Source organism: Myotis myotis, unplaced genomic scaffold, assembly GCF_014108235.1.
Source record: "Myotis myotis isolate mMyoMyo1 unplaced genomic scaffold, mMyoMyo1.p scaffold_m19_p_1, whole genome shotgun sequence".
NCBI classification, from domain to species: Eukaryota; Metazoa; Chordata; class Mammalia; order Chiroptera; family Vespertilionidae; genus Myotis; species Myotis myotis.
The window spans coordinates 183,356,038-183,644,395 of NW_023416313.1; the positions used below are offsets into that span (position 1 = coordinate 183,356,038).

The 288,358-nt window shown below is 48.6% G+C and overlaps 2 protein-coding genes and 1 pseudogene across 5 annotated transcripts; 1 reads left to right on the forward strand and 2 right to left on the reverse strand.

The window, feature by feature from the left end:
* The first annotated feature begins 43,485 nt into the window (after positions 1-43,485).
* Positions 43,486-177,462, forward strand: CORO2B (coronin 2B). Of its 2 annotated transcripts, XM_036305910.1 has the most exons (12): positions 43,486-43,842; positions 111,369-111,569; positions 151,189-151,305; positions 165,331-165,480; positions 166,035-166,199; positions 168,130-168,246; positions 168,371-168,475; positions 169,029-169,125; positions 170,821-170,933; positions 171,285-171,375; positions 171,554-171,693; positions 175,501-177,462. In XM_036305910.1, the coding sequence occupies exons 1-12, from the start codon at positions 43,828-43,830 to the stop codon at positions 175,630-175,632; spliced, it is 1,443 nt and encodes a 480-aa protein (XP_036161803.1). In that variant the 5' UTR covers positions 43,486-43,827; the 3' UTR covers positions 175,633-177,462. The 2 variants fall into 2 exon arrangements, with proteins under 2 accessions (XP_036161803.1, XP_036161809.1); XM_036305916.1 differs by lacking the exons at positions 43,486-43,842; positions 111,369-111,569 and adding an exon at positions 141,113-141,226.
* Positions 177,463-206,550: 29,088 nt separating this feature from the next.
* Positions 206,551-208,585, reverse strand: LOC118677646 (annotated as a pseudogene).
* A 10,772-nt stretch (positions 208,586-219,357) lies between these two features.
* Positions 219,358-261,044, reverse strand: ANP32A (acidic nuclear phosphoprotein 32 family member A). 3 transcript variants are annotated; one of them, XM_036305944.1, is made up of 7 exons: positions 260,919-261,044; positions 227,620-227,769; positions 227,246-227,368; positions 224,532-224,733; positions 222,990-223,087; positions 220,841-220,907; positions 220,447-220,562 (listed from the first exon to the last, which is right to left on the reverse strand). In XM_036305944.1, exons 1-7 carry the CDS (start codon positions 260,970-260,972, stop codon positions 220,501-220,503), a joined length of 756 nt encoding a protein of 251 aa, XP_036161837.1. In that variant the 5' UTR covers positions 260,973-261,044; the 3' UTR covers positions 220,447-220,500. The 3 variants fall into 3 exon arrangements, with proteins under 3 accessions (XP_036161828.1, XP_036161837.1, XP_036161820.1); XM_036305927.1 differs by lacking the exon at positions 260,919-261,044 and adding an exon at positions 258,296-258,442; XM_036305935.1 differs by lacking the exons at positions 227,246-227,368; positions 260,919-261,044 and adding an exon at positions 258,296-258,442 and having other exon boundaries at positions 219,358-220,562.
* Positions 261,045-288,358: the final 27,314 nt, after the last annotated feature.

The following is a 288,358-nucleotide window of genomic DNA, read 5'->3' on the forward strand; positions in this document are numbered from 1 at the left end:
GTAAAGGCTTGAGCTTGACTTTTTAGATTCCACATTGAAGTGATATCACACAGTATTTGTCTTTCTCTGTCTGACTTAGTTCACTTAGCATAATGCCCTCAAGGTCTACTGATATTGTCACAAATGGCAGGATGTCCCTTTTCCTCATAGCTGAAATATATTCTACTAGAGGCCTGGTGCACAAAATTCGTGCACTTGAGGGCTCCCACAGCCTGGCCTGCACCCTCTTGCAGTCCAGGAGTGCTCGGGGGATGTCCGACTGACAGCTTAGGCCTGAGGGGAGTGGGCCTAAGCTGGCAGTCAGATATCCTTAGCACTGCCATGGAGGTGGGGGAGGCTCCTTGCCACCACCACTGCACTCGTCAGCCGTGAGCCTGGCTTCTGGTTGAGCGGCACTTCCCCTATGGGAGCGCACTGACCACCAGGGGGCAGCTCCTGCATTGAGCATCTGCCCCCTGGTAGTCAGTGCATGTCATAGCAACTGGTTGTTCCACCCTTTGGTTGATTTGCATATTAGCCTTTTATTATATAGGACTAGAAGCCCAATGCATGAAGTTCGTGCAAGGGTAGGCCCTCACAGCCCCGGATGCCTCACGGCCCCGCCCCCTGCCTGCACCCACCTTGGCCTGGCGCTGCCTGTGTCTTCTGCCATACACTCTCAGTTCCCCTCTTCCACAGAGCCTCCGATCAATTGCCCCACAGAGGGTGGCCTGGGCCTCTCTCTTAGGGGTGATTGTGGAGCCCCCCCCTATCGATTGCCCCCCAGCCAGTGATCTGGGCCTTCTTCTGCAGGGTGATCGATTGTGGAGGCCCCCCACCCCCGCAATTGATTGCCTTGCAGAGGGTGGCCTGGGCCTCCCTCTTTGAGGTGATTGCAGAGCCCCCTGATTGATCGCCCCACTAGCCAGTGGCAATTGATGGGACAATTGTGTGGCGATGGCGGGACCCCCAACCAATCGCATTGCACCCGCCTTGGTGGGCCTGGTGCCAGAGGGGGTCATAGCATGGTCGTCCGGACAGTCGTTCCACTGTTTGTCCATTTGGTTGATTTGCATATTACATTTTTATTATTATACACTGAGTGGCTAGATTATTATGACCACCTGATGTTTGTAGGCAAATTAGCTATAATTTCACGCTGAAGGTACTAGAGGGCCAAATCATTATAAATAGGGAAGCAGGTTGTTTCCCATGACAGTAGATGTGATTTTTTTTCTGAAGATATGGGTAAACAACGTGATTTAACAGCCTTTGAACGTGGGATATATATACATATAGTAGATTGTATATATACCACATCTTTTTAATCCATCCACCTGTTGATGGACAGTTAGATTGTTTCCATAGCTTGGCTATTGTGAGTGATACTCTGTTTTGAAACCCTGAGACCTAGGCAATCTGGTTTTAGAGGCTGCACTCTTACGCACTCTGCTCTATGGTCTGTATAAATTCATTATGAATATTTATCTTTTCATTACTGACATTGATAATCCATATCCCTCTCTTTGTTCCTTGACCTGTCTTTCCACAGATTTATCAATTTCATTAGTCTTTCAAACAACCAACTTTTGACTTTGTTGATTTTCCTTTTATATTCTGTTTCACTATTATCTGCTCTTATATCTATTATTTCCTTCCTACTGTTTTCTTTGGGTAATAATTTGGTCTTCTTTTTCTAACTTCTTGAAGTAAATACTTACATAACTGATTTTTAGCCTTTCTTTTTTTCTAATACATTAAGCCTGACTTTAGCTGTATCTTTAGATGAATATTAAATAAATTGATTTCAGCTTTTATTTTCTAATATAGGCATACTTAAGGTTATAAATTTTCCTCTAAGCACAGCTTTAGCTTCATACATTTTGATATGTTATATTTATCATATTGTTCAGTTCAAACTATTATCTAATTGCTATTGTGATTTTTAAGATCCATCTATTATTTGAAGCATAATGCTGAGTTTTCAAACATCTGGGAATTTTTTAGTTGTTTTTTTCTTATTGTCCTTAATTTAGTACACTATGGTCAAAGAACATACTTTGAATCATTTCCACCATTTGAAATTTGTTGAGATTTGCTTTATGGGGTAGCATGTGGTCAATGTTGATAAATGTTTCATGCGCACCTGATATGAATGCTTTTTCTTGATGAGAGGTGCAGATTCTATGTATGCTGGGTAGGTGAATTTTGTCAGTTGAATCCCACTTTAGTTTTATTTAGTGCAGGTCTACTGGTGCTGAATCCTCTTGGTTCTTGTCTGTCTGAAAATAACTTCATTTTGCCTATACTTTTGGAAGATTATTTTCACTGCATATAAAACTCTAGTTTGATGATGATTTTAGCAATTTGGAGATATTAGTCCATTTTCTCTGACCCTTATCTTATTGTGCTTTTGAAGGTATGTATCTTTTTACCATGAACCACTTTTAAGAACACTCTTTTTATTTTTAGTGTGCAAAGGTTCACTCTGATGTTCCGAAGTGAGATTTTCTGTATATTTATGCTGTTTGGCCTTTGTAACACTTCTTGACTCTCTAGCTTTATGTCCTGTCAGTGCTGGAAGAGTCTTGGTCATTATTTCTTCATATACCACTTCTCTGTTCTTCTCTCTTCTTTTCTGGGTCTCCAAGAAGGAGAAGAGAGTGTGTATGTATTGAATGATATGGATTGAAATCTCTATTTAAACTTTCCATCGTGTTCCATATGTGTCTGATCCTCTATTCAGTATTTTGCTTTGGACTTCAGCCTGTATATTTTCTATCGATTTAACTAATCCTCTTCCTCTCCTTCAGTCCACTCTGGAGCCATCCATTCGATTCTTAATCTTCTGAATTATATTCTCTTTCAGCTTTAGAATTTCTGCTTGATTCTTTTTTAAAAAATAGATTACAGTTTCCAAGTAAAATTATCCATCTGTTATATCTTTTTATGGACCTTAATCATAGTTATTTTAAAGTTCACGTCTTATGACCTTAACATCTAGGTTATCTGTGGTGTGTTTTCCTGTCTGCTTTTATCTCTTGGTCCTGTGACCTGGTACACTTAGTATTTTTGATTGAATACTGACACTAAAACAGGTGGAGGCTTTGCAGGACGTCCTCCACAGAGACTCCCCCTATTCTCTGGCAAGTGGCTGCAGTAGGGCTGTTGGTCCAGCTCCTTCAAGCGAGGGCTGCACTGGCTTGAGGCCTGGTTTCAGCCTCTGTAAGTGGGATCTTCGTCTGGTTGATCTGAAGTGGTCCCAGCAGAGAACCTGGGTAATTCCTGGGTCCTTTCATCCTTGGCATATCCTCTTTCAAATTTTTGTCCCCGAGGGACCATGGAATTTTTCCAGCCACCTTTTTTAATTCATCCTCACCCGAAGCTACTTTTCCATTGATTTTTTTTTTTTTTTTGAGAGAGAGAGAGTCAGAGAGAGAGAGAGAGAGAGAGAGAGAGAGAGAAATATCAAAACACCTCAATTGGTTGCCTTCTACATGTGTCCCAAACAGGGCCCGGACCAGGGAGGAGCCTACAACCGAGGTACGTGCCCTGGACTGGAATCAAACCCGGGACCCTTTGGTCCACAGGCTGATGCTCTATTCCAGGGGTCCTCAAACTGCGGCCCGCGGGCCACATGCAAATACAAATATTGTATTTGTTCCTGTTTTGTTTTTTTTACTTCAAAATAAGATATGTGCAGTGTGCATAGGAATTTGTTTATAGTTTTTTTTTTTTAAACTATAGTCCGGCCCTCCAACAGTCTGAGGGACAGTGAACTGGCCCCCTGTTTAAAAAGTTTGAGGACCCCCCGCTCTATTCACTTAGCCAAACCAGCTAGGACTCCAGCCACCTTTTACTCATCTTCTTAGCCTCTTATCCTGTGTAGCTGAGAACTGGAAATTGCTTCAAGGAGAAAAGAGCCCACTGCCAGGCTAACTTCTCTGGGCCTCCTTCATCTCTTGGATCTTGACTCCTCAAGTCCTGGCTGCCTTGGAAGCCCAGACTGTGCTTTTAGTTCTCTTCTCTGTGGGATAACCTGAGGCTGTGCTAGCTTCTCTGTCTCTTTGTGGATAACCTCTCCTGAACTCCTCCACCTCTCACTCTGCACGAGATGTCCCAAAGGGAAAAGTGATGACCAGTGTTGGGATCTTTCCAAGAGTTGTCTTTTCCCTCTGCAGAATCGTGGCTTCTTGAATCATGGCTACCTTGTAACTCTAAAGAAATTTAAAAAAATATTTTATCCAGCTATTTCAGCTGATCTCAAGGAAAATTTTTATCTGACATGAGCTCCTTCATCGTAGCCAGAAGTGGAACTATGCTTCTTCATCTTTTAAATCTTGTTTTAATGATTTTCAAATTAATTGAAACTGTTGTTTTTCCTAACCCCTCCTTGTTCTATGGGGGCATAAACAAACAAACCATAAGTGTGTTCATGCAGTTTTGCTGAGTCACCTTAGGCTTATCTCCCCAATCATATTCTAATAAATGATTTTTACAATTTTATTGCACTTATCTATAATAATAAAATCATAATATGCTAATTAGGCCTTCCAGACGACCTTCCAGACAAAGTTGGGGCTGCAAGGGAAGCCCAAGTCCCGGGTAACAGAGGGAAGCAGGTGCCGACACCCGGGGGAAGGAAGGCCTACTCTTGCACGAATTTTATGCATCAGGCCTTAGTATTTTATAAACGGACATCCAAAGCATTATCTTCTTTGACCATCACCCCAATCCTATAGAGTAAATAGAAATACTTTTTCCTGTTTTAAAAATCATGACACTGAAGATCATTAAAATGTATTTAACAAAGAAGTTAAAGGAGTTCTTGAACGAGTACTGCTAATGAACCGGAGGAATCCTAACAAAAATTTAGTTATTTGAGCTCAAAGTCTAGCCACTATTCATGCTTCTTTTTAACTGTAGGCTTCCTGAAGCCAGGCCTTCTTCTGAATATGCCACCCACTGAGCTCACCGAAGATCGCAGCGCACAATGGAAGTGCAAGAAATTGACCTGATTTATGTTGCATCGCAGCAGCTGATCAGAGACGGAGGCTCCCGGCCTGACACTGGCCCTTAACTATTGCATCAGATTTCATTGAAAAGGAACTGAGAACAACAAATTAAATGCCAGAAGAAACCCACAGGAATTTATGCAGAGTACACATAAATTCACTAAAAGTCTTACTCAGTATTTGTTCTCCTTTGTCTTACATTTAGGCACATCTGGGTGTAACGAAATGAGACAAATCTGCCCCTCTCAGACAGGCAGCTTCACCTAGCAAAGCGCTCACCAAAACACAAAGTTAAAAGAAAACTGACATCATTTAACAGTTAATGAGGCTAATTATGGTCTAAAATAGCAGGCATGTAAATGGAAGCCATTTCTGAACAGGCCATTCTTATTGGCTGGGGGAGGGGGAAATATAACTTTTTTTTTTTTAAAGCAAATCCTGAAGTATTTTGAAAAGATGAGCTGCCTGTGAAACCTTGCTGAAAAAGTCAGGAAGGACTACAAATGGTTTGAAACAAATACCGACGAGCTTGTCAAAACTTGGAAAAGGCTAGTGCCCCCTCCTTCTGCGCCATGGGAGGATTCAACAAGGCTTTATGGTTTCCAAGCTGAGACAAACGCAACTCTTGACAGAGCCTTTTGCAGGGTTCGGGGCAAATATTTTTCATTCGTTAAAAAGTGGAAATGCAATTTCTGTTACTTGCTCACTCAGTGAAGATCTCGAAACTCCTGTCTCGAGTTCAGTCTAATTCACATTTGTTCCAGTACAGAATGTAACAATTCATGAAGGAGGTCAAAACTGTCAACACTGTTTATAGAATGGGCTGCTGAGCAGAGAGTCAAACTTGGCTTGCTAGGTTTTAAAATTTATTCTAATCAACTTCATGGAGGTATTTTATGTATGCCTACACATACGTGCGTATAGATACACAGTAAAAATGCACCCATTTAAAGTGTTATCCACACATCAATTGGCTGACTCCCACATGTGCCCTGACCAGGGCCAGGGATTGAACCTGCAAACCAGGTATGTGCCCTTGACTGCAAATGGGGCCTGTGACCCTTCAGTGCGCGGGCCGATGCTCTAACCACTTAACACTGGCCAGGACTATTGAACATTTTTAGTTGGGTTCTCTATTATTATTGAGTTCTAAAAGTTCATATATTCAGTATATGAGGCCTTTGCCAGATATATGTAAAATGAGTACTTTCTCCCAGACTATGGCTTATTTTTCACTTATTAAAGATAATTTTCAAAGGGCAGAAGTTTTTAATTTTGATGAAGACTGTTATGGACTAAACGATGTACCTGCTAAAATTCTTATGTTAAATCCCTAACCCCCTAGGGACTGTGTTTGGAGGTAGGGTCTGTAAGGTGGTACTTAAGTTAAGTGAGGTCATAGGGTGATGCTCTAACCCAGCAGTTCTCAACCTGTGGATCGCGACCCCTTCGGGGGTCGAACGACCCTTTCACAGGGGCCACCTAAGACCATCGGAAAACATATATAATTACATATTGTTTTTGTGATTAATCTCTATGCTTTAATTATGTTCAATTTGTAACAATGAAAATACATCCTGCATATCAGATATTTACATTACGATTCATAACTAGCAAAATTACAGTTATGAAGTAGCAACAAAAATAATTTTATGGTTGGGGGTCACCACAACATGAGGAACTGTATTAAAGGGTCGTGGCATTAGGAAGGTTGAGAACCACTGCTCTAACCCAATAGCACTGGCGTCCTTATAAGAGGAGGAAGAGACCCCAGGGATGTGTGTGTGCAGAGAAAAGGCCATGTGAGGACAGCAAGAAGGCAGCCATCTGCAAGCCAAGGAAAGGCCTCTTCGAAACCAACCAGCCAGCACCTTGATCCTGGCCTCCTGTCTCCAGAACAGTGAGAAAGTAAATTGCTCTCGGGGGTGTCTGGTTCTTGAATAGCTGTTAGTTGTTCTTGTGAGGGGGAGTAAAGGGAGGAATGACCTAGGCTGACATTTGGGTGATGTCACTCCCTAACAAGTACTCGCAAATGCACTAATTTACAAAGATATTTACTATTTGTTATGCTCTGTATTCCTTTCAACAGGTCCAGGTTTCCATCCAGTATCAAATTTTGAATTTTCTTTAATCTTTCTTGTACTGTAGTTCTGCCAGTAATGAATTCTATTAGCTCTAGTTTGTCTGAAAAAGCCTTTAGACTTCATTTTTAAAGAATGCTTTTTGTTAATATAGAATTCTAGGTTGACAGAGTATTTTTTTCTTTTAACACTTAAAAATATATTTCATTGTTTCCTGGTATACATAGTTTGTGACCGAAAAAAGCCTGTAGTGTCTTATCTTTTATTCTCTGACATAGAGTGTCTTTTTTCTCTAGATGCTTTTAATAGTTTCATTATTGGTTTTTCAACAATTTGATCATAATGTGCCTTTATCTGGTTTTCTTTGTTTTTGTTCTGATTGTGATTTATTGAGGTTCTTGGATCTATGGATTTATATTTTCCAACAAATTTGGAAAATGTTTTTCCCAATAGATCTTTAAATACTTTTCTGTTCTTGCTCCTCACCTCTGGGACTTTAGCAACATACAGATTAGACTGCCTTTTGCTGTCCCATGGGTTACTGTGGCTCTATTTATTGTTCAGCCTTTTTTATTTTTGTGCTTCAGGTTAGATAGTTTCTATTGCTATATCTTCAAGTTCACTGATGCTTTCTTTTAATCCGCTGTTAACCCCATCCAGTGAATTTTTCATTTTACATGTTGTATTTGTGCCTCTAAAAATTCCATGTGGTTCTTTTTTGTTTTTTGGTCTTCTCTTTTTCATTATTATGTTCATATTTTCCTTTAAGTTCTTGACCATATGGAGTTTATTTATAAGAGCTGCTTTAAAAATCTTGCTTGCTAATCCTGTTATCACTATCATTTCTGTTTCTGCTTCTACTGACTTGATTTTGTTTGTTTTTAGTCACATTGCTCTATTTTTTGGCATGTATAGTAATTTTTAATTACATTTTTATTTGATTGTGAATATTATGCAGTTGAGTATTTTCCTGTGAAGAATGTTGTGATTTTATATCAGGAGGTTAAATGCCAAAGGATTAACTTGCTTTCTTTCAAGACTTGTTTAAACCTTTGTTGGGTGATCAATAAAACTTTACTGTGTCTGGTTGGAGCCTAAACATCTCCTCACCTGTATGAACACAGCAAACTTTCAACTTAAAAAAAATAACACACAGTTGTTCTTTGTATGAAGTCATAGACTTTCAGCCTCCGTGAGCATGCTTTATAATTCAGCAAACATTCAAGGGAAACCCTATGCATTTTTTTTTAATTTTGTTTTCTGCATAGCTCCCTTCTCTCTAGAACTATATCCACATTATATTTAGCTACTTCAACATCCCTGGAATTTGATCTCTGTCTCTTCAGCACAATGAGGCCATAGATTTCCTTCCACATTACAGTCTAGATTAGAATGTGCCTCTAGACCAGTGATGGCGAACCTTTTGAGCTCGGCGTGTCAGTATTTTGAAAAACCCTAACTTAACTCTGGTGCCGTGTCACATATAGAAATTTTTTGATCTTTGCAACCATAGTAAAACACTTATATTTTTGATGTTTATTTTATATATTTAAGTGCCATTTAACAAAGAAAAATCAACCAAAAAAAATGAGTTCGCGTGTCACCTCTGACACGCGTGTCATAGGTTCGCCATCGCTGCTCTAGACATAGTCCATAGATATCATTGGGCTCATCTTATTTGTTTTCCCGGTCTCATGGGTCATACTCCCATGCTGCCTGTTAACCAGTGTCTGAAGACAATTGTTTAATATATTTTGATCCATTTACTAGTTTATTATGGTGAGAGGGTAACTCTGAATTCTGTTACTTTATCTTGGAAATCTAGTGTGCTGAATTTTAATTCAGAAACTCTCAACTAGGTTGGGAGAAACAGAGGTGGATTAGTAAGTTTTCAGATTAAACACACACACACACACACACACACGCATAAACAAATAAGCAGATAAACCTAACCAAGAAGAACCAGGGGTAAACTCGCCAGTAGAGTAACTAGACTGTGGAGCTGAAGCCAGTGGGATTGAACCGTTGAGTATTGGCTGATTGGTGATACTGCCACTCCTCTGTGGGAAGAGGAGAGAAGTCAAACTTGAGCTGGTTCTCCCTGGGGTAGAGTGAGATCATGGAGGTAAACAGCCAAAGCTCCCCAAACTTTGTCTCAAAAAGCAGTATCTTTTCAACATTTCAAAGGTTACATTTGGCATGACAGTTGTTAAAATAATAATAAAAATGTGTTCGGGTAAACAGTATGAAATATCTGTGTCCCAAATGTGAGAGCCTAGAGAAGGTACCAACATGTGGGGACCTCGCTGTGATTATTTCCTCACCACACCCTGCGCATGCTTGTGCAGAGCGCCCCGTCTTAGAACCTCACGTTCAATGGCTTTCTGTGGCCTTTGCTAGATACAAGCAAGACTCAGTCTGGCCCTAGTCTCCCTGCTTCCTGAGCTGCCTAAGATGAGCTCTATGTCCATGGCAGGCAGGATTCATCACGGTTCTCCATCACACAGGTGTCCTTTCTCCTGGGGAGCCAGTGTGTCTGGTGGGTCCTCTGGATGGGAAGGCCTCCCACCACTTCTGCCAGTCTCACCCCACCTAGCAGACTTCTTCTAGCTTGTCTTTATGGATCCAGACCACCATCTCCATCTCATCAAGCCTTCTCCACTCACCCCTCTCTGGGTGTATAAGTGCACCCGCACACACATGCATGCTGGCCTCCCATAACTGCACTTCTGTTTGATTGTTGTTCACCTGTTTCTCCTGTTACAGTAGAACTTCTTAAAGACAAATATTTTGCCTTATACGTTTTAATCATATTTTATCTCCAAACCAAGGAACATGATGGAAGCCTAACAAATGACTGCTGAATGGTGTACTCACTTCCACCTTAGGAATTTGTCTGTCAAATGAACCAGAGTTATTGTGTCAGCCAATCCAGGCATCCTTTTTCCTTGCTCATCGCTGATTCCAAACTGCTAAATTACCCTTCGAAAACTCACTGACGGTTACAGTCCCTTTGCCAGTACATCTGCTCTTTCTCCACGTGCCAGCGCGATGAGTCTTGTTACATGATTCTCAGTGATATGGGAATGCACTCAAGGCTTCACCAGCCCTTATTAAGACTCATGCCTCCCCAGATCTCCTTCGCTCCTCGTTTTCTACTCATGCCTAGGAAGGATCGTTTCTGTAGATGGTTCCTTTCATCATTTTCCTGTTGAAATTGAGTAGTTTGTTGTTTTTTTTAAATCTCAAGGGCATTATGGTCTTTTCCTTATGCTCTGCTCCAAAGCTGGAGGCATCCCCTGTAGTCCTGGAGCAAATGACCAGGCGTATAATTTTGAATCTACCATTTTATAATTGTACTAGTGGCCTGGTGCATGAATTCATGCACACTGAAAGGAAATTAATTAGAAGAAATATTTTAATATTGCTATTCACCCTTTCTCTACAATAGAAGTGTCAACCAAATTCGTGATCGACAATGACCGATCGAAACACACGCATGCGATTGGCACCAGTGAGAGCTTTATATGTATCATGCATGCATGAGTCACTTTAATATATATATGCATACATACATATTAGAGGTCCGGTGCATGAAATTTATGCATGGGGGAGGGGGTATCCCTCAGCCCAGCTTGCACCCTCTCCAATGTGGGACCACTTAGGGGATGTCCAACTGCCAGTTTAGGCCCAGGGATCAGGCCTAAACCGGCAGTTGGACATCCCTCTCACAATCCTGTACTGCTGGCTCCTAACTGCTCGCCTACCTGCCTGCCTGATTGCCCCTAACTGCTTCTGCCTGCCTGCCTGATCATCCCTAACCACTTGCTTGCCTACCTGATCACCCATAATCACTCTGCATGCTTGCTTGATCACCCCTAACCACTCACCTGCCTGCCTTATTGCCCCTAACACGTTTGCCTCAACCCCTGCCGCCACAGCTTCATCTGGAAGGACATCCAGAAGGTTGTTTGGCTGTCTGATCTAATTAGCGTATTACGCTTTTATTATTATAGATAGAATAAATTTGCTTAATTAGACCTGCTTTCTGATTTAGCTAAACGTTTTCCAGCTCAATGAAGCACCCCAACTTCTCTTTCAGGTAATTGTCTGCAACACAGCAGTAAATATCAACACGAAGCAGATTATTATTATAGATCATGCAGGAGAACAAAGGGTAAAATATTTAAGTGCAGCAGTGTTTGACTATATTCTGTGCAGTGAGAAAGCCTGAAGTCATTTTCAAAGTCCACCATTTCTTCTTTTTAGTCGGGTCAAGTTTCTAAGCTTTCTAAATCTCCATTTTCTGGCTAATGGAAAGAAAATAGGATTCCACCAAGTTTCCTATCGGCCTACTCCAGGACTTCTGTGAGGATCAAATGAGATGAGGCATGGGAAAATGCATTACAAACATTTGGTTAAACTGTAAAATGTTTGCACCTGACTATAAAGCAAGTTGTGTTCCTGGGCTGAAGAAACTCCAAAGAAGCTAGTCACTAGGGAGAGGAAGCCGGGCATTGCTACGTGACGTCATTACCTGGATGGACACTTAGCATATTAGCCTTTTATATATATAGATGACCTTAGACAAGTTGCTTAACTTTTCTGAACTGAGCTTGGTCATGGAAAAAAAGAGAGTTTTGATGATAATTATTAATGACTAGAGGCCTGGTGCACGAAATTCATGTATGGGTGGGTCCCTAGGCCTGGCTGGCAATCAGGGCCTATTGGGGCCATCTCACCCAGTCTTGATTGGGGCCGGGCCAGCCGGGGCCTGCTGGCCGGGGCCTGCCGGATGGGGGGAAAGATGGGGGAGAAGGACCACAAGAGATTTGCCGGCCAAGGTGGGGGAGGGACCGGGGGAGGTTGGCTGGCCATGGGAGATTGGCTCTGGGAGTGCACTGACCACCAGGGGGCAGCTCTTGTGTTGAGCGTCTGCCTCCTGGTGGTCAGTGCATGTTATAGTGACTGGTTGACCAGAACAACCGGTCATTTTGGTTGTTCGGTCATAACAGTTGCTTAGGCTTTTATATTTATAAATGTTAATTATAATGATAATTCAAATAGGGTTGCTAGAATGATTAAATAGATAAAATATGTCAATAACAAGCATGATGCACATAGCAGGAATTTAATAAATATTGCTTTTATTATTATTATTATTGTTCCTAACCCTTCATACACTGATGATACCACCTCTCTGCTCCTCTTGCCTCTCACAAATATATGAACACTTCTAGAACTGTTAGGGATTATGCGACAGTTGGAGATGCCTAGAGAGAGGGAGCGTGCCTGCCACAGGCACTGGAGTGGGTAATGTTTTGTGAATCCTCACTGAAAGCGGACTCGGTCACCTTCAATGCCAGCTTAGGAACCAGACACCAGGAATGTAAGGGTCATTTGGGTTTCCAGAACTCAGGTTGTTCAAGATTCTGGAAACTGGGTCTTTGAGAATTGTGTGGGTTTATGGAACAGGAGGCTCTAGGAATTCTGTGTGAGTCTAGATCCACTGGCATGAAAAAAACTTTGGGTGATTCTGAAACATTAGCCTGTAAGAAAGTTACATGATTTGCAATATTGGCTCATAATAATACTATGCCATTTCACAATCTTGTGTGCTTGTGGAAACTTGACCTGTAATAAACTTACAAGATTTTGGAAACTTGATTAAAACATTTTTTTTTTTATTCCAAAAACTTGGCCTGAAAGAGCTATGCTTGATTCTAAGATCCTGGCTATCAGAATATTATGTAATAATACTGTGTTATTTCAGAAACTTGCTCTATAAAAATTTTGTATGATTCTGGAATCCTAGTCTATAAGAGATATAGGGTAATTCTAGAAGTTTTATCTCCATGTGCCTTAGCCTATAAGAATCTTGCATGAGTCTGAAAGCTTATTCTGTGGGAACCTTATATAATCTGGAGACTTGATCCAAAGAAGCTCATGTGATTTGGGAAGGTTGGTTTACTGGACTTTGTGATTTTTACTCTTGGCTTGTGAGTTTTTATGTGAATGTAGAATTTTGGCCTGAGGAAGTCTTATCTAATACTAGAACCTTGAGGATCATATGTGATTCAGATCCTGGCATATAATAGCCCAGCTCTTCAGAACTTTGGCCAGTAAGAATGCCGTGTGACTATGTAACTGGCCTTAACAACATGGTGTGGTTGCAGAACATTAGCCTTTACAAGGTGTGACTGAAACCTTGGTGTATCAAAAATCACTGCTTGTCTTTTCATACGTGTTCTTCTTTGGTTATAGACCACCTGATTTTTAGCTGGGCCCATGGCCACCTGAAATAACTAAATTCTAAACCCTCTCTTGCATTTAGACTTGTCCTGGTGACTAGACTTTGTAAACAGAAGTGGCACACACAAGTTCTAAAAAAATGTCCATGTCTGGAGGGGCTATGTCCTTGTTTCCATCCACCCTCCTTCCTGGGGCTGGAATGTGGACCTGACTCCAGGGGCCACCTTGAACTATACAATGACCTTGGCAGAGAAGCCATGAATGATGGAGCATTGAGATGAAAGGGCCCTGAGCTCCTGATCCTGGGGGTACCATCCCAACAATTCAGGATGTGAGAGAGAATTCAAGTGCCTCATTTAAGCAAGCGGAATCCATTGTTTCAATTCAATGAATAGTAGGAGATTCTGAAGATATGGTGTCTGTCATTCTGGCATCTTGGCCTGTGAATATTCTGTAATTCAGAAACATTGGTAGCCTGGATTATCTGTGGCCAACTATGCATCACTGTTACCCTCTTGAAGAGGAGAAACCAAGAACTGCATTTCCCAGAATTCCTTTCTTTGTGGTTCTGGATTAGAGTTTGCCTGTAAGGTAAAAAAAGGAGAGGCCATTTGTCTCCAGAGATAGTAATTGGCAACAGCATGGGAAGACTTAGCAAACTATAGCCCAATAGCCAAACCGGCTCACTGCTTGTTTTTGTAAATAAAGTTTTATTGGAGCACAATTATGCTTACATATTGTTCACGACTGTTTTTACACAACAACAGCAGAGTTTAGTAGCTGCTACAGAGATCATAGTGGCCTGTGAAGCTCAAAGTGTTTACGATCTGACCCTGTACAAAAAAAGGTTGCCAATTCCCACTATAGAATACAATATTGAGGTCCAGTAAATTCAATTTAATAAGTATTATAGAGTATTGGATATCTGGTATAGGGGGAGGCAAGAGTCTTGTTCACAGAGTGGGTATTATTTAGGGGAAATAACAAAGTATACCCAGGGAGCAGGATCTCAGAGTTACTTATATTACCTTCAGATGTTCAAAGAAATATATAATTCTATTTTTCACCCCTAATAATTGATCTGATCTTTTTCCAGTCACTATTCATTGGGTGATAGAGGCAAGAAACATTACAAATTACCCCAATAATTCTTAATTGCATCAAATAATTTAGTCTTTTAAAAACAATGCTTGGTTTCATTAGGTAAAAATGTCCAGGGCATAGCAGCTGAGGGAGAGGGGGCCACTGGATTCATGCCATGTCCTCTGGAATCGCTGACTTCAGCGCAGAGGAGCCGGCCTGAGTGCTCCTTGGGCTGGGGACTGGGAGGAGGTCCTGGATGTTGCCCTGGCGCCCACTTCTAGAGTCTGTGGTTGTTATAACTCATGGGTTGTACTCCGCTTCCTCTGCACGGTCAGAGCCCATATCACCCCAGCCGACTTGGCCCCACTTTGGTTCTTGCTGTCTGTTATTTTAATTGCAGCAGGCGTCCTCAAACTATGGCCCGCGGGCCACATGCAGCCCGCCGAAAACATTTATCCGGCCCGCGGGTGCTTTTGCTGCCGCTGCCTGTCCTGCTTAGCAGCCGACTCGTCCCGGGCCGCAGTGCGCATGTGTGGAATGTCTGAGGGACAGTGAACTGGCCCCCTGTTTAAAAAGTTTGAGGACCGCTGCTCTACAGGAATAGGTCTTTACCTAGAGAACGGAAACTCACAAGTTTATGAATACAAAAAAAAGTTAGCTTTTTTATCATCTCCAAACCTCCCTACACCCAGTGGCAGAGAAGGTGAGGATTCCAGGACCCACTAGGAGTTCTGGCACTCTGGGCAGGGCACTGAGTTCCCTAAGGAGGAGACTGGGTACCATGACAGCAGCCTGCAGCTTCTCACAGAGGGAAGGAGAGATGGCTCAGCGTCCTCATTTCTATTAGCCGAGCTGACTAAAGTCCTGAGGCATTGATGGTTTGGAAAACTATTAGTTCTTTTAATTGATTGTATCACAGAATGGCAATCACTCTCATGTTCCAGTTTTTGCATTTAAACAGTTGCATTACCTACGAATGGTATTATGCTATTTTACATTCATAGGTTTCAATGGCATAGGAGATGGTTCAGGGACCAAAAAGGAAGTTTAGTCACAATGTCACAGAAGTAGGAACTATAGAAGCCCAGGCTGCAGGAGCCTGCAAGAGAGCACACTGGACCAGAAAGGAAACCGCTTCCTGCTCAGTGTCTCTCTAGCACCCTCTACTGACAAAGCTTAACATTGCGCCAGCTGGCAATAAACAAGCATATTTAAAGGTCCCCGCTCCATTTTTGCAGAGCTGGCATTGAAGGACTAATAATCAGTAAACTGATAACTGGTACATATGGGCTACATCTATCTATAATTACCTTATTGGAAAATCTGAAAAAATTTTTGAAATATTTATTAATTAAATCATTTAAAAATAACAACAAACCCATTAGGTATTAATAATGCATTTTTATGGAAAATAACATTTTCCAAAACAAATAAAATTAATGAAAAAAGTAGCATTGTTTTATATTTCTGGAAATATTTTTTTTTAATATATTTTATTGATTTTTTTTTACAGAGAAGAAGGGAGAGAGACAGAGAGTCAGAAACATCGATGAGAGAGAAACATCAATCAGCTGCATCCCGCACACCTCCCACTGGGGATGTGCCCGCAACCCAGGTACATGCCCTTGACCGGAATCGAACCTGGGACCCTTCAGTCCGAAGGCTGACGCTCCATCCACTGAGCCAAACCGGCTTCGGCTCTGGAAATATTTTTGATATTTGATTTAATAGAAGACAGCTGGATTCTCCTATCTGTTTCTGCAATCAATCTATTGTGATATGTTGTTTTGGTGGAGGCATATGAAGAAAACTGCTTCTCACCGCAGACACACACACACACACACACACGCACGCACGCACGCACGCACTCATACAATGGTAACTATGTGAGGTGATGATATGTTAATTAGATTGATTGTGAAGACTTTTTCACAATGAATATATATCAAAACATGAAGTTGTATACCTTAAATATATACACTTTTTATATGTCAATGATATCTCAGTAAAGCTGTTTTTACAAGTTTTTGTGTTTGTTTTTAAAGCAAACCTGGCTTCACACAGCTCTGTAGTTGGAAAGAAGAGGGGTGCTTACATAGTCTTTAAAAGTGATTGTGACTGTTCTTCTTGGACCGTGCACCAAAGCTCAACATGTGCTCACTTCTTAAAGGTTAGTTGCAATGAGGAATCTGAAATCATATCAATGAACTTTTCTTACTGTTACATCAAACTCCGCATGTCAGCCTTGTACTTTAAATGGACCTTTTGCTTCTGCATGATTCTGAAACATCATTCATTGGTCGTTTTGAAAATATTGATGCATTGAGTTATTATGTAGAGCTTCCAAATGTTGACACATCTTAGTATACAATATAAAAAACAACATCCTTATATTAATATTACAAACAATCACAATGTATTGAGAAACTGTCAACCTCGTAGAGGCAAATACAAGTTCTCCAAAATTCTAAATTGCACTTGAAAGCTTGAATTTTATAATTGGCAACAATTATTGTCAGTCATTTTTCCTTGAAGTGGTAAGCTCATTTCATTCATTTTCAAAACTGTGTCTGCCAAATGCCCAAATCTGGATAACTCCCCTTTGTCTGTCTTTGAAGTAAGAATAATATTCCATGAAAAAAGGGGCTCGTTTAGCTCACAATGCAATCTATCACATGAGTCCTTGTCCTCCAGGCGACCCTCATACTTAAGCTTGCAGCAGAACTGCTTTATGCATTTCCCCACTTTGTCACACAGAACCAGAATATTAAAAAGGCATGCACTCAAGGTTCAATATTTAATACACTGAATAATTTTCTCTGCTTCATCAAAGACATTCTTAAGCCAAACTGGCTATTTTTTGTCTGCAAGTGTGTGGTGGTGAGAAACACGGTCCATGACTCCTATTACAGCTGATGACACTGCCTCGTTCACACTCAAGCACCAGCAGTTTTATCCACATTTGCTTTTGCACCATCAATGCAAATTTCAACATAGGAGAAAAGGAAAAATAATATCTTTGTATTAATATGAAAATAGTTTTTATTTTGTAGGCCCCCACGAAAGGTCTCAGGAACCACCAGGGTTCTGTGGTCAACACTTTGAAAAACATAGATCTATTTAAGCATTTTATAAAAAGGTACATTTATGGAATTTCAGGCCCTGGTTATCATTTGAACTGAGAGTCCTGTTGGGGCCAAGTAGTACCATTTTGTTTTTAAGTGCTAGTGAGACTAGGAGGAGGCATAGCACATTGAGGATGAGTTCACACCAAGGATGTCAAACTGTATTATTACATAGTAGTTTGGATAGCGGAAAAAGGGATGGGAGAGCTGGATCATTACACAAGATAATAATATGCTGACCCCAAAGGAGTCTACATCATTGCAGTCAGTACCATAATCATAGTGCCAGTGGTGATTTAGTCTCATCAAAATAATATCATTTAGAGCTAATTATCCCCCACTGCTGAGGCAGGCCCTTCTGAGTGCTCTGCCCCATGCCCTGGGAATTACGGCCCAGCTCAGTCTGCCTGGTGCGTAAGCATTATTCCGACCCCGGGTGAGCTTCCGCTACTGTTCCCTCTAACCCAGTGATGGCGAACCTATGACACGCGTGTCAGAGGTGACACGCGAACTCATTTTTTTGGTTGATTTCTCTTTGTTAAATGGCATTTAAATATATAAAATAAATATCAAAAATATAAGTCTTTGTTTTACTATGGTTGCAAATATCAAAAAATGTCTATATGCGACACGGCACCAGAGTTAAGTTAGGGTTTTTCAAAATGCTGACACGCCGAGCTCAAAAGGTTCGCCATCACTGCTCTAATCCTTCCAGGTGGCTCTTCCCCTGGCTCCTGTGGTTCCCCACGTTTCCGTGCATCTCGGGACTCTGCTGAAGACAGGAGGGCGGCTTTGCAGCTCTTTCTCTGCGTGGCTCTCTCCTCTCCGTGCTGTGCCCTGTGAATTCCAGCCGCCGTGTCTCCCTAGATTCAGTCCTGTCTTCTCAACCCAGACTCTGTCTGGGCTCCTTCTCCCTGCCCGGGGCCTGGAGACTCTCATGGCAGCGGGATGGGGCCCTCGTGGACCGTCTCGCGTGTTTGTTGTGTTTGGGGGACCGCTGTTCTTTGTTGCCTGAGGTCCGGTGCATGGAAAACCATTGTTTCATATTTTCAGTTGTTTCAGGGAGGCCAGTCAACCAGTGTCTGGCTTCTTCTTGGCTGGAACTGGAAGACCCCAAGGGTTGCAGATCCCACCGCATTGTGCACCTACGACTAGGCTGACCCACCCTTAGCCACATGATTTCTGAGCTCATCACTTCCCTGCATGGCCTTGCCAAATCGCACGTTTAACGTTCTGTCTTCAAACTCCTTTCCCTGGAGTGCGTTCCAGGTGACCACGGGCAACGGTGTTACCCAATGCTGCTCCCCTGCATGGAGCACCATCCTCCCAGCCTCCAACACTGCCTGCCACCGGACCTCGGAGAGAATGCCTCATCTCTTAGGTGTTTGTCTCAACAGCACCCACTTCCAAAACCAAGTTTCTGTGTCAGTCAGAATGGGATAGGGCCTATCCGATAGGCTAAGCTATGCTGACGACAGCCCCCAAAAGAGCAAGAGTTATTGTCTGGCTCACACTACATGTCCCGTGTGGACCAGAAGGAAGGGGACCTCACTCGTGGTAGTCACTCGGCAACCAAACCATCCGAGGTTCCATCTCAACGCCGGCTTTCATCGTTGCTGAGCAGGAAGGGACATGACCTCTGGCTCTTAAGGCTTTCCCGAAGGGTCGGGTGTCACTTCTGCTCACATCTCACGGGTGGAGGAAAGTCACATGGCTTCCAAAGAGCACAGAGACGCACAAGCTTACCAGGTGCCACGAAGCAGGGGAATGGGGAGATTTCCAACCAGCCCGGTGCCTGCGTGATCATCAGTGGTCAGTGTGTGTTTGTTGAGCAATGCTCCACATTTGGCAGATTTAACAACAACAGCACAAAGCCTCCTTCCAGACTGCCCCTGGGCTGTCAGAGTCTATTGCCGAACAAAGGACTCTCTTAACTACCGGGCAATGCAAATCCAGAAAGCATCAGGCTTGGCCGGAGCAGAGCACTCAGGGAGGCGTCCAGCAGGGGGCGGCATTGGGAGCCCCAAATGCCCACAATCCCATGACCTTGGGCTGAGGTCCCAGGCAGGCATTCTCCAGCTCTGGATCTGCGCTGCCAGGTGACCTTGAACAAGTCGTGTCCCCTCTCTAGCCCTCAGCTTTCTGAGGACAATGTGAGTGGAAATTTCCAGAACAGTGGCTGGCGTGTTCCCTTTCCTTGGCTGGGAACTGTCTCCCCTGGACCGGAGCCGGGGCTGATTCAGTCACTATCAGCATCGTTCTCAGGCCTGCGCCAGGTCAGCGAGTTGTTTATCTTGGTGTCTGAGCCCATTCCTGACTTTGCAGACACACAGAGATGAAAAGCATCTGAGGGGCTGCTGTACCCCCACCCCCACTTTCCACTGTCTCCCCTCCTTCCTCCATCACCCCAGGGGCTTGTGGGAATGACTAAAATGCAACTCTACGGCCAGCAAGGCCAATTTCCCAGCGGCAGAGTCCATAGTTCCCATAGAGATCCTCCTGCTTGCTCCCCAGGACCCTCCCCTCGTAAGGATCTTGAGTTTATGCCTCCTTCCCAGCCCCCGCCGCCTGTCTCTGAGCCCAGGGCTTCCATTCCTCCCCTCAAGGCAGCTGTCGAAATCTCCCGTCTGCTTCCTGCCCTAGCCCCTCCCTCCACCCTCCTCACCCAGCCTGCTGGTGAATGCCAGTCCAGTCTTCCCAGCTTTACCTGGCAGTCTCCTGCCCAGCAGCCTGCAACGGTGGCTGGGGATGAAGCCCCCCTGCACCCCGGACCCTTTCCTTCACTGTCCCCACCCTCTAGTCAGAACAGACACTCTGCTGGGCAAGTCCCATGCTTTCCTCCTGAATATTCTCCCCATCCCTTTGTCGAAAGGGCATCTCAGAGCCCACCCTGGTGACCCTCCGCCCCGCCCCATGCTCTTTCGGCCCCGTTGTAGACAGCCACCTGGGAAGGGTGGTGTCTGGGCGCGAGGGCACCAGCATCCGCGTGTGGCATGGGCACCCAGACTCTGCCCCTCCTGAGCACGTGGCGCTCTCTCTGCGGCTCATTCCCCAACTGTAAAAGGGAGAGGACGATGGCACCTTCCTTAGGAGGTTACTCACTGGGGGGAGTAATCGAGACAGTATGTGACAGATGCTGTGTGAGTGTGTGTACGTGTGTGTATGTGTGTGTCACTAGGGACCTAAGGGCACTAGTCATAATTCAGTCCACCTATTCTCCCATCCGCCTGGCACACACGTACGTACGTACCGAGCCCCTCACTTCTGTCGGGCTCTGAGCTAGCGATGCCTAGGGCTCAGGCTGTGCCCTCAGGGAGCCCCCCTTGGATGAGGGCAGAGCCAAGTAAACAAAGTCTGGACACTGTGTGACATGCGTGTACAGAACAGGCGACCCTTCTGCCTGGGAAGAGCACCTGAGCTGGCTTCCAAGATGGACGGGGGGGCGGGGGGGTGGTCCCACACACCAACTTGATCCTAAACTCTTGGTGGGGGTAAGTGGGGAACCACCTTCCCAGACATCTCTGTGCTCCCCCAGAGCCCCCACCGGGCATTGCACACCGCAGGCGGGGAGCAGCCTCCTGGAGGCGACGGAGCCGAGCTTAAGTAACCTACTCCTTTGTACCTTTCCTGTGCCTCATTTCCTGCATCCATAAAGTGATGGGACAATGGTTCCTCCGTCGAAGGGTTGTGAGGGCTGAAGGGCGGCGATAAACAGAAGCCATGGTGCCTGGTACATATGGAGCACTCAGGAAACGAGGAAGGTCCAAGTAAGTGAAGGTTCTGCCTCTGGGCCTTCGTGGTTTCTTCTCCAACTTCTGAACCTGGGTGTTTCGCTCACTTGTTTCCACCTTTTCATCGCATTGATGTGGGAAGGCATTTGCTGCTGTAGATGTTAGGTCTCAGGCCCATCTGACTCCGCAGTTTGTGGCCTCCTGCCACCGCAGTCCTGGAAACACTAGGGGGCACATTCAACCCTTTGAGTGAATCATGAATTGAACTGCGTCTCCTATGTGGGTGTGGCTGCTCTTCACATTTTAAAATTCTTGAGATGAAGCGTGGGTTTCCACATCGGCCTTTCCCACCATTCGATGCTCTCTGCGGGGAAGCCCAGCCTGAAGGGGAAGAAGGGGTGAAAATTCGGGGGGGGGGGGAGCAGAGCACAGCCAGCCGGAAGCATCTGGAGGAGTCCAAGTGGCTCCCCTTCCTTAGGTCCTGGCGGAAACATCCCTTTCTTGGGAGAGAAAACTCCCATCATCCCACCACAGGGGCACATGAGGCCTGTCCGGGAGGCTGGGGCAGTCCGAGGGGTGATGGGGGCTGAGGTCGCTCTCTGGGCTCAGACCCAGGCATCCCCAGCCCCCAGCCCCAAGGCTGTGGTTAGGAAAGTGGCACAGAGCGGTGCCAGGGCCCAGAAAGCCTGTCACAGCCAGTGGCCACCCAGAGAGCTGGCATTTCCTCCTCAAGGTCTCATTTCCTCCACGGGGAGTCTCCTACACCCCAGACCTCCCCCACTCTGCTCTCCCTCTTTTGCCAGCTCATGCCATTCATTTTCCAGGGCCAAATGCCAACAGTGAATTGGGCTCGCCGCCTCCGTTCTCTGGGCAGAAAATGGACTCGGGGCTCTTGTCTGAAGATAGAATTGCTCTCTTGTTGATTGTCCACTACGTTCCCATCCCCTCCGCCCTCACATTTCCTGCCAGGAGGGTGACCAGACAAGGAATTGTCATGTTCGTCCTGCAAACGAGGAAACCCAGCCCAGAGACATTGAGAGATTGGCTAGGAGACCTCCCAGTACTGGGTTCAAGGTCCTGCCACCCCGCTGCGTTTTTTCTGTTCCTCACCTTTCCAATACTGTGCACCCATTTGGGTGTGTGGGATGAGTTTCTGTAAACTGGGCCCTAATCCAGTACCCAAGGATTCCCAGCATTTCCAGAGACCTCCGGGGAGTCCCTTCTGTGTGGGAGCAGCTCTTCTGGCTGCTCTGTGTTGGTTTCCCACGCTGGGTTTTGGTCATTCGAAAGCCTGAGGTGTCTAGATGGGCCACCAGGAGCTGTCTCCTGCCTGGCCTGCCTTCACTGCTCAGTGCAATGCACTTTCTTCTTCCCCTGGTGCACAGTGGTTATTGAATGAATGAATGTGGAGAGAGGGAGAGAGGGAGGGAGGGAGGGAGGGAGGGAGGGAGGGAGGGAGGGAGGGAGGGAGGGAGGGCGAATGAAATGTTGCCTTGTTGTGCTCTTGATCCTGCCTTGTTCCTGCCCTTCCCTGGTCTTATGCTGACCTTTTCCTCCACTGACCGTGGCCTTGACGTTAGCTAGTGTCTGCCCCCTGTCCATTCCATCACCTGGTCTTTGAGGTCAGGACAAAAAAACTCCACCTATAAATGTTAGCTAATACTTTAGGCCAGCACTCGGGACATTTTCTCCCTTTCTCAGATCATATGTTGTCATTCTGATGGATTTGAAAAGATAAGTTAACTTATAACCAGCCTCATTCCAGAGATGACTCAAACCAGTTTGTAAGCTTCAATGTAAAACAAATGAAGTAAATTATAAAACAACACTTGCAAAATCACATTAAAGGGAAAATTATGCTGAAATAAAAGGTAAAAATAAGGAATGAGAGAGAGTCAAACTGGGAGGTCCAGTATAATTGCTAGAGAGTGGGGCGAATATCTGCCACGGAGCTTCCTGACAGCCGATGCGAAGAGGGCCGGCCACAGCATGCCCTTGGAATTCCTCAGTGTCCCTCAGATAGAGACGGAGCAGACTCCCAGCTGCCCCTGGAACAAGGCTTCCTCCTAACCAGAGTCCATCTGAAGCAGCTGCATCCATATTTACAGCCTCAGTAACCGGAAATGGAGCAAGACAGTCCATAGCGCTACTTCCTTCATTTTAAGACGATAGAAAATACAGACACAATCACAACCTTTACAATGACCGTTGTTAGTATTTTGTTGACATTCCTTTAATAAGTAAAAAAGTAAAACACCTCTAATAAAGTTCTCTATCTCCTTTTTCTCACTTTCCTCGCCCTAAGGAACTGCCACGATGACATTGGTGTTTAACCTCCCAGTCCATTTAACATACAGACATATGTTCCATGAATAATATCAATTATTGCTTTTAATCTACATAGCCATATCCTGCTGAACATTTCATTGTCACTCTTTTTTTCTTTGCTTACAGTATGTTTTTTAGATTGGTCAATGTTGATATCTAAATCTAATTCTTTTAACTTCTGTATAATATTTCACAGAATAAATATACCACATTTTATTAATCTAGTCTCCTATTACTAAACATGTAGATTAAGCCATATTTTTTCTATTAAAATCAAAGATACAAAAAACATATTTGCAGTGGTGTGCAGGTAAATGTTTAACTATCATCTCTCTAGGGGGGAAAAGCCCTGGTTTATGGTGTTTGCTAATTTCTGTGGTGTAAATACTCCCACCTTGACTGACTTCAAGCTCCGGACATGACATCACTGAAGGCCGAGTTAGGAAGAGCTGAACATCCCAGGTCTTAGGAGCTGGTACAAGCTGGCTCTGGCACCCACAGCAAGCACCTCTCCCTGAGCGTATATACCAGCGTTCCTCTAGGGATATATCTGAAAACGAAGCTGCTGTTGGCATTCTCAAATTTACCACTTATTGCCAATTGCTCTCCACAGTGGCCTTACTACTTCACACTCCTTCCAGCTGCATCTGCGAGTATTCGTGTCTCCACATCGTTACCAGGTCGCAGTACCTTCGGGCTTCCATTTTTGCCAACATGATGAATGAGAAATGGTACAACCAGTGAAGTCAAACACCTTTTTATGTGTTTGATGATGACTTGGATTTCCTCGTCTACACTTGGAAGGTTTTCCAGACTTGGGAAAAGGTAGAGTCCTCCAAAGAGGTGGGCAGGGGAGATGCCATTTTTATCTGGAATTATTTATATATTTTTTGTGATTGATAGGAGTTCTTTCTACATCATGTCCTCATTCCTTGTCTGTTATATACATGGGAATATCTTTAGTCTAACTTTCTAATCTTTTCTTTATTTTGTGCTGTTTGTAGTTTAAGAAATTCTTCCTTCCCTTCCCCAAATCATAAAGATACTCTCCTCCTTGCTTCCTTTTTACAAATTATTTTTTGGCTTATTATATGAGCAATACAAAGTCTTTGCAGAAAAAATTAGAAACAATATGTAATCAAGGAGAAGAAAAATCACTAACAATCCTGCTACCCAGAAATAAGCACGGTCCGTATGTTGGTGCATTACCTTCCAGTCTTCACACATGTAGGACGGTTTATACTGTCCTTCGATGAGGGCCAGCGATGTCAGCCGCTGAGGACATCTTGCTTGTGTAGTACGCAGCTCTCTGAAAATTTGGTTTGGCATTTGTTAATCTGTCGATCTTCCTTCCTGGCATTTTTTATCTGGACCTTCTGTCCTCTTCTTGGTTGATTGGTTGTTTTAATGTGTCTTCTTGTGGCACCAAAACCTTCTGCTGTCTTGAGCAAAGTCTTCCATCCCCTTCCCACCTCCTCCTGCTCCGACCCTTGGCTAGCCTTTGGCCACACCAGCTCGGGCTTCTGTGAGGCAGGGTGAAGGCCACAGGGAGGATGAAGTGGAAAGTGCTCTGAGCGGGCAATTGGTTCACTCCATTGTAATCCCAGCCCCTCCGAAGCTGCTGGTGAGCATGGGCAGGTAGCTGAGTTCCTCTCCGTCTTGCTAAGCTCCTTGACTCCTGCTTCCCCGATGGTGCAAACTACACTTGGTAGGTTTCCCCAACCTGGGAAAAGGTAGAGTCCTCCAAAGAGGTGGGCAGGGGAGATGCCAGGTCTTTGAAGCTGAGGGTTCTCGCTGAGGCAGAGCTGAAGCTACTTCTTTCCTGCCAGCATAAAAATAGTTTCTCATACAAGTCCCCGAAGCAAGCCCCTGGGACAGAATGCTCTTTCTAGTTGATGTAGGTTCTTTCCCAACTTTGTCATTGACTTTCCACGCGGCCTTGGCAAGTCAGTCAGCCTAGGCCTCAGGACCCCTTCCGGAAACTCCACTTCGTGAGGGGCTAGTGATGTGAAGGGCTATGGAGCCAGGATGGCAGCATTGATTTTAGCCCCGCCCCTTACCAATTTAGCAGGTTATTTAACCTTTCTGAAGCTCACTTTAATAATCTATAAAGTTAGAAAACAATATTACCGATTTCATATAGATTATTGTAAAATTTTAATGAAATGACCCAGGTGCAAAGTAAGGACAACTTCTGTTACAAGTTTCAGGGAATCGGGAGTCACCTGAGAAAGGGTGGGTGTCGTTCCTAGAATGGCCAGCAGGTGGTGCTGTCTCAGAGCAGTTCTTCCAGCCGCTTGTGGGAACATTTTCTCCAGAAGGCAGGGAGGCCCTCGGAGCCAGAGTACATCTGAGCTGGAAAGGACTCTGGAGAGTTTAGCTCCCTCCTTCTCCAGAGAGGGATCCGGAGGCTAAAGAGGGCATGCTGCTTTCCTGCACTCGTGACAGAGCTGGCTGGAACCCAGGGCACCTGCCAGTCACCTGTCCCCGTGGGGGCGGGCGCTGGGTGGGGAAGGGTGCTGGGTGTGTGTCTGGGTGGAGAAATTATTCCTGACTCTCCAGGGGAAAGGGTCCCAGGCTGCCAACCCTTGTATTTGAAAAATGAAAACTGACAACTAGAGTTACAAAGACGGCAGCTTATTTTAAATGCTTATGATTACAGATTAATGCTTTTCACTTACTTTTCAGTGATTAGAACTTTTTTTTCATATGACATCTAAAATCTAGATTTGGGGTCCTTCATGAATGTGAGGCCCAGAACCAAATGTCCCTTTTCCCTTCCCCCACAGGCCAAGACCAGATGCTGCAGTCCTGGGGGCGGGGGGCAGAGTGTGTGTGCAGAAACCTGGCTGGGGCCTGAAGCTTGGTTTCTGCTCTTCTCTGCCCTGAGGTTCTGCAATCACAGAATGCCTGGCAGTCATCTTGCCCCAACTCTCCGCTCACAGACGGGGAACAGTGCCTGGAGAAGTCCTTTGCTGGTGACGCTCAGCACGCGAGAGGTAGGTCCAGGCCATCGCACCCACTCCCCTGCCTCCGGGGCGGGTGTTTCCGGCTTCACTTCAGTAAGAACGGAAAAGGGAAAACACCCAGCGAAGACTGAGGCTGAGACACCACTCGCTCCACTTTCCTCACCTCGCCCACCTGCGCTCCTCTGTCCTGATGCGGGATCCCCGCCCCAGCCACCACAGTCGCAAAAGCAGTCCCTTCCTTCTGCTACCCTTGGTATTTGGACACAGAGGGAATCCGGTTCCTACTACAGGCTGGAGCAATCCAGGAGGGGCACAGAGCCCCCAAGGGGCAGAAATTGCCATAGGAGGCATGGGGGAGGCAGGGCCTTGTTGCTAGGCAACCAGACTCACCAGTTGCCTCAGTGACAGCCCCATCAGAGGGAGGTTGTGTGCAGTGTGTGCCTACGAATCTTTCCAGCACCAGCTGGCTGGAGTCACCCCACCTCCACCCCCACCCCCAACACACACACACACACACACACACACACACACACACACCCTGACTTCCTGCTTTTGGAAACAAAACTCCAAAGGTAGGCGTGGCTCTTGCTGGCAACTCCTGCTTTGGTCTGCCCGTGACCGTGCTGTGATTGCCCCCGAGGGTAGGAATGCCAAGCCTACCTGCCTCACTGACGTGCGGGTGGGAATACAGATCTTGACACGTGATCTTGTCCCACTTACATTTTCTCCAGCCTCTGAAGGGGGTACACAGAGAATTATAAATAGAGTTTAATTCTGAACAGAAACTGAGGAGGGTTGCCAATGAGGAAGCTAGGGTTCGAGGCTAATCTACCCAAGATACATCTGGGAATGGCGATGCAGGTGGGGGAGCAGGCCATGCCCCGCTTTGCAAAAGTCAGGCACCATCTGAGCCAGAAGAGCATCTTCTCCAAGGGCTTCCTGCAGGCCAGGCACTGGTCTGAGTGCTCCACATGTAGGTAAGTGCCTGTAAGGTAAGTGCCATGATGTTCGAGATCACGGTGAGGCACAGAGAGGGTAAGTGTCCCAGGTCACAAACTGGTGGATGGCAAAGTTGGGCCCTGAACCCAGGCAGCTGGTATCAGAGTGGCACTGCTGAGCAGGACTCCATCGGCCTGAGTCATGCTGTTCAGGGAGTCAAGCAAGGACAGGGGAGCAGTGAATGGTGGATGTGACAGTTGTAGCACACACCTCCCAGGCAGACCGAGCACGTCTCTGGAAGGCCCGGAAGACGTAACGCCAGTGGTGGGCACGTGGGCACTGTGGGAGGTCTGTGTGGGGTCCTGCAGTTGAGGATCGTTTAACAGGGTCTGGCTCGTACTTGGGGAAGTCACCTGGCTGCAGAGAAGTGGACGAAGCCAGGGGGCCTGTGGGGAGACAGTCACCTTGGTCACCTTGGTCCTGGGAATGGGGATGAAGGCCCGAGTGAGGAAGGGTGTATGGGGGCGGGGGGGGGGGGGTTGGCTATGGACGCAGGAGAGGAGGAGAGAGCTGAAGGGATGAAGGAACAACATGGGGGAAGGCAGAGGGAACAACCTTGGTGGTGACAAGATGTCCCCCAATTCTGTCTTTTATCCTTTCCCTCGTGGGCCTCAGTTTCCTTGTTGGTACAGTGATCCCTGAAGCTCTCACAGGGAACAGTCTGAGCCAGGGGCTGCGGTGAAACCGTTCCTTGTTCTCATAGGCCTGCCGGTCTGGATGGAGTGCAGTTCCAAGGCGTTTCCACCAAGGGGCAGGGTGTCCCACATACTGAGGAACTTGAGGGCTCAGAGGAACACTGTTAACAGGGCGCTCTCTCTCTCTCTCTCTCTCTCTCTCTCTCTCTCTCTCTCTCTCACACACACACACACACACACACACACACACACACACACACACACACGTTTCTCTCGGCATCTGTGTCCGTTTGGGTCCTCTGGTAAGCAGACATTGATTGAAATGAAGTTTGGAGTTCAAGCTGAGACTTGAACTTGTGAAATAAGGAGGAAGGCAGCAGGATTGGCAGGGGGAACCTCAGACCAGATGCAAATCTGACCAAGTCCCTGCCAACCCCTACTCAACAGAGCTCTGAGCCCAGACCGCCCGTGTGAGAGTCCTGGATGGGCTGCGACCAGCAGGCCCTTGAAACTCGCTGTGCTTGGGAAGATGGGGCTTCACATCCGGTGGACAAGGTGCTGGAGGTTGTCCGCTAGCTGCACTCCCTGAGGCTGACGGGCAAGTTCCTTCTTGAAGAGCCCAGAGCAGCACACAGCCTCCTCTCTCAGAGCTCCGTCCTCCACCTCTGCTGGCCGGGCCCCTCTTTAGCTGCCCTCCCTACACCCCTCCCTTTCAAGTCCAGCTTTCAGGACCTCGAGGGCAGGGTGCTGGGCATAAACAGGTCTCATACCAATGCATTCGGTATGAGGCACCCAGAGGAGCCCGAGCCCGGCCCTCCTCACAGTTGTGGGGTTTGCACAAATTAGCACCCACTCTTCTGGATGTCCCATGGCACAATCAGGGTGCTCTTCCCCACCAGCCCCCAGGAAAAGGATCCAAAAGAGGAGTGTAGGAGGGGTGACACGTCCCCCAGGGGAACGGCACAGAAAGGGTACGAGAGCCTGTGGGTTTTAAGGTGTTTATGCCCCTCCCCTCACCCAACACAACTCCACCTCTCAGTGCTGGTTGGGTTCCAGGAAAGGGAGCTTTGAGAGGGGTTTTTCCAGAATCAGTTAAATCTGAGGATGCTCAGGGAGATACGGTGAGGGGTGGAGTGGGGCTTTTCCTGCATATGACACCCTGGGCTGCCCTCCTCCCAGTTCCCCTCAGCCACCATGATGCCCATCTGCCATTTTGGAGAACCTGGGTAGTGCCTGCAGCTCCACTCTCCCAGGTCCAGATGGTCATCTCCCCCCACTCTCTCCACTACCCTCACCCCAGTCCCACTCAGCAAGGGCCTGAGCAAATGCCAACACTGCCTCCCAGCACCTTCTCCTACCAGGGTAGAGGGTCCTTGGTTGTCATGGAGACCAGGCCTGCCCATCCTCCCTCAGCCTTCCTGCAGGGAGAGAGGCAGACGGCTGGGATGGGAGAGTGGAGGATAGACAGATATCCAGACAGAGATGGCAGGAGAAAATGTGTGTACACACACACACACACACACACACACACACACACACACACACACATCTAGAGCCTCAGAAAGGACAGGCAGAGTATATGAGGTTGGTCCTGGCTGTGATCTGCTATTAGCATACAGGGTCATGTATGCCAATGTGTGCAGGGCCATGTGTTTGTGTGAGTGGAGTATGTTTCAGTGGGGCTGAGTGTATGAGCCTATGTTTATCGGGCTAGTGTGTTTGGTGGGCCTCTGTATATAGTGATGCATGGGAATCCTATACAATAAAAGCTCAGCGACTGAAACGGTGGAACGACCAGAATGACCAGAGACCAGAACACCACAGCACCTTGCCCAGGCTGGCCCCACCCTCCAGGGAGCGGTTAGGGGAAATCAGGCAGGCAGGTGAGTGGTTAGGGGCTATGAGGCAGGCAGCTAAGCAGTTAGGAGCCAGCGGTCCCGGACTGGGAGAGGGATGTCTGACTGCCGTTTAGGCCTGATCATGGCAGTCGAACATCACCCGAAAGGTTCCAGGTTGTGAGAGGGTGCAGGCTGGGTTGAGGGACCCCCTCCCCGTGCACAAATTTTGTTGCACCAGGCCTCTAGTGGCTACTACATAGTAAAGGTGTACCTGTGAGTGTGACACGAGTGTGTGCTTCGATTTGGTGCACATGCGTATGAATGTGGGAGTATGGAGGAGGAATGCCCTGTTTTCCCACAGACCTTGCTCCAAAAGCAGGCTGGCTGGAGGTTGGGTGTTGGGCACTCGGTGAACAATGAGGTGTGAGCGGGGAAATGCCGGGACTGACCAGCGAAAGACAGGGCTAAGGGACTGCTTGGCTATAGCAACCAAACAGCCTCATTCGCCTGTCTCCTTGGGCTTTTACTGTTGTAACAGTTTGAATTAAAATTAACTATTAGATACAATCAGCAGGGTAAGTATCCTTGAGAAAGCACATGCTTCTACAAGGTCGTGTCTAAAGACTAAACATAGAGATTCCAGTAAAACACCCAAGGGCTCGGACTTGTTTGGAAAAGTCAAGGCAGAGGCTGCCGCCTTCAGCAAGGTTCCCCTAGACTCTAGGCCAGCCGTGGGCAAACTACGGCCCGCGGGCCAGATCCTGCCCGTTTGAAATGAATAAAACTAAAAAAAAAAAAGACCGTACCCTTTTATGTAATGATGTTTACTTTGAATTTATATTAGTTCACACAAACACTCCATCCATCTTTTGTTCCGGCCCTCCGGTCCAGTTTAAGAACCCATTGTGGCCCTCGAGTCAAAAAGTTTGCCCACCCCTGCTCTAGGCCTCCGACCTTTCAGAGAATCCTCCTTACAGACTTTCCAACCAAGTCCTCTGCTTCCCCAGGGGAAACCTTGGGAGACCCAAGAAAGGGTCCTGCTGGGAAGTCCTGGCTAACTCCCCTTTGCCTTCGTGGTAAGTTTGTGCCACCTCTCTCCTTCTCCCTTTTCTTCAGATTGTAAGCTCCCTGCACAAGGATTGTATTTCTCTCTTAAACTGGGAGCCCCTCCAGGTTAGGCCCTGATTTTCACCCTCAGATCAGAAGTTCCCAGAGTGTAGGGCCTATATCTGTCTTTAAAATCTTATTAGGTAAAATACAGGATGCCCTGTTAAATTTAAATTTCAGAGAAAAAGTGAATAATTTTTAAAGACATAAATGCATATCAAAAATTGCTTGGAATATACTTACACTAAAAATGTACTTACTGTGTCTTGAAATTCAAATTTAACTGGACATCCTGTAATTTTATTTGCTAAATCTGGCAGCCTTATACTGGAAACTCCCCAAAGACACAAATAGGCTGAAAGTAAAGGGTAAAAAAAGATATTCTATACAAATAGTAATCAAAATAGAGCTGGGCTGGCTATACTAATATCAGACAAAATAAATTTGAGTCAAAAATTGTTACAAGAGACAAAGAAGGACATTATATATTTATAAAAAGGCGAGTCCCAAAATATATAAAGGCAGAATTAAAGGGAGAAATAGATGGTTCTACAATGATAGTTGGAGATTTTAATACCCTGCTCTCAATAATGTATAGGACAACTAGAAAAGAAAGATCAATAAGAAAATAGAGAACTTGAACAGAACTATAAGCAAATAGGCCTGACAGACGTATACAGAGCACTCCATGCATAAACAGAGCATACATTCTCCTCGAGTGCATGTGGAAAATTCTCCAGGATAGATTATGTGTTAGGTCACAAAACAAGTCTCTATGAATTTTAAGAATTTAAATAATCAAAAGTATCTTCTCTGCTCACAATGGAATAAAACTGAAAACTAACAACAGAAGGACAACTGGAAAATTCACAAGTATGTGAAAATTAAACAACACACTCTTAAACAATCAATGGGCCAAAGAATAAATCACACGGAAAATGAGAAAATACTTTGAGACAATGAAAACAAAAGCAAAGTATGCCAAAACTTCTAGGATTCAGTCACAGCAGCGCTTAGAGGGAAATTTATAGCCTTAAATGCCTACATTATAAAAGAGGAAAGATCTCAAATCAATAACCTAAATTGAAATCTTAAAAAAAAATAAAAAAAGAGCAAATTGAACCAAAGCCAGCAGAAGAAACAACATAATGAAAATTAGAGTACAAATAAAATAGAGACTAGAAAAATAACAGAGAAATCAATGAAACCAAAAGTTTGTTTCTTTGAAAAGATCAACAAAATGGACATTCTGTTAAATACATAGACTAAGGAAAAAAAGATAAGACTTAAGTTACTAAAATCAAAAGCAAAATTGGGACATTACTACATTTGTCCACTTTATAAAAATAAAAAAGAAGGTAAAAGAATGTGAACAATTGTATGCCAAAGAATTGGGTAACCTAAGTGGACAAATTTCGAAAAGACACAAACTACAAAACTGACTCAAGAAGAAGTAAGAAATCAGAACAGACCTACAAGAAGTAGAGATTGAATCAATAATGAAAAACTTCCCAACAAAGAAAAACCTAGGACCAGATGGCTTCACTGGTGAATTCTGCTAATCATTTAAAGAAAAGTCAACACCACCTTCTCAAACTCTTCCAAAAAATAAAAGAGGAAGGAACCCTTCCTAACTCATTTTACAAGGGCAGTATTACCCTTTTACCAAATCTAGACAGCAATGTTACAAGAAAAAATATCAATAGGCCAATATTCCTTTTGTACATTAGCTTTTCTAAATAATTGCTGTATTTATTGTTGAAGGTATGTGGGAGGACTTTATTGTAAGTTAGTATGTTTTATTATTTATCCTTTAATAAACATTGTTTTCGACATTAAGTCAATTAGGAGAACCCCTAATTATGCAGTGGGCTTTGACACACCTAAACTAAGCTTCTAAATGGAATTGCTTAGAGAACAATTTAATTCTGGTGAAATCTTTAAGACTATTTTCTACCATAGTTTTGTGTCTCAGTAGATTCAAAATTATCAATGTGTACAGAGTCAATGTAAAAATGAAGTAGAACTTGAGTTACTCAAGTCTATCATTTTTCTAGAGCAATGGGTCAAATCATGTCAATATTCTCTTTCAGCCATTTTTCTGATTTTTGGAGAAAAAAAACTTCAGAAGTTTTTACCAAAAAGAAAATGATTTCTGGAGAAGGTATTTTACCGGAAATTTTTGCCAAGAAACATTTGAAAACCACTGCAATCAATACTAAAGAAAGATATAAACAGTATTGTAATTTCTAGAATTTTTTTGTGAAATTAAATTTTTAGAATCTCTACCAAATCTATCCTTATATTTAAGACTTTTCCTAACTATTTATTATCTGTTGCTTCATGTAAAAATAAGTTTTCAAAGTTAAAATTAATAAAAAGTGTTCTTTAATGAATTGTGAGTAATTGTGGGCAAATATGGCTTTCCTGTCAGCTGAACATGAATTTGAGGTCAATTTGGATGTCAGTCACAGATTTGCTACTGTGCCAGACTAATACAGTAATGTAGGATTTTCCGTTTTAAAAAGCACAGTAGTGTAATTTAAAAGTATTAATCCATTACTATTTTCCTTTTTCATATTTTTATTTTTTAAATTTTTATTGGCATGAACATATATATGAAGTTAAAAAAAAACAACAAACATTTTTAGTGTCTGCATTTCTTTCCCAGTGATTTTAATGATTTCTTTCATCTCAAGATTATACCGAAAGGGTGGGGTGCGGTGGGGTGAGGGATGGTCCCCACTCTGGGTGCCAGATGCACGAGGAGGCCACTGACTGGGAGAGCCTTTGCCTCTGGTCCTGAGGAGCAGGCCCTCCTATGCTTCATGTTTGCCTCACTTCTTTCCGGAACCGTTTTGTTAGGAATAATACCTGCCTGGTCTCTGCTGGGGAGCCCCAGCCCCCGCTGATGGTTCCACAGTGCGCCCCTTCCCGCCAGCCTGGGTGGGAGCAGAAGGAGCCTCCTTTGTTAATTGGTGCTAATAAATCCCTGCCACCCAAGCTCTCCTCCACCACCTTTCTTCCAGCGCCCTGGGGAGAGCTGAGAACAATGCCAGCTTTGCACTTTGCATCCCGGCTCAGTAGCCCCCTTCTCCAGGCCCTAGGTGCCACCTGGACCGGGAGGAGAGGTAGGGAGGAAGGGGATGCTGATAAATAAAACGCTCAGCGTTTCTCTGCCAGAGTCCTTCCTAAGCACTTTTCACATATGTTACTCAGTTAACCTTGACAACAAGGCAGGCACTAACAAAAACCCCACTTTACAGCCGAGAAACAGCTAATATGTTCTGAGTCCTACCGCCTGCCAGTCCCTGACCCAGGCCAGGTACAGGCGTTGCCCTCTGAGGTGGCTGCCGTCATTATCCCCATTTGACAGGGGAGGAAACTGGGGCCTCTTACTTGGAGAGGCTAAGTAATTCAAACAAGGTCGCAGCCAGGGAAGGCCAGGATTTGGACTCAGATCTGGCTACTTCTAAAACCCTGTGTTCCCAGTCACCACACAGAACGTCCTCTGAGGAACTCCCACTCAAAATCAGGTCCCGTGGGTACCAAGAGGAGGCCTCGCCCTCCCTCCAACCTGCAGGGCGTCAGGGCACTAATGGATTTGCCTCCTGGCCGATGCTTTGCCTTCCTCCCCTGCTCCCTCCTCCACAGGCCTCCTCCGTGGTTAAGGGGCAAATTAGGCTCCGTGCTCCTGACTTTCCTTCCCTGTCTGGTACGTGGGGGCAAAAATCATCCCGGGTTGTATTGTCAGGCACTCCTGGGGCGAGCACAGCAGGAGACAGGGCTCTGGGAGCTCAGGAGTGGCCTCTCTCGACTACTGATGTGGTGGGTCCCAAAAGGAAGCAATGCAGCAACAGCACAGCACTGAGCGCATTACACACACACACACACACACACACACACACACACACACACACACACATACACACACATACACACACACAGCTGAAGGACCTGAGGCCACCCAAAGGGAGGTAGAATGTCCCCTAAAGCAGTGGTCGCCAAACTGCGGCTCGCGAGCCACATGCGGCTCTTTGGCCCCTTGAGTGTGGCTCTTCCTAAGCCTTAGGAGTACCCTAATTAAGTTAATAACAATGTACCTACCTATATAGTTTAAGTTTAAAAAATTTGGCGCTCAAAAGAAATTTCAATCGTTGTACTGTTGACATTTGGCTCTGTTGACTAATGAGTTTGCCGACCACTGCCCTAAAGGACCAGGAGCAGCTGAGCCCCACACTTCCTCTTGGGTCTGACATTTTCTGTTCTTCGAGTTCTACATTTCGGTTTTCTCATCTGTAAAATGTGTATAACAATAGTACCTACCTCAGGGAGCTACTGTAAGAATGAAATGAAACGGTGCATTATTACAGGCTGAAGAATAGTCCTGGCTCAGAGTAAGTCCTACAGAAAGGTTGACTCTGATCATCATTTGTTATTCTGAAGCCAGTCTCCAGTGAGCGGGCAATGGGGCCACCTCTGTGTGCTCCAGGGCCAGCCTGGGAGGCATGAGGGCAAAGCTGGAGGCTGAGTACAAGCATGGAGTCTTCCAGAACCTACTATGCCACTGACCAGCTCAGGGCGAGTTGCCTGTTCCCCATCCCACCGTCTCCTCCCCCAACTCCATTTAATCTGTAAAATCAGTTGTAAGGATTAAATGAAACAATGTGTATAGAGTGCTTAACACAGCATCCAGACATAAATGGTGGCATCATCCTCATCATCACGGCTTGCCACTTACTCTCTGAGAGGTTGTCATGGGGATGGGGATAACGAGTGTTACTGTCCAGGTTTGTAGCTAAGAACATTGGGACTCAAAAAGTCAAAATGATCCACCTGGACTCCCACTGAGGGTTTCTGGCACTGCTGGGACTCCGTGACAGAGTAGCCCCAACCCCTTATAGCAAGAGCCAGCTTGACCTCTAAACTGTTTCCATGGGCCTTCGCTTGTTCAGCCCAGCCTGAGATCTGGGTGGTTTGGGCCCCAATTTTTAAAATAGATTTGTATTTTTTAGATCGGTTTTAAGTTCACAGCAAAACTAAGCAGAAAATAGAGAGTTTCCATATACCCTTGCCCCCATGCAGACACAGCCTCCCCCACTATCAACATTCCTACCAAAGTGGGGCATTTTTACAATCCAGGGACCTACACACCATAATGACATACAGTCCAGTTTACATGGGGGTTCACTTTTGGTGTTGTACTTTCTGCGGGTTTTGACATGGACCCACCATTACAATCTCCCTGTCCTAAAATTCCTCTGTGCTGCTCCTACTCATCCCTCCCTCCCCACATCCCCCGCGGCTCCTGATCTTTTTACTGTCTCCAGAGTGTTGCCTTTTCCAGAATGTCATGCAGTTGGAGTCATACAGTATGTAGCCTTTTCAGATTGGAGAGAAAGAGAGAGAGAGAGAGAGAGAGAGAGAGAGAGAGAGAGAGAGAGAGAGAGAGAGAGACATCCATGATGAGAGAGAATCATTGATCAGCTGCCTCTTGCACACCCCCTACCGGGGATCAAGCCCGAAACCCAGGCATGTGCCCTGACCAGGAATTGAATAGCGACCTCCTGGTTCATAGATAGACACTCAACCATTGAGCCACGCCAGCGGGGCTTAGATTGGCTTCTTTCGCTTCATATTGTACATTTAAATTTCCTCCATGTCTTTTCATGGCTTGAGAGCTCAATTCTTTTTAGTGCTGAATAATATTCCATTGCCTGGATGGACCACAGTTGATTTATCCTTGCACCTGCTGAAGAACACGTTGGTTGCTTCTAAATTTTGGCAATTATGAATGAAATTGCGTACTACTATAAACCCATGTGAGGTTTTTGTGTGGACATATGTTTTCACCTCCTTTGGGTAAGTACCAAGGATTGCATGGTGAGTGTATGTTTAGTTTTGTAAGAAACTGCCGAACTGCCTCCCAAAGTGGCTAGGCTATTGTGCATTCTCACTTACAGTGAATGAGGGTCCCTGTTGCTCCTCCTCCTTGCCAGCATTTGGTGTTGTCAGCATTTTGGAGCTTTGACCCCATTTTGCAGATGAGGAGACTGAGGTGCGGAGAGGCAAACAAAGGCTTTGCCCAGGCAGTGACAGGTTGCCCTCCCACGGCACCTTCGTCCTACACACATAACTCTCACAGTGTGCAGGCTGAGGTGTGTTCTATGGCTCAGGAGTCACTTCCCTGTGAGCTCTGTGCCCTCCCAGCAGGCTTGGGGAAGGGACTCACCCGCAGGGAGAGGCTACTCTGGTGAGTCACCTAAGCAAACAGCATGCAGAGGTGATACTGGAACAAAGGGCCAAATCTGCAGCATCAGCTGTTTCTCATCCCCTCTTTGGATGGCTGTGTGGTGTGGTGGGAGGAGCTGGGCTTGGACTTGGAAATGGGTTTGAACACAGATCTGCCACTTTCTAGATATGTGACTGCCTTCAAGTCACTTAGCTTCCAAGCCTTAACTTTCCCTCCTGAAAAATGAGTGTAACTTCATGGGGTTGTTGGGAGGATCAAAGGAGACTGAGCATAGGAAGTACCTGCAAGTCACAGAGAATGATTTAGAATCAGACCATCTGTGTTCATAAGGGATATTGTTCTGGAGTTTTCTTTTCTCGTGATGGCTTTGTCTGCATTTCGTATCAGGGTAATTCTGGCCCCATAGAATGAGTAAGGGGCTATTGGGGGTCTTGATCATGAAACTATAAGACATGGAGGAGACCTCTGAGTAGTGACAAATAAGCCAGACACAAGACTAGGGACTGAGATGATGAGAAGCAACGTGCCCACAAAGGTGGGCTGGTCCAAGGCCCTTGGGAACCTCAAGTTGGAAAGTCGCTCTTCTGCTCTCCCCTGGGGTTCAGACCGCAGAAGCTATGCTGAGGGGACACTAAGGAAGGATCTGGGCCCCAGCAGCCAGAGCCCCACATGGTGAGCGGAAAGCCCAGGGTGCAGCCAGGCTGACCCAGAGTCCAATCTTGTCGCCATCACACCGTTCGCGATGACCTTGGGCTCCAGCTTGCTGAGCCTCAATTTCCTTCTCTGAAAAATGAGGAAAACCCTCTAGGACTGCAGTGAAGATGGACTGAGATGTTGGACTAAAGGGAAGGCTCCAGCACAGGGAAGGCTCCAGGAACTGGTCACTTTTTGATTCTTATCTCAGGTCCCTGTTTCTGATGATGGCAGAAAACATGACTCTTCCCACTTCAGGGGGTGCCCTGGCAGGGTTTGTCCTGGTGGGAGGAAGTTTTGGAGCTGGGGTAGACTTGGGGGTAGAGATCTGATGATAAACATTATGAAAGAGCTGCCCAGGAATGTTTAGCTGGCTTCTTTGTGAGCTCCAGGTGTCACCTTGCAGCATCGCAGCATCCTCCTCTCCCACACTGTCCAGCCCCTTGGGCCTCCGGGGCGTGGGAGGGACTCCTTATCCCCAGACATCCACAGGACTCCGGTCCTGGCCTCCTTGGGGTTCTACACAGTGGCACCCTGTCTCACTTTCTTAGCAGCCGTGTGAGCCTGTGTAAGAGTCCACCCCACCGTTAGCCTGGGGGAGCTTGTTCCAGGAAGAAGCTGAGGCTGGACTGTATGGCCTCTTTCCCTCAACATCTTATTCCTCATGGGGCTGCCTCCCTCCCATCACTGCTACTTCCACCAGGACAATGGTTTTAGTGAGATGATTCATTTGACAAATATTTAACAGACATCTAAGCTGTACCAGTCACTGTGCTGGGACCTGGGGATACTGGTGGAAAAACAAAACAAATCCTTGCCCCTTTGTAAGCTTTTGTGCTGTGGGTATGTTGGGGGCAATGTGCAAAGTAATTACAAAGTAAAGACATATCAGGGGTGCTAAGAATAATGCAAGATAAGGGATAAAGGGAGTAGGGCGGGGCATTTCTGGGACCATCAGGGGAGGCCTAATTAGTACAGTGACACTTGGGTAGATCCCCACGGAGGCCAGGATAGGAGTCCTGAGACCAGTGCCACTTATGCACACTCCAGTTCCAAGAGGGTGGTCTGCTGAGCAGGTTGGTCCCACAGTCGGGCTGGTGCCATATTCCTTTTGCAGGTTCAAGGTCATGAGCAATTGGGTCACTAGAACGGTGCTGACATGCTGAGTATGAGTGATTCCCATATCAGACCCGGTCAAGTTCAGGCTTCTGGGCTACCATCACTCCAGGGTCTGAGATGACTCTTGCCCATCTATGTTTTGACCATGGTGTCACTTCTCATCTGCAACACCAAGAGTGGCAGCGGTGGTAGCAAGCGTCCTTTGCCCTGGTGCCAACCTCCACGAGCACCCATGGCATCAGTCCACCCCATTGCCGTCTTCTGTGGCTTAAAGGGCTTGTCATTTACACTCTAACATTCTGAGTGGTCAATCAGTGACCCCAAAACAAGTGACCCTTCTCATCTCCTGCGCACTGGGTAAGGCTTGCATTTATGGTCATCCGTGAAGCAGATGAAGAGCATGCGAGAGAGTCACTGGAATCCAGTATTCATGGATGATCCAGTCACGGGTCATAATGCAACCGGCATTAAATAAGTGGTAGCAGAGAACTGCAGGGGCCAGAGGTCCATATTGTTTCAGTGCAAACAGGTGCCTAAAAGCCATGGCACTGTGAATAAGAAGCTCTTTCTCCTGGTGGGGGAGAAGAAATGGACCAGGAATGCCTAGTTGACAATAAAGAACAGGAAGAGCTAGTTCCGGGGCCTGAGGAGGAAAAGATGGCTGTTGGGCCCACAAAGACTCTGCACAAGCACTGACTGGACAATAAGCAAACGCGCTGGTACCTGTTCCCTATCATTACCCGATGTCTTCATCAATAAATCACAGTATCTCATACAGGCCAAGAGATCTGTGTGACATTTGAAAATCACATTGTTTATATAGACATGGGTTCCCCGCACACGCAAATTTGCCCAAGGCTCTGCACAAGAGAAGGGCAGCGCTGACTGGGGAGATAAGCCTGTTCTTTCGAACTGGAGTTCAGAACAGCTCGCAGCAGGCAGAGGAGGGCTTGGCAGCCATCTGGTCCCAAGCCTGCTCTTTGCAAATGATGAGGGACTGAAAGGCAGCAGCGACAGGTGCCGTGGTATCTAATGTGGACACGCTGCAAGTGCTGGGAGCTCCCTTCCACTGTCTCCAGATACAATGGAAAAAATATGCTCAGGTGAGGATTAACAAAACAAAAAAATAATAATAAATATAAAAACAAACCTCCCCCACACACCACAAGACAAATATATTTAATACGTTGAGGAGGTGCCATTGAGCTGGGCTTTGAAAGGGGAATAGGAGTTTGCTACACAGAGAAAGCGGGGTAAAGGCATTGGAGGCTGAGGAGAGAGCCTGGTCCAAAGCAGGGAGCTATGAAAGTGTCTCGAGGAGACCAGATCTACTACTGCACACTCTTAGTTACTCCACAGTTTGTAACACATTCCCTCAGCCTCCCTCTGGTGTCACCTGCAGCTCAGTGGGTGGTTTGAGGAAGCTCAGACTTGAGCTGACTGCATCAGGTAAGCTGGGGTGAGGGTGGGGTGAGGTCTTTCCACTTCTGCCCCAGGGCATTCTTCAAGCTGAAGTAATGCCCCAAGGGGCAGCCCTCAAATAGGGAGGAAGAGAAGCCTGTGGGTAAATGCCTGCTGGCTGACTCGGGCAACCAGTCCTGGACACATCCCAGAGGTCTCTGGGGAACTGGCCCCCTTTCCTCCAGCCGTGACCTTGAGAACACACAGTATGAAGCCAGTCTTTCTATTGGCTCTTTCTCCTTCCCAATCTCACTACCCAAACCTTGCCCTCTCTTCCACTTCTGCTTCCCGGGGAACCTTCCAATTAAACCACCAGCGTCCCACTCCTTTGTGAGGCTCTGCTTTGAGGAGAGTCCAAATGAAGATGGGCCATGTGCTGGGGACCCCGAGTGGGAGGTATTGTGGTGTAGACACTGCACCACAGAAAACGCACACATTTCTGAGAGTCTCCTGCGGGCCAAGCCCTTGACCTGACAAGGGGACGCAGTTCTTTGAGACGCTTCCTCTTCCAGACCTCCGTTCTGATTGGGGAGATGTGACACGAGGGGTGAGCCGGCAACATGGGAGGCATTAGAATCATTCTTTCTGCCTTTGGAGCCTGTCACGTGGGTTGTGGGCAGCAGATTGATGTTCCTAATTACATTTGGCTCAAGCTGATATTAAGCATTTGTCTCATTCCCAGAGTCTGTAAGGCTGGTGGATGGTGGGGAGGGTGCCAAGAGGCATGCTGGGTAGCCGAGGATGGCAATCTGGGAATTGAAACATCCATGAGAGATAAAGGTGGACAAGTCACAGCCATGGGGGGAGGGGATTCGTGTCTCTGAGTTGCCTTTTAATGGCTTCCAAGGGCTGGAGATCCTGGAAAGGTTTTAGGGGCATCCTCCTGTCTCGAGGCTGACAGTCCAGACAGGGACTGTGACCCCTCTTGAGGCTGGACAGCTTGCTGAGAGCAAATGCGTCTGTGGGTCTAATCTAAATTTCTTCTGCTGCAGATCTAAGGTTTATGTTGATTGATTTGTTTTGGGGGGGTCAATGTTTGCTGAGCACCTACAGACTGCCCAGGGGTACCCAGTAAGAGAAGATGTGCCCTGTGAGCAGGATGCTTCCCAGCTCACCGTACACCAACAGGAAGCCCATGAAAAGAAGTCCAGATACTCACAGCCAAATGCAACTGGTGGAACCAGGGGTGAGGCAGTTTTCAGGAGTTTGGCAAGGAGGTGGGATGGTGAGAGGTAGGGAGGTTTGGGTTAGTGCAGAAGGGCATGAACACTGTGGTCAAGGTTTGAGGTCCAGCATGGGCAACACCTTGGAATTTCTGCACAAATGAGATGCCCGAGGCCGGTGGCAACATCTGCTACCCAAGAGATTTAGTGAAGTTACTCAAAGTCCTCCGGTGTGAAACCAGGATTCATAGGCATTCATCTAGCTGCTAAGACAGGCGGGGGCGCAAATAAGGCATCCAGGCCGAGTGGCCCTGGAACACACAGATCCAAAATACACGAGTTCTGTTCATCACGGTGTGATTTTAGGCAGGTCTCCTCCCCTCTGTTCACTCAGCAACATGAGGATGGTAATTCCTGTCTCCTACTGTGGCATTTTGGACCACAAGAGGAAATGCAAAGAAAGTTAGCGTGATGATCCACAAAGCTCTCTACAGCTGCCCCTTCTTATTGCGGTAGTGTAACAAGTGTGCTTCTTGAAGGCAGGCATCAGGCCTCCTGTGTTCTCCTGGCCTCTTGTACACACAGGTGGTCACCCACCGAGTTGACTGCCTTGTGATATACTTAATTTGGATGTAAATCTTGGTGTAACAGGAAGCCAGCACTTCCGGGCTTGCAGTGAGGTGGTGAAGCATCAAAAAGCCCTGCACGCGCCATCCGCGCCATCCGAGCTAACCTGTCCCCTGCACAGTCTTAGCCGTCAGTGGTTCAGTGTAGGCACAAACAGGTTCTTCTCAGGTACTCCGGTGGCGGGGTCACCTTCAGGTGATTGTCCCTCAAGCCCCTGCAACAGCTCCAGGATATGGTGTGACCCAGGTTAGGATTAGGTCACGTCACAGGACGCACCTGTGTTCTCCCGACCTGCGCTGCACACCTGGGGCAGGGCCCGCCCCGCCACTAGCAGGCATCTCTTATCGCCACGGGTACCAGGGCCGTGGAGAGCTTGCGCGCCGCGGGTCGCGGAGAAACGCGTGGGGGCAGTCCCACCGCGTGTCCTTGTCCAAGTCACTTTCCACTCTCGTGCTGTTTCTTCCTCCGTAACATTGGCTCTGCTCCCCCTGGGCCAGCTAATCGCTTGGAGAATTGGATTCAAATGATCTCTTACACAAGCCACTCGGCGACCTTGAGCCCGGGGTTTGCGTGGGGAAGGGCCGCAGCGGACTCGGGGCTGGAGGCTGCCACGCCCCTCTCCGCGGAGCCGAGCGCCCCTCCTGGCCCGCGGGCCGACTTGGCGAACCTCCAGGGGGCGACCCGGCGGTCTTCTCGGCCAGAGCGGCGCCTCGGCCGCCCAGCGCGTGATTTCACCAGCGCCCCCGGGCCAGCGGGGCACTGAGAACCCGGGCTGCCGCCCTCGCCCCGGCCAGCAGGTGCCAGGCCCCCGCTCGCCCAGCCGCCCGGCGCCCGCGGGCCGGAAGGGGTTAAGGCCGCCCGCCCGCCCCGGCGCCCGGCCCAGGCCCAGGAGCGGCGGTGCCCAGCGGCCAGCGACACGGGCCGGAGGCGCGGGGCACGGCCGCGGGCGGGCGGGCGCTTCCTCCTCCCCCTCCTCCCTCCGCCTCCTCCTTTGTAGCGAGTTCCCGGCCCCTCTTCCTCCCCCCGCCCCCCAGCCCGGGCCCGCTCCCTCGCTCCCTTTCTTCCTGCCTCGCCTTCCTGCGGCGAAAGAGGCTCATCTATTATAAATGCACATTTGGGGCTGACATCAGCGAAGAGCGGCGGGCGAGCGCCGACGAGCGGTCCCTGCGCGCTGCCCGCCCGCCCGGAGCGCGGGCCCCACGGCTCGGCCGAGCCTCCCGCGGGGCGTGGGGAGCCCGCCCAGAGCCGCCCCGGCCGCGAGCGCGCGAACCGCGCGGGACCCCTTCCCGCCGCCGCCCGGGCCGCAGGCGGACCCCGGCCGTCGCCCCCGCACGCCGCGCCCGCGCCCGGCAGCGCCCCGAGTTCCTGCATGACTGTCACAAAGGTAAGCGGCCGGGACCCGCCGGCGCCGACAGCCCTCCGCCCGGGCTGCGGGGACGCGGGGGTGGGAGGGAGGAGGGGGCGCGATGCCGGGGAGGTGCGGCGTGCGCCTCCTTAGCTCCCCCAGTCGCTGGAGTCGCTCCGGCCCCCAAGGACCGCAGAGGGAAGGGGGAGGATGCGGCTTTGGCGGCCCGCTGTGGCGCTTTGGACAACAAGCCTCCTGGCCGGCCCAACCCCAGGACTGCATTTTTAACCCTTGTTTCGGATGCTGCATTTTTAACCCCTGGAGAGCAGTGTTGGGCAGCTCCTTGGTGTCCCCCCTTGGAGCGCGCCCCGGGGAGAGGCGCTGGCAGGGACTGGTGCTGGCAGCGGTGTGGGAATGGGCTTGCCGCCCAGAGGAGGCCCCTGGAGGGGAAAGCCCACCACACCTGCCGGCCTCTGCCGCCAATCCCAGGGACTCTGGCCCTTCGCCAACGCCACTCACTGGAGAAGGCGCTCCCCAGCCCCGGGAGTTGCTAGTGGGGATAGGAAAGGTTCAGAGGTGACCAGCTTGAAGATGCGGGGAGGGAATGTGCCAGGGAGGAGAAGATGGGCATTCTGGCAGCCTCAACATTGAAGAGGGTTTTTGGACCTTGCCATGGGGGCCAGGTTTATTGGAGAGACTTTGGGGTTTCTCGGTTGTGAGGAGGAAGGGGTGAAGAGGAAAGCAGACAGGGTACTGGAAGGTGCCCAGGGTCAGGAGACTAACGGGACCTGAACTCACTTCCCCACTCTACCCAAACCCTGGGTGATCTTGCCTGGGCCCTTCTTCTTTGGGCCTCAGTTTCCTTTTGTGGAATATGAGGATGATGATATGGATCCTGAGGGCAGTGCTGGGCAGTTGAAGAACAAATGAATCAAGGATGTGAACCCACACTTTTGAGGGAGTTCTGTCCCTGTGAGGAGCTCACAGCCTGACGCTGGCCTTGGGTGCTGGCCTTGGGTTTGGCGATCCATGCACCCAAGGCCAGACTCCACTCGCTGTCCAGCTGGCTCTCAGGATTGGAGAGTTGGAGGCCAAATGGGAAGGGCAGTTTGCTCTGGTCAGAGCAGTGGACCAGGTGGAGGGTCAGCCATGGTAGCAACGGGAGGGGTAGTTCTGGCTCCATCTGATAAGTCAGGGGCCACCCAGGCCCCCATGAGATCTGCTACAAGACAACATATTTGTTCAGGGTTTTTGGGCTCAATTCCAAAACTGGGACTTGGAAATATTGTGGGAAGATGAACTTGGGGGCTGGGGGTCCACCTTAGCTCTGGCTACTACTGGCAGGGCTGCCGTGACCCACAGCGAGTAGGATGCTTAGTGTTTTGAAACGCTACACAGGCTATTCATCTGGGAAGGATGATTATTATTAAGGTTATTAATGTCAAAGGGAAGAAGAAGAATGGGTAGGCCTGGATGAGAGATAAAGGATGTGAGATGTGTAATAATGGCACTGAGATTTGATTCAGTGCCTCCCCTGCGTCTCTTTATGCATATGAGCCAGGATGCCTACCTACGCAGGAGGCCTACAAGGAAGGTGTGTTTAGCACCTTTAACAGAGGGAGAAACTGAGGCTCAGAGTGATACAAGATTCGCTTAAGGTCACACAGTGAGTAAGTAGCAAAGCTGGGGTTTGCCCTGAGGTCTGTCGTATCTGTGGCCTATGACCTTCCCATTGCTGTGCAGTGTTGAGCACCCTGGAGACTGGATTATTTCCATGGTAGAGGGTCAGTGCTTGGAGGTAGCCCCTGGGGTAGGGAGTCCACGAAGGTGGGTACTTGTTTGTTAAGCCCACGGGGAAGGCCTGCCTTCTTAATGCCCAGTGAGTATTCAGTACTGTTTTCCCATCCCCACCAAAACCCTCTGTGTCTCTCTCCTCCTGCTCTAACCAACGTGGCATCAGTCTAAGCCAGCTCCGGGGATTAAATAAAATCTCCACTTTAACCCTGTCTTCTTCACCCTTGCCAGACCTTCACAGCGTTCCTGTGGGGAGGGCTGGAGGAGCAGAGCAGGCGGCTGCAGGAGAGGGGCCTGCGTGCAGGCCTGCTGCCTGGGAGCCTGCTGGAGGAGGTGCCTCTACAAGTTCCAGAAGAAGCCAGTGCTCTGGGAGTCGGAAGGCCTGGCCTCTAGTCCTATGTCAGCCACTAAGAAGGCCGTATGACCCGGGCCAGTCAGTTCCACCTCTAGGCCTCTGTTTTCCCATCTGTGAAATGGAGGAATTGGTTTTGAAGATGCCTAGAGTTCCTCCTGCTGGGCCTTTAGACATCTTCAGCTTCAGCAAGGAAGCCAGCTCTCACGGAATAGGGGGGCTCTTTGTTCTCTGGGAGTCGGTTTGGTTACAAGACAGATATGAAGAAGACCCCGAAAGGACATCTGGGAGGTGGGATCACTACTTACAAACTGGGGGCGGGGGACCGGGGTGGCAATGGCTTAGAGCAGTGGTTCTCAACCTTCCTAATGCCGCGACCCTTTCATACAGTTCCTCATGTTGTGGTGGCCCCCAACCATAAAATTATTTTCGTTGCTACTTAGTAACTGTCATTTTGCTACTGTTATGAATCGTAATGTAAATATCTGATATGCAGGATGTATTTCCATTGTTACAAATTGAACATAATTAAAGCATAGTGATTAATCACAAAAACAATATGTGATTATATATTCAATATGTGTTTTCCGATGGTCTTAGGCGACCCCTGTGAAAGGGTCGTTCGACCCCCAAAGGGGTCGTGACCCATAGGTTGAGAACCGCTGGCTTAGAGGGTGAGACCTCAGCCCTTGCTGCTCCTCCTCCAGGCACAAGGTCATCCCTTTTGGGGGAGCCTAGCTCCCTGCCCCTTGGACTGAGCTTTTGTGTCAGAGGTTAGGTGCGGCTTGCAAGAGATCATCTTGTTAGTCCAGAGATCCTGGAAAGCGGAGGCGAGATCAGAGGGACATGCTGCTAGATGGTCAGTAGCACTTCCTGAGGGGAGGCGGGCCTCTGTTTTCCCCTTACCACCCTGCCTCTCAGGAATATCCCTATTCCCCTTCATTGTGGGGTGCAGCTGGTGGAGCTACATATAAAGCCTGGGGGTGAGGGGGTAGGTCCTGGAGGGACTTCTGCCCTAATCAGCACTAGAGATACAGAGCCATGCAGATGGTGACCTTCTAGCCCGCTGGCTTTGCTCTTGGTTATGACGTTTCAAACTCTATTTTATTGTGTGTGTCTCATAAGCGACCTTAGTTTCTTTATGTAATGAGGAGGAGGAGAAAGGAATAAAAGAGAGAGAGAAAGGAGTGGGAGGGGCCAGTAACAGCTTCCCTGACCCTGGCCAGCCCCAGGAGAGCCGGGCTTCACCTCCTCCCAGGTTCAGTCTAGAACCCTTCCATGGGCAAGTCAGGGGAGAGGCAGTAGGGCTGCTTTCCTAGTAACAAGACGATTTTATTCCAGGTGATTTTACTCTTTGAGTTCTTGTGCCTGCTTTTAGTAATTTTCCTATCTGTATTCCATGTCAGCAAGATGCCAGACTAGCAGTACTTCCCCTGTTCTTAATACCCTTTCCTAAACTGCCGTCGCCTGGAAAAACACACACACAAAGCAAAGCAGAAGAAAACGGTGAGCACTGTGTGCAGAGTACAAGTCAGTGGCTATGAGCAAAGGCCCTTTGGTGTGATGTCCTGGCTTTTGTCTGTGATGTGACCAGAGGTGGGGCTTCTGGGTAAGAAAGGTGGTGACGGTGTGACTGGGCGTCCTGGCTCCCAGGTGTGCCTTGTTAGGCTAGAGCCCGTGAGCTCAGTGCTTTCCCAGTTCTCGAGGCTGGTTTGGTGGGTCAGCTGTCAGGAATACAGTACCCTGAGCCCCAGGAGTGCCTGCCATACCTCAGAAGAACTAAGCTGGAGGATGTGGGCAAAGAGGAGGCCAGCACTCCCTCTCTGGGACCTGATTTCAGGTCCACAAGCAGCATGTCAGCCACTCCTGGACCTTATTCCTTCAGGTCAGCCTTCTCTCGCCTGCCCCTGTCCTAGCAGAGCTAAGCGCACTGCTGGCAGCCCTGGCGCCTGCTCAGTGTGATAGGAACGAGGACGGTGTTGCTCTCCCAGGTAACTAGTAACAGTTAATTGTTGGACAAAGACCACGTGACTCTAGGGCCCCTATAGAGTGGCTTGTAGGAGAACAGCATGTCTGTGCTGTCAAATCATCCAACCCTCTCCCTTGACAGGAGAAGGAGCTGACGCCCAGGGCACAGAATGGGGAGCTGCCTAAAGTCGCTCAGCAAGTTGGAGGCTGAAGGGTCTGGAGCCTGGTGCTCCTGACTGCTGGCCAGTGCTCCTTACCCCTGGCCGCCCTGTGAGGGGATTTCAGGCAGCCCAGTCACAGGCAGCCCACTCCAGTGACCCCACTGTACAGGCCAACCTGGTCGGCTGGGGTCTGGCTTTCCCTCTGCTGGGCAGCCTCTTCCCTTGGAAACAGATGTTGGGGTTGAAGGTATATGGGAGCCCTAGCTATACCCAGGATCAGGATGGGAAGGGAGGGATTGCGAGGCTTCTCTACCTCCAAATCCTTGACCCAGAATCTAGCCTATGAAGGAGATGCCTAGGCCCCATTCCTCCCTCTCTTCCACCCCCGCCCCCCCAACCTCCCTCTCCCCAGCACCTCTTTCCTGTCTGGCTCTTACTGGAGAAGAGATGTGAGAGCCAGCATGTCACAGAACCTCAGTTAAAAGGCACACACCAAACTCCCCGCACTTGGGGGTGGGGGTTCTGCCTCTCTACTTCATGCTCTCATTATACCTCCTCCTTCCTGTCAGTTCTTCCAGATATGGAGCATTCTCATGCAGAGGGTGTGAGGCCAACATTCACTCATTTCTTTAGCTAGCACCCTTGGAGCCCCTGCTCGAGACCAGGCCCTGTGCTAGGTAGGCATTAGGGTGAAAGAACGCGTAAGCCATTGCGCCCACTGTCCAGAACCTCTGAGGAGATGGAGATGAAGGAGATGTCCTGAGCAAGGAGTCTTGAGGTCCAGGCGAGAGGTCTATCCTCCTTGCTCAATAAATGCAGGCTCTTTCCTTCCTGATGATCTCTCCTTACAGGCAATGAAACTCACTCTCCAGAAGAGCTCTGGTGAGTTATTTGAGGGTATCCACAGGCCTATGTTCTCTTGCCCAGGGGCATTGCCACCTTGGCACCTATGGCATCTCTTAGAGGCTCGTGGGACGGATTGTGAGGCTCCCCAGGGCCCCAGAATCACCCCACAGTTGGGTGGCCCTGTGGAGAGTAAGCCTAGACTTGAGCTCGGCCAGTTTGGGAGTGTGGACGCTGGCTGGACCAACGGCCTGGCAGCACTAGGCCCTGGCAGCTCAGTGATGGAGTGAGTTTTTCCATTTCTCTCCCGGTTGGCTAGTCTGGAGCAGACATGGCCTCAGCTGCCGCCGGCTCCTGGCACCGCACAAGCCAGAATCTGATTTGGATGTGCTGGCCACAGAATTTGTCTGGTGTCCATGAGATGAGAGAATGTGCACATTCCCAGTGTGCACAGCACCCTCTCCTTTCCTCGTCTCCAGATCAGTTTATTCTGTTCCCCTGCCTTTCTCTGCCGGTGGACCCCGCAGACTCAGGCCTCAGAGCAGCTGGCTTGGAGCAGGCCCTGCCAGGAAAGGACAGATGTAAATCCAGTGGCTTCCACATGAAAAGAAGCTGTTTACAACGAGCCTCCCCTTTGTGGGCCTGGAGTGTGGGACCAGCTGTGAAGGAGCAAGAGTGGGGGAGGAGGGTGGGAAGTAGGGGAGGAGCTGCCGCCCAACCTTCCGGGCCCCTCCCCTCTGCTCCCTGACAGAGGCCCCTGGAGGGACTTCGGAATTGGTTTCTGGCTGGCACCCTCCTTCCAATTAACACCCTGGTGGGAGGCACCGGCTTGCTCAGGACTGTCCTGTTTACAGACTACAAGCATGGGTTACTGCACCGAACCCCTTCGAAGGTCCCACGGTGGGGTTCCCCCTGTGTACAGAGGACTACATGGAGTCTGAGTGGAGAGATGGCCACAGCCTGGTCACAGAGCTAATGTGGGTCAGAGCTGGGATGCACACCCACATCTTCTGACTTTAAGCCATAACATTCTCAATCCGATCACATAGTGGTCTACATCAAGCATGTCAAACTCAAAGGCTAGCACGGGCCAAATAAATGAGGCATGCGGCCCGCGGGCTGTGAGTTTGACATGCTTGGTCTACATCCTGTGAGGGTTAATCACCATCATTGAGAGAATAACAGTTACTAAGCAGGCATTGGGCATGCATGTTCGCACTTACCCAGTACAACCATGAGGTTGAATCTGTCAGCGGATGATCCCATTTTCCAGAGGAGGAAATTGAGGCTCATCGAGGGTAGGTGAGTTGCTCAAGGTGGCAAGTTTAGTGGTTGGGGGAGGGGCGCTCTGTGCCTGGGCTGTCTGAGCCCAGAGCACACATTCATCCACCTGCCCGGCCTCTTGTGCAGGGGTTCCACTCTGCTCTGCTCTCACCCCCGAGGTGGAGGGCTCCTATCTGTGTGTCTGTGGTCCTGGCACTGAGGTGTGTTTCAAGGCTGCTTGCCTTGAAGGCGACACCGTGGGTGTGTCCTGCTTAGACTTCCCTGTGGCCTTTGCTGGAGCTGGGGACCACATAAATAATTTGGTGGAGGGTGCTGGTGAGGAGGGCTTCTTACATGTGGTGTCTGACATCAGATAGGGCTGCTTAGGCAAGATGGCCAGCCCAGGGGCCGAACAAGGTGTGACTGAGGCAGGACCACTGGCCCCATTTCCCTGAAGGGCCAACAGCCCTTACCAGAAGTGGCTTTCTCTCGATATGATATGGCCCTTGAGTCCCAAGGGGTGCCGACTCTAAAGAATGCCAGCTTTAGAATTAGACAGATGGCACTGCATCGTTTACTTGCTGTGTGTTCTCGGGCAAGTTGCCTAACCTCTCTGAACATCTGTTCCTCCGTCCATGAATTGGGATTGATAATAGTAGTACTTAAAAGAATTATTATAAAGATTAAACGAGCTGATCCACGTGAAGCAGCTAGTGTTAGCTATTAACATCCAGAAGACAGAAAATTAAAGAAATGCTGACGATGGGTGTCCTGGGGGTTATAAAACGAGAAGTACAGCAAACTTGGGGAATGACAACAGGGGACTGATATAGTCAGGGGGTCAGGAAGCGACTTTAAGCTGAATCATGAAGGGTGAGTGGGAGGTAGCAGGTGAAAGGAGGGAGCTGAGGAGAGGTAACAGGCAGAGGGAACAGCACAGGAAACCTCTGGAGTCAAAAACAGCACACCAGGACTTTCCTGCAGCATTGGCGAGGGCTCGGTACATGTATGAGCTCATGTCATCCTCAGAAGGACCTCATGGTGTAGGTTACTGTTGCCATCCCCACTCCGCTCAGGAGGAAGCAGGCACAGAGGCACCAAGTAAGCGGCAGAAAGTCACCCAGCCATGTGGAATGCAGGCTGGGCAAGCAAGACCCGGCCTCCTGACTCTGTCGCTCTTCCCTCCCGCCTCCTGTGGTTTGATGATCACAGGGAGGATGGCTGGGAGCTGGGCCACTTAAACTGACCTGGGCAGGAGGGGGTGGAAGTGCCACGTTCAGTTGTCCAACCCTCTGCCCCCCTCGCAGAGCCTCCCCGGGCTGTGTAAGGGAGAGCGGGGGCCCTCCTGGCTCACAGGCAGCTTCAGGGAGGGGTCATTTATTTTTCCAAAAGGAAATTTTGCTCTGTCAGGAACATTTCCATGTTATATTTTTACTTGGCCCAATTATGACCATTTTTAGTTTTTAAATCTTTGTGATGATCTGGATTGGGCCTTGGTCTTTAAAGTAAAACTATCCTATATAATAAAAGCCCAGCGACTGAAACATCAGAACAACCAGAATGACCAGAGACCAGAATGACCTCAGCCCCTCGCCCTGGCTAGCCCCCCAGGGGAGGCCCCCGCCCAGATCAGGGGCCCCCATTAGGGCAGGCCTGCAAACTGCCCACGGCCCCTCACCCCAGCCCTGCCCCCCAGCAGAGGCCTCCCACCTCAATCGGGGGCATAGCCGGCCTGCCAACCGCCCGCCCCCCAGTGGGGACCCTCACCCTGATCCGGGGCCCCCATCAGGGCAGGCCTGCTGGCCTGCACCCGTGCACCAGTCCTCTATCCTATATAATAATCCTATATAATAAAAGGGTAATATGCAAATTGACCCTAACAGCAGAATGACCACTTGACCAGTCACTATGAGGTGCACTGACCACCTCTTGGTCCCTTTCCCTGGCCGGCAGGCTCCGATTGCCCAATGGCAAACGGGGAACTGGGGGTAGGTGGCATTAGGGGGTGGGGCAGCTGCAGGCAGCTGGGGAAGATGGCCTAGATCACAGGCCAGGCCTAGGGACCATACCCGTGCACAAATTTCATGCACTGGGCATGCTTGTAACTTTAATGTTACAAGTCCACGAGGTGGTGGCTGCATTTTGGTTTCTGCCCTGCCTGAGCTCAGGGAAGGTGCACATTTTACATGGAGTTCCTGGCTCAGGCTTAAACTTACTGGCCCCTGTGTGAGGCAGAAGGTGAGACCCTTGAAGGTTCTGGCTGACTGCAGAGGGGGTGTGGGGAGGCTCCCGCTGGGTGGGTGCTCACACAAATCCCCGGGAAGAAGCCCCCAGGCTCAGAGTTTCACTCCAGAGCCAGCTGAGGTCATCGGGTGCAGCACTCTGCCTCCATGGCGCTCCACACTTTCTAGGAACATGAGAATGACTCCTAACCTGAATTTAGATTCGTTTAATAAATCCCAATTTATAAGAAGGCAGTTCCCAGCCTTTTGCCAGGTGTTAGGTCCCTGCTTTTAAGGAACCAACAGTGAAATCAACAAAAACAACAGAAGTAGCTAACCTTCCTCGAGTGTGTTCTTTCTGGCAGGCATATAAGAAATGTTTCATATATATCTACTCATTTGATCTTCATGATAGCCCTTGAGGTCCTCTTTCTATAGCTGCAGCAGCAGAGGCCTAGAGAGGATGGGAGGTAATAGTTCCTAACGTCCCCAAAGCTGGCGAGGGGCTGAGCCTGCCCCCCAGGCCTTCTGTCTGGCCACTGTGGGCTGGGATGATCCTGTGCCACACACTCCATGTAAAATGTGCACCTTCCCTGGGCCATATATATATATATATATATATATATATATATATATATATTTTTTTTACTTTAAAGACCAAGGCCCAATCCAGATCATCACAAAGATTTAAAAACTAAAAATGGTCCTAATTGGGCAAAGTAAAAATATCACATGGACATTTTCCTGACAGAGCTGGGGATCTGGAGGCTCTTGACTCTGTTCCTTACTGTGTGACCTTGGGCCAGCCCCTCAGTGTCTCTGAGCCTCTCTTTTCTCATCTGTAAAAAATGGAGTTAGTACTCAACCTTTCTAGGGTGCTGTAATGTGGAAGTAATATGGAAAAAAAGAAGTAAAGTGCTTTGCAGGTGTCATGGAAGGGGGTGGTTCATCGTAATGTCAAATTCACGCCGCCCCCGCCCCATCCCACCACCGGGGTTTCATGGCCTTCAGTGTTAGGCAGTTCTGTCCAACAGCTAACCCGCTTCTCCTGCTGTCGCGCTGCCTTCAGAACTGACTCAGACCCCTTTGGTGGAAGAAATGAGTTCCTCTCTTCTAAAGGCCTCTATGTGCTGTTATTGTCAGGCTGGTTTTGCAGATGAAAAGCTGCTTTCCTCGCTTCCTGTTCTGTTTTGGCTATTTTAATATGCTTGGGACAAATAATGGTGATAAAAATTGGGTGTCCTGCTTTCGTTTGAAAAGTGAGCCAAATAAAGATCTAAACCTTGATCTGAATCATCCTGGTTCCCTGTGGAAGGTAGGGAAGACAGGCCCAGGGCACAGTCTTGCCTGAGACTCTGGACAGCAAGACCCAGTCCCCCATTGGCAAATGACCTTGACCTTTGCTCCAGACACATCTGACACTCCTGGGGGCTCAGATCCACTTTTCTCTTGGGCTTATGGAAAGGGGTATCTTTGACTAGTTGAGGCCTTTGCAGAAAACCATTAAACACCCCGAGTGTGATTTCAGAACTAATAGCTTTATGATCTGGGACCCGGGGAATTTCCAGGACGTGGAGCAGCCAGAAAGAAAGGTGTTGGTGGAAGGGGACAAAAAATAATTAATTTTTGAGGTTTTTTGTCCAACTGCATGAAGAAAATGCTGTTTATGCCTGCCCTGCCAACCTCCAGGTGAAAGGTCTGTTTGCGGGAATGCAGGGGAAATTTGGGATTCTGAGAAATATGGGATTCTGGGAAAGGGGATTTCTGTGTACCTGATAACTCTTTATTATCACAAATCTGTCCTCTGATGGCCCTGGGTCAGCCTTCCTGCCATAGTCTTTATACTATCTGAGAACAAATTGAAGTTGCTATGGATTGAGGCTATTTCAGGGCCCCAGTCGCTCTGTTAAACTGGCCTTTTCAGGGTCTGGAGATTCCTCTGCCTCAGAGTCCCTGGGGCTCCCCAGTCTCTGCTGCACCATCCGCAGGCACAGACCTAACCTATGATGTTTGCTGATTGTTTCATGAGTGTGGACCTTGACTGCGTAACTGTGAGCTTGCTGAGGCCAGGGGTTTTAGTCCCTCCCCAGCACTTGTTAAGGGTGTGGTCCAGACTTTGGGGTACCAGGTGTAAAGATATAACATTGGCTAGGGTTGCAGCAGGCCTAACCTCTGTCCTGGTGTTGCTGCGTAGGCAATGTCCTCTTCCTGTTGATCCATGGATTTCTAGAGCCGGAAGGGACTCTAAAGAGATGTAATGGGGTCCCCCCCCCCCATTTTGCAGAGGAGAAAACTGAGGCCCTAGGACAGTGGTTCTCAACCTTGGCTGCACATTAGAATCACCTGGGAATCTTTTTAAAATCCTGATTTCTGGGCCTCATCCTCCGGAAATTCTGTTTCTTTGTTATGGGGTGGGGCCGCAACATTAGTAACAAAGAAACAGAATTTCCGGAGGATGAGGCCCAGAAATCAGGATTTTAAAAAGATTCCCAGGTGATTCTAATGTGCAGCCAAGTTGAGAACCACTGCCCTAGAAGGTCTGCCTAAGGGGGCACAGGTGGCCAAACAAGACCTGGAGCTCCCTTGGGTTCATGGCAGGCTCCGGGTGGATGAGTTTCCGTTCAATGGGTTTTTCTAGGCTTCTAGTAGAAACCAGGCCAAGGACTGATTGAAAAGTGGGTGGCGGGGGGAATTCCAGAAAGGAGACTTTGAGAGCTTGGCCTAGATGACAGGGGGCACCTGAATGGCGAGGCTTGGTCCCCCAGTGACCGGCCAGGAGTGCCCCGCTCTGAGGCTTGGTCATGGCAGAGGCAGGCGGAGTGACTGCTGAGGCTCTTCCTGCTCAGCCAGGGGCCTGTGATTACCGAGATCTGGCAGCCGCGTGTCTTACGTCCAGGCCACCACTCTGGCCTCCGAAGTGGCCTGTGAACCCCACTCTCCTTCTTGGAAGCCAAGGGAGAGCCGGCCCTCTTGGCACCCTGGGCTGAAGGCGATCTGTCCCTCTTTTGTTTCTCTGAAACCATTAGAAGGGCCTCTGGGTTGGGAGCCTGGGTTGCTAAGAGCTTTCTGCTGGCCAGACCTTATCACAGGCTTGAGAAATCTCTAGGCAAAGTTTTCCCTGGAACTCTGTCTTGGAGGGAGGGAGGGAGGCAGGGAAAGAAGGTGGAGGGTGGAGGGAAGGAGTGAGGGGGGTGGTGGAGGCGGGGGAGGTACTCAGGAGCCACAACAAAGCCACCATCCCAGGCCCCTGGAGAACCAGTGCAGGAACTGGCTGTGGGAGCTGCAAGCTCTGCAGCTTTTGCTTTGGAAAAGCAGCAGGAACGATGCAGCGAGTTCTGAGTTGCACACCAAGCATGACACATTCTTTATCTCATGTAACCCCACAACGCTTCTGGTATCCCCACTTTACAGAGCGGGGAACTGAACCTTAGAGAGGGCGGCCCTTGCCTGGGCTCACACCATAGGGAAGGGGGGTCTGTGTCCTGCCCCTGGTGTGTCTGGTTGCAGCCCGCTGGCCTGGCAGTGGACGACTGAGCAAGCTGTGTGCTTGCTTTTTCCAGAATGCCCTCCCAGCCCCCGTGCCAGAGCCCCCTTGCAGAATTCATTTCCTTTGGGCTTTTTAGATGTTATTAAAATGTAAATTAGCCTGGGAGAGGTAATGCCTTCAGTGGGTGGCATTGACTGATAGATGGCAGGACCCTAAGTAAGGAGAGAAGGAGAGGTCCCTGAGGGGGACGTGAGGCCAGAGAGGACCGCTGGTTCCAGGAGCAGGTTTTGCCAGGAAATGGGAGTGGAGAAGATGGCCGTTATTCTGTGTACCTCTCCACCTGGCTGTCCTGCTCCCTGACCACTGACCACCCTGCACACCCCTCACCTCTAATCAAATTAGCGAATCCCCCGGATTCATTAAAAAATCATTTGCTGAGCTTTTGTGTGCCAGGCCCAAAGCATGAGGCACGGAGCATGCAGGGATGAACCCGTGTCCCTTCCTTCGGGGGACCCCAGTCTAGTAGGGGAGACTGGCCGCTCAGGAGGACACACGGCTGTGGGGGAAGGAAGCTGGTGCGTAGGGATGTGGGGGGCAGGGACAAAGATGTGCGCACAGAACTCTGAAGTTCTGGGGGACCAGGTGGGGAGGCCAGGGAAAGTTTTGGGAGGGGGAGATCTTAGCTCAGGTCTTCAAGGTTGAGTAGGTGGAGGCGGAGGAAGAGCAGGGAAGGGCATCCCAGGTGGAGGGGATGGCGCGAGCACAGGTGTGGAAGGGGACATGCGGTGGCTTATTCTCAGAGACAAGAGTGGGATGCTGCTGGGAGGAAAGGGTAGGTTAGCGGTGGTGAAACAGGCTGAGAGGCAGGTAGGAGCTGGGGGACGTGAACTCACCCTGTGGTGCCCGGGGAGCCGAGGGGGGTTTTAAGCAGAGGAGTGACAGGCACTTTCGGTGGCCGCCCAGCCCATGTGGCCTGCAGGCAGGAAGGAGAGTGGTCATTCACAAAGCCGGGTGCGCGAGGTGGGGGGGCGGTTCCGGTCCTAGCCCAGGTTTCCTGCAGGCGTCTCCCGTGCCTGGGAGTGGGTGCTGCACGTGTCCCTCTCCACCAAGGAGACTATGACTGGGACCCCTCCATGGAACTGGCCTTTCCCATGGTTGCATCTGGAGGTAGAGCAGACAGAGGAGGAGGGCTGAGGGCCACAAATCTCCCTCTAAGAAGACTTGGCGATGGTGTGGCGAGACCACTGCAGTGGGGTTTGGAGGCTCCTGCCCCGACCCCAGGCCTGGCGCTGAGTGGCTGTATGATCTTGGGTCAGTTACTCCCCCCCCCCCCCCCCCCCCCGCTGGTTGGGACTCAGTTTCCCCAGCCATCTTAGGATAACATCACCCGGCTCAAGGCTGGGTGCGTGAGTGAGCTTATGCCCGACTGCCCAGCCTCTGGCCCAGCCCTACCCGCCTCCCTCCGCCAACTTCCCACACCCCGCTGCCAGTCTCCCGAGCTGTGTCTCCAGTCCGCTCGTCCAGACTGCCGAGGCCTGTGAAGGTGCACGAAACGTGGACGTTGAGGGCCAGAGTTCGAGCTGCGGCGCTGCCGCGAGCTTGCACTGTGACTTTGAGAGGTCATGCAGCTGGACAGCCTCCCTGATGAAAATTCTACCCAGTTTTCAGTGGTGCCCCGGGTGGGGGTGGGCTGTCGCATTAACTGAGACGGGGCGTAAGAGAACCTTCCGGAGTGACAGCGCTTAGGCGAATGTATGCTTGTGTAAACATTTTTCAAGCTGAACACTTAAGATTTGTGCACTCTAGGCATGTTGGAATGCCGGATATATTTCAGTATCTGAATGCTAATATTTTATTATATAAAATGATTATCATTTATGTATAATGTTAATATTTAATATGTAATATATTTATAGTTGATTAAAACAAAAACAGACAAAAGGTTCGCCCCAGCTTTTTGGTTCCAGTGCCATCTCTCTCCATCCATTCCTGTATTCAGCCCAGCACAGGAGGTGAAGGAGACGCAGATGCATGGCTGCTGTGGAAGCTCAGCGGTGCGGGTGCTGCGGGGCTCCCATGCCGTTAGCAGAGGGTCTCAGTGCTGGCTGCACATCACCTGGGGACGTCTGCATGCTTGTGCCGAGGGCCAGCTTCATGGGTGCGGGACCTGTGAGATGCTCGTTCTGTCGCTGTCTGGAAATTCCTCACCGTTGTTGATCCAGGGGACCTACAAATGATGTAGTTGGTCCTTCCTCCCGCCCTTCCCCCAGAACAATAGACTCAGAGTCTCTGGGAGGCGAGGCCTGGGCATCAGCGTTTCTTCAAAGCTGAGTTTCCTTCCAGGCACAGCGCTGATCCCCAGACTCTTGGCCGAAACAGAAGTTGGAGCCTAGTTCTCTAGACGCTTGTAACTGAGTTGGAATGATAAGACCTCACACGTGAGAGTGTCTTATCAGTTCCCAGTGGCAGCAGAGGCAGCGAGCCATGAGGGAGCTCAGGGAAGAGAGGGGGGTCATGGTTGTAGGGTGGGATGGTCAAGGAAGGCTTCATGGAGGAGGTGGCCCATGTGCCATCCCGAGAAGGGCGAGAGAAAAGAATGGGGGAGAGAAAAGAATGGGGGAGGCAGAACAACATTTAGGAAAGGGAAGGACTCATAGGGGGGAAAGGGAGCCAGGCTAACTGGAGTGTGAGTGTGACTTGAGCAGAGATGTGGTTGGGAAGCCGGGGTGGGGCACGGTTGGGAAGCGCAGGAAATGACAGTCTGAGAAGTCAGAATCCTGGGGGCAGTGGGGAGCTGCTCAGTGTTCTGGGTCCAAGGATAACGTACTCCGTGAACGCGCATTTGAATGAATAAACAAAAGGAGTGTTTCGGGGAGACTTAAGGGGGACCAGCCTACTGAGTCCCCCAGGTTTCCAGCCAGAACTGCGGCCACCTGTTCTCGCAGGCTCTGCACCCTCTTCCGGTCTGTGCAGGAACCTCGTGTCCCCTGCTGTGTGCTCTTGGGCAGCAGCGACTGAAGCATCTCCAAGAACAGACACTGAGCAGACCATGTTCTCCCATTTCTAGGAACAGCGAGCGGGGGTGGGGGTGCTTCTGGTAAAAACGGGGCTCTGCTCTCCGGCCCACACCAGGCCTGCAGGGAGGTGGCCGTCCCTGCCAGCTTGTGTTTCCCAGGGCTTGGTGGACGCTTCGGTGCCTGGAGGGGAGTGAGGGTCCTGCCTGCGGTAGAGCAGCCTCCGTTTCTGGGTAGCCAGCAGCAGATCAAACGCAGATCTGTTTGTTTCTTAGTCTCCTGAAATATTTATGCAGGAAGATGAGAAAGGGGCTCTGTTTATTGAACGCATCCTCTGGGGAAGAAGCCACAGGGAACGGGCTGCTTCCCGTGTCTGAGAGCCAGTGAGCAGAGATGGAATTTCTTTGAGTTTAAAGCCAGACAGAGCCTGTGTACTTAAAAAGGAAAGGGGGTGGTGGTGGTGGTGGTGGTGGATTTCTGGAGGGGACAGAAAGTCCTCTCTACCTCCTGCCTCTAGTCCCAGGAAAGCCTTTCAGCACATGCTTTCCTGGTGACTCCAAATAATAACAATTGAAATCTCAACCTAGTTTCTATTCCGGGCTCTGTCTCTAACATGCTGTGTGACCATGGACAAGTTGCTTAACCTCTCTGGATCTTTGCTTCCAACTCTGAAAAGAGGGAGGTATCAATCCAGTTCTGTGCGCCCCTTGGTAGTGTTTAGAGTCAGATGAGCTGTGGGACGGCTTTGCTCTGAGGCAGTGAAGGGGTAGGAAGAGGTGTAGGGAGCAGTGTACCATACAGAAGTCACAGCTATGCAGCGTTCAAGGACAGAGAGCTGAATGGGAGTAGGACTTGGTGGCCAGCCCAGCTGGCAGTCTCAGCGGTGGCCTGTGGGGCCAGGCCAGAGGGAGGGCCCCCAAGACCCAGGCCCACCCTGGGCCCCTTTCCTTCTTCCTCCTCCGGCTGAGCTCTGCTGTCCCATGTCCCTGAGAATTCTGACAGGATTTCCTCCCAGGAAGGGGATGCGGGTGTCCGGTTTACATCCCCTGGGAGTTGCAGGCACCAAGGAGAAAAGCAGCACTTGCTCCTGACAATGGGATTGGCCTTGTCTTCAGATGTGAAAGTCTGTGTCTCCTCCGTGCCCTGGGCCTGTGGCTGGCCTCAGCTCATCGCTGTCCACACTCAGGGCACCGGGGCCCCTGCCCTCAGCTGGACCCTGGTTGGGCCTTCTCCCAGGGCCGGGGTTCTGTTCCCAGCTCTGTGGCTGGCTGCTGTTCCTGTCTCCCCTGGTGGGCCTTGCTAGAATAGTTAGTAAGTTCTTAGCATTAGAACAATCGGAACCTTAATACAAACTACCATCTCCTAGGCACCCGCTCCCTGCCAGGCACTGCGCTGGCTCAAGGAACACAGAGGGACCGGTTTCCCTGAACTTTAAGGAAGGTGAGTTCTGCCTGGGAGGCAGGCAGATGCAATGCAGTGATTGGAACAGCGTGGGGTCCGGGTCCTGAAGCCACGGGGCATGGGCAGGCAGGACAAGGCCTTCTACAGGGGTGGGGTTTGAGGGAAAGTCGGATTTAGGGAAGGGAGGAGCAGAGGGGTGCCGCATTAGTAAAGGCAAGGGCAGCGTGCTCCTGGGGTGTTCCAGAGCTTGGAGGTCACCCCGGGAGGTTTGAATGTGAAGGGCCAGGGGCTGCGAAGGTGAGGAGGAGGCTTGGGGAGTAACCAGAGAGGGAGTGAAGACGGAGGCTGGGCTAGGAGTGCCTGAGTCAGTAACGAGCTTTTCCTGGGAAAGAGGCATGAGGGAGTCACTAGATTACATGAGAATAGACACTCAGCGAGCACGTCCTGTGCTAGCCACGTTCTAGGTGAGGGCACATCAACATCCCTGAACAAGACACAGGAAGTCCCTGCCCTCGGGGGACTGGCCTGGAGGGTGGGGACACAGGACAGAACACAGATATGCAGATATTCGGATGTCAGTGGTGGTGAGCAGTATCCAAGCTAATGCAGCGGGGCCAGGGGTCAGAACAAGGGGACAGGGTGGCTGTGAAAAGGGGACATTGGGGCCCAGAGGGGAGAGAGGGAGGCACGTGGTGGAACCTGGGGAGATCTTTCTGGCTGAGAGAGCAGCACGCTCACGGGCTGTGAAGAGGAGGCCACCTCCCATTGAAGGGGCAGCCGTGAGGCCCTCTTTGGGGAGCATCAGGGGAGAGGGGTAGACAGGAGGGAGAGCTGGATCTGGCTACAGTGAGTCCAGCCTCCCACAGGCCGGCACTTGCTTCCTGTTCACTAATGTGTACTGACTGAGTTTTTGTTCTTGTCAATCCTCACCCAAGGGTATTTTTTTCCCATTGATTTTTAGAGAGAGTGGAAGCGAGGGTGAGAGACAGAGAGAGAAACATTGATGTGAGAGCGACTCGTTGATTGATCGCCTCCTGCACCCCCTCCGACCAGGGCTGGGGATCGAGCCTGCAACTGAGGTCCATGCCCTTGACCGGAATCGAACCCAGGACCCTTCAATCTGTGGGCCGATGCTCTACCCACTGAGCAACCAGCTAGGGCCTGACTGACTTTAGAGAGTGGCGGCTTAGCGGAGGAAGGACAGGAGCAGGGAGATGGTGCAGAATGGATCCTGGCAGCCACTCTGAGCTGATGAGGGACGGAGCCAGGGCTCAGTGGCACAGGGAAGAGGTATCTGCAGGCTTTGGTGGAAGGGAAGGGAAACAACAGCCAGGTGGTACCGGAACTTTCTGGAGAAGAACTGGATCCATGAGTCCACGGGGCGTGACCACAGCAGGGTTCCCACACCCCTCCCATGGGGCCCCTCACTCAGCTCGCTGGCCTCTGACCTGGGCCTGGGAGTGAGCGGAGCCTCACCGCCCACCTGCCCCCTGGAGGATGCTCCAAACTGGGCCGCGTCCTCCTGCAGGGCCACCCTCCCCTGCCAGCCAGCCTCATCTGGCGCCCAACCTCATTAGTATTTTGAGCAGAAGCATATTTATTTTTTCCTGCAGGGAATTGGTGCCCTGCTCGTTTCAAATTGAGTAAAACCAAAGAGCAATTAAGAGGCACAGTCTTCTTGGGTCAAGGAGAAGTGACAGAGGGAGCGGCGGTGCTGGCAGCCGGCCGTCTGTTCTGGGCTGGCTTGGGTTTGGAGGGGCGAGGAGGGAGGTGCTGTAGGATTCGCACTCATCGGTATCAGAGTGCTAATGACGGATGTTTGTGTAGTTGCTGACCATGTTCCGGGGTCCGTGCTGTTTTCCATGCATCTTATCACCCTTTCAACAGTCTGAGGCGCAGGGTGGGTGCTTCTGCCGTGCCCATTTTGTGTCTGTGGAAACTGAGGCTCAGAGGAGTTAAGCAACATGCCAAGGTCGCACAGCTACTACTCTGTGATAGAGCTCGGATCCCTTGCTCTTAGCTGCCTGGCTCTTTGCCCCTCAAAAGCATTGCATTGGCCAGTAGAACTCCCTAATGTCTGTTTCCCTCCCATCAAAAATATAAAAACAATGAACAAAAAGCTCTCGTGGCTATGGATGCGAGGCTCCAGTGCAGTTACTGAGGTGAACCAGGGCAGAGAGGAGCCACTGGCTGTGCTGTGGCCTGTCCCTGCCCCTCTCTGGGACCTGCATGGTTAGACCCATTGCTCTTGGCCAGCCTGGGGGCAGCAGACTAGTTAGAGGGCCTTGTGGTGGTCCAAGCGACAGGCCTGAGCCAGCCTGGTAGGAGCAGCGAGGGCTGGAGAGGAAACAGGACGCGGGGTGGTGTTGATTGAAGAGTCGGTGGAGGTGTATAGTATGAAGTAGAAATCAGTGGATGACTGGGGCTCCTGGCCTTGCCCTTGAAGGCGATGGAGAGCCACGAGGAAGAAGTGGCTCTGGCCAGTGGCCTATGTTCCAGATCCAGCCCCTCCCTCTGCAACTGGACCATCGACCTTGTGCCCCAGACTTGGTAGCTTTTCAAGCATTTTCAGTCCCAGAAAATCAGACTCTGCAGAGGCCGAAGCTCGGTGCCTCAGGCTCTGCAGGCAGCATCTGGAGAGGAGGTTGGCAGCTGGCTAGAATTGGTATGTCCTGCTCTGGGGGAGCTGAGCTGGGTTCCTGGAGAGAGAGGGGTGGGGAGGTGGAGGGGGAGGAAAGGAGGGAGGGAGGGAGGGAAAACAAACAGGATCTTTGCCATCTCAGCTCCTCTGTCATGCAGGGTCAGTGATTTTTACTAATAACCTCCTGGAAAAATTGATCCAAGGACAGAAATCTCATTTTCTCAGGAGAGTAGGCCGGCTTTTTAAAAAGCCTGGACTTTAGAAAAGCCAGGGAGCTGAGTGCCCCAGAGAGGCAAGTCCCTGCCTGGTGAGCTTCCCCCCGGAGCCATCAGGCGGGATGGTCTCTCTGTAGCAGCCTTCTCTCTCCAACTCCTCATTTCCCCCTTTTAACTCTACAGCAGACCTAACTCCCCCTCTCCCTCCGCTCTCTTTGCTGGGCACCGAGGGGCTAGGCTGGGAACGGATCTGTTAGGACACTGCGGGGTTTGTGCAGAGCCTTGCCAGGAGAAAGTTTCTACTCGGACCAGGCCTGCAAAGCCTTCCCCGCCTCTGGCTTCCCACCATTTACCTCCTTGGCCCAGGCCCAGAGCCTGCCTTCCAGCCACACTAGTCTGCTTGCTGCCCTCAAACTCGTGCTTTTCTCTTCTCTCTACTTTCAAGGCCCAGCCAAAATGCCACCTCCTCCATGGAGCCTTCTCTGATCTCTCCTCACAACACACTGTCCTTCCCATGTTACAGCCGTGTTGAGATCATTGTAGCTGCCCACACCCTGTCTCCCCAGCCAGAGGACGAGGCCTGTGCCCTGCGTGGGAGGAAGCGTGCGATGTTGTGGATCCCATGGCGTGTTCCCTCGTGTCTGGCTCAAAGACATTCCAGTAGAGAATTCTGAATGACGTATTTGTGTTTTCCGCGTGGATAGAAGGATCTATTCTGCTCATGCTACGTAGCTTTAGCTGTGTGAGATGCATTTGTTGGCTAATCCATCAGAGGGTGCAGAAGAAAGGATCCCGAAGGGCCTGGGACCTACCTACACAGGGAGCTTATTCTTCCTGCTCCCACCCCCCAGCACCGCTCACAAAGAGGCTGTGCTGCCCCTGAAGAATTCTGAAGGGGGGCCAGTGCTCCCCAGTGCCTCCAGGCCTCCTGCCCACGACAGGCTGCAGTCTGGTGACCTCGTGACAGCAGTGTGCTCTCCTGGGGCGCCGTGCTCCCCTGGGAGGCTGCCATATGCTTTCCGGACGTCCGGGTCTCATTAAGTCCAATTCAGAATTTCATCTTGTCTAATTGTGCTCGAGGCCTGAGTGAATTCAGGGACTATTAGCTGGGCTCTGTGGACCCAGTCTCCATGGCAACGGAGGATGCACCCTAATGAACTTCATCCTTGGAGACCGACTCAGGGGTCCCCTGCCTGCCCCTCGGGGTGGACTGCTGCTGCTGTCCCTGCTGCTTGGTGGGGGCTCCTTCCACAGGGGAACTGGGCTGCGCGAAGGAATGGAGGCAGCCTGTGCTGCAGCCATTGAGACCCCTGTGGTGTAGCCACAGTTCCTCCCAGGACTGCAGGAATAAAAAGTACTTACAGATGATCCAACAGCCTCATTGCTGGCTGGCGTTCCCCTTCCCTTCCCAAACAAACGGCCCCTCATCGAACATGCACGCATGCGCGTACACTCACAGAACCAATGATTTAAGTGCCATTTGTTTTGTAAATCTTTAAAATGTGGAAGTTGCACTCCCCCTTGGAGGCCTGGCTCAAATGCCACCTCATTCAGGACACCTTCCTGGAATGTCTGTCTCTCTCAGCCCCGTTCTATCCCTGTGCTTGGTTTGTGCCTCAGGGACGTTTCCAGCACACCCTGCCAGGAGTGGTTTGCTGAGTACACGTCAAGATTGCTTCGCATCAGGTGACAAGCTCCTAGCATGGGAACCCCCCTGCCTTCCTCTCTAGAGCCCCAGACCCGGACCTCCATGGGGCTTAGTCCGAAAGAGAACGGGGTCTTTGCTAACCTGTTTGTGCTTTTGGAGCTTCTCTGTTGAGGTGGCTCCCAAGGGCCTTCAGAGAGCCTCCTATGACTGTGGGTCATGCTAGGCGGCGGGTGCTTTGTCTTCCCTACCAGAGAACGAAGGGGACACCCTAAAACTGGGCCTTTGGCGAAGGAATGCAAAAGAAAAGGAGACTTGAAGTGAGAACAGTAAGCCGGGGACAGCTCTGGCCCAGGCCCAAGCATCCTGGCCGCTGGGCTTCTGACCCCTGGCCCTCCAGCCCCTCAGCCTGGTCCCCCACAGGAAGACAATGCAGTGTGGGAAGAGGGTTGATAGGGAGAGATGCAAACCCAGCGATTTCTCCACACCCAGCACACCTCCCTCCGAGCTGTCCTGCTGAGTCTCAGTTCCAGAAATGACCTGGAGAGACAGGAATGAGCGGGGAGGAAGCTGCCTTCTGACTTCTAATTAAAAAGGACAGGACACCTCCCAGCTGGCCTTTGAGGCAGTGGCACTCCCTGCGGAGTTGTGTGTCTTCATCAGGGGGGATGGTGGTGTGCGAGTGTGTGGGTGTGAACAGCTGACAGACCCAAGTGGAGACTGAACATCTATCCAGAAAGCTGTTTCCTATATGCTTCTCCATGGCCCCTCCCCTTAATACAATGAATACTTTTAAAAAAATATTTCTTTATTGATTTCAGAGAGGAAGGGAGAGGGAGAGAGATAGAAACATCAATGATGAGAGAGAATCATTGACCAGCTGCCTCCTGCACGCCCTCTACTGGGGTTCAGGCCCACAACCTGGGCATGTGTCCTTGACCAGGATCGAACCCGGACCTTTCCGTCCGCAGGCCCACCATCAACCTGAAGAAGTAGAAATGAATGAACGAGACACTGCCTTTGGCCTCCTGGGCTGTGGGGAAGGCTGGCACCAAGAGGTCGCGGGCCTACCACTAGGGCTTTATCCAGCCAGCATCCCCTGAGCACTCCCGTATGCACAAGGATAAAGTGATGAATGCGGCAGACTTGTCTGGCCTGCAGGGAACTTAGAGTCAAGGGCACTGCGGGGCTGCGTGGCACAAGGTCTGACCAGGCCACTGGTGCTGCACGGTGTGATGGATGCCAGGATGGGGGAGGTATGTGGGGACCCAGAGGAGGAGCAGCTGACTCAGTCTGGGGAGCCGGGTGTTCAGCTTGAGGAAGGGGCCCCAAGCAGAGTCCTGAAGGAGGATTTGGCCACGTGAACAGCTGGGAAGAATGATCAAAGTGGGGGGAACGGAGAAGGTGGCAGGTGCAAAGGCCTGGAGAAGAGAGACAAAGGCTTTAGGGAACATGAAGTTAAAGGCAGCGGGAGCATGGATGGGCTGTGGCAGGGCCCAGGCTAAGAAGGGCCAGCAGAATCCAATGCGTGAGGGCCAAGAACTTGACCCTGCAGGTGAGGGAGGGACTGCTTACTGCAGGGGAGCAACGCCAGATTTATGTTTTAATAACATCACGTTGGCATGTATTTTTTTATGATCAAAAAACAAAAATATTGTCAGTTTTTTCATTTAAGGTCACACTTGGTGCTGTGAAAGGGAACAGTGAGAGGCAAGGAGGGTATTGCAGTGACTGGGATATTTGGCCCAAGTTAAGTCTGACGCTGGACACACACATTTAACCTAGATGTTTTAATTCACCTTGACAGAGAAATTCCAGGCCATAAGAGAGAGATTAGCCCCCAAAGGGATCTGGCTACTCTTTATAATGCGTGTCTTTAACTCTTCCCTATCCCTATCATGTACCAAGCTAAGCAGGATCCAACTCATTGCCATGGTTCCCAGGGCTCTGGTTGGTGGGGGTCCCAGGGTTTTGCCTTCTATGGTGTGTCTCCTCCTTTTATTGCCCCCTTTGGGGTAAGGATGGGAGGTGGGAGTTTCCTGAAGGGAGGTTCAGTAAGACAAGCAACCTAAGAACACCTAGAGGCGATTCCTTTCTGTTCTCCAGTAGAAATATTTCACGGAAGCATGCCTGTGTGCTGAGCAAGGAGAGACTGCTTGTATAAATCTTGCAAGGACACATTTATTTCCCCTGTTGGGACGTGTATAATTTTTTTTCCTAGAAGGGGACATACAGCTTTGCAATCTCTTACCTAGAAACAGTTGCCCCATTGAATTAACACCATCTGCTTCCCCTGAGCAGGAAGGGGTTAAAGAGCCTCCTGCCCACTCAGGATTTGTCAAAGGTCTGTTAGGATAGGAGGTGAGAGCTGTCAGGTGGCCAGGGCTCAGGGAGCACAATGGGGAGAGAGCAGTGGGTAGGATGGTCGAGTTAGGATGCAGAATTGTCCTATGCACCATTGGGCTCCCAGGGCTAACACAGTGCCTGGCTCCTAGGAGGTGCTTACTAAACAAGTTGCTGGACAGCTGAGTGGCCGACCAAATGAATGAATGAGCTGAATGAATGAATGGAAGAGTACATACAGATGGTGAAAGTTGGCCATCCAAATAATCATAATCTACTAAGAGAAAACATGCTTGTTAATAATGCTCATAGGAGGCATGATGACAAAGGAGCCTTTATAGAGGATGAGCTGCATGGAAAGTGCAAAGTCATCTGGAAGATGTCACGAGTCTGCATTTCTCTGAGCAGAGTTTGGTTGGTGTGGTGTTATGGACTGAATTGTGTCTCCCCAAAATTCAAATATTGAAGCCATAACTGCCAATGTGACTGTATTTAGAGACAGGGCCTTTAAGGAGGTGTTAAGGTTAAACTGGGTCATAAGGGTGGGCTTCTAATACCATAGGACTGATACCCTTATAAGAAAAGGAGGAGACACCAGGAATGTGTGGTACACAGAAGAAAGGCCTTGTGAGCACCCAGTGAGAAGGCGGTCGTCTGCAAGCCACGAAGAGAGGCCTCCACAGAAACCAAGCTGCTGGCACCTTGGTGTTAGATGTCCAGCCTCCAGAACTGTGAGATTGTTTAAGCCATCTAGGCTTTGGCAATCTGTTGTGGCATCCCTAAGAGACTAATACACACGGGGACCCTGGGTCTGAGTTGGGAGGTCGAGGTGGACGGAACCTGGAGATAGGAGTGCTGTGCCATAGAATTCAGAAGGCTGTTGGTCTCTCTTGGAGGCTCATATGGAACATGTACACCCAGGAGATTCAGAAGAAGAGCCCTGGTTGTGGAGTCAGCCTGCCGGGGCCCAAGTCCTGGCCCTTTCTACCGTCCAGTGTGAAGTCCTGGACGGTTTTAAACCCTCAGTTTCCAATCATAGTAGTCACTATGCTAACTCCTTGTACAAGTAGCATTGTGAGCATGAAATTTCATTTACATCTGTACAGCACAGGCCAGGCTTGGGTAATCCTCAGGAAACCCACGCTGTTCATCTTTATCCTTGCAGGGTCTGTTCTTCCGTGTTGTCACCCTGGGTGCTCCTTTCTCTCAATACACATTCCAGGGGCGCCAGCCATGGTTCAGAACATTTTGGGACCTGCTTTCGGTACCCAGCAGCTTTCGGTATCAGCTTCTAAGGTTGAGAAACCAGTTTGACACTTCATGGCCAGCCTCCCCCAACCCCCAGGCCATCTTCCCCACCTTGAAAGAACCAAGTTTATGTCTGAAAGATTCTGTCCAGATTGTGGCGAAGGAGAGCAACCCTATTAATGAGAACAAAGACAGGCCCTCACTGAGGATGTCCCTAAGGATGCCTTTCCAGTTCTATGTGGAATTTCACACCAGGAGTTTAAAGGTTATTTTTAACAAATATGTTTTTATGGATTTCAGAGAGAGAAAGGGAGAGGGAGAGAGAGATAGAAACATCAATCATGAGAGAGAATCATTGATCAGCTGCCTCCTGCACACTCCCTACCGGTGATGGAGCCCACAACCCTGGGCATCTGACTGGGGATCTAATCGTGACATCCTGATTCATAGGTTGATGCTCAACCACTGAGTCAGACTGGCCGGGCAAATGGTTATTTTTTTTTAAGATTTTTAAAATATATATTTTATTGATTTTTTACAGAGAGGAAGGGAGAGGGATAGAGTTAGAAACATTGATGAGGGAGAAACATCGATCAGCTGCCTCCTGTGCACCCCCTACTGGGGATGTGCCCACAACCAAAGTACATGCCCTTGACTGGAATCGAACCTGGGACCCTTCAGTCCTCAGGCCGACACTCTATCCACTGAGCCAAACCGGTTAGGGCAAATGGTTATTTTTTTTTTTTTAAATATGGTGGTGAAGTGTGGGATTTGATCTCAGTAGTGTAACTAGAACATGTGCTTGCCCTTTTCAGGGAGCATCATGGAAAGGCCAGGGTCTAAGCATGTATATGCCGTGATGAAAACAACAACCTCACATTCAGCCTGAGCTCCTCATGCCAGCATCTGACACTCAGAAAGCATGTCATCTGGGAACTCTGCAAAGGTGGAATTATAGGTGCTTTTCTTTTATTTGGTCACACAATTCCGTGTTTGGCTTTCTATAATGTACATTTATTACATTGATAATTAGGAGAAGATTAAGCAAAATTTTAAGAAGTCCATTAAAAAAAGAGTCTGACTGGTGTGGCTCAGTGGAGATTACCGGTTCGGTTCCCGATCAGGGCACATGCCTGGGTTGTGGGCTCGATCCCCAGTGAGGAATATGCAGGAGGCGGCAGATCAATATTTCTCTCTCATCGATGTTTTTATCTCTCTATCCCTCTCCCTTCCTCTCTCTAAGAAAATCAATAAAAATATATATTTTTTAAAAGCCCGTAGGACTAAGCTTGCCAATGCCTTTCCCGTCCCCCTCCTCTTAATAAAAAAAAAAAAGGAAAAACTCCAAATTCCCAGGTGCCCAGGACTGTCCCGAGAATCCTAGGTGGCATACCCCAAAGTTGTATAAGCCATTATCAAAGACACATAAAAGTAAAGGAATATCACCCTTTTGGAGAGCAATTTGGCACCGTGCATCACAAGCTATAAAAATGTCCCTATCCTGTGGCCTAGGCATCCCACTCCTGGACGGTGTCCAAAGGAGATCATCTAAAGGCAGGGAGGGCTCTGTGCACAAAGATGCTCATCGCACGTTATTTGTAGCAATTGAAACATGGAAGCAAAATAAAGGCCTCACCATAAGGGCCTGGCTCAGTAAATGAGGCAGCATTTGTTCCAGGGCACGTTCTGCTGCTGTTAAACTCACACCGACCTGCCATCCCAATGTGGGAGAACGCTCCTGCTAAGTGAGGACGGGGGCTCACAAAGCTGTGTGCACACCGTGGTCATAACTGTGTGAAAGTTCTCTGGACAATGCAGATGCTCTTAGACTGAAAAGTGAAGGGAGATGTGACGGGACCTAGAGGTGGGCCCGGGAGAAAGGGGCTTCACAGATGTCTCTCAGGTTGTGGGATGTGCAGCCGAGTGGACGAAAGTCCCATTTGCTGGGAGTCATGGTGGCAGAGGAGGAGCAGATTGGGGTGGGAAAAGGATCAGTAGTTAGTGCCCGACATGCTAAGTCGGAGATGTTGGGGAGAATCCAAATGAACGGATATGAAGCTCAGAAAAGAGACCCGGGCTGGGGGTGGAAATGTCGGAGCCAGCAGCTTGGAGATGGCATTTAGGTCCCGGAGTGTGGATGACGTCAGGCAAAGAAGAGGTGAATCAGAATCTCTGAGGTGGGGTTGTCCCAGTGGGGGTGGGTGTTAAAGTGAGAGGAGTGGCTGGGCGAGAGCTAGAAGCTCTCCGTGGCTGAGACTGAGAAGGGGAACAGCCTTCAGAAAAGGTGTGGCCAAGGGAAGGTCAAGGAGGAGGGAGTGGTCATTGCACCAACCGCTGTCCAGAGGGCAAGTGTGAGGCCTTGGCCTCCGGATTCAACAGTGTGGATGAGGCCCTTCCAGCTCTGGGATTCCATGACTCAATCGCCCCACAGAGCCCAGCACAGGGCCTTATAGGCAGGCGACAGGCTGTAGGCGTCTATTGTGTTGAACTGAACAGAACAGTTGTTCATCAGTCGCTTTTCGTAAAGTAAACATTTTCCATACCCCAAATTCTGGCGCATGGTCTGCAGGATTTTTGCACGGCTTCTGGGTGGAAGAGGCCATGTAGAAAATGCAGTTTGGATATAGAAACAGTGAAATGACAGAGATGCTTTGATAGCTCATGGATGAGTGTGGCAGAATATTTGAAACTGGGACAGACACAGAAATGTCTGGAGCAAAACTGGACATGGGGTGACATTGTCCCCGGTATCTCTGGTGAGCCCCAGTCTGGCTCTGGGTAGAGAGTGAGTTCCTTGAGCACAGAGGGCTGGGCGGGAAGGCATTCTTGGATCCCCTGGAGCTGCTGGCACGGAGCAGGGGTTTTGTAGGTGCTCTGTATGTCCTCCACTAATTTGGATTAACTCAGAGCCACAGAAAGGACACCACAGGGAGACGCCTTCCCCAAACGTCCCGAGCCCCTCCTGGCATTCTTCCTCACTCACCAGGCTGGAGACAGATATTGGGCCTTTGGAGCAGGTAGAGGGGCTGCCAAGGGCTGCCTGGCTATTGTGGGTCAGGCATGCAGACAGGGCACACCAGGATAGCTTGACTCCATTTCACAACGTCTGGAGTCTCAGCTAGGAAAACGCAAATGGTTAGGAAGTGATTTGAACATCTGAGAGGTGGAATATTCCAGAAGTTTCTTCACTTTCATGTCTAGTGCCTGGGCTGGGATGATTTGAAGGCAGGGCACAGCTGGGCTGTGGATCAGGGCATCTACACCTGCCATTTCTGTGTGGCCTGGGCTTCCTGGCGGCATGGCAGCTTCTGAGCAGTCAGATTTTTTGCAGGATGACTTGGAGCAAGTGTTCCAGCGAACAAGGCAGAAGAAGCATGACCTCTATGACCTAGTCCCAGAATCACACAGGTCACTTCTATCCCAGATTCAAGGGGAGGGCCCATAAAACCCACCTGAGTCTCTCCAAAAAGTGTATCTCTGGCTGTCACTTCCAGCCTTCCCCTAAGGGTTGTCAGGCTCAGTCTCTGGGAACAGACATGATGTTTTTGTCCCTGCCTTTCCTGAGACCCTAGGGCCTTTATCATCTTTCAGTCAAAACCAAATGCCTTGGCCCTGGACAGTGTGGCTAGGTGGGTTGGGTGTTGTCCCATGCACCAAGAGGTCGCAGGTTCAGTTCCTGGTCAGGGCACATGCCTGCATTTCGGGCTCAGTCCCTGGTAGGAGGTGTACAGGAGGCAGTCAATCAATGTTTCACTTTCATATCGAAGTGCCTTTCTCTCTCCTCCCTTTCTCTCTAAAGATCAATAAAAATATAAACAACAACAACAACAACAAAGGAAAAAAATGCCTTCCAGCCTAGCATCGCAGGAAGTTGGGGCTTGGGAATGAAGGACCATGTGTGCACAGAGGCCTCCTAGGGCTTAGCTGCAGCTACTGGCCTACAACTAGGGAAGGGGTGCAATGCTGCCCTTGCAAGAGGACTTATCACACTCTTCCTGCAACCGACCCCTGGGCCAGTGTTTCCCTTCCCTTGGATGGAGGCAACCGAAACCAGGCCTGGTGGCCTCACCCGGACCACTGCAGGTCCAGAGCTAGCAGTCAGAGGCAGGCAGTGCTCACGGGGGGAGCGAGCAAGGTCTGGCCTCCTGCGGCTGGCTGCCCACGGCCAGACCTGAGGGGCAGTAGTTACAGTTTCCAGGCCCCTGGGAAAAAGGCCAGCAAGGCAGGTTCTCCCTCCCTCACGCTCTGGTTCCTGGAAGCCTTCGGCCTTGGGGACCACTCCCCTGGCCAGGCCCATCTGTGCATGCTGACCGCAGGCTGGCGGGGGCTCAGCTCTGTGTGTGTGTGTGTGTGTGTGTGCGTGTGTGTGTGTGTGTGTGCTGGTGCATTTCTGTTTTTCAAGGATTTGGCTCTTTGTGCAGTGAAGGGATTTTGGAGCAGAATCTGAAGATCAAAGGTCAGGGAACATCTCCCCTCTGTTCCTCCTCTCCTGGAGAGGGAATGCCCCCAGGAACTAGAATGTTTGAATCCTGAACGGTTGGAGCCTCAAGCCTTTGTTCTTGGAACCTCAAGGCTTTGTCCAGACTCCCACGTGCCCGTGCCCGTGCCCGTGCCCATGCCCTCTCCCACACTTCCCACAGTGGGATTGAAGGGGCTCTGGGAGAGGCCTTGGGATTCTTCTTCCTCCTCCTCATCCTCACCATCATCATCTGCCTCCCGTGTCCACCATTCCAGCCCTCCATCCAACCATTCACAAGCATTGTAACAGGAGTTATTTACTCAAACTCCTATTCAGTGCCAGGCATGTAGAGAACCCAAACTCAGGCCCCGTCCTCAAGGGTAGCAGAGAGGAAATGGACTTGCAGTAACAATCTTGCAGCGGGCATTGCAGGCTTGGGGTGTGAGCAGACGAGGCAGGGAGAGGGGAAAGGAACCGTGGCTGCAGGAATGACCTGAGTGTGGGGCCTTGTCAGGACCGGGCACAGCCGTGCTGCGGGGCGTATGTACTATGTCCTCGTCATTCGGCGTTCCCTGTCCCAAGCCCTTGCTTCCAGAGGGGAGAGAGGACCTGTGGACAGGGTCACACCGGGCCCACAGGCACCGTCTTTCTTCCTTCCCCCACGGGGCCTATAGTAAGAAGAGGGCCCTGGCTGCGTGAGCTCTGGGACAGGGGATCAGTTTGTGGCCCACATCAGGCATCTCGGCAGGAGGTAATGAGAACCTGAACCAGAGCAGGGGTGATGGAGAGAATAAGGAAGGGAAATCTCTGAACTCAAGGGCCTGGCCTTGCCTCCCACCTGGCAGCTGCCCAACAAAAGAGCAGCTGGACCGCCTGTGATGGATGATTTCCTTGCAGATGGGGAAGATGTGGAGTTGGAAGTCACTGGGGTCTTCCTCTCCTCTTCGCTGCCGGCCTCCCAGCTCTTTCCGATGCCAGTCCTGGGCCCGCTGTTCTGGCCACTGGCCCCCTCACTACTGTTCATTTCCCAGAGCATCTGTGTGACTTAAGCAAAGGCATAAAAGCTGCTAGTGGAGGCTGCTGCTCGGCTGCCCTGGGGTGAGCTGGGGTCAGGCGATGAGGACATGGGGCTGGAGACCTGCCTTTCGCCACACGCCATGTGGATGCGCCTTTTGGGCCTCGTCACTGGCAATGATGGCAGACAGGATGGAATGGGGCGGGAAGTGCGAAGAGGTCCGTTCAGTACACTGGCTGGACCTGGAATCCGTATGAGTCATCCAGACGGGCCAGCTAGCCCATCCCCAGGGGCCCTGTAATTGTGCAACCAGCCTCTCCCTTCCACCTCCCAGTTTTCTTGGTAGAAACCAGGCCACAGACTCTGGCACAGAGAGAAAAATGAATGTGGTGACGGTTTCATTTGTTATTCAGAATTAACTAGGTCAGTGGTCGGCAAACTGCGGCTCGGCAAACTGCGGCTCGCGAGCCACATGCGGCTCTTTGGCCCCTTCAGTGTGGCTCTTCCACAAAATACCGACTTCTGCGCATGGGCCACGAAGTTTCAATCACACTGTACGTGCGCACCTGCACGTGGTATTTTGTGGAAGAGCCACACTCAAGGGGCCAAAGAGCTGCATGTGGCTTGCGAGCCACGGTTTGCCAACCACGGAACTAGGTGAATATTTATGGAGCACCCCTTCCTGGGTACGTATTGACTATCTGTCCGAAAGGAGTGCTATCCTCACGGAGCTGCAGTCCTCTGGCCCCAGCCAGGGGCCCCCGGGAAATGTGGATGGATTTAGCTTGTAAGAGTTGCTGGGGCTCCGCAGGATGGCGTGGGGTCTCCAGTGCCTGGTTTACAGAGCAAGTGCTGCGCCATTGCCACCCTGAGGTTCTGCGTTTTCCTCAGGAGCCTGTGCAGGAAGGGCTGGGGGCTGCCTTAGGTCCCGGTGCACCCCTCTCTGCTGCTCCTAATCTGACATCCAAGACCCCTTGCTGCTGGCCCCACGCATCGTCTGGGGCTTGTTTCCCATGCTGATCTCCAGACTCCCTTGTTCCGGCAACAACAGACTCCTTGCTCTTTCCCCGATGGCCCATGAACTTTACCCTCTCCCCATTCATGCCTTTGTTTGTGCTGTTTCCTCTCTCGCCCCTGGTTCTGCACTCAAATCTGGAATCTGAGTCAAGCCCAGGCAGACTCCCAGGCCAGATTTTCCTCAACTCCTTCCCCATCTCTGTCCTCCTCAATCAGCCATTGTTCTGACTCTTACTCAAACTCTAGTTATCTAACTCAAACACTCATTGGATTGTGGGTTCTTTGAAGCCAAAAGTGGTGCTTTTTCTCAGAGGGAGGCTGAGGCCTAGTGCGTTAACTTGGGTTGGCCTCTCAACTCAGCCACTGTGACCTTGGGCAGATGGCCTAACAGCCTGAGCCTCAGTGTTGTTGCCTGTCGGATCGGGAACATAATACCTGCCTCCTAGGATTGTCACTGGGGATAGGGTAGCTCCATGCCTGACAACTAGTGAATGTGCTAGAAGTGTGGTTCCCTCCTCCCGTTCCTCTGTGCAGCTCCTGTGGTCCTAATGCTGGGCCTCACACAAGTAGAGTGCTCAGTAATTGTTTGGTGAATAAAATGAGTGACTTGAGCTCAGAAATAAACCCAAGATACATAGTCAACTGATTTTCTATAAGGTCACCACAAATGCATGATGGGGAAAGGACACAGGCTCGTCAATAAATGGTGCTGGGAAAACTGAATATCCCCATGCAGAAGAATGGATCCTTATCTTATAGCACACAGAGAAATTAATTCAAAAATGATTAAAGACTTAAATATAAGACATGAAAGCATAAAACTCCTAGAAGAAAACATAGGCAGTAAGCTCCTTGATGTTGGCCTTGGTACTGATTTTTTTTTGGATGACACCAAAAGCTCAGGCAACAAAAGCAAAAATAAACAAGTGGGACTACATCAAACTAAAAAGTCTGCACAGCAAGGGAAACCATCTACAAAATGGTTTCCTACAGAGAACATACTTCCAAATCGTATATCTGAACAGGAGTTAATATCCAAAATATAAAAGGAATTCGCACAACTCAATAGCAAAAAATAAAAAACTCAAAGAATGGGCAAAAGATTTGCCTAGACTTTGTTCCCAAAGAGGATATACAAATGGCCAACAGGTGTATGAAAAGGTGCGCAGCATCACTAATCATCAGGGAAATGCAAACAAAACCGCAATGAGCTATTTCCCCACACCCATCAGGATGGTTATGATTTGAAAAATAGGTTATTGTTGGCAAGGACATGGAGAAAAGGGAACCCTTGTACATTGTTGGTGGGAATGTAAATTGGTGCAACCATTATGAAAAACAGTATGGAAGTTCCTCAGAAAATTAAAACTAGAACTCTCGTATGATCCCGCAATTCCACTTCTGGGAATATATCCAAAAGAAGTGAAATAAGTATCTCAAAGAGCTATCTGCATCCATGTCCGTTGCAGCATTATTCAAATAGCCAAGATACGGAAACAACACATATGTGTCTGTCAATGGATAAATGGATAAAGAAAACGCAGCCCTAACTGGTTAGGCTTAGAGGATAGAGTGTCGACCCACATACTGAAGGGTCCTGAGTCTGAGTCCAGTCAAGGGCACATGCCTCGGTTGCAGACTCGATCCCCGACCCTAGTCAAGGTACATGCGGGAGGCAACCAGCCGATGCCTCTCTCTCACGTCGATGTTTCTGTCTCTTCCCCTCCCTTCCATTCTCTCTAAAAATCAATAGAAAAATATCCTCAGGTGAGGATTAACAAAACAAAACAAAACAAACATATTTTTTTTAAAAAAAAAGAAAAAGAAAAGAAAATGCAGTATATACACAATGAAATGTTATGCAGCTTTTAAAAAGGACATCCTGCCATCTGTAACACCATGGATGAAATTGGAAGATAAGCCAGACATAGACACAAACTGCATGATCTCACGTATATGTGGAATCTAAAAAAGCTGAATACACAGAAGCAGAGCGGTGGTTACCACGGGCTGGGAGGTGGGGGAAATGTGGAAATGTTGGTCAAAGGGCACACACTTGCAGTTATGTAAGATGAATAAGTCTAGAGGTCAAATGAAGAGCATGATGACTCTAGCTAATATACTGTAATGAATACTTGAAATTTGCTTAAAGAGTCGATTCAGGCCTCTCACCACACACACAAAAGTGGGAACTATGTGAGGAGATGATACGTTGCTGAGCTAGATGCAGTAATCACTTCATTGTTATATGTCATCAAATAATTTTCATACCTTACATATATACAATTATTATTTTAAAATAAATTTAAAAAACACAAGTGACTTGACTGTCATCTCTTCTGGACCCTTAAGATGTTGAAATCAGAAGGGACATTACAGATCACTGGGTTTATTTCCTGAAACAGCACTGGAGGGCAGGAGGTAGAAGGTTACTTGAAAGAGCCACACTTCAAACCTTAGTCTGTTCGTCCCAGTCCAATGCTCTTGACAGTTCCTGAATGTTGGCTGGTCCCTTGGGGCTGCTGGCCCTGGGCATGACCGGGGCACATCCTCACGTGGATGTGGATCCATGTAAGAATCCTCCATCTTCACACCGCTCTGCTCAACTCCCACCTCCTCGTGGATTTTTTCCTACTGATTCAATGCCTCCAGGGAGTTTGGTGTGGCATCCCAAAATGGTAGAGATTGGCATTTCCCTGGCTCTGCAGGCAGGAGTCCTTGGTTCAAGCTTGCTGCTTTCTCTGGAGAAGGTTGTCTCCCATGCCCCGGGTCTCTTCTCCCATGCCCTTTCCTTTGGTGTCATGTTCTTCTGCATTTCCTTCATCCCCCACCCCCACCCCATACACCTCCTCCTATCCTCCCATCCTTCCTCCCCCGCCCCAATAAGCACCCTGTGCCTTTAAGTTCTATTTGTGGAAAGCTGGTCTCAGACTAGATCCTGCGTCCATCTTCCATACTGGGGGGTACATCTCTCCCAGGGTCCCATTTCTCAAAGAACTGAAGTTTTGTTCCACTGATTAAAATGGCTTATCACCTTACAGCAGGGGTCCTCAAACTTTTTAAACAGGGGGCCAGTTCACTGTCCCTCAGGCCGTTGGAGGGCCGGACTATAGTTTAAAAAAAAAACTATGAACAAATTCCTATGCACACTGCACATATCTTATTTTGAAGTAAAAAAAAAAAAAACGGGAACAAATACAATATTTGTATTTGCATGTGGCCCACGGGCCGTAGTTTGAGGACCCCTGCCTTACAGAGTACGATGTTCTGCTCAGCAGCCAAAACATTTCAGGTTCTGTCAGGTGGGCCTGGGAGGCCAACATGGCATCAGGTCAGTCCAGAATGTTCACATGTAGAAACAAAACATCAGAGTGAAAATGGGCCTTAGAACCACCCTCCCCCTTAACTCCAACTCACGGAGATGCCAACTAACACCCAGAGATGTCAGGTAGCACCTTCCATCCACACCCTGGAAGCGGCCAAGGAAATAGCCCAAGAGAGAAAGTAAAAGAAGCATTTCGTACAAGGATTTATTTGTGTTAGCAGAACATTGGGAAACATTCCTGTACCGAACAACAACAAAGTGAAGCCAGCTGTGGGTCTTCAGCACAAGGGAGCACAGCAGCCCGAGTGCGGCTCTGGGAACCAGCTCATGGGGCTCTGGGAACCAGCTCATGTCTGCGGACGTGCTCATGCCGAGCATGGTTTTACCTGTTCCCCGCATTCACTTTCATATTTATTTTTGAAGGGATATCTTTTTCACATTATAAAAATGACATGTTTATTCTGGAAATTTGGAAAATGAAAACATGTAAAGATGGAAAGAAAATATCACCCTTTATCCTACCCTCCCAAGATGCCACCCTTTGTGTTTTGATGCTTACCTTTCACTGTGTTTCTCTTCTCTGAGTATGTATCAGTATACCCTATCTTTTGCATTTAATATTGTATTTCACATTTTGTGACCTCTGAAATTGGGATATGTTTTCAATTGATAGCATGTCATAGTTCATTATGACATGTTTTTCTTTTTCAGAAGAGCATAAAATAAAGGTCAATCCTATATTGGATTAGATTTGATTAAATCTGGATATGCTTCAAAAGCTTGATTTTCATGCTTGTATAACATAGTCTGTCATAAGAACATAAATGTACTTGATTTTATTAGCCTCTTATTATTGGGCATTTAGATGAGTCCAACTTTCTACTTAAAAAGATTTTTTTAATTGATTTCAGAGAGGAAGGGAGTGGGAGAGAGAGAGATAGAAACATCAATGACGAGAGAGAATCATTGATCGGCTGCCTCCTGTGTGCCTCCCACTGAAGACTGAGCCTGCAACTCAGGCATTTGCCCTGACCGGGAATTGAACCATGACCTCCTGGTTCCTAGGTGGACGCTCAACCACTGAGCCACATTGGTGGATCCCAACTTTCTACTTTCAAAGAAATATCCTTATATGTGAAATGTTAATTGTTTATTGTGATTGATTCCCAGGGATAGGTGTAATGAGACAAAATGAATGAAGGTCTTAAAGGCTCTCGATGCAGACACATATGCATATGGGCAAGGACCAACATGATTATAGAGGAATAAAGATGGGCGTTACACTTACCAAGTTGTTATTTTCTATGAAGTTCTTTGTGCATACACTTTGAAATGATGATCATAAGGACAATTCAGCTGTAAGTAACTCCATTTACTTGTGTGTGTGTGTGAGAGAGAGAGAGAGAGAGAGAGAGAGAGAACGAACGAACAGGATAGAGTAGGGAAATGAGAAATGCCTAGTGCTGCAAGAGAGCCCTCAAATACTGGAATGGATGCTGTAGGAGTGTGTGCCATGAAGTCTGGAGTGGGCAGGAGAGCTGTTGGGGTGGGGGAAGGTTGTTTGGTAAGATTTGCATACCCCTAAGTTCCGGCAGTTGGAGCACAAAGTCTAGAAAAAGCAGTGAACTGGGTGAGGCCAGGAGACCTGGGTTCAAGTCTTGGCCTGCTGATAACTTGCTCTCTAACTAAGCTTGAACACATGACTTCCCCTCCTCAAACCTCAGAGTTTTTCCCTGTCAGTGAGGAGTGCGAATGGAAGATCTTTAGGATCCTTCCAGTTCTACAGATCTATAATTTTGGCATTCCCAGAATTTGGGGAGAGACACATGGCATTCTTCCCCAAGAATTCCAGAAGAGGCAGGTACAGACACCTTAAGTCTAGCTTGTATGCTTTCTCTGAACTGGCCTCTCAAAATCAAAGATCAAACCCCTTTAACCGCTCCCCCTACCTTGGGGTCATGAAACAGTGTTTTGGTTAGGACAAGGCTTGGATTGCTCTAATAAAGACCTAAAGTGGCATGAACAAAACTAAAGTTTACTTTTATCTCACATCTCATAGTCTACATATGTCTCCAGACTGTTAAGGTGGTTCTTCTTTTCAAAGGGTTAGCAGCCCAGGTTCCTTCTCTCTTGTTGCTCCGTCATCTAGTGTGACTCACCCCCATGTCCATGTTTCCACCTGAAGGATGTTACAGGTAAAAGAAGGGGAAGACAGTAAATCGTGAAGGACAAGTCTTCAGTCCCGTAGTGGGTGGCAAGGCTCTCCCTGAAGGACTGAGAACAGATTCAGAATTACAAACACTTCCTTGGATTTTCAAGAGCCAATGAAGCATGATTCCACAGATTTTTTTATTGTCATACACAACCAAAGGCTGCTTACAAATGTCCTTCTGTATCAAACAAGGATTAGCAAATTATGGTATTTATAAACCCAAATTAACACATTGTTTGCGGGTAGTTTTTATCGCGCGCTAACAGGTGGTGTGGGCCATTTTTGCTAATTTTTTGCGCAAATGGCAACGTTCAGTAAAATTATGATAACTTTAGTTTACGTATTTATACGTTACCCGCATTCTACTGCTAGTCTATGAAAAACGTATCCCGCGTCTATAAAATACGTGTCCTGCGCTCTACCACCAGTCAACGTAAAACGTATAAATACGTTTCCCGCATACAATGTGTTAATGATCCCTAGAATTTATTGGTCTTGAAATCAGTATTCTATGAAGATGGCTGATGCCTTTGCAGTCCCTGGCAAAGCTCCTCCTGTGTACACCTGTATAGATTGCTAGAACTCCCAAAATTCTCAGTAAGGACTCTGCCATCCGTGCCATCTTTTTAAAATATAAATATATACTAGATGCCCATTGCAGGAAGATTCCTGCAAGAATAGGGCTTCCTCAGGCCTATTCCTACAAGAATAGGGCTTCCTGAGACCAGAGCTAAGCAGAAGGGAGGGAAGCCCGCTACTCCGCTGCCTCACTCCCTCCCTTCACCACTTTGCTCTCGGCTCCCTCCCTTCTCTGCCACTTTGCCTCCTCGCCCGGTCCCCAGGTCAGGAATCCGAGGCCCGAATCCCACGGTCAGCATCGGGCACTGCCGGTCCCGCCTCGCTGGGTCACGGATCCGAGAGCCTGATCCTGGGGGCAGTGTCTCGTGCTGCCCGCCCCACCTGCAGTATGCAAATTTAATGGCCATCTTTGTTGGGTTAATTTGCATACTCTTCTGATTGGCTGATGGGCATAGCAAAGGTATGGTCAATTAGCATCTTTGTCTTTTATTAGTGTAGATTTTTTATTGATTTCAGAGAGGAAGGGAGTGGGAGAGAGAGATAGAAACATCAATGATGAGAGAGAATCATTGATCAGCTGCCTCCTACAAGCCTCCTACTGGAGATCGAGCCCGCTACCCGGGCATGTGCCCTTGACCGGAATCGAACCCAGGACCCTTCAGTCCACAGGTTGACGCTCTATCCACTGAGCCAAACCAGCTAAGGTCATCCTTGTCATCTTGAGTTTGTTCCAATATTCAGTTACTGCTCCTGCTTTTTCATCATAAATTGCTGTGAGTTTAGCTTCATTATTGATGTAGTTTGTTGTGCGTTGTTCGGTGAGCCACCAGTGTGTGTCACTTACCTGTATATTTGAAAAGTATAATTTTCATTAACCACTGTGTCTTAAAGTATAATCTGTGGGCCACCTACATTGGAATCTCTTAGGTGCTTGTTAAAATGCTGATTCCTGGGCTCTCGCCCAGACCTCCTGAATGAGAATCTGTGCTGGTGAGAATCTCTGAACACATCTTTAGTGTGTGTGCATGGTGGCTCAAACACGAAATCGCCCGGATCCTTATTGCTAAAGCAACTGTGCACATAGTTCCCCAATTCTGCGTATATAGAAATGGGCTGCATCTGGATTTATCCTACTTAAAGATCCTGCAAGAGAAAGGGTGTTGTTTTATCACATAACATTGTGCATAGCTTGTTTTAGGAAGTATAGCAGGTGGTTCATACACCCCTTTCTTATTCTGTTCTGCCCACAGTAGGTGAGGGGCCTCTAATCCCACCAAGATCAAGGAGCCAAGACCCCATGGAGCATATTAGACCCTGACAGGTGAAAACATGCTGGAGTAACTCTTAAAGAAGGGACATGGGGACCATGACAAGGAGGGGTCCTGGAGGACTCTCCATAGGTCACAGGGGAGAAGCAGCTAAGCCTGAGAGCCAGGGACGTGGCCTGAGGCTGCACTGGAAAGTGGCTGGGAGGACTTCAGGACACCACCCCCACCCCGCCTGTGGGGCCCCTGGGGACCGCCTTCCCCTCCACCCCTGTACTGTGCACTGGAGGAGGGGCTGATTCCAGCGTCCCAACAGGCCCTTTCTCCGCTGCCCTCAGTTCTGACTGGAGCACATTGTGTCCTGGATGTGTCCCTCACAGCCTCTTAGTGACGGGCCTGTTGTCCAAGATGGGCGCGCGGCTGGTCCGGGCCTGCGCCCATGTATTATGCATCAGCAGCTCAGACAAAGCTTCTGTGTGTGGGAGCTGGGTGGGGTGAGGGCTTGGCCCCCCACAGAGTTTTATTTACCAGGCACTGGATGCCCAGAGGGTGGGATGGTGGGGGTTGCTGTGTAGAGGAGATGGGCTTTGCAGTGGGGCCTCCAAGAGGAGAGAGGTGAGGTGTCCCAGGCGCCACTGCAGGCCTTCCTAGCTGAAGCAGAGTGATGGCTTACTTCAAGTTCAAGGCAGCCAGGGAAACAGTCGCTCACGATCTCATGAGAAAGACAGGCAGGCTCCGGAGGAGCGATTACACAGTGTGGAGTTCATTGGGCTCTGGAACCTAACACACAGGCTAATTCCAACCACAAGGGTCTGCTTTAGGGATAGGGTTTTGAAAGGAGGATATGGGGAAGGCAAGTCTGAGGCGAGAGTGCTGGGTGTGTAATTGTGTGCTGTGTGTGTGTGTGTGTGTGCGTGTGTGTGTGTTCATTCTTAGCAAAATCTGTGATCCCAAGTGATAGGTGACTGGTCCATCCCATTGATGGACAAAAGGGCTGAAGAGATAAAGAAATAGGATCCAACCCATTCTGAGTGTTGGGCTGGGAGTTTGGTCTTTATTCTCTGAGTGTAGGGACATCGAAGGTGCCAAAGCAGAAGATGGTCAGAGGTGTTTTGTTTTTATTTGGAAGAAATCTCTGAGGATAAAATGAAAGGTTTCAAGGGAGAAGGGGAAGGGAAGGAACTAATGTTTACACATACTTAGCAGGTACTTAACTTACCTTGCCTCATTTAATCCTCCATGAACGTGAAGTGGAGAGCAGTAACCTTGGTTACCAGATGAGGGTCCAGGGCTCAGAGGGGTTAAGTAAGTGGTTCACGGATTGTTGGGACGAAGTTACAGCCATCTGTCTGCCTCCAAGCCCATGCTTTCACATGACATGGGTTCCCTCCAGCTTTACAAAGCTGGGCAGGGTGCTATGCTGGCACAGGTGGCCCTGGGGGACTGAAAGCTGGGGATGGCCAGAAACCCAGAGGCAGCCTGGGAGGAAAGAGACACCTTAGCCACTGTGGCCTCTTGTCTCTGCAGATCCTGGAGCGGGGCCTTAACACCACCTCTCACTCTGGAAAGGGACTGTCCGTGGTTCTCTAAGCATTTTTCTGTTTAATGCCTCATTTGTGCCCTCTTCACTGTGGTCTGGGAACAAAGGGACATGGTTCTATCCCCAGCTCTAGGTTGCCACTAATGTGCGATGTGACCGTGAGCAATCACTTGCCCTTACTGGGCCCTCATGTTCCCACCTCTGAAATGAAGAGTAGCATGTGTGCGTGCATGTGTGTGTGTCTGTGAGTGTGTTTCTGTGTGAATTGTGTGTATGTGTATAAGTGTGTGCTTGTATGTTAGTCCTCAGCAAACTCGACGTAAAGAGGAGGACCAGATGAACTCTAGGCCTTTCCTCACTGTGTTCTCTTCTTGGGGGATGGGGGGTGCTGGCATCATTGTTCCCATTTTATAGAAGCTGAAAGTAGAGTCTTGAAAGAGGGTCCTGGGTGAGCCTGGACTAAGCCTTATTGCTCTTTTCCACCCACACCCAACAACCTTGATCTTGAAGTCCCCACTGGGTGGCTGCCATCCTACTGGGTGGGTCCTGTGCCTGAACGGGGCCTTGGACGTTGTGGCTGAACATGGGGGTTTATAGATGACTCTTGTGCACCTAGTAAACACACTAGTCTGGGCTACTGGATTTTCAGTTCACTTCAGTAAATGTTTACTGAGTATCTGTGATGTGCCATGCTTTGTGCAAAGTGCTGGGAGCACAGAAGTAAAACTGGCTTGGTCCCTGCCCTTCAGGAGCCTACAGTTAATGCTATGGCTTCCAGATATTTTTGTGGCTCAACTCTTGTTAAAAAATAATTTTATGTCCTAGCTGGTTTGGCTCAATGGATAGAGAGTTGGCCCATGGACTGAAAGGTCCCGAGTTCAATTCTGATCAAGGGTACATACCTGGGTTGCAGCTCGATTCCTGGCCCTGATCAGGGTGCATATGGGAGGCAATCAATCGATATGTCTCTCTCACATAGATGTTTCTCTCTCTCTGTCTCTTCCCTTCCCTTCCACCCTCTCTCTAAAAATCAATGGAAAAACAGCCTCAGGAATGGATTAACCAAAAATAAATAAATAAATAAAATAAATTTATGTTGTGACCAAGTCCAAGAGCATGAGTGTGCATGTGTGCACAGGCACACACACAAACATTATGCACACAAAACCCAAAGTCCTGCCATTAACTCTGATATTTTCTACTCCTTTCTACTGTTTTATTTTTGTAATGTTGATAGCTACCTATCACTTTGATTTCATAACCTACGAGTAGGAGATGACCTCCAGTGTGAGAAACACTAGTTGAGTGTTGCATACTATTGCATTTATTATATTGCATCTAAATTACGTGATGTGGGAAAAGAGAGCAAGGAATGGGTTCTTATGATTGAGAAAATCAGGAAGGGCCCCCAGTTCAAGTGGCACTTGAGCTGGGTCGGGATGAATGATAGGATTTCAGTCCACAGAGAAAGGGGAAGGCAGTCAGACTGAAGCAACAGCGTGAGCACAGGCAGGAGAGGTGAGTGTGCACTGCGGAAGGCCAGCACGGATGTGCCTGGCATGTGAGCAGCACTCATCCTGGGTCACCACGTTCATGGGAATCTCATCTTAGGATAATCCTACGAGACAAGAACTTTTTGTGCTACAGATGAGGAAATTGAGACTCAGAGAAGTTCTATAACTTGCTCTCGGTTACACGGCTACTAAATGGTACGGCAAGATTGGAACTGTGGCAGTCCCACTGAGATCCAAACATGAGGTTTCTAGAGATGTGACCCGAAAGATACTGTGGGGCTAGTTTATGGGGATGTGTGAAAACAGCCCCCATGTTTACTCTGGAGGCAAGAGAACAACATTATGCGTTTTTTGAGAAAGGGAAGTGACAATGTCACAGCTTTATTTGGGGACAATGACCGTGGCATCAGCATAGGAGATGGGCGCAAGGAGAGGCAGGGATCCCTGCAGGAGCCAGCGGCAGCCTCTTTCCACCCAGGTCAGCAGCCCAGAGATCACTGTCGTAGGGATGCAAAAGTGTATTGGAAAACAAATTATGAAGTTTGGAGAACACTGACTCAGTTCAACCCCGTGCCTGGAAAATGACGAAAAGCCCTCGTCTGTGGGTCTTGTAGGTTATTTTAAGCCACAGGAGTGCAGAGCGCCTTTCCTTTCCAACCTCATCTGGCCCTGCATTGTGTGTGTGTGTGTTTTAATATATATATATATATATATATATATATATATATATATATATATAGAGAGAGAGAGAGAGAGAGAGAGAGAGAGAGAGAGAGAGAGAGAGATTTCAGAGAGGAAGGGAGAGGGAAAGAGAGACAGAAACATCAATGATGAGAGAGAATCATTGATCAGCTGCCTCCTGCATGCCACTCACTGGAGATCGAGCCCACAGCCCAGAATGTGCCCTGATTCGGAATCGAACCGTGACCTCCTGGTTCACAGGTCAGTGCTCAACCACTGAGCCACACCAGCCGACTAGCCCTGCATCTTTCTTTTGAATCATTTGTATATTTCTCAATTCCTTCTGTCTTTTACTAACTCATTCCCCTTTACTCCAGTCCTACAAGGCAGACACCGCAGGGGTTCCTGTTTCTGCTGTGTTTTTGTTTTGTTTTGATGAACGGACTGAGGCCCAGAGAGAGTATGGGCCTGCCATCACCCAGCCAGCCATGGTGGGACCAGCCCTTGCCACCATGTGTGCCGGGCAGGGCCAGGAGGGAGCCATCTCTGTGATGAAATCCCCTAGCACATGGTAGAAGGTCACCAGGTGAAAGCAGGGCGGCCTGCTGGCCCAGCTCCACGGGAGCACCACGTTGCTCCCTTCCACGCAGCTCTGGCTTCTGAAGGAGCCCAGATGCTCTCCTCTCCTGCTCGCGAATGGGCCTGTTCAGTGTGGACGGATGATATCAGCAGTGAACATTCCCAACTATGTGACCGCTGTGAACCCTGCCAGCGCCCTGTGTGGGGACCCTCCCGACCATAAGTAATGAAACCACAGTCTTTATTGGGCATCTTTGTGGCGCTCACAGATGAACTCTCACACTGACTCAGACGCTGTGCTGACCCCAGGGGACCCAGTCTGGTGAGGGAGGCAGACACATAACAAGTAGCCAGAGAACAACCCAGTAAGTGCGGGAGTGGAGCGATGGACCAAAGGTTATGCAGGGAGCACAGAGGAGGGAGTGGCGAGTTCTCCCTCGCAGGACTCGCAGAGCTTCTGAACTGTACTTGTGCCTTTGAATAGGATTTGCCAGGCAAAGAGGAGGAGGCACTCCTGACCCAGAGGTGACCAGGAAGGGTCCAGTTTGGCTTCCATATAGGGCTGAAGTAGCAAAGATGAGCTACGAAGGTGGGTTGGAACCATTTGCGAGCAGGAGTCCAGTTGCTGGGTTCACACTTGCATGAACCCGGCAAGACCCGCCCAGTGCACCTGAGGTGAGGAGGTGCCTTTGACTTCACGGTCTGTCTTTCCCAGTGGGTGGGCTTCCCAATTGGTTCCACTGCCCCTAAAATTTGGGATGATGGCTGGGCTGGAAGCAACCTTGTGCGAACCAGTTGGACTCGCTTTGTTGGGTTGTTAGTTTGTGTTTGGGAGGAAGTATGGCTCCAGAGGACAGGCTGTGGAGGAGACAGAGCTAGTTCAAAGTCCGGCTCTGCTCCGGCCAGCCATGTGACCATGGGCAAGTCATTTCTGAGCCTTGGTTTTCCATCTTTAAAATGAGGATAATGAGCCCTTCCTCTTAGGAGTAAGAATTCAATGAGACCACGTAGGAGGAGGAGTTAGCCCACAGCCTACTTTGTAGTGAGAGCTCAGTACGTTAGCTGCTACTCTTTCAATTATGATGACGTGGCAACTGCTGGGTGAGTAGCTGTGTGTGCAAGGTGGAGTAAGTGTGTATGGACATGAGTGTATTTTTGAGACCATCCACCTTGGTGGAGAATATGACTACCATATGAGGATGTGATGATTGGTTTTGAGTAGACAAGACTTGACTGAGGGCTGTTGTTGGCTGGAAGGATTTGGGATGGGAAGAGTGAGCCTGTCACTCACTCTGAGTTGGAAAGGACTCTCGAGGTGTCATCCGGTTCAACCTGAACCTGTTGTGTGAGTCTTATCTCTGACACCTGTGCCAGGAGACCTTCCAGTTTCTTTAATTGCTTCCAGTGATAAGGAACTCCACCTCCCAACACAATCCGTTCTGTCGTTGGACATCACTGACTACTCATTAGAAACAAAAGCAGCTCACCCCTGTGGAGTGCTTTTGGAGTCACAAGGTATATCCCCACGCTCCATCCTTCCATCCATTCATTCATTTATATTTGCTGAGCACCTGCTATTGACAAGCACCATTCTAAATCTTGGGGATGCATCGGGAAAACAAGGAGACACAGGCCCTGTCCTCATGGAGTTTACAGTTTTGTTGACCTTCTCTCATAGCACCCTTGTGAGGTAGGCAGGGCAGGGATTAGGATTATTCCCACTTAACAGACTGGGAAGCTGAGGATGGTGGTGGTGATGATGACAGCTAAAATTTTTAAAAACATTTTTATTGATTTTAGAGTGGGAGGGAGAGAGAGAGAAACATCAATGATGAGAAAGAATCATCAATCAGCTGCCTCCACACACCCCTTTCTGGGGATTGAGCCTGTAACCTGGACAGGTGCCCTGACTGGGAATCGGATTGTTTCCTCTGAGTTCAAAAGTTGACACTCAACCACTATACCACACTGGCCAGGAGACAGCTAAAATGTATAAAGGCCAAGAATGTGTCAGGTGATTTGTATACTTTATGAAATCGAATCTTCACATGACCCCTGTGCCTTAAGCACTATTACTATCATCCTCATGTTATAGATGAAGGAACTGAAGCGCAGAGAAGAGATGTTGCTTGCTTGGGGTCACACAGCAAGGAATGGCCCGGTTCTTTTCACCTCCACCCTGCACTGCCTCTGGAATGGAGGCCCTGAGACTTGCCAGAGCGGCAGAACTGGGGCCAAAATTGAAACAGCTGGAGCGAGATTGTGGGCCCTTTGCACATGGTTGGAAGGTCACACGGGAACCCAGGGAGTATCTAACTTGTACAAGCTGACATGACTGACCGCCAGCCCTCCCCAACCACAACCCTCCTCCTCAGCCCCACCTCGTCCCATCCCCAAGGGACAGAAATGGGTGAGGCCAGCCTCTCCCAGCTGCGATGTGGACTGCGGCCGGCCCGGATGGTGTCCATGGGTTGTCTCAGGCATTGGGGCAGACTCCTGGCAGAAAGGACAGCCTGCAGGGTCCTGGGCTTCTCCATGCAGCACCCAGGAGCTGGGTGCAGTGACTGCGTGCTGGGTCATAGCTCCAGATCACCCCAGTTTGTACCATTTGCTGAGAGTGAGATTGGAGGTGGTGCTTGAGCAGCCCACCCCTCGCTGTCCACGTCCCAGATCTCAGCAGCCACTTCCCCTTTGGGCTTAGGGAGCACAAACAGGTTTCTTGAGGCTGGGATGAGAAGAAACCCTTTCTTCTTCTTCCCACTCTGCCCAGCCCTCCTGGGGTTCAGCCTCTAGTGGGAAGAATTTTGAGCTCTTGGGGTAGGGTTGTGGAAGAGAGGAGAGATGGGCTCAAAGGACCAGGGTCGAAGGTGCTGCCCCTGCCCCAGCATGGCAGGTGACCTAACCTCTCTCTGATTCTATTTCCTCATTGATAAATGGATGAAAGGCAGCCAGCTGGCCCTAGCCGGTTTGGCTCAGTGGATAGAGTGTCAGCCCACAGACTGAAGGGTCCCAGGTTCAATTCCGGTCAAGGGCACATGCCCAAGTTGTGGGCTCGGTCCCCAGTAGGGGACATGCAGGAGGCAGCCAATCATTGATTTTCTCTCATCATGGATGTTTCTATCTCTCCCTCTCCCTTCCTCTTTGAAATCAATAACATATATATATTTTTTTAAAGAAAAGAAAAGAAACAGCCAGCTTTCGGCTTAGACGAGGCCGTCCATGCCAGGGTGCTCTGCGCGCTTGAAGCACCCTATCCAGGGAAGATATTAAAATCGACAGCAAACACAGTTTCTAACACAAATACTAATGGTGACGCGCAGATCGTTAGAGTCTTCAGTGTGTCCCCAGCCAGGGACTCGTACGGGGAACTGCTAGCTCTAGGGCTTAAAACCAATATATGATGTTTTTCAGATCTGAGTTGTGCATCTCTGGGGCTTTTTAAACATCAGACTGGCAGGTTTCTGGGACCCCCGCCCCCTCCCCCCCGATATTCTGATTCAGTGGATCTGGGATGGTCTCTATTTTTAACTTCAATGCTGACGACTAAAGACCACCTCTACCCAGAGTGGGGACACTGCAGGACAGTGGCAGCTGCCCAGGGAGCCTTTCCCTCCGCGCCACTAAGGCCCCTACAGGGCGGTTCAGAGTGTGCCTCTGCCTGGGTAGAGGGACCCAGGTCTCCTTGTGCCACCAAACAGGGCTTAGCAGTCTCTAAACTGGAAAATCCCTCAGTTTCTTTTATGCAACTTTCTTTATCCAGGACCAGAGCGAACATTTCTTTAGGGAATTTTTAAAAGTCAGGTTTACTGTGTAATTAACATGCAGCGAAAGCCTTCCTTTTGAGTGTACAAGTCTGTGTGTTTTAGCAGCTGCGTATGGTTGTGTAACCACCACCGACCCTGATCTGGAACATTCCTGAGGGAGAGTAACCACGCGCCTGGACAGTGAGATGAATCTGACGGCAGCTTAATGAGTTAGTGGGAGAGGAGGCCCGGGACGACGGTTTGGTGGGAGGCACTGTGACCAGTCTGGTCTCTATCTGCCGGGCGGCAGAAGGAAGAGGGGCCTGGACAGGCCTGGGCTGCACCTTCCCTGAGGGGATGACCGGGTGTTGACCGAGCCCAGGGCCGGGGAAGGAAAGGTGGCCTGGGGCGAGATGCTGCCCTCCTCCTGGTGGAAAGGGGTAGCGGTCTCTCCCATCATCCTGTCACTTTCACGGGCGTTCGTGTCTGCCTTCCGGGCCAGCTGTGAGGTCTCACCCACCACCTAGCTGCTCTGCCGTGATGAGGTCACAGAATAGAGCAGCCCAGAGCAGATGGGACCTGTGTCTCATTCATCACCGCTCACGCAACAACCATTCATTAAGCCTCTACTGTACATACAGATATTATAAACCTGGCCCCTACTCCCCACAAGCCTATAGTCAAAAAGACATTCAGCCTCTTTAAGGCCCTGTGAATCTGAAACAAAGTAGGTGTATGGGCAGGGCTGGGCTTGAAATATAGTGTTCTGAGGAGAGGAAGGAGTTGATTCTACTGGGACATCTAGAAAGGCTTCCTGGAAGAAGTGGCATTTGCACTGGGCCTCAGGGATTGTAGTAGGTGGTTCAATGATCATTTGCTGAGTTGAATCTTTCAGGGGCAGCCTGGTCTTCTTTCATCTGCTTCCCTACCCAAGACTCCCCGGTTCAAAGGGATGGCTTTCTTTCTGCCCCAGACCCCCCGATAATCCCTAATATCCCAGCTCCATCCTATTATAGCCTATGTGACTTGCTGTGTGTTGATGTACCATCAGTTTGATGAGGTTCTGTGCCAGGGGCATTTATTTGCCCTCTCCTCTGTACCCCAAATTTTCTTTCCCTGCCCCCCAACTGGAAACACAGCAGGAAACCTTCTATAAGGAATACCAAGACTCCCATCCACCACCTAAAAATGCAGCCACATCAGCACTGCAAGGAGGGAGAGAAGGGAAGAAGGGGCAGCTTGGTTTGGCGGGCACTGCACAATGAGTAGTAATGATGATAAATGTCCAACAGTAATGATGCGTTAACATAATGACCATATATTGAGTGCCTGCTGTGTGCCAAGCACACTTTATCTCGTTTAATTCCCATGATAGCTCCATAGCCTGCTTGTTAAGTGCACACTCAGTGGAGCTGGAAGGCCTGGATTCAAATCCCTTCGTCTCTAGGTGACTTTGGGCAAGTTAACCTCTGGGCTTCAATTCCCTCCCCTCTAATTAGGGGAAGATAATACATCTACCTCATTGGATTGTTGTGAGGATTAAGGCCTCTAACCAGGGTGGGATGAGAACATGGGGCCAGCTGAGTGATTTACCTCCAGACAGGGCTGGGAGGAATGAAGTGGAATTGGGTGGCAGAGGGACTGTGACTTTAACTAGTGTTGGCAGAGAAGAGACCTAAAGGAGATCCTGGGTGAGCCGTGGGAGCGTGCTGGGGGAGCACTAAGTAGGTCTTGGTGTTTGTACAGTTGTTGCCCCTGAGCGGGGCTGCTCCACATTGGAAGTTCTGTAGTCAACGTCCGAGAATAGCATTTAGGTCAGAAACACTGGGAGGTAATTGGAAAGGCTCCACGCGTGGCCGCATGCACAGCTGTGGGAGTTGTGCCTGCGCAAGGGCACCTGGAAGAGGAGCAAGTGGAGGCTGAAATTCAGCCCGTGTACTGCTCACCGCGCTGTGGGCCCTGGCCCAGAGCTGTGCCTGCCAAGAGGAAGGGGTACCTTTTGCTATTTTCACAAAAGTGCCCTACAGACTGGGGTGGTCCTGACTCCAGGGGAGAGGTGAGTAGAGAGACTTTATCTGCAGAGGTGAGTCTGCAGAGGCCAGATGGTGCCAGTGGGTTGGCCTGGATTTGCATAGTGACCAGGAGGGCCTGAAGCAGGAACACAGCCTGGGGCCAGGACTGGGAGGAAATGACGTGAATGGAAAGGCTGAGCACTGAGCAACTTCATGGGCTTTGTAATATGCTCATAAAGTGGACAGGGACCAGCAGAAGGGTAGGTGCCAGGAGCGTGTGTGTGTGTGTGTGTGTGTGTGTGTGTGTGTGTGTGTGTACCATGAGGGAAAGCAGAAAGAGTACTTCAAAAAGCAAGAATCCCAAAAGGGCTGGCTCAGTGGATAGAGTGTCAGCCTGCGGACTAAAGGGTCCTGGGTTCAATTCCAGACAAGGGCACATGCCCAGGTTGTGGGCTCCATCCCCAGCAGGGGACGTGCAGGAGGCAGCCGATCAATCATTCTCTCTCATCGTTGATGTTTCTATCTTTCTCTCCCTCTCCCTTTTTCTCTGAAATGAATATATATATATATATATATATATATATATATATGAAGAATCCCAAAAGGACAGAGGCACCGCCACCCGTTAGCAGCTGCCCAATGGCCGTGTTTTTCACCCACATGCCATTTTGTTGGAAGGGGAAGGCAAGGGTGCTGGTGTTTGCTCATTGCCCACCAGGCCCCGTGCCAGATGTTTTACATACATGGCCTCATTTTCGTCTCCGCCCCGCCTCCTCATGGTTTCTACCATAATGACAGCCGTCAGACGAATAAAGAATGAACGTGGCGGGAGGGGCCTCCTTTCAAGTCTCAGTAGTTTGCTGGACCCGGGAGGGGCCGTGAGGGTGGTTGTGTAGCAACGGGCAGTCTGACTCTGATTATTGCTTTTCCCCCCAATGGCCATCCTTCTTACCCCCGAGCTGTGCAGCTCTTCCAGCAACTGCACGGGAGGCAGAGGCGGCTGCGTAGCCCACCCCGAGGAGCCCCGCTGAGAGACGAGAGGAAACGTGGAAAGGGAGCGGAGGGGCCCTCGTTCTCTCTGCCCTGTGGCCGGGGCAGGCCTGCTGCCATGGGCAGGGCTATGTGTGTCTGAGCCGCCTGAGGATTTCTGGGTTCTTGGCGGTGAGGGCGGAGCCTCTGAGACATGGAGACCTCAAGGAGATAGTGTGGAAAGACTCCGACATCTGCTCCCTCCTGCCCTTTCTTCTTCACCCTCTGTCCTTTCGGTTACAAATAACGACAAAAATCAACCCAGAATGACTCAAGCTGTAGGCATATGTGTGGTTTATTGAACAAGAGCCCTGGAGGGAGGAGTTTCTAGGCTTAGTTTTGTGGCTCAACCGTGTCATTAAGGACCTAGACTTTCTTCTATCCTTCTGGTCTGGCTCTTCATCATATTGGCTTTTGGTCATGGGCTTGTCACCTCATGGGCCCAAGGTGGCTGCCACAGCCCCAGGCTTTCCAGTCCCAAATGCAAATGAAAGCAGGAAGCAGTGTGTCCGCCAGTATATCAAGAAAGAGATTTTCTTATGTGTTTTATTTCATTCAAGAGAACAAACTTTTCCCAGAAATCCCCCAGGACAGACTGGATCACAGGGCCTCTCCTGCGTGTGAGGGGCCCTGGGACAGTCATGGCCCTCCTGCTGTGGAGGTAAGTGAAAAGGATGGGAACAGCTGGTAGGTAGCCTGTCAGCAGCATCTGCCACACCTCCCTTATCCAGGCACCTGTCCCGCTGCTCCCAGGGAATGCCCAGCTGGCGGATTCATGGAACCACTGAAGTTATGCCTGACTTCAAAAAACCAGTCAAGTCTTACCCAACAATTGGTTACTGACAGTGTGTGCAGGGCACTCTGAGGGAGACCAAGAGGGTGGAAACTGCCCTGAGAAGTAGGTATGTCATCCTCCATTTTTACTGATGAAACTGCAAGTTCCAAAAAGCAAATGAACCTGTCCAAGGTGTGTAGGGTCCATAGCTAGTAAGCGGTGGTACTAGAACATCCACCCAGGCCTAATTTTAGAGCCTCTGCACTGTTCAGGCTTCAGAGCTGGCACATGGGCCCAGCTTAGAGCCTTCAGAGCGTTCGCTCACATATAAGAGAACCGATCAGACCACCACATATAACCAAGTGCCCACCGGGAGCTACAGCCAGGAAACACTGCAGACGCTCAGGAGGGGGGAGTCCTGGGAACAGGGCCAGAGATACATGGGGCCAATTTATTCACCTTCCAACACCAGTGAACACACCGGGGAGAGTGACACCTGGGCAAGGGGAGCGCCTTATCTTGACCTGTCAGGGATGAGTGACTTCCACTTGCCAGCATGGACACTTGCCAGCATAGACTGGCTGCTGGAATAGCTCAGAGCAGCTGCCCTGGGAAGGCCCTACGTTCCTCCCCGTGGCTCAGGTGGGCTCTCTTGGTTGCTAGAAACAGACTCTCTCTGTTGACCATCAGTAATGGGAGGCAAGAGAGTGACCAGCAGGCAGCCTCCCAGGCTCCCAGGGGCAGCCACAGGACCAGGTGTCAGAAGGCTGGAATGCCGTTATGCCGTTTCAGCGCTACCATGTGTGGGATCGCCCTGGCCATCTTGTCTGCTCAGGCCTGGCCTCTGGGATGGCGATGAAGCTCTCCAACTCTACCTCCTGCTTCTGCAGCCACTTCATTGTGAAGGGACGTGCTGTGTCTGCCCTCCCCCCCCCCCCCCCCAATTGCATAACTCCATGGGGCAGTGCACAGCCTTCACAGCCTGGTAAGACAGCCCTGACCACTTGGATGCAAAGAAGATGCAGATTCTTTACTTTCCCTGAAGCTAATCTGATCTCATTCAGGAGCCCCACCTCTCAGGGTCATGGTGATAAACACATTCAGCCTCATCCAAGGGAGTCCGTCTGATTCAGTAATTTAAACAGTCCTGTCATGTAAATGGCCCAGCTCGGGGGTAATTTGGCTTCTGCTTGAATGACTCCAAAGGGCTCCTCTGGCAGAGCTCCTCCTCTGGCTTTTGTCCTAAGGCATCTGGGGCTATAGATGGCCGGGCTTAAGTGACCTCGGGTATCAGGGGAGGGGGACCCCTGGCTCTGTGCTGGTCCTTAGACATGTCCTAGCTGACGCCCACTGAGGTGTGGCTGGTTGTCCCATCCCGGGGTATTCTTTGGGCATCTGCCACTGAAGTTTGCAGCTGACAAACTCATGGTCCATTTTTCCTTGGCCCTGATGGTAGGGTCCATCCCCAGCCGGGCCTCTGTCTCACTCGTAACCTTGCCCCAGGCCTAGAATCTCTTTCCCATAACCTCTGACACAGTTTGCTTGCCTCTCATCAATATATATTTTTATTGATTTCAGAGAGAGGAAGGCAGAGGGTAGAGAGAAGCATCAGCGATGAGAGAGAATCATTGATTGGCTGCATCCTGCACGCCCCACACTGGGGATCAAGCCCACAACCTGGCCATGTGCCCTGACCAGAAATTGAACGGTGGCCTCCTGGTTCAGAGGTCGATGCTCAACCACTGAGTCACACTGGCCAGGCACCATGGCAACCTCTTGGTGGCCTGTGCTTATTAGATTGTCCATGTCCTCCCTTCTGGAGTGAGCAGGGGCAGCTTGGTTCTCTCCAGCCTGTCTGGCCAGTACCCTTGGCCTCTTAATTCCATGAGGCCACCTCTTATTTGGCCCAGGGCCATTGAATAGTGGTCTATCTCCTTCTAGAATCTCAACCAAAAAGTTGGAGAGAACCCCTGCTACCCCCTGCACCACCCTTAACCCACCGAGCACATGTGCACCTAAGATTTGAGCCCAAAGTGCAAAAAAAATCAGGACACACATCTAAGCATGCACTTCCCTTTCTGTTTCCCTTCTCAGACTCCGTCCTCAAGGAGTGGGCTCTCCCTCCCTCTGGTGTTGGGCCAGGACCTCCCTGCCATCCGGGCAGCCAGATGAGACTCCTCATTTGCTAACAGAGGCAGAGGGGAGTCTAGGAAGGCCTCTCAAGTCTGGCACTTACATCTGTTGTGTAGCTGCAAAATCCTGTGGCTGGCATCTACTCAGCTCGGCCTTTTGACCCAACTATCAAACCACCTTTTTTTAAAAAAGTTGCTTATCCTTACCTTATCAAGAGAGACTGCAGTGGGAAGAGAATCGGATGTCAGAACCTGAATTTTTTGAATTCCTGTATGTACAGTCCTAACCCCTCTCTGGGTAAATGGATGCCACTTAGAGGAAGAGAGGGAAGGTCATGATTAGTAAGTGCAGAGTAAACATCTTAAGTGCACACTAACACCAAAAAATAAAGACGGTCCTCTTCACACTTCATCTGTCCTCCTCTCTGGCCTTCCTCTCAGCTTATGGCTTCAGCTTCAGCTTCTACTGCCAACCTCGGGCTCAGCACAGCTCACATGTAAACCCTCCAAGGAATGAGCTGGGTGTTTGCACCTGTCACCACTGAGTGTGGGTCCCTCCTCCTGGAGGCGAGCTGGAGGTCGTGTGGGACATGGCCACCGTGTAAGGCTGCATCCCTCCTGAGTTTGGGGACCGAGGCTGTTGTCGGGAATTGTTGGCCAAAGACCCAGACAGACTCTCATTTCCTTGCTGGTCCTAAATTAACTAATAGATTCCTTTTACGAAGCAATGAATGAAAGGTAGAGAAGAACATCATGAGACAATCATCAATTAGAGGGTTTCCCAAACAAAAGCCATTTTATTTTCTCAGTAGCATGCAGTTTAATAAAAAAGTGTCTAATGTAGCCCACCCAGTGCGGCTCAGTGGTTGAGCATCGACCTAGAACCAGGAGGTCATGGTTTGATTCCCGGTCAGGGCACATGCCCGGGTTTGACCCCGTGCAGGACGGCAGAAGGCAGCTGATCAATGAGTCTCCCTCATTGATGTTTCTATCTCTCTCTCCCTCTCCCTTCCTCTCTGAAATCAATAAAAATATATATTTTTTAAAAGTTTCTACTGTAATTTTAAATCCTCAGCTGATGAGGCCCCTTGAATTGTTATCAAAGTCCAGGAGAAAATGGTGACTCCTACACACACACACACACACACACACACACACACACACACATCATATATACCACCACATCACACATACCACACACACATCCCTTGGGGACAGTGTGAGGTAGATAATGCAAAGTTTGTCTCTATATAAGCTCTGTGCATGTGGCTGGTGTCTGCTTCTCTGTGGGCAAGTGAATACACTGCCCTATTTTATACTAAAGTGATTAACAGTAATGTAAAGATTTTCAATTTTTTCTTTCTCAGCTGGGGCACTGAGAGACTGGCCGGCTACCTCTGTGCTCTAACAGACACTACAACATCACACACAGGCCACCCTTCTCTTCTGTGCCTGCCCCTGGTAACAATTTAGATAAATTACCATATTTTTCTGTGTATAAGACACCCCTATGTATAAGATGCCCCCCACTTTTCCATCCCAAAATTATGAAATCAATATTTTAAACATTTTTCTGGTTTTCCTCTTAACGCCTTCTTCTTTTTTGGCATCTTGAGTTGTTCTTCCTGTTTTCTCCACTGATCATACACTCAGTGGGAGGGGATCCAAATTGTCTCTCTGCAGCTCTATTTCCATGCTCATTTGCATAGCTGAGTACATTCAGTTTGAATTTTGCAGAGTAAGACAATTGCTTACTGGTATTTATCTTTTAATTTTTTCACATCTTTATGGGCTCAGAATGCTCCAGTCCGTGTTTCATCTGCACACGCACTCTCCACCTCCACCTCCAATTATGGCATCAGCTGACATCAGTAACAATAAGGCTCATGATTGGAGGAAGCCTGTTTGACAAGGTATAGGTTGCTCCCTCCTCAGCTGACTTACATGAATAAGACGCCCCTCCATTTTAAGTCTAACGAATTTAGAAAAAAAATAGCGTCTTATACATGGAAAAATATGGTATATCTTGGCAAGGGAAAGGCCCAAGCCAAGTTTCCCCATTCCCCCAGGGACAGTTTATCAGCCTGTCTTCTTTCTGCATTGCCAGGTGACGGACCCAAAGTCCTGGTCTATGGGATGGTGGTCTGAGGGTCTCCTGGCTACAGGAAACAATACTTAGAAGGGACCATTGCAATGAGGGCACCCCCGTGTGTCAGGGCTGAGCCAGGAACTCTAAGTCAGGGTGGGCATTTCCTGGTGAGGAGCCTTGGGGATGGCAGCTATGCCTGGCATCTACTCAACTCGACCTTTTGACTCAACTATCAAATAATTTTTTTTTTAAAAGTTGCTTAGCCTTACCTAACCAAGAGAGACTGCAGTGGGAAGAGAATCGGGCTGAGAACCAGAAGTCTTTGGTTGAACCCCACTGGCCCTTATTGAGCGCTTACCGCATGCCTGGTCTTGTGCTTGGCAGTCTGGGAATGCAGGATAAAGCCCCCAAGGATTGCATTAGGCCCAGCTCTCCCACTGACCTGCTGAAAGGCAGGACAACCGTCAAGGTCAAAGGAGATCACCTAAAGTCCTTTTCAATTGATTGATTAATCAAATTGATTTATATCATAATATTTGTGTAGTAGTTCACAAAGCACTTTCACACACACTGGAGCCTCACAACTATCCTAGGGAAAAGGTAAGAATTATATGTCCATTTTACAGATGGAGAAACTGAGATTCAGAGGGTAAATGACTTAGGAAAGTCACAGAGATAGGGCTTCAGAGGGCACAACTCTCCTTGCAGGACAGATCAGGGACTGGAGTGGCTTCAGCCTCTCCTGGCAACTGTTGGACATGCACATCCTCAGCCCCGCCCACAGCGGTCTGTGTTAGCTCCCCAGCTCTCCTGCTGCACCTTCAAATTTGAGGCGCACTGGAGGAGAGCAGTTTCTCAGCTTTAACAACCTGCATTCCTGGGGATCTTATTAGACTGTGGATGCTGCCTCTGTCCCAGGTGGAACCCAGGATTCTGCATTTCTAACCCCCTCCCGGATAATGCCTGTGCTGCCGGTCCACAGGCAGTTCACTCGGGAGCCTGGTGGAAATGCGGATTCCTCAGTCCACTCCCAGAGTGGGATCCTGCAGGCCGGAAGTGGGGCCCAGGAACCTGAATGTCACAAGTACCCCAGGAGACTCTGAGACAGAATTCCCTCCCCAGGGTTCAAGCTTGCAGACATCCACCCAGCCTCCTTGTCCAAGGTTTTTCTCCTCTACTCCCCCTCTCCGCTGGCCCTGAACCATCCATCTGATCTTCTGCCAAGCTGTGGGTGAAGGGGTGTGAGTAGGAGGCCATCCCTGAGCCAGTGGGGCCCTCAGTTCCTCAAAATAGGTCAGGAGTCTGGCAAGACTGGGCTCCGTGGCTGCAAATAGAAACCATCTGCTGGGCCTGTGCTTTGCACTCTACCACTCCTCCCTCCATAGGCAGAGGAATATAGAACTCAGAACCCCGGTGGACAGTGGGTGCTTCCCTGGGTGGGGCCTGCCCAACCCAGAAACCCCAATGGCCTGCCTGCTGAGAGAGGTAGTGTGGCAACACCATGTCCTACCCCTCACCTCCCTACCCCCACTCCCATTTCCCACAGTGTGTCTTGGCCTCTAGGCAACCTTGCTGTGTGACCTTGGACACGTTACTTCCTCTTCTGGGCCTCCGTCTGTGGAAGGAGAGGCTGGATTTTAGGGGCCCAGGGCCCTGTGCTGCCCAGGCAGGCTGTGCTTCCATGAAAGCCTTTTTGTGTCAGGACCACATGTAGGAAAATTTGGTTCTCAGGGGGGCAGGCCTTTCCTTCCCAGGCTTTCCACCCAGGTAGGATCTCATCCTGCAGATCCCGTAAGGGGTGGACAAGGTGTGTGATCTGTGGACAAGTTTGTGATCTGGGAGCACCAAGGGGGCTTTGGAGGCTTTGAGGGGAAGAGACAGTCACTCTTCCTTATTCCTGTCCTCTTATTCCTTCACTCATTCATGTATTTAATGAATATTTATCAATACTGTATTAAGACCAATGGGAGGTCCTGGAAAGATGAAGAAGAATGAGACCCAGTCTCTGCCCTCAAGAGCATCCAGTGTGGTCGGCGGGGAACACATGAAGCAGAGATGCTGGGTCAGATCTGAGTTCAGACCCTCGTTCCTCCACCTAAGTGACTTTGGCCAAGCCCAGCTGCAGGGGGAGGATCGTTGTGTCTGATCCATGGGGTTATTATAAGGATTACAGGATGTAGTGGATGTGAAATGCTTGGCTCATCGTAAGCACAAGCACTTCATAAATGTTGGCTGCTGTTGTTAGTGTGATGAGCCGGGAAGAGGGTCAGATGAGATGATGAGACAGGGCTGACTCTGGGGGCTTCAGGAAAGGCTTCCCAGCTCAGGGGCCATCGCGGGAGAGGCGGGAAGCTCTTCTGAAGAGCTCAGAGCAGAGGAGGCCGCAGCCTCCTCTCCCGTGCCCAGCCTGCTCACAGAACAGGAAGGCTGTGGGGATTCAGGACGGAAGCCGACTCCAGGAATAGACTTCGTGTCTGGCTGGACTTGCGTTGGGTGACGGGCAGAATGTAGCATCCATGGATGCAGGATCTGTGTCCTCCCGTCTGCAGATGTCATCCCATGTTCCAACTGGACTTTCTTCATTTCATGTGCATTCCCACTGGACTTTGACCCCTCCCCTCCCCTGAGAGCATAAGGGAGGCAGGACAGAGCTGGGCAGAGGGGAGGAATCCCCATTTCATGGTTGAGAAGACGGAGGGGCTTGCCCGGGAGGCTCTGTGTGTTGGCCAGAGAGCTGGCCTGGAACCCAGGCATCCAACACATGCTCAGGGTGGAGAGAAAGTCATGGGGTGACTACAGATTATGACCTTCCATGGTCCCTGTGCCTCCCAGCCAGGAACTCCTAGCGGGGGGGAGGGGTTCAGTCTGATCCTTTTCTTCTAGGCTGTGACTTTGGGGGCTAATTGCTATTCTCCCAGCACTGCCCAACAGGAGTTGTTTTGCAGTGAAGGAAATGATCTGTAATCTGTGCTGTTGAATGTGGTAGCCACCAGCCATGTGCGGCTAGGAAGCACTCGAAATGTGGTTAGTCTGATTAAGGAACTGAATTATTTTTTGTTTTCTAAAAAAGTACCTTATTAAGATACAGTTTACGTAAAGTGAAACACAGAGATCTTAAGTATATCATCCATGTTGACAAACGCATACCCCTGTGTAAGCTATACTTCTATCAAGATATAGAACATAGAGGAACTGAATTTTTAATTTGATGTAACTTTAATTAATCTGAATGTAAACAGTCGCGGTGACTAGTAGCTAGCAGATGGGATGGTGCAGCTTTGGCCTCCTGTTAGGCACATAAGCTAGAGCAGATATTCTCACACTCTGGTGTCCGAAGTTACATGCATTTGCAACATGCTCCTCAGACGATTCCGCTGCGTAGCCCAGTGAGGCAGTCACCAGACCAGGGCCTGGGGGATGCTGTACTGAGGGGAGTGGTAAAGACCACACAGTTTATGTAGCCTCCAATGTCAATCCGCCCGCCTGCCTTGATGGCTTCCACCTCTTTTCCTGTCCTGTTTCCATTGCAGTTTAACCGTAGCCCAAGTACACATTCCGTGCTGCCACATTGGTACCTTGAAATCAGCCATGGTGGGAATATTTTCACCCTGGAAATTGTCAGACACTGCAAGCCAGGGCCCCCCACCCCTCCCGCCAAGAGCTGGGCGGTAACCATTTGCCAGCACACCACTGCCTGGGCCCACTGGCAGGCACACTCTTCGAGTGGCGACCGTGTGCCAAGGACTGTTGTGGGCACTGCTGATACACAGCGAACGGAAGGGACATAACCCTGCCCTCCTGGAGCTGCCAGTCTAGTGGAGGAGAAGGCACCAGCCAGGCAAGTGCAATATGTAGTGAGCTTGATAATGACATGTGCTTGGGGAAGGTCTTCTTGAGAGGTCACTTCAGAGAAAAGACCTGAAGGAAGTGAGGAGGGGGAACAACCCCTCACAAGGTCGTGTCACAGATAAAGGGAACTGAGTCTCAGAGAGGTTCGTTGACTCCTCCGGGTGGGCCTGGGTGATGTGGAGCCAGGATGCAAACGCAGGTCCCTTGGCGGCAGAGCCTTCCCTCCTGACCACCTGTGCTGCTGGGTGGTGAGCTCTGGCGGAGGGACGGGGGCAGTGAGCCAGCCCTCTGTCCTGCGCCCCTGCTGCCCTCGGCTGTGCTGTAGGGGTCAAAGAATTCAGAGGCAGACCTTCAAGGGATTCCTGGATCCCTGGAGGCCCAAATCCAGGGGACGCAGCAATCAGAGAGCATCTAAGAGAGATGTGTGGTCTACCTTCTCTGTGCTGGGAATTTCTTGAATGGCTACAACGTCTTCTCCAAGGTCCGGAAACCAGTGAGAACTCAGGGTCCGGGGCCAGACCATGGAATGGCAGAGCTAGATGGTGGTGGGCCTTCTGGGCCAAACACCTCCTGTGGGAGGAGAAGGAGAGATGTGCCTGAGGCCCACGGTGAGTTAGTGGTGAGCTGGCCCTCTTTCCTCACAGAGGTTCTCAGATCGCGTGTCTCAGTGCAGTCCCAGGGCCATGGCTTGAAGTCCCAGCTTCCTTCTTGACTTGAACACAGACAGCTCTGGTTTTGCCCATTTTGCATTTAGGAGTTCTCCTGCTAAAAGGAGAAGACCTTAGCCCTTCGTTCTATACGGGAGGAAACTGAAAGAGAGGCATAGGTAATTCCTGCCCAGCCTGGCAAGCTCCTCGGGACCCTGGGTGACTCACCCCTGCTCCCTCATTTGGGAACATGCTCTGTGTCCCTCCTGTGTGCCCAGACCGGGGCTTGGGGAAGCAGAGCCGGCCCAGGGGTGGAGGAGGGTCAGGGGATTGACTTTCGCTCAGGGACCCGGAATGTTCTGGGCGAATGCAGCAGAGGTCCTAATAGTATCTGTGCCCTGTGTTCTCATGTCCTCCAAGGATTCTAGGACGCAAGGGTGGCTGATACCCGCATTCATGGAAGAGGACACTGAGCCTGAGGAAGGAAGGTGACTTGTCCTAGGCCACACAGTTAGTGACTCAAACAGGACGGAAAATGCCAGCCTTTCTCTGGCAGCAAATGGGCAGGGAGTGGCTCTCATAGAGGCAGGTCTCCTGGGTCCCCCGGCGAACAGCTCTCCGAGGATGCAGCCATGCGCTCCCCTCGCACCTGAGCCAGAGAAAAGGAAAAACTGCCCTCATACATTTTTGTGTTCCAGTTAAGTGACTGGATTTTAGTCGTCATCATCTAGAAACTGCACCCGCTGCCACTGGCCACAATAAATCGTTTTCGGCATCAGAGGACAGGATACAATTTGCTTCCATGTGGAGTGTACATAGTGATTATCTCAGAAGAGAGAACAGCCAGCCTCCATTTCTTAAGGGGCTACAAGGGCCATTCAGCTGCAAAATGAATACTTCTTCCTTCCGGGCCCTCCCACTCCTGGAGGGAGACTAGGATGGCCCTGGGCCCGGGCAGAGGCCTCCAGGGAGTGGGCGCAGCTGCTGCACACATCTGGAGGCCAGAGCCTCTCCCTTGCTTCCCCTGACCCTTGGCCCAGCCCCCTCCTCCTCCTGGCAGAGTCTGGCCTCCCCAAGTAAACACTCAATTGAGGTCAGAGCCTCTCCCTTCCAGGAAAAAGGGAGAAGGTGGAACTAGTGTATGGCAAGTACCCACCCTGTGCCAGACACCTTGTCAGGCACTTTGCATTCGGCTTCTCCATTGCATCCAGTGAGCTGGGTGACATTGTTCCCATTTTACAGATAAAGAAACTGATGCTCAGACAGGTTGAGTAACTAGCCTAAAGTCACACAGCTAACCAATGACAGAGGCAAGATAGAAATCTTTGGAGTCTTTCTGACTCTCAAAACCCCACCGGCTGTACAGGTTTTTTTTGTTGCTGTTTTTTGTTTTTTTGTTTTTTTACAATTTTGTGTATTGCCCTGTATTATATGGAACAATGTGTGTGTGTGGGGGGGGGGGGGGGGGGGGTGAGGATGAAGGAGGAGAACAGTGGACTAAGAGTCAGAAGTTCTTGGCTGAAGTCTTGGCTCTGCAACTTTCATAGCTTGGGACTTTCGGCTAGTCTTACAAACCCTCTGAGCTTCAAATTAGTGACATATATACTAAATGTTTTCAATGGGATTGTAGTATCTGCCCAGTTCTGCCCACTGGTCAGCTGGGGGAGGAAGAGAATGAAGGGGTGTCTAGAGAGGGTCGTGGCTGTAGCTGTGAGTGGTGTGGGGGGCAGTTCCGCAGGCACCTGTCCCCCTGCTGATGCTGTGCTGTCGGCGACGAGGTACCCATCAGCCCCAGCCTGAGAGCCGTACTGAACGCAGAGGCCTTGGCGACCTGGTGACAAGTTGTTCAGAGGAGATGGGACTGCGTGACCAGAGGGACAAACACTCAGTGAAAGGCTTGGACCCAGAGGTGGTCATGGGGGGAGGGTCAGGACCAGACCCTTGTCCTGGGGGAAGGGATGGAGCATCGTCCTGAAAAGGAAACTCAGAACCTCAACTGAAGTCCCCGCCGGGGCAGGTTCTGAGGGAGGCTGCACCCACAGCATCTAAGGCCCGGGCACTGGGGCCTGACCTTCGCTCTTGCCCTCCCGCCAGACTGAGAGAGTATTAACCGGAGTCACTAGGCATCTCCTGCCAGACAGGAGTCCTGGACCAGGCCCGGGGTGGGATGGGGCTGTACAGGGGCCAGGAGGAGACAGATGGTCAGAAAACTTACCATCTAGTAGCAGGAGAGAGAAAACATACATCCACAGCTTAAACGAAGTGGCAGAGCGTTCGTCAGCTCTGCGGGATGCCCTAGGAGGAGAGAGCACTTGCCGTGACGGCCGTTGTCATTCAGCGTCACAGCAAACCAGCTGGGCAGGCACTGTGATCCCTGCTTTACAGAAGAGGCTGGTCCCTGGCCAGGGGGCAGAACCAGGGCTCCTTCTGGGCCCTCAGCTCCCTATGCTCCTCTCTGTCTCAGCACCGTGTTTTGCATAAAGCAGAGGAGCGCTATGATCTCTGGGCTGGAAGGCCATCTAGATCCACCCATTGTTCCACATTACCCTTCACGAGAGGTCATCCCCCTGAATCGTGGCCCCTCCAGGGCTGGGAAACTCATTATCTATCGAGGCAGCTTCCTTTTCCATCTCAGGCAGCTCTGACCATTAACAAAGTCCTCCCTTTTGGGAAGCTCAAATGTGTCTCAATTTTGTCCTGAAAAGCTCAGAGTGTGTTCTGGCCTCCCTTGACTCGCTGGGGGAATCCACCAGGATGTGGGCTGGGTTTGGGAGCAAGGGCAAAGGGCAAAGGGCCAGATTGTCGGGTCAGCTCTTGGTTGCTCCCTCTGTTTCCCTCTGAGGCCTTGCAGCTCCTCTAGTCCTGGCCTCAGCGTGGCCTCCCCCCTCGCAGAGTCAGGAGGAGCCTCTGTTCCCTGCCTGCGCACCCAGGCGTCTGACCTCAGAGTGAAGTCAGCCCCTTAGTAAACACGGTGGGAAGGTCAAACCTCCCTGCCAAGGCCCCTCTTTGGCCACTTCTGTGCCAGGAGCTGGTCTGGCCTCCCAGGTCTTCTAGCCTCTGTCCACCACCCTCCAAAACAAACAACCCTTGGCACTGTCCGCCAGCCCTCACGGTCTAGCCCTGCCAGGGGTGTGCGCGCACATTTCCTCTGCCCCCACCTCCCAGCCTCACCCCCAGCAAAACCGGTGAATAACCAAGTGTCTTCAACCTGCACTGAATCAAGGCTCTGCACCCAACTCCTGGAGTTTCTGGGAAATAGAGGAATGATTTTGAAGATGCCATAAAGCAACATGAGACAAATTGCTGGAACATTTTAGAATTGACTTACTGTCATTAAAAAGTCAATGTCATTTTAAAATATGTATTTTTAATATTATAGGAGTGTTCTAGATTTAAAGGAGGCAAAAGAGAGAGCACATGGGAGCAATGTGGCTCCCCACCCGGGTCCAACATGTGGAATAGCTGGAAAAGGCATTTTGGAGAGTTTCGAATATGGGCTGGGTATTAGATCGTATCGAGGAATTGTTAATTTTCTTAGATGTGATAATCATGATGTGCTAATTAGGAGATTGTCCTTTTGGGAAAGGACATAAAAGAAAAGGAAAAAAAGAAGTACACACACACAAAGAAGTATGGCAACATGATAATTCACCTAGATGGCGTGTGGTTATCGCACCATTCTCTTAACTATTGTGTATGTTGAAATAAAAAGTTGGAGCAAACAGTATGCACTGCAGAGTCAGAAAGAACAGGTTCAAATCAGCCCTGCGCTTGCTGGCTGAACTTGGCTGAGTCTGTTTCCCACCCTAGACCAGCACCCTGTGGTTCCCTGGTGGTGGGTTATGAGACTAACCAGGGTGTGCGCAGTGCCTGGTGCTCCCTCAGAGCAGGTGGTGGACCCCTCCTCCATGAAGCCCTCCCTGGCCCCTCCCACCTCCCCGCATCTCTCATTTCTGTAACCCTACAGTTTGTTTGCCACCAAATGTCTGTGAATGATGCTGTTGGTGCTTCTGGGGCACCTCTCGGTAGAAGGGCCCGCAGGAGCAGCAGTGATCATTCATCCTGAATGGGACCTTGCACCTAAATTATCTCATTTTTATTCTTCAAACAACCACACAACGTTAGAAATGATGGATCTCATTTTGGAAATGGAGCACCTGATACTCAGAGAGGCAAACTGTCTTCCCCAAGGTTAGCAGGAGTGGCATGGAAAGCAGATCTACAGGACCCCAGAGTACCTCGGGGCTCTGCCATGCACCTGCTGTGGGTTCCTGTGGGGGAAGCTGCAGGCTCAGTGAGGAAAAACCATTGATAAGCAAAGGCCCAGCCTCCAGCCATCAGTCCTTCCAAAGGCCCAGCACAGAGAATCTCTATGGAGATCCAGCCCAGTCTACCAGCCAATGGGGAGAGGCCAGTGCCAGGCTTGCTGAGGACAAAGCCCTTGGAAAGACACTCTCCACTTTTCCCAGGAAGCAGCCTGTATTATCCTAGAATCTGCTGGGTGGGTAGACCCACACCAGGAGACATACTCACTAAAGAACATGCCAGCTGAGTGCACACCCTCAGCCTGAGGGCTCTGCGCCCCACCCCCGATGCAACATCCAGCTCAGAACTGCTGGCTGGGCTGTGAGGGGCAACATGAATGTGTTCACGAAGAATGTGAGTGTGCCCACAGGGAGCCTTGGCCACAAATGCCTCTTTGCCTTTTCCCCACAGGAATGGGGAGCCAGGGAGATGGCAGAGAGAGGGAAGAAAGGGCAGGGAGTGGGACAACATGGAAAGAACAGGGAAAAGATAGGAAGGAGAAGGGTAGAGGAGAGGTGGCGGAGGAAGTGAAGTCAGATGGGCAAAGGGACACAGAGATGGCTGTCTAGGGCAAGCTCCCCCCGCCCCCCAGGGAAATTTGCATGTGGTGTGGAGGGTTGTGGCCAGCCCTCCTGTCCCAGGGGTTCTGGAATCACACATTTCCCAGGAGGCCCAGCCATGGTGGATGCAGGCTGGGACCGAGGGCTGGGTACAGACCCGGCCGCTCAGCATGCAGGGCTCTGGAGTGTTTGGAATGGATACTGGCGGGGGGGGACGGGGGGGACTGTACTCCACACAATTCCCAGCTGGCTTCTCCTGCCTCCTATTCAGCCTTATTAAGTGAGCATCCAGAGGGGTGCCAGGCCCGTGCTGTGCACATCACGGCAACTTGGCACTGGCTCGTCCGCACACTTGCAGGCAGTGGGGATTGTTGGCCTCCTTTATAGCTGGAGGTGGCACGGAGAGGTTAAGTGCTTGCTCAGGTCACACAGCTGGGCAGCAACAGAGATGGCACTTGCATCTAGAGCTCAGTCTGGTGCTTTTACCCTCCCTCCCACCACCACCCATAGACCCTGCAATGAGGTCAGCACTGGGGCAGCACAGAGCTGGGCCCGTTAGAAACAGGCCTGTTCGCCCGTCCCAGTGCCCCGCTGCCATGGGCTGTGCTCGGGGTGGAGAAAGAGCTCTCGGTCCTGCTCACCACACTCGGCTATGAAGCGGCTCCCTGAGCCTCACCTTCTGGTGGAGGCTGACCTGCTCGCGCCCGTCTCCCCACCAGGCTCATTCCCTTCCAGGAGGGGCTCAGCCTGTCATGAGGCCCAGTGCCCAGCAGGTTTCCCCACGGCAACCAGACCCACCGGGGCTGCCCAGGAAAAGCACAGAACAGTTTTCAATGTTGCTCAGACGCCGTGGTGTCACTGCCTGCCATCGCAGAGCTGAGACCGGCCCTCGGGCCGAGAGAGCCTGTGACAGGTCTGGACTCGGAGCTGACGGAGAGGTGCTAGCTGTCCAGGGGTTCTGAGGGGTTTGCTCTGGGTGGTGGAGTCAGGGTGAGTTGGGAAGGCTATGGGTGGGCTGGGCAGAGAAGAGGGGGCAAAGGCATGCCAGGGCAGAGCTGCACCAGCAAGCAACGAGATGTTGAAATGAGCAAGATCGCCACCTCCGTTCTCTTCCATGGGAACTCTAGGATCTAGCTTGTTCTACTTGGAAGAGACGGAGCGATTTCCAGCACTTCCAGATCAGATTGAATTTTTGCTAAGACCATGTTCTATCCAGATTATAGTTTTCACACTGTTTTTTTTTCTTTGAATTGATTCATTATTTTTTAACTTAGCCTCATTAATAATGGTATCTGTGAAATCATGGATTTGGCATGCAAGTTATATTTTTTTAATGCAAGTTAAAATAAACACGTAACGACTATAATTTAAAACTTCACCTCTGGCCCCGCCGGTGTAGCTCAGAGGTTGAGTGTCGAGCCAGGAACCAGGAGGCCACGGGTTCAATTCCCAGTCAGGACACATGCTTGGGTTCAGGCTTGATGCCCTGTGGGGGGCGTGCAGGAGGCAGCCAATGGATGATGTATCTCTCTCATCGATGTTTCTATATCTCTATCCCTCTCCCTTCTTCTCTCTAAAAAAATCAATAAAAACATATTTTTGAAAAAACCTCTCATCTCTGTACTATGTAAAGGAACTGTAGGGACCCCCCGAGACTCCACTCTGGGAAGCGCTGATATAATCCTGATGTGGAGTCAGATACAAGAGTGGAAGGGGCCTGCCTGAGCCCACGCAGCCAGGAGTGACCAGCAGGCCGCTTGCCTCACAGCAGGACTTGTCCTGCGTGGTCTTGGGGAGGCGTCTGCAGGGAGGAGAGGCAGGCAGCAGTGGGCTGCAGCGGGGGCAGAGGCTGGCAGGTAGGGGGACCTGGGGGGGTGGAGAGAGGCAGGCAGCAGTGGGCTGCAGCGGGGGCAGAGGCTGGCAGGTAGGGGGACCTGGGGGGGTGGAGAGAGGCAGGCAGCAGTGGGCTGCAGCGGGGGCAGAGGCTGGCAGGTAGGGGGACCTGGGGGAGTGGAGAGAGGCAGGCAGCAGTGGGCTGCAGTGGGGGCAGAGGCTGGCAGGTAGGGGGACCTGGGGGGGTGGAGAGAGGCAGGCAGCAGTGGGCTGCAGCGGGGGCAGAGGCTGGCAGGTAGGGGGACCTGGGGGAGTGGAGGAGAGTGGGAGGAAAGGTGAGGAGGCTCCCCGCATTGGCTCTGAACGCCTTCCTCCAGGAAATGAGCATCTGTGGCTGAGCTCCTGGCTTTATTTGAATCAAATGCAAAGTTTTGTCGTCAGTCAGATTCCCAGAGCTGGCTTCCCGGTTCTGTGGCTGCGTTTCCTTTTGTCCTCCTCTCCCTGGGAACTTCCTGTGAAGAAGTGAGTCTTCCTTTTCAGTCCTTTCACGGTGAGAGGCTCGGGGCGCATCGGGAGGTTTGGCAGGAAGGGGAGGCGATGGACAAGGGCAAAGCCAGGCCAGAAGCGTGTTCCTCTTACAGGGCATTTATTGAGCTCCTGCTGCCCGTCAGGCCCCGGGCTGGGTCCTCACTTGTGGCTCATCCTGCTTGGATATGTACCTGCCAGGGGTTCACCTGTGACGGCGTCCATTTGTAGGGTTCCCCATAGGGGGCGCCATCCTAAGGTGAAGCTGGACTCCATTGCGGGAAGCCCACAGGGTCCTCACCCAACCACTTTCGCGCAGCACGGGACAGGCGTGCCGTGGGAACCAGCTGGCTGGTTGACGTTGGTCGGTTGGTTGGAGCCTGTGTCATGGATGGTGGGCCGAGAGGTGTGAGGAGCACCACTCCTCTCTCTAGAACAGGGGCTCCTAGACTTCCATCTCACTGCAGGGTCGGGAGCTGATGAACATGGTCATTTCTGGGCTCCATCCTCCAAATATTGAGTTCAGTAGGTCTGGACTGGGACCCAGGAATCCGCATTTCTAACAAATAACATGGAGGGAGGCTCAGCGAAATCATCCATCGCAACCTGCCGTAGCAGGAAGTCTCCGGTTTCCAGCCAGGAGAGCTGTGTTCATGGTCCGACTCCTTAGCGGGTAACCTTGGACAGGTCGCTTCACCCGTCTGTGCCTGGCGGTGACAGTGATGATGGCAAATGGGACTAAACTATTTCTGAGGGTGCACTTGTGGGTTAGAAGCCTGAGAGAATCAGAGGCGGAGATGATAATGGGTGGCTGTTTGCCTCTGTTCACATAGAGGGGCCGCTTGCCGTCAGCAGCGTTCTCTCTGTGAGCGCCCAGCCTCCCCAGCCGGCACCTCCTGTGCTGAATGAGCAGTTTCTGGCACACGGGAGGCAGCGCATGCCGGTTGTTGGGTGGATGGGCTGCTCCATCACATCAAAGAGAAAGGACACGAGCTACATCCTTTCTGGCAGATGGGATGAGTGTGTGTACTGACAGCAGGGAATGTGTGAATACCCTCACCCCGTCTTCGCTCCTGTACTTCTTTATTTAAAAAGTAAGTCCTCTAGCACAGGGTCCGGCGTACAATCCTGGGAGAGTCCTTCCCCTCTCCCTGGTCCTGAGGGCAGCACCAGGGCTGGGCCCCCTGCATCCCTGGGAAGCAGCTTCTGTCCCCCGGTGTCTGGCCAAGAGCCTTCGGGGAGCAGTGACCAGCCTGACCCTTGTCTGTCCTGGCCCCTCACAGATGTCCTGGCGTCCGCAGTACCGAAGCTCCAAGTTCCGGAACGTGTACGGGAAGGTGGCCAACCGGGAGCACTGCTTCGATGGGATCCCCATCACCAAGAATGTGCACGATAACCACTTCTGTGCCGTCAACGCCCGCTTCCTGGCCATCGTCACGGAGAGCTCGGGAGGAGGCTCCTTCCTCGTCATCCCCCTGGAGCAGGTAGGTGCCCGGCTGCAGCCCAGGGCAGAGGGAAGCCCCTCTGATCACTGTTGGGCGGTTGCCCCTATTTCTCTCTGCACCGCCCCCTCCCCCCAACCACCTGTTACTTCCTCATCATGTGTCCAGTGTTTGTGCCTTCCCAGTACTCCTGAGATTCACCAGAACAAATGCAGGCTGGGGTCCAGGAGACCTGAGGTCTTTCCCAGAACCTCCCCAAAGGTGTGCACGTGGACAAGTCACTTTCCTTGGGGTGCTTGGGGTTCTCATTAAACTGAGGGGTTGGACCATCTGATCTCCAAGAGCAGGTCCAGCTCTCCCATTCTGTGTCCTGGATTTGGAGCCGGGAGGAAGACTCAGCCATGGGCACATTGGGCATCTACAAAAAACAGCCAACTTAAACAAACAAAACCAATGTGAGACCTAACCGGTTTGGCTCAGTGGATAGAGCGTTGGCCTACAGACTGAAGGGTCCCAGGTTCGATTCCGGCCAAGGGCATGTACCTTGGTTGTGGGCACATCCCCAGTGGGGGGTGTGCAGGAGGCAGCTGATAGATGTTTCTCTCTCATCGATGTTTCTAACTCTCTATCCCTCTCCCTTCCTCTCTGTAAAAAAATCAATAAAAATATATTTAAAAAACAACAAAAAAACCAATGTGAGCTCTCCACTGTCAGGCTGGCTGTCATTTCCCTTCTCCCTCATCCCCTACCTTCCATCTACAGGTACCCCCCCCCCACCCCCCGTGGCTGCCTTTGTGAATATAGCTAATTAATTGTCAAAGCCTAGATTTTGCAGCTCTGCCATCCAGGCAGAGTCCCCAAAGGCCCGGGGGAGGTCACATGCCTCAGAAAAAGTGCTCGCTGTCAGTCCTGCTTGTTTCTGGCTGAGCTCTCCCTTCCGGGCCTGACTCATCTCCACTCCCACTTTCGCCAAACTGCTCAGGGGAGGGGGGCCACGAGGAACCTGGGTTCTTGCAATCCACGTCAGCTGGTGGGGAGGCCGGCTCTTTGCAGCCTCTCCTACCCATGGTGGGGGAGCCCGGATCTGGGAGAGACGGCCAGATCCTCGCTTCTTCCAAAAGGGGCAGCTACAGGGACTGAGGACAGAGCCCCAGGCACGGATGGGTCCGAGGGGCAATGGGCTTGGCAGCAGGAGGTCTGGGTTCTAGTTGGGCTCTGCCACTTGCCGGCTGTATGACTGACCTCGGGCTTGTCGCTTACCCTCTCTGCACTGTTTTTCTGTGATGGCGCAATGGGGATCCTAGATTCTCCTCCCCCTACACCCGAGATGTTGGCATGGAGTGGGATAATGGACATGAAAACTTGTGAACCACACGGCACGTTTAAGATGTTTTGCTGCTTTCTTAGGAGAATCATCAGCTCTGCTCCTCAACTTTGCAGATGTCCTCAGTGGCTCTCACACATTCTAAAGGACTCTGAAATGCAGCTTGCCTCCCTCCCAAACCAGATGGGCTCACATATCTGTCTCCCTCAGGGACTAGCTCAGCCCCAGCCTGCAGGTCCCCAGCAACATTAGTACGGGGCTCAAGGGCATTGCCGGCCCCCGGCCATACTCCACTTGATGGCTCGCTAAGGTCAACAGCCAGTGCCTCACATTATAACAAAACGTTATTTCCAGATGGATTGAGCATTTAAAGAAAAGGAAAAGCTGCAAGTATGTTGAAGGAAAATGGAGAGCATTTTAAATATCATACAATGAGGAAAGACTTTCTAAGGCAAGACACGCATCCCCAAGCCATAAAGGAAATGATGAATAGAGTAGAATAATTTGTTAAAAAGGTAAAGTTTCTGTACTACAATGATTCATGTAAGCAAAATTAGAGACAAACCACACAATGGAGTACAATAGTTAAACTACATAATAGACAAAAGATTCGTGTCCAGAATATATAAGGGTTCCAGAGAAATCAATAAGAAAAAGAGCCTAATAGAAAATGGGTTGAGGATATAAATAAGCAATTCTCCAAAGACAAAATATATCTTTTAACCTACTAAATAGAAAAATATTTAAAAGAGCAATAGTCATTGGTATTGCCAGGGTTGTGAGAGAGCAGGGACTCAAAGGCACTCTTGGTGTATTACATGGTAAGAGGTAAATGGAAACAACTTGGCAATACCAATTAACATTTAAAGGCGTATGTCACTGGCCCAGCAATTCCACTTCTAGGAATCCATCCCTCAGAAATAGTTCCCAGTAATGTTTGTAGCATTTTTTAGTACTTGACATTTTTTTTTAAAAAAAATCACTAACTTTTTATTATTTCCAACAAAAATAAAACTCCTCTCTCAAATTGCATGAAAGTTTCTAAATTCTTCTGCTCCGTTTCTGGTAATAGTACCAGTTTTATACTGTCAGTAGCACTGGTCTAGCATATGATCAGATTTTGTAAACTCTCCATGAACAGCGGAAGAGAAAGTACTCTTTACAGAGTATTTCTTCCTCTATAGAAATATACATGGTATCTGTACGCATACATATGTGGTCAGTGTACACAGAGCTTTCAGCTTTATTTGTTCACGCTCTCGGATACGTCTTGTGTAATTTGATTAATAGTGGGCTGAGAGTGCTGGCTCACGCTGCCAGTTGGTTCTGTTGTTTTCTCTCCTTTCATGAACTTTTCACCTTACGAAGTGCTCCACGATCTGTGCAGCACTTTTATAACAGTGAAAATTGGAGACAACCTGCAGGTTCGTCCATAAGGAAATGAACAGATCAGGGGCAGCCACACAGGACGCCATGCAGTCATCGAAGCTGATGCTGTAGGGCAGTCCTTCTCAAGGGTTCAGCCTCGGAATCACCCGGCTCTCTTAAAAATTATTGCAGACCCCCAACAGCTTCTGCTTCTAGGGGCCCTATATCTATCAATATTTAAAATAAAGACAAAGGAACTTCAAAAATATGTATGTTAATTTACTTAAAATAACAGCAATAAAACCATTTCATGCTCTCCAAAAAAACACACTTATCTTTCTGAGGGAAATATATTTTCCAAAACAAAAACAAATTAATGAGAAGAATGGCATTGTTTTACATGTTTGCAAATCTCTTAAATAGTCTGAGAGACCAGCAGGATTTGCATATGCACTTCTGCATTCGCCTGTGGTGACATCACACATCAGGCAGCCTCTGGAAGACCCCACTGTGCGCTCCTGAGAGCAGAGTGAAAAGGCAGCTCATGTCCTGCAAGTAGTTAACCCAGCAGACGCCCCGAAAAAGGCCTGGCAATCCCAGAGGCCCCAGACTAGACTTTGAGGGTAAAAAAAAGTAAAATGCTTGAAATATCCCATTTTAAAATGTCTATGTATCCATCTACCGGTCTGAAAAATTCTGGGAGAATATACACCTAATATTAAAAGTAGCTGTCTTTGAGTATTGGGAGCGTGAGTGCTCTTTTATTGTCTTTGTTTTCCATAACAATATTTTCTAAATTTTTCTTAGATGAACACTTAATGTTTTGTACTTTAAGGCGGGGGTGGAGATCTAATAAAAGCAGTTTGCTGGTGTGAAGGAGGACCCCGGAGGTTTCGGGATCACACAGCTCAAAGCTGGCTCCGTTCATCACTCCTTATGTGTGTTGCAAATGTTCTCTCCCAGAGTAACATTTCGTGGAGAAAATGCAAACTTACTTCATAGTGAGGGCAGTGGGTGCGGGTGGGGTGATGGCTGGCTGGGAGGATGAGGCAGCTTCTAGATCTGAGTGGTTCTTTTCCTTTGAGCCAGGACCCCAGATTCTGTGGAGCAAGGTCCCACCCCACAAAGAGGGGCTGCTTCGGAATCAGGGCCAACTCCCCTTCCCCTGCTGCCTGGACCAAGGCTGTCAGTCTCCTGCCCCCTGTGGTCGGAGCTGGGCCTGCGGGCAAGAGCCTGGCTGCTGGGTGTGGGGAGGCAGGGCTAATAAACAACAGCAATAATGCTGCATTCAGGAACATCTCATTATCTCAGCAGAGATGAGCTGTTTCACGCTGCTCGATTTTCTGGGAAGGAGGTGATATTATTTTAGCTCCAGGTTTTTCCCTCAGTTTGATAGAAATCCCTCTAAAAAACCAGTTTCCTGTGCTATTCAATACAAACACAGAAGAGGTGTGGGCCTTTCTCGATGAACCCTAATCATCGCTTGCAGCGTTAACTAGGAGCTGTGAACTCACGTGGCACACTGCCCCTCCGCGCATTGTCCCCGTGATGGCTCCAGACTGTTGTCCCGAGCAACCAAAAGGCCACGGAACATTGTCTGTTGTTGTCGATCTTTTCCGAATCCTTTTCCTTCTGCTGTCAGTGTCCTCATTCCTTCCTTGCTTCTCTAGAGGTTTGGGCCAGATGAGACCAGTATGAGCCAGGGACCCCAAAATTCCTGAGCCTTCGGAGAGAGGCTTCTCCCTTTGTTCCCCGTCCCTTGTTGTGAGTAAAAACTATTCTCCAGGGTAGGAAGCCCTGTCCACAGCAACCCCAGACAATGGTGATGCCTTGCCTTTGTGCAGCGCTCAGGCCCAACAAACTCTGTCTTCGTCAATCCTCTCGGGTGGTAGGCAGAACCATCCCCATTTTACAGGTGGGGAAACTGAGGCTACAGAGATGGACATACAGTTGGTCAGTGCAGGAGCTGGCCCTGAAATCAGCTCCCACCACTCTTTCCACGGCCCACGTCGCTGGTGAAGGAGAAGTTCTGGCTGGCAGAGCTCGGAGCAGTGGGTTTGTCCTCCCGGACTCCTGTTCGGGCTGCTGTTGTGCGGGCCAGAGCCTGGTTTTCCCTCGTTAGTATTCCGCCGCCAGCTCTCTCCTCTCTGGAGTGGAATGTTAAGCTGCAGATGGGGGAGCAATCAGCACCCTGACTGCCTGGCACAGCTGGAGGGGCCTTATGAATATTCCAGAGACCCGGCGCGCTGCCCAGGCCTGATTAACCACTTGGGCCTCCCCAGGTGCACCGGCCTTTCCGCCACCCTCCACCAGGGCTGCCCGGTCCAGGCCCAAGAAGCCCGAAGCTGGAAGCACGGCCTTGCATGCCCAAGCTCCACTGCCTGAGAGGATGGCTGAAGACCGCTCCCTGGTCCCCTACCTGGCACCTGCTAGGAGAGAGAGAAGCCTGGCTTGCACGTCGGGAGTCTGGGTCCTCCCAGGAGTCCTCAGCCGTGGCTGTAGAATCACCTAGGGAGCTGTTGAGGGCCCAACACATCTGCTGTCTTTGAATCTCACCTCAAGTCCCATGATGAAAGTACCGTTACTCTCCCCATTTCACAGATGAAGAAACAGGGATTTGGAGAAGTCAAATCTCCACGGCACACAGATGGCAGAATTTCAACCCAGGGCTCTCCCAGCCACACGCCTGCCGCCTGACAGAGGGAGGGAGAGGCATGTCTACAGATGTGCCTTGTGTTACTCTTACGGCCATTTGCATGTCTCCAAGGGTTTCCTTGAACGTGAATCCCACCAATACTCTATGAGCCCCTCTGATGTGCCACATGTGTCCCTCTGCGCTGGAAGCCAGGAGAGCAGGCACTTCCTAGGCGCTAGGGGACACTTCCTCTCTGAAGGACTGACGCAGCAATTTCTGTGGGCAAGGGGAGGTGGAGAGAGGTGTCCTGGAGTAGGGGACCAGACAAGAGAGCATCATTCCTTTAGTCCTGGGACTTGGACTGGGCACTCGGCACAGGCCAGGCACTGAGGACCCAAGAAAATAGCAACTGCCCCATAAAATAGCCCCAAATCTTCATCACTGCTCCCCTCTGTGGATATGACTCCCCTTCTCCTGGGGGAATTCAGGGAGCCTTTCCAAATTCATTTTTCTGATCTTTCCTCAATGGTTCTTTGTTCTTCAAGCTGCCTTCTGCTTGCTGTGATTTGCATCTCAAAGGCTGTGACAGCCCAAATGTACAGTAAGTGACTTTGGGAAAGGGGGAGGGAGAGAAGTCGCAACTTTATACCATTTGCCTGAGGCCCGAGATTGACAGCCTTGCTTTGTGCTTTCCCTTTTTTGGAAGAATGACTGCTTGCTTTTGAGAAAAGTGAAGGCAAGGCCTTCAGCAGCAGGGAAAATGTGGCTTCCTTCCTTTATTTCAAGGTTATGGGATGGGTGTTATCTGGATTTGAGGTCCAGGGAGGAACCAGGGCTGCAGCCGGGCTGGTGGGTACGCTGGGGGGTCAAGGAATCCACCCCTCTGCCTCGGGGCAGGGCCTCCACTCCTGCTCCTTAGCGTCACTCCTCTGATTCCCTGCAGAGCCAGGGAGGCTGGGAAAATAGGGCTGGGTCACTAGGGCTCTGCGAACTCGGGCTGGGGGCCCTGACTCTGCCCATGGGCACCGGCCTGGACCCAAACCAATTTGGCAGTTGGCTTGGTCTGCTCTCCATTTTCTTCTGAGGCCTGGAGCCTCCCACACATTAGCTGTGAACCCCTGGGCATGGAACCTCTCTGTGCCTCACTCTCCCATTTCTAAAGTAACAGCGGTACCTGTTTCTTAGGGGGCCGAGATGATTAAATACAGTGCGTCCTCAGTCAGTAGGAGCTATGACGCCAACGGCTTTCCCCTCCCCTCCCCTTTCTTGTCCATGAAGGCCCAGAAATAGCCTGTGGGCTTCCCCACCTGCAGCCCGCAAGGAGAGGCTTCTTTTTGGCCTCCTTACTGCTGTCTCCATTGCCCAGTACTGCCCATGAGCTTCCCAGCAGTGAGCCCACCCTGCCTACAGGGGAGGCACCCATGGCCGAGTCATTTGTGCTGAAAGCAAGTGGTGATGGTGATAAGTGTATCCTCAGAGCATGCCTGATGGAACTGTACCAGGCTGAGTCCTGGAGGAAAGAGGAGTTGGAGGGGGAGGGCTCGACCCGCTTTGCTGCTGGGTCATGCACCGCCGAGGTAGCCTGCTTGCTTATCTGGCCTAAATGAGATCAAGCATGGAAAGTTTCACCCGAGTGTTTGGTATAAAGCAAGTGCTCAATAAAGGCTATAGTGCTTTTATTTCTATTATCATAGCTATTAGAACAAGCTCCCAGTTCCTGGAGGGAAGGAGGTGCTGGATGTTAGGGGCAGGAGCTTTCTGGAATCTACGTGGCTGAGCCGAAGCACAGGCCGGTTGTGAGGGCATGAGTTTGAGGCTCTGTGCAGAGCTGGCCTGAAGCTACACAAGCCCCACAGTCCATGCCCACCTCCCCGGGGCCCCAGTTCCGTCTACACGGGCACAATTGCCAGATCCGGAGGCTCCAGCAATCACACCTTCCCGTGGGTACCCATGAGCAATCCTGGCCCCAGAGAGAAGTGTTTATCCAAGGTGGCACCGCATGCCTGGACACCCTCGTGCCCTTCCCAGAAATCCTTGCACTGGGCCACTTCTCAGGGTCCAAAAATCAGACCTACTAAGGTGTTGGTAATCATGGTGGCTTCCCTTTAAAGGGATTTGCATTCGTTTAAGGTCAAGGTCAGATTTAAGGAAACCAAACTCTTGAGACCCACAGGAATGTGTTGCTAAGAGTGGATTCCAGGCCGCAGGGAGATCTGTTCCCACTGGGCCTCCAGCCTCACACCCTCGGGGGACTCGCCTGTCCCATCAGGCCCGAGGCCACAGCTTTAGAAGCTCCCTCCTCCTGTGTCCCTGGACTCCCAACACCAGCAAAAGTGATATGGGGGGGGGGGGGGAGCGGAGGGGGGGTGGTGGCAAGTGGAGCTAAGGTGACTGGCTTGAAATAACATCTCCCAGGGGTGCCAATGGGGCCCTGAGGCCTTGGCTAAGACCCCTACGAACTGACCTGTCCCACGGCAGCTTCCAGAACGATGAGTGTGTTTGCCTTGCCTGAGAACTCCAGGCCTGACTTTTCAGGATGCCCTTCCACATGTCCCTGACCTCAACCCCATCCCAAGGCTCTTAAAGGGCCAGGTCACCTTGACGGAGGGGGGGAGGGGGGGAGGCCACAGCACTCACAGCCTCTCAAAACAGAGAGGGCTGTGTGGCATCAGCAAGGCTTGGTGCTAACCTGTCCTCCCCCCTTTCCATTCCACTCAGCCAAGACCTTGATTTCAGTTGCTAAGCAACCTAAGTCTTTAAGTGGGTTTTCCCGCAGGTAAACACCAGAGGGGGAAGGCCGGGACGGCAGTGCTTAGAATGCTGCCTTTTAAAGATGGAGACACTGAAGCCCAGAGAGGGCAAGAGACTTAGTCAAGGCCGCACAGCTAGTTCGTGCCCCATGTGTCTGACAGTCAGCCGGGGCAACAACCCCTTCAGAATCCTATCCCCCCACCCCCTCCCCCACCCCCGCCACCAGCCCCCGAAAGAGAAGCACCCAGGCAGCAGCAACACCTTAGGGACGTTCCATAAGAGACTCCCATCTCCCCAGACAGGGAGGCAGGCTGCCCAGTGATGGGGCACAAAGGGCCTGGGGTCAGTCAGTTTGAATTCTAATCCCAGCTCCACCATTTATTGGCCATGTGCTTTGGGCAAGTTACCTAACTGCTGTGTGCCTCCGCTTCCTCACCTGCAAGACGGGAGAAATGCTAGTCCCAACCCCAAGACTGTTCTGAGGATTCAGTGACATGTTAAAGCACGGGAGGTGCCTGGTACAGAGCATGCACACGGCTCCTCACCTTGGGCACCAGTGCCTCCTCCCTACTCCCCCTATTATCTCCCCCCCCCGCACACCCAACCCCCATCACTTCTTTCTGTGGAGGGAGTTCAGCCTCAATCTTATCCGTCTTAGGAGGTTCAGATTTGGTGTAAATGTTTTCAAGCTTTAGTGCTTAACACTGGATCATTTTGTCCAAATGAGACAGGTCCTTAACCTGGGAGGGGTGCATGGGCCCCTGGGCTGTCTGGAAAAGCCCACGGACTTCTTCCCAGAGTAAAGTTTTTAAGTCCATAAAATAGAATAAATAAGATAACAAAGGGACCAATTATATTGAAATAGAGTTATCAAAATGCACGCCAGAATTATAATATCGTAGCATGCGTGCCTTTACGGTGATACATTAAATGGCACGATCAAGCGGAGGACCTGACAAGTCCTGTGCTTTCAAAGCAACGAGGAGTGTGGACAGTTTTTGAGATCGTGGTACCAGGGTAATGTGAGCTGAAAATATCGGTCTTGTCTATTGATGGAAAAGTTATAGGTTCAGCTAATCGTAATATTAAAATTTAGTTAGCGACTAGAAAAAATTTAAATGCAGTTTTCCTGTGACCCCAGCTCACAGACCTGCTAAAGGGTCTGCAGGCCCAGGTTAAAGGCAGACCTCTGAGACATAAGCAGTTAGGCTACTGTGACTTCGCAGAAGGAAGGTCTTTGTATAAAATCAGGACAAACAGAACTGCCCTGGCTGAAGCTCGGTGGGAAGGGGGTAATGCAGCCTGCCTGAGCACCCCTCACCCTGTGGGGTGCCCCCAAATCCCAAGCTTTACTGGGAGTGAGGAAGCCCCACTTCTCCGCTTGGTTCTTGGTGACCTGGGCAGGTCCCTTGGCTTTTCTGGGCCCAGTTTCCCCATCTGTAAGAGGTGGTGTGGGACCCGGTGTCCTCTGAGGTCTTGTCCAGCTCTGATGTGCAGCGAGTCTGTGTTTCTCCTCCACCAGAGACAAAGGCCTCCGAAGTGTGGGTTGGCAGGAGCCCTGGGCCAGGGAGAGGGAACAGCTGGGGCCAGGCTGGCTGGCTCCCAATTGTTCAAGGCAGGAGGAGGAGATGTACGGTGCTCTCCAACGTGACAGCTGGGTGAGCCTGGCTGGGGGCCTCATCCTCGCCTGCCATCTGTGCCTCCTTCCTGCAGTCGGCCGGTGGGAGGGGGCGGATAGGGGGTGCTGATGGGGCCCAAGGCCAGACAGCAACCTGGGGCTGCCCCAGGAAAAGCCATAGAAGTGCCTGGTTGATTACTCTTGGGTGCTTAATTCTTCCCATCCTCCCTTTTCCCATCCTGGTCTTAACTGTGTTCTGGAGAGGGGAGGATGCCAGCCCTGGGACCAGTTAGGCTGCTGTGACTTTGGGCAAGTTACTTAACCTCTCTGAGCTCCACTTTCCTCTTCTGTCCAATAGACATCAATCCTAAGACTGCCCCCTTGGGATCAGAATGAGGTTTAAATGACACAGGGTGGATGAAGTGTCCCCAACACAATGGCAGGCACGTCCCTGCGGACTCAGTACTATAGGACATCCATGAGGGCTTACCCCCAGGACAACAAAAGCCCCTGGAATTGACATCGAGGCCATGATGAGACCCTGAGCAAAGGTCTGTGAAGGGCTCGTAAGCCCCCAGGCACACCGGCTTTGCAGTCCGCTTTCCCTTGTCCACACTTTTGCTCCAGCTCTTCCCCCTTGTGGACTGCCCTATCTCACCAATGTCCACATATGGAAAATCTTACCCATTTAGAATAACATCTATTTATAAATAAGTATTTATTTCCAGATAGTAAAACCTTCAGATGGTTTCAACTTCCAAAGCAATCAAAGAACACACAGTTGAAAGTCTGCCTTTCACATAGCTTCCAGTTACTCAATTCCTCTACCAGGAGGCAGCCAGTGTTAACAGCTTCTCAAGTGTCTTTTCTGAAATTTTATATATATATATATATATATATATATATATATATATATATATTCTTTTATACACAAAGACAGCACACTATGCCCATTGTTCTCTCTGTGTCTTGCCTTTTTCCATGCAATTATATATCTTGGAGATCTTTCCACATTAAATACAGAAAGTTTCCTCATCCATTCTTACATGACACAATATTCCACTGCTTGGATGTACCATCTTTTGTTGAGCCATAGATAGAGCCTGCTGATGGGCATCTAGATGACTTTCATACTTTCACTGTCACACACGGTGCCACACAGAATAATTAGGGACATGCCTTGTGGTACAGATCTGTAGAATAAATTTCTAAATGTTGCATTGATGGTTCAGGAGGTATGTGCTTCCTCCCAGGATACAACACACACACACACACACACACACACACACACACACACACGAGAATTTCTTCCTGATATTGTAACAGGCAAAGATTGTTTAATAGGACGCAGAAAGCAATAATTATAAAAACAACTGATAATTGGACTTCATCAAAATAAAACCTTTTGCTCATCAAAATATACCATTAAGAAAGAGAAACGGCAAACCATAGATAAGGGAGCAATATTTGCAATGCATATAGCTGAAAAAGGACTGGTATCCATAACATACCACTGTGTTTTAAAAAATTAGGGCAAAACTAAAATGGGCATTGCATAACAGTGGATGTCCAAATGGCCAAGAAGCCAGTGAAGAGGGGCCATTTCATCAAAGTAGGCCCAGTTAGCATTTTTATTAAGACTGAGGCTGAAAATCTCTTTATATGTTTAAGGCTTATTTGCACTTCCTTTTTGTGTGACTTGTTTATCTACAGGCTGTGCCCATCATTACTCACTAGGAAAATGCAAATTAACAGCACGAGTTATTCTGTACGCCCACCAGAATGGCCCAACTGGAAAGACCAACGATATCAAGTGTTGATGAGGATGAGGAGCAACTGGAACTCTCATACTTTGCTGGTGGAGTGTAAAATGTCACAGCCACTTTGAAAAACTGCTCTGAGATGTGTAATAAAGTTAAACAGATGTCTACATTAGGACAAGCAATTCCACAAATAAGTTTATAACGAAGAAAAGTGGGTATATGTATCCACAAAAAAAGACTTGTATGAGAATGTTCATAGCCAGTTTTATGCATAAGCCACTGGCTAGAAACAATCTAAACATCCCTCAGCAGAATAAACAGATTGTGGTAGATTCATAAAGTGGAATAGTACAGCGCAGTGAAAAAGTAACTGTAGAGCCCTGGCCAGTTGCTCAGTGGTTAGTGCGTCAGCCCATGGACCGAAGGGTTTGATTCCTGGTCAAAGGCATGTATCTCCGTTGCAGGTTTGGTCCCAGGCACTAGTTGGGGCATGTGTGGGAGGCAACCAGTAGCTCTCTCTCTCTCTCCCCCCCCTCCTTCCTCCCTCTCTTTCACTCTCTCTAAATATCCACGAAAAAAATGTCCTCGGGTGAGGTTTTTAAAAAAAAAGAATAACTATCGCTACCCAAGCAGCATGATGAGTCTTTAAAACATGTTGAATAGAAGCCAAACACAAAATAGTTCCTACTGTGTGATTACACTTATGCCAAGTACGAGAACAGGCAGAATTGACCTGTGGTGATGGAAGTCAGAGTAATGGTTGCATTTTGTGTGTGGGGACACTTTTAGAGTGATGGAAATGTCCTGAATCTTGATTGTGGTGAAAGTTACATGCGTGCACACATGTGTAAAAATTTGATGAGCTGTACAGCTAAGATCTCTCTCTTTTGTTGGAGATAAATATACCTTATTAATTTCAAACAAGGAGGGCATAATATGTGCTTTTGAAATGTTGATAGATACTGACAAAATTGTCTCCCATTGAGGTTGTAACAATTTACATTCTCACCAGCAAAGTATAAATGTACCTGCTTCCTTACCCACTTGAAAATGCGGTGTTACCATACCTTTAAAATTTCTGCTGAAATGATGTGTGGGGAAACTTTTTCAGAGTAGGTTCAAGTAGCATTTTTGTTAAAAATGAGGTTGAAATATCTTTATAGGTTTAAAATGTATTTTCATTTCCTTTTTGTGTGAATTGTCTCTTCATATCCCTTATCCATTTTGCTGTAGGGCCATTGGTTCTTTTCTTACTGGTTTAATAAGTTCTTTGTGAATTAGGGAAGTTAGCCGTTTGTTTGGGATATGACTTGCAAATGCACCTTTCAAAGGGTTTTTTCAATGCAGTTTTCTCCTTTTAAATGTCAATAATTCTAATTTGCCAGTCTTTTCTTTTATGGCTGCTGGATCTGGGCCATGGTTAGAAAAGCCTTCTCCATGGTTATCAAATAGTTTTCTGACAGGCCTCCCAGTACTTTTATAATTTTGTTTTTATATTTAAATCTTTGATACCTTTTGAAATTTATCTTGAAGTAAAGTATGAGGTATAGGTTCAACTTATTCTTTCCACCCAGTTGTCTTTATACTGCTGAAGTGAGTAATCCATCTCTCCTCCACGGATGTGAGGTGCAGTCTTGGCCACATTCTACATTTCTGTATGTATTTGGGTTTATTTATGGGCTGTCCATTCTTTTCTGCTGATCTCTGTTAATGTATCAGTACCACCATGCTGTGTTATTGAGGCTTTGTAATATGTTTTCATGTCAATAATGCTAAAAAATTAAAAAAGAAAGAGAAACAAACAAAAATATCAATAAACTACTCATCACTCATCATTATCTTTTCTCAAAGGTGAACTGCCTCTTCCTGCTGTTTATTTTAGTATTTAGAATCTGCTTATGTGAATACAAAAAAAAATCTTATTTTTATTGGGATTATGTCAAATTCATAGACTAAATTAAGAGTAGAAAATCTTATGATGTTGGATCAAACTGTCCATGAACATTGGTTACTTGTCCTAGTCTTTTGTGCCCGCTGTAGTGTGCTAAGTTTTATTCATATAGATCTTCTGGCATTTTTTGTTGGTATTATATATAGGGCCCATTTTCCATTATATCTTCTATTTGGTGGTTGTATATTTGAAAGCCAGTGGTTTCTGTATGTTAATTTTTTAGGCTGCCATGTTACTAAATTCACAAATTTTTCAGTGTTTTCTCTCAGGTTTTCTAAGGATACTCTCTTACCGTTTGCAAGTAGTGATAATGTTACCTCTTTATAATGTTTATAGCTTTCGTATCCTTTTCTGATTGCATGGGATAGTTCCTCCAGGAAAGTGTTAGGTAATAGTGGCGTCTAATTCCTAACTTTAATGCCAATAATCAAATGTTTATCCATTAAAAATGCTTTGGGGTGAGAAAGATAGCTTTCCCCCCAACACTTTATTATAAAACTTTTCAAACATTCCTCAAAGATTAAATCGTTTTGCAGTGAACACCATCTCAGTTCTACCGTAACAGCTGGCTATACTTACCACTGCCGGCGGCCCATTTGTCCGAGATGGGGAAGTGGCTTCAGACACAGAATTCCTTGGGGACATTCTGTGTAGCTGGCACAGGACCTGACAACAACATGCTATGTCGTCAGATGGTGCTCAGATGTACAGATGCTGAAAGGGAGGCCCCAGGCACCTTAGTGTCCTACACAGTGTCACATGGAGGTCAGAAGTAGAGGGAGCTGAGATTTTAGGACGTAGGTGGGGTGATGCTCAGGTGAAAGGGGGCAAAGGATGACAGCCTCTCCCACCCGCACTGTTCCAAACTTCTCCAGGACCCAAGGAGGGGGCATAGCATTTCCAAGAGACAGTCTTTCCTGCAACTGGTGGGAATTTCCTTTCTTTCTCCATCGCCTGCTCCTGTCCAGCTGACCCCTCCTGGCACAGCCCCAGACAAAGGAAAGGAAGTGGCCTGAGAAGGTGCTTCCCTCCTGCCCTGGACAGCTGGAGTGGCCAGCACAGCGGGGGTGGGAGCTGGGGGTGGGGGGTGAGTAAGGAAGGGGCCAAGCAGCTTGTGTCTCTCTCCACCCTGTGGCAGACAAGGGGCCTCTGCATTGTCATTTTTTATTTCTATTAATGCAGTCACCACCTTGAGTTAAACAACAATAACAACAACAAACAGATAATAAAGAAAGTACACAGCTTTATAATCAGGTAGATTTGGGTGCAAATCTCGGCCCTGCCAGAAACCAGCTGCATGACCTTGGGTGAGTTCCGGCTCTCAGCTCCTCCTGTGGGTGGTGAGAGGAGCCACAGTCGCAATGGGGGTGCCAGTCTGCACCTGTAGAAGGAAGGTCCGTGGCAGACGGGCATTGAGTTTCCTCTCCCAGCCTCTCCTCTCCCAAATCTCCCCTCACTGTCATGGGGCCCTCCCCTACTCTCAAAGCCCCAGGGCCTCTCCTCCCTTTCTGGATTAAGTCCATCCCTGCCCTGGCTCTGATGAATCTCCCATCCCTCCTTTGGGACTCACACTGCCCTCCACCCCAACCCTGAGCCTGTCCTGATCCTTCCCACCTCCATGCCCTTCTCCTTCATTGATCACATGGACAATTCCTGCCTCTCCTTCCTGCAGAGTTCCGGGCCACCACCTCCGGGAAGCCCCCCGGAACCACCAGGCTTCTTCCTTTAGTCTGCCACCAGGTTCTGCTCATACCCATGAGCGGGGGGCGGCCGGGGGGGGGGTAGGTTGGGGGTGGGGGAACAACGGGGCATGGGGTTCAGTCTGTTTTCATACCTGCTCTTGCTACTACCCACTGGGCTTCTGAAAGCTGGGAACAATCCCACTCATCCTATTCCCAACACCCAGGGCACTGCCAGGGTACTAGACCAGGATCTTTCCAGATGGGATAACCTTATGAGGTTTAGAGTGGTAACGAGTCTTGGCCAAAACTCCAATCTTCCAGATGCAGAACGTTGGCCCTGGATGAGGGGTCTGATGGATGAGGCCCTGCAGACAACACAGAGGCTTCTGGCAGGTCCCAGCCCAGTAGCCTGCAGCCATTTTCCCACATGGAGAAGCTGCCCGCTGGGTGTCTGGAAGCATGTCCAGTGAACCAGGTTTACACTGGACTTCTCTGCTCACCCACCTGCCCCTTCTCAGCCTCACTTTGCCCATCTGTGAGATGGGAGTGTGCACTGAAGAGTGAGGTAATGTGGGCCTTGCTGCACCTGCAGGAATGCAGGAAGAGCTAGCTCTGTATGTGTGGGGAGGGCGGCGCTGGAAAGGGGAGAGTTTTCACACCAGTTTGTTTGTCTGTAAAAGAGAATTTGAACATGTGACGGGACAAAGTCATGGCCTCAGGTCTTAGAATCCTGACTCAGCTACTTCCTAGCTGAGCTGTTAGACCCTAAGTCCTTGGCTTTCTTATTTATAACCAGGAGGAAATAAATCTACTGGCAGTGTTGTTATGAGAACAATCACTCATACCTCTGGAGCATGTAAATGGGCCAGGGACTGTTCCCTGTGTTACTGAGAGCGCACAGCAACCCTGCAAACGGGTTGCCTCGTCTTACAAATGAGGAAACTGAGGCGCAGGAAAGTTAGGTAACTTACCCAAAGTCACACAGTGGAAGGTGAGAGAACCAAATGAAAACAGGACGGTGCTGGCCCAGAGGTTAGCAGGACCTGGCACCCAGCAAGCCTCCGTCAACAGGATGGCCTGGGTCACTTGGCAATTTGCAGGCACCGCTGGGGGCGGGGGGCGGGGGCGGGGGGAACAGCACCAAGGGGAGCTACAGAAGACCGGAGAACCTTCTGGATCATGCAAACAGTACAAACAAGATGTACAGACAAGGTTCCTGTTCTCAGGAGCTGTGTGGGCCAGGCAAGGAGACAAACAATACACAGGGAAACAAACCAGACCTTACGATTATAGCAGACAGTGAGAGCTGTGGGGAAAACAGCTCAGTAATGTGATAGAGACTTGGAAGAATATGCTAGGTAAGATGGTCAAAAAGGACCTCTCTGAAAACTTGGATGGGAGGGAGCCAGTCATGGCAGACCACGGGGAAGTGTCTCAGCAAGAGAGAATAGCATATGCTAAGGACCCAGGCAAAAAACAAACAAACAGATCAATGTAGGGGGAACGTCGTGAATGAGCAGGAGAGCGGTGGGAGATGCGGTTGGAGAGTTAGGAAGGGACTAGATTACCCAGAATCCTGGAGATCACACTAAGAAGTTTGGATTTTCACCGGGATGCAGTGGGAAGCTATTGGAGGATTTCAAACTTGAGCTAAGCAAAGAAATACACATAATAATACATTCCTTAGGAAGCCTGAGATAGGACTTGACCTTGAGAAGCAGGACACCTTGTTCACATTGGAACCAGGGCTAATTTGCATCTGGGTGGTTGAAATCTACAAGGGCATCTTTGCAACCAGCAAATGGGCAGCTCCCTAATGGGACCGTAGCTGATCCTCTCTCTGGCCAGGGCAAAGCGGGTGTGGTGTGAAGAGGATGGTAGTTTTTTCTGGCCCAGTGGGTAGGATGTGATCTCTGAAAGAAATTGCAGTGCTTTGCATAAATACAGACGTCAACCCGGGGCCAGCAGAGCTAACAAGGGGAACCCATGCCTGTGACTGCCCCTGACTTCTAGTGTTTTGCTGCCTGGCTGCACTTTATCCAAAAGCAATGAGTGAGGCCGTCTCTGAGCTTGCTATGATTTTATGCCTCTGAGCCCCAGAAATCAGCCTGAGCTTGCTGGAGACATCATTCCAAGGGAGGTTTGGTGGCTCGACCAACTAGGGAGGGAACTGAATAGGGAAAAAGAGGCAAAGTAGAAATATTTAGAATCATTAGTTTTTGTAGATGGATTAAAAGTGAAAAGGAATAATAATATAAAGTTAATATCTCTAACATAGAAAGAACTCTTATCAATCATTAAGAAAAAGAAATGAGTACCTCATATAATGAGGTCATTCACAAGCAAGGAAATGCAAATGCCCAGTAAGCAAATGAAGACATAACCAACTTTGCCAGATCCAAGACTTGTGAATGAAATCAATGAAATCTTATTTTTCATCTAAAAATAAGGAAGTTAAAGTCATTATAATATTCTGTGCTGCCAGGTTTATAGGGAAACGGTCATTCTCTTGAGTTGCTCTTGTGAATACAAATTAGTACAACCTTTTCGGAGGGCAATTAAAATTTTATAACAAAAGCATATTGTAAAGTGAAGACCAGTTAACCCAGCATTTTCACTGAAAGGAATTTATCCTTCAAAACATTCACATATGGCCGGCCGTTGTGGTTGAATGTCAACCTATGAGCCAGGATGTCACGATTTGATCCCCGGTCAGAGCACATGCCAGGGTTGCAGACATTATTCCCAGTGGGGGGCATGCAGAAGGCAGCCGATCAATGATTCTCTCTCATCATTGATGTTTCTATCTCTCTCTCCCTCTCCATTCCTCTCTGAAATCAATAAAAATATATTTTCAAACATTCACATATGTGTGCAAAGATTCAGCTGTGTTTACTACAGCCTTTTTAAAGTGTTGCAAATTATAAATCACATATACATCCAAAAGTAGGAGATTGCATAATATACTGTGATATAGCCATACTGTGAAATACAATGCTGCCATTAAAAATGGTGATGTCAAAAATACTTAATGCCACAGGAAAAAAAAACAAAAAACAAAACTCTCTCCTGCTGAGTATAAAATTGAGCCAATATTCACCAAGAAATAAAATCAGTCATTCCTCATCTGTATTTCCCAATTTTCCTAACTTTTCTTCTTACTACTTAAAAAAAAAGTGAGGGGAGAGCCTCTAAAATGTCAGGGGTTGGAGCCCACACTGGGGACCCAAGAAAGTTCACAGGTTAGGTCCACTCCTCGTTGGCTGTGGACCACCTGCTGGTGAAAGCCTCACCCACATGGCTTACCTGCTCTGTGCCTCAGTTTACTATTTCAAAATCTCAGGTGCTACTGCTTCTCTGCCTGCCTCACAACAAATGGGAATTATATCTGTGTTAGTTTTCTCCTTCTTTATAATAAATTACCCCAAAACGTAGCTGGTAGTTCTGCTTCAGGATCTCCCATGAGGTTACAGCTGGGCCGCCAGCTGGGCCTGCAGTCATCTGATTGGGGGAACCGGGTGGCCTTAGTTGCTGACGCCTGAGCCTCTCCATAGGCTGAGTCCTCTCTGATGGCGGCCAGCCTCCCCCAGTGATGATCCAAGAGAGCAAGGCCTCCAGACAGAAACCAGGAGCCCTTACAGCTCTCAGGAGCCACATTCTGTTAGCATCACAGACCTGTTAGCCCTGCTGGAATGTGGGAGGGGATTGCCCAGGGTGTGTGTGTACCAGGAGGTGGAGATTACAGGGCCACCTTGAAGGCTGCCTCCCTCCACATCCCGGGGTTAAAGTGTTTTACAGGAAGAGATAGTGTTCTGAGGGGCAGGGGAGAGCTATGCAGCAGCTCGAAAAATTAAGACTGTGCCTGACAATTTCCCGAAGCCCTGGAGGGCGTGTTGGGGGCCCACAGGGGCAGTGGGCAGGGATGGGAGGACACTACTCCACTTGCCCACTGTGTGCAGCTTGGGGAAGATGTACACCAAAAAGAATAGCGATTATCCGAGGAGATGATAGAACGGGATAGGAGGACAACGTGGTAATGGAGGTAGCCTGTGAGCAGCCCCCTCGTGACAGCTGGGTCACAGGCCTTTAATGGACAGTGTCAGCGAGGCCTGGGCTGAAGATGAGCTCAGGTGGAGGTGGGTGTGTATGCAGCAGCCAGGAGAACCCAAACCCCAAGGGAAAGGGTCTAAGAACAGGCTGTAGCGTGGAGGGTGGGAACCGAGTGCCTGGGCGCCACTGTGAGTGCTGGAAGCCCAAGCCAAGAGTGGGCGGTACATAGCGTCCCCTCTCCTGCCCTTCAGTGGTAACGGAAAGCCATCATTTGGGATGTCAAAACTGGGAGGAGCCTTAGAATTAATGTATCAGAACCCATCCTATTGTCTCACAGGTAAGAAAATAAAGATCCAAAGGAGGAAAGGGTCTTGCCCAAAGTCACATAGCTCTGTGGGTGGCCAACTAGGAGAGGGGACTCCAACTCCCGAGAGCTTGCAAAGCAAAAAGGGGTTGACTTTTTCTGTGTGGCCCCAGAAGCAGAAGAGCTAAGCGCTTATGACAAGAATTACAAGGAAATGGATTTTCATCTCGATATAAAAAGGAATTTTCTAGTCGATTGAGCACTAGGAACACTCAAGCCAGGGCGGAGTGTGTCTTAGGACCTCAGCTTAGGAAGAGCTGGTGGGCCGAGTTTCCTCCCACACAGTCTACAGTTCTGAACGCTGCTGAGAGCAGCGCAGCCACCGCCCTCTGCTGGTGGAATTGCAGTAGCACAGCTTCCTCTGCTTGGCCACCTATGTTATCCCCTGGCCAGGCAAGGAAGCAACCCTTTGGGGTCTGAGAGCTCCCTGCTGGTGGCTTCAGGAAAGGGGATGGGGACATTCCCCACACAGATGTGCCAGGAAGGTAGGTGAGATCAGTGGAATGCCCCACCAGTGTCTGTACCTTGGGAGTGAAACCACTGAACCACCTTCAGGTAACTGATGTGATGCCCCATGTCTTTTCAGGGTGACCTTCCTGTCCTCTTCCTATGAGCAGGTCCTCTAGACCTGACAAGGTTGGAACAGGGCACGAACCTGAGTGTCTGCGAACTGGGTGTGGCCCTGGGCATAGCCATCACCTACTGACTCACTGGGTGTCCTAGAGCAAGTGCCCTCCCCTCTCTGGGCCTCACACTGATGGTGGGGTGAGGAGCAGGGGCTCTGACCACCAGGGAGCTCATCTGTCAGGGCTTCTCTGTAGAACACGGTGTGAAGAACACCAAACTCACTGATGCCCAATGACCTCATCAGGCAAGATCTGAGGTTAAGAGTTTGCGTTGGCCTTACCCACCTAGTCTTTCTTTCTTATCTACCCCTCCACATTCTCCACCAATGTCTTCATGCTCCTTTCCTTCAGATCTGCCTCTAGACAAGTTCTCAAAGGTCATTCGGAATGACCCACATCTCCTATCACTGTGCCCTTCTTAGTAGTGTGTATATGTTAAGAGCATCAAGGCATAGCACCAAAGGAATAATCCCTAATGGTGGAGTTCAGATATGAGTCAACTGAGCTGCTTTTGTAAGGCAGAAAAATGTTCGAGTCCAGACAAGGAGGAAATCTTCCCTCTCCCTTTTGTGGTGGTCAGACCACAGGCTAGAACTACAGCATTGTTCTTGGCTCCATGAGCCATACTTTAATTGGGAAATAGAGCGGAAGGTAATCTGAAGAAGGCAGCCATGATGGCGAAAATACTTCTAATCCAGCATGAACTGGAGTGTGTGTACCCCCTCCGGCGTGCTCTGAGTGCCCCTTTCAGGGTCTGCCTTCTGCCTGGCTGTCGGTCCTTTGTGAGGGTCTCACAGTAACGGGGGGGAGGGGGGGAAACAAGCTTGTATTCATCCCCCTTCCTCAGCTGGTCAGCCTCTGCTTGGGCCTGCAGACCCGTCCCTTCCTCTAGTTCATCTTCCCAGGGAAAGCGCAAGCTGCTGAGGGCAGGAACAGCATATTCTAGACACCAGGGCACCTTCTTGATCCCCTGGCTCAAGGGGCCACAGGCCCTCTGCAACTGTGGGAAGCCACGAGGCTGCATGGGGTGGGGCCTCCTCCTCTGCGCAAGCATTGAGAGCAGGCTTTCGTGAAAATCCTCTGCTTCCTGAGGCCTACCACGGCCCGTCGCTTTGGCCCAGGAGGCCATACTCATGGCCTTCTATAATTGACAGGAGCCCCCCTTCGCACCCCAAGCGCCACTGTCCCTTCCTGACTAAGGCCTAATATGTACTTGACATCCCCAGCACCTATGCCTCTGGCTACCAGCTCACCCTACAGCCCTGGGTGGGTTCTAGCCCTCCCCATCCATCTGGGAGACCACCAAGGAGTCAGGCAGAGTGGCCTGGGGCTCCACGGCACAGGGTGTGGGTGATGGAGGACCAGAAAGTCCCAATTTCTATGCAGATGGGAGGCCTCTCTGCCCTCCTCATACAGAGCCCCCAGAAGGTAGTCACGGGGCCATTGGGCAATAATGGAAAAGGCAGCAGCCTCTATAAGTTTCCCAAGGATCTGCTGGTGGGGCACCCAGAGCCAAGCCCAGAGGAGCTGCCCTTACTGTCTTATGTGGGGAGCCCCCCAGACAGGTGCTGCACAATCAACCCCGCTGCATCCCCCAGAGCGCAACACAGGCCAGGCCTCTGTTTCCCTTTATCGGTTGAGAATTAGAGTAGCCCCAGGTGACTGGAAAAATAATGGATCTGGCTGGAGGCCCAGGGCAGGCATAGGAGGGATGCGGCCCCTCTGGCAGCCTAGCTCTGCTTGACAATAGGAGCCAGTCTCTGCCCTGGCCTCTGGGCTGGTGGTCAGGGGGGAGGGGGGGCTTTCTGGAAATATCGCCTACTTCCCAGTCATGTGTTCATTCAGTAAATGTTTATTGAGAATCTATAGGTGCCTGGCACTGTGCTCAATGTTGGGGATACAGGAGTGACCAAAACAGAGAGATTGTCACGGAGCTGACATTCACAGGAGGAATTTCACCTCTCTGTGGCCAGCACCAAACCCAGGAGGGTCCTGTCAGTGTTGGCGGATGAGTGGAGGCTGTTTCTAACCACAGACTGTCGGCGCTAGAGGGCCCTGGTGTCTCAATTCTGTTCAGCAGACACTTCTGAGCACGTGTGTTCAGGGGCTGTGCTAGGTCTGGTGGCACAAGGACAGGTGAGACACAGATCCTCATTTTGCAGATGATAATGCAACTAGTATTTACTGAGTGATTATTTGGTGCCAGGCACTGTGCTGGGTGAGCTTATGTATTTTGTCTCCTGAGGAAACTGCAGTCCCAGGAGGAGGGAACTTGCTCATCATGCACTGGTGTGGGCAGAGCCAAGCTGGACCCGGTTCCTAGGAGCTTGGAGTGCAGTCTGTCCTTCCTCCCACCCCTCAGCCCGAGGATCAGCCCAGCTCAGCAGGCACAACCTGGAGAAAGCCTGGGACAAGGCGGGACCCCTAGGATTGGGCTGCTCTCTTTCCAGTTAAAGGGCATTGGCAAGGCCATTGCCTCGGAGGCGGTGCAGCCCTTTCTTTGGCCCCTTAGATGTCACTGATGGAGCGAGGCTGAGGGGCTGAGCCAGAGGTCTCTGTGTGGCCTGTGACGGCCCAGGGTTCAGTCTTGGTAGTGCCTAGGCGGGCATTGGGCCCAGGCTGAGTCTGCATGCTCTTGGTGGATGGTGGGTCGCTCATGGATAAACCCAGAGGTGGGGCAGAGGAGCGGCTCCGCTAAGGGGAGGGTGGATGGTGCTCCGTGACCCACTCCCACCGCCGACAAAAGCGGCATCTGGGCTACTGGCTGGGGAATCACTGGGTCCCGAATATAGACTGATGTTTGGGGCCGAGGGCATAAGAAGCATGTCTATGCTTCTTCGGTTTCACTTGTGTCCCACGCTCTGCTGGGAACCCTCCGTGATTATCGTATTTAAGATGAAAGTGCTAATAATACCCTGGGGAAGGCAACCAACATTCATGAAATAAAGCAGACAGTGCAAGGCAGTGCTTTTGAGAAGCAGGCAGCATCGTGGCCAGGCCCAGAGCACCAAAGAAGGCTGCAGCTAGGTGGCTGGTAACCCTCTTGGAGTGCATAGTGCACCCTTGTAACTGCACAGAAGACCCGATTAGATCCACGGTTTATGGCATCGTTAATTCCACACACACTCATGAGAGCCTGCCATCATTCCAGACCCTGGGTCACAGCACAGAGCAAGACCAGGCCCCGCCCATCACGCAGCTGACATTCTAGTTCAGAAGCCAGACAGACAGGGCTTGAGTCCTGGCTTTGCCACTGTACTAATTACTCTCACGGAGCTTCGGTTTCTTCATCTATAAAACGGATGTAATGAGCCCTGGCCGGTGTGGCTCAGTTGGTTGTGTGTTGTCCTGTGTACCAGAAAGTTGCTGGGTTGATTCCTGGTCAGGACACATGCCAGGGTTTGGGGCTCAATCCCTGGTAGGGAGCCTGCAGGAAGCAGCCAATCAGTGTTGTGTTCTTCACATCAATGTTTCTCTCTCTCCCTCTCTCTAAAAATCAATGAAAAAATCTTTTTTTTTTAATTTTAAAATGGATGTAATTGTTAGGTTAGGTGGCTCAGGAGGCGGCGCAAGAAATAGAGTCCAGTGAATCAGAAAAGAAAGGAAAGGAAAAGGTTTATTCTGCGTCCCCGGGAGACCCACGTACCCCAAGGACAGGGCACGTGGATTCACACCAACAGGGAGGGGGGCGCTTTTTTTATACTGCGGTTGGGTGAGGGGCGGGGACATGAGCTGAGGAATTCTCTGCTGCAGGGAATGGGCGGAATATTCAGGACGAAGTTCTTATCTGTGTGGGGGTATGTGAATTCAGGGAGAAGAAGCTGGTATCTGTGTCTGGCACCTTGATCTGTGAGAAATTCCAGGGGAAGTCCATTATCTTGTCATGTCTGCATGTATCCGATCCTGGGCTCTCTCCAACCTAACATCCCGGCCTTTTGGTGATAGGGGACGACGACTCTTTCTAGCTACTTCCAGCTGACCACGGGCGGCGTAGGGGGGGCGGTTAAAGGCCAGGGTTTGGCAGAGGCAGGTCGGAGGGGAGCCGAGTGTAGGGATGGAGCAGGAGCTGATTCACAGTCACTCGTGACATCTCCGCGATTCGGGAGTGGATGAACTTGAGGAGGCAGGGGGCTAGGAGAAAAAAGAACACAGATGAGAATCAGGGGCCCTATCATGGGTAGGACCCAGGTGGCTAAGGGGCTTTGGAACCAGCCGGAAGGAGAGTTGTTCTGGAAGTGTCCTGCATGTAGTTCTTCACTCAGCTTAGTCAGGGTCTGTACGTTTACGTTTTGCTCCACTACTCCGGACTCGATGTAGTAACAGCATTCTTCCTGAAGGAATATGCAGGTTCCTCCTTTTTCTGCAGTCAGAAGGTCTGAGGCGAGCTGGTTCTGCAGGGCTACTTGGGCTACTGATGTCACTTGTCACTGTAGGGAGGCTAAAAAGAGGCGGTAGTAGACTCCACGGCTAACTGGAGCTTGTCATTAAAGTACTGAGCAGTGACCAGACTGTTCCCGAGGTCCCCCCAGTGAGGCCTACTGAGGCAGCGATACTCACCCCTAAAATGACAGGGGGGAAGGCAGCCCAGCGGGTCCAGGGATGGGATGGAGGGAGCAACCAGTGAGCTCCGACTCTCCATACAAGGTTAGTTGGGGAACTACTGTGACCACGAAGCAAGGCCTGGGGTCAGAGGAGTTCATGCAGTTCCTTAAGGTGCCGTTGCACCAAAAGAAGGTACCTGGGCTGGCCTTGGTGAGACTGGCTGCAATGTGGTATGATAGTCTCTTCTGTGGCAACCCCATAGGTGTTGACATCTTGATTACATCTGTCTGGGTTCCACTGGTTGTAAGCAAAACAGACATAGGGTCAGCCAGTTTTGGACACTGACTGGATGTCGACAGCCATCTGGATCTTTGTCTGACATCCGAACAGAGGGCAGTCCTGAGATCCTACCTGCCAGGTGACTTGTTTGCTGTTCTGGTAGTAGGTTTCACGGACCTTGAACCTCCACACATAAGCGGGTGGGGGTGGGTGTAGGTTGCTCAGGGCCAGGAGGAGAAGGAGGAGGGGAGGGCGGTTAAGGCAGACCTTAGTGGGGCCCAACACCTCACATTTATAGAAGTCATGCTGCTCCGGGGTCCTCTTGAGTCTGGAGAGGTGGTGCCAGGACAGGTCTCCAAGCTGGAGTCGCCAAGCAGCTTGGCCGCAGTGGAGGCTGTGAGGATTACAGTGTGAAGTCCTGCCCACCTAGGCTCCAAGGCTTGTGGTTGTAGGTTCTTAAGGAGGACCGAGTCACCAGTGTGAAGGGCTGGACTTGGGAGTCCTGGTCGGTCGGCTCTGGCTTGGGCAGAAACCTGCTCTCGTGTTCTCGGAGCAATTGCCTGGTTAAAGACAGATATGGGAGAGACGTACCCAGGGGAGGGGGATCAGTCAGAAGACGGTGGTTGAGCAAGAAGAGTCAAAAGGGCTCAAGAAAATGGGGCTCCTTGGTGTAGCTGGAGTTTGGCCAGGGCCATGGGCAGGAGGTCCGGCCAGGAGCTGCGAATTTCTAGAGAGAGTTTAGTTAGATGGTTCAATAGGTTGGAATTGAGTGGCTATGATGAGGGTTCGAGCCAGTGACAGAAATCCAGCAGGATGTAGAGGAGGAGGGATTGATGTTAGAGAGTAGATGGGAAGTTGTGTTGATGAGGGTGGGCATAGGAGTAGGTCCAGGGTTCGTAGAGAGCGACATTAGAGGATTTCCCATCCAGACAGTAGAATTGATGACTCCCTCATCATTCCGTGTCCGTTTCACCTGAAAATATGAAAAACCTGAGCAGAATTGGAGGGTCCCTTGCCAGGTAAGAGCCTGTGAGGAATGTGTCATCCGGTCCTGGATGGTGTCGCCGAATCTTCTTCGGGGATGGTGGGAGGCACTCGGTGAGCCTGAGAGAGGTAGGTATTGCAACGAAAGTGGGAGAAAACATTAAAATGAGCTGATATCCAAAGGAAAATGGAAGGAGCAGTGGAAGCCAGGGACCTGGAGGCTGGAGAAAAGGCGGGGAGAGGGAGGGAGCAGGTCGCGCAGCCTGTTCCCAGGCCTCTAGCCGCTTGATTTTAAAACTGCCGCATTTTTCCTTTGGGGAGGGTGGAGGGGGATGGGGCGAGGTCAGAGCAGTTTTCAGTTCAGAGGAGGGGACAGTTGTGGCGGAGAGAAGGAGAAAAGGCGTTCACAGCGAAGACTGAGGTAGGCGACGACTGAGCTAGGCTACTGTGGTCTGGGACAACAGGGCCCCATGACGGGATGCATGGCAGTGGAGGATCTTTGTCCCTGTAAAGGGAGGGGGCCAGTAGTGGGAGGAGCAGGGAAGCTGAAGGGCTCAGAGTGAGCTGCAGAGTGGCCACTAGGATGGTGAGGATGTCTCGTCCTAACAGGGGCATGGAGCATGCTATTATCAAGGAGGCAGGGAAGGGGTCCAGTGGCCAGAGGGCAGGTGGATTTGCCGTCAGCACCCATGTCCGAGATCTTGGAAGGATAAAGGGGCCCTAAAAAGGAGGGCAGGACAGAGAAGGCAGCCCCCGTGTCAACCGGGAAGGTGACCTATTACCTTCATTGTGACCCGAGGCTCAGCGAGGGGATTGGAGTCATCGAGGCTGGGCTTCTTCAGTCTTCAGCCAGTTCCAACATGGCCAGCGGGTGGGTCCTGGACTGGAAGGGTGGTCCCCCTATGCTGAGGCGTAAGGGGCCCGCCACTTTTCCAGGGACACTCTTCCAGTGACCATTTTGACCTCATGCCGGGCAGGGCTTGGTCGGAGCTCGGGGCCAGGGGCACTGCATTGCCCAGTGGCCTTCATTTCCGCATTTGAAGCATTCTCCAGGCGGTGTGCGTCCTTTCGTTGCACCCCCACCGCGCACGGCCCCCTTGGGACCATGCGCGGCTGCCGTCCACCTCAGGGCCACAAACAACTAAGGCGTGTCTGCAGGTCTACCTCCTGTGGAAGGCAGGCCTCCCATTCTGAGTGTGCCTGCTCCTCCAGGGCATTAAGAACCTTCAAGGCCATTTTTCACTCGATCTCGGACCTGGGTTTGAGGACTAATAAAGACCTTAAAGGTCGGGTTAGAGAGGCTGTTTTGGAGCTGACGTTCTTAGGAGTTGGGCTCTAGGGGAGAAGGAAGCTTCTCGTTAAGAGGGTCTGAAGAGAGCACAGCTGCAACCTCTCGCAAAGGGAACTGGTCGGCCACCTGTGAACTAAAGTGCTGGCAGTCATGGTGGCGGAGTTTCAGCGGAAGGCGGACGGTTAGACCTTACAGAGGGCACTGAGTGGGGTACAGGTTACTAAGGCAGGCCTGTAAGGGGAGGGGATAGCGCGGGAGAGGTGGCCTGGGTGGGCTTGGGAGAGATATCGGCAGTTGAGTTTAAAAGCTGCAACCTCCCAGGGGCAGAACGGAGGAGGAAGGACAGAAGGAAGGTAGAGCCTACGGAGGCGTGTGTGCACCGACTGGGAAAGCAGGCAGAGGCGGCAGGGGACTTGAGTTGCCAGCTCCCGCAGTGGCTACGGCTTTAGCGGCTGCGGCTTTAGCAGCTGCGGCGGTGCACGGACAGACCGACTGCGTGGCGCCGGAGGCATGCAGGGACGGAGGTGGGGTTGTGAAAGGCGGTTTGAGTTTTCGGCCGCGGTGGGGCGGGGGGAAGAGGGGAGGCGGGGTCAGTGGGTCGATGGAAGGCGTGGCTGGAGGAAGGTCCAGCAGGGAGGAGGAGGGGAGAGTGTGGACGGACAGGGGCACGAGGCCGGTGGGAGAGCGGCGGCTTACGCCGGGGGAATTTGTGGTGGCCTCTGGTGAAGGGGGGGGTGGGAGAGCACGGAGACGATGAAATTCCAGGGGAAGTCCATTATCTTGTCATGTCTGCATGTATCCGATCCTGGGCTCTCTCCAACCTAACAGTAATGATATGTACTTCATAAGGTGATCGTGGTAAATCATTGAAACTGTTTGGTTTCAGGTCTGACACAGGGAAGGCCCGAAGCAAATGATAGGCTTTATTACCACAAATAGTGGGACATGGGGAGAAAGTCTTGGGAAGGTTGAAGGAGGAGGGAGACCACACGATGTGGAGGCATCAGAGGAGACATCTTAGCAGGAGCAGGAGTCGGGATGGCTCCTGAGGGATGATTAAGGCTGGCCAGAGCCTCAGAGGGGCAGATCCTTCTGAGGATGGGTGTCGTGGGGTAAGTGGGGAAGGGGAGTGAGGCTGTGGGGGGCCACTGAGGAGCACTCGATTTGGGGACCATGTTTTCCCAAACCAAAGGATAGGACATACAAGAGCTGGCGAAGAAGTTCTGTATTTCTTTCAGATGTGAAAAGCAGCCTGAAAAAAAAGGTGTGGTCATCAAAATATTGGGATATAGGGAGATGTCACTATTTTATTGGGACCTGAGACCTAACATTTAAAGTTGTGTCCCTCTCTTGACAATCTGAAAAGTGTGACCTCAAGAGGGCCGAGCAAACTGATGGCTAAAGGTAGAGGTGGGAGCAGAGTGTGGGCCCCTCAAAGGCCAAGCCGGTGAGCTGGATCCGATGAGGTAGGGACAAGGGAGCTGACTCAGTCAGGATTCCTGGTTGCTAGCGACAGAAGTCACCTTTCGCCCTCTTAAGTGGGCAGGGATTTGGGGCCTTCACAGAATCAAGGGGCGGGGGCCAGTAGAGAACCAGACTTGGAACACAGGCGAGCACCAGGCATCCAGAGGGCCCAGAGCAGGAAGTCAGATCAGTCCTGTCCCTTCCTGGGTGGGAGGTTCTGATTGGCCAACCCGGGCCATGTGCCCCCTCTGTGACCAGCAGAGGACTCTGGGTAGGAGGAGCCCCATTTCAGCTCTCGCGATGGAAAGTGAGGCGCTGCATCCCATCAGTACATCACAGAGTGGGAGAGTCCCCCAAATCAGGAAGGGGGCTGGGATGTCCAAGTGCCAAAATTTCTACAAATGGTGACAACTATGGAAGATTCTGGAGGAGTTGCAAAATGGAAGTGATAATTAGAGAATGCCAATCTCACACAGGGGTTTGAGAGACGGGAGCACCAAGGAGACCAGTCGGAAGACTGCTGGGCACCTCAGGGGGCTGCGGGCACCGTGGGCTGGAGAGGAAGGGGCAGAGGTGAAGGCATGTGAGGATTAATGTAGCAGAGGCCTCCGGGAATCCGCTCTGAATGCCGAGAGGCCCCCGAGTCTTAGAGGCTTAGCAAGGCGCTCACATGTGAACAGCTGTCAGAGCTCTGGGGTCATGTGACCCCAGGCAGACACTCAAACGTCATCTCATTTGCCCAGTCTGGCCACCGAGAAGGATTGTAAGGCTCAGGCAGGACCCAGTGAGCCATTAGCAATGCCTGCTGCAGAGACAGAAGCCTGTGGGTAGCACGTGGACCGTGTATTTGTTATCTCTGTCCCTCCAGAACACCTTCACTTTTCAGAGGGAGAGACCCAGACCAGCAGGACAGAGACTTGTTCCCAGCCGCACAGCCAGTGAGCAGCAGGGCTGACATGAGCCCAGTGCCCTGCTCCTGGATCTCACCCCTCCCACTGGAACAGAGGGTTAGTGATGCTCCTAACTCCCAGGTGGGCTGGGCAGAAACAATAGCCCTGAATGCGGGGGGGGGGAGGGGGGGGGGAGGGGGGAGGGCGGGGGGGAGGGGGCGTTGCAGGAGGAGCTTCTGGCCAGAGGGTCCTTGTTTCTCTCCTTCCCTGGGCCAGATGGCAAATGGAAGGAGGGATTCTTAGACTCCTGGCAGCAGCCTCTGTAAAACATGAGAAGGTCTGGTGGGGCCCCCAGCACAGCAGACGTCCAGGCCTCTGGGCCCAGCAGAGGGCTGACCTGGGAACTGCTCCTGACCTTGACTGGGTTCTGTTCCTCCTCAAGGTCATTCATACCTCGTCCCTCCCCATTTGGGGTGGGTTTCCACTGGGGTTCCCTCTGTGGCAGGGTCTCTGGAAGGATGAGGCCTGCCTGGGGCCAAATACGGGGTGACACTGAAGAACTTGTAGCCGAACCCCACAGGCCTCATGTCCCTGGTACTCCCACCTTCTAGGAAAGCTTGACTCTGTGGCAGGGGGAGGAGCAGCCAATGCTAGTGTTGACGGCATAGAGATGGTGCAAGCACTTTCTTTTCCTTTCCTGCCTGAGGAGGCCGTGTGGTACCCAGAGCTCTGCACCTGCACAAACTCTCTGTGGCTGTCATTGCCCGGTGGGGTGACCAGAGTCACACTTCCCTGGACAATATTAAGATCATGTAAGCGCAAGTGCTTCGAGAAGTATCAAGGGCTGTGAGTTGGGGGAATGGCCTCCTTCAGACCAGAAGGCTGGGCCACAGGGGACCTGACCTTTGCCCAGAGGTTTGGGGAGAGGGACTACAGTGCCTATTTTACAATGGCTCTCTCTCATTTAATACCAACTTCCATCCGGCGGAGAGAGAGCAGAGAAGGCTGTTGGCAGCCTAATTGGATGGTCTGGGATGCATGGGGCCGATCATGGAGGAGGGAATGTGATGACCAGGGTGGCATATCCAAACACATCACCCACCCGGAAGCTTGGGGGTCCACCATTACATCACCCATCTCTTGGGTTCAGCATTATCCATTAACCTGGGTCCTCCTGATGTGACGGTATCTTTCTATTTGCTTTATCTGTGGTTTCTGCAAATGAGTCTGTATTAAGTGTGCAATGATGTTCTTTGATTTCTCACCCCACCCTCCGTGGCCACACTGGTTAACACTGAGTCAGGCAACCGCGGAGCCTGTCTTAAAATGCATGAGCATTGCAGGGGCTCCCAGCAGAATAGGGGGCCTCTAGGGCAGTGGTTCTCAAACTCTGCTGCCCATTGGAATCACTGGGGGATCTTAAAAAAACACTGATGTCTGGCTCCCCCCTCCCAGACAGTATGATTAAATTGGTACAGGGTGCAACGTGGGCACTGGGGTTTTCAAACTTCCCAGGTGATTCCAAAATGTAGCAAAGTTTGGGAGTCGCTGGGGGAGGGGTGAGTCTGGGTGAGAAAGGGGGAGGGGAGGGAGAGTCAGCGAGAGCAAGTTTAAGGGGCACATGGAATTGCCAGCCAGCCCCTTCTTAGGACCCCATTTCCCCCCTAATTTACCAAGTGTCTCACCCACATTCTGAAATAGGAGGCAGCGTAGCAGAGATGCCTCAGAGCCAGACAACGCCAGGTGCAAATGACAGCTCCTCCCATCCCGCTGTGCCGCCTTTGGGAGGTCACCTCCCAGAGCTCAGTCTTCTCTTCCATAAGATGGATTGATACTGGAGGGTTAAAAGGATTTCATAAAACTATGTAAGGCTATTACAAGAATTAAATAAAATCTTATCTAATAAAGAGGGAATATGCAAATTGACCATCATGCCATAACAGTCAAGATGGCTGCGCTCACAGTGGAGGCCGAGTTCCTGCAACGAGCCTTAACAAGCAATCAGCAGGAACCTGAGGCTGCGCCCCCCCCCCCCACCTGGTGGGGCTTGACATGGGACCTCAGGCTGCACCCCCTGCCCCAGCGCCAGGCTGGGGGACCTCAGGCCACACACCCCACCCCGGCACCAGGCCGTGGGACCTCAGGCCATGCCCCCAGCCCATGGGGTTTGACAGAGGACCTCAGGCCGGGGAACCTCAGGCCGCGCCCCCCCACCCCGGCACCAGGTCAGGGACCTGAGGCTGCGCCCCCCACTTGGGGGGGCTTGATGGGGGACCTCAGGGCACACCCACCTGGCAGGGCTTGACAGGAGATTTGAGGCTGTGCCCTCCTCCCAGTGCCGGGCTTGACAAGGGTGGGGCCGGCCAGGTCTGGATCTCGCCCAATGGGGGTGGTGCCAGCTGGGTCTGGGTCTTGCATGATTTTGAGGTGCCGCAGGTGGGCAGGGACTTGACTCTGGGTCCTGCGGCATGCCCCAGACTCTGACAAGAGGAAGATTTTCATATACATTTTACTAATTTTCTTTCACCTCGGACACTTCTATTATAGAGAAAGGGCAAATAGCAATATTAAAATATTTCCTCTAATTAATCTCCTTTCAATGTACATGAATTTCTTGCACCAGGCCACTAGTCTATAATAATAAAAGCATAATATGCTAATTAGACCAGACATCCTTCTGGGCAACCTTCCGGATGAAGCCAGGGCTACGGGGGCAAGGCAGCCATGGCAGTGGCGGGGGCTGAGCCCCTTGCACAAATTTTGTACGTTGGACCTCTAGTAATGTATACAAATTGCTTAGCACAAGGCCTAGCACTTTATAAGCACTTGTCAAATGGTCTCTTACTACCACCCTTCTCATTTTTAGTTATCATTAGTACTGCCATCCTGCAGCTTTCTGAGAGCAGGTGTGCCTTGCTTCATACAGTAAGAAGTGGGAGGGCATTAGCCCAGGGTCTGGGAATGGGAAGCCCAGAGAGTCCAGGGTCATGTTCAAGGTCATTCAGCCAGCCAGATGGGTATGGAACTGGGCCTTGAAACCCTACCTCCTGTTCAGAGTCTGTTCTTTCTGCCTTGCTAAGCTGATTCCCCAGGTAAGAAAACATTTGGCTCCTGTGCACAAAATTCAGCTTTGCAGCATTGCAAGATTCTAGGAAGCTGAAGCTGCAATGCAGGTTGTTTTGAAAATCTCATCTTTAGTCAGTTCACTGGGTTCACATAAAGCCTGGACTGAGGCCCAGAGCACCCGCCACTCCCCTGGGTGGGTAGGCTGCTGGGTAAGCCGATTGCCGACCTTCCCAGGGAGAGGGCCTGGCCTTGGCTGTACACACACACACACACTGAAACCCGCTTTCAATTAGTTATATAATTTTATTCAATTTAAAGGATCTTATTCCCCGCCTCCAAAGCATTCTCGGTAACAAGGGAGCAGAGAAGCCTGAATGAGCAAAGACATTTATGTTCCACAAAAGCTTCTGAAATGTGTAAACCTGGTAGACTCCAGCTGCACCTTATTTCTTTAAAACCTGCTTGACTGCCCGGCCTGGGTGGCTCAGTGGTTGAGCATCAATTTATGAACCAGGAGGTCACAGTTCAATTCCTGGTCAGGGCATACGCAGGCTCAGTCCCCAGTGTGGGGCATGCAGGAGGTGGCCAATCGGTGATTTTCTACCATCATGGATGTTTTTATCTCTCTCTCCCTTTCCTTTCTTCTCTGAAATCAATTAAAAAATATTTTTTAAAAATAAAACCTGCTTGACCAAAATCAGAGAGGAATATTCTTCAGTCAAAGCTATAGGGTGTGTGTGTGTGTGTGTTTTAAATAAATAACATTTATATTTTTAATAAAAGTTTTAAATGTTCATTGTGGAAAAGTGAAAAGCACTAACATTCACGTAGCCCAGGATGGCCACTATGAACAGGTTGATGTATTTTCGTACAGACTGTGTGCTTTTTAATAGGTAGGGGTCATTTTATGTATTTAACTTGGTTCTGGCTGTTTCACTAAACATTATATCTTGAACAAGTCCCATGCCATTAAATATTCTTTGAAAATACGATTTTAAATGCACTTATAATATTCCATTATATCGGTGTACTGCAACTCATTTTGGTGATGCCCCATTGTTGGGCATTTAAAAGACTGTTCCCTATGATAAATAAGACAGCAGTGGATGTCTTAATTTTTTAAAAATATATTTTTATTGATTTCAGAGAGAGGGAAAGAGAGAGAGAGAAACAGCAATGATGAGAGAGAAACAGCATTGATGAGAGAGAATCATTGATTGGCTGTGTCCTGCACGCCCCCTTCTGGGGATTGCGCCCACAACCTGGCATCGAACCTGGGACCCTTCAGTCTGCAGGCCAATGCTCTATCCCCTGAGCCAGACCAGCTAGGGCAGCAGTGGATGTGTCCGTGTGCTTCTCTGTTGATTCCTCTCGGATAAATTCCCAAAGTGGAATTATTGGTCGAAGCCTATGAACCTTTTAAAGGACTTTGCGGCCCTCTCAAGTGGACCTGCGGGAAGGTGGCAGGTGACCTCCCACTCCCTCCCACCCTGTAGAGAGGCCTGCGTCCGGCCGCTTCCAACTCTGTCTTTGGCAGATGGAGTGTATTTGAGACACAACCCAATCCCCAACCCTGGGTTCTTCCCTGAGAAGCTCAGGGTATGCAATAGCTGCCATCCCACATTTCATGTGGAAGGCCTGTCCCACCGAACAGGGACCAGATTTGTCCTCTGAGGCCTTAGGATGTGGTCCACCGACAGTGGGAAGGTCTCCCTGGTGACTATGGACGCCAAGTAGCAGCAAGGTCTGTTGAGGCTGAAGCTCTGTTTGCGGTTCAAGGACCAGGTGGCAGAGGAGACCCAGGCCCCTGAGAACCTTCCGCTGGGACTGTTCTGTGATTCTACGTTATAAACACTAAGAAGCTTTGACTCCACTCATTAAACCTCTGCCTTCTCAGCTGTAAGATGGGGTTCTGAGGATTAAGTTTGACTACATTAATGTAATAAGGTAACCGCAGCTGTTAGTGTTGGTGTGCGTATTGTGTGTGTACGAGTATGAGAAGGTAGCACTGTGCAGCAGTCAAGGGCCAGGTCTGGATTTGGTCTCTAGTCACAACCCACACAGAAACTGGAACAGAAAACAGGCATTCGGCCCTAGCTTGTTTGGCTCAGTGGATAGCACGTCAGCCTGCAGACTGAAGGGTCCCGGGTTTGATTCCGGTCAAGGGGATATGTCCGGGATGATTCTCTCTCATCATTGATGGTTCTGTCTTCTCTCTCTCTCTCCCTCTCCCTTCCTCTCTGAAATCAATAAAAAATATTTTTAAACAAGAAAACAGGCATTTAGGGGATCTGCAAGAGGACTGTTCACATATTTTTTTCCATCTTTATTTATTTATTTTTGGATTGTTCACATTCTTTTAAGATTTCGGAACAGGCGTCCTTTAGAACACCTGGTGCATGCATTTTACTTGTGTGCTCTCTAATTTTCTGTCTAGCAGAGTGATAATTATACAGAGTTCATGAAGTCTGACAGTGTGACAAGGCCCATAGCACCCCACGTGATGTGCGGGAGTCGGCTTGTCCTGGCCTGTGAGAGCCTGTTGTTACATTTTCAGTTTTGCAAGTTGGTTGTTAAACACAGCTATTATTAACAATTAAATTATGCAAACTTTCAATTAAATAAATTATATTAAAAGCAGAGGTACTAAATATTAAAGTCATTACTTTCTAATTATGCTACTAGTTTGTGCTCTTGAGGTTATGTCTCTCACATGCTGGGATTCCACACACACCGGCAGATTCAACCAAACAGACCTAAATTATGGAGGGGGAAGTTACGTTGTTGCTGGCCTGTACTATGTAATTAGGCCTATAATGGTTGCATCTGTACTGAACAGGTACCGACTTTTCCTTGCCTTTATACCCTAAACAATGCAATATGACAGCTATTTACATAGTATTTACATTGTATTAGGTATTATAAGTAACCTAGAGATGAGTTAAAGTATATGGGAGAGTATGCGTACATTATAAGGCACTTGAGCATCTGCGGGTCTGTGGATTTTGGTGTCCTCAGGGGTCCTGGACCCAATTCCCTGAGGATGCCAGGGATGGCTGTATCTAATGGTAGAAATATTAGTAACGTTGCTACTGTGATTCTCCTCTAACTCTGCTTTTGGTGATATCCTCCCAGCACCTTGAAATTAGCCACGGTGGGAATATTTACACCACTCACATGGGCAAGTGCTCAAAACCAGGGCCTTTCCTCCCTCCTCCCCCCTCCCCCGGAGAACCAGTTGTTGAACATTCACCGGCTCACCATGACCCTTACCCTCCATTCCTGACCCACTTCGCTACATCCCTCATTTCCCACTCCTTAAAGTGGCTACTTGCATTGCTTTTAGCTGTTTCTTTTTGCACTTATCCCCATATTTCTTAATTACCTGCTTTTACTGCCATGTCTTGATTTTTAAAATCTTAGACCTTGTCTATTGACTTCTTGTTATGGATGGCGGGCAACTGACTCTCTCCTGGCTCTATCTCCCCTCTTACCCCCCCCCCCCCACACACACACACACACATAAACACACACACACACACACACACACACACACACACACACACACACACACACTTCCCCCACTTCTGTCCTCCCAGCACATTAAAGCACAACTCTTGTTTAAATATTTGGAATTTCCATTATTACAACTATGTAAATACTGTATATAAATCATGCATTATGATTGTATTAGCTTTCGTATATACAACTTCTTTTCATGGAGTTAATAGTATTTTTAATTTGCTTGATTTCTCTATAGAACACTGGTTTTCAAACTTTTCTCCTTACCGGTGGAACTTGTTTTTCTAACAACATTTTATGCAAAACCCTACTATACAGGAAAATCAGAGCTGCCTAGTTTGAAAGCCTTCCCTTCAAGGCTGCCGCGGAGAGCCATGTTGGTTGTGTGCTGCAAAACTCGAGGGTCACCATTCACATAAACAGCAGTGTGCTTACGCCGTGATCATTGTAAATACCCACCCCATGGGGATGCATCCATGGTAGAAAGAGAGGTCCGCCTGGACCTATGCATGACATCAGGATTCTTCTCTGTGTCAAAAAGTCTTATTCCCTTCCCCATGCAGGGCTCTGACCTCTCCCCATACTGAGTAGGTTCCAGGGATGTTGCTTCACCGGCCCCTCTGGTGCATCACCCACCGGCTGCTGGCCAGAGCTGCTGTGAGCTGATGGCCTCCTATTGACTGATTCTGTGCCCCCTCCGGTTTGCCTGGGCCGGGCTGGGCGCCAAAAGCTTAATGCAATCAGCATCGCTCTGGGATCATTCCGACGCAGCCTTGGGGATCCAATGCCAGGAACGGCTCAGTCCGAGAGTACGTGCGCTGTGGGAGCAGACAGTGCAGGGCTGTCCACCCATGGACGTGGGAGCTGGAGGAGGGGAGCCGGCCATTGATGAGCTGTGGGCTTCACAGAGCTCAGCTCTGAGGATCACCCCTAGGCGGGCGCCTGCATTTCAGGTTCAGCTGGGGAACCTTGGGCTTGGTGCTTAACCCTTCTGGGCCTTCATTTCCTCATGCCTCACTCATAGGGTTGTCGTAAGAGTTAAAGAGGATAAGGTGTAACTCTAATAAATCCCAGGGCCTCATGTGGCTCAGTCTCTGCTTAAAGTCTCATTTACAGACACATTGTCCAACGGTCTGAAAGAACTTGGAAAAGATATTCCACTTTGAATTGCATCCGTCACGTCAAAGGGGGTTCCATTCTTCACTGATACCCATCCTCTCCGAATCTCTAACTTCCCCACTGTGCGCAGCTTCAGTCAGGCTTTCTGGAGGGCCACCTCTGAGGCGTTTTCCTCTCTCACTCCTCCTCATCCCTCACCCTCCATCCCACGGCCATTTCCTCTTAGGGCTCTTTTTTCTCTGCCCATCCTGCCACTGCTGTGTCACACACCAGAGTCAAAGGACTTGGAAATGAGCTGATGGAGATGCAGGCAGGACGTGGGTGGGGAGGTTATGGCAGGACAGCACCCTGCAGTCACGCTTGCGCCATCACGCTGGTGAAGTACAGGGCACGCATAGCAGGGCTTTGGCAGACACTGGTTCTGCTCCTCGTTTTTCAGTCCAGGAACCTAAAGGAGGGTGAGGTATGAGCTACCTGAGGTGCCTCTGACTGCCTAACACCATTCGCAGGTGAGCAGTGCTTAAATGAACTCTATTTCCTCCAGCCCCCAAAAAACTAATATTAAAAGGGTGGAGCCTGGCTGATGTGACTCAGCAGTTAAGCATCAACCCAGGAACCAAGAGGTCACAAGTTGAATTCCAGGTTAGGGCACATGCCCAGGTAGCAGACTTGATCCCCAGTAGAAGGTGCATGAGGCAGATGATCAATGATGTTTCTCTCTCATTGATGTTTCTATCTCTCTATCCCTCTCACCTCTTCTCTCTCTAAAACTCAATAAAAACATTTTTTTAAAAAGGTGCAGACACAGCTTCTGCCTACAATTTTCCTTCCTTTCCCTGTCACCCTGATAGCCTCTAAGCATGGACCTACCCTTCCAGCATCCCCCACCCCCACATTCCTTGTTCCATTTTTTGTGGACTCCATTCCCTTCACAGGATGTCTTTCAGATCATGAACTGAGCACTTACTATGTGCCAGGCTTATTAAAAGCTGGAGAGCCGTAGCCTGTTTGGCTCAGTGGATAGAGCGTCGGCCTGCAGACTGAAAGGTCCCAGGTTCAATTCCGATCAAGGGCATGTACCTTGGTTGTGGGCACATCCCCAGTAGGGGGTGTGCAGGAGGCAGCTGATCGATGTTTCTCTCTCATGGATGTTTCTAACTCTCTATCCCTCTCTCTTCCTCTCTGTAAAAAATCAATAAAATATATATATTTTTTTAAAAAGCTGGAGATTTGGAGACACAGACCCTGTCCTCAGTTGCTCATACATAGACACAGACTGCAATTCCACGTGATGATGCTATCACAGAGGGAAGCCCAGATTGCTGTGGGCATACAGAGGAGGAGCTCTTAACACACTGAGATCAGGGAAGACTTCCTGGAGGAGGTGTCACCTAGCCTATCCAATAACAATAACTGTCATATATTGAACAGTCTTTATAATGGCAATCTACACATTAAAAACCTTGCTAAGCACATTAGCTCATTTAATCTTCCCAACAATGCTGAGAGGTAGGCCTTGCTATCCTCGTTTCAGAAAGGAAGAAACCAAGGCTAAGAGAACTTCACTGACTTTCCCCAGGCTGCATGGCTGTCAGGCGGCAGAGCTGTGATTCAAACGCTGGCGTGTGTGACTCCGAAGGCGATGATTTACCCACAGGGCACTGTGGACCGGTGTTTAAGATGCACACTGAGCAGGCCTGCCTCTTCAGGGGCGGCACCGTTCAGGTCTCAGGCAGAATGAGTTACTGAAGCGACAGTGCTTAGGTGGACACAGAGGCTCCTGGACAGCAGGAGAGCGTCTCTTCCTGACCCAAACCCTGCGGTAGCAGGTCTCCTGGGGGCAGTGGGGAGTGCGGGCACTGGGGAGAGTGCATACATCCACGTGTCTAGGTGTGTGTCCTGCCAGGGCAGCAGCCTTTGGTCATTCATCTTAACTCTAAACGTTTTTACTTGAGGAAGAGGCACCTGTTGCTGATTTGCACAAAGGTGGCATATGGACCAGTAGTGTCCACCCCTCCCCCGCCCCCATTACATTCAGTGCTGGGGAGGACACAGCCACAGGGCAATCTGGCCCAGCCCGATGCCGGAACTCAAAGACGAATCAGGCATTTTATTTTTATTTATTTATTTTTTAATGAATTTGACTTTTTTAAAAAAAAAATCTTTATTGTTGAAAGTATTACACATGTCCCCTTTTCCCCCCATTGACCCCCTCCAGCCTATCCCCACCCCCCCACCCCCCACCCCAGGCCCTCGCCACCCCATTGGCTATGGCCATGGGCCATGCACGAATCAGACATTTTAGAAGCCAGAATAAAGGCTCTCCATTCAGGGCCATCAAACTAACCTCCTTCTCTCTCTCTTCTCGGCAGACAGGCAGGATTGAACCCAACTACCCCAAGGTCTGTGGTCACCAGGGGAACGTGCTGGACATCAAGTGGAACCCCTTCATTGACAACATCATTGCCTCATGCTCGGAGGACACGTCGGTGAGCGGGAGGGGTGCCCCGAGGACGGTGGGCCCACGGGGCTCTCCCTGCTTCCTCCTGGAGACCTTCCTCCTTAAACTCTCCTCCTCCTCCTCCCCCCTTCTTTGCCCTTCTGACCCAGGATGGGGAGGGGAGCTAGGAAAAGGACTCAAGGAGCGAATCCATAGACTATCTGAGAGATCGTGTGCCATTAGAGCGATTTCATTTGGAGGTGTTGATTTTATGGGTGAGAATTAGAACAAGATTAACTATGTGATTCAGCACCTGTCCGTGGTCTCAAACAGAGAAAGGCAGTAGGGGGAACGTGGACAGGGAAGAAGGGGAAAGGGAAGGAACTGGATGAGGCGTGAGGAGAAGAGCCCTTTTTGCAGGCTGGGCATGGCAAATGCACCGTCTGGTCTTGTCCCCTGGGAGCCATGGCATTAGGGAAGGACACTGGCCTGAGAACTGTCATCACTTGTCCAAGGACCCACAATGGTGGCCGGAATTTGAATTCCATGTCCCACCACTTCATTGGAAGAGAGAAGGAATAGAAGAAGGGAAATGAGGAGAAGGGAGCAGGGGGAGATGGAGGCAAGAGGAAGAGAGAACAGGTAGGACAGATGGGGATGGGAAGGAGAAAGGGGCAGAAAGAATTTGGAGAGGGGAGCTAAAGAATCCAGGGAGAGTAAACTTGAAGTTGTTTTCTGGCCAGCCTTCCCCGCAGCTCTGCTGGTTTTCACAGGGTGAGGTAGCGTCAGGTGTTGGCAATCGCCTTCACATTTCTGTAGAGCAGTGGTTCTCAACCTTGGCTGCACATTAGAATCACCTGGGAATCTTTTTAAACTCTTGATTTCTGGGCCTCATCCCAGGTGATTCTAATGTGCAGCCAAGGTTGAGAACCACTGTTGTAGAGGGTCCTTATGTCTAGTCTCACATGGCCTTGAACCTTGTCAATGCACCAGCTTAGAAGCAAGAGGGGATTTCAGAGCATCAGCTGAGCTGTGAGGAGGGGCTGCCTGAGCCCCTAGTGTTCCCAGGTGAAGGAAGATCAGCCTTTCAGTCAGGTCACAAGCATCTACCTGGCGCTCACTGGCATATCCTGGGTACAGGTCGTAGGCTCCCAGGATATTGGAACTAGAAAGGACACCAAAGCTCATGTCTCCGGACTGGACTGTGAGCTCCTGAGAACAGAGGTTCTGAATCCCAAGCATCTAGCACAGAGCCTACTACCTAGTAAATGCTTAGTAGGTATTGGATGGCCTGGATGATTGGATGGATGGCTAGATGGATGGTGAGGCGGGTGGATAGATGAATGGATGGATGACTACACTGATGGATAAAGACATGACTGAATGGATGGATAATGGATAGATAGATGAATGGAAGGAAGGATGATTGGATGAAGGTGAATGGAAAGATAAATGTGTGAGTGAATAAATATAGCCCAACTAATCAGTTATCCAAAGAAAGAGAGTCACAGTAGATAGTCTCCATTGGTAAATAAAGTTGGGGAAGGAGGTCAGCTGGCACAGTAGCTAGTAAATGAGAGTAGTGGGGAGGGGGTTAGGAGAGGGGATGGGCTTGATCAGCTCCTGAAGGTCAAAGCCCCAAGAGGGTTTCTGAGAGCAGCAGCAGCAGCAAGAGCAGGGCCCATGTGAGCAGAGGATCAAGAATTGGTGGTGACACAGGTCATGAGGTTCAGTTACTTTCTTCAGCTAATGGGGACAGTGACCAGGGTCAGAGCACAGGCAGGCCAGAGGATGGACACAAGGTGATGGAGCCCAGGAAGAACAAGGTCATTGGTTGGTTCTGGGGCTGGAAGGGAGGCAGCTGGAGTGGTGGGGGCTGGAGAGGTCAGTGGTCAGTGCGGGTAAGGCCCAGGCTCAGTGGGAGAGAGGGTAGGTGGAGGCACTGCCCATCCTTCTCTTGTGGGTGCAGGGAGCCCAAGCAGTGCCAGCAACCACAGCTGGCTCCGTCGCTGCTCACTAAGGTATTGAGTGACTGTCACCAGCCATCAGGGAGCAAATGTCCCTGAAACTCAGGGCTCCCTTATACCGACCTCCTCCACCCAGTCTGGGCTGGGCACTTTAACATAGTGAGCCCTCACAGCCACCCTGCGAGCCAGGCACTGCCACCCCCAAACTGAGGGTTGGGGGCAGGTCACACAACCAGGAAGTCGAGGAAGGCTTGTGGTCCCACGCCCTTTCTGCTCTACGAGGTCTCATCATGACATGAACCCACGGAGTTTGTGGGAAGCCTCAGGGCCCTCCCAGTGTCTCGTGTCCCTCCAGGGGAGCCAGCCGGGACAGAGAAGAGCAGTGTCCCGCTTGCTGTGGGGAGGGACAGGTTAGGCCAGGGCTCTTGGGGTCACTGGCTGTCCTGGCTCCACCGCAGGTGGACACTTCTGCCTGAGTCAGGGCGAGGGTGGCAGGGGTTACTGGTGCTGATGGCCCTGCCCAGGTCTAGCTCAGCACCTTGTTTCACCTGAGAGTTGGGCACCACATGCTAAAGGACCCCAGCTAATAAGCCAGACATCCGTGCCGTGTGGTCAAGAAAAGCACAGGGCCCCAGCCCAGGCCACACGCTCCCTTCAGAGGGAAGGACCACAGGGTGCCCGCCTGCTCCTGGGTGCTGGCTGCAAAGCAAGCTTGGCCACGGACTCAGACTGATCTGGGACGGAATCAGCTTCACCGTGTACCAGCTGGGTGACCAGGGCATGTCATTTACCTTCTCTGAGCCTCAGTTTTGCTCATCTTTGTAACAGTAACAACGATGCCCTTTGGCAGTTGCTATGAGGATGCAAGGAGGTCTGTGCCTAGCACTGTGCCTGCCAATCTCAGTCCTGCCCAGGAAACTCCACGAGCAGAGAGGCAGCATCACACCCACTCCCTGAAATGCAGTGCAGAATGAAGTCACTGTAGCCACGAAGGTCAAACGGGGCTGTGTGTCCAGGGCGGAGAGAGGGGTTAATTCTGACCAAGGTGCAGGCAGGGCAGAGGACTCTGGAGAAGGAGGACTTTGGAGGCAGAGGAAGGGTTTAAGGATGTCCGAGAAGAGAGCAGAGGCACAGACCTGGAGGGCGTGCGCCTTAGGCAGCTTAGGCCAGTATGACAACACACCACAGAGTGAGTGGCTTATAACTGACAGAAAGTTATTGTTCACAGTTCTGGAGGCTGGAAAGCCAGAGATCAGGGGGCCAGGTGGTCAGGTGTCGCACTGTGTCCTCACACCATAGAAGGGGCTGGGGAGCTCTCTATAGCCTCTTTCATAGGCACTAATCCAGTTCACGAGGGTTCCACCCTCATGACCTCATCACCTCCCAAAGGCCTCACTTCCTCATAGCATCACCTCTGGGGGTTAGGATTTCAACATATGAATTTTGGGGCAACACGAACATTCAGACCACAGCAGAATTCATGGGGAGTGTTTGGGAAACGGAGGTGTCTGGTGTGGCTGGAGCGCTGGGGAGCTGGCCAGGGAGAGGAGCGGGCAGGAGAGGGACGCGGAGGGAGGCTGGGCGCAGAGAGAAGCCTGGGATGCCAGGGTGAGCAGCTGCACTTTGAAGTGAGGCCTGTGCTCCCCCAGGCATCTGAACATAAGCCGGGACACCAGGTGTGCAGTGTGTGGGTGACGCTGCATGCCCTGGGAGAGCCCTGGGGGGGGCCAGGGAGGGGGATTAGTGGGGCTGAAGGGTCAGAACCAGCTTTGTGAAGGAGGGGCCCCAAGCGGCTGGACAAGTGCTGAAATGTGGCTCCACAGAGAAGGGGAGCACCCAGGGGAGGGTGTGAAGAGAAGGGACACGGGGGGGGGGGGGGGGGGGGGGCCTTAGGGAGGGCGGGGCTGGCCCAGGCTGCTGATCCCGAGCGAAGGAGGTTAAGTCTCCAGACAGAGGAGCTAAGCTCTTGCGCTGGTTGCCGGTCCAGCTGCCCAGAAGCAGCAGCTTGGCGCCCTGCTTTGTCCCACAGGCCTCTGCCCCTTCCCAGCCTCAGGGCCAAGGATCTTGGCCCGGAGCCCACAGGCCCTGAGGTGGAGGCCCAGGTCACACCAGGGGTCTGTGTCTCAGCTCTCCTGACTCCCCGCCAGCACTCTGAGCACCTCCCCCCCAGCTGTAGCTCCGCAGGTGAGGAAACCGAGGCTCAGATCCATTGGCGCTCAGCGTTTACCTTTCAGCATTCTCTCTGTGCAAAGCCCAGCAGCACCTTGGCCAGGTCCCGGGAGGGGGATGCACAGGCAGTAGCGCCCACAGCTCCCCGCTGGGTGAGGAGCCTGCGGGTCTGCCAGGGCTGTTCTGCGTCCCTCCCATCCCTCCCTGCGTGTCCCTCTGCGCCTCTTGGGCAGGTCCCTGAGACACCCTCCCTCAACCACTCCGCCCAAAGGGTCAACGTTACTGCACATCAGAAACGACATCCAGAACCAGGGTTAAGAGGTCAGTCAGCAAAGCTACTGCGTGCCAGGCCCTGTGCTACACCCGGGCTGGGTAGGGCAGCAGCCTGAGGGGCCCAGAGAGAAGCTGCTCACAGCAGGTCTTGCCCATGCCTTTTGCCTGTGCGCCCACTCCCACCCTCCACCGCCCCTCCGTGTCTCAGAACATTCCGAGGACACTAAAGGGATCTAGCGAGCCTCCACCCCCTCCCAGCTCCTTTCCCGTGTCCCCCATGCCTTGAAAAATCTCCAGTGACAGTGACGCCCACCCGCCATGTCCCTCGGGAGCAGCCTTCCCTCCCCCAGCCTCCCTCCACCAGTCTAACCCACCCCTCCGGGGATCCAGTGGAATATACCCCAGCCCGTTCCCAAGGGCTCCTGTCCCGAGGGAGGGTGGGGGCCGTAGCTCTCCTGGCATCTGGCAGAATCCAGTTCCTGCTGCTGCTGGGTGATGTCACCTATTGTTGAAGGGCTGTGCTTTTTATAGCTTCTGCGGCAGCTCGGGAGGGTGGCTGGCAGGCGCAGGGAAGGGCGCTCTGGGTTTCCAAGCCTCCTGCTCGCAGCACTTCTCCAGCAGCCGCAGAGGGAGAGGTTTCTGACATCTCAAGGAGGGGAGAGAGCGTCTTAGGAGAGTGACGGAGGAGAGAGGGAGGCAGGCTCGTCTCCTGGGCGGGAGGGCGGGGGAGGGGTGGGGGGGAGGCGGGGGGGGGGGGGAGGAAGTCAGCATCTTCCCTTCGCCTTCTATTTCTTTGCCCCTCCATCCAGCGGCTGCCCTCACCCACCCCATCCCATCCCACCCCCTCCCCAGAGATGATACCCCTCCCAGAAGAGCTAGGGGTGGGATGGGGCAGGATGTCAGCTCTGCTGGAAGCAGGGAAGCCACCCACCCCCCTGCCCTCCTATACACTTGAGAATCACGCCTCTTGGAGCCGGGAGGGAGTGACACACTCCTAGTGATGGAAGGGCAGCAGCCCCCAGAGGCCTCACCAGTGCTCTGGGCAGCTGCAGAGAAGCGGGCAGTGTGGCTGGTGTGTTAAGCAGCCAGGCTCAGGAGGCCAGGTCTCGGTTCAAATCCTGGCTCTGCACTTTCTACATGTGTGGCCTTGGCCCAGCTCCTTTACCTTTCTGGGTATCAGTTGCCTTGCTGCAAATTTGGGGACCATATTGGGCTCATCATGAGAACGAAATGAATGTAAAAGTGTTTCATGGCTACTAAGAACTCCATGAACTGCTACTTTCTTAGCCTTAGCCTTAGTGGGAACCCAAGAGTTTAAATGATTTGCACCAGTGAGGGGTGGACAGAGGGCTGGGAGCCAGACACTCAGTACATGTTCTTTCTACTACATCTCACTCGGCTCAGTGAGCCCCCAAATAGGCCCTGTGTCACTGGTTTCCAAAAAGGACTAAGCTGAATGCCGAGCTTCAAAATCCAGGAAAGAAATCCACCCCCACCCCCACCCTCACCCCCACCCCTCACCAGGCCCTGCTTCCAAACCAGGATGAAAGGGGTGAATTCTCGTCTATCCTGTGCACCCCCAGCCGGAGTAAGGACTAGCCCGCTCACCCGCTCAGGGGTGGTTCATTGCTGAACCTGCGGATGGCCTCTGGGCTGTCTCAGGTTCTCCCAGTGATTCATTCATTCAACAGGTGTGTCTCGGGTGCCTATTATCTGTCAGACACCGTTCCTCACCCTGGAGATAGAGCAGCAATGAAAGACCCCACCATGTGTGGAGACGGTGGCCGCCCAGTGGGAAGCCTCGCTGGTTATCTGTGCCCCAAGGAGGGCGATTTCTAGATACTTGGGGCCAGGGAGCTGTACCTTTTCCCTGGAATACATGAGCAGAAGGACAGACCATGCCCTACCCAGGCTGTCAGACTCCAGCCGGGGGAGAAGGAAGGGACTGGACAAGGGCAGGGGTGCAGAAGAGAGGGACATGGTAGTTTGCCCGATTCCAAGCCTGAGTTTGAATCCCAGCTCCTCCCTTCCTAGCTGTGCAACCCAAGGCAAGTTTCCTAAACTCTCTGTGCTTCGTTTCCTTATCTGTGTAAGAATAATCATTAATTTCTAAAATAAATAAATAAATAAATAATAGCCCTAACCGGTTTGGCTCAGCGGATAGAGCGTCGGCCTGCGGACTCAAGGGTCCCAGGTTCGATTCCGGTCAAGGGCATGTGCCTTGGTTGTGGGCACATCCCCGGTGGGGAGTGTGCAAGAGGCAGCTGATCAATGTTTCTCTCTCATCAATGTTTCTAGCTCTCTGTCGCTCTCCCTTCCTCTCTGTAAAAATCAGTAAAATATATTTAAAAATAAATAAATAAATAATAGTAATTTGTAGCAGGGTCCGTCTATGTGTCCAGCTCCACATGTACATTTCATTGACCCTCTAGCAGCCGCCTCACAGGATTCGCAGCAGTAAATGCTCAGTCATGCTTCCTTCTGGGCCCTCAGGTGGCCTCTCACACCTCCCTGGGTTGGAGGTGATTTGTTTCTCACTTTAGGAAACAGTTAAGTGGTCAGAAGATATCAGCATTAATGTAAACTGAGATGCTACCTCTTGTGTAGGTGAGTGGTGATAAACTCGGCTTCTACAGTAAACAGAATAATTGGCAAGAAATGGGGATGTGGGAGCTGCAGGAGCCTAGATACTTGGGGCTAGGGAGCTGTACCTTTTTCCTGGAATAGATGAGTAGAAGGACAGACCATGAGTAGAAGGACAGACCATGCCCTACCCAGGCTGTCAGATTCCAGCCAGGGGAGAAGGAAGGGACTGGACAAGAGCAGGGGTGCAGAAGAGAGGGACACGGCGAGACCCTCCTCGGCGCTCTCTTCTTGCTGCAGAAGACATGAGAGTTGCTGTGATCTCGGCCCAGGCCCTGTCTCTGTGGAGTGGCTGGAAATCCTAAGGCCGATGACTGTGTGATGTAGTACAGCTAAACTGGATGCTTCCCGAGGGCGGAAGCCATAATGTACAATGTTTCGCCCCACACTGTTCCAAATAGAGTGTGTGTGTGTGTGTGTGTGTGTGTGTGTGTGTGTGTGTGTGTTTAATTAAACTGCCCTGGCAGGTGTGGCTGAGTTGGTTGAGCATTGTCCCATTCACGGGTGGAGGTGGGTGTCGCCAGCTGATTTCCAGTCAGGGCACATGCCAAGTTTGTGGGTTCAATCCCCAGTCAGCGTGCCTACAAAAGGCAACTAATTGATGTTTCTCTCTCACATCGATGTTTCTCTTGCTCCTTCTCCCATCCTCTCTCTCTAAAAATCAGTAAAAAAAAAATAAAATAAAATAAAAAAAATAAAAAGTAAGTCCTAAGTCGTTGGAATCTAAATCTGTGTCTTCTCCCAGCTACTTAGGACCACGGTGAGCTTCAGCGCCTTCTCAGAGCTCCTCCACACAGACACAGACAATAAGGACTCTTTGCTGTGTAACAAGCAGATCCCCTAAGTGGAACGTTCTTTCCTTTAGGAACAATGTTGTCAGAGGCACTGACAGGCCCTCACTAGACCCTGGCCCTAAGTCACCTGCAACCATGACCCTCAATTTGTCAAAACCTGAGAGAGCCCCAGCCAGACACCTTCATAATCACATAATAATTTTAAAGAGGAGATGTATGCTGCATGTAAAATAGAGACAAACTTTATACCATCCAGGTACATCGAATACCCAGGGGAGACAAAGTGCACATGAAAAATATAAAGCACATCTAAAATTGGACGGACACAACAAAATAAATAAATTAATTAAAATAAAATTTGACCTACATGACACTTGCATATGACCCTTCATTAATATTAAGCAAGCATTGTTATGTACTATTAGGTGCTTTAGTAATCTGCTTGGTAAGGCACATATTTTATCTTCATTTAGTCGTCATACAACTGTGATTAGAAGTATAATTATTTTTTAAATATTTTTATTGACTTTAGAGAGGGATAGAGAGATAGAAACATCAATGATGAGAGTGAATCACTGATTGGCTGCTTCCTACTGGAGGGGATCGAGCCCGCAACCCAGGCACATGCCCCTGGCCAGAATCGAACTTGGGGCTCTTTAGTCTGCAGGCTGACACTGTATCCACTGAGCCAAACCAGCTAGGGCTAGACTCTAGCCGCTAGAGGTATAATTATTCTCACAGATGAGAAGACTGGGGCTGAGAGAGGCTAAGTAACTTGGCTGAAGTCTCACTTGTATGTTCAGAGCCTGGATTTCAATGTAGCTTGCCAGACCCCAGGGCTCTCTCTGTTGGCCAGCTGCTCCCTCTTCCTCTGTGCACAGAGACGCTAGTTTTGTAGCTTTGTTAACAGCCCTTATCAGCTGTCTTGCCTTAGCCTTGTCTGCACGTGTCTGCTGTCTCCCCCAAAGACTGTGAGCTACTTGAGACCAAGGACTGTACCCAGTGTCTAAAGGGTGACAAAGGGAGGGGCTGCACATGTTTTCTTGGCTGCCTGTAACTGAGATGAGCAGGGCTCTGACCCAGGGGCCTGTGAAGGGGATGGTCCCAGGCACAGCTGGCTGGCTGGAGAGAATGCTTTTCCCACTTTTCCCCTCCCCTTCCTTCCAGAAATCCAGTTTGCCAGGCTCTGCTGGTTTTCCCGTGGAATTGAAGTAACGTCCCAGAGCAACTTCTGGGTAGATCCACAGTGCTCCTCCCACGCCCATCCACTCTTTTCCTCCAGCAAATCCCTTGAATGCTCAGGGATTGCACTTCCTTTCCAGCTACTAGGCCCACTGTGAACTTCAGCCCTCCTCTTAGCTCCAATCGCATGTGGCACCAACTGGTAGCGGTAGCGGTGGATCAGAGTTAGTCTCTTCCCCCTAGGGACACATTCAGTGATGTCAACAGCACAAAAATTTGGAAGATTAATTTACACTGTCTCAATGTGCGCATGAGAAACCCGGGGCCCAGGAAGGGAGTGATACCAAATGGGGGTAAGACAAGAGGCCTCTTTCCCTCTCTGTGGGGCATTTTCCATCAGGGTCCCCCGAGCCCCGCCTGGGACGCTACTCCAGCAGTTGCTGGTGAAAACAGCCCTGTCTTCTCCCTTGCAGCCCTGGCCCCGCAGGATGAGGATCCAGTTCAAGGCTAAGCCTGTAGGTTACTAGGCAGAGCCGTCACCCAAACAAGCCTCAGACTCACAAGGACTCCGAGCCCAGTTTACTCTAACCCGCACACCTCTAACTGGTACGCGCACCTCAATGCATCGTCTAGACAAGGAGCATGAGCCTCAGAGAAGTTAACTGGCTTGTCCAAGCTTGTCAGTGAGATTAGAGCCTGGGTGGACCCCCACTTCCCAGCTTCCCCATGCCTTAACCTGGCTTGTGACACCACCCAGGGACGCTCAGGTACCTGGCTGCTCAGGAATTAGGCTCTGGGGAAGGGTTCATTTTTCTGAGACACCCCAAAGCAGCGGTCCTTTGGGCCTCGGTGACCAGGTGTGACACACACAGCCTCTGGCCTCCTCTGCCCCCTGCCAGCCTGCTGCACACCAGCCAGGCTCACCTGCCGCAATCTCCCCAACTACTGTGCTGAACCCACACGCACTGGTCATTTTTCTGTGTCCCCACCCTTCCCCACATCCCCAATTGGTATTTTTTTCAAACCTGGGTTGATATCCTCTTTTTTAACCCTGCTTCTCCCGATCCTCCCACCATCACCCCCAAGACTGGATTTGAGGTTTCCCCCAGCTATGCCCCCGCAGGTGCTCTACTGGGTCAGCCCCACTGTATGCTGCTCAAGGGCAAGCATGGGGCAAGCTCAGCACCGTCCCATTGGCCAGCAAGGGCCCAGCTCATAAGAGGCCTGTGTGCAAGTCATGAGGCTCAACTCTGGTTCAAAGATCTTCCTCAAAGGCCAGAGGCCACTGCCCTGTCTCAGTCAACACTTTCACCCTGAATACGTGTTGTTCATGTGTGTACTCGTTTCCCTGCTGTCCTTGAGAGACAGGATGAGGCCCTGGCCAGGTGGCTCAGTTGGAGCGTCATCCTGTACAACAAAAGGTTATGGTTCAATACCCAGTCGGGTGCATACGTCTCTCACGCTGATGTTGCTTTCTCTCCCTTTCTCTCTTTCTAAAAATCAATAAAAATATATCCTTGGGTGAAGATTTTTTTAAAAAAAGAAAAAAGAGAGACAGTATGAGGTATTTATAGGCAGGACTTTTTGCCCCCAAATGCCTCCACACTGACCCATCATTCTGCCCCTTAAAGTCTCATCCCCTCACCCAGCCAGCATGGCTCAGTGGTTGAGCATTGACCTATGAACCAGGATGTCACGGTTCGATTCCCAGTCAGGGCATGTGCCTGGATTTCGGGCTCGATCTCCAGTGTGGAGCGTGCAGGAGGCAGCCAATCAATGATTCTCTCTCATCATTGATGTTTCTCTCTCTCTCTTTTTCCCTCTCCCTTCCTCTCTGAAATCAATTAAAAATATTTTTTTTTAAAGTCTCATCCCCTTGCGTCTGAAAGCTTCTCAAGCTTCCCAAGTGCACACAAAGGAGGCCCAGTATTTCTAAGAATCAAAGAAATGCAAATCCCAAACAGCGGTGCGGTGGCACTTTTAATCCAATGGGCAAAAATCCAATTCTGAAAATAGCGTTTTAGAGACCCCGGTAAAGAAGCAGACTCTGTTGGTGAAACTGGAAGAGCGTTGGGAACAATTTTACAGAAACTTTAATGAAACACTTCTAGGCAAGTGTCCTACAGGAATACTCACACCCATGCACGAACTTGTGTTACAGGCTGTGCTCATCAGAGAATGAACTGTAAGAGTGGAAAAAGCGGGCAGAAGCCAGGTGTTCACTATTAGAGGTTGATTAAATCCATCATGGCACAATCATAAAACAGATGCCCCCTGGCCACTTAAAACGATAAGGTGGATCATGTGTAGTGGTGTGGAAGGATGCCCGCTATCTGCTGTTACATGAGAAAAGTTGTGGAAGTGCATGTATAATAGTATCCATTTGGGTGAAAAAGAAAGGCACGTGTGTGTGTGTGTGTGTGTGTGTGTGTGTGTGCACTTCAAATATTAGTCTTCTCTCTTCAAAGGTCACCTTCCGCTAGTACATTTGGGGGCAAGAGGGATATGTCTTATTGGTAACTACTGAATTATTCACCAGGTCCCCACTCCAGCCTCCCACCATTTCCAGATCAGACCTCACCCCAGAAGGCCTCACACAGGGCCTTTGGAGGAAGGACCATGGGGCCTAAGGAGATGACAGTGAGGATGGGAAAGCATTAAACTGTCTCGAATTATAAACTTTTTCTTGAGCGTGTTTTTGAAACAGGATGGTACACCTTGATTGGACCTGCCTTTCTCTCCCTAAGGCCCTGTGTCTGCATGTGCAGAGCTGGGTCTTCAGGGAAACACAGTGCGAGCAATGCTCATTTCCATAGTCCAAGGGGAAAGCACCAACAAGAGAAGCCTGCCAAGGGAATTCTTCGCGGCACACCCAGTTCACAGCCTTGCTCCCTTCCTTGAGACTGCCTATAAGTGGCTTTCTTTCTTTATTTTTAAAAAATATATGTTTTTATTGATTTCAGAGAGGAAGGGAGAGGGAAAGAGAGATAGAAACATCATTGATGAGAGAAAATCGTTGATCAGCTGCCTCCTGCACAGCCCACATTGGGGATCAAGCCCACAACTTGGGCATGAGCCCTGATCGGGAATGGAACCATGACCTCCTGGTGGATAGGTCGACGCTCAACCACTGAGCTATGCCAGCCAGGCTGTAACTGGCTTTCTTTAACAGGCTTCAGAATTATAACAGGAGGTTACTATTCCATACTGATAGGACATTAGATTGTTCTCATGTTGGTCATTTAGAGTGTTTCTACGTTTTCTGTATAGGTAATGTTACAATGAACATCTTCATGCATAGAGATTTTTGCTTTTATTGGACTAGAGGCCCAGTGCATGAAATTCATGCACTGAAGGGGGGTTGTCCCTCAGACCAGCCTGCACCCTCTCCAATCTGGGACCCCTCGGGCGATGTCCAACTGCCGGTTTAGGCCGGATCCCTGTGGACATCCCTCTCACAATCCAGGACTGTTGGCTCCCAACCGCTTGTCTGCTGCCTGCCTGATTGCCCCTAACCACTTCTGCCTGCCAGCCTGATCACCTCCTAACCACTCCCCTGCCAACCACTCCCCTGCCAGCCTAACTGCTCCCCTGTTGGCCCAGTCCCCCCTAACTGCCCTCCCCTGCTGGCTTCATCGCCCACAACTGCCCTCCCCTGCCAACCATCTTGTGGCTGTGGGTGCTGCCATCTTTGAGGGCAGGGCAGTCAATTAGCATATTCCCTCCTTATTGGCTGTGGGCGCCACCATCTTTGCAATGGCATGAGTGTCATTTAGCATATTCCCTCTTTATTAGATAGGATTTTAAGAGTGAAATTACTAAGTCAGGTAATATAATAGAAATGTCTTACAGTTTCTACTAAAGATGGCCAAATTGCTTCTGAAAGATGACTGCTTTATAATACTACCAACACCAATTAAACCTACAATATATTCCGCCAACACCAGCTCTTTCTTTAAGTTGGCTATTTTAGAAGATTACAAATGGTATCTCAAAGCTGATTTTCCTGTTTTTCTCCTTACTAGCAAGGGTGGAGTTCAGATTTTCAAAAGGGTTGTTTTAAAGGTGTCCTAAGTTGTAGTCACATGTATTCTTACCTCTTCACCAGTCAGATCATAATAAATAGCATTGATGATGATAATAACAATTAGAACAAGGTTTACAATCCCTTAGTTCTGTAGAGAACTTTACAGCTTACCAACTTTTACAAGCAGTGTCTCATTTTATTCTGCCAGTGGGCAAGGCCAGGCAAAGATTTCCTCCATCTCTAGATGAAACCGTTGAGACTCTGCAGAGCCTGTTTGGCTTGATAAACAAGCCCACGGGGCTGGTGGAAGTAATGGGGGTGGGGTGGGTAGTCAAAGATTACAGAGAAACTGTTCAGTTTCTCTCCCTCTGGGGCCTCATGGTCTCTTCGCTGCCTCTCCGTGAGCCCCTCCTCCTCTCTGCAGATCATCTTTTTCTGCTTCTCCATCAGCATCATAAGCCTGGAAATAGCAGCTGCCTGCAGGCTCTGCCCATCCGTTCAGCTCAGGCTTCAACATCTAAGGAGAATCTTTGCCCCTTGGTTTCTCATCTCTCAGGAGACTCTGGACCTCCCACCTCCCAGACGGGTTTCCCTCTGCTCAGGTGTCCATCTTGGGTGGGGGACAGGATGAGGGACAGGCTATACGGTACAGACAGGAGCTGGGGCTGAAGGCAGATCTCTTAGGAGGGTGTGGGAAGGGAAGCAGAGATAGGCTTTAGAATTCAATACTAGCTCAGAGCTGCTCCATGTGTGGCCCCTGCGCCTGGCTAGTCCATAACAATAACATGCCAGTGGCAATAGCTGCCCAGGTCTAAGGTCTGCAGAGGCTTTTCGGAGCAGACCCTCCCAAGGGAAGAGAGGGGATGGCCTCTTTCCTCTTCAGTCACATCCTCGAAACTCCCCCCAGGCCTCAGCAGCTCTGCCCACCACGCGGGTGTCAGAAGCCTGGTGTGGGAGGGAGAGGCATCGGGCCTCTGCCCGCCCTGCCATCCAGCCTGGGCCCTCCGTTCCCTCTGCAGGTGCGGATCTGGGAGATCCCCGAGGGCGGGCTGAAGCGAAGCATGACAGAGGCCCTCCTGGAGCTGCATGGGCACAGCCGGCGTGTGGGGCTGGTCGAGTGGCACCCCACCACCAACAACATCCTGTTCAGTGCCGGCTATGACTACAAGGTGGGCAGCCCGGCAGGCAGTGTGGATGGGGAGGGAGAGAGAACGGCATCTTTGGTCTCATCCACTCATTTATTCATTCGCCACACACTGCTGAGCATCTTTCATGCACCCCGTCATTCCTGGGGCCCATAGGGGCTGGAAACACCCGTACTGCCTTCTCCGATGCTGATGGACTGGAGGCGAATGCCACTCCGAGTCCACACTCTCCTGGCGGGGAAAAAAAGAGCAACCAAAGCTGCTGGAGGGAAGAGAATGGAGCCCCAGTCCCTACCCCCAGGGGTGCCCTCAAAAGAGGTGTGCCAGCCACTGGGACCTGGCAAGGACATTTATCCTTCCTGCTGGTTGTGGAAACTGAGCCCCAGGACAGTAGTGGGTTTGTGAGACAGGGACGCTTCAGCCTTTGATACAGATCTCAGCGACACCATCCTGCATCCCAGCACACCCCCACCCTGCACGGGGCACCTCTCCCAGGGCCATTGGGCGTGGGCCGGGGACAGATGCCCAATGACAGCAGCAGCAGGGCTGACCCCACTCCTGCATGCCTGCCCCCCCAGGTCCTCATCTGGAACCTGGACGTGGGTGAGCCTGTGAAGATGATCGACTGCCACTCGGACGTGATCCTCTGCATGTCCTTCAACACTGATGGCAGCCTGCTCGCCACCACGTGCAAGGACAAGAAGCTGCGTGTGATCGAGCCCCGCTCCGGCCGTGTTCTGCAGGTGAAGCCCCACTTTTTTGAAGGGAAGGAAAAGTATTGGGGCTTGGGGCTCAGCTTTCAGCCTGGCCTAGGGAAAGGCCGAGCCAGCTCCCCCGTCTCATGCACCTGGCCTGCACCTCTGTTGACTGTCCCGTCTGTTCTGGGCCCTTCTTGGCTCACACAGGAACCCTGCCTTGTCCTTGGTGGAGAGGGGCTTTAGTTCTCTTTCTTGGCCACTGCATCCCTCCCCCCAGATGGGATTCTTCTGGCCTGTGCTGGGGATGAGGCTGGTGACACCTTCAGCACTTGAGTCCATGGGTGTTGACCGAGCCCCATCCTGGACACAGGAGGAGGGGTTTGGACTCCCAGCCCAGCCACCTTTGTGCACCAGCCTGGTGGCAATGCCTCCGGGCACACCAGCCCTGGGGACAACTCCAAGTGCAGAGGTTGATGATGAACTTAACTCCAGTTTTGGTTTTTGAGTCTCTTGTGTCTTGACTGCGAGGAAGGGATTAGATGCCATTTGGGGGTAAGAAATTAACATTTCTTGAGCCCCTAGAGCATGCCAGTCACCAGGAGAGATGGGAAATTTGGATTAAATTTGAGATTTACCTGCTACACAGGAAAGGATGGATGGTGACCTGGTTGTGTTTATATGGGAAGAGTCCAATATTGGGAGGCCAAAAAGCCAGCTACTGCGACTAATTATCCTAGTGACTAGCATCACGAATATTAAGCAGCATTTACTCAGTGCTCACTGTGTGGCATGTAGGGCCACGGGCTTCATATCATCCCCTCACTTAGTCCTCACGACAGTCCTCTGAGGTGGGTACTGTTCCTCTTCCCATTTCACACGTGGGGACACTGAGCTTTGGCGGGGGTCGGAGACTGGAATGTCACCGTTATGGAGGAGCTGGAGTTCAAACCCAGCTGGATGGACCCAAGAGCCCATGCGGAGCAGAAGAGGTGCCAGAGAGCAGAGAACCCAGCCTCCACCTCACACCCTGGACATGAACCCAGAGAGGGTGAGGGGCTCCTCCTCGTTACACTTTTTTGGCAGAACTTGGAACTAAATGCCAGAGCAGGTGGCACCAGCCTGGGTCTGTGCACGGCTCCGCCAGCCTCTGGTTTCTACCTGATGCTGACTCATCCTGGCAGAGGACCGTTGTGCATTAGGAGGAAAAGGAAGTGCCATGAGCTGGGAGGCAGGAGAGGAGGCAGAGGACAGCTTTGTAGGAGCCCCTGGTGTAGTGAGTCATCAAACAGCGAGCCAGCTTGAGTCCCCTGTTCTCAGGTTCCTGCCAGTAGGTTTTGCTGTGCAGGTTAAACAAGAGGTCCTGTGGAGAGCACCTGGCACCTGGCACATTGCAGGCCCTGCCCGGGGCTTGGTCAATGTTAGCGCCCCCTCCCCTGAGCTCCACCCACTGTGGGACACGGCAGAGAGGCCTGGTTTCCCAGTCTCGGGGCTCCCCTGCTCTTCAGGACCTGTATTTCTTCCCTGCGGCTGCTATATGGAGTCTCTCCCAGTTCTGGAGGCCAGAGTTCTGGCATCACGGTGTCAGCAGGGCCACACTCCCACCGGAGACTCCAGGGAGAATCCTTTCTTGCCTCCTCTAGCTTTTGTGGCTGCTGGGCTTCCTTGGCTTGTGGTCACATCACTGTAAGCTCTGCCTCCCAGGTCACGTCACCTTCTCTGTGTCTGTGGAATCTCCCTCCACCTGTTATAGGGCTCTCATAGTAGCATTTAGGACCCACGTGGATAATCCAGGGGATCCTTTATTTCAAGAACCTTAGCTTAAAATTACATCTGCAAAGTCCCTTTTTCCAAATAAGGAAACATTCACAGGTTCCAGGGATGAAGACATGGATGTATCTCCTGGGGGCCATGATTCCGTCTTCTACAGGACCCTGGTGTCCGGGCCCTGACTTACCGGCTCTCTCTGCCCCCGCAGGAGGCCAGCTGCAAAAACCACAGAGTGAACCGGGTGGTGTTCCTGGGGAACATGAAGCGGCTTCTCACGACCGGGGTCTCCAGGTGGAACACACGACAGATTGCCCTCTGGGACCAGGTCAGCTGCAGGGAGGCCGGGTGGTGGCATAAAAGGGTTGTAGCTCTGGGTGCTTTGCTGGCATTTGGGAAGGTGAGATGCCCTCCTTCCTGGACACAGGCTGATGCTGGCCGCCTCCCTGCAGGAGGACCTCTCCATGCCTCTGATCGAGGAGGAAATTGATGGGCTCTCCGGCCTCCTGTTCCCCTTCTATGACGCTGATACGCACATGCTGTACCTGGCAGGAAAGGTAGTAGAAGGTGGAGAGGGACTGGGCAGCCTGTGGGAGACCCCTCCCCCCATGAGGCCCCCACTCCTTCCCAACTTCCCTAAGAAGAACCAACCTCACCTCTCTGGCCTTCCCCTGTGCCAACCTGGGTCTTTCTTACTCTTTTTCCATTGAAACCTACCCTCAAGTCTGACACTTATTCTTACTGAAGTGACAATGTCAATTCCTTCGGAGGTGGATGGGAGAGGGTTTTACATTAGGATAAGGGTCAGAGCCTGAGGTGTAGAGGACTGTGACTAATGATGGAATTTGAGGCACCTTCCAGGAGATCTCTGACCAATATGGTCTTGACTGTCAGGAAAGCTGTCTATACACACAGACCCACCAGCAGCAGCACCACACCCCCCAGCGGGTCCCCTGTGGCAGGCCCACCAGAGGCCAGGTCTCCCTGGTCTTTGACCACGTTTGAGGCACAGTAGAGGCTCTCTTCAGCAGACCCCTGGACCAGGGCTTACTCAACCCTCCCCATGCACACACACACACCTTCCTCACCTCCTTCTCTCCTTGCCCGCAGGGAGATGGAAACATCCGGTACTATGAGATCAGCACTGAGAAGCCCTACTTGAGTTACCTCATGGAGTTCCGCTCCCCGGCCCCACAAAAAGGCCTAGGTAAGGGGTCAGGAAGCTACCCTGGCTGTTAGGCTGTAGAACAAGGGACTGGATATTTGGCTCATGAGTTACACACTCCCTCGCATAAAATAACAGACTTAGAAGGTCACAGCTCATGGGCAAGTTAGTTAGAACCCACAGGTGCTGCTCCTGTGAAAGTCACCACCCACTTGACCGGCTCATCCTCCCTTGGTGTTTGGCATCCTCCTCGATCTCTGTTCATCAGCAGCTCGTGGAGAGGGGAAGGGATGCAGTGTCTTCATTCCCATTTGCAGATGGGAAGCCCAACGCGGTTCTGACATTGGAGGGTTTTCTTTCCCTTGGGTGGGTGAGTAGGGGATGGGACAATGTGATGTGATCTGAAAGGCTGGTTGAAGATTGCTCGGCTTCTGTAGGGAGAGTGGACTCGGGAGCATGGATTTGGAAAGGCAGGAGGGAGGCAGAGAGACCAGTTAGGAGGCCACTGTGGATTTCTTGGCAAGAAATGATGGTAACTAGCGGGACCACATGACAATGGGGAGAAGAGGGTGAATCCAGGAGATGTGTAGAAAGTGGCGTCAGCAGAACTCAGGGAGAAGAGGAGACAGAGGGAGGAACCAAAGGTAAACATTTCTTATCTTCCTCACCTGCGGCCACTACTGAGCATTTACCATCAGGCGGCACTTTGAGAGGTTCAGATTGGCCAAGTAACTCACCCAGGCAGAGCACAAGCTCAGTCTGCTGGTTCCAAATCCCACTTGGGTGCCATTACACCCCTGCCCTCCAGCTCCTGGAGTGACCTTGTCTGGAAGAGCAGCCTTCCCATTCCAGTTGAGGAGAGGTAGAGCCTTGACGCATGGTCACATCATGGAGAAAGAAACTAATGTTACCTGTGCTCTTCACCTTGCCCAGCATTGAGCATCTTCACACTCAATCCCTGACTACCTTCCTTCTCTAACCAACCAATGAACCTGAAGTTCACTGAGGTCATGATTTGTCCAAGCACTCCCAACCATAAGGAGGGTCAGAGCCAGGATTTGAACCTGGGTCTTCCCTACCCCCAAGGTTGTGTTCCTAACACCACACTGCACACTGCTCCCTCGGTAGATGATCAGTAGGTGCAGCTGTTAGGGACAGTGTGGCTAACGACACACACAGACGATGCACGCACTCACATATGCACACATCTGTTCTCAGTCCTAGAAGACTATGACAGGACAGCAGACAAGCTGCATTTAAATCTGAGGGGTGCATGGAAAAAGGTTTTTCCCTCCTTCTTCTCTGAGGATCAAGGACACAGACATTTCAGGAAGCCAGTTCATTTCAGAAGGTGATGGGTTCTGTGGCTTATATTGTAACAACACTCTGTGACCTTGGACAAGCCCCTTCCCTTCTGACCCTCAAGAGTCTCATCTATAAAAAGAATGGATTAGATCCCAATATTTCTGCAGCCCCTTCCAGTCCTAAAAGACCCCAATTCTAAACCATGCACTTCCAAGAAGCAGGTCTGGCCCATGAGGCTTATGTGAGAAGTCACCACCCAGGACAGAACTGACTCATGAAGCCCTCAGCCCACCTGCTGCCCTCTGCAGGGGCCATTGCTCCAAATCTAGTGCCAACCGCTGGGGTCTCTCCCCTTGGCTGGGGACATCAGGGAGAGGGACACCTAGGGGGGAACCCCCTGGGCCCCAGGAAGCCACGTGTAACTGTCCACAGGGGTCATGCCCAAGCACGGGCTGGATGTGTCGGCTTGCGAGGTATTCCGCTTCTACAAGCTGGTGACTCTCAAGGGCCTGATCGAACCCATCTCCATGATCGTGCCCCGGAGGGTGAGTGGGGCTGGGCGGGACTCCCAAGGGCCCTCTGCCTCAAATCCTAGCTTGCTCTCCGCTGACGGTGACCCCGGAGGAGCCCAGAAGAAGTAGCCCTTTTACTGTGGACTTGGGTCTTCAGGCCCAATTTGGGGTGGGGAATGGAGGCCATTCCAAGGTGGGGGCAGTGTTGTTTGCTAATGAACTCAGGGTGGGAATTCCAAGTGGAAGACATTGTGAATGCAAAGGCTTAGAGGCATGAAAGCAGGTAACATGGTTGAAGGTCAGCGAGGAAAAAAGTCTGACTGAAGAGCAGGGGTTTTCTCAGCTGCCCCCCATCTATTCCCTCTTCCGCTCCCCCCACTATAGTCAGATTCCTACCAGGAAGACATTTACCCCATGACACCAGGCACGGAGCCAGCTCTGACCCCTGATGAATGGCTGGGAGGCATCAACCGAGGTAAGTACCGCAAGGGTGGGCTTCACGAAAGAGTGTGAGGGCTTTGCCTTCAGTCTGGCTCACCCCATTTCCCCGCACATCCTCCTGTTGGAACTTTCCTCACACTTGGCCAGCTGTCAAGCAGAGGCTGACTCAGTCCATCCATCGTCAGTGAGAACATGTCCCTTGCCTTTCTTAGATCCTGTGCTGATGTCTTTGAAAGAAGGTTATAAGAAGTCCTCAAAAATGGTATTTAAGGCTCCTATCAAAGAAAAGAAGAGCGTTGTGGTCAATGGGATAGATTTATTAGAAAACGTCCCGCCCAGGACAGAGAACGAGGTAAGGAATATAAGTTATTACCTCCACAGGCCCTGGAAGAGTGAGGCCTTTACATTTCAATTAGGGGTCAGGCCTTTAAGCCAGCTCCATTCTGAAGCCTTTTTCTTTCTGAGACAAACAGCATCAGTAGCCTGCTGTTGGCTTCCATTGCCTCTGACCCCTGTAAATAGAGGCTGGGATATCACAGGGATATTGATGCCCCTCCCCCAACCTTCACATTCACTAACCCACACAGTCACCAGGGGACTCACAGTCTCCTCGTGAACCCACTGCAGAATGTCGCTGTCATTTGCTGGTACAGGAGACACAAATTCCTGACTCACAGAGGAAAGCCAGCCTCGTGCATTACAGCGCTGCCTTCCTTCCTGGCGCTGGAGCACTGATGAGATCTGACAATTTCCTGTTCTGTGGAAGACACTGGATGTCTATGGAAATGCTCTTTGTACCATTTGCCATGGAGTATTCAGGAGCAGTCGTCGCTGGGCCCTGTCCGTGCCCCCGAGGGCTTCTCTTTCTAACCACACCCTCAGTCTGTGGTGCCAATACAGTTTAGCTCAGCCAGGACTCACAGAACGCCCACCGTGTGCCAGGCACTTGGCTTGCTGCAGCTGAGGTGGAGATGGCTGTGTAGACCCACCTGCATTGGCATCTGGCTCTCCCATTTCCTGGCTGTGCCCAAACAAGTTTCCTGACCTTTCTAAGTCCCTTTCCTCGTGGCAAAATGGGGATATGAGATGCTGTGAGCGTGAAAGAGACCGGCTCTCCCTGGCTCACATCAAGTGCTCAACGAGGCTGAATATTAGCTATCTATTGCCATGTAACAAATTACCCCAAAACTCAGTGACTTAAACCCACACACATGTGTTATCTCCTAGTCTCTGTGGGTGCCTGTGGCTCAAGGTCTCTCAAGAGGGTGTGGCGTATCAGCCAAACTGCAGTTGCTCCTGGTGGCTCATCTACTTCCAAGTTCACTCACCTGGTTGCTGGCAGGACTCACATTCTCCCAGGTTGTTGGATTGAGACTCTCAGTTTCTCATGGCTGTTGTCCAGAGGTGCCCCCTCAGGGCCTTGCCACACGGCCCTCTCCATGGGGCAGCTCACAACATGGCACTGGCTTCCCTTGGAGTGAGTGAGGAAGAGGGGTGTCCAAGATGGGTGCCACAGCCCTTTGGTAGTCTAACCTTGGAAATGACATCGTATTACTTCTGCCATATTCTACTCATCTGAAAATCACTAGGTCCATTCGACCCTTGAGAGGAGAGGATAACAAGGGGGGGCCATCTTAGAGGCTTCTTGTCACACCAACGTATGATTGCCACTATTATTCATACAAATAAGACCATTCCTGACCTCTGGGACCTCACAGTTTCAAAGTGGAAATTGACAGGCAAACTGGTAATTGTTATGTAATATGTTTATGTGCCATTATAGAGGGATGTTAAAATTTCTAGGGCTGGATGGAATCATGTGATAAATGGGATTTGCTTCTAAATAATCCCTGAAAGTTGGGGGTGGGGGGGGGGCGTGCAGGAGAAGTGGGCAGAAGCAGATGCCAAGAATAGGTGCATATCAAGGAGGAAAAGCAGTAACACGTGCCATTTGTTGAAGCTGACTGATGAGTGCTTGGAGATTCATGGTGCTATTCTTTTTTTACTTTTGTATATGTTTGGCATTTTCTATTAAAAGTTTGTGTGTGTGTACCTTGAGAAGGTAAAGGTACCTGATTTGCTTTGCTAGCCCATCTAAGCCATATCAGGAGCCTGAGCTCAGTTCTAGTACTGGTGTGGAGAAGGCAGGGTTGACTAGTATTTAAATCAAATACCATTTAGCTATAGACTTGTCTATATGAATCAGAACTGAGGACCTGGACAAGGATAAAGGATCTCTGGCCCTAGCTGGTTTGGCTCAGTGGATAGAGAGTCGGCCTGCGGAATGAAGGGTCCCAGGTTCGAGTCCAGTCAAGGGCACATGCTGGGTTTCAGGCTTGATCCCCAGAAGGGTGCGTGCAGAAGGCAGCTGGTCAAAGATTCTCTCTCAAAATTGATGTTTCTATCTCTCTCTCTCCGTCTCCCTTCCTCTCTGAAATCAATAAAAATAAAATAAAAGCTCCTGAGCAAAATATGTTACTTTAAAAAAAGGGGGGGGGGGCGGGTCTCAGAGCAGACAAAACAGATGCCACAGTCTCCCTGCACTAAAGCCTGTGCACTATCCTCACTGGGAAGAAATTCGCTCAGAGCCTGCTAACTCTGGTTTTACCCACAGCTTTAATCTTCGCAGCAGCTTGGAAGCAGCCAGTTAGAAAATGGGGCCTTAAACAGTAGACACGTTGGTCTAAGTGTAAAGCGATGACTGGTGGCTGACACGAGGGGGAGGCTTACAGTTGCACAACTCTGTAACTTTACCAAAAATCACTGAATTGTACACTTAAAATAGGTGACATTTATGGAATGTCAATTATACCTCAATAAAGTCTTTTTAAACAAAAGTTGAAAAAAATGTGCAAAGAAATTTTGAGAATTTGCAAGGCACAGGAGTGTGTATGAGCAAATAACATATCTTCCCTCAGACAAAACCAGGACTGGTTTGTTGGTATTTTTTTTAAAAACCCATTAAAGGAGGAAATCATAAAAATGACATATACATTCTTCAAACCACTTGTTTTCATTTAAAACATATACATTCATTCAACATTTTTTGATGCAGGGCCAAGACTGTTTCTTTGAGGACATCCTGGATGAACTCTGCTGTTTTTCTCAAATAATCACATTTTAACTCCAATTTCCAGTTTCTTTTACATAGAACAAGAAGAACTTAAAGTCCATCTGAAAACAAAACCCTCGTTTTTTTCAAAGTTTTCCCCAGTTTTTTAAAAAGACAACTTTATTGGGTTTTAATTCACCTGTGGTAAAATTCATCCTTTATAGTATACAGTTCCATAAGTTTTGAAAAATGTGTAAGAAGTTTCTATATGCATGTAACAACTCTCACACAATCCAGATGGAGAAAGTCCCCCGTCTTTTGTGGTTACATCACCCACAGCTCACTCATTCAGCAGCAGCACTTTTAGCATCGCCTTTACCAAGATTTTTAAAATCATTCACCTTAGTTTATATAGGACAGTAACTGTCTTTTGTACTCACATTTCAGCAGTTTATAGCATATCGAATTGAAGTATGCAATTGCAAGAGCAAGTGCGACCCTGACCCTCCCCAGGAAGTTTGAGGAGGAACCCAACTGCTTGTTGGTACCATTCAACTCAAGCGTGTGGGGTCCTCCAGTAGCCACAGCCGTCCAGGCCTCAGGGTTCGGTGGGCATCTGTCCGTCTGTTTTACAGAAGAAATGGACAGGCAGGTTAATGCCAGCAACTGGATCACTGCCCCGGGCAAACTTTGGTGTACCTGTGATGGTTCCATGTCAGCAGGGGGAAAAGGCTGGATTCCATCTGTATCCTGCGCCTCCTGAAGCAAGCATTTTCGAAAGGTTTCCATTCAGAATGGCAACTAAAAGTGTTAGGTTTGGGATATTTGGAAACGGCCCGTGCAGTGACCCAGAATTCAGCCCCGGCAGGTCTATGTTCTTTCCTACCTCTCAGGGGAAAGTAGGAGCAGTGAGCTGAGTCTGGGGAAGGGAGAGCTGTGGGGACATCAGTCACCTGGGACACTACAGTGGGGAGCAGTGGAAAGTGTAGCGGGGGGCAGCCCAGGAGGGGGGACGGGAGGGGGGTGTGGAGGTTACCCATTCAGGAAATCACCTTCTCACCTCCTTTCCCCGCCCCGCCCCGCCCTCTCTTGTCTTGGTCCCCCCAGCTCCTCCGCATGTTCTTCCGGCAGCAGGATGAGATTCGGCGTTTGAAAGAGGAGCTGGCGCAGAAGGACATCCGCATTCGGCAGCTCCAGCTGGAACTGAAGAACTTGCGCAACAGCCCCAAGAACTGTTAGCTGTCCGCGGGCTGCTTTCTACGCTGATCTCTCCATTGTTTCTACTCGTCCCCTAATTCCCCCTTATCCTGTGACCCCAGAGACAGCGCCTGGAGGGGAGCTGGGGAGAGCCTGAGGGCCCCGCCTGCCGCCTCAAGACTGGAAGCTGATCTTTGACCTCTTGACCTCATGCTAATAGGAGTCCCCGGGCTCTCCTGGAGGACCCCGCTGGCAGCCCTTTTCCTGCCACCTCCAGAATCTCGGCTTCCCCCTGCTGGGCAAAGGCCACGGATTCCCTGAGGGGTGCCCTCCGTGGACCAGGGAGCAGAGGAGGAAAGCAGACCCCAGTAGACTTAGAACTGGAACTTTTCCCTTGCAAAGGAGGCTGCTGTCAGGACATCTCAGCACCCACTGCGGGGCTGCCCGCATCCCTGATGGACCATGCTGTGGGGGCTGGATGGCAGGTGTCACCTGTTCTCCTCTCCCCTCCCCCCCCTCTGCAGCCCTGGAAGCCAGATTCACCTGACAAGGGTTGAAAGCAGCCTCGCTCCTTTCTGTCTCTTGCCCCCTCTCTCTTGTCTTCAGGGAATTAAGAGGATTGCTCGCCAAGGCCATAATGACCCCTTGCCTTCCCATGATTCTCTTCAACGCTCTTGCAATACCCTTTTCCCATTTGATTTGGGAGGCAGGCAGGGTAGGGAATGATGTCCTCATTTCACAAGTGACAGAACTGAGGGTTGCACTGGAGAGAAATGACTTACTCAGTCACCCAACAGGTCAACAGTGGACCTGGGACCTAGGGTGTTCAGAACGTGCCAGGGCCCTTCCCACTGCATCAAGATGCCAATCCCTGGGGGCTTCACCGGTGCCCAAGTATCTGTGGAGAATGAAACTGGAAGCCACTTCTACCGTCTGCCCAACACCAGTAGTGCCAATGTGTCACACTGCCTAGTTGAGGCCCCTCACACTCAGTGCCCCTCCATCTCCCTGGCCCCCATGCCCTGCCTCCACCCCCACCCCCAAGGGACTCCCTCTCAGATGAGGCCTCTTCCTCCTGGAAGTGGGGCTGAGGAGGGTGGAGTCAGGCCCTGGGGAAGGCAGAGCAGGGGTGTCTGCTTCAAGGGGTGGATGATGCTCTGCTTGTCTCTCGCCGCTGTTATCTCAGCACTCTCAGCCTTACGCTGGTAGAATGACCACAGTCCCTCCCGTCGGTATTGCACTTTAAAGTTTACACAGTTCTTTGACACATCGGATCTCATTTGAGTCTCGCATCCGCTCCAGGGGTAGGGAGCACTCCTTCCATTCTGCAGATGAAGAGACTGAGAAGTGGCCTGAGGTCACAGGACTCTTGAGACACCACCTTTCATCTGGTCTACACATTCTCTTTTTGTTTCTTTTCTCCATTTCCCACTACCCACAGTGTCCATAAACACTGTTCTTCTAGAAAAGTCACAGTTTGGGGTGAGATCTGGCCCGGGAATCAAGAAATGGGTGTCCATCCTTCTCTCTCGCTGGCTAGGATCTACTAGACACGTTGTGCTCCACACCGGCTTTGCCCATGGCCACCGCAGAACATCCACCCGCAGAGGTCAGGGTTCCCTCCAGGCACCCTGGGCAGGGAAAGCCCTCGACCCCTGGGGTTTTCCTCCATGACCTTTCCACCCTCTGGGCCGGCTGAAGCAGGGTCTCCTCTCCCCCAGCCCCCTGCAGCTAGACAGTGTTCGCTCTCATCTCCTCCTCCCCACACTTCCTGAGCTTTTTTTCTTCCCCATTGACCTTTGTGGTCTTTCTGTGATTATTTATGCTGCCTCCCAAGGATAGAATTGAAATAAAATGTTTTCAACTTATCAACCCGGACATGGCCATGTCACTGCACCCCGGGTGCTTCCCGCTCTTGGTTACCACGGTATCTTGATGGCCAACTCCCCAGCCCAGTGCCTTTGCCCTTCTGGGACAGCAGACCACATCTGTATCTGCGGATGTCATTTCAGACTCTCATTCACCTCCGAAGGCTTCTGACTCTCAGCACTATTGGCATTTGGAGCCAGATAATGCTTTACTGTGAGGGCTGTCCTGTGTACTGGAAGATGGTTAGCAGCATCGCTGGCCTCCACCAATCAGATGCCACAGCAACCCCTGTCCGATTGTGATAAAAATGTCTCCAGATATCACCCAGTATCCCCTAGGGCAGTGATGGCGAACCTATGACACACGTGTCAGAGGTGACACGCGAACTCATTTTTTTTGGTTGATTTTTTCTTTGTTAAATGGCATTTAAATATATAAAATAAATATCAAAAATGTAAGTCTTTGTTTTACTATGGTTGCAAATACCAAAATATTTCTATATGTGACACGGCACCCGAGTTAAGTTAGGGTTTTTCAAAATGCTGACACGCTGAGCTCAAAAGGTTCACCATCACTGCCCTAGGGTGTCAAAATAGCCCCCACTGTTCTACAATTAGTCAGCAGGCATCTGCTCTGTATCAGCCCTGTGTTGAGATCTGGGGGACACCAACATTTCACACTGGAATGATATTTCCATTCACAAAGCACTATCCCATGTACTTGACTGTTGATCTTCATTCACAGCAGCTCTAGGTATAGTCTAATATTGTCCCCATTTTCAAGAAAGCGGTCAGGTTCAGAATGGTGGCCTGCTCAAGGTCACTCAGCTGGTGTAGTGGGGAAGACATCCAGGGATGTGGCTCTTATGAGCCAGAGCCCGAGAAGGCACGTGCTCCTAGCCTCCAGCCAGTCTTAGTGCTGGGCCAAGTCTGTCCTGGGGGGAGGGCTGGGGCCCATCATAGACAAGGGACGCTGAGCAGCCACTGGGGCACCCTCATCTCTCACCAAGCCAGGGTTGTCATGGAGCAGAGTTGTCAGGCTGCAAAGTGGACAGGCACGTAGCAGCATGGACACCACAGAAAACTCAGAAGAGCCAGAGGAAAGCAACGAGAGCCTTAGAAGAGAGGGCTGGAGAGGAAATGAATAAAGGGCTGCCAAGGAGCAGTGGGCAAGACACCGGAAACTGGGAGGGGTTGCCCCAGGCCCAGCTCTGCCTCTAACCGGGTGTATGACATTGAGTCATTCACTTCTCTCTGGCCTCACTTTCGCCATCTCTAAAATGAGGGGATAAGACAGCGTTAGGGTCCCTTCCTGGTCTAACACTTAAGTGTCTGCTATACCAGCAGTCAGGAGAATGGGACAAATCCCCAAGACCACCCACGGCCTAGCACGAGTGGTGCAAAGGAGAAGTGTAACAGGAGAAGGGAAGCGGCAGGAGGCTTCCTCCAGGGTGTGGTGCAGAAAAGCACTTTTGCTAAACATGCATTTGAGCAAGGACACTCCCGGAGTTTAGTTCACAGAATCCTGAGCTCGCAAAGTCACTGAGAGTCTAGTCTTCATAAGCTCCTTCAGGGAGGAAGACGGAGCTGGTTCCTTGACTGAGGCTTCTCTGCCTCTCTCACACACACACACACACACACACACACACACACACACGCGCATACACACACCAACCACCGCCTGGACTCAGGGAGCAGGGAGACGGACCAGGTGACCTGTCTCATGTGTGTCTCAGTCCCACCCAATCCCCAGTTCTGAGCTTAACTGGGCAGCTCTTTAATCATTACTCATTATGGCCAATTGTCCAAGATCAGGGTCAAATGTGGTTTCCCCCCAAGTAGCTCATTTTCCCAACTGCACTTGTTAAGTAGGGACAATTCCACCTTGGCTGTCTGTGTCCTGTGGTTCTCCATGTACTAGAGTATATTATGCCTGGTCTGTTACTCTGATCCTGCTGCCAGTTATGGCCTCGCTCACCACACTGCTTTGGTTATTGTGACAGTAGAGGACAGCAGGTCCCTCTGGCTCTTTGAACCTGTCCTTACTGCTATGTTCCCCACCAGGTGCTTGCTCCCCTCTTTTCTCCAGTGAGGACATAGGCTAAACTCCTCTTCTATGGGAGGTCCTTCCTGGTTATGCCTTGAACCCCTTGGCCTGCTTCCCGCCCCACCCACCCCCCAACAACACCTACTTGGATTTTCAACTCAGTCTAACATGCTAGGGTAGCTGGATCTACTTAGTCCTGGGTGCTGGGAACTCAGAGACAGGAAAGAATCAGGCCTGCCCTTGAGGGGCCCTGGTCAGTGGTCATTCCATGGGCATCGTGTCATCTAGCAGCCCCTGGAGTGAGCTTTACCCTCTGGCTCAGTGTGGAGTAGGCAGTGGTGGGATCTGCTGACTCCCAGGTTCTCATCCAGCCAGCCTCCTGAGACCCCAGGATGGACCTGGGCATTTTCAGACTCTCTCCTGGTTCTGGGCAAACACCCCAGACTGCCAGTGGACTGTGCCAAACGTGGCAGCTTCCTCCCTGTGGGCAATGACTTCATACTGAAACACCGCGCCACCCCCCCCCCCCCCCCCCCTACACACACACAGCACCACCAGCCCTCAGCCTCAGTGCACGGAGCAGAGCTGATACTCCTGGACCACAGGAAGCATTCCCACCTTCCTCCCTTCCTCCCTCCTTGGCCCGCCTGGGGATTGCAGGCCGGTGGTGCAGGGAGGGAGAGGGGAGAGCGCCTGTCTGGGGTGTTGGCAGAAGCTCCTTGTATTCTGTGCATGAGCGTTTCTACTTGGGAACAACCTGAAGCCTGACTTCCTTGGAATTTTAATTCGGTAACAAACACAAATGGGTCAGCCTTCCTTAGAGACACAAAGTGAACATCCACAGGGTCGGGTCTGAGGAGTGGTAGGAAGCCCTGTCTCGGCCTCTCCCTTAGACCTGGCTGTCACACTGCCTGGAACACCTCCCCCCGCCCCCTTCTTTAGACCATAGTCCCTTTGGGTTGAGTATTGCCCTAGCCCCAACCCTCTTCCTACTCAGATCCCTGGGACTGGGGTGCTAATGTGAACGGGGTGACCAGATTGAGTGATGGAAACAGGGACAATGAAAAGGAGAGGGCCCAAGTGGGAGGAGGAAGGTGAGGACAGAGATCCCAGATTTCAAGGTCACAGTGCTTAAGGCAGCGGTTCTCAACCTGTGGGTCGCGACCCCTTTGGGGATCGAACGACCCTTACACAGGGGTCGCCTAAGACCATCGGAAAACACATATGTAATTACATATTGTTTTTGTGATTAATCACTATGCTTTAATTATGTTCAATTTGTAACAATGAAATTGGGGGTCACCACAACATGAGGAACTGTATTGAAGGGTCAGGGCATTAGGAAGGTTGAGAACCACTGGCTTAAGGCAAGATTCAAGGACCAGGAGGAGATTGCTAGGAGCTTGACTCTAGCCAGCAGGTGGCAGATTGTGGCCTTCCTATCAAGCCCATTTTTCCTAACTGGGTCTCTTCTGCCACCTGCCACCCCACCCCACCCCACCCCAGAATTAATGACCCAACCAGAGGCACCGGGGACTCATGACCAAGCAGGCACACAGAATAGCCAGGATGTGAAAGGCCCCAAGTCTAGGAGAAGGGACACTCACTCTAAAGGGGGCAGCCGACTCTGCCCTGACCTGTCTCCAAGGAGCGGCCAGGGGAGGGCGCTCACCTCACCTGCCCGGAGTAGTTGGAAAGGGGCTGGATGTAGGCTCTGGTCCCAGCCCAGCCCCTGACCTGTGATGTGACCTTGAGCAACTTTCCCACCGAGGGACAATGACAGGGAGGAGCCTGAAGAGTCTGCAATTAGATTAGGCTTGGGGCCGAGGAGGTGGCTGAAGGAAAAGCCAGGAACTTGAAGGGAGGGGAGGAAGTGGGGGGGGGAAGGAGGGGAGGGAGCAGGGGTTCAGGCCAGTGCTGTCCGGAGCAGCTCCAGTCCGCTCAGGGCTCAGGGTCCGGGAAGTTCCTGATGAGAGAAACAGGAGCAGCGTCCCAGGCGCGGATACAGCCCGGGGTCACAGCCAGGCCTCCGAAGCCCTGAGTCCTAGACGGGAGCCAAGGAAGGACTGGAAGCAGGAATGGCAGCTGCGAGGGGGAGAGGGTTGAGGACAGCCCTGAAACAAGGAGCCGGGTAGGAGCTGGTGAGGCAGCGGCCCAAGGGCAGATGGGGGGGTGGGGCAGTGGTCAGGACTTCAGAATGGGCATCTTGGGGCCCGGATGTGGGTGCATGTGGAGGGGGAAGAGGGGAGCTCCCAGACATGGAACCAGAGCTGGGGTGGGAGATGAGGCACCCGCTGCCAACAGATGGGCCCTCCACAGAGGTGGGCAAGGTTCTTTGTGCCTCTCTCAAACCAGCACCACCCCCAACAGGGAACCTGAGACAATGCTGGCCGCACCTGCTTAGTAAGTGTCCTCTGGACTTGCTGACAGAGGCAGGGCTTCTTAGAACACTTGTGTTCTTGCATCACTGAAACACCTGGCTGCCCCGTGGGGCTGCTTGGCACTGTCACGTGAAAGTCCCCACGCACCTGAGGGTTGCCCACCCTAACTCGTCCCCCACCAGCCTCTCACACATTTGCTCCTCCTTTGGCTAAACCATCTGCAATGATAATGACAATGGGTTAGTCCCCCGCCCCCGACCGCCCCTCGCCTACTGGAAGATTTGAGACAGTTTCCATTCAAAACAATTTTATCAAGTGCCTTTTCTACACCAAGTATTATCCTAGGTGCTGGGACTAAGGAAATGACCAAGATGTGGTTCTTGCTCTCAATGAGGTTCTACTCTACTTTACAATTAAAATTCCATGCACTGCAGAGAAAATGTTTGGGAGGACTGAGAAGACCCCAGTAGTTATCTCAGGGTGATGGGATAACAGATAAATTCTATACTTTTTTAATAGCTGCATTTTTCCATAATAACCTTTTTCAATAAGAGAGGAAGGTACTTTCTAGTTTTAAAGATATTCCATCCCTGGCCGGTTGCTCAGTGGTTAGAGCATGGGTCTGAGAACTGAAGGGTCCAGGGTTCAATCCCCGGCCCCAGGCGCATGTGGGAGGAACCGATCCATGTGTCTCTCACATCGATGTTTCTCTCTCTCTCCGCCTTCCTCCCTTCCTCCCACTCTAAAAAAAAAAATCAGTGGAAAGACTATCCTCGGATGAAGATTTAAAATAAAAGATATTCCAAAGACATGTGAAAGCTTAGGATTTGCCACCAACTGTTTCCCTTGGGATGGAACCTCAGGCTTGCTCTGTTCGGTTCACCAAGGCATGGGTCATGGGCCTTTTCCTCCCCCATCATCACTGCCCCTCTGGACTGCATGCCCCCACACTCACGTAGGTAGTTGGATGGGGTGAACAGATTCTGGACAGGTGTCACTTCTATTGGATACTTGACAGGTAGGGTCCTGGCAGGAGACTCCCAGCTCCCCACCACTGAGATGCACAGGGCACATGGATCCCTGCACAAGAAAAGGTGGCAACAGATTTACACCAGGGCCTGGGCTGAGCTTGGTCCACTGGAGGCTGACTTAGTCTTCCCTGATCCTTCCAGGTCTGGTCCCACCCACTGACCTCCTCCCACTCCGAGTGGCCCACATCCTGATCCTGCCTATGGAGGAGCAGGGTACACGGGCGCTTCACCGATCCCTGTCCCCGTCTACTGCTTGTGGCATAAACCCTGTGACCTGCTTCCTGTGCCACGGAGCCCTTTCTCCTCTTCGAATCAAAACTCTTGGATTTCAAACTATTGTCTCAGCCATGACTTTAAAAGAAAATTTCTGCTATCAGAATCATGATGTTCCCTGGGCAATACATACTCCTGGCTGAGCCCTAGCAGGTTTGGCTCAGTGGATAGAGCGTCGGCCTGCAGACTGAAGGGTTCTGGGTTCAATTCTGGTCAAGGGCACATGACCAGGTTATGAACTAGATTCCCAGTTGGGGACCTGCAGGAGGCAGCCGATCAATGATTCTCATCATTGATGTTTCTATCTCTCCCTCTCCCTTCCTCTCTGAAATCAATAAAAAATATATTTTAAAAAATAATTCTGGCTGGGGTGGACATACTGTGCATCAAGAACTACAGATAGACTGTTATTTCCAAAATCCACCCTCTCCACTCCCCTCAACATGCGCACATGAATGCATGCTTGTGCACGTGTGTAGTATGTAACTGGATCAGTAAAATGGCCAGAAAGACTAAGATCATATAAAATGGGAGAAATTTAATTAATGATATGGAACTGAAAAACTGTGTCCTTTTGCTAATTTTTAATTAACATCTGTTGGACAATGACATTTCATTAGTACATTAGGTGCCAGTGACATAGAACAGATTGAGATATGCAAGACACTGACCTTGGTTTACTGAGGAATGCAGATGCTTGAATAAGTAATTACAAGTCAGTACAGTAAGGACTGTATCAGAGCCATATACACAGCCAAGCACAGAAGACAGAGGAAGACCTCATGGTGACAGGCAATCTGAGCTCTATGCTGTATTTATTGAGATGTAAGTGATATATGACATTGTGCACAAGAATCTGATTTGATACCTTTATATATTGCAATATGATGACCACCATAGTATTAGCTAAGGCTTTCTTTTTCGGTTGTTGTTAATCCTCACCCGAGGATATTTTTCCATTGATGTTTAGGGAGAGTAGAAGGGAGAGGGAAAGACAGAGAGAAACATCTGTGTGAGAGAAACACATCGATTGATTGCTTCCTGCACAAGCCATGACCAGGTCCCGGGCTGGGGAGGAGCCTGCAACCAAGGTACATGTCCTTGACTGGAATTGAACCTGGGACCCTTTGGTCCGCAGGCCAACACTCTATCCACTGAGCCAAACTAACTAGAGCAACACTTTCATTCTGTCTCATAATTAGCATTTCTTTTTTGTGCTGAGGGCATTTAAGATCTGGTCTCTTAGTATTTTTGAAGCATGTAATACACTGTTGACTATAATCACCTTGCTGGGCATTAGATCTCCAGAATGTACTTACTACAAGTTGTATCCTTTTACCAACATCCCCTCCCCCCCCCCCCACCCCCGCCCGCCCCGTCACTAGTAACCACTATTAAGATTCCACATAGAAGTGCCATCATGCAATATTTGTCTCTCTCTCTGTCTGGCTTATCTCATTAAACATAAAGCCTTCAACGACCATGTTGTCATAAATGGCAGGATTTCCTTCTTTCTAGTAATCTGAGTTCTTGGAGTGAAAGCAATTTTCCACCAAAGAAGGGAGAGGAGGCATTCCAGTCAGGGAACAGCATGTGCAAAGTCACTGAGAAGGACACTGGCATGGTGTTGGTGTGGATGGGGAAGAAATCCATAAGTCCTTAAGTTGCTGAAACCAAGGAGAAGGTGGCGAGTGGACAGAAGTCTGCAAGGGATCTTATACTTAGGCTATTTATTTGGAATGCACTGCTTTTAAAAATAAGTTTTTACTGATTTTTTGAGAGAGGGGAAGGGAGAGGGATAGAGAGATAGAAACATCGGTGAGAGAGAGACATCAATCCGCTGCCTCCTGCACATCCCCTACTGGGGATTGAGCCTGCAACCTGGGCATGTGCCCTGACCAGGAATCGATCCGGTGTGACCTCTTGGTTCATGGGTCTTCACTCAACCACTGAGCCACACCAGGTGGCTGGAATGCACTTTTAAGCAATGGAAAGCCTCAGGAGGTGTTTAAGCATCAGAGTGATCAAATGAGAATTGCATTTGAGAAAAATTCATGGGGAGGTTGGAAAAGAGAGAGAGACGAAGGGCAAGGAGGCTAATGAGAAGTTGCTGGGAGTATTCAGCTGCCATATGAAGGTAACTGAACTCAAAAATCAGAAGCCGTAGAGAGGGAGAAGGGGGAGGTAGGCTGCGGTATACAATACAACACCACACTCTGAATTGCCGAGAGTTTAAGAATACTTATTCTTAGTGGGTCATGAAATTGACTGAGTGAGTTGCAACCAGCATTTTTAGTAGAATAGAACAGAATTAAGTAGAAACACAAAATAAGGGTGAGTATCTGTGTATGAAACTGTGTTCAGTAGTATACATGTGTGTATTGCTCTGTGTGAGAGAGAGAGAGGGAGAGGGTGGTGTGTGTGTACTGAGATACAAGATAAAATATGTGTTTTTCTCTGTGGGTTACAATCAACTAGTTTTGAAAGTCACTGACCTAGAACACACGAATGGTGCAAAGCAGGGAGCAATTGCCAGTGGATTCCCAGGAGAGAGAGATGCAGTCCTGTGTGGCTGGCAGGGGTGGCTTTCCAGCGAATGTTTGGGAATAGAAAGTGGGCCTTGGAAGAGGATAGGGTACAGATGTGAGAGGAGAGGATTTGGTGTCCCTGGCAGAGAGAGGCTTTGAGAAGTGGGTCCCAGCAGCCCTGCTGGACCCCTCCCTACCCTTAGCCATTCTCAACAGCCTCAAGATAGTTATCTTGGGGGAGTAACATTTCAGTCTCAACACAGAAAAGCATTTGCTGACAGCTTATCTTTTCCTCCAGCACTTATGCAAAAACCTATCTGTCAAATAACCCGTGTCTCTTTTGACCTTCTACACAGGGGCACCAAGTTCATTCTTAAAACAGCTCACTTGACTAACAAACAAGAGATATTTTCTGTCTTCATGAAAACTCTCAAGGGAAACAGAATTGAATGAGCTGAGATCAAGGTTCAAGCTCTAGCTCAGAAGCGTATTCAACAGTCACCCAACATTTCTGAACACTTTTCCTCATAAAACGGGCTAATCAGAACTACCTATTTTTTCTCCCAAACTTGTGAGCATCAAATCAAATGACATAATGGCTGGAAACCAGAGTTACTTTTCTCATTGGCCAGAAGACCCAACTAATGTCAGATCTCCCAAAGAATAAACATGATTTGGCAACCTTGTCATTGTTGTAGCAGATAAGAGAAGTTATTGTTTTATCAGCTGGCACCAGAGTTCCTTTTAGGAAAGGAAGTGTCATTGTTTAGGAAAATACCTTGATAGGCCCCTTGGGGTAAAAGGTGAGGCTTTGAGGACATGGGTGGGGAGGAAAAAACAAGGATAACGTAACTGTTCCCCCTAAGAAGTGAACAAGAATTTGGGGATCAGGAAGAACAAAAGAGAGAGGAAAAAAGCAAAACTAAGCAATATGGCCAGAGACTAAAGCCCTGGTGGGTAGAAAATTGGGAAAGCTTTTTTTTTTTTTTAATTAAATCTTTATTGTTCAGATTGTTACATTTGTTCCTCTTTTTTCCCCCATAGCTCCTCTTCACCCGGTTCCCACCCCACCCTCTGCCCTTACCTCCGCCCACTGTCCTCATCCATAGGTGTACAATTTTTGTCCAGTATCTTCCTGAACCCCCCACCCCTTTCCCCCTGAGAATTGTCAGTCTACTCCCTTTCTATGCCCCTGATTCTTTTATATTCACCAGTTTATTCTGTTCATCAGATTACTTATTCACTTGATTTTTAGATTCACTTGTTGATAGACATGTACTTGTTCATAATTTGTATCTTTACCTTTTTCTTCTTCTTCCTCTTCTTAAAGAATACCTTTCAGCATTTCATATAATACTGGTTTGGTGGTGATGAACTCCTTTAGCTTTTTCTTATCTGTGAAGCTCTTTATCTGACCTTCTATTCTGAATGATAGCTTTGCTGGGTAAAGTAATCTTGGTTGTAGGTTCTTGCTATTCATCACTTTGAATATTTCTTGCCACTCCCTTCTGGCCTGCATAGTTTCTGTTGAGAAATCAGCTGACAATCATATGGGTACTCCCTTGTAGGTAACTGAGTTTCTTTCTCTTGCTGCTTTTAAGATTCTCTCTTTGTCTTTTGCTCTTGGCATTTTAATTATGATGTGTCATGGTGTGGTCCTCTTTGGATTCCTTTTGTTTGGGGTTCTCTGTGTTTCCTGGACTTGTAAGTCTATTTCTTTCACCAGGTAGGGGAAATTATCTGTCATTATTTCTTCAAATAGGTTTTCAATATCTTGCATTCCTATAATTTGGATATTGGTTCACTTGAAGTTGTCCCAGAGGCTCCTTACTATCTTCATTTTTGGATTCTTTTTGCTTTTCCGGTTGGGTGTTTTTTACTTCTTTGTATTTCAAATCTCTGATTCTTGCGATCCGCTAGTCTGCTGTTGGATCTCTGTATAATATTCTTTATTTCAGTCAGTGCATGCTTAATTTCTATTTGGTCCTTTTTCATATCCTCGAGGGTCTCACTAGATTTATTGAGGGTCTCACTAAATTTATCCGCAGTTTCTAGAAAATTCTTGAAAAACCTTATAACCGTGGTTTTGAACGCTATATCCAGTAGTTTGCTTTCCTCCATTCCTGTCATTTGTTACCTGTTTCTTTGTCTCCACATTTTGGCTGCTTCCCTGTGTTGATAGGGTGGCTTTCTTTGCTAGGTGTCCTGTAGGGCCCAGTGGCTCAGCCTCCCCAATTACCTGAGGTAGACACTCTTGGTGCACCCCTTTGTGGGCTGTGTGCACAGTCTTGTTGTAGTTAAGCCTTGATTGTAGTTGGTATCACTGGGAGGAATTGACCTCCAGGCCAATTGGCTGTGAGAATCAGCTGTGTCTATGGTGGGAGAACTTCTGTGCTGGAGACACCCTTATGGGGCAAGGCTTGCTTCAGTGGGGCTTTGGTGCTCACTGAGTCTGCCCCCTGAGTGTGTCCCTTATGGATGTGAGGAGTTGTAATCTGGATGGTCCCACTCTGACCACTGGGTACACTGGCACTTGGATCTCTAAGGAGGTGCTAATTTAGCCTCTGCCTGAGGCTACCCAGCAGGAGCTAAGGAAAGATCTGAAGATTCCTCTTCTTTGTTTGGGATTTGGAGGTGCCCAGATGATGCCCAGCTGTGAAGCAATGCAAGCTGCTGTGGGGCCTTGGGCCTTCTTTTGGAAGTTCTGGGTCTCTCTGACCCAGCTGCAGTTTGTTAGGTAATTTTAGATTGCAAAGGGCCAGGTTATTCATATGCAAAAGTCTCTGTGCACAGCTTGGGTGGATGGGGTCTCAGGGAATCAACAGGGCAGAGCAAATAACTATGGCTGATCCTCAGCCCTGCCCTAAGGGGCCCCATGTCTCAGTGTCCCGCGGTAATCGCTGTAAGCACCTCTGAGAGAAAGCCGTCCAAGAGTTCCGACTGATGCCAGACAGTCCAGTTTCTCCCTGTATGTGTCTGAGTCCCCAGAGACTCGCCTGGAACTGGAGTTCAGAGCGGGAGCATGTGTCTCCCTCCCAATTGAAAAAGACAACCGCATCCTCAGTTGCCAGCCCTTTCCGCGTGCGCCTTTGTACCTCTGCACTTTACTTCCGCTCCTCCTCAGAGTCTCAGTGTGCTTTTCTCTTTCCTTCTAGTTGTAGAATTTCCACTCAGCCAGCCTTCCTGTGGTTCTGGATGATGTCTGTTTTGTCTTTTTAGTTGTATTTTTGAAGTGGTTGTGCGAGGCAGCAATTTCAGGTGTTTACCTATGCCGCCATCTTTTCTCTGGGGAAGCTTTTTAATAACAGATCTCTGGACTGCAGTTCTGCAATCCACCCTCTTTATAATGTAACCCATTCCCCTAAATCTCCAGTAAATGTCTATTACACAAAGCTACCCTGTGGGAGCAGGGTTATCGGGCATCAACGAGAAAGGGCTGTGTTTAACTCTGGGGACAATTCTGGGGTAGAGATAAAGGTGCAGCCAGAAGAAAGCAAAGGCAGAGGTGATGCAGGCTTACAAGTCCAGGGAATTCACAGGAATCTTGGAGAAAGGGTTTTTCCTACCTTATGAGATGGGGTTCAGAACACCACAGGCCCAAAATGTTGTCACTCATGCTAAAAGAGCAGGATACCAGTCCTAGATTTAATACCAGATCTAATTGCAGGGTCTACCTTTCCCAGAAGCATAATCTTTTTTTTTTTTTAATATATTTTATTGATTTTTTACAGAGAGGAAGGGAGAGGGATAGAGAGTTAGAAACATCGATGAGAGAGAAACATCAACCAGCTGCCTCCTGCACACCTCCCACTGGGGATGTGCCCGCAACCAAGGTACATGCCCTTGACCGGAATCGAACCCGGGACCCTTCAGTTCACAGGCCGACGCTCTATCCAATGAGCCAAACCGGTTTGGCAGAAGCATAATCTTAATAAACAGTATGGAATTCTCTGGTCAAACACCAGCAAAGTAACCTGTCCTGTGGACCCTCTCCGTCCCCCAAGAAAGAAGAGGCAATCTGCACAATAGAAACCCTTCCTCCAAAGGAATGATGTCTCTCCCCCAAATAATCATCTCTCTTCTTTTTGTTAATAGCTCCCTTGTGCCACCTTCTTCCTATAAAAACCATCCATTTTGTACAACCCCTTGGCACCCTGTCTAGTTGCTAGATGGGATGCAGCCCGACTCATGAATCACTCAATGAAGTCAAATAGATCTTCAGATTCATTTTTTCTTAACAACACCTATTACATATAGAGTTGAGGTGTTAGGATTTCCCCAGTAGACATCTGAAACCATCAGCTATCCAATTCTTTTCTATTATTATGGTAAACATTTTTCCAGGCTTCTCTCTGGGTGAAATCGATATTATCTGGCTACTATTGATTAAACTTCAGTCACAATTTAAGAATCAACCACACAAGGAGAGTGCACCAGCTTTTTCCTTCTTTTTTCTGACTGACTACTGACCAACATAAACTCTGGGCAGTGCTAATCTAATGCAGCTATGGAATTTCTTTAGGATAATAATCATCTAGTGTTTAGCATGTTACTTAAAGCTACTTCGTCTTATCTCATTGAACATTGGGTCTTCAAAATAGTCCCATGAAGCCAGAAAACCATAGATGATCAACTCCATAATGAGGAAACTAAGGCCCAAAAGAACAAAGTATTAAATTTGGATTAGATATGAGAGGTAATCTTAGTTCTTAAGGAATGTTGGAGAGATAAGATTTAAAAAAATGCATGAAAAGTCAAATAACAGTATTAAAGAAGCAGGAATAAATCCTTATATAATAAAAGGCTAATATGCACATTGTCCCCTTGGATGTTCGACCAACCGGGGTTTGACCACTCACTATGACGTGTGCTGACCACCAGGGGGCAACGTGGAATGAAGGAAGGCCCTGGCTGGCAGCCAGCAGCGGGGGGGAAGGAAGGCCCTGATCGGCCCTGATCGGCCCTGATCACCAGCCAGGCTTGGAGACCCTACCAGTGCACGAATTTTGTGCGCTGGGTCTTGTATAAAAGTAAAAGTTTGAAGGAAGAGCACAATTAATTGTTGGAAGAATGATAGCAATCACAGTGCATTCCTGGCTCAACCTTCTCATGACTCCACCCACTTCTTTCCATCTTCAGGATCTCCCAAGGCCATCATTGTCTCCACCAGGATTACTATAATAGCTTTCTTACTAGTCCTCTGACTCCAGGCTTGCCCCTTTAATTAGTTCTCCAAACAGTGTAATTTTTATAACATGTAAACCTCATCTCTGTCACTCCCCTACTTTATACTTGGTGGCTCCCCAATGCGTAATCTGAAGTAGAATTCTGTAACCTCATCTACAAGTCTAGCTTGTCTCCTTTCTCTCAAGTCTCATCTCTTTCCATTTGTTACCTGAAACTCTTTGCTCCTGTAGAATGCTGTATAATAAAATAAACATTTGGTGTTTGTTTCTTTTCCTGTCCCAGAGCCCCTAAACTCTTGGGATTTCCTGAATGGTAGGTGTATCTTCTGTTATTCATAAGGAGTCACTTTCTATCACACTTGAGTTTATATTAATACAGAGACTTAGGGTGGGGCCCCTAGATAACCTCAGGATGGGGCTAGTCAAGTGATGGAAGGTGGGAACTTCCAGCTCCACCCACTGACCTCCTGGAAGTTGGGGAGAGGAGGCTGGAGATTAAGGTCTATAAAAAACAAGATCCCGGGAGGTTTAGAGTTGGTGGCTACATCCATGTGCTTGGAGGGTGGTGTACTCCAACTTCCTGTGCTGGGGACCTTCCTGACCTCTCCCTCTGAACCTCTTTATCTGGCTATTGACTTGTATCCTTTATAATAAACTGGCAAGTAAAGTGCCTTCCTGATTTCTGTGAGCTGATATAACAAATTATCAAACCCAAGGAGGGAATAGTGGGAACCTCCAATTTATTGTCAGTAAGAAATATAGGTGGCCTGAGGCTGCAACTAGCATCTGAGATAGGGGCGGTTTTGTGGGGTCTGCACTAACTGTGGGGTTTGCACCAACTCTACGTAGTTAGTTTCAGAACTGAATTGTTAAACACTCAGCTGGTGTTGGAGAATTGACTGGCGTCTGAAGACGTCTCGCACAGGTACTTCTTTGTTTTCCTGATTTCCGGAGCTGTTTCCGGGCATGCTCTTGCTTCCTGGCCTTTGTACACCTTGTCCCCTCTGCTTGCATCACTCCTGCCCACTCTCTTGGTCTGGCGAATTTCGTTTTATCCTTTAGATCTTAGCTTCGATGCCACGTCCCCCAAAAGGTCCTTCCTTTTCCTGGAATAGATTAGAACCTACACCTTGCTACTCCCTGGTTACAGGTGACATGCGGAGACTTCGGTTCTTGTTTTCTTGAGGGAAAGATTTCAATCAAGAGACAAAGTGTAGAAAATCAAGCAAGAATTTATTGACTGTATGCCCTAACCGGTTTGGCTCAGTGGATAGAGCATCAGCCTGCAGACTGAAGGGTCCCAGGTTCAGTTCCGATCAAGGGCATGTGCCTTGGTTGCAGGCACATCCCCAGTGGGGAGTGGGCAGGAGGCAGCTGATCGATGTTTATCTCTCTCATTGATGTTTCTGACTCTCTATCCCTCTCCCCTCCTCTCTGTGGAAAATCAATAAAATAAAATAAAATAAAATAAAATAAAATAAAATAAAATAAAATAAAATAAAATAAAATAAAATAAAATAAAATAAAATAAAATGAATTTATTGACTGTAGCAAAAATATCCTGGGGTCCCTTAGAGATGAGGTCCCTTAGGGTCTGTGGGGGAGGGTAAGGGAGAAGGAATGGCTCCCTGGAGGGAGAGTGCACTGGGACCTTCATTCTCAGAGGATCTAAAGGCTGGGCCTTTAGGGGAGGTCTTAGTGGTGGGTCAATAGAATATTCATCAGCTTTATGCTGATGTACCAAAATGCGATTTATTCTGTTCATTTCTCTGTCCTTGGGTGTGGTTGGCAATTTGCACTTAATTGGATTTCTGTTATCTGTCTCCCTGAGTAGGGTGATTTAAGCTATTTACCCTCTGGTTGGGGAAAAGTACAAACCATTTACTCTTAAGTATCCTTGGTTTAGAGAAGATAGGATTTACTAGTGGCCACAAACTGCTGTTTAACTGTCTGTCTCAGTTTCCCTAGGCTGCTTGTCCTGGAACTTTCCTAGCATCTTACTATGCTGTAACACCTTAGCAACTTTGACTTCCCCAGTCTAACTCACCACACTTCACGACTTATGTAATTGTCTCTTCTAAGAGTGAAGGTAGCTCTGTAAGCTCACTGATGGATGGACCATGTCTGTCTTGTTCCTCATCTCATATCCAGCACCTGGCATAGTACCAGTGTGTCATTAATAAGATAGTTACTAAGTATATTGAGTTCAGAATGAATGAGTGACTGTTGCAGGAATTCAGAGAGGGAAAAAGAGGTCAATTCTGAGAGAGGTGGTCAAGAAAGAGGTAGGCTAGGGCTAGCATGACAAGTGGAGAAGCTTCCTCAGTCACATAATCCATCAGTGACAAACCGTGGTTCCTTCCTCCAACCAGGAAGCAACTACAGTGTGGAGAACAGAGTTCTGAACCATAAGCCAGTGTAAATTTTTAAAAGTTCTAAGTTATAAAAAAGCACCGATAAAATATTGGGGCTATTTATTTTGCCTACTGAGTGTGGCTTCTGGACACAAAGGGAATCTGCAAGTTCAGGAACCGTATCAGTTCAAAAAACCCCTTCAAGTCACCTCCAAGATACCAGGGAAGAATAACACATGAGGAGGTGAGGCATGGGACAGAAAAACAGGGCACCCATGATACACATTTTATTTTTTTTATTATTTTAAAAATTGATTTCAGAAAGGGGGGAGATGGAGAGATAGAAGCATCATGATGAAAGAGAATCATTGATTGGCTGCGTCCTAGCTGTACCACCACTTTTTCATCCACTTGCCTATGGATGGGCACTTGGGCGGCTTCCGTATCTTGGCTATTGTAAATAATGCCACAGTGAACACAGGGGTGCATATAATCTTCCGAATTAGTGTTTTGGGTTTCTTCAAATATGACTAAGGAGCACAGATTGGTAGTTACAGAGCAGTCGCGGGGAGGTAAAGTACAGCATGGAGAATATAGTCAATAATATTGCAATAACTGTATACAGTGCCACTGATGGATGGGTACTGGAAATATCGGGGGTGGGGGACAGTCTGTAAAGTATACGATTGTCTAACCCAGGGGTGGGCAAACTTTTTGACTCGAGGGCCACAATGGGTTCTTAAACTGGACCAGAGGGCCGGAACAAAAGCATGGATGGAGTGCTTGTGTGAACTAATATAAATTCAAAGTAAACATCATTACGTAAAAGGGTACGGTCTTTTTTTTCAATAGTTTTATTCATTTCAAACGGGCCGGATCCGGCCCGCGGGCCGTAGTTTGCTCACGGCTGGTCTAACCACTATGCTGTACATCTGAAACTAACACAGAATAATACCGAATGTAAACTGTAATTGAAAAATAAAATTTAAAGTTCTTTAAAAAGAATTACCTTTATACATTTTCAAATTACTTTATCCAAAGGTCCAACCTGCATCTTTCAGTGATTCTCCTCCTTCCTGGAGAGCACCACTGTCAATGAGTGTGAGAGGGTAGGACAGGGTTCCTTCCCAGGTGGGCATCTTGGTGCCAGAGGGCCCCTCTTTTCTGGCAGCTGTGCCATTCTCTCCTGAAAGCACGGGTGGACTAGCCCAGGCTCTAACCCACCATCTCAGCCTACACTGGACCTTTCAAAATAGGAGTCATGGACAACTTGCACATCACACTGCAAAATATCTTAAATTTTACTTTAATTGGCAGGTGTTTAGAGAGAGATTCAAGTCAGCTTGGGAAGATTCTAGGGAGTAAAAGTAACTTACAAATGGAGGAAACAATACTAAAAATGCTAAAGAAAATTGAAGTATCTCTTAATCATTTGAAGAGTATCAGTTTTTGATAAGTGACTTTAGTAGCCAATCCTGCCGAATCATTTTCCAAGGAATTTGGCAGTGTGGGTCAGTGTTACTTATTTTTGAATCTGAGTTGGTTCTTTTTTTCTTTTCATTAAATCACACGGTCTATAGTGTACTTTACACCCAACCACATTTGATGACATTGGTTCAGAGAAGAAGTAAAATTTTAGGAGTATGGAATTAAATGCCCTATTTTTTTAATATACATTTTTTATTGATTGATTTGAGAGAGAGAGAGAGAGAGAGAGAGAGAGAGAGAGAGAGAGAGAGAGAGAGAGAAACATTGATTTGCTGTTCCACTTAATTATGTATTCATGGGTTGTTTCTTATATGTGCCCTGATGGGGGATCAGCGTATTGGGATGATACCCTAACCAACTGAGCTGTATGGCCAGGGCTTAAATGTCCTCTTGGCAACAACAATAAGCTCATATCAGAACGTGCTCATTATTAAAGATTCAAGTAATTTGGAAGTATACAGAATGGAGTCCTTCCCCATCACTCTCTCACACCCAGGAGTATTTGGGGTGAATATCCTTAATTGTTTAGTTATCCAGGCCATTCTACTAGAGACCCAGTGCACGAATTCATGCACCTTGAAAGGAACTGTGGGCCAAGAGACTGTGGTGGGCACAGGGGCAGGTCTCAGACCATCCTTTGTGCCCCTGCCCAGCCCCTCCTGCCGTGGCCCCCTGGTCCCCTGTCTGCCAGCAGCCCTGCTCCTGCCACCACCGCTCCCATGCACTGACAGCACCGGCCCAGCTTGCACCCGCTGACTGTGCGGAGCAATTGAGGCCAGTGCGCGTGGGGCCAGCTCCATCAGTGGGTGCGAGTGGCCGCTGCTGCCCCAATCGCCCCTCAGGAGCTGGGGGAGGTGGAGAAGTCTTCAGGGGTGATTGGGGCCGGCAGCCGCCACTCGCACCCACTGACAGTGCAGAGCAATCAGGGCCAGTGCTGGGCACCAGCAGCAGGTGCAAGCGGCAGCTCCAGCGCTGGCAGTAGGTGCAAGTGCCAGGCAGGACCATGGCATGTGGGAGCAAAGAATTTTCAGTAACCACCAGAGGCTCAACACAATGATAGCAACCAGCCTGCCTTGGCCTGCTGCCCCCACTCACCTCCACCATCCCGCCACTGCCGATGCCCACCATGTTCCACACTCTGTCGCCTGCTGCCAAAGCCCGCCATATTCCCTGCACGCCCCCTAGTGGTGAGTGCACATAATAGTAACCGGTTGTTCGGTTGTTCTACCGTTTGGTCTATTTGCATATTAGCCTTTTATTATATAGGATCTATTTATCTGTCTATCTATCATCTGCCTACCTGATTGATACAGCACATATTCACCTACATTAAAATGTACTCATGCTGTGCAAACTGCCCTGCAGCCTCCTTTTAATTTTTTTACAGGATAATACATTATGGACATATGTTGAGTTTGATACATGAAAATTTACTTCATTCTTTTTTTTAAAATATATCTTTATTGATTTCAGAGAGGAAGGGAGAGGGAGAGAGAGAGAGATAGAAACGTCAATGATGAGAAGGAATCATCAATCGCCTGCCTCCTGCACGCCTCCCACTGGGGATCGAGCCGCAGCATTTGCCCTTGACTGGAATTGAACCCGGGACTCTTTAGTCCACAGGCCGTCGCTCTATCCACTGAGCTAAACCGGCCACGGCATTCTTTATCATTGTTTCCCACAGTATGGGTTTAAAATAATATTAACTAACTCACTCAGGGACATTCAGGCTTCTCAAAATTTTTTTCTTCACTATTTCAAAATAACATCTGTATAAGCTTAAGAGCACAGGTTTGCCCAGCTGGCGTGGCTCAGTGCTTGAGCATCTGCCCATGAACCAGGAGGTCACGGTTAGATTCTCAGGCACATGCCCGGGTCCTGGGCTCTATCCCCAGTGGGGAGAGTGCAGGAAGCAGCCAGTCAATGATTCTCTCTCATCATTGATGTTTCTATCTCTCTATCCCTCTCCCTTTCTCTCAGAAGTCAATAAAAATAAAGTAAAATAAGAGCACAGGTTTGTACCAGGCTGCCTGGGTCCAGTCCTATCTCTACAACAGGCATGTCAAACTCGTGGCCTATGGGCCACATGCGGCCCACAACAAATATTTTTGTGGCCCAGCCAATATAACGGTATGTAAGAAACGTTTTAATAAAAATTTTGTAACTTAATTTTTACAATATCCTGTTATACAAAATTATTAATAATGAACTACAACGTTCGCTAGTGACTGATTACTATAATGGTGTTACATTCATTTCCCTATGCACCTTATGCACAGGCGCACCATTTCCCTCCACTAATACCAGCAGCGAATATTTTAGCAGCCGATGGCCACGTCATTAATCTTCTACTGACTTGTTTGGTGTGCGCAACAGGAAATATTTCGCTTTCAAAGAACAAAAAAAAATTGGTCTATTTGTGTTATGCTTATTAATTTGTGCAGATATTCAGCGTCTGGTAAGTTAATGTTCAAGAAAAAATATTAATTTTTATTAAAATGTTCTATTATTTTATGTTAATGATTACTCATTTATTTCAGCCCTTTGTATTCACCAAGTCTCTATCGAAATAAACCTTCATTTCTATGAAAACTGAAGCCTTTGTTTTTTTGCGGCCCACATAAACTTAAACCTTGTTTATTTGGCCCGTGTTAGCCTTTGAGTTTGACATGCTTGCTCTATAGCTTATTAGCTTTACTCTTCTTGCATCTCTAGTGTTCATGCCTGTGAAACTGGGACAGTGGCCCCGACCTCGTAGTGCTGTGAGGACTGGATGAGTTTATATCCGTAAAGCACTTTGCACTGAGTCTGCCACAGCACAAGCGTTTGTCTTCATTATTATGTACATCTTTGACTTGTGCTAGTGTTCCTGTAAGATAGCTTTCCAGAAGCAGAATACAGAGATATGCCAAATTGCCTTTCAAACATTGACCAGTTCACATGACCACCAGCAGTGAATGAGATTGTTCTTACTCCCACCCCTTTAAGTTTGAACTCTTCTGTTCTTCCCTTGATTAGGTCAATCCTTTTCAAACACTCTTTAAAAATCTGTTTTCTTTTTTTATTGATTTCAGAGAAGAAGAGAAAGGGAGAGAGAGATAGAAACATCAATGATAAGAGAGAGAATCATTGATCAGCTGCCTCCTGAACACCTCCCCCCGCCCCTGCCCCCGCACCCCCACCCCCGGGATCAAGCCTGCAACCCAGGCATGTGCCCTTGACCAGAATCAAACCTGGGACCCTTCAGTTCACAGGCTGACCTCTATCCACTGAGCTTGGCAACTTAAACTTGACCTTAGAAATACCTGTCAAAATTTCAAAAAAATATATTCTTTGACCCAGTGATGCCAATTCTGGGAATTTATCCTACAGATATACTAGCCGACTTGCAAAATGACATGTCTACAAGGTTATTCATTGCGGTGTTGTTTGTAACAGCAACAGACTGGAAACTAATAGGAGACTCATTAAATAATTTATGGCCCATCCACACAATGGATTACTATATAGCCATTTATAAAAAAAAAGAAAGGAAGCTTTCTTTGTACCAATACAGAACAATATCCGAGATGTATTTTAAAGTGAAAATAAGAATGTGATAGCTAACACTTGTATCCCATATTTCTTCAATTCTAAGATATGCGTTTTTTCACTTTGTAACATTTTTGAAATAAGGATGTGTTATAGTCAAAGGCATGTCATAATTTAATTGGAATGGTTTTCCTTTCCTGGTCTACAGTATGATGATGTGTTTTACAATCCATGGCATCTTGGATTTGATGAAATACAATAGAGCTTACCGTGTGCGAGGCACTGTTCATTTCACTCTCACAACTGGTAGGAGGAAGCACTATTATTTCCTATACTTTACAGGGAAAGAAATGAGATTTGACCTTGGGCAGTCCTGCTGGAGGGCCCATGCTCCTAGACTCTTGACACCTTACTACGTATCCCACCCAGGAAGCTCACTGTGCCAGGTCCTGTCCTAAGAGTTTTATACATTTATTAGCTCATCTAATCCTCAAATAACCATATGAGCAGAGGCTATTATTATCCTCATTATGCAGATGAGGAAACTGAGGCACTATGAAGTTATGAAACTTTCTTAAAGACACAGCTAATTAGTAGAAGAACTGGGTTTAGAACACTGGCAGTCTGGCTTCAGAGATCATGCTCTTAATGCTCTCTATGCTACCTTTTGTGTTAAAAAATAAAAAAGGATAGAGTTATAATAATACTAGAGTAGTCTTGTAGTGTGGGAGCCCTCAGGGGATGTCCGACTGACGGCCACCACCCCTGCACTCGCCAGCCGTGAGCCTGGCTCAGGGCTTCTGACTGAGTAGCACTCCCCCTGTGGGAGCACACTGACCAACAGGGGGCAGCTCCTGCATTGAGCATCTGCCCCCTAGTGGTCAGTGCATATCATAGCAACCAGTTGTTCTGCTGTTGGGTCGAATTGCATATTAGTCTTTTATATTTTTACTAGAAGCCCAGTGCACAATAATTTGTGCACTGGTGGGGGGCGGGGGGGTCCCTCAGCCCAACCTGTGCCCTCTCACAGTCTGGGACCCCTCGGGAGATAACCACCTGTTGGCTTAGGCCCGCTCCCCCGGTCACAGATGGCAGGCCCAGATCCCACCCTGGGTCGAGCGGCCAGACAGATGGGCTGCTGCCTGCCCCGCCTACCCCGCCCACCCCGCCCCACACACAGCAAGCCAGGATCTCCCGCTGGGGCAGCCATCGGCTGGGGATCGCGCTGCCACCAGCCCCAGGCTGGGTGGTGCAGCAGGATCTGCCTGCAGTATGCAAATTAGCCACCATCTTTGTTGGCGGTTAATTTGCATATCATGCTGATTAGCCAATGGGAGGCATAGCGAAGATATGGTCAATTACCAGGTTTGTCTATTATTAGATTGGACTAGAGGCCCGATGCACGAAATTCGTGCAAGAGTAGGCCTTCCTTCTCCCAACTGCTGGCACTGGCTTCCCTCTGGTACCAGAGACCCAGGTGGGCTTCCCTCCAGCCGCCAGCAGGCACCCAGGACCTGGGCTTCCCTCGAAGTCCTGGCTTCATCCGGAAGGATATCCGGAAGGTTGTTTGGCTGTCTGGTCTAATTAGCATATTATGCTTTTATTATTATAGATATAGAACTTTATATTTGCAGATGGAATCTTAGGGGGAATAAAGAAAAGAAATGCAAAAATAAAGAAAGAAAACAATGCAAATGTATCAGTAGGTGGTGGGTAGGAACTGAGTAACTGGTGGATGAGACTTTATGTGCACCTTTTAATGTTATTTGATTTTTGACCCAGGTGAGTGTATTACCTATTTAGACTAAAACAAAACAGCAATTTTTAACTTTGTTTAAAATTAATAGACCAGTGGTGTGAGAGAAGTGGCCCTGGGTATTCAGTTAATGAGATTTCTATATTCACTTACTGTTTTAGTATTTATCTTTTAAGCCTCAAAAAGATTTTGTTTTATTATTTTTAAAGTAACAACAGACAACAGATGAAAACCTCCATTAATCCTGATCACAAATACCATGATTTCCATCATGGCACCTGATATACAGATCTGCCTGACCCTGCCAATAGCAGGATGCTAACTTATAACCCATGCATACTCCACCCTTCTCTTTGACCACTATGCTGTCTCGGGCTGTTGCCTCCAGTGAGTGAACAGTGGACTAGCATGTGTTGTACATTGATTTTTTAAGTCTTTTAATTCACTATAGTGTTCAATTTACTAAGGCCATGGACTCTTCCAACATTTTCTTTCATCGTAATTTGGAGGATCTAAATCTCTTGAATATCTAGGTTCCCTCCAAAATCCTATCTTAAGGGCCAGGACTTGGATCGCCTGTATTTATACAACGCAGTGGTGGCATTGGCTCTCAGATGATTTTGACTAAGCTTCTGGCTTTCCAGAAAAGATGATAAAGTGTCTACTTTTAATTTGTATTTTGTTTGTGAAGCTCCCCTGCTACATCTCATATGAAGGACATGATGGGATATGTTTTGTTTTCATTAAATGGTGTGTTTGAGCCTGATGTTTCAGAGGGTGGGTAAAAAGCGATCATCCTGCCAGTACTGATTCTTCCAGGGCTGTCCCAGCGCAAGGGGGAAGCTCCCGGTTCTGTATCAGCTGATATGAATGAATCCAGTCGTCCTCGTTCAGGGAATGCTCTACTCCAAGGGCCCAGGGATCCCTGAAGAGTCCCTAAGCCATCGAAAGGGGACTCAGCTAATGCCATTTTTTTTTGGATTCCTGGTAAGTTAAAAAATGAAGAAATGCCCCAATAGGGACACAAAAATTACAGCATATTCTAAATATCTACATTTGTAAATTTACTTCTTTAACATAAAAAAAACAACAGGAACAAGAAAATTCTATATTTGTGTTAATCAGAAGATAATTACAGAATTCATAAAAATAATAATTCATAGCACATGGTCAGCAATGTGGTCCAGGAATGGGCCATAAGTTCAGAGTCCCTGGATAAACATCGTCTTTCAGTTTTATTGGCATGTCTGTGTGGTTATATGTACAATTTCATTTGGAAAGAAGATAAAAAATTTTATATTTAAGATGTTCTGTGAATGTGAGGTCTGGAGGAATCTAGCAAAATTCTGCAGTCTACAGTCTGGAGAGAATTGTTCTCACAAATTGGAAACTAGGAGAAGACCTCTAACTGTAGTTCCGTTCTTTGCTATAAGTTCTGCAAGGATTGGTATAAGCCAGCTTCGAGTCAGGCATATCAAAGTTATTAGGATTCACTTCTATTGTTTTATTCATTTGTTCACCCATAACAAGCAAAATCAGTGAATTTAGAGTGGTCTCTGCACTCTTAGGTTTTTTTCATTATGGATAGCTAAGAATTTTCTATATTTTTAAAAGGGCATTTAACTAGAATTCTCATCATTTTCCATTTTAAAGAAGTTTTTAGGAAATACAGCTTCTGTACAAATATCATTCAAAAGAAAGCACGAGCATCTCAGTTAACATCAGGTAAAAACCTTAACAGGTTTGGCTGGGTGGATAGAGCGTCAGCCTGTGGACTGAAGGGTCCCAGGTTCGACTCCCATGAAGGGCATGTACCTTGGTTGCAGGCACATCCCCAGTAGGAAGTGTGCAGGAGGCAGCTGATCAATGTTTCTCTCTCATCGATGTTTCTAACTCTCTATCCTTCTCCCTTCCTCTCTATAAAAAATCAATAAAATACTTAAAAAAAATCAGGTAAAAAAATCATGCTAAGTAGCCCTACCCAGTTTGGCTCAGTGGATAAAGCATCGGCCCATGGGCTGAAGGGTCTTAGGTTCGATTTCAGACAAGGGCATGTACATTAGTTGCTGGTTTCCCCTCTCACATCGATGTTTCTCTGGGTCTCTCCCTTTCCCTTCCACTCTCTCTAAAAATATCCTTGGGTGAGGACAAAAAAAATCATGCAGAGTTTACTCTTTGAACACAATGGAATCAAACTAGATATCAATAACAAAAAGATAGCAGTAAAATTTTCAAACAATTGGAAAAATAAATGTTTACTAGTACTCAAAGGAATACAAATGAAAACAATAGTAATAAGATACAGTCTTCCTCCTATGAAATTGGCCAAAAAAAACCCCATAAGACCTAAATTTAAAAAACAGATCCAAAGGTGACTAAGATACAGGGGAATAAACACTCTCCTAAAGTGCCTGGGGTGTATAAATTACTATGACCTTTCTGGAAAGCAATTTGCTAGTATTAGATGTAAAAAAAAAAAAAAAATACTTCTCACTTTTGACCTAGTAACCCAACTTCAAGGAATCAATTCATCCTAAGGAAAAATCAAAATGTGGTCAAAGATGAATGCACAGCAAGTTCTCCCCAGCTTTGTTTGCAATAGAAAAACTGGGAAACAAGCCAACGTTTAACAATAGGGGGTGATTAACCATTTATATATAGCACATGCATACAATGGAATATAGTGCCATCGAAAAATCATATTTTTAAGAATATTTAATGACAGAGAAACGTTCAAGATATAAGTAAAAATATGAATATGTCATTAAGTGATTTTCTGTGAGTCATAAAATTATAGATGAAAACAAATTTTTCTACTTTTCTGCATATTCCAAAATTTCTATAATAAGCCTTTTTTTTTTCAGCTTGGTAATACCAGAATGATGTCAAAGTATTTTAGTTGAATATAAAATACAAAGTTAATGTTTTAGGAGATTTTTAAAAATACATTTTTATTGATATCAGAGAGGAAGGGAGAGAGAAAAAGAAACATCAGTGATTAGAGATTGGCTGCCTCCTGCATGCCCCCTGCTGGGGATCGAGCCCACAACCCGGGCATGTGCCCTTGACCAGAATCAAACCTGTGACCCTTTAGTCCGCAGGCTTACACTATATCCACTGAGCCAAACCAGCAAGGACAATGTTTTAGGATAAGCATGTCAAACTCAAAGGCTAACAAGTGCCAAATAAGGTTTAAGTTTATGTGGGCGGCAAAAAAACAAAAGTTTAAAATTTCATAGAAACGCAGTTTTATTTGGATAGACACATGCTGAATGCAAAGGGCTGAAATAAATGAGTAATTGTTAACATAGAATAATAGAACATTTTAATAAAAATTAATATTTTTTTCTTGAACATTAACTTACCAGACACTGAATAACTGCACAAATTAATAAGCATAATGCAAATAAACCCATTTTTCTTGTTCTTTGAAAGCAAAATATTTCCTGTTGCGCACACCACACAAGTCAGTCCAAGACTAATGACGTGGCAATCGGCTGCTAAAATATTCACTGCTAGTATTAGTGGAGAGAAATGGTGTGCCTGTGTGTAAGACGCGTAAGTGAAATGAATGCAACACAATTATAGTAATCAGTCATTAGTGAACGTTATAGTTCGTTATTAATAACAGACAGCCCTCGGGTTACATTGGACTCCACGTACATCGTTTTGTGGTTACATCACTATCTCCCATTTATTTATAAAAAAAAAAAAAGTTCTGTCATTTCAACATATGTGCTTTATGTTTTTTATTATTTATTTACCACAAGTAAAGGTCAGGAATTATCTTACTTTTAAATTTTTGTTGTTGTTTCACTTCATTATTGCTGTGTATGTGCTCCATGTGAGTGACGTAGGTGCTTATGTAGGTGGGTTCCAACTTACAGCAAAAATCACATTATGTTGCACCATAGGAACAGATCTCTGATGTAACCCAAGGACCTACTGTAGTCCTATATAATAAAAGCCTAATATGCTAAGCATCCAGTCGTCTGCTTGGCCGTTCAACCAATCAAAGCATAATATGCTAATGATATGCTAAGGCTGCTCAACTGCTCACTATGACATGCACTGACCACCAGGGGGCAGACAGTCGACCAGTCGACCAGTTGCTATGACGTGCACTGACCACCGGGGAGTAGACGTTCTGACCGGTAGGTTAGCTTGCTGCTGGGGTCTGGCCGATCGGGACTGAGACGGGCTGGACACATCCTGGAGCCCTTCTGCAGTCCCTCCCCAGCTGGCCAACCTCCCACGTCCCTCCCCGGCCCCGATTATGCACTGGTGGGGTCCCTCGGCTTGGCCTGCACCCTTTTGCAATCTAGGACCCCTCAGGGGATGTCAGAGAGCTGGTTTTGGCCTGATCCGGCAGGCCAAGCCAAGGGACCCCACTGGTGCACGAACTCGTGCACCGGGCCTCTAGTTATGTATAACAGGATATTATAAAAATTAAGTTACAAAATTTTTATTAAAAAGTTTCTTACATACCGTTATATTGGCTGGGCCGCAAAAATATTCATTGTGGGCCATATGCAGCCCAGAGGCTGTGAATTTGACATGCTTGTTTTAGGAGATTTAAAAAATCATCCATAATCTTAATTCTATAATGTATCTTTGTTTTGCATTTATCATACATACAGTAAACCTAAAAAATGTACATTAAAACACTCATATAATTACCATCTAGCTTCTATAGTTAACATTTTGCTATATTTATTTTATCACATATCCATCAACCCATCTTATTGTTTTCTGTATTTAAAAATAAGTTCCAGAAATCAGTGCCCTTCACCTCTAAATACTTCAGCTTGTATATCATTAGCTAAAGTTAAATACAATTTACTTACGGTTCTTAATTTTTTAGTTAAAATTTACACCCAGTGAAATGCACCAATCTTGTGTGTGATGAATTTTGACAAATGTACACACATGTAACCCACACTCTAATCAAGATAGAGAATAATTCCATCACCCCAGAGCATTCCCTCTTGCCCCTTTCCCATCAGTCCCCTGTCCCACACCTCAGTGTTTCACTTCTTTCACTATAGATTAGTTTTCCTTATTATTAAATTTTATGCAAGTGAAATAATATAGTATGTTCTTATGTCTGACTTGGTTTTGATCAGTATAATAGTTTTGATATTCTTCTGGATTGTTGTTTTTATTGATAATTCATTTCTTTTTATGGGGAGGGTAATACTGTTATACAGATACTAGAATTCCGGTGCACGAAATTCCTGCACAAGTGGGGGGGGGGGTTTCCCCCTCAGCCCAGCCTGCACCCTCTCCAATCTGGGATCCCTCAGAGGATGTCCGACTGCTGGAAACGGGCAGTCGGACATCTCTCTCACAATCCTCACTGCTGTCTCCTAATCACTCACCTGCCTGCCTGCCTGGCCACCCCTAACTGCCCCCCTCTGCCAGCCAGGTCACCCCCAACTGCCCCCTCCCTGCTGGCCTGGTTGCTCCTAACTGCCTCCCCTCTGACCCCCGCTGGCCTGGTCACCCCTTACTGCTCCCCCTGCCAGCCTGGTTGCCCCCAATTGCCCCCCCCCCGACCTAGTCACCCCCAACTGCCCCCCTGCCGGTCTGGTCGCCTCCAACTGCACACTCCCTGCCAGCCTGGTTGCCCCTCATGCCCCCCCCCCTCCGCCCCCGGCAAGCCTGGTCGCCCCACGCAGCCTGCTTGTTCAGTCATTTGGTCATCCCTCACTAACCCCACTGCCAGCCTGGTTGTAGGCAGCCATCTTGCGAGGGTGTGAGGGTTAATATGCATATTACCTCCTTATTATATAGGATACCACAATTTGTTTCTGTGTTCACCTGCTATTGGACATTTGAGTTGTTTTCAGTTTATGGCTATTACAAAGAAGCTGTAAACATTTTCTTGTGAACATGTTTATTTCTGTTGAGTAAACATATAAGTGCGGAATTGCTGGGTCAGGGGATAGGTAAACAATGATAAGATTAGAAGAAACTGCCAGAACTTTTCCAAAAGAGGTTGCGCCATTGATGCATCCACCAAATATACGTGAGAATTTGGTTGCTCCACATCCTCACTAACTTTTGGTGTTATCAGTCTTTTCAGTGTTAGCCATTCTGGAGGGAGTGAGTGATAACTCACTGTGGGTTTAATTGGCATTTTCCTGATGGCTATTGATATGGGCACTTTTTCATGTGCCCACACCATTGGTGAAGTCCTCTGTGAAGTGGTCTGTTCAAATAATTTGTTCATTTTTTCATTGGAGTTTTTGTTCTTATTGAATTGTAGAGCATAGTATCTTTTCATATGATAATATGAACATACTGTGCTTACTTGTATGCATGTTAATTTGTGTTCTGTTCTTTTTTCTTTTCTGCAAACAGCTTTATTGTTTCATTTGGTCCAATGCATGGGAGAGGGCTCCAGGGTGATCAAAAGAATGACTAATAGTTTCAGGAAGAGGCTCAGCTAAAAGCCAGAAACACCAGGGGAATGCAGAGGGGTTTCTGAAAGGCCTCTGGGTTCCAGAGGCTCCTAGTCGGACTCGAGGGTGAGCCTTTTAAAGAGACACTCTCCCAGCCCAGCCTGGGGACAGGCCAGCCTGCGGGTGTTGGTCAGGTGGTTGCCCATCTCCTTGATGAGTTTCACCTCCTCATCCAGGAAGTGGTTCTCCAGGAAGTCACAGAGCTGAGGGTCTGCGTGGGGGGAACCCAGGGCCTGCAGCTCCAAAAGGCCTGATTCAGGTTCCTCTCCAAGGCCAGGGCGGCTTCCATGGCGTCCTGAGTTTTGCCCCACTCATCTTGGGAAGGCTTCAGCTTGTCCTGGAAGAGAATGCGGCCGCCGCACTTGTTTTTCAACTTAAACAGACACTCAGCATCCTTGTGCTTCTTCTCTGCCAACTCGTGGAAGAAGTGGCCCACACCCTAGAGCAGGGGTGGGCAAACTTTTTGACTCGAGGGCCACAATGGGTTCTTAAACTGGACCGGAGGGCTGGAACAAAAGCATGGATGGAGTGTTTGTGTGAACTAATATAAATTCAAAGTAAACATCATTACATAAAAGGGTACGGTCTTTTTTTTTTTTTTTTTTTAGTTTTTTTCATTTCAAACGGGCTGGATCCAGCCTGTGGGCCGTAGTTTGCCCACGGCTGCCCTAGAGCCACATCATCAAGGTCGAAATAGTGGCCCAGAGAGATAGGTGTAGGAGGCCCGCAGATGCATGTTGGCCAGGCAGTTGACTGCAGCCTCCACCTCAGTGGAATAATTCTGACGAATTTGGGAGCTCGTAGTTGTTCAACAATAAGGAGTTAAGGTAGAAAAAAACGATGTGTTGGCTGGTCCTGGAGGTGTTTCTGAAGGTGGTGACTGGATGAAACGCAGGAGAGTGGTCAGAGGCTGTAAGAAGGGGCGTCCCTGGGTCTGTTCCATCCAAACACTATTGAAGCAAGAGACAGATCCAGGACCACCGAGGGCACTGACTGTTTTCTGTTCTTTTCAATAAATATCTATATATATAAAAGGCTAACATGCTAAGTGTCCCTCTGCCCACCTGACTGGTCGCTATATGTGCCCTGACCACCAGGGGGCAGATGCTCAACACCGGAGCTGCTGTAACACGCACTGGCCATTTGCAGAGAAATGGCAGCATGGACCTGGTGCTGACAAAGCAGCACTCGGCTTCACCCAAGTGGGACACAGGCCCCGCCACCACCCTGGAGCAACATCCCACCAAATCGCAGCCAACACTGCCAAGACTCCTTGGCACAAAATGTAGCCCCCAGCCCAGCCCAGCCCGGAAATGGTGGCTGTGGGCACCAGGTAATGACATCACATAGCATCACCCAGCTTCCACTCCCTAGTGACTAGTCTCCTTGCAGTTTCTTCAGCTCAGGAACACGACTTGCTTTATAGCCAGGTGGAAACATTTACACTTTAACCAAATGTCTGTGAAGTGTTTTCCTGTGCCTCATCTCATTTGATCCTCACAGAAATCCTGGAATAGGTAGATAGGAGACTCAGTGGAATCCTATTTTGTTTTCATTAGCTGGAAAACGGAGATTTAGAAAGCCTAGAACTTGACCCAACTGAAAAGAAGTAAGAAATGGTGGACCTTGAAAATGAGTTCAGGTTTTGTCACTGCGCAGAATATAGTCAAACACTGCTGCACTTAAATATTTTACCCTTTGTTCTCCCTGCATGATCTACAATAATATTATGCTTCATGTTGATATTTACTGCTGTGTTCCTGACAATTACCTGAAAGAGAAGTTGGGGTGCTTCACTGGGCTGGAAAAAGTTTAGCTAAATCAGAAAGCAGGTCTAATTAAACAAGTTTAGTCTATTTACTACAGGCCTGGTGCACAAAATTCATGCATGGTGGGGCAGAGGGTCCCTCAGCCTGGCCTGTGCCCTCTAGCAATCCGGGACCCCTCAGGGGATATCTGACTGCCGGTTTATAGGCCTAAACCAACAGTTGGACATCCCTCTTGCAATCTGGGATGCTGCATGCACCAGTGGCCATACTTTTTGTACAGGTGTAAGGCATCTTGCTGTTGTGTGAGCAGCTCCATTTTTTTGCTCTGATTATAAAAAGTAGTACATAACATGATCCTTCTGAGACAGTAGTACCATTTTCCTCATCTTATTGGTGGAAAAACTGAAGCAGAGAGAAGTTAAGTAATTGGCTTTGTCACACTTATAAGTGTCAGAGTCAGGGCTGACCGCACCACAATATGTGCAAGCCAGAGTCCATGCATGTCATTGCTGCATCATCCTGTTTTTCCAGTGTTAGAATAGCCTTGCCAGGTTTTAATTTTTAAATCTAAGAGACTGTTCCCAATATATAGGGTAGGGTTCCTAGGCCTGGCCAGTGATCAGGGCTGATCTGTTGGGCAACCAGCAGGGAAACTGGGGGTCCCCGCTGGCAACCACCTTAGCTGGTGGCCTCGTGCCGCTTGCAGGCCAGCCCCTCCCCCCACCGCAGCTGCCGGTCACCTCCCTCTGCCTGCTGGCACCCACCTTGGCTGGCCTGGTGCCACCCACTCGCTGGCCCCACTCGCCGCCAACCTGTAGTTCTGCAGGTTGTTTCACCATTTGGTTGATTTGCATATTAGGGTTTTATATAGATAGATATAAAAGGCTAAGTTGACTCGTGCATGCACAATACATATAAAGCTCTCACTGGCACCAATCACACACGTGTGTTTCCATCTGTCATTGTTGACAGTGAATTTTGCTGACACTTCTAGAGAAAGGGTGAGTAGCGATATTAAAATATTTCTTCTAATTAATTTCCTTTCAATGTGCAGGAATTCGTGCACCAGGTCACTAGTTGTATTATTACATTTCCCACTCTATATTTCCTCCTGGAAACTTAGTACATTTTAAAGTGTCATGAGCCTTTTCCCATTATGATACAATTTTAAGAATTATCAGGTGGGGTGACCACTGATAAAATTTGCCATAATTTAATTTGTCACTATAAAATCTCAAGGGACACCTCAAGTCCAAATTGTGCTTGTCTGCCATCTTGAAATAAGGTAGAAGATAAATGTCCCTAACTTGGTAGTCCCACCCAATACCTTCTACTATGGCTGGCAGATGATCAATAACTACTTGTTTAATGTTTTCTGTGGTGTGGTCCATTTCACTAAATATTGATCTTGGGGGCAGAATTTGACTCCATAGTGTTAACAGAACTATCAGTCTCTCCTCCTATTTAAGTCCTCTCTCAGTGAGAACTCTGTATTTTTGCCTTCTAAAGAATTGAATGGCTACGAGATCATGAAATCTTACCATTTGCAATAGCATGGATGGACTTAGAGGATATTATGCTCAATGAAATAAGCCAATCAGAGAAAGACAAATATCATATGATTTTACCTGTATGTGGAATCCAAAGAACAAAATGAACAAACAGACAAAATTAAAACAGACTCATAGATACAGAGAGTGAATGGGTGGTTGCCAGAGGGGAAAGAGGTTTGGCACACTGAGTGAAAAAGGTGAAGGGATTAAGAAGCACAAATTTGTAGTAACAAAATAGTCACGGTGAAGTAAGTATAGCTTAGGAAATATAGTCAATAATATTTTCAAAACTATACACGATGCCAGTTACGGTACTGGAAACATTAAGGGGAACACTAGGTATATGATTGTCTAACCACTAAGATATATACCCAAAACCAATTCAAAATAAAAATTAGAAAAAAACTGCATGCTGCCCCGGCCAGTGTGATTCAGTTGGTTGGGCGTCATCCTGTTCATGGAGAAGCTTCAGGTTGATTCTGGGTTGGGGCCTGGGCCTGGGGTTTTGGGCTCAATGGTGGAGTGGGAGGCAGGGTGCAGAAGGAGGCAGCCAATTGATGTTTCACTCTCACGTCGATGTTTTTCTCTCTCTCTCTTTCTTTCCCTTCCTCTCTCTCTAAAAATCAATACAAATATTTTTAATAAATAACACAATATTCTTTTAAAAACATGTATGCTTAGATTTTTTTTTTTTTTTAAAAAGCAGTTTACTAGGAACTTTGTTTCTTTCCCCCCAGCTTTTTGGGGTATAATTGACAAATGGAAATTTTGTATATTTAATGTGTACATCTTGGTGTTTTTATATACACGTACATTTTGAAAAGATAAAAAGACAAATAAATGCATGGCAACAGCTTGGAACTGGTCAGGAGCCTTCAGTACGGAGGTCAAAGAGACTTCCAGAGGCTCATCCAGGCAGGCAAGAATACACAGGAGACCTAGAGAAGGTGAGGTGTGGGCATCCAAACTCAAACTCAGATTCTGCAGATAATCCAAGAAGCTTCAAGGGAAGGCATTCCCATGGCCCCTCTGGGAAAGGGAGCCCAGACAGCTCTTTCTGCAAGTTGATAGTGCTTATAAATTCAAGTTGGAGATCTCTGAGCAGATGCTTGGAGCAGAGGTTGGTGTCCAAGCCAGAACCTGACCAACAGGGGGCTCCCTATTGTTGGTGATTAACCAGCTCAGGCACCTCCTGGTTGCCTGGTGGGGGGAAGGTGGGAGCGCAGAGAGCAGCAGTGTCCACTGAATGGATGAGGCTCTGGAGCTACCTTTATGTTTGAGGGCAAAGGAGTCTTTGCTGCAACTCTCCAAAATGCCTGCTACACAGTCTGTGAGGGGCTGGGTGCCAGGGAGGCTAGGCTGGTGGTGGTGTTGCAGCTTTCCTCCCTGCCACCTGAATTCCAGCAATGAAGTTTAGAGCATTGGCCGAAGGAGTGAGAGTAAGAAGGGACGTCTGGCCTAGAGAGTTGGCTAGTGGATGCTAAATAAATGCTCCACTAGGGAACTTCTAACCAGAACAGTTCTCAGAATGGGTGGGCCTGAGCCAATGGCACAGGGTATTGCCTCTACCTAGAGAAGTCAGGGGCGTGGGGCCACTGGGAGCTGGAAGCCCCTGAGAGGAGAAGCCAGCAAGCTCCAAAGAGTCTGGCATGACTAACAGACATAAAAGAACCAGCTCCTCCATGGACACCCACCTTTAACTGTATGGTGATGGTTGATCCAGAGTGGATTTTATAGTATGTAAATTTTAAAAGGGAGGGGGAAACCTGGCCCCCTCACCTGCCCCAGCCCTGCCCCACCACCAACTTGAACACACAGGAAGTTGTGTTAGGAAGAAGGGCTATTTTCTACCCTTTTCCCTCCTCAGACCTTTGGGAGCCTTGTATGGTCCATCAGTGAGCAGCTGATGGACCTCCTCTCTTGTGTTAACTCAAACCTGGTTCTAACCTGATGACCCCTCTCCCCAGCAGTCTTCTGGGCCACAGTGTCCCCCTCCCTCATACGCCCCAATCCTGGAACTGAGAATTGTTCTGGTTCCCCATCACTGCTCCATCTCTCCTCCCTCCTCCTTTAAAGAGACATGACTGGAGGAAACCAAGATGGGGGCATAGGTAAACACCGGAAATTGCTGCCTTGCACAACCACTTCAAAAATACAACTAAAAGACAAAACGGACATCATCCAGAACCACAGGAAGGCTGGCTGAGTGGAAATTCTACAACTAGAAGGAAAGAGAAAAGCACACTGAGACTCAGAGGAGGTGCAGAAGTAAAGTGCAGAGGTACGGAGGCACATATGGGAAGGGCTGGCAACTGACGACCCGGTTGTCTTTTTTCAATCGGGAGGGAGACACAAGCTCCAAACAGCCCTAACTCCAGTTTCAGACGAGTCTCTGGGGACCCAGACTTATACAGGGAGAAACTGGACTGTCTGGCATCAGTCAGAACTTGAGGGCAGCTTTCTCTCAGAGGTGCTTGCAGCAATTACCAGGACACTGAGACCTGGGGCCTCTTAGGGAAGGACTGAGGATCTGCCATAGCTGTTTGCTCCGCCCTGTTGATTCCCTGAGACCCCGCCCCACTCAAGCTGCGGCAGAGGCTTTTGCATATGAATAACCTGGCCCTTTGCAATCTGAAAATTACCTAACAAACTGCAGCTGGGTCAGAGAGACCCAGAACTTCCAAAAGAAGGCCCAAGGCCCCACAGCAGCTTGCATTGCTTCACAGTTGGGCCTCATCTGGGCACCTCCAAATCCCAAACTAAGAAGAGGAATCTGCAGATCTCTCCTTAGCTCCTGCTGGGTAGCCTCAGGCAGAGGCTAAATTAGCACCTCCTTAGAGATCCAAGTGCCAGTGTACCCAGTGGTCAGAGTGGGACCATCCAGATTACAACTCCTCAGATCCATTAGGGGCACACTCGGGGGGCAGACTCAGTGAGCACCAAAGCCCCACTGAAGCAAGTCTAGCCCCATAAGGCTGTCTCCAGCACAGAAGTTCTCCCACCATAGACACAGCTGATTCTCACAGCCAATTGGCCTGGAGGTCAATTCCTCCCAGTGATACCAACTACAATCAAGGCTTAACTACAAGACTGTGCACACAGCCCACAAAGGGGTGCACCAAGAGTGTCCACCTCAGGTAATTGGGGAGGCTGAGCTACTGGGCCCTACAGGACACCTAGCACAGAAAGCCACCCTATCAACACAGGGAAGCAGCCAAAATGTGGAGACAAAGAAACAGGTCACAAATGACAGAAATGAAGGAAAGCAAACTACTGGATATAGCATTCAAAACCACGGTTATAAGGTTTTTCAAGAATTTTCTAGAAACTGCGGATAAATTTAGTGAGACCCTCAATAAATCTAGTGAGACCCTCGAGGATATGAAAAAGGACCAAATAGAAATTAAGCATGCACTGACTGAAATAAAGAATATTATACAGAGATCCAACAGCAGACTAGCGGATCGCAAGAATCAAGTCAAAGATTTGAAATACAAAGAAGTAAAAAACACCCAACCAGAAAAGCAAAAAGAATCCAAAAATATGAAGATAGTGTAAGGAGCCTCTGGGACAACTTCAAGTGAACCAACATCCAAATTATAGGTGTACCAGAAGAAGAGAGAGAGGAAGATATTAAAAACCTATTTGAAGAAATAATGACAGAAAACTTCCCCTACCTGGTGAAAGAAATAGACTTACAAGTCCAGGAAGTGCAGAGAACCCCAAACAAAAGGAATCCAAAGAGGACCACACCAAGACACATCATAATTAAAATGCCAAGAGCAAAAGATAAAGAGAGAATCTTAAAAACAGCAAGAGAAAGAAACTCAGTTACCTACAAGGGAGTATCCATACGACTGTCAGCTGATTTCTCAACAGAAACTTTGCAGGCCAGAAGGGAGTGGCAAGAAATATTCAAAGTGATGAATAGCAAGAACCTACAACCAAGATTACTTTACCCAGCAAAGCTATCATTCAGAACTGAAGGTCAGATAAAGAGCTTCACAGATAAGAAAAAGCTAAAGGAGTTCATCACCACCAAACCAGTATTATATGAAATGCTGAAAGGTATCCTTTAAGAAGAGGAAGAAGAAGAAAAAGGTAAAGATACAAATTATGAACAACAAATACACATCTATCAACAAGTGAATCTAAAAATCAAGTGAATAAATAATCTGATGAACAGAATAAACTGGTGATTATAATAGAATCAGGGGCATAGAAAGGGAGTGGACTGACTATTCTCAGGGCGGGGGGGAAATGGGTGTGGGGGGTGCGGGAAGAGACTGGACAAAAATCGTACACCTATGGATGAGGATGGGGGGATAAGGGCAGAGGGAGGGGTGGCAACTGGGTGGAGGGCAGCTATGGAGGGAAAAAAGAGGAACAACTGCAATAATCTGAACAATAAAGGTTTAATTTAAAAAAATAAAAATAAAGACCAAAAAAATAATGAAAAAAAAATTCAAAAAATAAAGTCATGGTCGCCATTCGCCCCTCCCAGGCATCCGAGAGTGGTTGTTTCCCACCCTCCAGAACAACTGCCTGCCTTCTGCCCCTCTCAGCCCCCATCCCCCACTGATGATCTTGCCTCTTAATTTCTGCAAAAGCAGACAGGAACTCTGCCGTCTTCCCTCCATCAAATTCACCCACCTACATGGACCTAGCTAGCCTTTTTCTCCTGTTCAAAAGATGAAGTGTCCTTTCCTCTACCAAAGGCTGAACTTCTATTATGTCACAGGATCCCAGGCCTCTGATTCTCTCTGAGACTCTCTGTCTCTCCCTCTCATCATCGACGCCTCCCCCTGCACTGGATCATTCCCACCAGCACACAAACATGCTCTCTATCTCCTGTCACTTCTGGGAGGCAGACCCTGTAGAGAGGAGGCTCCTCCCGGGTCACACAGGCCTCCTCGCTCTAGCCCAGCATGCTGCCCCTTTCTACTTTTCAAGTTTTGGAAGGAGTTGCTATTGTTTTTTCCCCAAAACATCTAGGGTCCCTGTCTCCAGAGGTAGAAATCAGTTCTCCCTATTCCCGAGGTTCAAGTCATGTTTGTTGCACGACATCTGTTCCCAGGGACTGTGGGGAGACTGGTGTTGTCACAGTCTGGAGAACTGCAGAGATGAGTGGGAGGACCGCGCTGGGGCCTGAGAGCTGGATTCTTGAGAAAAGGTGTGAAATTAGTCAAACCGAGATTCGGAGATGAATCTTGCTGCAGTGAGCTGTAGGCTGCACAGGCCCTGAGCACTGAGGGAATACCCCCATCCTTCAGGCCAGGAAGCTGTGCGTGCTGATAGCAGTAGTGCCTTCCTGGCGATGCGATCTTGGCAAGTTTCATAATGTCTCTAAACCCGTTTCTTCATCGGGAAATTGGGGAGAATCACTACCTCGAAGAGAACGCTGCTGTGAGAAGGAAATGAGATCACACGTGCCGTGCTGTTTTATCTTGGCTTCTTCAGGGGCCCAGGCAATCCTCAGACCTCAGAAGGCCCTTTTGTGGATTGTGCATCCGGGTGCTCCTGCCGCAGAAGCTGTTTCTCCCACGTTGATCTTTCCTGCCGCCACCTCGTCCTTTTGGCAGGAAACACCTTTACTAATGTCAAGAGAGACCTACCTGAAGGCCTCAGGGCGAGGGAAAGAATATACAACAAACTACTGACTAAGGCTGTCAAGCCATTTAGTCTGCATGGATCTTCTTACAGGATGTAAAGGTGACTTGTATGCCATCACCCAGCGAGTTGGTCTCAGGGCTGGGAGAGCATCCAGGTCTCCCAACTCTTGAGCCCTGGTCAAGGCTTGAGGGCCCTCCGAAAGCCATCAGCAAGATTTAGTGCAAATCCACTTCCTTTTACAACTAAGATCTTCAATATACTGTATCGTGATAGCTGATACAGAGTGAATTTTATTGTATGTAAATTTTAAAAGTGTGTGTGGGGGGGCGGGGGTTGGAGGGAACCACTTTCATATAGATTATCTTAATGACAACTGGTTTGTAGGACTGTTTTCCCTTCCTTGCAGAAAATATTTGGGTTGCTGAGACTTCTTTTTCATAACACTGGCATCTCTCTCTTTTCCAAAAGCAGTTTTGCTTTCCACTTTGTAATGTTCCTTCCCACCTTTCCCTCCATCTCATGACCTGTGAGACACACAGGTAGTTATTAGCATCCCCTTTCTCCAAGAAGTGTGAACGTCACGTAGACCCAGGTTCAAATCCCAGCTGTCACTCCCACCTGTGTTATCTTGGGCAGGTTACTTAACCTCTCTGAGCCTCCTTTCCTCAACATGGAGTGAGCATGGCCCTAACACCCTCCTCCCTGGGCTGTTGTGGGTATTATTACGTTTAATGCAGCATTTCCCAAATGTCCCCAATGATGAGAATCCTCTGGGTACTTGTTAAAACACAGATTCCCGGGCCCCAGTCCAGAGCTACAGAACCAGAATTCCCAGGGGTGAGGGAGGCCTGACAGTCTGACAAGCCCTAGGGATTCTTATCAGAGAAATTTGGGAAACATTAGGTCGACTCCTATAAAGCACAGAGTGTTGTGTCTGGCACTAAGCGAATATTTAGCGAGTACTTATGTGTTCAATCTTTGAAATGGGGATAATTACTGCCTGATAGGGTTTTTATGAGAAAGAAGCAAAATGATGTGCAAGGCCCAACGGTAAGTTCTGAATCCGCGTTGGTGTCCTCACTCGTTGTACTGGCCCCCACTCCCCTAGGCCTCCCTCATCCCAGCCCCATACCCACAGCAGGAAGTTCATCATTTAAATTTCAGGGACCAAACCTCATTTTAACCAGTCTGTGTCCCAGGCCCTTCCTTGTACCAGTCACTCTGGTCAGAGTACGGAATATGCTGATTGGCCAGCACTAGGTCACTTGCTCAGCCCAGGAACCAGATCGGTGACCGTCAGCCCCACCTGAACTTCAGGAAGGGGGTTGGGCCATGTCCATGGGAGTCTTTGCAGTGGTTTTTTCAGACCAAGAGGAGAGGATGCCTGGCAGGCAGCTCCACAGGCATCCCCGGCATCAGCTCCCAAGTCACCGGTGGCAGCCTAGAGGGCCTCAGTCAGGCTGATCAGCCTCAGACCTGCCCTCGTCTGTCCAACCATCTCCAGGCCTCTCCTTGCCCCAGTCAGCCCTGAGCCCAGCTTGCCACAGAGGCCTGTCCAAGGGCTGGTCCAGGGACTCAGGGACACCATTGCCCAAAGCTGCTAATAGGGACCCACTGCGGGAATCCTTCCAACCAGGAACAATGAGTCTCTGAACCAGGATAAAAACAGTCTTTGCAAGCCAGCAAATGAGACAAACCAAATTGCTTGTGTGCCTGGCTCTTTGAACACAGTGGATAAGAACTAGATCTCCAGTGCCAGACACAGGTTTGAAGCTTAGCTGCCACTTACTTGCTGGGCTAGTTGCCTAGCTTGTCTGAGCCTTGGTTTCCTCTGTGAAATCCGTGTGAGGAAGAGGGAGGCAATGGATATAAATTATGACAAGAGCAGGAGCTCATAATCTAGGATCAGCATCAGCATCCTCCTCTCCAGGCACTAGTCTGCGTCAAGAAATGCCCTTCTCAGGGGTGACTAGCCTGACACTATTGGGGAACCAAACCCACTATGAATATTTAAAAAACATAGGATGCACTCCAAAGCCACAGACAACACACGGATGTGCCGTGACGCGCGTGGCATCCTGTCCACCCGAGGCTGGGCTGCTCCTCCTGGAAGACACTGCTGTGTATCTACTGACTCAACAGCTGGCCTCCCCGCAACCGGCCAGCCTCGGGAGACTTGGTGCAGAAGCCCAGGAACGGGCCCTTGCAGTGTGACCTTGAGCACATCACTCACCCTCTCTGGGTTCTAGTTCCCTCTTTCATGACATGAGAGGGGTGACTGATGACTATGGGCTTTCAGCTCTCAAGGGTCCATAGGGCACTTGCTAGCACTCAGTGGGGAAACCTCACTCACCAGGTGCACTGGGCAAGGTGACTGCTTTACACAGCTGGCTCATCCAGGTGTCTCGGGGAAGCAGGAGACACTCCAGTGTTAAGACGAGGGGGCTGGCTCTGGAACCACCCCTCCCTGGATTGCTCCTGATGCTCTTCTCTGGCTGTATGGCCTGGGTAATGGCACCTACCTAAGGGGGCTGTGAGAATTCAGTAAGAATGAGATGCTGCGTGTAAAGCACAGTACCTGGCACACAGCAAGAGCTCAATAAACGTCAGCCTCTCCCCTCTGGCTAAGCTTCCTCCTCCTCCTTGCCATTCATGACAAGGTTTGGTAATTGTCCAGACGGGGGTTTCACCCTGGCTCCACCTCTTCTTACCTTCAAGCCACTGGGCCTCGGTTTTCCTCATCTATGAAACAGGTACAATGAGACTTTTACTCGAAAGCTGATGTGAACGTTCAGTATGATTGACAGTTTGCCTCCCTCAGTCCCATCAGCATGAACCCAGTCATAGTCTATTTTAGCTTCCATTTTTATAGCATCTATTTCCATACCTATGTGAGTCAACTGATCCTTAAAATCCCTAGAAAGGGAGCCAGGGCCAGAAAACCCAAGGCCAGGCCTGAGCCGCTCTTGATTTCACCCCACTCCCGTGTTCTTTCACCAGCTCCGGAGGCACAGAACATGCCCACCTCGTTCAGCCTCACGGCCCCCGTTTCCCACAGCACCAGGCCTCTGGGAGGCCGCCGCCCATCCTATACACGCAGTCAGGAGATATCTCCAAAGCGAAGTGCAGGAGTCCCAGGACACCACCCAGAGGGTGGGGTGAGGTTTCCCCATAGTGAGGTGCACCTCACCTACTGGAACTGCACAGGAGCCAGGGCTCACATGGGGTTCCAGGCTACAGGGCTGAGGATGAAGACATGTGCCTATGTATAAACTACCACAGCACATTAGCATAACCCTTCTGGAAAACACAGCACCTTGCATGCAAGTGTTAGACATGTCAGCTTTGGTGCCATGACACTACTTCTAAGCATTTGTTCTAAGAAATCCTCAAAACGTGTAACAGAATGTCCACTGTGGTGCTAAGCTGGACATAACATCTAACCATTGGTTAGGATGGAACACATCAGAACAGTTAGTGGACTGCTACCTGTCCTGGTTAGCTGTTTTTGAAGACCCGTTAGAGGTAGAGAAATGATCGTAACAATGCTAAGTCAATAAGGAACAAATGTGTTCACACATTCCTGAGGCTCCCAGGCCTATGTTCTATTTTACAGTCTCAACAACAAAACAATGGAAGATACTCAGACTAAGGTCTGGTCCCAAGGTTGGCCTAACATTTTGGTGACTGTTTGGTTTTTTATCTTTTTCTCTTTACACTTCTCCCCGCTCCAACATGAAGCTTTTCATGAAGAACGCACACCGCTGAGTCTTGCTTTGAGACCAAAGCGTCCAAACGTAGTACCGGGTTACACGGCCCATGAGAAGAGCTATGTGGTCAGGGAGCCCTGTCAGCGAGCAGGGGGTGTGGAATGCATCTTAGATCAATGGCCTGTTGGACTCAAAGAAGCCATCCCCAAAAAAATTGTATAAAAAGATTTATTGAAATTTATCAATGACAAACAGACATAAAACTCAAAGCTTGGCTCTTCTGAGGGGGAGGAAAGGAACTGGTGCAGATGCTCTTTTGTACAGATGAAACACGGGCCAGGAAACACGTCACTTCTAAAGCAATCCAGAAGAGGACAACGAAAGCAAACCTGTACATTCACTAGGAATTTGCAGTCATCTCAGATTCCCACTAGGTAAGAAAATACAATTTTGCGCTAGTTTGTCCGTGCTCGGGCGTATGAAAACAAACCAACCCACCCAGCCGACATGCAGCGACGTCTCCTGCACTTAGGTTTGTAAAAATGGTCTAAGCACAGGAGTACATGTGGAAGAATTCTCTTGTCATTTTGTAAAACAAAGCGTTCTAATATTTTACAGAACAAGAGAGGGGAGTTTTTTAAAAATCTTTTAAAGAGGTTAACGGTTAAGGGTTTGCTTCTTCTCTTTTCATTCTAACCACCAAATCCAATTTACTCATGAGCCTGCTGTTTTCAGCTCTCTGGCTCATAGCTCCTACTCCTAAGAGCGACACCAGAGTCTTCTTCGTAGAACGAAGCCCACCACCATCTGTGAAGAGGGAAAGGGAATGAGATGGGGACTGTCCCCAGCCAGTGCCAAAATACGCCTTTAGGTTGCTATTTAAAACCAGGGCGGGCGTTGGATGTCTCTAACAGGCCCAAGAAATGCAGAAACCACGTGAACCAGAACAAGAGGTAAGATGTGGCTGGTGCTCAGCCGCTCCTGGGCTTTGAGAAACCAAACTGAGGCAGCCTCGCTCGGCCTTCCAACCACCTCGAGAGACTCGGGAGATACCAGGAAATGTGAGACCTCCGAACCATCCTCTCTGAGGGCATGGAACAAACGCTCACTTGGTGTACAGGGACAAAAACAGACACAAAAAAAGTAGGGGGAAAAATAAAGAGTGGCAGTAAAAATAGTATTTTATTCCACCCCCTCCCGCCCACCCTCTCCCCACAACCCCCAGTACACTTTTCCCCTCTCGTTCCCACAGCAACGTTACAATCAGAAAAAAATAAGTTTCGGGGGTCAGGATTTGGGGGGTATGGGTAAAAACAGTCAAATCACAATAGGAATTTTTCAAAATAGGTATCCACTTAGTCATCTTCTTCTCCTTCATCTTCAGGTTCTCGTTTTCGCTTCTGACCCTTTTCTTCTTCTGGAAGAGTAAGGAAAAGGCATTCAGATTAAAGAGTGGCCCTACCTCTGATTCCCCGCGCCCCCCCCCCCCCCCCCCCCCCCCCGAAGCCAGGGGACCAGACATCTAGGAAGCTTTGCCCTCCTGGCAACTGAGCCAGGACATCTGCAAAGCCAGGCAGGCACCTGCAGCCTCAGATGGGCATGTTCTGCCCATTGCCAGGTCCCTGGGGTCTACACAATCTACTGTCAACAGAAGGGGCTAGCTGCCACCAGCCAAGAGTACAAAGGCTGCCATACCACCAGCAGCCTCTTCTTCATCTTCCTCATCGTCTACTTCCCAGTCGTTATAATCTTCTTCATCCTCCTAGGAGAGAAGATGTGTGCCGTCATCAGTAGCGCCCCGGGCCACGGACCTGCCGAGGAAGCCACTTTCCCCAGCACTGATCTCAAAAAAGGCAGGTCATCCCCTGCCTCTCAGAGCCCCATGCAAGGACATTCTTTCCCATCACAGACCCCCTTTAAGATTCTATGGAAAGCTTTAAACTCCTCCCCAGAAAATACCCCTATCACATACAATACTTGCAAACAATGTTAGGGGGCTGTGGTTCCTCCCCCAGGTCAAGAGCTCCTGAGCTGAAGTCCCTACAACTCAGGCAGCATTCTAATCCAATGCGCTGCTCTCTTAGGAGAACAGGTTCCCAAGCAGACTCTCTGCCATGGAAAGTAGGCCATCCTTCCATCTGTCCTCAATCTAGTGCTGGCTTCAAGGAAGACCCCAGTTCCAGCAAACACAGATTCTGTGGGCAAGTCCAACCTCACCCCTCACAGCCCAGCGCCATCTTGCAAACTTGGACCACTGGGAGGGGAGAATAAATTCAACTGAGGGCATCATCCCAGCTTGGTAAGATCCAGCCAGATGTGTGACTTCATTCTCAACACAGGACCCTTGCTTTCTGTTGCTCCCGTGTTACATGCCAGTTAAATCTCTGCCCGTTGAACACTGTTCCTAAAGCATCAGGCAAGCCATTGTTTAAAAAGAACTTGGTGATAGACTTCGTTTTGTCAAGGGAAATATCCTTTTGTCACAAAAGAATTCCTTAATCAGTCTGTTTGCTGAGACTGGTGTGTGTGTGTGTGTGTGTGTGTGTGTGTGTGTGTAAGCTCTCCTTTACTGAAAGCTGGAAATCTGCAGATGGTCAATGAGATCACACACACACACATACACACACACCCCAACCCTGCACGCTGCAGCTTCTGTGGCAGGAAGAACAAGACAAAGAAGCCCATTAGTCAACACGACTTACTGCCCTGTGCTGGGAGCGGGGGAGGCCTGTTTTCCTAAGGGTTCAGAGGTGAGCCTAGCAGCCTACACTCAGGGAGAAGGGCAACTGCACCGAGACCAGGCAGGAACCAAGCCCATCGACCAGCTCTCCTCCCCGCCTGGACCTGCCTGCCTCTCCCAAGCCTGGGCTGTGCCGGCTGGGAGATCCTGCCCAAGTGGGTGTGCTCGGCAGGTGGGTGTCTGTGTGCTCAATCAGGAGACAGAAAACCGGGAGAAACCAGGAGCCTTGTCCATGCTGTTATCATTTTAAACCTCCCCACGTCTAACTTTTATAATCAGCAAGAGCTGATGCAGAATTTTGAACAAATCATGGAAAATGACTCTGCTCTAGAGAGATTCAGAACACCCGACACAAAACCCAGCACGCTGAGCCGGCATCTTGGAGAAGGAAGGGTGTGAAAGCCTAAAATAGCAAGTGGTCAAACACCCTAGTCAGACACTGTCCTTAAGCATTTTACTCATAAATTAGTTTATCCTCTTGACAATCCAGGTGGCTATTTCACAGATGAAGAAATAGGTCCAGAAAGGTCAAGGAGTTTGTCCAGGGACACACAGCTAAATCTCTGTGCTATGTTACCACTCACAGACACAGCACCGACTTACCAAAAAAACTAGGAACCAGTCAATGTGTGAAGAAAATGGCACTACTTCCACTGTGTGCACTAGACCCTTGTCACTGTGATCTGGGACCCAGCAGTGTCTTTCATTATCCATCAGTTCAGGACAGTCTTTGATTTTCCCTAATACACTGTGCGTGCTCAGTGAATTAACATATGAATGCAAGAGGGCAGGAAATGGGGACATGGTTGCAGGAAGAACTAATTTTCACACAGAAATGAGGGCCAGGCTTACCCCAGCAGGTGAGGTCCCCTCTTTACCTGCCTCCAGAATCCCCTCTCGCCCGCTCCTAATCCATCTTCCCAGGGCTTGCTGCAAGTCTGGCCTAGTTCAAACCAGCCCAATAAAGGGCCCTGAAATGGACTCATTTCCCCAACCAGGGCTCCTGGGTTTCCCAGGGTCACTGAGGCATTTCCTGGGACTGACTCAAAGGCAGCAAGTAAGAGGGGCTCAGGCAGATGGTACCCCACCCAGCCAGGCACTTACCTCTTCCTCTCCACTCACATCCTCCTCTTCACCTTCTTCCTCCTCTTCTTCATCCTCTTCATCTTCCACTAGATGAGCATCCTCATCATACTCTTCCTCTGTGCAGTGGAAATGGGGACAAGAATGAATTGGTGGTGAGCTGGCTCCTCCCTTGCACAGCACAGGCCCCAGCCCAGCGGGCCCGGCAGGGGTGGTAAGGTCCTCAGCGTGGGGCCCATGACCTCACACCCCACCAAGGCCCAAAGCCTCGATGCCTGAAGGTGACAGAACACATCCTGAAATGATCTAAAAGATAAGCCCTTGAAGTGGTGTGAGTGACAAGTCCTCCTCCCCTAGCTGTACAAAAACGAGAGATTTTTTGTGGAGTTTGAGACCACGGAGAAATGGAGGGCTCAGAGGAACAGTTATGAATTAATTTCACAGCCGGGAAAGCTGAGAAATTAATTCTTTTAGAAAGAGCATCCAGCCAAACTGCTCACTTTAAAGCAAGGGTGGGGTACATCAGCCTACGGGCTGTATAAGGCCCCGAAACATTTGGTCTGGCCCTGCCAAGGCATTAGGGGTGAGTTAATTGTTTGACCAAATATAGCAGACTAATTTTTAAGTTGATAATTCTGTATGGCCCTTGAATGATGTCATAAATATCCAAATGGCCCTTGGCAGAAAAAAGGTTCCCCACGCCCACAAGAAATCTGAGGCAGAGGGGAGAAGTGACTTGTTCAAGGTCACACATCACATTAGTTTGTGCCTAGAAACCTGGCCTCAGGACTCCAGTCCTGGGCCCTTTATGTTGTGTCACAAAGTGCATGAATATCTTGCAAAATACTCCCATCTAACAAGGAAAACCAAAATCTTGGGTCTGAATTAACCAGGTAAGTATGTCCATTCTCAACTGTACTCTGGCCATGAAGACCCATGGAAAAGCCACACTGTGCTGGTGACGAGGGAAGGTAAGAGAAGGCACCCTTTCCTTTCCCTCCCTGCCACCCTGGCTGCTCGCCACACTGCCAGGGAGCCCACCATGCTACCTGCAGCCTCTACTTGCCCGGGTCCCTGGGGCTCACAAGTTCACACCCCCAAGTCCTGGACTGTGGTTCTCTGGGCTGCAGCCACCAGGGGGCCCCACAACCTCTCCAGCTCCATGACTGGACACCTCAGACCACACCCCACCTTCCTCTATCTGCTCACCCCTCCCTGGGACAGTGTCTGAGTCTAGAGTCATTTCCAGTGGGACTTTGGAAAGGGGGGAAAAAAAACAACAAAAAAACCAACTGAGGCTTCTGCTAGATGGTCTTTAAAGTTACTATACAGTCAGAGTCTGAGGATGTTTCTCAGGCTCACGCAGTTTTTAGGGGAGTTAACCAATGGCCCAGATTAGGGACACCGGTAAGCACAGCAGAGAGCCCCGCTCTCTCCATAGCTTTGGAAGGAGGTTGACAGTCCCACCCCTCAGCAGCCAGTGGGGGCCTCCCAACACCCAGGCCACCCCTCTGTAGAGCAGGGAGGAACCGGGCCTGCCCTGGCCTTCACTCGGCCACCCACCATCCTCATCCTCCTCGTCCTCCTCCTCCAGGCCCTCTACGTAGCCCTCGGCGTCGGAATCAGGGGCCTCCTTGTCGTCCCGGTCATAGCCATCGAGATATGTAAGTTGTGGGAGGAGCTTGAACACGTTTTCTCGGTAGTCGTTCAGGTTGGTTACCTCACAATTGAAAAGGTCTAAGCTCTTGAGGTTTTCTAACTTTTTCTGGAAGCAGAAAAATAAAGTGAGCAGTGAGTGACCTGTGGGAGGCAGGAGAGGAGGGGACAGGTGGGGAGCGGGGAACCACCCAGGGGAACAGGTGGGGATGAAGTGAGACAGTGTGAAGAGCAAAGGCCACAGGGGGTAAAGAATTCTGACTTGGTCCTGCTTGGCCACAATGTCCACCCAAACACATCACCCCTGGTGGATGGGCCTCAGTTTCTTGACCTGGAAAATGAAGGCTTGGATTTTATCGTTAAAATCTCATCCAGTGCCCACACTTTCATTCCGCTTGAAATTCAGGTGGGCTCTCTTGGTGCATGAGACAAGAGCTGTGCTGCCTGCCCCTGTGACGAGGGGCCAGACGGGAACTAACATGGCAGCATGAGCCAACATACTAACCCCTGCTGCTAGAATAATAGGAGTCAACACAGCACTTGTGTATTAACTCAGTCTGTCCTCAGAACCCTGATAAGGTAGAAATAATTATTCGCTTGTTTTCCAGCTGAAGAAATAGAGAACTGGGGTTTGGCAGCCCCGCTTCTCCCCCTGTGCATACTCTCCACCATGCTGCCTGTCAAAAAGGACAAGAGAAAAACCGGCATAGGATCCAGATTTTGTTCATGGCACTTAAATGAATACATTTGCTTTGGCAAAGCTTTATCTAAGAGGGTTTAAGCTCATATAGTCCTGCTTGGTGTCTGAGGAAACTGAGGCCCAGGAAGTGGAAGGGTCACACAGATAGCAAGAATACCCTACCCCAGGCCAAGCCCCTGCTCCCGTGAGGCCAAGCCTAACAGGTGACTAAAGCCACTGTCCCTCAGGGTCAATGTCAGGAACCAGGTTGCTCTTTCAAGAGCTCACAATAGAGACCTGACCATTCTCAGCTGAGGGTCAAGGGCAGAGAGGGAATCTGGGCTGTGGTTTGGGTAGGTGAGCCCAGCACCCCCAACCAAAGCAGTTGCCCACCCTTTAGCGGTGAGTGTAACCCATCGGACACACTGATCACTAGGAAAAGGAAGCTACAAAAACGTGTGGTCTGGGTGGGAGGAGCATGGTGTGTGTGTGTGTGTGTGTTATATCTGATCTCTAACAATGACTGATTCACAGTGTTTTATACACTTGGTCCCTCACCTCCCAAACACACAGATAGACCACCACACATTTTTCCTTTTGTAATGAAATTAAGACTTTCAGATATACAAAATTGTTTTGCTTTCCCATCAGGAGGACTTGACAAGAAGCTCCATGGGAAGGCAGGCCATTCTAGTGGGTGACCCCATGCCACAGATGGGCAGAAAATGTCTAGCTTCCCGTTCTGCCATCAAGGCCATCCACCAGTCCCCGAGCACCCACAGAGGGAGGGCAAAGAGTGCTTTTCGGACAAGAACCTACAAACCCAACTGAGGAATGCTCCAACCTCCACCCTCAGAAAAGGGAAACGTGACGAAAGACCCTCAGGGCTTTTCCCTGATTCTAAGTTGCATGGTGTATGAAGTGACTCGTAGGTGTATATTTACAAAAAGTGTGTTTATTTTGTGTGGTAATATTTCTATCTTTCAAAAAAATCTACTAATGAACCAATGACACATCTTACAGTGGACCTCCTTTAAAAAAAAAATCAAGATAATTCAGTCATTCAGATCCTGCTTTTGTAAAAATTGATATCCTGACCAGGACTTGCCCGTTCCGGCTAGTAAGAATGTTTGGGGTGTGTTCAGCTCCAGGAAGACAGCAGAGGAAGGCTGGCCCGAGGCTCCCAGACCACAGTTCTCTGCCACCCCAGACGGCTTGTGTCGGGGCCAAGCCACCTATCACCCATCAGAGGCACCAGCCTCGGGGCAGTCAGTGACCAAGGAGAAAACAGATTTGCCTCCTCTGGGATCAGCCTAATTCTTGGATGGATCCTCCCTCCCCAAAGAGGGGCCAGGACCTTGAAGAAATGTCAGCTCCAGTTTCCAAAATGAAGCAGACACTGCATGAGGAAAAGCACGAGGCCAGAAGCTGAGACTAGGGCAGTGATGGCGAACCTATGACACGCATGTCAGAGGTGACACGCGAACTCATTTTTTTGGTTGATTTTTCTTTGTTAAATGACATTTAAATATATAAAATAAATATCAAAAATATAAGTCTTTGTTTTACTATGGTTGCAAATATCAAAAAATTTCTATATGTGACACGGCACCAGAGTTAAGTTAGGGTTTTTCAAAATGCTGACACGCCGAGCTCAAAAGGTTCGCCATCACTGGACTAGGGTCCTGGTCTTCACCCAGACTGCCAGCCTGGCTGTGTGACCTGGGCCCAGTCACTTAACTTCTCTAGGTCTCAGTTTCTTGATGGATGAAGCAGAAATAGTTGCTTAAACTCTATCTCACAGTACATAGTGAGAATCCAATGAAGTAAAAAAAGTAAAATAAGGGGGTGGGGGGGAGAACCATTATACAAAAGCAGCATTCCCTGCTATCAGTCCCGCCCTCCGCCCGCCCTGTGGAGAGGGAAGGACCCAGTGACTCACCAGTGGCTCTATTGTGCTGAGGTCTTTAATTTTGTTGCCACTTAAGTTTAGATGCTTGAGGTTCGGACACTTTTCTGCCAATACTTCCAGGCCCCCTGAGATTCTGTTATCGCTTAGTTCAAGCTAAACAAGGCAGGGAAATAAAAAGCAGAAACAGCTCTTAAAATGAAGGCTCTATGCTCAGAGCCTGGCAGACAGCGGGGCAGGCAGCTGGATACACCCTCAATTACGCTCCCTAAACATGAAGTGATGGCCATTCCTCCTCCCCACCCCCACCGCCTGCTTGAGGGCGCACGTGCACGTATGTACACACACACACACACACACACACACACACACACACACACACACACATTCCTCTACACTCTATTTACCTTCTTAAGTTTGTTTAACTTTGGTAAGTTTGCGACTGAGGTGAGGCCTACGTTGATTGTACTTAAGAACTCCAGTTCTTCAAATTCATCTGTGAGGCCTTCGATTTTGCCTTCACAAGACCGACAGTTGTCCAGGACAAGCTCTTTCACCTGGAAAGGGAAGGATTGTGTGAATGGAGGAAGGAACGGGGTGAGGCAGAAAGGTGTCAGGCCTCCTTGGAGGGCAGGGAGACAAAGCCAGGAAGCGGCCCTCGTTAAAACAGCACTGCACATGCCCACCCTGGTCTTTCTACCCGGGGGCTCAGGTTGAGGTGAGCGGAGCTGCAGAACCAGGGGCCACTCCAGACGGGAGGCATGGCTGAACGGCAGAAGATAAATTCAGTAAGCCCTGCTGCATCGGCAACACTGGTGGTCTCATTCCAACCCTACCATGCACCAGCACAGCCTCCAGATCCTCGCTCTAACGTCAGGGGACCTCTGAGCCTCACCCCCCGCTGCCGGGGTCCAACCCCAGCAGGTCCAGGGGTCCCCAAAGGTGTAGACGGAGTCGGCGAAGAAGGAAGGACACGGAGACAGTGTTCAGTTGATCAGCAGCCTAGCCAGGATCTCCAGCCAGGATCTCCAGCCAAGTTCTGGTCTGGATCTCCAGCGAAGTTCTGCTGTTTATTGTCTTGTTACATCCGTATTTATCCCAGTTGATTTTAATCCTGTCAATTTCTATTACAAAGGTTAGGGCGTTTCTTATCTCCATTCCAGGGAGTAAAGATTATGTAGTTTAAGCATGATTGTTTGTAGTGATTAACTACCCGCCAGGCACTTAGTTAAGGAGTTTCATCCCCTCCCTGACTTCAGGGAAAAATTCCTACCTGGGGAAACAACCTTTCTAGGAGAGGCATCCCCTCCCTGACTTCAGGGAAAAATTCCTACCTGGGGAAACAACCTTTCTCGGAGAGGTGACCTTGGTTAAAACACACAGCGCTAAGGGGAGCAAACATATTAAGAACAGTATGCTATATACGCCAGGTCCCTTGAAACATATGCTGTGCAGATGTTTCTTTCCTGCAGCGACTGTGTCAAGCAGCAAGGATGGACCGGCTCCCGGCACCCCGCCCATCATGGCCCCAGCCGGACCGGCCTGAGGCCAGCTCCCTACTTCCCCTCCTCAGCCCCTGTGCTCCCTTCCCCTCCATGTGTCTGTGACCTTCCTGCTGGCGTACCCTCCCTCTCTTGCTCTCACACCGCTCTCGCCACCAGTCATAACCTGCCCACCTGGCCTGGAATTTGTCACCATGGTCACTAGTTGGCCTACCCCAGGGTAGGGAGAGACAATCACCGGGCTCCTCCAACTCTCCATGCGCTAGACCACTGCTGTCCCACAGAACTTCCTGCGGCCAGGGAAACCCTGCGCTGTCCGAGAGGGGAGCCGCTAGCCACAGGTGGCCACTGCGCACCTGCAATGTGGCTGGTGAGACCCAAGAACGGAGTTTTAAATTTAATTTAATTTCAATTAATATTAAGAGACATGTCAGCTACCATATCGGATATCTCAGCTCTCGGCTTTGCCCTTTGGGGACCTGAGTAGATGTGGAAGGAGAGAATGGAAATCCACAAGCCAGGCTGGACCCATAGCGAAATGCTGAGGGCAACCAAGTCCAAAAGCTGGTCTTTGGAGGCACTTCTATGGCTCTGCCCGCTGCCCAACTTCCCGGAAGGCAGTGTGCCCTATTAGGGGTCTTAGATTCTCCTCTCTTGGGCCCCATCCTTTGTTTCTAATGAGGCAGAAAGAACTGATAAAAGAGCCGCCCTCTCATTAGGTTGTTAGAAGGCAGACTTGGCTGACGCCGGAGGCCAGGCTTTCGGACACTAGCTGAGAAGAGCGATCATGTCTCAGGCCTGAACTGACCCAGGGAGTCAACCAGGGCAGCCGGGGTGCTGGCCCTGCAGGCAGATGCCAGTTACCCACTAGGGTCCCTGACAGGCTGAGGCCCTGGCCCCCCAGGGCTGACAGGCACCTTACAGATGATTCCTCCTGGCTGCACCTGGGCCTGACACAGCACCCCTGCCTGCTCCCTGCAGCTCTCAGGAAACACACACTGCTGCTGCCTGGCCATGCCGGCCCTAGGACTTCCACCCCCAGGCCTGACTTCTCACCCCCGGGTCACATGGATAGGCCCGTCCTTCTCAGCAGCAGCCTTACAATGTCCAAAGGGTCACTGCTGCCCCTCAGAGCCTCTTCTTCTCGGGGATAAGCAGTCGGACCCTCTAACCTGCCTGCCAGGCTGCCCCACGCTTCCCTGCAGCAGTTTGCATAGCTCTTCCCTGCAGGGCCCAGGATGACCATCTTGCCAAGGTCCTCCAGGTGCCCCTCTGATTAGGACATCTCTGGGTCAAATGCCAACTTGGGGGAACAGACCCACAGCAGGCCTGCCGTGCCCCTCCTCAGGCTACCCTTGCCAGTGGGCAGACTAGGGGAGCTCAGGGCACAACAGTGCTCTCTTCCTCCCTGCTGGAGCAATGCACGCGGCTCAGCCCAGAACAGTGGCAATTTGCAAGGACGGGCCGAGCACAGCACAGCATTAACCCCGCACGACTAGAAGCTCTGGACCTAGGCACTGGCGCCAAGGCCCACCTTTCCTGGGGCCTCTCCTGTCCTTTCCCACTCTCTCAGTCCCCAGGAGAGGCCAGATGTCCAGGTCAAGTCACCTTCTCAAGGTCAGTGGCAAGAATGCCTGGGAATAAGTCCTACCCTAGGGCAGGAAATCAGTGTAGAGCCAGGAAGCCAGGCCTCAGGGGAGCAGAGCAGATGGAGGGACAGCAACTGTACTGGGGGAGGGAGGACCCTCCTTCAGTCTGTAGTAAACGCCGGAGTCACAGGGCCCACCATCTTCTTTAGTTACTGTTTCCTTGGAAGGTCTTGGGAGTTCCGTAACCTCCACCAAAGAAAGACAAATATGAGAATGGATTCCAATCCGCCCTCAACGATTTCAGACATGCGAGTTCTCTAACCGGGTCAACGCCGTCTCCTCTTAAGGCCATTAGCTAAGGAGAAGGCCCCAGAGCTGGGGGAGGTGGTGCTGGAGAGTCAAGGGAATTCCTTCTTGAAGTCGACCTCTTTCCCGGAGCAGCGCAGTGCTGCCTGGGAATTCTACAGACAGAGGCTCCAGCTCCAGCACCACACCAAACTGGTGGCCATTCCTCTCCGGACCAATATGCAAGTAAGTGCTACTATTACTACTGTGTTATTAATAACAATCCTGGGCTCTTTCCTGAGCCCTCAGCAGGCACCCTCTAAGTGCTAGACCCACAGTGGCTCCACAGGGCAGTCTCCCGTTTCTCAAGGGCAGGAGTGGTCACAGGAGGGTGTCTGCTGGGCCTGGTGGTCAGTGTTGGCTCCCGATGGTTTCTGACATTCTCATATATAGGGCACAGGCACTCCCAGAGCCCCAACTCAATCGAACAAGCTGCCCTGGCAGCCCCCTGCTCCCCTTCTACCCCTCTTTTAACTGTTCCACCAGCCGGGTGGGGGCCACTCCCAGCAGTCCCCACCCTGGTTACACTTCCTCAGTAACCAAAGCACAAAACAACCCAGCCCTCGCTCAGATGAGGCTGAAGTCAGGGAGCACAGATCTGGAGAGGGGCTGGGGGACCCCATTCTCCCCAGGGAGCAAGAGGCTGCTTCGTCACTGGCAAGGGAGGCCTGTGGTGTCTGGGGGCCAGGTCTGTGGGGTTTGTAGGTCTGTGGGGCGTGCAGGATCCCCGGGGTTCCTGCATTTCCTTCCTTCTCACCCAGCACTCTTTGGGGTGAGATTAAAGAGGAGGGGCAAGTCTAGGCTTAGACCTCAGGGTGCTTTCACCAAAATGTACAAACCACACTGGGGGAAACCCCTTCTTTGTGGGTCGATGGGGATGGCAGGTAAGCTGCCTGTGAAAAGTCTGAAGTGGACCAAACAGGAAAAACAAAAAAGCCAGCCCAACAGTGGAAGTCAGTGGGCCCACCCCTACCTCGGACGAGGGCCACACTTCTTAGAGCTTCCGAATAGGAACAGGCTATCTATCCACACCTCCAACGCGCCCCAGCGTTCCTTAAACCACTTTGAACTGCCGCAATTGCCACCCGCTTCCTCCTGTCTCTGCTTGGTGACCAAGCTCTAAACCAGCGGTTCTCAACCTGTGGGTCGCGACCCCTTTGGGGGGGGGTCGAACGACCCTTTCACAGGGGTCGCCTAAGCCCACCAGAAAACACATATATAATTACATATTATTTTTGTGATTAATCACTATGCTTTAATTATGTCCAATTTGTAGCAATGAAAATACATCCTGCATATCAGATATTTACATTACAACTCATAACAGTAGCAAAATTAGTTATGAAGTAGCAACGAAAATAATTTTATGGTTGGGGGTCACCACAACATGAGGAACTGTATTAAAGGGTCGCGGCATTAGGAAGGTTGAGAACCACTGCTCTAAACCCCTCCAGGTGAAGAGAGCATCCCTGACATTCCAGGGAGTGTTCTCTTTAAAAAAAAAAAAAAAAAATTTAAGGCCCATTTCCTCCTGCCAAATCCTGGGTGTGAGCTAAGTGCAAAGTTAAAATTAAACCGGAAATTTGTACTTTGGGTTTAGACTCTCTCCCAACTCCACTGGCTGTTTAAAAATATCCGAATGTGGTTACTCTCTTTCTAGTTCAACAGCTGGGACGACACTGCGTGTATCAGGAGCTCTTCAGACACGCCAATGACAAACCTCCACAGGACCCTCTGCCTCATGCCTCCAGTGCTGACACCCCAGAGAAGCCTGAATAGCCACACTCGGCCCCGAAGAGATGCGAGAGGGGCACTAAGAAGTTCCCTAGAAGTCAGACTGCCCGGCCCCGGTATTTCCTGAAAAACTTGTCCACAAAGCAAGAGCGCAGTGGCCATTTCTCACCACCGAGAGCTGTGAGGTCCACGATCCACATGAACACATTATTACTGAGGAGCCCACTGCTTGTTCCAAAACTGTGCAATCGTGTCTTTACAGTGGCTCCAATTTGGCCATTCCTCTGTGTTCCCAACACTGCAGCCTGGCCCTGGCCAGTCACGTAAGTCACTCTGAGCCTGCTCTGCTTCCCAAGGGGCCTCTGTGACAGCAGGGACACTGGACTCCTGGGAATAGGCCCTGACTGGAGGCCAAGGACCCTGCTGACGGGCTGAATGAACCCTGACTGTATCCCTGAGATGTTGGGCTCAGCCTCTGCAGAAGGGATATTTGTTAACCTATAAAATGCAAACTCTCCCTAGAAAACATTCCCAGTTTGTGGCCACCGCCGGGGAGTGGGGGGGTGAGGGGGGGGATTCAAGTCCCTAAACTAACCTGGAGGCCCTCCACTCTGGCTCTCCCCCTACGTCCTCCAATCTCATTGCTCCCCGCTCTCATCCTTGCACAAGGCCCCCCTCCCCAGGAGGCCTTCCCCTGCGTCCAGCTCTGAGCATCCCAGGGCACCAAAGGCAGCTGCTGCATGAATCATTTAATCGTGTATTAAGCATTCGAGCCTCCTAGAGGTCAGGGACTGTCCTTCTCCATAATCAGCCTAGCGGGCAGTGGACACTGGAGCAACTGCTTAACAAATGTCCTGTCTATCGTGCCAGGCACAACAGTAGGTGCGGGGCACACAGAGTAAGTCAAGCCATGAAATTTACAATGTAACTGGTCCAAGACAAGTTGAAGGAACACCCTCCCTCTGTAAACAGCAGCAGCGATGGTTTTCAGTATGTCTTGTTTCCCGAGACAAGCGAACTGCGCACACTCCTCTCTCCTGACCCAATGCTCTGCCCCTCTCTCCAGACAGAGTGCTCCTGTGTCACTGTTCACCTGGGCCAATGCTGAGGGGACAGTGAGCAGGAGGTGTGGTGGCTAGCTAGGAGGAGACAGACTGCTGGTAAACAACTATAGTCCCGTGTGCCAGCTAGGAGGCATACTATGGGACCTAGAAAGACCAAGAAAGGGGACACACATATCAAAGCCAGGACTGGCCATGTAGTTTGTAGGGCCCAGAGCAAAATGAAAATGTGAGAACCCTTACTCAAAAATTAAGAATTCTAAGACAGTGACAGCAGCACATTAAACCCAAGAGCAGGCCCTTCTAAGCATGGGGTCCTGTGTGACTGTGCAAGTCATATGCCCGTGAAGCTGGCGCTGATTTACATGGACAACTTGGGCCTCAAACATAGTCCTCTGGGGGCCAGAACCAGAGAAAAGGAAGCTGAGTGAGAACTGCTCTTTATTTTCCCAGTGTTTCCTGAGGCAAGGTGGAGAGGTGGACAGAAGGCAGGCTCTGGAGTCACGACAGACCTGGCTCAAATCCATTCTCCACTTGCTTGCTCATCTCACCCCTCCTGAGCTCCTGCAATGACCAGAGTGCTGATCACTGAGGGTTGGATTAAATGAAATAATACTTTGAACATCCCAGCTCTGGAAAAAGCCATTTTCCTTCCCCTTGATCCAGACACATTTATTGCTGTGTCCCCCATCAAAGCACAAGAATGAGAACAGCCTGACTGGTGTGGCTCCGCGGCTGGGCATCGACCTATGAACTAGGAGATCATTGTTCAATTCCCAGTCAGGGCACATGCCCAGGTTGTGGGTTCAATCACAAGTAGGGTCATGCAGGAGGCAGCTGATAATAATTCTCTCTCACCATTGATATTTCTACCTTTCTCTCCCTCTCCCTTCCTCTCTGAAATCAAATATATATAGATAGATGATGATAGATAGATAGATAGATAGATAGATAATGAGAACAAAGACAGGCCCCAGCAGATCTGAGTTACCTCAGCTGTGTGCAAGGCTTCCTCGTGGAATATACAAGGCCTTTTAACAGTTTGGAGAACTAAGATAGTGTACCCCAAACCCAGCCCTTTATTTTACATCCACGCCTTGTTTTGATTATTTTTTTCCACTAACCTCAACCCTTGATTGTCTTTTTTCACTGAGCAAGACTTCAGTACATATTTGTAGCTTTGGTTTCAACCTCGTCAGTCCCTGACCAATTTAGTTTTCCAGTTCCAGCCTTGCACAGAAGAGAAGACTCAAATCAAATTGACCCTGCGGTGGTTGTGTGTGTGTGTGTGTGTGTGTGTGTGCGCGCGCGCTCATGGGTTTTAAATAGGTCAGCTTTTAAATGGGCCATCCCCTGTTGCAGATTTCTAGCTAGAAGGCCAGACTGTTTGAGGCACCAACGCAGCAGAGGAGAAACGGGCTTCTCCCAACATGTTCGATTAGAGTGATAAATGCTTGTGATTTTGTCTTTGTAACCATAAAATCTAGTTTTGCTTCACAGTTGGTGTGACAAAACCTGCAAAAATCAGTGAGGTTCCATGGGGTAAAAGTCAGGCTCTGGGAGAAAAGTCAGACATTTCGAAAGCTAGACAGGCCTAGGGATCATCTAGGCCAGTGGCTTTGCTGACCACAATGCATAGTAAAAAATCCATTTACACCTTGACTCAGGGCATACCTTTTTGTGTGCATATAGACATACACACTGAAACAAAACTTACCCTGTTAAAATTACTCCTTTCTAGTACATTAAAAAAAAAATTTAAACCCATGGTTTGCAAAATACTGGTCTAGTTTAGCCCTTTTCTCAGAGGAAGCCAGGACCAGAGTTTGCAGAGAGCTTAGGAACCCCAGGCTGGGTGATTCTTCTGCTGAACCGTGTACACTGTACCGCTGCTTGTCAGAAGCCAGTCCCCTGTGGAAGACCCAGGAATCGTCCATGCAGCTTTCAGTTTCTGTTAAGAGGAGGGTATTCCTCAGCCTTGATGGTAGCTGAGACAGGTGTCCACCCCACTTAAAGATCTTTTAAAAAGAGGCAGGGCCCACATTACTAAAAAAAAAAAAAAAAAAAAGAAGAAGAAGAAAGAAAGAAAGAAAAAAAGAGAGAAGAAAAGGAAGGAAGGAAGGAAGGAAGGAAGGAAGGAAGGAAGGAAGGAAGGGAGGGAGGGAGGGAGGGAGGGAGGGAGGGAGGGAGGGAGGGAGGGAGGAAGGAAGGAAGGAAGGAAGGAAGGGGGAGAGAGAGAGAGAGAGAGAGAGAGAGAGAGAGAGAGAGAGAGAGAGAGGAAGAAAGAAAGAAAGAAAGAAAGAAAGAAAGAAAGAAAGAAAGAAAGAAAGAAAGAAAGAAAGAAAATCTCTCCAAGATTAAAAAAAAGCATCTGAGCGTCTGGATTTTGTTTCCTACAATAGAGCTCTGGAGGCACGGGCGGGGCGGGAGCACATGGCCGCGGGAAGTCGGTGACGCCATCCTTATTATTTTAGGGAACCGAGCAACGCAAGCAGGGGCGCTGCAGCAGCGGTAATTAAGCTGTCGGCCGGCAAGGGTAATAGGCTGCGCGCCGGCTGGGGGAGGGCTTGCATTAACATGAACCCTGTGACTGGCTCCCTGGCCGCCTGGAACTGGATTCCTACCTCCTCGGCGGGTGTGGGGAGGACTGGGTGGCTGTCTCGCCAAGACAGAGGAGCTGGTTCCACTGCAGATGCTTCCTCCAGCCAGAAGGACAGACTCTGAGCCGGAACCACCCCAGGACCCGCCCAGGTGGGTGTAGGACCTGGGCTTTGGGCCTTCCAATGGGCCTGTTTAACTTCTTGTGAACTTCAACAAGGCTGGGGCCCCTCATGATGTTCTGCCTTTGCTTTCCTCCCCTAAAATCTCATTTCTCCCTTCCAGCTATCTACTCCACTTCAAGGACTTGTCAGTTCCACCTCCTGCAGGAAGCTTTCCCTGATTGCCCAGCCCTGCACCAGCACTGCCTGATGGAAGAGCATAGGAATGAAAATAGTCCAAGAGCAAGAGAATACAGGCTTAGAAAGCTGTTTGGGAGCCAGGAAGTGGGGAGCAGTTCAGAAGGGAGAGATGAGGCTCTTGGAATTTGTGGGTGGCATGATCAATTGAAAAAAATCCAGCAGGCTGCATCTTCTAAGTGGTCCCTTCCTACCTTCAGTAGACCCGGAAGGTCTGAAGCAGCAGAAGTTGGAAGCACAGTCCAGTGAAGACCCTGGTCCCAGCAGGTGGCATGTCAATGGAACCAGAAGAAGGAAAGGGGAGAAGATGTGGGTAGGTGCAGTGCAAAGGATGCTCGACACGCTGTTTGACCTGGACTCTGGTGCTCACTTGGCCACTACCTTGCTTGCGCGCTGAGGGAGGTCATGTCCACTCTCTGGGCTTCTGCCAGCCCCTAGTCCACATACTGAACAATGGAGCCTGAGTACAGAGGTGTGATTCCTTCTGGCTCCAAAATCCTGTAGTCCACACACTTGTTAGTCCCACCCATACCCAATCTCAGTCACTGTTCTCCAAAAGTAGGTGGGAAATTTCATGGGCTAAAGAAGCCCAGAATTCATCACTAAGGGATGCCAGAAAGGAAATACAGGACACTGGGCAATTACCCTGATAATTACTGAAATGCAAAAGTCAGTCATGTAGTCGATTAAAACACATCTGGACCACAAAAACAGCCCCCAGAAGTCTGGGGTGTTGTGTTCCAAATGTGGGAGTCTGGCTTCCTCCATGTGATGTCCGCCAGCCATCTCACAAGGCAGCAGGGGGGCAGGCACCTCAGCTGACGGGGTCCCTTCTCTGATCAACAGCACTGTGATTCTTAAAAAACCCACACCACCCACAATGACCTCATTACAGAGCCACAGCACTGGCCACGAGGAGACTGAAGAGGAAGGGCTAGAGAGCAGGGGTGGATAAATCCTGGTCAATCTTCCTAAAACGCCGCTTTGATCACCTCCCATCGGTCCCTGTCCCAAAGCTTTTAATGGCCATGGGGATCAAGTGCAAATCCAGAGGAGGATTTCCAGCCCCCCCACCATCATGGCTCTCTGACCAAACCCCCTGTGCCTCCTCTGAAGGTAGTCTGTCCCTGCCTCACCCCTCTACCAGGCTCCCTGACCTGCAGCGAGCACCATGACACCACCTGGCATTTCTTCCCCACCTGGCATTTCTTCCCCATGGTACAGTAAACAAAGTGCTTCCCCAGGCATCATCGCATTTACCTTGTCCACAGACAAGTAGAGTTCTACCCTCCCAGGGAACGTGTCCCTGTCCACCAGGCCCCCTGAGAGCCACCGCTCGGCCACAGGACATCTGGCGGTCTTTATCCCTGCTCCTCTCCTCCAAACACAGCCTTTCTAAGGTCTCAGCGGCCCCGGTGCTCTGCCTGGAGGAGCTAGCTTTCAGAAACACCGGGCACTCCAGCTAGAGGAGAGGAAGAAGTGGGGTGGGCAAAGGCTGACTGACCCCTTACTCACTTTCTAAAGCAAAGTGCCCCACTAACTCCACTCTTGGTCAAGTCAACACAAATATATTTTTTAATTTTTAAATATTTTTATTGATTTCAGAGAGGAAGAGAGAGGGAGAGACAGAAACATCGATGATGAGAATCATTGATCAGTTGCCTCCTGCATGCCCCCTACTAGGGATCAAGCCCACAAATGGGCATGTGCCCAGACCGGGAATTGAACCACGACCTCCTGATTCATAGGTCAACGCTCAACCACTGAGCCATGCTGGCCGGGCAAAAAAAATATATTTTTTAAAATGGCTTCCTGGGCCCTCTGTCCCAGCTCACTAATGCGGTTGATTTTGGCTACTGCGATCAGATTCAAGGATTTAAGCTGGGTATAGTGTGGACCGGAACAGCTACCCTGAGTAGAAGAACGGCCTGCAAAACAAAAGTTCATTCATTTCCTCAGTTTTACTACTAAGATCCATAAGCTGGCCGTTCAAAGCCTCCATCCAGCCCCGCCTACCACCATCACCCATCTAAGAAGAGAGCACACCACTCAGACTCAGAGATCGAGGCACTTCCCACAGCCCTGGTACTAGGCCTCTGCCGAATTCCCAACTGGCTTTTAAAAAACGCTTCAGAGAATGAAGGAACTACATCTGCCACTGCTGCGGAACCAGTGGATCCAATCCAGCTTCTCAGGCAACTGAACCAACCCAGTGATTCGCCCCAGGTTGGAGTCAGCCCACTGCAGAATCCAGCCTTGGGCCAGCCTCCGTTCTCCTAACTTAGGGCCCACACCCCTAACTCAAAGCCTCTCCATAGGGAACGCCTTGACGCCAGAGGAAACAGAGTAGGAAAAAGAAAAAAGCTGTTAGGAAAAGAGCCCCCTGCCTGAATTCAGCTCCCTCCCTCCTGCCCTGCCTCCACTCACCCCAGTATGAATAGAGTGCAGAAGAGGCAGGAAAAGCTAAGTGGCCTCAGAGATGAAACCCTCGACCTTGGCCTCCTTCCCTGCCAACCCTACCCGAAGTGACAAAAATATTGGCAGTGACAGAAACAGAGCAAACACTGCTGCACTGAGCCCTAGTGTCCAACCACCAGTCGGAAACCGCTGATTTTGGCAGAAACGGAAACCAGTCATGCATTAGAACCTAAGGCTGGGGGCTGAACGTTCCTTCCATCCAAGGTCACACACAAGAAGCAATTTAACCTGATTTTTCTTCTCCCTTAGAGAAATTCTGTATGTGCAACTTGCCTAAGTCTATAAATTAAATGCTTACAATAAAAGTATTGGGGATGGAAGTAGAAGAAATGCTAAGAAGTAAATGTTAGTTCCTATGTCTAGTAACTGGAAGGGGGGGAAATGGAAAGCAGTGGAATGAGAGAAAGCAAGGAAGGAATGGGAAGGCGAGGCCCTGCTGGGAGAAGAGGAGGATGAAACATGGGAGGGAGGCAGACAGGCCTGAGAAAGACACAGGCAGTCAACGACGGGGGGAGAGGAGGAAGTTACAAGGCTGTAGGCTTTGCTTTACTTCCAGACCTCCTCCCTCTTCACCTGCATTTTGGTGATATAACTTTTCTTTTTTTAATCTTTATTGTTAGATGACAGAACTTGACCTATCTTTCCTGTGTGTGTGTGTTTTTTAATAGAGTTGAGTTCATTGTCGTTCACAGATCTACAGGTGCTTTATAATCTCAAAATGCTAAAATATAAAAACCGTACAATCTTTATAATCCTTGAGGATCAGAGAGGGGCTAGATGAGCAGAGATGATGTAAAAAAGAATCTAATGTGTTAGTCTTCACCAGAAGCTCATGGAGGAGGTCCTCCAAGGTGGTCAGCACAGACCAGGCCATCCCAGGCTGTGTTGACAGAAACAAGCAGGATGGACCAACATTCCTCCCTCAGCGTCACAAAACACTCTGCTCCAATAGGGCCAGACTTCAAATTCCGAACCCTGCAGCATTACAAACTGGAGGAAGGCAACCAGAGAGGGGAGACGTCTGAAAACTGACACTTGGGAGAGCAATGGCAGGAACTAGGGATGTTTAGGCTGGAGGGTGGGAAAGACTCTTGGTCACTATCTTTCTCCAACTATTTGAGGGAGTGTCATATGCAATAGAAGTACATTTATTCTGTGTTCCTCGGTGGTGAAGAACTAAGATCACTGTGCACGAATTACAAAGAGGCAGTTTTAGGCCCAAAATAAAATACAATAGGGTATTTAAATCATTACACTGTTCCATAAAATGGGCTGCTCTGAAAATAAATAAATAAAAAATAAGTGAGCTCCTTGGAGGCTACTAAGGGACTGTCTGTAAAGAACTTCACACATAAACAGTGCTGAACAGTTATTAAATGAAAAATATTGCATGATGAAGCACTGAAAAGAGACGAGCCTTGGGTCTTTTCTTCTCTTACAATGCTATAGTTTGATTCTTTCCTCTTTTGTTTTTAAATATATTCTTACTAGAGGCCCAATGCATGAAATTCATGCATGGCTGGGGTCCCTACGCCTGGCCGGCGATCGGGCTGATCTGCAGGGTGACCAGTGGGGTGATGAGCCCCCCCCCCCCGCCCCGCCCCGGGCTGCTGGCACCCACCTTAGCTGGCCTGGGGCCTTCCACCGTTCAGTCAATTTGCATATTAGGCTTTTATTATATAGGATTGATTTCAGAGAGGAAGGGAGAGGGAGAGATAAAAACATCAATGATGAGAGAGAATCATTGATCATCTGTCTCCTGCACGTCCCACACTGGGGGATCAAGCCCACAACCCAGGCATGTGCCCTGACTGGGAATTGAACTGTGACCTCCTGGTTCATAGGTTGATGCTCAAACCATTGAGCCATGCCAGCCAGGCGATTCTTTCCTCTTTAAAGAAGTGTTACTAATTTAGGCCACAAGTTCCATCTACTCATTTGACAATATTTACAGAATCTATTAGATGCTGGGCACCCATGCTAGGCATAGGAGATACAGCAGTAAACAAAACTAGGTGCCTGGCCTCAGGCTTACAGTCTAGTGGGGGAGCAAGATAATAAGCCAATAAGTGTATACACCTATACATAATATATGTAAGTGCTACAAAGAAAATAAGGGGGAGGATAGCAACAGCAACAAGGGACACTCCTTTAGAAAGGGCGGCCAGGGATAGCCTATCCACAGCTGAGCTTTCAGTGGGACTTGAAACCAGGGGAAGACCTTGGGAAGAGTCTTCTGGGCGGATGGAATAGACAGGACAAAGACCCTGAGAGTGGGGAGTGTGCTTGGCCTTCTGGGGAACAGCCAGGAGGACAGGTGGCGGCAACAGAGTGTGTAGAAGAGGAAGTGGTGGTGTGAGCATGGGGTGGGGAGAAGGCAGCTGTCTGTCACACATTTGGGATATACTGCATTTAACTGCTGGTAGGGTGGTGGGTTTCATAGGCAGAGGAATTAGCATTGTTTGGACCACATTGAAGGGGTAAGAACTAAGACCCAACCATAAGCCTGGGATTTCCCTTGCCCTTTCTTAAAGGAAAAAAGAGAAGGAGCTTTAGTCAGGATTATGCTTGCCCAATGTTTCCAGGTAGAAATGGGGTACACCCCTGGGAAATATCCCATGGCAGGATGTGCTGATTATGAGAGCTTGGGCACATGTGAAGTAGTCAGAAAATCTGGTTTGGATCTGGGCTTTACGACTTAGGAACTGCGTGGATGTGGGTAAGATTTCACTGAGACTCAGTTTCCTCATCTGTAAAATGCCAAGAACTCCTACTAATCCCATGGTCTCCGTGGGACCGGAGGAGGTAAACTGCTATCCCTGAGGGGCCTGGGGAGGAATTTTACAAGGTTTCTTACCCAAGACTTTGCACCCAGAGAGTCGAGATGAGGTGTGATGCAGCTCTGATTCCCCCACACTGCCTTGCATGCAGCTCTCAACAAATGTTTGCTGAACTGAAAAGCATTAAAAATAATCTGGGAAAACATTCTGCCACTTTTTTCTTCCTGTGAAACTGCAGTTTGCCAGAAGGCTCCAGAACAGCCTCTCTTCACTGTAAGCCTTCACTTTGGGGGAAGAACCAACTGAGTCACATCAGGGCAGGGTTCTCATGGGATAAACTCCCAGGAACAAGGCCTGACACCTCTGCAGAAGGCTCCACCCAGACCTTCTCTAACAGTCTGAGCTCATCCAGGTCCCAGCCACCAATGAAAGGGACTATATACCATCATACCATCGTCAGACAGGGCCAGGGTCTCCTGGAAAAGCCTACACAAGCTGGAGATTCACAATATATGCAACATTTCACTCCACAGGAAGCCTCGATCTAATCCAACTGTCCAGATGAGTAGAATAGCTGGTCCAAAGTCACTTCTGTTATTTAGAAAAATTTGTTTTAAAAAGTAACACTTTCACTCTCATGGTTTCAGAATCAAAAAGTATAAACAGTTAATTCTCTCTCCCATCCCATCCAGTTAACCACCTCACCAGGATTTGTTTACACATATAAAAACAAATTCAGAATCTTATTTTTATCGCTTCTTATTTGCATTGTGTTCTACTGTGCAGGTGTGCCATCATTTTTCTTGACCAGTCCCTTATTGATGAATATTTGGGTTGCTTCCAATTTTTGCTCTAATAATTCTACAATACAGATAAGCTGGTGCTTATGTCACTTCCCGTTCGCCCAGCTTATTAACCAAGAAGCTGGAATCTGATCCCACTTCTGACCTACGTGGGCAGCCACCATAGAGCCTCGGCGTTCTCCAATTTAATGGACTCACTACTGTACCTATGTAGGCAAGTTACTTCCCCTCCACTCATTTAAGAAATGCTACTCCAGAACCTACCAAATGCCAAAATTTTTTTTTAATCTTCAAATTCAAATTTATTAAGACATTCAGCTATGCCTGTCAGTGCACCAGGCACTGGGGATCCAATGATAAAGGTATCCCTGCCCTCTGCCTCAGTGTCCAGTCTGCAAGGGATGAGAAGGGACTGCTACAATACACAGGGGAAGCTGGTTCAGTGGGCCTTGAAGGCCATTTGATTCCCCGGCTAAAAATGGGCAGCCATACCTACACCTTAGGAGTGTGTGCTCTGAGGGATCAAAAAAGGAATGCTTGCCCTGACCAGTTTGGCTCAGTGGATAGAGCATCGGCCTGCGGACTGAAGAGTCCCGGGTCGATTCCGGTCATTTAAAAAAAGAAAAAGAAAAAAAAAAAGGAATGCTTGCTAACTAGCTAGCATGATGCAAGGCCTATACTAGGTGCTCAATAAGGGGTAAAACCTAATTCCTGTCCCAGAAGGGGGTCTTGCTGATGGCCAGGACAGGGAGGTGCTCCAGGCAAAGCACATGCATCACCACGACTGCTCCACAACTACCACGACTTTTTTCACAGGTCAGAATACACTGCTGCTGGTTTTGAGGCAGCACCTCAGTCCCTAATTATGCCTTAGCCGACTTTTACTGGAAAACCATGTGGCCTTCTCCCACTTTCCAGACCCTCTAGCATCTGAGGCACCCTGGGCATGCTTTTCAGCTGCGAGTACAAGCCCTCGTGCGTGAAGCAAGTCAGAGTGTAAGAGAAATCCAGACATACTCATTAAGACCCTGGCACAGAAAGGTAAGGGTAGACACAGGAAAAGTGGATTTCACAGGGATTTCCCCAACAATGTAAAATAATCATTTAATGGGGGGTGGGGGGAGAGGACCTAAAGAAGAAAAATCATTGGACCTCACATTTATTGTTCATTTCAATATATATTCTATTTCACACACAAAAAAACCCATTTTTAAAAATCAGAAACGTTGGCATCATCTGTTATGACAGAGAAAGGAAATGGAAGTTAGGAGACGAGAGTATTTCCATATTCTGGAAATACTCAGCAGCCCCAATGTGGCTGGAAGAAGGCAGGAGGTCAAAGTGAAGATTTGAGGCTCTGTGCACAGCTCTGAAGTCAGTGACCTGGCTTTGCCCCCAAGCACGGCTGTGCTCAGGACTACTTGACCTTGAGTTAATTACTGAACTAGTTTTCTGAGCCTCAGTTCCCTGTCTGTTAAGTGGGGATAATCCCACTCATTCTGTAGTATTTCTGTATTGATTAAATATGAATAAATAGGGTGTCTGGCACATAGACATTCAATAGGTAAAAATAAACAAAACATAGAAGAGATGTTTTGTTTCTCAATGTTTAGTAAAGAGATGACAATCTGGGTCCTTCCCTTTAGAAGCTTGAAGCAGAAGAGTAGGCATCACATTATTCAGCCCCCTTAATAGTGGGAAGCTGGTTCCCTAACAGGCTAATTAAGGAAGCCTTACTTCACCAGAAGCCCCTTTCAAATTCATGCAGGAACGTGCTTCTTCTAGATGAAAACTATCAGCCAATTAATGCTCAGCCTTATCCTTGGAAGAGGTGGGTCAGGGCTGGATTTGTGACCTGAACTAACTGTGGGCTTCCCCCGCTCAAATAAACCCTGGGCACCCTGAGTCCTGCCTCACCATCTTTGGTCAGAGGCATTGGTAGGTTCTCCCTAGCCCACCCAAAGGCATCTGGACCCTCAACAGGAGGGAGGGCCTGGTACAATGGGGGCCTCCACAAAACTGCCATTTCAAAAAAAACCAATGGAAACCCCACTGGGACAGTAGCGAGAGCCTGTGGTTAAGAAAATTGGGCCATACCTCTGCCTAGGCAGGCAGAACACCAACTCCAGGTGGTTAAGCCCTTGCCTGGAGACTGACTGGCAGTTATAGATGTGTTTAGCATTTCGGCCTCCCAACCCCAACACCCCCAGCCATAAATGAAAAAATATTATTGTTAATAAATGCAATCTGGAAGTATAAATTTTTCAAAGTGTGAGTCTCAAGAGGATAATAAAACACATTCTGAGATGAAAAGGCAGAGGGTAAGCTGGCCAGAGCAAATACCCAAGGTTGTGAGCAGAATACTGGCCAGTTATATTTTGTCCCTCTTTTGTATCATTTCATCTTTCCTACTAATCACCTCATGAATTTGCATCTTAACCTCACTTGGCCTCAGCTTGCTCATCAGCAGGTGATTCATGGGTACTTACTGATCAGATAGATACTTAAGATTCTGGCTCATGGGGGCCCAGAAGTCCAGTGTAGGTTCTGTGAGTCTCTGCTCCTCCTCACAGAGGCCTTCCTGGGTCACCCACTCCCTTTAACACAGTTTGGTTTGTCGTCACGGACCCACCACACCAGCGGTTATGCCTTTGCTTGGATTACTGACTGTCTCCCTCAATGGGATATTAGCCCCACATGGGCAGTACAAATGATGTGCTCATCTAGTTCAATGCTAGCTGTATGCAGAATGTAGAGAACAGAACAGGCACAGGGCAGGCATTCAATCAGTACAGGCAGACCTTGGAGATAACTGCAGGTTTGGTTTCAGACCACCTCAACAAAGCAAACTGCAATCAAGTGAATCACACAAATTTTTTGGTTTCCCAGTCATATAAAAGTTACATTTACACTATGCTCTAGTCCAGGGGTCCTCAAACTACGGCCCGCAGGCCACATGCAAATACAAATATTGTATTTGTTCCTGTTTTGTTTTTTTATTTCAAAATAAGATATGTGCAGTGTGCATAGGAATTTGTTCATAGCTTTTTTTTAAACTATAGTCTGGCCCGCCAACGGTCTGAGGGACAGTGAACTGGCCCCCTGTTTAAAAAGTTTGAGGACCCCTGCTATAGTCTATTAAGTGTGCAACACCATTATATCGTAAAAAATGTGTATACTTTTAACTAAAATATACTCTAGTGCTAAAAAGTGCTAAGAGCCTGTTGGGAAAATGGCACGGACAGACTTGCTTGGCACAGGGTGGCCACAAACCTTCAGTTTTGAAGAATATCGTATCTGCGAAGCGCAATCAAGCGCGGTGTGCCTTCTGCGGCAACGGGTGGCCGGCAATTCCACACACAGTGTTTCCTATTGCAGAAATCTCCCTCATCACTCAGGTTCACCAAACACTAGCAGGCCATGTCGCTCATCATCAGGGACACCCGAGGCCTTAATAAGCCTCCTGGGGCTGGCAAGCCATTTGCCCATATAGGCCTGGTTTCCGGCTGAGTGGGCACCTTTCAGGCCAGACAGCTGCTGGTCAAACTCGAAGGTGCATTTTCACTCCCACATTTGACGGTCTCCTGTGGTGGCCCCTGAGAATGGTCACTCTGGGCACCTGAACTGAGGGAAGACTCCTGCGCATCTATCTACAGAGGTCAGCTGCCTACCCTGAACCAAGTACCCTTTTGCTTCTACAAGAACAGCATTCCATTTCAGCTCCCAGGCCTGCTCCTCTACCTCCACCCCAAATAGCAGCCCTGGATGACCCTACTTGAGGAGAAGCCTCCCCAGACTCACAGACCACACCTAGACGTGCTGACACACCAGCTCTCTTAATCAAGACACATAAGGGCATGTCTGCCACAGAGCAGCAAACTGGATGGGAGCTAAAAGAAGCAGAACCAATCATATGGCAGCAGGCCAACCCCTGCAGAGAGGCCTCTCCAGGCCTACCAGAGACAGCTGGGGAGCTCTGCCCAAGTGCATGCCTTCCCACTCTTCCCAGGCCACACCCAGTGTGCACCCAAAATTCCATTAAAAGGGAGGTGTACAGAAGTGAGAGGAACGCCCTGGGTGAGTGTGATGGCCAGTTCCTGGCCCTCCATATGGAACAGGCCCTTGTGCCAGAACAGACAGATCTTTCGCACAGGCAGCCAAGCTGGAGGCTGGCGAACAGATGACGTCATCACAAAGCCTTTCTGGTGCACCCAGCTGCAGGGGAGCTATGCCGGGCTCTGCTAGCCCTTCCTACTGCCCTCCAGAGAGGGAGGATGAAGAGACACTGACCAACCCAATGGGAGCAAAGCCACAGTGCACACCCAGTGAGTGCTACTAGAACTAGCTGACAGAATGCTGCAGCGTCACCTGGAAGTCCTGAGGCTTCCACATCTTCAAATCACCTGGGAAGGACACAATTTGCTCCCTTTCTTGACTTCCTGGAGACCTCCTCTCAGGAACTATTTGAACGAAACATAAAGGCCCTGGGGGGGGGGGGGGGGGGAGCAGACTGAGTTCTGCAGTCAGGAGGTAAGCTAAGAGGCAGGAGGGGCTACTGGCACAGAGCAACTGCTCCAGAAATGAATGGCTAGCCAGGCAGAGGACCCTAACCCTGACCCCACGATGGGAAAGGGAGGCCCTGGGGCAGGGGAAGTCCGCAGCTAGTTTGATGTTGCTCCAGCCCCACCTCAAACATGGAGGCTCTGCCCCCTATCCGGGGCCCCCCTGCCCCCTCCTACCTGCTATAGCAGCTCAAGTGAGGCCTCCTTCAGGGGCAGGTAAAGGCAGCTCTCCCAAGAACTGCTCCCACCATGTACAAGCTCAGACACCCAGTGAGGGGCCTCCTTCAGACAGGCTGGCTCCCCTGTCCAAACAGCTTGTTCAGGCCTGGGCTGGTTAGAATCTACTACCCTTCAGAGGCTGTCCACAACACACATCTAGCACAAACCTCTTTTCTCTCCGTTCTAATGACGCCCCCCTCCCCCCACCACTCCTAGGAAGCAGATATTTTTGTTCGTCACCATTTTACAGATGAGGCAACTGAGGCTCAAAGAGGGTACTTGCCAGATATCTTCTAGGCATGGAGCTCCGTATTCCCGGGCACTGCCCACCACACCCGACTGTTGGCCCTGAGGGCCCTTCCTTACAAAAGGCCCACAGGCCCGCCTCTCAAGTCCCTAGAAATCCCGCTGGCCAAGTCCAAGCTTGCTCAATAAACCCCACTCCACACTCTGGCGGCGGCAGCACGATACAGGGAAACGAAACATTACAAGTGTCATGAGCAGGAATGTGCATATGTGTCAACTGCATGGCCATGGGGGTTGTGGGGGGCCGGGCCAAGGACTGGATCCCTGCCCCCCAGCAGGTTAAGTCCTGCATCCTTCCTTCTATTTCCCGTTTTCCTTGCTCCATTTTTCTCTCCTTTTACCTCCTTAGTTTACTTCTTCCTACCTGCTGTGCAGTGCTGCACCTGCCTCAGTGTGGTGGCTCCCAACTGTGCCCCAGAGCCCCGTTCAGAGCCTTCTAAAAATACAGCCTGGGCACCCCCCTGGAGGATTCCTTAGCTGGGCAGAGCCTGGGAATTTCTTATAATGCTTCCCTGGTGGTTCTGACAACTGGGGTTGCAATCTGCCTCCCTAACTACACCCACCCCCCCGCCCGCATCTGTATGTTGAGTTCTCCACCATCCCCCTCAACCACAGAAACCCATACCACCACCTTCCTGTGACCCACTCCTCCTGGCCCAGGTGGGAGTGGGTCACAGGAACTGGAGTAAACAAATTCAATCTGCTACACAGATATTCAAATAGCATTCCTTTAACTCCCTACATCACTCTGGATGCTGGGCACACAGACCCTGTCAGTGAAAGTGGGCTCCCTTCACCACCCCCTCCAGTCACATCATTTGGGACTGCTGGTGAGGCCAATAACTAAGGTCAAGGCGGTTACGTAACATGGGATGCGTCCCTCCCTGAGATGCAAGCCCCTGAAAAGAATACCTTTAATTTTACTGTTACAGGATCTTGCCTCAAACCCACTACCCTTACTTACTCTCTTTCTCTCTCCCATGACTTCTGCAGGAGGCAGCACAATCCGACAAAAAAACAGTCCTACACACCTGTGATTGCTGGGTCTCCGCACCAATTTGCTAAAGTGCTTCACACAAACACTCAGGCCTGTGTCCTCCAGTTTCACACTGGCCCTCCATCCCCCCTCTTCCAGCCTGAAGCTGATCCTGCCTTCGATTTATTCCCAGCCTGAGGGTAAGTAGGAGAGAGACTTCTCCCCTCCACTGACCAGCCTACGTCTACTGATGGAATCCTCTCACCTCAGACACTCTGGGCCGCTCCAGATCTGCAGGAACAGCTCAGGGATTGGCCTTGCTGAACCCTAAGGGATGGCCTGAGGGAGCTTTGGGAAGGTCTGGGCACACAGTCTAACCAGGCAGCACCTAGCTGACATGCAGAAATGGACACTTGATTTGCTGGGGAATCTCAGGCAGACCACTGGATTTCCCATTTATCAAAGAAGGATTAAAAATGCTCTCCACTCCTACCCATCAAACACCAGGGCTGGGAAGATCTAATTACAGAAAGAGTGTTTGGTAAGGCATAGGCATTTCCTGTATGACGTGAACTTTCATGACCAAATTAAAAATAAAATAAGCAACTGATTAAAGCAGTGGTCCCCTTTTACTGGGATGTAGGAAAAAAAATATTAGGACTTTTAATATCTTTTAACTTGTTCTTAATTTTTACTGTTCCATTTTATAATGTGCATATGTAGTGTGTGTGTGAATAATCTGTAATTAATTGGTAAATATATTGGGGCTCTCGGTCAAATTCTTTACTGTTATCCTATATAATAAAAGGCTAACAGGCGAATTGTCCCCTCGACTGGGAGTTTGACCGGGAGTTTGACCAAGAGTTCAACCAGGGGGCGGGGCCGGCCAGCCAACTGCCCCTGCCCTGCCCTCCCACTCCCCCCCCACCCCCCCAGCAGTCAGCCCAATCATCCCAATTGAGGCAGGTCAGCCAGACCTCACCTGTGCACGAATTTGTGCACCAGGCCTCTAGTGGGATATAAAAAACTGGAAGAAGTTGAAGAGCACTGGGCTGAGAAAGTATGAATCACCCACCCAGTGGCAGAAGCTCACACCCATCCAGGGGAGAGCTGAGGGCACCAAACCTCTAGTCGTTTCAGATGCTTTGTTTCAGTGGCTTTGTGCTTGGCTCACCAAACAGAGGGCAATGAAAATGACAAGAACCTGCACGTCCCATGGTTCCTTCATCCAACCGACACTTCTAGAATGCCCACCGTGAGCCAAGTACAGTGCTGAGCTCTGAGAATACACAGTGCAAAGCAGACCAGGTCCTTTAAATCAAGCAGCTTACCAGCTAAGCAGGGGGAGAGATGCTAATTAAAACACTCACACTCAGGAATATATAATTACAAACTCAAGCACTTTGAAGGAAATGTCTATAAGAGTTTTCTAACAAAAGAACCAGACCTAGAGCTGAGGAGGGGTGGATGATGAAGGAGATGGTAAAGATGATTAGATGCTAAGTAGGTGATGGTGGCAGTTACAGCGTGGAATAGATTTGAAGAAATAAAAGGCAGTGAGGCCAGCAGTGGCCAGTCCATGCAGGACCTTGTTGGTCTTACTAAGGACTCTGGATTTTATCCTATGAACAATGATGTGTTTTAAGTATAGGGTAATGATTTCATCTGTTTTATTAAGAGCATTTTGGCTGAAGCTTGAAGCATAGCTTCCAGGGGGCTGTGATGCAGGGCGATTGGCTGCAAGCAGTGGAGAATATTTTGAGTCGACAGAACTTGTGATAGCTAGAAAGAAGATCCCATGTGTGCATGTCGGGAGGGGGAAGGGAGAGGTTACAGAGGTCATGGGCTCCTTTTGAACATACTGAATGTGGGGTGCTTTGCAGATACTCAGTGGGTCCTGAGCTTAGCCAAGAGGTCAGGGCCAGAGATGTAAACTACAGCTGTTGGTGAGGGAGGACAGGACTTTATGGGAAGGGAACACAGAACAGGACCCAGGGCCCAGGCTTAACTGAGTCCAGTGCTTCATGGCTGCAGAGAGGAGGGCAAAGCCACCAGGAACTGAGGAGCAGCCCTAGCTACAGGAGAAAAAACAGAGAAAGGGAGGGGCAAGAGGGAGCGTATCTCAGGAAGGTCAGGGTGTAAGTACTGATGCTGAGGAGCCACATAAGAGAAGACAGGGAAAGCTGTTTAGGAAGCAAACCAGATTGAAGAGGGTTGAGGTGTGAGGAGGGACCGGAGAAGGTGGTTATAGACAATGCGATAAGCTGCATGGAAAAGAAAAGAGATAGGTAACAGCCACAATGAGATAGAAGAACCAAGGGCGGTCTTCCACTTGTTTTAAGGTGGGAGAAGCATCCCACGCTGGAGAAGCATCCCTACAAGAGAGTGGCTAGGTGCCCAGAACGAAGAAAGGGACCAGAGGGCAGGCACGGATGAGACCCAAAGGACAGCTGAGCTGGGCATGGACTTGGTCTCTAGGTATTTCTTTGGAAACCAGGTGGTTTTAATTTTCTCTGTAAGGAAGGAGGATGCAGCTAAGACAGTGGTCGGCAAACTGCGGCTCTTGAGCCACATGCGGCTCTTCGGCCCCTTGAGTGTGGCTCTTCCACAAAATACCACGTGCGGGCGCGCACGTACAGTGCGATTGAAACTTCGTGGCCCAGGTGCAGAAGTCGGTGTTCGGCCTGGGCGAGTCTATTTTGAAGAAGTGGCGTTAGAAGAAGTGGGGGTACGTTCGCTGAGGTCGACCCCTCAGACTGAGGACGTTTTTAGCAAAGGCCAGTTTAGGAGTACCCTAATTAAGTTAATAACAATAGGTACCTACCTATATAGTTTAAGTTTAAAAAATTTGGCTCTCAAAAGAAATTTCAATCGTTGTACTGTTGGTATTTGGCTCTATTGACTAATGAGTTTGCCGACCACTGAGCTTGGAGGGAAAGGGTTTGAGAGGATAGGTTAGTGGGCAGTTTGAGAAGAGCCTAAAACAGCTGCTTGAGGGCAGTGACTAAAGGAGTTGCCAGGAGAGCGGCAAGTCGTGACATTCTCCTCAGCAGAAACAACTTGACAATCCAATGCCGGGCTGAGCCACGATGTTTAGATGGGATAGTGATCCTCACATTCAGAAGCAACACATTTACTGCGGAATTGCTTGTGGGGAAAAATAACTTCTGGCAAGTTTGAGTCTATAGCAGGGGTCCTCAAACTTTTTAAACAGGGCGCCAGTTCACTGTCCCTCAGACCGTTGGAGGGCCGGACTACAGTTTAAAAAAAAAAACTATGAACAAATTCCTATGCACACTGCACATATCTTATTTTGAAGTAAAAAAAAAAAACACAAAAAAACGGGAACAAATATAGTATTTGTATTTGCATGTGACCCGCGGGCTGTAGTTTGAGGACCCTGGTCTATAGCTTCTAACCTCTTTTCCCATTGAAACAAACATTACTTTTTTATATATATAATGTGTCTGTTGATAATGTAAGGTTTATTTTTAAGTGGGTGACAACTGTGGTGTTCTAGCGGAACAAACTGAGCGCTTACTGTGTGCCAGGCTGTGGTAGGTACTGTCACATCGTCATTTTACACGGTGGGGTGAGGGGGCTTGTCCAAGTACCACAGCTGGAACGGGTGGGGGGACAGGAGGAACACCCAGGCAGTCTGGGTGGGAGTAGCAGCCGAGTGAATCTTCTGTTGACAACCTTTCTCCTCCACACCGGCCAATAAATGTGGGAGCCCCCAGGCAGCCCGCACAGTGTGCCTACACCAGAGGATGGAGGGAGTGGGTGATGAGGGTAGAGAGAAGGGAGTGGAGGAACATGCTTGGCTTAGGGTCACTGACACAACCAGGAACACAGGAAGGCATCCATCCAGAGTAGGAATTTAGGATAATGATTCTTTAATGCCATGAAAAAGTTTTGGTTAGGAAAGAGCTAGAAGAAAGGAGAGCAGGTTGAGAAAATGGGACTCTGAGATAAACTGGCTTAACAACGCAGAAATCACTGACCGTTGGGAGACAGGTTTCACAATGCTTACAAACGGCATTCCCTCATTCCCCCAAGTCAAACCACAAAATATGTGAGTGTGAAGGAACCTTAATGTTCATATTTTACATGTCTTTCAAACACGAACAATTAATGAAACCAATATATGGGTCAAAGTCAGCACACTTGTTTCAATGAAAAGTGTTTTACACGCAGTAAGGGAGCTGTCAAGTTTTTCAAATGACATGTATGTATCTACACCAGTGGTTCTCAGCCTTCCTAATGCCGCAACCCTTTCATACAGTTCCTCATGTTGTGGTGACCCCCAACCATAAAATTATTTTCGTTGCTACTTCATAACTGTAATTTTGCTACTGTTATGAATCGTAATGTAAATATCTGATATGCAGGATGTATTTTCATTGTTACAAATTGAACATAATTAAAGCATAGTGATTAATCACAAAAACAATATGTAATTATATATGTGTTTTCCGATGGTCTTAGGCGACCCTTGTGAAAGGGTCGTTCGACCCCCAAAGGGGGCGTGACCCACAGCTTGAGAACTGCTGATCTACGTACTGGGCAGTGGTATAAGACATTTTACTGTTAGGATCAAAAAGTTTGAGAGCCACTAATCTAATTAAGAGTGAAGCAAATAGAGGCCCAAAACAGCTGAACAATATGCCTGATTTAGTTAACAGCAAAGCTGAGAACAGCATTCAAGTTTCTAAGAGTTCTCTGGTAATTTCCTCACCAAACTGGAATCTCCAAATGCAAACAACTCTGGGAAAGAAAGCCCTGACTTTAATCCAAATTAGAATAAAAGATAGTAAGCTGATCTTTTAAATCTGCTGCCTGGAGCAAGTTTGGGTAAAGGAGAAGATAGACAAGTATATCAGGGCAGCGGTAGAGCCAAAACAAAATGAATTTGAGTGAAAACGTGGGGGTTGCAGGGTATGGCCCAGTAGACACAGGACAGGGGCTGGTGTGGTAGAGCAAAGAAGTTTTATCTTGTTTACAGACTTTGCATTAATCAATCTCATCGGACAACTAGTTCTATACAAGGAAGGTGCTTCCGTGTCTGGACAGGTGGCCCTGAGTGCTTTGTGGATCCTTTTCAACGAATTTTACTAAATGAGAAGTTCTGAACAACACATGCCTTCGAAATTCTCCATCCCTGCCAGACTCCATCTCTTTAATGAAAACATCATTGTTGGGCATTTATCATTTGTCATAAAATTACATTTCAATGTAATGTTAAGATTCAGAGTCAGGTCCATGTTTCTCTACTTGTGGCAGGAAGGCAGTGGTGACAGGGACCCTTTATAGGGGTCCTTTATAGGAGACCAGAGAACTAGCCACAGCAGGGGATGGGCAGGTCACAATGGGGGGACATGGCAGCAAACATCTGTAAGGGAGTGCCCCCTCTGGACACCAGTGTAAGGAGTCTCCTCTTTACCAAGGCAGAATGCAGGCCAAACAACGGGGCCAAGTCATTCTGCCAGGGCTCGCCAGCACTCAGCCGCAAGTTCTCCTTCCTAGGTGACCGCACCAAGGTAGAGAGGGCAGGCAACAGGAGACAGCTATCTGAGGAGAACCCTACACTCTCTCCATAACAGATCACCAAAAGCCCCAAGTTTTCTATGTCTGTGGTATGACTGATTTGGACCTAACCTCTGGGATGACCAGCTCTCCAAGCTCAACCCGGTGCCTGTGTTTCCTCTAAGAAGGGTTGTGTACGTCTAGATAGAGTAAGTCACCGGAGCGGCCGGTGATGCAGCAGCAGCTAAGGCAGGGAACTGAGTCTGTGGTTTGCTATCCTCATTCTCTTGGCTTTAGCATCTCCTCCCCCAGGCCTGGCCAACCTCACATCCATTCCCTTCGTTCAGTGGCTCAGGCACACGAGGCTAGAGGTAGAAAGAAGGGCTTGGAAGCTCAAAGCCACTTTTCAGCTGGTTCGTTCTCCAGGAAACATGCATGGAGTAAGAGCAGCATGCCCAAACCAGAGATGCCAAGGTTATCTGTGGTTTTCAATGATCTGTGCTCTGAGGGTCGGATGTCAGCCACTGGGTGCACAGCTGTGGCACCTTACCAGGCCTCAAAGCTCAAACCGTTGCAGTTCAAAGCTCCTACCCTCTAGCTCTAAGAAGACTTAAAAAGTAACCATGTAACTACAAGATATGCAAAAGCCTTTTTAAATATTCTGAATATGCAAGATAAAGAATTTTAGCTGGTTACACAGGACCTCTGGATAGAAGGGTGTTCAATTTTAAGAGGGCGACAAGGAGAATTTCTCTTCTAATGCAGGTTCTTGGATTGAGACTGATTTCTACTAGGTGTCAACTAGTTAAAGGGCATACATACAAGGATTTGGAGAGCCCCCAAAGCACCAACCAAATGAATGGCTTAATAAAAAAAATTTTTAATTTAAAAACCCAGATCTCAGGGTCCCTCCACCTACTCTACTAAACCAGAGCTTACCAAACTTTTTCTGTAAAGGACCAAATAGTAAACTTTACCGAAAGGCAAAACTGACAGTACTACACAGGCACTTTTATAATGAGAGAAAACAAATTTCCACAATTCTCTTTTTTATTAGTTTTTTTCTTTTTTTTTAATCCTCACGTGATGCTCAGGCTGGTCTGGCTCAGTGGATAGAGCGCCGGCCTGAGGACTGAAGGGTCCAGGGTTCAATTCCTGTCAAAGGCACATGCCAAGGTTGTGGGCTCCATCACCAGTAGGGGACCTAAAGGAGGCAGCCAATCAATGATTCTTTCTCAACATTGATGTTTCTCTCTCTCTCTCCTCCTCTCCCTTCCTCTCTGAAATCAATAAAAATATATTAAAATATAAATAAATAAATCCTCATGTGAGGATATTTTTGCCATTGATTTTTAGAGAGAGAGAGAGAGTAGAAGGGAAGGAGGATGGGGAGAAAGAGAAACATCGATATGAGACACATCGACTGGTTGCCTCCCTGCACACCTGGACTGCCCTAGATTCAGAATTGAACCCGCAACCCTTTGGCCTGATGCTCTAACCACTGAGCAACCGGTCAGGGCCACAATTCCTTTATTGATAAAATTAAAAATATGTGAGTATAATTTTTGTAATAAAGGTCTAACACAGAATTCTTTTGTGCGGGGGAAATAACATTTTACTTAATTGGGATTCAAAGGTAAATGTTCCATATCATCAAATAGTGTATAATGTTTATATATACAATTATTCTTAGCTCATGGGCTGTACCAAAACAGGTTCCCCACATGATTCTGGTGATGGGCCATCATCAACAGACTATAATTTGCAAAGTCCTTACTGTCCACCTCTGGTTTTACAAGGAGAGGAGAACCCAACTCTGCTACTCACCTGCTATCTAACTGTTCCACCCTCTCTCCCACCCTCAGTGATTCACTTTCACAACAGGGAGAACAGGATGTCACAATTCTTGGCCTACCCTGAAGGAGTTTTTGAGAGGACTGAAATGACCCATGCAGTATTATTAGCATATTAGTCCTAAACACCAAGGGCATGCCAATTCTGTTCAGTTTTTGGCTATAGATGGAGAGTAATGAAAATGTGTAACATACAAGATCCCATAGAAACCAGTGCCTAACAGTGGCTCCTGCATGTCTTTTCATTACCCCAAATGCACCCCCCAATACCTAAAAGGCCAGATTTGCTTCAAATCTAATGAGAGGTGACATGCTAAACCAAACTCAGAAAGTGTATGGCTTCCCCCTTAAAATGATAACCCAGGGTGTGGGTGGGTTGGTGAAGGAGGCCTAATATATGGTGACGGAAGATGATTTGACTTTGGGTAGTGCAATGTACAGATCTTGTTAACATAAAATCCACACCTGAAACCTATATGACCCTATTAACCAATGTCCCCAATAAATTTAAGTAAAAAAAAAGATAATCCACAGAACTTCTGGTCCTGACCAACTCTCCCAACATCTTCAATCAGGAGGCCCTCCAGTCTTCGTACTGTCAACACAGGAAACTCACTTGCCATTAAGGTAAGTTTGAAACAAAAAAGCTCTTCCTTAAGGTATTTTACAAAAAAGGGTGCTTCAGGAGGGGCAGCGGAGAGTAGAGACTGAGGACAGACTGGTTGTGATAGCCTGTGTTCAATTTCCTCATGCGTAACACAAGAATAATAAGAGTATCTTCTACCTCATAGTGCTGTTGTGGGGACTACATTAACTGATAGGCACAATCCACTAAGAACTGCGCCAGGCACAGCATGGGTACAATGTAAAGCATTAGCTATTATTGTTATTCTAATCTGAAGAGGGGTTCAGAGTTGTGCCCCATTGCATTCCATATCTCTCAGAGAACAAGGCTATCATAGACTGAACACCTGAGGGCCAGATCAAGCCAGATTTGTCGCTTACGCACTAACTAGGATTATTACTTCCGTTTTCCAGGTTAGGAAACCAAAGTTCAGAAAGGTAGGTTAGGTTGATCTGCTCAGCTCACAGGGGCAGGTTAACTTACCTTACCTCTTTTGTTGGGGGGGGCGGGGCAGGATTCAAACCCAGATCTGTGTGGTTCCAGAACCAAGATTTACTGTGGACCCAGCCCCCAAACTTAAAATTACCATCAGCAGCAGCAATTCAGTAACAAAACATAACTAACCATGACTATCCCGAGCTCAATGCTCAATTTTCAGCCTGTGGATTCTGCGTTGGCTTGCATAAACTGGAATTAACACCAGCCTACTTGAACCCAATTAAGCAGTAAGTCAGACTGGAAAACATCAGGCGATGTATTCCAAAGGTCAAAGTTAAACCTGGCTTACTGGGCAGCCTTTGCTGGGCGCTGCCATGAAAGCTAGTCTCTCTGCAGACACCAGTTTAACCAGAGAGGTGTTTAATCAGCATCCTATCGGCTTTAAAAAGTCCCAGAGAGATGCCACCTATAGGACACCTTGTCTGGCTGGCTCTGCAGTCAATAGCCAGAGAAGGGGAGTCTGCAAGAAAGACATCACTTACTTCTTAAAAAGCAAACCTATTCCCTTCTTTTATCCGTTTGCGGTTCCATTTAGTACCGTAGCTGCCTTCCCCTGGGTAAAAAATAAATGTAGGCGGGGAGAGAAGGCGGGGAGGGGCTCCCCTATCAACCTGCAGGGCGCTGCAGCACCCACCTGAAACGCGGAGCAAGACCTACCTTCCCCGGAGAGCCAGCCTCCAGGGCGTTCCCCCGCGCCGCGTCCCTCCCGAGGAAGCGGCGGCGGTCCCGGCTTCAGTCGGGGCGCTAGAGTTGCGTGCGCATCCCCTCCCCAAAAAGAACCCCCCGGTTCAGTTTCTCCCCCCTCCCCCTCCTATCAATTCCGAGGAAAGAACAAACACCAGGGTGATAGGTTCGTCCTCAGGACCACATTTAACTACGTCTAAAACGACTGCAGGAGGGGGGTTGAGGAGCGCCGTGGGGGGCAGGGGGGGACTAGAAGGAACGAGCTAGCGATCGCGACGCTCCAGCAGAGCCTCAGGCGGGTGGCACGGGGAGGGGACACCCATCGGGTCCCATAGCGCATCTGAGGGTGCTGGGGGCACCTCCCCAAGCTGCCTCCACGTCCAGGCCCGTCGGGGTGATGGCGCAAGGCTCCCCCCCTCCCCCCGCAGCGACAACAGCCGCGGTGACAAAATGGCAGCCTGGCGCCCGGCAGTCGTGCCATAAGCGAACAGGGCCCTGGCGGCCGCCCCTGCCCCCTAATAATGCCTCGTCGCCCTTGGGGCTCGGCCTCGGGCGGGTCTGGCCGTTAAAAAAATAATAAAACACCTCGAGCTCCAAACCAGCTCCGGACGCCCAAAGGCCCGCCCCGGGGACCAACCGCAGGCGCCCGCGCCCCGGCCCGCCAGCACCAGGCCCAGCGCCCTCCCGCTGGAGCCGCGGGGAGCCCGGCGCCCGCATTCGGGGCCCGCGCTCCGCCGCCGCGCGGTGGGGGAGGGGCGGGGCGGGCCGCGCGAGACCGGGAAACATGGCTGCTCATCCTATTCCAGCGGCGCGGCGCGGCCACCAGCCCCCGGATCGGAGTTGGGAGAGGCTCGCCAGGTGGGTGTGTGGGGGCCCCGGGGGGCGGCGCGGCGGGCAGGGGCGCGGGGGGCGCTCTCCGGAAGCTATTTGTCTTAAGAACGTTAAAAAAAATAGTTCCTCCTCCCCCACCTCTTTTGTCCCTCATTAGCGAGCTTTCTCCCCTCCTCCCCAAACGCGCAGAAAGTGCCCCCTCCACTCCCCGAGCCCCACCCGGCCTCGAGGCGCGGGGCAGGCGCGTGGGCAGAGCGCCTGGGCGGCGAGGGGGCGAAGCGTGAGAAATCGCTCCCTGCTCGGCGCGCTCCCCTCCCCCCGCACACACTCGGAAGTTTAAAGAGCCGGTTCGACCCGCTTTCGAGCTCGCTCCCAGGTGGCCGGCAGGGTGGACGGGTGGGCCGGGCGATCCGCGCCCCCACTCGCCGCCACCCGCCGAGACCCAGGCCCCCTGCTCGGCGCCCTTCCCCCTCCGCACGGGGGGCTTCCGGAAAGTACGCGGGAAGACCGCGGCTCGGGCCCCCTCCCCCATCACCACACCCAGCCCCCAAACCCTCCGGCTTGGGGTTCAGCCGGCAGGGAACCGACCAGAGAAAGGCAAGCCGCCGGCAAATTGTTCCAGGCAACTCCTGCCTTCTCCGCCGGGCACCCCTCCCCGCCCTGCGCGCCATCAGGCTCCGCACGTCTACACTCCACAGCTGCGTTATGATGGGGGGCGGGGGGGAGGCACAAAAAGGATCTTGTTTTCAAAAGTCTCACTCAGGTTTGGGGGAGGAACTAGAGCAAAGAGGAAGCGAGGCCTGTCTTCGCCGGGGATTCGGGGTTTAATCAGCTGGAGGGGCGACAGGTCAGCACGGTGCTCCGCCAACTCGGGAACCCTGGCCACCGCGGCTGGAGCGCCGACCCTGCGCCCGCGCTCTCCTGGTCCCCAAAGGCCACTAGGAGTCAGCCAGCGTCTCTGCCTCAGCCCCGGGTTCTCTAACGCGGAGCCGCCAACTCGCATAAAACAGCGCTTGAAAGCGAGAGGGAGCCAGGAAAACAAAACAAAAACAAAAAACGAGCTTTCGCGTAACCCACCCTGGCCTCCCACTTCCTCAGCGGCGAGCTCTCGCCGAGGCTCCCAGTTCCCTGCCGTGTAAGTTTCCTCCGGCCCTGCTCCCGCCGCTGCCCAATCAATAGCGGCGACGGGCAGGCAAACTCCCAACCCGGAGCTGCGTGTTCGCGGTGCCCGCATCAATCTGGACCCAGCCAATGCCCACCACGGGCACCAGCTCCGGGCAGCCCGAGTCCTGACAAAGTTTCCCATGCCCATTTACTGGCCGGGCACCGAATGGCTGCCGAGGAGCCCCCTCTGGAGAAAGACCGGCCAGGGGTCGCCAGGGTTTGAGGCTGGCGTCCGGAGGGAGCGGGGGCGAGGGGGGACCGGGACGTAGCCTTGGGGTAACTTGCAATAGCGATCGCTCGGGGTGGGGAGGCGCGGGGATTATCTGTGCCTTTGCACGTTCGGAAATCCCTCCCCCTCTTCTTCCCATTTATCCTCCGCTCCGAAGGAAAGAAATATCAGCATCTGGCCCGAAGGTGGGGTGGAAAGAGTGAGGGAGAAAGAGGAGAAGAGGAAGAGGCAGAGAAAGGGAGGGAGGGAGAGAAAGGGCGCGTTCACGAACACTACAAAGTTACAAATATGGCTCCCCCGTCTCTCGCCTCATCACTGCAAAGAAATGAAGACGCACTTTAAACTCGAGCCATTCCCAACTCCACCGCAGCCCCCTCCCCACGCGCTCTCCCCGGGGGCCCCGGTCCACATTTATCAGAAACTAAACCGGACTCGCGAAGCCCAAAACTTATTGTGTGTGCGCGAGCGAGAGTGAAAGGGAGGGGTGAGGTGCGGGAGGGGCTGGTGGACGGGGGGGGGGGTTCATTTATAAAATATAAACCCCCCTTTTTGTTGTTAAATCCGGGAGGCAGCCCCTCTCCTCCTCCTCCTCCTCCCTCGTTAATCTTTTTCCCCAGACGGAGTCATGGGAGCAACGAGCTAGAGGGTCATTTTCCTCGTTCTCTCCGACCCAAACGCGTGCGCCCGCTGGCCCCCGATGGGTGCACACTCGCACGCACACTCTCGCACCCACACTCGCACACGCGGGAGCACACGCACAGGTAGTCACACACCAAGGGCAGCGGCGGCGGCGGCAGCCGGAACATGCTCTGATGGTATTGCAACCCCCCAACCTTGCAATTCATTTGCAGTCCGACCCCCAAACCCACACCTCCCGGGCTCCCCCCCTCAATAAAAGTGCCTCACCCCCCCCGCCCCCAACGCACACACACATACACAAAGTAGGAGAATGGACCGACAGAGATATTTTTGGCAAATGCTCACATCAGAGGGCGTCCTGTTCCGCAGCTCTAAATGAATCCGTTTGTCCATCTCCATCTCTCGCGCTCTCTCTCTGCAGAGGCTCCCGCGCCGGCGGAATTCAATCAATAAACCCCGAACCCACGGCCGCGCGTTTTAGGACTTTGAAGGCTCAACCAGCTCCGCTCGGTTCTCGAGCCCCCAGCACCCGCGTCGCACACAAACCTGATCGCTGTGGAGGCGGGATCTGCGGTCGCGCGAATGAGCGGCAGGAGCTGCAGCCAATCGCCGCCGAGGATCTCTGGGCAACAGCCAGTGGCGGCAGCAGCGGCGGGGGAAAGGACCAATGGGCGGGCTGCGCAGCCGGCCAGGGAGGCTCAGCCATTTGGTTGTGGTGCCGGAGACGGACCCCTTTAGATTTCTGGGCGGCTGAGGAGCGCGGCCGCTGCTCCGTGGCTGAGCGAGGGGGGTGGGAGGAATGGCGGGGGAAGGGAAGGTGACTACCTCGAGAGCCGAGCCGCCCGGCCTCGCCAGCCCGCCGCCGCCTCAGCGTTTGGCCGGGGGCGGGGCCGCAGGTGCGTTATTCCAGGGGGAGGGGCGCGGCCGGAGGGGTCGGGTAGGGGTCCTCGCGGGGCCCGGGCCTCGCAGGGCCGCCCTAGGCCTGCGCGCGCCACCCCAGGGGGTTGCGGAAGGAGGCGGTTGGCGCGAGGTTTGGGAGTCGCGGGCTGCTGGGCAGGCGGGAGGATAAAAGGCCTGGGAAGAGGGGGAGGGATCAAGGGTGCAGTGAAGGGGGTGGGGGTGGGGGCGGCTGGTCATTTTTTGGGTCCGGCGGGCGGAGCTGGTGGAACTTGGCTGCTGCCCCCCTTCTCCGAGGGCTCCCATCCCCGGCTCACAGCCCGCGCGCCCCTTCTCCTCCACTCTCGTCCTAGCCCAGCTGCGGCCATCGCCGCCCCTCGAATAAATAAGTAAATAAAAGCAAGTCGCGTCCACCTTTGGATGACGAACCTCGTGGTCTCGACCCTTTCCACAGAGGGGCCTTTCAAATCGCTGTCATGTCAGGTCAGCTTGGGAGGAGTGGTCACCAAAAAGGCACCCAGGATCTTGTTTAGTCAATGAATGGAGACCGTGGCTTAAGAATTGTGTATGTATGGGATATTAAAAAGTGGGGAAGGAAGGTGCTAATAACTTCTGCTTTTCGGGACCAAACCTAATTTACGGGCTTTATAGACCCAATGAAAGAAAGCGGCGCACCGTTTGGTCTAATCGTCCAGCGGAGTCATATGGTTCACCCCGGGCTGCCGAAGAGGCTCTGTTCGGAGCACTTCATCAGGCCTCTCCGCTTGTTTGCTTTCCGTTTTTCGAATCACAACAGTTTTAGTAAGAGACCTGAAAGCCTTAATGCCCGCTGGGTTCCCAACTTCTGTGTGCAGGCCTACGGTCTTGGCTGCCTGTGGTGGTTAATAAATCGTGGGGTTGCTACCAACAAGGAAAGATACACCTTGATCCTTCCATACAACTGTTTTTAAGTGCTTTTATTTCTACATGCCTAGACTGTCACCATACACTGTAAGGTAGTTTTTTTCTGTTTGGATACATGTGTTTCTTTTTCAGGGACGTGGGTTCAAGGGACAGATAAGTCAGTATGTATGCTGCAAATGTGAAATGTCCTTACATAACACCAATGCAGTTTCATTCTTGGGCATATAAAGTTTAGAGGAGGAAATAAAAAGTGACAGAAGGTAAATAAAACACATACAGAATGCCTGCACTGGGGAAGAAACTTGTAGTCACTAATATTGTAACCTGATGGGTTACAAAAGTAAAGTCCTGCAGCTAAGCATTTTGCTCAGTAAATTCTTTCAGATAATGAAATTTGAAAAGTGATCATGTTCTTTGAGTAGCTTGGAAATGAGGAATACAAAATTGAAAGTCATTGTTTTATATGGGAATAAACAGTATAGAATTTATTTGACTTGACTTACCTGACATGTCTTCCTCAGTGTTGTTAATCTTATTGAAGTCAATTTGTGTATTTTGAATTTATTCTTTTTAAAATTGTACTAGCTTCGTTATAAAATGTACTGGGACCCCAAATTACCTGTGTGCCAGAGTCTGTTGTTCCTGGGTAGGTATTTAAGGTTGCTCCAAAGCAGAGCTCTTCATCAGAAGCACATTAAGTCATTATGTTGTGTAAAATCTAAGTAACATAGGAGTCCTGAAGCTTATGTTCTCTGATGGTAAATGCTTCAAGTTAGATATTTAACCCCAATTAAGTCCACATGTATAGCAATGTGATAGGGGACAGTGCCTTTCCAGAGGCGTGAGTGATTCCTTACAAGCCAACCAATCAAATGCAGCGATGTTCCTCATCCAGCTCTGCTAAAAAGAAGCAAAGAGTCACTTTATCGTACAAACTAAAGAGGACGGTGTGGAAGCTCAAACCCCATTAAAAAAGTGGAGCGATACAAATTAAAATTAGGATTGAAAAAAATGGCTTCATCACTAAGTGACAATATTAAATTTAACAGTTATTTTTGAAATATATTTGTATTGATTTCAGAGAGGGATAGAGAGGGAGAAATATCAATGATGAGAGAGAATCACTGATTGGCTGCTACTCTGCAGCCTTCTACTGGGGATCGAGCCTGCAGCCATGCCCGTGACCAGAATCAAACCTGGGACCCTTCAGTCTGCAGGCCGTTGCTCTATCCACTGAGCCAAACCGGCTAGGGCTACATTTAACAGTTATTTTTTAAAATCACCTTACCCTTACACGTTTTTATAACAGCTTTTGTACTGGTGTTAGAAAACTGAAATAAGGCTTCGCCAGATGTCAACCATTAGATATTGTAATGTCTAAAACGTATATATAACCAATTGAATACTTAACATCCCATCTTTCCAACATACTCTGGGAGAAAAGATTCCTCTCATTTTTACAAATAGATATATTTGTAGCTTATTTAAAAGGAAATTTTAATGATTTTGATTTTTTATAATCAAAAGGAAATAGAAATATAGCTCAGCTAACACTCAGCCATTTGCCCCGCAGTACTTGACCAGCATAAAAACAAAAAGCCCTGCTCTTATATTCCTTATTTTACAGAGTTGTTTCTTGAATTACATTCAATTGCATGTTATAGCCATAAGTCATTGCTCTGAATGGCCCTGCGTATCGCACATCAGACATCAGAAGATGGAGTAAGAAAAGAAGCCCCCATCAAGAAGTCTTGGCTACATTTGTTGTTTTTTAATCCTTACCCGAGGATATATTTTCCATTGATATTTTAGAGAGTGGAAGGGACAGGGAGTAACAGACAGAAACACTGATGTGAGAGAGGCACATCAATTTGTTGCCTCCCGCATGCCACCCACCAGGACCTGGAGCTGCCCTTGACTAGCATTGAACTCAGGACCCTTCAGTCTGCAGGCTGACGCGCTATCCACTGAGCAAACCTGCCAGGGCATGGCTACATTTTGATTTGGAGTGAGAGCAGGATGAGTTCCTGCTGAGATGATTCTACAGTGGGAGTTAGGTGAAGTTGGAGAGTCTGGAACTGGATTTGATTGGCACTGTGAGTAATAAATGAGCTACAATTCCAAGGTTTGAGCCCCTATGGAGAAAGATGGACTTCAAGTTCAGAAAGATACCATCCTGTCTTCCAGAATATTTCCCATCAAGAGCCATCCCAAACAAATGAGCAGCCTCTTATTCTCTAGGACAGGGGTCCTCAAACTACGGCCCCGCGGGCCACATGCAAATACAAATATTGTATTTGTTCCCGTTTTGTTTTTTTACTTCAAAATAAGATATGTGCAGTGTGCATAGGAATTTGTTCATAGTTTTTTTTTAAACTATAGTCCGGCCCTCCAACGGCCTGAGGGACAGTGAACTGGCCCCCTGTTTAAAAAGTTTGAGGACCCCTGCTCTAGGAGGTATGAGCAATGCATATCCTTAACCTCTGGATACCTATTGTTAGAAAGTACTGTTTTATAAATCACCCACTATTTGATCCTGCTATTTTAGCTCATTTGCCCTTATTTGGTCTCTAAAAATGGAGACCCTATAGGTAGCATCCTTTTCGTGAGTTAAGCTGATGTATTCACAGTTCTTTTTGTTCTTCAGTTTGAGTCACATACACTGGAGCCTGGCCACACTACTTTTTCACCTATATCATGGTTCTGCTGCCTGGACCCCAAAAGACAATGATATGGAAAGACTCCAGCTTAGTTATGTTCTCTTTGTCCTTCTGTATAAAAAGGTTTTTAGAATGTAGATTATTCTTTTGAAATTCATGGTAACAAATGTGAGACGACTACTGCATTTTGATTTGAATAGCAAAGGAATGTTGAGGCCCAGGATCTAAAAAGTTACTTATTGTTTGCTTAATAAAGTAGTAGATTATTTTATTTTTAAATTATTGAATAGTTACCTTATCAATGGGTAGGTCATAGAGAAAAAGCACTGTTAAGTAAAAATAGTCATAGGATTTTTAAAATTACTAGTAAAAATCTTAAAAGCAGCTTAAAGATGATTTATTTTGAAAAAGGAAAAACAACTGCCCTAGCCGGTTTGGCTCAGTGGATAGAGCATCCGCCTGCAGGCTGAAGCATCCTGGGTTCGACTTCAGTCGGGGACACGTGCCTCGGTTGTAGGCTCAATTGGAGGGGAGGCCAGGGGTGCACGGGGATGTGTGCAGAAGGCAACCAATGGATGTACCTCTCTCACATGTTTCTCTGTCCTAAATGTATTTAATAAAGAAAATTTGGGGGTAGCAATAAAAGGAAAGTTTATTTACCATTCTCCAGGAAGAAACCCAGAGCCATAAGCTCTTATTTTTAGTCCTGAAATGTGGCTAAAAAGGAAAACAGTAGATAGTTTAAAAGTAAATAATGGAATGAGGGAGCATGGAATAAGACTGGCTAAAGGCAATCTATGTTGAAAAAATAGAAATGCAATTCATTTAGAACCTACAAATTTATTTCCATCCATCTGGGGTTGAAGTTTACCTCTATATAGAAAAGGGTACTAAGTCTATTGAGATAGAGAACAGACTTCCTAAGAACTTTTACTATAGCCGAAACCGGTTTGGCTCAGTGGACAGAGCGTCGGCCTGCGGACTGAAGGGTCCCAGGTTCGATTCCGGTCGGGGGCATGTACCTGGGTTGCGGGCATATCCCCAGTTGGAGATGTGCGGGAGGCAGCTGATCGATGTTTCTCTCTCATCGATGTTTCTAACTCTCTATCTCTCTCCCTTCCTCTCTGTGAAAAATCAATAAAATATATTTTAAAAAAAAAAAAGAACTTTTACTATATTTACTATTTGCAAATAGTGTTTGTAATTTTAAGCATGCATGGTGAAACGGTCCTCTCAAATTATGTACTTTGAAATAGTTCTTATTTGTATCTAGAAGTAATTATGTACTTTCAAATATGAACTACACCTCTTCTTGAATTAGAGATCATCTAATGCATTCTAATGTTATTAATAAGAAATTAGTAACTTTTAAATATATTTCTAGTTAAAATAGAAGGTCCTCCAGACAATATACCTATACCCTAAACTCTGTCTGGAAATTCTGAATTCTAGCAACTTGAATATAAAAATGCATTCATTTGTATAGGACCAAATGAGATAGCCTTGTTAGGACTCTTACCCAACAGAGTAACACACACACGTTTTACTCTGCTGGATTGCTTTTTTGTCCCAAGAATTTACCTGGAATCATTTTATATGCCTTCTGTGTATAAGACTTATATCACTTCTACATATATTTATTCAAAGACAACTCGAGTAACTGTGACAAGTATTTTTCACTAGGCTGGACCAAAACTCATGAACATGTCTGTGTTCAAGTTCCTATGGAGAAGCAATGCTGTAGGATGGGGCAGACTAGCAGGCAAATAACAAGCATGTTGGTCACAGTGTGGTAGCTGGAGAAAGAAAAAATATATTCATATGCCCAGGAAAGGTCTGGGAGAGTATTCATCAGGATATATTTTAAGATTTGTTTTTTGTTTTTACAAAGCTGCTCTGGGTGATGGGGTTACAGTGTTTTCTGTTTTGTCAAAAGTTTCTAAGATTTTCAGTTGATAAATAATTTTTGCAATAAGAAATTTATTTTTAGTGGGAAATGCAGATACAGTGTTTGCGCTAGTTGGAATTCTTGGTTGCAGGCAGCAGATACTTTCCCTGACCAAGGCAGGCAGGACAGTTTCTTACAAGGTTACCGCAGAACCAAAGAACATGGTCCAGGAGAAGAGCCAAGATGTCGCTCAGGCATGGTCTGCAGAGGACCCCCCCCTCGTCATTCATCTCTAAGCTCTGGACTCTGTGTCCCTTCACTGCTGTAAATGATCTCAGGAGCGTCCATTTTTGTGTCACTCCCTCAAGATTCAAAGCACTTAGGGAGAGCATTTGCAAATTCCCAGCTTCCAGGGGAAAAGATTGTATGACACTGCCTCCCATTTAGGTTAGGATTCTCCCTGAGCCCTCCCTCCTAGTATTCTGATGCTAGGTGGCCAAGAGCAAAATCTACTGAAGTGTTCTGATTAAACAATACTGTGAAGGTTTTCTAATGACCCAAATTACCTATTTTAGCTCCCCTCCTGCTCCAAACTACTTACCAGGAAGAGACTTGATATGATCTAAATGTATGTATCCCCTGCCCCAGTTGATATGTTGAGATCCTAATCCCCAAGGTGATGGTATTAGCAGGTGGTTCTCCCAACAGGAGGCAAGTGGATGGCGAGCCCTCATGATTGAGATTAGCACCCTTATTAAGAGGCCCCACAGAGCTCCCTAGCCTTTCCATCCTGTAAGGATATAGCTAGAAGTCTGCAAACCGAAAGAGGGTCTTCCCCCAACCATGCTAGTAGTTTATCCTGGACTTCCAGCCTCCAGAACTGTGAGAAATAAATAGCTGTGTGTGTGTGTTTTAATTTATAAACCACCCAACCTTTGGTATTTTGTTACTATAGCCTAAACAGACTAAGACAGGACTACTTCACCTATTTAGGCTCAACCTACAACAGCCAATGTTTGAGCCATGGCTAGGTAGCTCAGTTGGTTAGAGTGTTGTCCAGATTCACCAAGGTTGCTGGTTTGATTCCCATCGGGGCACAAACAAGAATCAACCAATGAATGCATAAATAAGTGAACAACAAATTGATGTTTTCTCTCTCTCTCTCATCCAATACATTTAAAAAAAAACACACAGCAAATATCTGAGATCCTTAATCCTAAGCCAGAAGAAACAATATATTATTATTGATGTTGATGATAAACTTAAAGCAGAGTTGACAGTAACAGATTTTGAGAAAGGTCCCCATAGATATTTGATTTAAAATAATAAGGCAGCCCAGCCGGGTAGTTCAGTGGTTAGAGTGTGGGCCTGTGGACTGAAGGATCTTGGGTTCAATACCTCGTTTGCAGGCTCAATCGCTGGCCCTGGTCGGGGCATGCGCGGGAGGCAACCAATCCATGTGTATCCTCACATTGATGTTTCCCTCCAACTCTTTCCCTCCCTTTCACTCTCTAAAAACAAATGGAAAAAATATCCTCTAAAAAAACAAACAGAAGAAAATAAAAAAGGTAAGGAAGTTAGTCCTAAGAGATACACTCAAGATAGAATAATCCACATGTTATATTTCATGAATAAATTCAGAGTCTTTAGATAGGTAATGTTGAGTAGTGATGTAGTACTGCTGATGGCTTTCTATCTGCCACTGTGAGCACGTGTCAGGCTCAAGTGCAGAACTAAACTGAAGGGCATGAGATCTGTAGTAAAAATGTATTGGAAGTTAGGCAAGTGGTCACAGGCTAAGGGTTCTTAAAAGGATGCAGTCTCTTTAAGGAAAATTTTGAAGCAAAAAATATGATGGTGAAAGAAATGCAAAAACCACAAACACATCAAAGAGACCCATATTCCTGGGAACAAAGAGGAAGGTCATAAAGGATCTGCTTATAGGAAACATATTAATCCTGGGATAGTGTCCTCTTCCTCTTACTCTCCCTCCCCACCCCCTTCTTCCCCCCATCATTTTAGGTCACTTAGCTTATATTGCTTTTCAACTAGAGAAAGCAAGTGATAACCTTGCAAGGACTTGGAATGAAGTTATAGGAATTCAGCTGTTTTCTAGTTTAATTTTTACAACTGTTAAAGCATGGTTTAACTGTAACATGAATAGAAACTCCTCGTAAGTGGTAATAACTTCTCTTCTGAGATGCAGTGCTAAGAATTCTGCTCATTAAAACACAAAGTGCTCTTCATGACCAAGTGTTTTATTTATTAGAATTTAACTTTTTCCCCAGATGATTTAATGCCAATCATGGCAGACTGCTCATTATTAAATAAAATCTCTTCCTCTCCTTCCTGCACACAAAGCTTGACTATGCTTCCCAGCTGCCCTTGTAGTTAGACTGGGCCGCAGGACTGAGTGCTGAACAGCGGAGTGGGAGTAGAAGTGCTGTTTGTCACTTTGAGGCCTGAAATCTCCAATGCATGCTGCCTGACATGGAGATGACAGAGTGACCTTGGAAGCCAAGTGTTGTTCATGAGGCTGGACCCTCCCTCAGCCTGGGTCTCCAGAGAGCCGTCTACCAGCCTGTTCACTTGCTCATCAAGAGAGAAACCGTGACCAAGATAGAAACTTTTATGGCGCTGTGCCATTACACGTTTGAGACACTGCAGCCAGGCTAACACTAATAAAGTTTTTTTTTTTAAATCAGTCTTAGCTTTCTCTTCATTTATGATTTTGTAGATCAACTGTAAATTTCAAATATTAGGTTTGCAATATATCTTTGAATTTCAGGTTCTCAGAAGCACCATAAAACAGGTAAAAGAGTTATATTAAGTAATAAGAACTTAATGAAGAAAAGCAAATTGTAAGAAAGTCTATATAAGTGACACGCAAATATATCTCTTTTCCCCAAATTTAGTGCTTGGCTCATAGCAGGCATAAAATAAATGTCTGTTGTTTCATCAATAAGTGAACCTCCCTCTGAAGCTCCGGACTGACATTTCACTTGACCATGAGACATTTCCTACAGGAACATCCACAGAACATTTCCAGAACCAAAATAATCTTCCCCGTCAGGCTCTGCCTACTTTGCCTCTACCAAAATACCATCGCACGCCTCACTCTCTTGTTTTTATCAGTGGCACCCTTGGAACTGCCCTCTGTTGACTCACATAGCCAAATGGTTGCCTCATCTTCTAAGTTTTATTTCCCAAATATCTTTCCTCCTTTCAGCCCACTTTCTCCACTGTATCCAAGCGTGCTCACACCAGCTCCAATATCCCTTAGGTCTACACTGACCCCATGTGCTTCTGTTTTTCTCACCAATAACATTATTTTAAAAAAAAGAAGTGTTTTAAGGACCAAGATAGGATTACCAACTTTTAATTTTGCAAGATAAAAATGTTTAAAAAACTTCTTTATGTGATATATGTATAAAGAAGATAAATATATAAGTAAGACATTTTCATTATCCATCTATCCATCCATCAATGGACACTTACACTCCATATCTTCACTACTGTAAATGTTGCAGTGACCATGGACATTTACCATTTATTTTTCTACAGACTAATGTCTTAAAACAGTAATGTAGGGTCCAGCCAGTGTAGCTCAGCAGTTGAGTATTGACCCAGGAAACAAGAGGTCACTAGTTCAATTCCCAATCAGGGCACACACCGGGTTACAGGCTCGATCCCCAATAGGGGGCCTGCAGGAGGCAACCAGTCAATGATTCTCTCTCATTGATGTTTCTATTTCTCTCCCTTCTTCTCTGAAGTCAATAAAAATATATTTTAAAAAATAAAACAGGTAAACTTTACTGGTTAGAAAAAAAGAATTAAAAAAATAGTAAGGTAGGAAGGACTCAACATTGGAATATATGAGAGTCCTTTGCATTAAATGAATTTAATTTTATGTAAACTCACACTACATTATTCAGGATTTTCAACTCAGGTAGTCGGAAACCCTTCTGTGGCCAGCACTGGCCCTGAAGTCCTGATAGCCTCTCGTAACCAAATGAATGTTCCTAACCTCCAGTCACAGTGCTTCTCCCATCAGCAACCGCTTCTCTGGTTCCTGGTGGCCTAGCCACCCCACCCCAGCCATGCATTTAAATTCCCAATAAAGAGACCACACATGACCTCCCCATTGTTATTTCTAATTTCCAGACAAACTGGACCTTCTGTTATTCCCTTTTTTCTGTCTTTCACTATGTGATTCTCTCAGATTATACACCCTTTCCTTTTTTCCTCACCTGTCCAAATCCTACCCAAAAATTGAGACTAAATTTGATACTACTGCCTTCATGAAACCTTTAAATCCACCCAGAGATCCTTTCTGTACTTGAATTTCATAAGACTTTAAGGGTAGCAATGGGGCTACCCTTACAATACTAAAGTACACTTCCATGTACTGTGTTTATTTACCACGCCCTCCCCCCCACCCCCGCCTCAATAAGTCCTTAAAGTTATAATGTTTGACATATTTTGTTACCCCCAGTATTATTTGAACATTAAACATTCAATATATATTTAATGACTAAATAAATGCTTTGAACCTAGTGGGCACCCTACTTTAAAAGTCCCTTTGAAACATTTAAATTACTATAATCTTTAATGTCAAGTAAACAGCAATAGGATATCAGGAAAATGGATTGCTAAGTAACTTCTTTATTCTTTCTAACATGAGGGAAACAAAATAAATTCTTATTTCTATGGCCACAACATAGAAGCTTTTCTACTATAACATTTTATTTTAGGCTCCTACCCAGGGATTGAGTTGTCTTAAAAGGCAATTTGTGGGAGAGGTGGGAATTAGAGAGCTCCCTAACTGATACCAATTTCAGTGAAGTTACACAATATTCCTTTGGATTTTATATTTATCAAAAAAACAAGACAAAATAAGATGGCAAAGCTCAAAGACCCAAAACCCTAAAACTGGTAGAAGAAAAAATACAGGGTAAACTCCTTGACATTGGTCTTGGTGATGATTTTTTGGATTTAACACCCAAAGCAAAGGCAACAAAAGCAAAAATCAACAAGTAGGGCTACATCAAGCTAAGAATCTTCACGGCAAAAGAAGTCATCAACAACATGAAAAGGCAACCTACTGAATAGGAGGAAACATTTGCAAATCATCAATCTGATAAGGGGCTAATATCCAAAATATATGAAGAACTCATATAATTCAATAGCAAAAACAAACAAAAAACCCCCCACACAATATAATTTTAAAATAGGCAGAGGAAATAGACATTTTTTCAAAGAAGACATACTAATGGCCAAAAGGTACACGAAAAGGTGCTCAATATCACTAATAATCAGGGAATTACAAATCAAAACCACAACGGAGTGTCACCTCACACCTGTTAGAATGGTTATAAAAAAGACAAGAAATAAGTGCTGGTGAGGATGTGAGAAAAAGAGCCCTTGTGCACAGCTGGTGGGAATGCAAATTGGTAGAGCCACTGCGGAAAACAGTATGGTGGTTCCTCAAAAAATTAAAAATAGAACTACCATATGATCCAGAAACTCCACTTTGGGGTTTATAACGGAAGAAAATGAAATCACTATATTGAAACGATATCTGTGTACCCATGTTCATTGCAGCCTTATTTACAATAGCCAAGAGATGGAAATAACCTAAGTGTCCATTGATGGATGAATGGACAAGGAAAATGTGAGAGATCTATATCTCAGCCATAAAAAAGAAGGAAATACTGCCATATGTGACAATATGGCTGGACCTCGATGGCATTATGCTAAGTAAAATAAGTCAGAGAAATACAAATACTATGTGATCTCACATATGTGGAATCTAAAAAAACCAAACTCATAAAGAACAGATTGGTGGTTGCCAGAGGCAGGGCATAGGGAGTGGGTGAAAGTGGTCAAAAGGTGCAAACATCCACTTATGAGATACCGTGTATAAGTTCTATGGAGTAATGTACAGCATGGTGATGATACCGAACAACAGTGTATTTTATATTTGAAAGTTGTTAAGACAGTAATCTCTCATTACAAGAAGAAAGAATTTGTAACTGTGAGGTGATGGATGTTAACTAAAGTTATCATGATAATCATTTTGCAATATATACATATATCAAGTCATCATATTGTACACCTAAAATTAATACAATGTTATGTGTCAACTATCCTATATAATAAAAGGCTAATATGCAAATTGTCCCCTCAGGAATCGACTGACTGGGAGTTCGACTGCTCACTATGATGTGTGCGTGCACCAGAGGGTAGCGTGGAATGAAGGAAAGCCCTGGCTGGCAGCGGGGGAAGGAAGGCTCCAATTTGCCCAATCACCAGCCAGGCCTAGACCCTACCCGTGCATGAATTTCATGCACCAGGCCTCTAGTATCGCAATAAAACCAGAAACAAATAAAGAAGGAATGAAATGACAAAGCTCATCTATTTCACTCTTATTTAACAACTGAAGGAAATTTTCATTTTTTGTCTTTGATCTAATAAATCTAACATTTTTCTGTAATGGTCATGAAATATGAAAATCAATGTGTAAATGTTTTCATTTACTTCAGTTGTATGAATAGAAGATTTAACAAAGATTAGGATGAGTATATTTTATTAAGCTATTCATTTTTACAGAGACACAGAAATAAAAGACAGGACCCTGTAACAATACAGGAATTTAAATTTAGGATTTGAATTTGAGTGGGAGCATGTGGTAAGAAGCTCTTTATGTTTAGCCTGGCATTACAACTTGAGAAAAACATAGTGGTTCTTTTAATTCATTCATTTTAAAATATGAAACCTCTTGACTTTCAGCTCTATTTATTATTGAGTACCTGACATTGGACTCACCTTCCTGCTGTAAACAACAATAAAAGCTAGACAAATTGCGTAAAACAGTTGCCACGACCAAGGCAGGATTATTACCCTTCAGAAACGGGAAGCACATGAGGCCAGACTCACATTCATTCCGGCACAAGGAAATGGAGCAGAGAACAGCAACGTGTATTGCCAGAGGAAACAGAGGTCGGAGTTCAGACCCACTGACAAAGCTGGGTTTGGAGGCCAAGGTCCCTTAAGGAACGAGCTGCAGAGAAAGAGCACTCCAAAACTGCATTAAAAATTCCCTCAGAAACGTGGCCCGTTGCTACGATCTGTAAGAGCAGGACAAGACTCCAGGAGACCTAGCAGAGAACAGTGACCTGGAGGCTGAGAGCTGAACAGAGATTTCAGAGGTTACACAATAATGGGAAGACGTGAGAGATTAAGCCAAGCCTAATTTAGAACGTATAAAACTTTATGAATACCTAGGCACTTAATGGAAACACCTGAAAGCCCACATCCTAGTATTAAGGACCTTCATGAATGAGCAGTGTTACATAATAGGAGTAAGAACTAAAACTTAAATAATTTGACACTTGCTGTCAGAACAAGATTCAGCATTCAGAGGAAGGCAATATAATCTAGAGCCTCTTCACTGTAATAACCACTATATTAAATCAGCAGACAAACAACACAAAAGCCCTGCCTGGTGTGGCTTAGTTGGTTGAGCATCATCCCATGCACCAAGAGGTCACCAGTTCGATGCCCAGGTTGTGGGCTTGATCCCAATAGGGGGCATGCAGGAGGCAGCTGGTCTATGATTCTCTCTCACTGATGTTTCTCTCTCTAAAATAAAAATCAATCAAACAAACAAAACCTCCACTGGCTATGCAAAGAAAAAACACACAAATCATCATGAGATAAACAGTAAAATAAGCAGGTAAACAGAACAAAACAAAAATCTATTAACCAGCAGAAATACAAAACAAAACAAAAAACAACTCACTGGACATGCAAAGAAATAAGAAAAAAACAACCACCACCAAACTGCCATGAGGTAAAACAGTAAAAGAAGCAGACCCAGAGATGATTTAGATATTAGAGTTACCTGATAAAAACTTCAAAATAACTACAATTGGTATGTTAAAGAAATTGGAGGAAAAGATGGACAAAATGAATGAAAAGACAAACTACTTCAGTGGAGAATTTGAGTCTATGAATAGGAATCAAATGGACATTCTAGAAATATATGTTGAAATATCTGAAATTTAAGAACTATTTGAATGGTTACAGCACCAATCTCAACTCAGTTAATCAGAGAAAATTTTTAAACTGAACACAGAAGGAAAACACAATGAAAAAGAACAACATATGAGAAAGATATGGGGCATAGGCAAAAAATCTAATATACAATAATTTAAATCCCAGAAGGAGGGGAAGAGAGAGATAAGCACCGACAATATATAAAGAATGATGGCTGAGAATTTTCCTATCCAATTAAGGATAAAGCTCACAGATTCAAAAATCCTCACGAACACCAAGCACACCATAGTCAAACTTCTGAAAACTGAGATAAAAGGAAAACTTTAAAGCAGCCAGAAAAAAAGATACAATAGTTGATATTATAACAAAAATGTATGGAAGCTGGAAGGCAATAAAATAACATATTCAAACAGCTGAGAAAATACCACCCTGCTAATGTAGATTTCCCTAAAAAAGAAAAGTTAAAAAAAAATGTTCTCAGACAAATAAGCTCCAAAATTGTATCCCCAGCAGGCTAACATAATAATAAATCCCAAAGAACTTTATTCAGGTTGAAGATAAATGATCCCAGAGCATCATATTGAGTAAATATGAGAAACTATTGAAACAACAATTATAACAAATATTTGTGGGGTTTATACACAGGTAGGCAATAAAATATATAAAATAAAGATGTGAGTGGGGTAAATGGACATACACTGTTTTAAGATGCTTACATTATTTGTGACAATGACAGGTACACTGTAATAAGCTAAGAATACATTTTTTTTACATTCTAAAAGACCGATAGTAAAAAGAAAAGAAGATAAAATGGAACTAATAAAAACAAGGCATGAAGGGAGGAAGAAAACACATGGGAAAAAAAGAAAACAAATAGCAAAGTAGACTTACCCACAAGTTAATCCTATATAATAAAAGCCTAAGATGCAAATCGACCGAACGGTGGAACGACTGGTCACTATGACACGCACTGACCACCAGGGGGCAGACGCTCAACGCAGGAACTGCCCCCTAGTGATCAGTGCACTCCCACAGGGGTAGCACCACTCAGCCAGAAGCCAGGCTCACGGCTGGCGAGCGCAGCAGTGGTGGCGGGAGCCTCTCCTGCCTCCACTGCAGGCGGGCGGTAAAGAGTGAGGGGTCCCGGACTGCGAGAGGAATGTCTGACTGCCGGCTTAGGCCCGATTCCCGGTGGGATCTGGCCTGAGCCGGCAGGCGGACATCCCCTGAGGGGTCCCGGACTGCAAGAGGGAGCAGGCCAGGCTGAGGGACACCCCCCCCCCCCCACCACAGTGTCTGAATCTCATGCACCAGGCCTCTAGTTATTTCATAATTAGAGTGAATGTAAAGGAATAAAACTCCTAATTAAAAAACTAGATTGTCTCTTTCCACCATCTTGGAACCTGTGGAGGCCTGCTAAATGACAAATGTGTCTGGAAGGCTGTGGTCCAAGGCCATTTTTGTTGGCTATAAGTGGGGTTCTGGAACCAGAGGGAACACAGCTCTTCTTAAAACTGAAGGTGTTTGTGCTCAAGACGAAACTGAATTCTCTCTAGGTAAGAGATGTGCTTATGTGTACAAATCAAAGAACAACACAATGACTCCTGGTGGCAAACCCAACAAAACCAGAGTCATCTGGGGAGAGGTAACTCACGCTCATGGAAACAGTGGCATGGCTTGTGCCAAATTCCCAATCAGCCTTTCTGGCTAAGACCACTGGAACAGAATCCATGTGATATACTCCTCAAGGATTTAAACTCATTGAAAAGTCAGTAAATAAAAGTAGATTTGTTCTCTTTGGAAAAAAACACACAATATAAACTTAGATTTTTTTAAAAAGACTCAATATATGCTGCTTACAAGAGACATATTCAAAATACATGAAAATATGAAAACAAATAAGTTTAATGGGAAGAATGGATCAAATATGTCATTTAAACACCTAACCCAAGAAAGCAAATATTATTATATTAATATCAGAGAAATTAAACTTTAGGGCATGAAGCTATTACTTGAAATAAAGAGGGAAAATCCATATTGAAAAAGTAATTAATTCAACAACAACAAAAAACAATGCTACATTAATATGCACCCAAGAACACATCTCTAAAATGCATAAAGCAGCAGTTTACAGAATAAAAGGATAGACAATTCCAATAATATATGGAGAATTCACCACAGCTTTCCCAGTAACTTATAAAACAATAGAAACATTAAAATACAGAATGTCTAAATAACACTACCAGCCAATTTTATCTAATTAGTATTTATAGGATACTACATCCCCAAAGTATAGAATACACATTCTTTTCTAGTGTGCATGTATCATTTATCAAAACATGCTTTGATTCATAAAGCAAATTTTAACAAATTTCAAGTCAAAAGTTATATAGTGCATTATTTCTTTTATTATTATTTAAAATAAATTTTTATTGATTATAGAGAAGAAGAGAGAGGGAGAGAGTGATAGAAATATCAATGATGAGAGAGAATCATTAATCGGCTGCCTTCTGTATGCCCCCAAATGGGGATCGAGCTCACAACCCAGGCATGTGCCCTTGACCAGAATCGAACCTGGGACCCTTCATTCCACAGGCTGGCACTCTATCCACTGAGCCAAACCAGCTAGGGCTATAGTGTATTATTTCTGATCACCAGAATTTAGAAATCTCAAAATATTTAGAAATTAAGGAAAACACTTCAAAAATAATCCATGAGTCAAAGAAGTAAGCACAATGGAAATTATCAAATATTCTGAGCTGACTGTACTGGAAATGCAACCTATCAAAACTTGTGAACTGCAGCTAAAGCAGTACTCAGAAATAAGTTTATAGATCTGTATGTATATATTAGAAGAATGGTTATAAATCAATGTTCTAAGCTTCTAATACAAGAAGTTAGAAGAAGAACCTCTAAGAAAATCCAAATGAAGCAGAAAGAAGGAAATAGTAAATATTAGAGCAGAAATCAATAAAATAGAATACACATACAGTAGAGTATATCCACACAGCCAAATACTGTTTATTGAAATTAATAAAATTGAAAAACTCCTAGCAAATCTGAATAAGAAAACAGAGAAAACAGAGAAAACACAACATACCAATATGAAGAATAAGATATTATGAATAACTCTATGCCAAAAAATACGAATATTTAGGAGAATGGACACATTCCTTGAAAAATGCAATTTACTGAAATAGAATCAAGAAGAAATAGAAAATTTGAATAGTCCTATATCTATTAAACAAATTGAAACTCTTATAACAAACCTTGCCACAAAGTAAGCTCCAAACACAGATGGCTTCAGTGGAATTCACTAGAATTCTCTTATCACACATTCAATGAAGAAAATACTAATTTTACAGAAATTATTTCAGTAAATAGAGGATATAAAGTCAGCATGACCTGAATATAAAACTAGACAAGGATACTACAAAAAAAGAAAAATTATATACCAATTATCTTTCATAAACAGGCACAATAATCTAAACAAAACTTAGCAAATGAGTTATAGTCCAGGATAGCAAAGGCAGTTTAACTTTAGGAAAATCAATTAATGAAATTTGCCACAATAATGAAGGAAAGTCAAAACCCCACATCATCCTCTCAGCAAATTCAAAAACAGCATTGATAAAAGTGAACATCAGTTCAAAACTAAAACATCTCAAGCTAGGATGTCAGGGAACTTCTTCAAACTGATAAAGGGCATTTAAGAAAAATTCACAGCTAACATTATACAATTATGGTAAAATATTGAATAATATTGCTCTAAAATCAGGAAAAGGCAAGAATCTTCACTATCACCACTTCTATCTGCCATTGTATTGGAAGTCCTAGCCAGTGTGCTAGGACAAGAGAAAGAAATAAGTATACAGATTGAAAAAGCTCAAAGTAAACTGTCTTTTCTACAGAAAATGTAATTGTTTACATTAAAAAAATTTTAAATCTATGAAAAAAATACTAAGACTAATATGTGAATTCGGAATATTGCATGATACAAGTTCAATATACAAAAATCAACTGTATAGGTATATGTTTTGAACAACTGAAAAAAAAATGAACTTTTAAAAAATCACTGACTATGGTAGTCAAGAAAAATATTAGGAATAAATTTGATAAGAACTCAGTAAGATATTTATACTGCTAACTATAAATCATTGTGATAAAATTTAGCAAAGACCTAAATTAATGGATGTACATAATATTCACATAATAGAAAATTTGATATTATTGAGGCGGCAATGTTCTCCAATTTGACCTATAGATTCAATATAATGCTAATTAAAATCCCATGAAGCATCTCTGTAGATAATCAACAAGTTGATTATAAAATTTAAATGAAAACACAAAGAAACTAGCAAAGTAATGTTGAAAAAGAACTAAAGTAGAGAATACTACAGCAATAGAGTACAATGGGGTGGGAGGGTTGTATTGGTATATTGGTAGATTACAGATCAATGGAACAGAACAGAAAGTACAGAAGTAAATCCACACATATATGATGATTGCTTTTTGACAAAAGACCCACGGTCATTCATCAGGAAATGAAGATCACAATTGGATATCTGTATGGAAAAAATAACTTTGGCCTTTGTCTCACAGTAGACACAAAAATTAATTTCAGATGGACCAGCGCCTTAAACAGAAAATCTAAACCTTTAAAGCTTTTAAAAGAAAATATGGGAGAATATCTTAATGAATTTGGGATAGGCAAATATTTCAGATGAGACACAAAAAAACACTAGCCATAAAATTAAAAACTCATAAATTACACTTCATAAAAAGTAAAAACTTCTGACCATCAACACCATTATGAAAATAAAAAGGTAAGCCACAGAGTGGTTAAATACATTTCTCAATATTTACAAAGGACTTGGGTCCAAATCAATTGGGGGGAAAATAATGTTATAGATGGGCAAAAACTTCAAATAGACACTTAACAAATGGCCAATAAGCATATAAAAAAGCTCTATACCATTATCATCAGAGATATCCAAATTGAAAACATAATGAGATACCATGTTATACTCTTTAGAATAACCAACATTTAAAGCAATGATAATAGTTCCATACCCCTTCTTCTTTCCTTTACTTCTTCCCTTCCATTTCCTTCCCAAAAGATTCAGTCCTAGAGCCATCATGCTGAGCAGAGCAGGTGAAATCATATAGTATTTGTCTTTCTCCGACTGACTTCACTTAGTTAATACCTACTAAGTTCATCTATGCTGTTGCAAATAGTAAGATTTCATTCTTTTTATGGCCAAGTAATATTCAATTATATATATATTTTTAAAATGAACTTTATATACCACCACTTTTTATCCAATTGTCTATTGATGGGCACTTGGGTAACTTCCATAGCTTAGTCATTATAAATAATGTTGCAATGAACATAGGGGTATATATATTCTTTAGAATTAGTGTTTTTAATTTCTTCGGCTACATACCCAGAAGTGGAAATGCTGGGTCATAAGGCAATTCCATTTTTTATTTTTATTTATTTATTTATTTATTTATTTATTTATTTATTTATTTATGGGGGAGCGGGGGAGAGAGGAAAGAAGGGAGTGGAGAGAGAGAGACATCAATGTGAGAGAGACACATCGACTGGTTGCCTTCCACACCCATCCTGACCAGAGCTGGGGAGCAAGCCTGCAAACATGGTATGTGCCCTTGACTGGGAATTGAACCCACAACCCTTTGGTGTGTGGGCCGACATTCTAACCTCTGAGCCACACCAGCCAAAGCCATTTTTAATTTTTTGAGGAACCTCCATACTGTTTTCCATAGTGGCTACACCAATTTGCATTACTACCAACAGTGCACAAGGGTTCCCTTGACAGCACTTGTTTGTTGATTTATTAATGGTGGCCATTCTGACAGGTGTGAGGTAATATTTCACTGTGGTTTTAATTTGCATTTCTCTGATGATTAGTGACATTGAACATCTTTTCACAGAAGTCATCTGTATGTCCTCTTTGGAGCAGTGTCTATTCAGTTCCTTTGCTCATTTTTTAATTGCATTATTCGGGGTTTTTTTTATGTTGAGTTGTGAGTTCTTTATGAATTTTGGATATTACCCCTTACCAGATGTACCATTGATGAAATGTTTTCCCATTCGGTGGGTTGACTTTGTTTTGTTGATGTTCTAAACACCATTCTTTGTTGTTGTTGCTGTTAATCCTCACCCGAGGATATTTTTCCATTGATTTTTAGAGAGAGTGGAAGGGATGGGAGAGACAGAGAGAGAAACATCAATGTGAGAGAGACATCGATTGGTTGCCTCCCACATGTGCCCAACCAGGGCCAGGGATTGAGCCTGCCCTTGATCAGAATAGGACCCACGACCCTTCAGTCGGCAGGCCGATGCTCTATCCACTGAGCCAAACCAGCTAGGGCTAAATGCCATTCTTCACTAAAAACCAACTAACCATCCAAACAAACAAAAAGAAGCTTCCTTGGAGAAATGGCTGATTCCAGTGCTAGACAGAAAATACAAGGTGATCCTGAATACTCTTATGCCAGAAAGCAAAGAATTGTTCCGAGAATGTTTGGGACATGACAGAGGACAAAAGCCAGCCTGCAGGGTCAAATCTGCTACACTTTTACTATCAAAATAAATAATGATAGTAATAGATTATTTCCCACTGAAGAACACAGGAAACTATGAGTTCATACAGATATCAATTCATCCATAAAAATTTGGGAAGCAATGCAATAGTTTAATCTCAGAATACCTCCCCATAGAAGTACTGATTACACAAGGAAAATACTAACTTTACAGTGAAGAAACCTTGCAGACACCACCTTATTTGAATGATCAAAGTGAATATCATCAGTAAGGGAACAAATTAAATTCATGTGTTTTCTGCTCAGTTGTCCTGTGTGTCAAGTGACTCATACACTTGGTTGCCTGCCTAGATAAGCTGATGGGAATTTGGCTTGGAAGGGCTGCAAAAATAAATAAATAAAATTCATGTGTTTTTATGATAATGTTGCCAAAGATACATAACCTGAATGTAATTATGAAAAAACATCAGGCAAACCAAAATTTGGGGCCATTGTACAATATAATTGGCTTAGAAACTTCAAAATTTTAAAAAAGAAAACCGAGAACAGTCCCAGTTTGATGGAGACTAAAGAAATTTGACAACTAAATGCAACATATACTTTTTAAACAGGACCTTTTTACTAGAAAGAACATTATTGGGACAATTGTTAAAGCTTGAATAGTGTTTGAGAGTTAGATGGTTGTAATGAACCAATATTAACTTCCTAATTTTGATGGTTATGTAGGAGAGTGTTCTTGTTTGTATGAAATACACACTAAAGAACCCTGTCTCATTTTTCTCAGTGGTTAGAATTGTTGACCCTCGGACCAAAGGGTCTTGGGTTCGATTCCCGGTCAAAGGAAATGTATCTTGGTTGCTGGTTTGATCCTCAGCCCAGGGTAGGACATGAGAGGGAGGCAACTAATTGATGTGCCTCTCTCACATCGATGTTTCTCTCTCTCTCTCTTCCCCCCCTTATCCCTCCCTTCTACTCTGTCTAAAAATCAATGGAAAAAATATCCTCTGGTGAGGATTAAAAAATAAAAAGAATTACGGGGAGATGGGACATCAGGTCAGCAACTTATTCTAAAATGGTGACAAAAAATGTTCTTTGTACTATACTTGCAACTTTTGTGATTGTGCTAAATTAAAAAGAACTATTAAAATTATAATCACACACACATAAAAAATACTAAGTGTTGGCGAGGCTGTGGAGTGGCTGTCCCACACTGTTGGAGAGTGGTTAAAAGGTAAACCACTCTGAAAAAATGTGTGTCCATTTCTTATAAAGTTACACTTATCCCATGACCCAGTAATTCCACTCGTAGAAATGTCCACAAAGTGGTTTGTGCCAGAATGTTCTTAGCAGATTTATCTGACATGGCCCCAAATTAGAAAGAACCCAAATATCCATTAATAAGTGAATGGATAAGTAAACTGTGGTTTATCCATACAATGGAATACTATTCAGCAATAAATAGGAACAGACTACTAACACACAGAACAACATGGGTGAACCTCAAACGAGTTATGTTGAGTGAAAGAAGCCAGACATAGATGAGTTTATGTTTATGATTCCATTTATATGAAGTTCAAGAACAGTCAACACTAAACCAGAGATTGATTTAAGCCTAGAGCAGTGGTTCTCAACCTTCCTAATGCCGCGACCCTTTAATACAGTTCCTCATGTTGTGGTGACCCCCAACCATAAAATTATTTTTGTTGCTACTTCATAACTGTAATTTTGTTACTGTTATGAATCGTAATGTAAATATCTGATATGCAGGATATATTTTCAGGGATCGCAACCCACAGGTTGAGATCCGCTGCCCTAGAGCATCCTTCCAGATACACCAAGGTTGTGGTTTAGATTCCTAGTCAGGGCACATACAAGAATCAGCCAATGAATGCATAAATAAATGGAACAACCAATCTCAATCTCTCTCTTTCCTCCCTCTCCCCCCTCTCTCTCCCTTCTTCTCCCCCTAAAAATCAATTTTAAAGAATAATATATGCCCCCCCCAAAAAAGCTAAACTGGCCGAAACCGGTTTGGCTCGGTGGATAGAGCGTCGGCCTGCGGACTGGAGGGTCCCGGGTTCGGTTCCGGTCAGGGGCGTGTGCCTGGGTTGCGGGCATATCCCCGGTGGGGGATGTGCAGGAGGCAGCAGATCGATGTTTCTCTCTCATCGATGTTTCTGGCTCTCTATCTCTCTCCCTTCCTCTCTGTAAAAAATCAATAAAAAAAAATAAAATAAAATAAAAAAAAAAGCTAAACGGAAAAACAAGTTCATGTGGGTGAAAGAGTTAAGCCATAAACAATAGAAAGTAGAGGTTAAAACTTACCTGGGTGAGTTTTATGAATAAATAACAAGTTAACTTTTTAATACTAAAAGCAATGTTAGGAATCTAAAAGAATATATTTTTGCTGCATAAAAACATTAAGACATATAAAATTAAATGCAATAGGAATTTGGGGAAATTTATAAAAGCATAATATTTGACACATTTATAGGCAAAGTATGTAAATTCTATGAAGGAAGGAAGAATGGAAGGAAGGAAGGAAGGAAGGAAGGAAAGAGGGGAAAAAAGGAAAGAAAAAAGAGGAAAAAGGAAAGGGGGGAGGAAGTTTGAAGGAAGAAAAGGAGGGGAGGGAACAACAAATGGCTAACCAACAAGTGAATAAAAATTAACCTGAAATTCCACCTATCAAATTAGCAAATGTCGTTACATTAGAGTATTTGACGGGAGCCATAGAGTGCACGATGACTTCTTGGTCACTATTATAAATTGCTACATTTCTGGAAACGTAGCAATGTATATCAATAATCTTTACCATGTTTATATTCTTTGAAGCAGAAATATCACTTTTTGGACTCTGTCTAAAGGACATAATTTTTAAAAATTGCTCTCCTAGGATTATTCATAATAGGCAAAATAATAAAAATAACCTAAATGCCAACATGATGGGACTAATTCGTTAAATCGTGGAGTATCTGTTCCATGGATTAATCAACCACTAAATGGTGTTTACAATGAGTTTTTAACGATAAGCTTTTCTTTTTTTACGGTTTTTTAAATGTTCAAGATAAATGAAGGATAGTAAGGCTGGAATCCAGTTTGGCTCTGAAACAGAAATTCCCCGCTGGTGAAAAACCAGTCTCTAGAGACACACCACCTTTCCACCACGCTTCGTTGTGTTTCAAATATATTAAACGTGAAATGTGCGTCTGCCCCCCTGTACATCATTCAGGGTTTGTTCAGGAAAACACAAGCCACCCTACGTCCTCTGGGTACAAAGGGTTTAATACTGCGTCGGGGCTTACACGGTCGTTGGAAGAGCGAAGGGAGCGGAGCTCAGGGCGGCTGCTGAGAAGCTACAGCGCACGCTGGAGGTCTCCGCCTGAGCGGGAGGTCCTGAGAGCTTGCTCGGTGGGCGACGCACGTCGCTGAGCATCTGGTAGTCGCCACCTCCAGAGGATAATAGGTTCCCTTTTCCTTACGCTTCCAAATCTCCCCCGAATTGCTTTCCTGCAAACTCCAACCTGGAAGGAGGAGGCATTCTGGGTAATGTAGTCCCCTGCCGCTCTGCATTGCGGAGGAGGGGAGGGAGGGATGCTGAGCGCAAGAACAGTCTCCAGCGCCACGTGCCACTTCGGAGACTCTGAGTCAGGCCAGTAGTCAGGGGGCCACAGGTGTCAGGGTTGAATGGAAAAAATAATCTGGACTATAGATAACCGAGGTTGTATTGTAGGTTTTATTTTTTTTATTTTTTATTTTTTGGAGAGATGGTGGCAGAGACTCCTCATTGGGTCTCTTCTTTTTTTTTAAATTAAATCTTTATTGTTTAGATTATTACATTTGTTCCTCTTTTTTCCCCCCAAAGCTCCCCTTCACCCAGTTCCCACCCCACCCTCCGCCCTCACTCCCCACCCACTGTCCTCATCCATAGGTGCACGATTATTGTCCAGTCTCTTCCCGCATCCCCCTCACCCCTTTCACCCCCAAGAATAGCCAGTCCATTGCCTTTCTATGCCCCTGATTCTATTATAATCACCAGTTCATTCTGTTCATCAGATTATTCACTTGATTTTCAGATTCACTTGTTGATATATGTGTATTTGTTGTTCATAATTTGTATCTTTACCCTTTTCTTCTTCTTCCTCTTCTTAAAGGATACCTTTCAGCATTTCATATAATACTGGTTTGGTGGTGATGAACTCCTTTAGCTTTTTCTTATCTGTGAAGCTCTTTATCTGACCTTCTATTCTGAATGATAGCTTTGCTGGATAAAGTAATCTTGGTTGTAGGTTCTTGGCATTCATCACTTTGAATATTTCTTGCCACTCCCTTCTGGCCTGCAAAGTTTCTGTTGAGAAATCAGCTGACAGTCGTATGGGTACTCCCTTGTAGGTAACTGACTTTCTTTCTCTTGCTGCTTTTAGGATTCTCTCTTTGTCTTTTGCTCTTGGCATTTTAATTATGATGTGTCTTGGTGTGGTCCTCTTTGGATTCCTTTTGTTTGGGGTTCTCTGTGCTTCCTGGACCTGTAAGTCTATTTCTTTCACCAGGTAGGGGAAGTTTTCTGTCATTATTTCTTCAAATAGGTTTTCAATATCTTGTTCTCTCTCTTCTTCTGGCACCCCTATAATTCGGATGTTGGTACGCTTGAAGCTGTCCCAGAGGCTCCTTACACTATCTTCGTATTTTTGGATTCTTTTTTCATTTTGCTTTTCTGGTTGGGTGTTTTTTGCTTCTTTGTATTTCAAATTGTTGACTTAATTCTTGGGATCCTCTAGTCTGCTGTTGGGAGCCTGTATAATATTCTTTATTTCAGTCAGTGTATGCTTAATTTCTAGTTGGTCCTTTACCACAACCTCGAGGGTCTCATTAGATTTCTTGTAGATCTCATTAAGTTTATCGGCAGTTTCTAGAAAATTCTTGAAAAACCTTAAAAGTGTGGTTTTGAACTCTATATCCAGTAGTTTGCTTTCCTCCATTTCTGTCATTTGTGTCCTTTTTCTTTGTCTCTGCCTTTTTTATGCTTCCCTGTGTTGATAAAGTGGTTTTCTGTGCTGAGTGTCCTCTAGGGCCCAGTGGTTCAGCATCCCCAATTACCTGAGGAGGACACACTTGGTGCACCCCCTTGTGGGCTTTGTGCACAGTCTTGTTGTAGTTAAGCCTTGATTGTTGTAGTTATCACTGGGAGGAATTGACCTCCAGGCCAATTGGCTGTGAGAATCAGCTGTGTCTGCAGTGGGAGAACTTCTGTGCTGGAGACACCCCTCTGTGGCAAGACTTGCTTCAATGGGGCTTTGGTGCTCACTGAGTCTGCTCCCTGAGTGTGTCCTTTATGTTTCCACGGAGCTGCAAACTGGATGGTCCCACTCTGACCTCTGGGTTTCCTGGCTCCTGGATATCTAGGGAGGTGCTAATCTAGCCTTTGCAAAAGCCTTCTTGCAGGGCTTGGGCAGGATGGGTCCCATGGGATCAACAGGGTGGGGCTAGCAGTTATGGCTGCTCTCAGTCTTGCCCTCAGAGGCTCTGCTTCTCAGTGTCCCGGTAATTGCTGCAAGCCCCTCAGAGAGAAAGCTGCCCTCGAGTTCCGACCGATGCCAGACAGTCCCACTTCTCCCGTATGAGTCTGGGTCCCTAGAGACTCACCCGGAACTGGAGCTCAGAGCCTGAGACTCCCTCCTGATTGAAAACAACTACCACACCCTCAGCTGCCAGCCAGCTCCGCATGCACCTCCGCACCTTAGTATTTTCCGTACTGTGCCTCCTCTGAGTCTAGGTATGCTTTTCTCTTTCCTTCTAGTTGTAGAATTTCCCCTCAGCCAGCCTTCCTGTGGTTCTGGGTGATGTCCGTTCCGTCTCTTATTTGTATTTTTGAAGTGGTTGTTTGAGGCAGCAAACTCTGGTGTTTACCTATGCCGCCATCTTGGTTTCTCCTTGTAGGTTTTATTATTAAGATAATTCATTTTTCACATGTATGACATTCCCTGCTTACTTTATTACAAATCTGCAAAACAAAGGACAAAGCTATGTGATTTAAATCGAGTTATACAACTTTTTAAAGAAAGTTTAGAAAATGAAACTTTTAAAAACTGGTCACTTGAAACCCTCATACACCAGTAGGAATGGAAAATGGTGTGGCTGCTGGGGGAAACAAGTCTGACCGTTCCTCCAGCCTGCTTCCTTTGGTCATGAGAAAACTCAAGTTAGATAGTGGTGATTGTACAACTCTGTGAACACACGAAACATCATTGAATTGTACACTTTTAAAAAACCGTGGTAGAACATCATAACAATATTTATCATTTGAACAATTTTTTAAATTCCTCACCAAAGGACATACTTAGAGAGAGGAAGGGGGGAAGAGAGAGAGAGAGAGAGAGAGAGAGAGAGAGAGAGAGAGAGAGAGAGAGAGAGAAAGAAGAAGAAGAAGAAGAAGAAGAAGAAGAAGAAGAAGAAGAAGAAGAAAGAAGAGAAGAGAAGAGAAGAGAAGAGAAGAGAAGAGAAGAGAAGAGAAGAGAAGAGAAGAGAAGAGAAGAGAAAACATCAATCAGTTGCCATCCATACATGCCCTAACCAGGGATCAAACTCACTACCCAGGTATGTGCCCTGACCCCTGATGAGGAATGGAATCAGCAACCATTCAGTGCACAGGAAAATGCTCAACCAACTGAGCCACTCCAGTCCCACCAATTGAGCAATTATTAAGGGTATAGTTCAGTGGCATTAAGCACATTCGCATTGTTGTGCAACCATTACCATCCATCCATCCCTAGAACTCTTTTCGTCTTGCAAAACTAAAACTCCATACC

Excerpts from the sequence above, each read along its gene's own strand:
- CORO2B (XM_036305910.1), top strand. Across the intron at positions 165,481-166,034 it reads GTGCCGGCTATGACTACAAG|GTCCTCATCTGGAACCTGGA; the intron begins GTGGGCAGCCCG and ends CTGCCCCCCCAG. Across the intron at positions 170,934-171,284 it reads CCATGATCGTGCCCCGGAGG|TCAGATTCCTACCAGGAAGA; the intron begins GTGAGTGGGGCT and ends CCCCCACTATAG.
- ANP32A (XM_036305927.1), bottom strand. The coding sequence starts at position 258,427 with ATGCGGGCGCCGGGCTCCCCGCGGCTCCAGCGGGAGGGCGCTGGGCCT. Across the intron at positions 227,770-258,295 it reads GAGCTGGTTTGGAGCTCGAG|GTGAAAGAGCTTGTCCTGGA; the intron begins GTGTTTTATTAT and ends TTCCCTTTCCAG. Across the intron at positions 223,088-224,531 it reads GGACGAGGAGGATGAGGATG|AGGAAGAGTATGATGAGGAT; the intron begins GTGGGTGGCCGA and ends TCCACTGCACAG.